The sequence below is a fragment of the Trichogramma pretiosum genome, unplaced genomic scaffold (assembly GCF_000599845.2).
Source record: "Trichogramma pretiosum strain Unisexual culture from Peru unplaced genomic scaffold, Tpre_2.0 scaffold2, whole genome shotgun sequence".
Taxonomy (NCBI): domain Eukaryota; kingdom Metazoa; phylum Arthropoda; class Insecta; order Hymenoptera; family Trichogrammatidae; genus Trichogramma; species Trichogramma pretiosum.
Window position 1 is genome coordinate 134009 of NW_019641687.1, and position 286277 is coordinate 420285.

Here is a 286277-nt window from a genome sequence, read left to right on the forward strand (position 1 = left end):
ATGGAATTGTTTTCATGATGTATTTATCGTTTAATAATACGACCACACCACGTCGCTGAAAGAATTATGGAGAAAACGTCGTAAAGATTAGGTGCATGCGCAATTTGTGTATCTTCTTCGAGTAATACTCTTGAGCAGTGAGTGCATCAATACGGTGAATGAAAAATGCAACCCATAAATTACTCGCGAGTGTGCACGATTATCGCGATTGTTGGTATCGATTTTTTACGAAAAAAAAAGTTAATGAGAACACTCGAGAGCAAATACGCGAACGCTACCAGTGCATTTATTTATTTTTTATTTTCGCGCAGTTTAGCGCGTAAAGTAGTTGCGCTTCGACGATAAAAACATTGTGTGTATTTATACATTGAACTGCACTACAATGACTCGGGTAAACGTTGTTCTTTGATAAACGATAATAAACAAGAAAAATAAGAAACGAGTATAGATAAACTTGAATCACCAGTCGATCTAATCGGTAAAAGAAGCAGAATAATTATGAGACAGCTACCGTTTGGCCACAGTAATTTAGTCTCACTAAAAATTGAACAAAAGAAAGCTTTCTAATTCTAACTTGACTTTCATTGGCAGCGACAGTTGTTATATATTATGTAACATTTTGCTAGCTTCCAGCAAAGGTCAAAGTCAAAGCGAGCAACATGTACGTGTAAAATTAAATTTAGAACAAAGAGAGCCGCGGTGCGACACACGTAATAGAGGACCACGACACTCTAGGGCATAGATACAGCAGTGCACCTTGTTTTTGTGGAGAGTCCGACGAGGAAGCCCCGCGGATACACCGAGTTACAAAATGAAGCTTATCCCAGCGCGCCGTGTAAAAAAAAGTACTGTATAATACGCGAACGCGACGCAGCTTTTGTATGATGAAATGAATTATGAAAAATATGTCATATTATTACGTTGGACGATGCCAAATGAGCAATGAACTCGCCTGTACTTTTATGCCTTCCATCGGCGCGCAATTCGCGACACCAATCATTGTTGTACTACATTGCGTAACTTTTATGACTTTACTGCGTTAAATCTACGTTAAGCTATCCGAGGACGCGCGCAGCCTGATCAATTAAACTAACGAGCGAAATTCAAAAGTCAAGTTAGCAAAGAGAGAGAGAGAGAGATTATAATCGAGTTAAAAGAAAAATTTATGAAGCTCGCGCGCGCTCATTTATATAATTTCAACGTTGATTAAATGAAACTTCGTATCGAGTAAATCCATCTATAATCCATTTGAAATATTTCATTATTTTCAGCAACACAAGATAACAAATTGACGCGAGTGTGGCGCGAGTCGTCTCCTCATTAGGCAACGTATACGCAGTTACCAGACAGGATTTACAAATTTGTTTAAACCCTGCTGAGGATGCATTTCTTTTGAATTACTGTGCTGTTGACATGAAAATAGCATATGCGCAGAATTTACTTCTAAAACATGAGACTCGTGCTAAAATCATTTTTAAAAGAAGCGCTAGGGCTTGAAATTGTTTTTCTGGTCAAATTCAACTTTTTACGGGAGGTTTTCTCTTAGAATTAACTTTTGGCATAAGTAAGCTTTTGTTCAGAAAACACCTAATTTAATTAACAAAATTGTTACTTTCACGTTTAGAGTGTCATATGTAATATTTAATAATCGCGATATCCCTCGACATTACTGCTACACATACGCATCGCTCATTACTCGGAACTCGGAGCAGACGGAATTCAATATTTTGTTTTGCTGATCATTATCATACGGGCTATATGTTTATTTTTTTGCTCCGTTCTATTATAACGCTACATGCGCTACGTATAGCGAAGCTTTCGTCAATACTTTCGTCGATATAATTGATAGCAATAAAAAAACGTCTTCCTCGATGATACGCGAGCATTTCAATATAGCCTATTGATGTTTCGTTACAAATTATAAAATTGTCTGACTATTAAGAGCACGTCGAAAGACGAAAGTCGCGCTGGTTATTGCATGTCTTATCATCGAGTACGGCATGGCGTATAACGCGTTCAAGTTATTCGATATATATGACGAGGGGCACACAATTGAAATCTAATACGATAAATTTCGCATAAAGGCGCGTGTGTGTACAATTATACAAATAAAAATTTAACGATGAGTCGTTGTTATAATGTATAAAAATATATAACTGCCGTATCAGTAGTGGTCGTCAGGCAGCTATGACGAATGACTAAGATACGCCACCGCTCGAATTCACGTAAATGAAACTACATCATTACTTCAATACCGGGAAATTTTTAATGAGACATAGAAAATACCAATTGATCTGCGGTACACTAGTTATAAATTAATTCGGTAATAAGCAAAAAAAATAAATACTGCGTAGTAAGGATTTTCTGCGTGTATAAGATACACGACAATAATAACGATGCTACGAGGGTAGGCACAGATATCGCCCCTACTTCACTGCAATCACCTTTTTGGCTTCTTGTCGAAATAATTTAAACCTACACTGCGTATCGTTTCGATGGCTACATAAGACGTGTATTCTCATTGCACTAGACATGGTGCCTTGTTCTGATACCAATGTCAAGATGCCCTTTAAAAATGACCGACAAGCTTCGGGACATGCATAAAACGCACTGGATTCTTTCCGTATGCTACACGGACATTATGCCAAAATTGAGAAATTCCAGAGTGCATGTCAAGAATATGCAAAGGAATTCCGAACTCTGGTCAGCTGACGCGTGCCGAATCGCAACGATCGCAATGCGACGTTTTCACGATGGACGCGAAAGTAAAACAAAAGCAAAAGTAGGTACAACGTCGACGAGCAGACATTTCCGCCCGAAGAAACGGCACGTCGTTGCCTCGAACCCATGCTCCGATGTTTCTCGCATTCACGCGAAAATATCCGTCTCTCTCTGTCGCATGTGTATGCGAGGCAGATATGTATATATATATCGGACGGTCGCACACACGCGCGCTCTACATATCCAATGGCAATACACACACATTCGAGTAAGAAAAGTAAGCAGCTGATTTTGCATTTTATATATATCCAGCGCGTATCTTGGTTCAAGGCAGAAAACCCCAAAAACAAACAACGCCCGATGAATTAACTTATCGAGCGCTCCGTTTTTCTCTCTTCCTCCGTAGCTCCACATTAGAGCACGTGTATTATATACGGCGACGAAATGTGGCGCAGGTGACACACGCATGTACGCCTGTATAAAAGAGCCTGGCCGAGCTGTGCGAGTGCGACGTACAGCACGATGCATATACGGGCGAATTACATGTAGACGGGCAACAGCAGGCCGCTTTGGAGATGCAAATGCGCAAAATGGCGACGACTGCGGCCGATATCTCTCGGCCTGCAGTACGGCGATTCAAGAGAGAGAAGAAAGAAAGTGTATACATAACGCTAGCCTATGCTACCTACACCAGTCGCAAAGTACACGGACACACGCATACACACACACACGTGCACGAGATGAAAGAGAGTACAGGCAATGCGTGCGCATGGCAGTAGTTGAAACCATTTTCTGCCTGCTGAGTGCTGTTTCGAGCAAGTTTACCTACACATGCAACCTCGGTATAACTATATACCCAATTGTGTACATACATAGGTATAGTAAGCGATACAAGTATAGCTTATACACAGCTACTAGACTGTCGAACTGTCTACGACCAATATTACGTCGCGACAATAACACACCGATATTTTTCACATCTATACAATCGATATACAGTACGTAGGCTATGATTTGCCGTGTTCGAGCGGTCGATCGGACGTTTATCAGAGAAATTTCAATTGTCCAACGTATAATGGACGAGACAAAGAGAAAGAGAGACGGACAGCGCGATAAGCTCAAATGTATTAAATGTATATTAATGGTTCACTTACCAATGGCTGGACATTAACACGCTTTGCTGCTTTTTACTTAACTCCGTACTTAATATCAAATTAGGATTCATGGTGTTTCTTTTTTCGTAAAATCTTGACGGCTTTATTGTCAACTGCTCGCGAGGGCAATAAACACTGACTGAAATGTCGGATATGTAACTGAGAATTGAAGCTCAAGTAGCTATATGCCTATAGCTGCTCTGCGTACTTGTTATGGGAGTAACAAGCTAGACGGTACTGTACTGCTATTCGTGAGTCGTGACTCGGGAAGCCAGCGGCAGCAGCAGCTTTTATCGAAAGACCAAAACTGCGTGTTGCGCGCGCCTCTCACTCGCCCCGTCGGCGCTCGTTCGTGTTTGAATGTGTGCGCGCGCGATGCCTATACGTGTGTGCGTTCGGCGTTGGCTTTTGCTTTGTGGGCTTTTGTGCGTTGCCGTTTAATAAACGCCAAGCGCAAATTTAACCGTCGAGCGACAGCGGACGCCCAAGAGATGGAAAACTTTGCTGCTTTGGGTCGTCTGTCATGATAATAATAAGAGTGGATAGGTCCATGCTGCACGATTTCAGGCTACGATGTTGCGATTTGTTGCGAGTGTCCAATGATGACGCGCGCAAGTCCATAATACGCCGAGCGTCGTCGTATCTTCGTTATCGGTCCATACGACGTCGTACGACGTATGTTGTATACGACGACGGCCCATCATCAGCTGAGTCACGCTTGCGCTTTCGCACGTATTCGCAAGCATAGCGACGGCGGCGACATTCGTCGTTGCGACTCGCTTCTTCGCAACTTTGTCCTTGATTTCATAGCAAAAACTAATAACGATTCAGCTAGGCAGTCTAATTCCGTGCCGACCCTGTCGCGTTCACGAATGTATCCGCCCGCCTCCGTAGTCAACGTTTTTTCAAACGTTTGCTTTCAAAATAAAGCTTTTTTCACTCTTATAGGATAAATCAAATAATTTTTTTCTATTCAACGAAATGCCTACTAATACTTGCAGGATTTTCTTCCTTAGGCGAATTACTGATCAGTACAGGTATTAGTATAATGCATTCGAAAATTAATCTGATGAAACTTTTTTGAGTAAATTCTTCAAAATGATAAACCAATGAACTCGCGTGCAACACTTGAAAAGTTGAAACTCTATAAACATAGGTGAAACTTGAAAAATTCGCAATTTTTCCTTGGGCTTATCGATTCGATCACGTGCCACTTATCTCGCATTTTATATGTCAAATAAGACATCGATCGAACCTATTGAACAGCTCGTACTGCAATCATATTATAGGGATCCCAACAAACTCTACAAGTTCTCCTATTTTTTTATTCATCGAAAGCATGTTTTCGGCGATACTTGGTCGAACAATGAAAAAATTGTTAAATATCAGCGTGTTTTTATACGTGCAGCAGTGGTCGTTTCTCACTCGGAGCTATTACTTACGTGCATTACTGCTCGCGCTCCAATCTGCGTATGGGTCATATGATATAGATACGGATAAAAATTGATTGTTTATACGGCGTCGGGTAATTCTAGTAGCGCTACTTACGTAGATAACGAAAGAAGCTCCGCTTGGCAGGCTTGTTTCATATTTTTTTATCTTAATGAAAGTGTATACGAGCCTGAGCTCAATACGGCCAACTGCGAGCGCGATGACAAATAGTCGTGATATACCCCCGATTAATAGAGCCGAGATATATTCATATTGAAGCCAATACTCTACGTGATTTTCATGTATTTTTTTTTTAACGGTGGTAAAAAACTTTTATCACGTTGCAAAAAAATCTTTGTTCGTAAGCACGATGACTCGGACTTAATATTACGGCAAATGTGCAGTTGCCTATATATCCAATATTACATGAATCACGACTGGAATACATATTACAATTATAATAAAAATAAACATGCTGTAAATTTAGTGCGAGATTTTTTTTATTTCAAAGGAATGATGCGGAGTTGGATTACGTGCCCGCGCGCGTCGCAACCAGTTTTCGATGCACATTCTATTGAGCTGTATAGTAATTTTCCATTGTGACGCCGAGTGTCGTTGATTTCTTCAATAGCAACGACACAGTGAAAACGAAATTAACAAGACAACCGACTTGCGGACTTACCGTGTATGCCGAGTATTTATAATCGAGGAGCAAATAATGCAGTCCTCACATGAGTTTTAAAATTAGAATTTCCACATTATCGTCGACGATGCAATTGCAGCTCGCTGCGATCTTACTCGTGCGAGCTTATCCTCTAATTACCATTGACACGAAATACTTTTTCAGAGACACGATTATCAAACGCTCGTCGTATGACATTTTCTTCTATACAATAACGAATGTTTCAATTGAACAAGATCAAATTGTTAAACGCACTTGAAAAATAATTAGGTAAAAATTCAACTCATTGACATCGTCGGCTTATACTTAACGGTTTTTTTACCTTGGAAAATTGCACAATTCTGGAAAAATAAACAGTTATAAAATTTGAATGCTGCCGTGTGTCATTTTTCTCACACACTATTGCTCTTCCTCACTACAAACAGCGATCGATACATTTATATTTTTCTTACAGCTGAGTTCACGTACCATAGGTATATTCATTGATCCTCGTAGACTTAGTTTGTTTTTTTTTTTTTTCAAGTTCGAAAAACACGCCAAATATCGAGGTTTATTGTAGCGGAATTGCGTCATACAGGCAGCAGAGTAGATAATTCTTTTGTCTCAAAAGATTTATTAGCGATTATAAAATGTCCAATTGATGTGTATGTGCACACTGTATACGGCAAACTATATGCAATTGCCATCAATTTGTGTCTGCGACTTCAACAGGCGAAATTTTATAGACTAGATGTTTTTAAACTTTCAACGATTTCGTTTCACCTGATCAACTGCTTGTTTAGTTGACTTTGAATTTACTGAAAGTTACAAAAACTTAACATTCATGGAAATGAACAAGTTTCAGTATTAAATGTGTTAAAAATCCATGTATTTGTAATTCTTTATATAAAACAATAAATATTTCGAAAGTCTCTCGAAAAGTTCATGTATATAATTTACAAAAAATAATTTTTACAATTCTACTGTTACATAAAGCTTAGGAGAGTTAGATCCTATGAATATAATCTTATTTATTGATTTGATTTTTTATTTTGTAAGTACTATTTTGAAATTGGATATAAGCAATAGAATAAATACTTATTTCTATTGTAGAAGTTCTCAAAATTTTTTATAATTATCAGAGCTTAGGATATTACTTATTTTATAATTTTTAAAGGAGTTTTTACTGAATCAATCAAATGATTTAATAAAATTGTATGCAACTCTTTATTTCTCATCAAATTAAGTACCCCCATCAAAATTTTTGTGCGATTTTCAGTTTATTTTCTATAAAACAGCGACAGCGCATTTTATAGTTCAATTATTTCCAGAATATGTCACGTCTAAAAGTATTTGCACAAAAATGCATTATGTTGGTTAAATATAAGACTAATCCGGTAATAAAGTCTCCAATTGCAACTAATTAAATGCACATAACTTAACAACATTTAAGGCACAACAGGTATACATTTTGAATGGTTAAAAAATGTTTTAAATACTATTTCAATTCATGTACAAATTAAAGATTATCAGTTCGATTGATAAAATAAAAGAAAAATTAATATTAAGGAGATGGCTGTGCATAATTACTAGCTCTAAAAATTTTCTAATAAAATTTGAGTAATTCTTTTACTTTGTGAAATAGAATAAATTAGTTTTCATATTTCTGAGTATTTGTTTAACCGCACATGACTTGACGCACAAAGTCTTCATAATTGATGTTACCTTGTGTATCCTCATGTCCACTTAGAAGAGTTTCAACTTCTTCATCACTGAGTTTTTCACCTAAAATTAAATGGTAAATTCTTTAATAATACTATTCTTTTATAAGTATCAGAAATTAATTCTCAATTATTTACCAAGCGTTGTTAATAAATGTCTTAATTCAGCTGATGAAATAAAACCATTTCCATCCTTGTCAAAATGTCTCAATCCCTCAATAAAGTCATCTGCAGTATCTGAAGCACGAGCTTTGCTGATAGCTTGATAGATGGGTAAAAATACTTCAAAGCTTATTCTTTCATCAGGTTTATGCTGATTTGTGAACTTTTTAACATCAGACTCAGTAGGATTTTGGCCCAGAGCGCGTAAAGCATCTCCGATTTGAGCTACATGAATTTTACCATCTCCACGGCTGTCAAAAAGTTGGAATGCTTCTTGAAATTCTGCAATAAAAATATTTCAATGATTATTATAGTTTCACAATATTATGTTTAAAGTTTTTGATAATTTTTAAAATATAAATTAACTGAATCAAGTAAATGAATGTTGCTTATGCTACAGAATTAATACACATATTAAGACACAAGTTAATAAACATTGAATTTTTAAAATGTATTTACCATCCATAGATGACATCATTCTATTTGTGAGTTCTTGATAAGTGAATACGTACATGGTTAAGATAAAATAAATGAAATTATGAGATGTCGAATACAAAACACTCAATCAGCCGAAGGTCAATGATTACAGATATTTTAAATGAATTTTTCTATCGAGGAAGTTAAGCAGCAATCTCAAAGAAGTTGAGGTAGGCATGTGTTTTCTTTGCAAGCTAGCAAGAAAGTACATTAAAGATTGATGTGGAAATGTGGGAAGGTGGTGGCTTCTGCTGAAACAGCGATTTATGGCGGGTGCAGGAATAAGGAGTTGAAAGAGGTAAGCATCTTCATACTTGGGCAATACAGAAGGCGAGCAACGTTCACTTTTAAATGACGCACCATAAAAGGTAAGTGGTTAGCTGCTGTGTGCGCAAAATAGTCTTGACCTGGATAGGGGCCACAAGCGCGAAAAAAAGGAGTTCAGGAGCATAACGTAAACACGGCAACGAGTACGTGTCTGCAGGCGGACTTTAACGTTATGCCCCTCTTTCTGTCTATCGAATGCATTTCTGTCATTAAGGCTCTAAAAGCAACTGGCTGGCGTTCGTCGTGCAGCAGGACGACGTTCAAGAAGAAGCAGGTTTACATAAGCAAATGAAGCGAAGTGTGTTGGTGCACTTACCGGCCAATTGGTCTTCGGTGTAGGAAGCCATTGCGTTCTGAGATTGAGATTTTCGGGTTTGCTCGTGAGAAAACCAAGTCTGCTAGCCTGGCAGAAAGATCAGGAAAGACTGATTTGGAGATGACTATATTTGTGTATCGAGGATGGGCGGCACTTCTGGTCCGTATATATACGCCGTTGCTCTCCGTCTCTCTTATGCTATGCGAAGTGTATACACTCCTGTGTACTATTGTTGTGATTGTGATTCACCGTTCGCGCGGAGACTGTTCTACATGTACGTCTGTGTAATTCTGACTCGGTGGCTTGTTTCGTGACAAACGAGAAATAACCGTAGAGTGTCAAAACTCACGGAGCTAGAAACATTGCAAATGTTGCTTAGTGCTTACGAATCTTGCGATCCATTCATTGCATGCGTTCAGCGCCAATTTTGAACTGCTAACTTTATTTTGCATTTGACTCATAGCGAATGCCTGATATATTGCTAAGATCGACTAGACAGCGAATGAAAAGGGTTTAACTTGTAATTTCGACTTTTTGATGTGAAACATCTTTATCTTTATTTTATTTTTATTTTTAATGTCATATACAGCTGCGTGAGTATTGAAAAATATAATAAAAGAGGTGTATTTACATAATGAGCGAATGTATGCAAAATTACTTTGAATCAATGCATTGTTTTTCGCAAAATTAGTGCAAAATATTCAAAGGTGTTTAAACTTGTATGATTGCAAAATTATATCGAGCAATTGAATACTATTTTAAACAAAAATTTATTTCATTTCTACATAAGAGTACAATTTTGAATTACTATATGCAAGAGTAAATTGGTTTTATAATAAGTATATGTGACAAATCATGCTAGACGAAGAAATCGTAATTTTGGACGACTCACAGTCGTTACATTTACATAGTTTAACGAATTGGCAGTATTATATACTAAAGTGCGAGTTCAATTATGGGGTTGCCAAGGCCAGAGTGAAAATACAAATTTTCAAACGTGTTTATTTTTGCTAAGATCTCTACACTTAAGAGCGCAGATCTCTACTGATTTTTTTAGAAGCTTCGTGCATATCCAAATAGCAACTAAATGAAGGCCTTTTTTATTTTATTTTTGAAATTTCCTTAATGTTAAGCTTTGTTAATTTGGATACTTTACTGTACGGTACTGAAAAAGTGTAATAATTGCCTAATGCGTTCATTTTTTTAATCTAATTTCATTATAAACTTGAAAATAGTAAATATCCATTAGTTTCAGATCTAGCAGCTCGTTATTTATCATGTACACTAAAAAGAAATGGTAAAAAGTGATTATTACACATGAATAATTCTATTTTTATTAACTTAGCTTACGTATCACAATCAATTAACTAGAAACCGTTCGTATGTACAATTTCAAAAGGTGTATAATACGTAAAAATGCTTCTTTTTAACGCAATGCTTTTTATTCATCGCGCATATTTATAATCATTAAATCCATTATAGAAGATTAGTTTCGTGTAAAAGAGTGATCGTAGTAAACATTACACACCCTCTTATTAGCGTTATTTTTTTCTTATTATTTTGTTTTAATATGATCAATACATTGCTTGGTATTCAATTATATTTTAATAGCAGAAATACATTTTTTGGTACGTTGTATGCACGATCGAAGATTATTCGACGTGTCATTTTAATCATCATTTAATATACTAATAATTTTGATTGTATCGTATAAGATTAGGAAAATTCACATCAATATTTTTAGTCTTATTTTACTATAATAATTATAGCCCATAAAAATCATATGTCAGAAGTTTTATATACTTATTCATGTTTTCAGACTGGACTAAAATATTTTTTACACCTATTTTATGAATAGTTGTTTAGTAATGTAAAAAATCAGTGATTATAAATAGTATAGTTGCATGTATAATTTCATACACATCAAAAAGAACTTATAGACTATAAGAGTTATTTTTTTATCAACTTGTACTCTGCTCTGCATCAGGTATCTGGATTTATATTTATTTCAATTTATGATCAACAACAGCATAAAATTTTTACAGTCAATAACATTTTATCATTAGTTTTTTTCATAGATAGATAGATTTTTCTATAGATTTGGAAATGATAGTAATTAAATTGTGAAAAATTGAAACAAAAAAAAAAAAAAGAAAATGAATGTTTTAAAAGCTCTTCAACAAGTACATTTTATTCGGTAGATATTGAATTATATGGTATTACCACACATTTGAATTTTTTTAATTTGATTGGTGCTCAGATTTTAATGAAACTTTTTTGTTTATTTGAATGCCTTTGTGCATATATAATATAGCATATCAAAAATATTTGTAGATAATTTATTTGCTTTTTTATAGTAGTGGTTTGTCAAGTATTTGATATTGACATTAAAAAAATGGTCTAGAATAATATTCATGTCACGAGGCTTTTAAATACTAGAAATAGAAATACTTTGCCTATAGACGTAATTAGGATTCAATAAATAGATTAGTGATAAATCAATTGTAAAATTAAGCTGCATGATATATAACAGACTATCATCACAATACAATGCAAACAAGAAGTTGGATTAGGGCTCTTGGAAAACTACTTACATATTTTCGCATAGGTCGAATAAACTTTTTGCAATGTCATTCGGCATTTGGTCGCGCATCAGCACAGCCGTTTGATGAAAAAACTCGAGTATAAATGCGATTCCATTAAGTATATGAACGTGTTCGTGACAATTATTCACATATATAGCTTAGCCCGCATTAGGACCTTCGCCGTGTAAAAGAGTAAATATTGCGTTTCGGAGCTGCACATTGGTCATGAGGCCTGTGGTAGCCAGTGGCTCGTTCGTCATCGGACTGGTAAATTTACCGCAGAGGAACCACTCGTTTATCGCCGCTCGCTCGTACGTAAATCCATCTGCAAGAAAAATGATTCGTCGTTAAATTTTTAATTTTCTTCAAGTATATGATAATTTTTTGGCTAGGAGTGTTGGATTTTACCTGAACATTGAACTGGTTCCCGCATTATTTCGTGAGTTATAGGGCAGAGGAATTCGTCCGGAATTTCGGTCTCGTCGGTGATGTTGAATGTATTGCTATCTTCGCATTTCAACCAATAGAGTTGCTTGCGAAAAGCTTCCAGCACCTGAATGAAGAATAAGTACGTAATGCTACAAAATAGCCCTGTATTTTATAATCCAGTCGGTCCCAGTTATGATTACCTCTTCGCCGTGATCGAATTGTAATTTGGCGACAATTATTTCGACCGGTATCCGCAGTAACATCCGTCCGTTTATAGAAAGCGCTTGGATGTTCTTTACCAGATCCGGTAGGTCTACCTCGATCAACCATTTGGCCACGTCGTCAACGGCCCAATCTGCCACCTGTAACGACGAATTTTCAATTAGATCAATTTATTCCTCGGTTGCGAAATAAGAAAAATAAGAAGTCGAATTTTACCTTCTTTCTAGTGTTTCTCAAGCGATCGATGAGAATACTTTGGGAGACCAACTGATCCGGAAGCTTCCAAATCAATACGGTCTTGTCCAAGGCCCCTGGAAAAATAAATGGCACGAACCTTGGTTAGCAATAGTTGGAATTTCATTGGTGACTCGCTAGACTTTTAATTCTTACCCGTCAAAAAGAAGGAGGTATCTTCGGAAAAGGCACAAGTGGTCACGAGACTTTCGTGGTTTTCGAGAACATGTAGACAAATCCCAGTGTGCTGCAAAATAAAAAAAAATTACAATAAAACAAAATGCAATTGTGTTTTATTTTAAATAAATATGTTATTACGTGACGTGTTTATAAATATACGCCCAGTAAGGTTTACGCGAGCAAACGAAATTAAAGTCCTCGCAAAATGACTGTGTAATGCTCGTCGTAGGCCTTTGTTTTTTAACAATCCATAATGCGCTGCCGTAGTTCGCAACCCAAAGATATGTGTGTGTGAGTGTATATTTAAGTGCATATGCACATGTACGAAGCTACAGTGCAACAACTTAATAATTCATATTTATCGATCTGTGCGCGTTATGTATGGCGTGTAGAGCAGCGTATGCTTGTCGACTTGTGTACACGATTAGCAACGCGATAAGACCGTCCATTTGTATGCCAGTGCGAAGACGCATATTTTCATCGATTTTTGCGTGTGTAGCTGTTTATTTTTAGATTTAAAAAATGAATTATGTTAATTCAAGCTTAGCGAACAATATTTGAATTCGTAGATCGACGAGCTACACGATCTATATTTCATTGAATCTTGAGTCGAGAGAGCTCGAGGGTGACTGTTGCGTTTTTTGCCGAAGAAGGTTAAATAAGCCTACGGCTATAGGGCCATCGACTATGGCGAATTGGAAAACTCACAACGCTCCAAAGTCGAGCCGTCCTGTCGGTCGCGACGCTGCCGAGGATCTCGCCGTGCACCGGCGAGAATCTGACGCACATGACGTTGCCGCCGTGGCCGGCGAACTGGCGCCTCGGCCTGAAGGTCAGGCGCTCGGACGAGTTGGCGCTGCTGCCGCTGCCACCGGCCGAGTTGGCCTGCTGCAGCTGGGCCAGCTCCTCGTCGATGGCGATGATCTTCCAGAGGCGGATGAGCGAGTCGTTGCCGCAGCTGGCCAGCAGGTAGCACTCCTTGCCCGCGCCCGAGCTCGCGTCCCTCGATCCTGCGCACAACACGATCCTGCTTAGTACAATGCGATCTCGATGCGACGACGAATTAACGAACTCTTACCGGTCATGGTGAAGGGCCCGGTGGTGGGGCTGAAGTCGCAGCTCTGCACGCCGAGGTCGTGGCTCGAGTCGCAGCAGAGGAGGGCCGGGCCCGGCTCCTGAGCTCGGGCGTCGTACAGGCGCCAGGTGCCCTCGTTGCAGGCCGTGGCGATGTAGCGCGAGTCCGGCGTGAAGGCGATCGCCGTGATGGCTTCGGCGTGGCCCTCCAACACGCTGAAAGGTTCGCTAAGTGGGAGTTTTAAGCTTGACCGAAACTGCTCTGCGAAGCTGCTTCTGTTGCTCGTCCGCGCTCGAGCCGTTCGATCGAATTAAATTTTCTATCGACAATTCGAATAATTTTCTCGAGGCAAAGCACGGACGAGCTTTTTATGCTTTTGACAGATTTTGCGAACATCAATAGGTGTGAGCACGCGAATATGCTAACCTGGTCTCGTCCATGGTCTCCAAGTCCCAGACGATGGTCTTCTCGTCGTCGCCGGCGGTGGCGATTTTGCTGCCGTCCGGCGACCAGCGACAGACCCGCACCGCCGTGCCCGAGTTCACGAAGGACGTACGCACCTGCGTGCCCGTCTCGATGTCCCAGATGATGGTGTTGCCGTCCATCGAGCAGGAGGCGAGCTTCGTGCCGCACGGGCTGAACTCGACAAAGTTCACGCTGAACGTGTGGCCGTCGAGTGGATTGTAGCTCATCTCCTGGAACACGTCCATCGACTCGCCCTCCTCGTCGTACTTGACGCTCCAGACGCGCACGAGTTTGTCACTTCGTCGCACACCAAATTATTTACTCGATCGTGACAATATTCGCGACGATTCCAGCGACCATACGCATATTAGGACTCACCTGGAGGCCGAGGCGACGAGTCGGTTGCCGAACATGCAGACCGAGTTGACGGCCCCGTTGTGCTCGTCGAGCTTCTGTATGAGCTTGACGTCGTTGCCGCTGGTCTCGGCGTGCTTCACCACGTCGGTCTCCTGAATCAAGCTCTTCTCGCTGTTGTGCAGCTTGACGCCTCCGTTATGACGCAGCACCTCCGAGTCCAGACTCAGATTTCCCGTCAGGTCCCAGACGATGACTTTTTTGTCGTTCGAACCTACGATCAGCGATCGGAATCGGTTTACTATTTATTTCTAATGTTTCGAGCTTCGAGAGACTCACCCGTGGCCAGCATGTTTCCGTTTTTGGAGAAAGCGCAACAGGCGACGTAGCGACTATGGCCCGTGAGGACGGACACGACTCTGCCGGTCCCCTATGGAAACGATCGGGATTAAAAATTGTGAAAAATGATTCGACGGTCCATCGTCGCTCGAGACTCACAATCTCCCAGACGACGCAGGTCTTGTCGAGGCCGCTGCTCGCGGCGTACATGCCGTTGCTGCTGAAGCGGACGCAGGTGAGGGCGCTGCTGTGCTTCTCGAGGACGCGACAGAGCTCGATCGAGGCGCTCATCGGCTGGGCCTCGACCTTGTCCTGCATCACCTTCACCTCCCAGAGCTTGACGCGATTGTCGTTGCCGCAGGTCAGCAGCTGGTAGAGCTTGGAGAAGGGCTCGTTGCTCGTGGCCTCCTGGACCGGCGAGAAGTCGCAGTAGACGACGCCGAGGTCGTGCGCGTCGTCCACCTGGGCGTACGTGTTGATGAACTGGCTGCGCGACGGGCACGACTCGATGATCTCGTTGCAGCAGAACAGCTGCAGTACGCCCAGGGTGCAGCTCGTCAGCAGCCAGTTGGAGTCGGGCGTGAAGCAGATGCACTGTATCGCGCCCTCGTGCCGCTGAAAGCATCTGCGAACGAGACCCAACACCGTGACAAATGTCAACGACGACTTCGACTTTATTTGCGCACCTGATGAGCGTACGACGAACCAGATCCCAGAGGCAGACTTGTCCATTGTCGCCGGCGGTCACGAGCAGCGACGAGTCCGGTGAAAACTTACAGACTCGGACGGCCTCGCCGCCCGCCTGCACCAGAGTGTGAATCTTCGATCCCGACTGAATGAAAAAAAAAAAACAAAGTGTCTCGTTCGAGAATCAATCGGATACAAGAATACTCGCCTCGTTGGCATTTAATACTGACCCGCAAGTTCCAGAGTTGGGTGGTCCCGTCAATGCTGGCCGAAGCGAGCATCGTCGATTGCGGACTGACTTTGACCGACGTGATGCCATACTTGTGTCCGATGAACGGCGAGAAGGCCGCCTCGATGAAACCCTGACCTTGCTGCCATTCCCAAACTCGAACTTTTTTGTCCCTGTACGCGAGAATTATTCATGCTCCTTATAAAATTTACCCTCTCGAATGATTTTGCAGGGCGTGTTTATTTTAAAATGTCAACAAAAAAAAGAAAAGAAAAGAAATTTCTTTCGGGGTTGTTGTTGTTTGTAGATATAATTGAGCAACTGACCCGGAGCCGGTGACGAGGATACTGTCGCCGGCAAAGTCCACGGAATTGATGTCGCTCGTGTGGACGGTCAGGGTCTGCAAGGCCTGCACGTCGGCCGTGTACTGGCTCATCGTTGCCGGCCTGCCTGCTGCGCGTAAGCTACGACGACGCTATGGCTCATACTACCTCTGCAACGTACGGGCAAAAATTTTCAAACGTCACTCGAGTGTGTCTCTTCTGGCCTTGTATTTTTTTAACGAGGAATTTTAAATGCTCGTTTGGCTGTCGTCACAAGTCACATATATATGTAGCGCAACCAATGGATCACGCATTATTACAGTCATTAGAAAGTCATTAGTAATTGTCCTTTTTTTCTATTTTTACAGCGTGCAAACATTCATAACGACCAACCCCGGCCAATGTACACGATGCTAGCTACCTCGTTTCTGTTGCTGATCGATTTTTGAAAAAAAAAAAAGAATCCTGACAAAGTAAGGCTTTCGAACTACGGAGGTATTGCGGTTTAAATGTTCTATAGCGTCTACCAAATATTAATTTACGTGCGCGATTATAAATGTTATAGTATTATGGGTATAGTTGCGTTAAAAAGTGAAAATCAACTGACAAGTTTATACACGTGTATTTAAAAACTTGACTTTGCTTCCGCTCAAACTTCATTCTCACCTTGATTTATTTTCAACGTTTAATTTATTTAACAACGTTTAATAATTGCATAAATTAACTTATCGATTCGTTCAAAATTTGAGAAATTAAAAAATTGTTGATACACATTTAATCACCAGTATATTTTTAAAATGCAATGAAAATTTATAATTTATAAATTTATCAAATCATGTATAATACGATCTTATTTTTACACATATCGATACACGTGAATTCGCAAATTTAGTACGTTGTGGTGCCATTGAAAATTGTAATTGAATATTTTGAAATTTTTTCGAGAGGACTTTTAATTTCCATTCACCGTATTAAAAAATAAAAAAAAAAAAATACTACCTAAAGCTTTTCAACGACGACGATAACTTTAGCTCGTATATTCAGGCTTACATACTGGCCGTTTGATTGTAAAAAATATCAAGCGAAAGTGGTGAATAATGAATTTTAGTTTCCCAATCCGGTGCTACTGACGTGTACTGCAAGCCCCACGAGTCACTGTATAATTTTGGTCTATAATATGCTACAATATGCCTGATGTATAACATACCATCGATTCGAAGCCTGTTTATAGGACTATTGTGCAGCGCACTGAATATGTGAAGTAATTGCCAGTCTCCGCGCTTCTTTCGGTATTATCCTCACCTCTATGTAAAACAGTACTTTTTAAATAATTTCAATCTATTTATCGAGCATTGTGATTTTTTTATGAACTAGTCCAAAATACAAACATAATTTTCATTCGATGAAATCATTTTGGAAGAGTTAATATGACACAAATATCCATGTTCTTGATAACGAATATCGTTGAAAAGCGTCAAGATGATTTCAATAATAAACTAGTAAGTAAAATGGTATATAGAATAAGTCTAATCGAGCGTAAAAAAAGTTTCATTTTAATTCTTAATGATAATATTTTATTTATTTTTTTTTTTTATAAATGAATGAGTTCTATTTTATAATAAGTGTTAAGGACGCAAAAAATGTTAAAAACCTGCCTAAAATTATAACAAACAAGTCTGTTAATAAATTACTGTAGGACACATGTACTTACTCTACGTGCAACTGCCGACTCGCAAAAAAGGTTGGCTCAATATTACGATGAAAAATTAAATTTTGACGGTTCTATAGCTGTAACGCCAGCGTCGAAGAATTTGAAGGACACAAAGAGGCTTACACGTATATAACTCGCGAAGGCTTATCTATCATACGTGTAAATTTTGAGCCATACGAAATACAATGCGAAATTATGCAGTGGACGCATGCAGCTAGCTTATGTATTGAAATATCGACGCGTGCTTGAAAAAGCTCATGGAACAAATTCTAAGCCGTTTCCGCCCTCGTAATAACTCGCATTTATCGAGGCGTAAAACAGCCAGAGGATGCGCATCGGTAAATAAATTACTCACGATTATAAGCAGCTCAAGTTGCAACGAGGAAGCTCCGAATGGCGCATCGTAAAAGGCCAGAGATGAAAGTCAAAATCCGATCGTGGTGAAAAAAGGCGAACTTTCGGCGTTTGCCGGCTTGTGAGCGGCAGCCCGATGTACGTATATGTGCAGCAAGAGGCGTATTTACATGTAGAATCGAGCTGGAGCTTGAAAAGAGCAACGACTCGCAGTGAGCGCGCAGCTAGGCCCGACTGGCCTCTTGGAGGCTCGCAGACTTGCGCCGCGGAGCTTTTGTGTGCCGAAGCTCTCTTCCTCGTAAGTGTGTGTGCGGTATACGTGTGCGCGAGCGAGAGGCGAGCTTGACGCGAGCCGAGTCTATAGATCTGCCGGTGTATATAATGTATATACGGAGGGTCGGCGCAAGCGCCAGCGGGGCCAGCGGCGCCCCTTTGCCTGCACACTCGTTATCGTGTATGTGCGCCTGCCGACGCCTCCGTGTGCCGTCGACCAATCGATATAGGCCGCGCTGCATTTCCGTATATAAAGCGACAATTGCCTATTCTGACGTGCTATATAGGTATAATACTCGGCATTCAGAAACAAATGTTGATACGGGCCCCCAAGTGGCAAATGCCCTTTCAGAATTCTAGTATCATCTTCAAAAAAGCTCAGAATCATTGGCGATTGAGAGCTACATCTATTTTTTTAAATTATCGTGTTTGTATTTACGATTTATAGAATTATATTCCCTCTGTGGACAAAAGTTGGACTTCAAATTTAGTCCGAGATCGTCTTTGCTGCGACATACCTAATTAAAAAGCTATTAATGTTACTATTTATTCAAGTACCGCTGCGACTACACTTTCATGAGCTTGGTCAATACTTTTATTTGAAATATAAAAAGCCTTGAGTAGATGGTAAAAATTCATGTTTTTACAGTTTCATCTTTTGATTAAACGACCTGAAAATCTGTTTAAGAAAATGAAACTATACAATCAACCTCTTAAATGTAATCAGTCTTCGTTGATTGTTGAAAAATATATCTCCAAATTTTCAACAAAATGAATTGAGTTATTTGTCAAGTACTGTCAACAAAAAAATGTAAAAAACAAAAGTCATGGAATTTTATTTTAGTTTATTTTTAGAATAGCATGACTTTAAGATGTTAAATAGGGATCATTTCTTTAATTTTGAGATGAAACTTCTTTCGACGTGTTAACCCGCGAGAGCAATAATCTGAGAGTTTTTCGTGGCGTACTGCGATTAGCTGTCACTCGTGAGCGTGGGTCCAAGAGTCTGCTTGATCCCTTCCACTATACTTGTGGTGCGGCTATTGTTCGCCTTTTGTGCCTTCAATGGTCCAATGTGGTGACAGTGTTTGTCGCCTTTGCGCTAACCTCGCTCGCGCTCCGAGTCCTAAGTGTTCGTCCAGGTCGTCGTATCAGCACTCGTGCTCAATGCTGTGCCAGTGTCCGTACAGCTATATATTATCATCAAATACCTATGATAACTTACAGAACTTCTTTTTCATCGAGCGATCCTATACTCACGGTAAAAATTTGAAAATTTACCTTAACTCGCTACTTTGATTTCTCTATCGCTTTAACAATTTTCATTTACTTTAAGATGGTATTGCCAAGAGTTGCTATTCCGTGAAAAAATGGGGAAAAATTCTCAGAAGTAAATCGATGCTTTGTGTTTTGAAACAGGAAAAACATGCTTTGTTTAACCATTCGACTGAAACAGTTCGTCTACTTTTTGTGTTTACTGGATATTTTACAAAGAAAGGTATTTGTGAAAAGAAAGGATATTTCGTTTAAAATTAATTTGAGTTATTTCTAACGATAATAGTTTGTACTCGGCGGTAAATTCATTAACTTATATTTATTTTTAGCGTTTTTAGTAATTTGTTTTCTTCTCAAAGGTAACTCAAGAGTACGATTTTCCGACAAATATTTTAACGTATCTTCAAGTTTCCACTCCTTCGTTACAGATTTTGCGACCAGACGTCGCAAAATTTGAGCTCATTATTTGTAGTGTTTGATCGCACATTTTCACCAACAAAACGTCGTTTTTACATTTGACTTTCGATATTCATTGACTTTTACGTTGATTAAACAAAAATAATAAAAACGTTAATTTTAGATAATAATTATGCTTCCATGTTACTTGGTCCAAATTTTGGTGATATCGTCGAAAGAATTGCCACTAAACCTCGCTGCAACCACCCTGATCGCAAGCGGTCGAATCTCGTAGAGATATTCGATCGTCCGAATGAGCGTTGCTTCAACGGCAAGAATTCGTACTGTCATATTACGGAGGATTGAAACTACGGATCAACCAACTTCGAGCATCGAACGATCACCATATCCTCATTTATTCACGACAAATTGCCCTTGTGGGTTTTAGAATCGACACTATTTGATGAAGCGATCCACGTATTTATTTTAGAAGCATGTCGGATTTAATTATCATCTCCTTCGTGGTGAGCACTTCATAGCCAAAGCCCGGCGAGCCGAGACCATATATGAGCTACATAGGTGTTTTATCTAGCGCAAAAGCTGATTACCTGGTCAATCAATTTTGAAGGGTTTACGACTGGTTGTGCGAAATTTGCGGATATGGACAGACCTTTTTTGCGGCTTGACGCCCCAATAAATTGTACGGGAAGCATATCAATTCAAACCCCCCGGCGTTGTCTCGGTAGACGCGTTTACACTTCTAAGAGATTTTAATTTATTGAAAAATATCTTTATGCATTATTACGTTTATTTTTTTCAAGGTCAAAAAGTATTATCAAGAATTATCGATAAAAAGTGAATTAAGTGATGAAGATGATAAAATTGCCTGACGACATAAAAAGGTAAGGAATAATAACACGACTGGTTTTTTATGCTCGAGTGATTTCTCATAATTGATCTTTTTTTTCAGATTAAACTGTGGCCTCGTTTGATAGATAAAAATTGATACTTTTGACCGCTGATATCACAAACTGGTAGCCGTGATGCCAAAATTTTAAAATAAATCCATACACAGTTTTCTCAAGATAATGTTAGTTAACTTTACAGCTGACCCAGTCTCACAGGTTCATCTCCTACATGAAGGATTTGTAGTAGAATTTATTTATAATCTTAAACTTTTTGACTTAGGGTTTAACTCAGATTAATGTGCAGAAATCATGTCAAATATTTAAAAACACATACTATTAGAAGTACACCTGCTTAAAAATGTATACTTATAAAGTGTAAAATAAGTTTCACTCAAAAATGAAATAGTATATTACTGCCCTAGGCCACGAAAAACAGAAAAGTCCCAGAGTACGTGTAAGTAGTGGCCGAGGCGAAGCCGAGGCTGATAAACATGTGCTCTGAGGCTTTCTTTTTCGCTTCATAGGTGCGTATACTATTTTTCAAACACAAAATCGCTCTTCCTGCTTTGCGCAGCGGCAGGGAAGTAGTCACTTTCGGGCCGCTGGTATGAAAAAAATTTTATTCTACGATGTAAATTATTATTATACTATTTAAAAAAATTTTGATTTGCATATCTATTTAATTTTTGAATGGATGAATCATCGATATTTCTCAATCGATTTCGGTATCGATACTTTTAATCGATATCGATGTCGGTACTTATATCGATACAATCGAAGTCTCCCGTTCAAACTTCAGTTCTCTCTTATTCGTGCATGGCATCGGTGTGACTTCAAATAAGTTGTAACTTGTGTTGTGACTGCTGTGAATTGCACTTGCAACTGCAGTTTAGTGTTTACAGATCACAAATAGTATTTCTATTCATATGATAACCTCCAATCAGTACTTTATTTTACTTGAATTAAATAAACTTAATATTAATTAACTCTTAGTAATTTAGTTGAAGAATTGTATTATATAAATACTTGACGATGCCGCTTGGTGTGAAACCTGAATGTTCAAAGTGTGGAGTTAAAGAAAGCCCTTTATGGCATGCCACTGAAAAGGGAAGTGTTTGCAATGATTGTCTTGAACCAAGACATCATCCTCAGCGTTCTGAAGATGCTGGTACTGATGAGATTAGCCATAAACCTGGTAGAAAAAGTACCAGAGTTACACGTTTTGGATGTAAGCCAACTCTTAAAACTACAGGAAAAGGAAAGGGACGAAGGCATATATTTAAAAAGATGGTAAGCAGAGTACTCATACAATAACACATACAAAATCAATTATTTAATGTTTAGCTTATAATATTTTTCTCATTTTAGCCCATGAAGTCCTTAACAGCCACTGCTACACCAGTGACAAGTGATTTTGTATTTTTCAAAGGCTCGTACTTCCAAGTTGGAGATATAGTATCCATGCAAGACGTGGATGGAGGAATTTATTATGCTCAAATTCGTGGATTATTGACTGACCAGTATTGCGAAAAAAGCGCTGCAATCACATGGCTTTTGCCCACAACATCAAGGTATATTAATTTTTATATGTTATTAGAGGTATCAGAGAAGTCCATAGTTATATAAAAACTCCATATTATTTCTTCAAAAATCCATTCTTTTTCTAATGTTAATGGAAGGTACAGTAGAAATTATGGATATGATATATTTTGATTATTATGTCAGCAAATAATTGAAAATGTTTAAAATAAGTCTGCTTTACATTTTTGTGTTGGTAATAATGTTAAATAATGAAGAGTAAAATTTTCTTTTAATTTTCATTGACTTATGAAATTATGATATTCATGTATTCAATTTGCTTATTTAACATATATGATATTCATACAATATATTTTTTTTTTTCATTTCAGTCCACCTCCAGAAGAAGGATTTAAACCTGAAACTTATATTATTGGACCAGAAGAAGATTTACCTAGAAAATTAGAATATATGGAATTTGTCATGCATGCACCTTCAGATTATTATAAATTAAAAAATAGTCCTTATCCTCCATTGCTTTTTGAAGGAGGTAATGGCTACATTTGGACATCATTAAATACTGAAGCACGATTTAATAGATGAATGTATAGAATTTATAAAATAGAATTTCCCTTGTAAATATTGTTAGGTATTTATTATCAGCATTTGTGATCAGATATTTTAATGTTACATGACCCTTTAGTTACTTTGTGATTTGGTTGTAATGAGTTTATTGTGTCAGCTAATGTTGCTTAATCAATCGCAAAAGTTGAAACTGTGAATATGTAAATAAATTTTTTAAGAAAAAGTAATTGTTTTATTACAAGAATTTATTACATCTCAACTAAACAATAAAAAATTTCTAATCTAGTTTGAAATACTGCCATTTATAACGACAGTAAAGGTGATCTTTTCATTTTTTTGATATAGTATAACTCTACCATTTAAATACACCGTATACTAGCTTTAACATTGGTTTTACAAACTGATTTTTTTATGAAAATATATAATTTCAATTGGTTAAAATTTAGGTAACAAAAACAAGCCTGTATTTATTTGAAGCTAAAAATACATATATTTACATAATTTTTTTCTTTGTATATTTTTAATTCATTACTTTGAGATGTCCTCATGAGATCCTAATTATAATGAGGGCTGATCATAATTTTGTATATGTACAGGGCAGAGTAGAGGATCATTTTAATAACTTCTTGATATTTCTTTAAAATAATCATTTGCAAAAAATTAAAATCCATCAACTAGCTGGCAATGTTTTCATGGTAGGTCAAAATTTTAAATCTTTTATAGCTTGTGGTAAATCAGGCAGTTTCATATCCTTGATTTGTTGTGGAATATTCATATTTTTTACCGCAGAGACAGCTCTCGCTGGAGCTGCAGTTATACCAGCCTGTAAATAAAATATGATTTTATGAAAGATTTGAAAAAACTATTGAAAATTAAGTATAATCTATATTAGATTTTAATATTTTTTCTTAAAATAAAAGATGTAGTTTTAATAACACAATTTAAGTAATCAAATAATGAAAATTAATCTGTAAATTCATTTACATATAAAAACTTGAAACAATCATAGATTCAAATAAATTACATATATCACAATTTTAATAGATTTTCAAGGTAAGGGACCCATGTGCGTAAAAGACCAGGTTGAATTATTGAGTCCAGATTTAGTAAAAACCTAAAATTATGAGTTTAATCAATAAAATAAATTACAATACCCACTATCCCAAAAGCTGTAAAATTTGTTAGTTTCAATAAATGTTAATAAAACCAATTTATTGGTACTGATGCGTTAAAAATATTTTCTTTGTTAAAAGTAAAGATCTTACCTCTTGTTTTTCCAATTTATTTTGGTCTTCTATTCGTGTTAAAATTTCAGTCATATTTGTTTCTAATACCATGCCACCCATAACTAACTCATTTAAAATGTAATGTACTTTATCAACGTGGAAAATAAGATCTAATTCGCAAACATTTTCAAAACACTTATCTAAAGTTTCTACAAAAACTTGAATTAAATCTAATATTCCTAGTTCTGATTCAGAACTATCGACACAGAAGACAAAATATAATGTTGCATAATGTCTATAGATCAATTTGTAATCAGAACCACCAATGAGACTTCCACCTTCTAAGAAGTTACAAACATTATCATCTCGCTTGGAAACTAAGTGAAAAGTTTCTTTTATTATCTGTTGCTGCATATCTTCATTCTAAGGAAATAAAAGAAATCCATTACTCTCTAGTTAATGTTACTATATTATAGTAATTCAAAAAATTTTTGACAAATATAACTTACAAAATATTGATAAAATTTGGAAAGTCGAGGTTTCCCATGATTATTAAAAACCAGAATAGCTTTAATCATTATTTAATTCTACTGTATAAAGTTTACAATTAAAAAGGTTAACTGTTGTCAATTTGATATTTGGTATTGGATAAGTATTTGATGATATTGTGCACGAAAATGCAAAAACAAATTTCTATTCAAACAATAAAACGTTAGTAGAAATAAAGAAAATTACAAAATTTTGATTATCTGATTACGAATCTTAACTATGGTTCTTATCCTTTTACACTGATAACGATTTTTTTCTAATTAAGTTGATAATCAAATCATGTTTCAATTAGTTTTATGTACCAACTCATGCGATTCATTGCGACTTCATATGTTTATAAGTTTCTTCGAACTTTTGAAACGCCAACTATTTGAAAAAAGTAGTGAATTGTTAATTCGTGATTTGTGATAAACCATATACGTATAAGTTTATGTTTTCGGGTTTTAGATTCGAACACTGACAGTTGTCATGTATTATAGGTATAGGTATACGACACGCTGGGACCGTATACAGTCAATAATACATTGTACACAGTCACACATAGCCATCGAATAACCTGAAAAAGGCATTCGCGAAAGCTGATGTGGCAAAATTATATACAGGTATATTTAATGTATGCAACTTACATTACATTTATGAGTATCAAGTCATCATACTATGGGTTAGACGAAGTATTGTATAACTTGGATACATAAGAGAACATTTACAAAAAAATATATTTTTCACGCAATTCATATTAATACATTTTACATCAAATTTTTTAAAAATTAAATCAGTAATTTGGAGTCCCAAACTCAATGGAAAAAAACTAACGTACATCACATTAGTATAATTATCATGATTCATATACACAAGACATATTTATTAATGACTGCTTTTGTGTTTTTTCTAAAATGTAAAAGTTAACTTGGATTAACAGTTAAGTTTTAATTATGTAAAATTCATTTCGCGTTGATAGATTGCTTATTATGAATTGAAATGCTTGTCTAACGAGTCAAATCTTCAGAAAGATGAAGAAAAATCTTTTTTTTTTTTTTTTTTTTTTTTTTTTTTTTTTTTTTTTTTTTTTTTTTTTTTTTTTTTTTTTTTTTTTTTTTTTTTTTTTTTTTTTTTTTTTTTTTTTTTTTTTTTTTTTTTTTTTTTTTTTTTTTTTTTTTTTTTTTTTTTTTTTTTTTTTTTTTTTTTTTTTTTTTTTTTTTTTTTTTTTTTTTTTTTTTTTTTTTTTTTTTTTTTTTTTTTTTTTTTTTTTTTTTTTTTTTTTTTTTTTTTTTTTTTTTTTTTTTTTTTTTTTTTTTTTTTTTTTTTTTTTTTTTTTTTTTTTTTTACATAATTCACAGACTTCAATCGTTATATTGATGATAACTGCATGTAAATAAAGTTAACTTGAAAATTAATTTCCTATGATTATAAACTTTACGATTGGATGCAAAGTAGTCGAATCGATCGTTGGGCAGATACCCTACTAAAATATATTTTTTATGATATGTTTTATTTACCCAGTGGTTTAATTAATATTCAGTATAATTCTAGTGATTCAACTATTCGATTTTGATATTTAAATTTTGTCGAATTCGTGTCGAATTTAAACTTTTTTTTATTGTAAATGTTCAAAACATATTTTAAAATTTTTCAAAAATCAGGTGATTATTTTAAATAAAATCAGCTGAGACTTGCTGAAATTATCATTTGAAGATTATTTTACTTCGATTATTTTTCAATTTCTTAATTTATTTTTCATAAAGCTTATATCGATTAAATAAAAACTTCAACACGAATTTTTTGAGAAGCACTTATGAACGATTGATTCTTGTTCATTGATAGTTTGACATAGCAAGCATAGAGTTATTTTTATTTGGTAGGAGTTTGTCTCCATTATTATATCGATTTTTGAATGTTATTTTCGTCTTTTTTTGTTTCTCGATGTTAGTCTTTTTGGTCCAATTAGAATTTCCTAATGAAAATTTTAATATTTTCCAGCTTTCACCTAATTTAGACAGTTAGAAAGAAAATGCTGCTAAGTCTGAAACTTCCATTGAATCCTCGCGACCAATGCTAGCTCAAAGGTAGGGTTCAAAGTATTGATTCATTTACGGAAGAATTGGTTTTACACGTAGTAGAAAAATATTAAATCTTGTAGCAGTAAAAAGTACACTTTTTTACTGCAAGATACAATCTAATACACTATTTAGCTATCTTGAATCGCTTTTGGATACGGTCGATTTTTTCTAATAATTAAGCGAATTTAACAGCTTCCTCTCACGCAAGAGGATCTTAAGAAACATTTAACCAATCAAAAACAACTTATTGGACACAATTACAATATTTTTTTAAGAACGTTGCACGAAGAATTGAATTTTCATAAAATCGGCATGAGATTTTCATTTAGTTCTAATAGTTTCGATAATTTTTAAAATCTTTTCAGGTTTTAAAGACTCTTCATTGGACTTAACTATTGATTGTTGTTATTAATTATAATCACATTCTAAAAGAATAATCGCAAGCCAACAAGTTTCTGCGTTGTAAATAAAAAAACTTGGAAAATATGTTCTATTAAAAACCATTTATTATTTGTAGGATCAAATGAATTTGTGAATCTTATATTTTTTTTATGAAGTTTTTTTGTCTTCGGTTATTAATTTAAAATACTTCGTTAAAAATGTCATCATTACAAATTTCGATTATTTGAATCATTTTCATTTTACAATTTGCTTTTTTCATATTCAATATAGTTTGTTATTTTAAAAAATAATACGTTTTTTTACCTCTTTTAAAAAAAGTATCTTTGATGCAGAAAATTAAGAGTTACTTGAGTCGTTGCTTGCAATAGCCATAAATATGTTCTCAAATATTAAGTTAATTATACTTTGAAAATAATTATACTGTTTTTATAAATTCATTGGAATGCAAAACGTCCTAATGAACTATAGATAAATCGAGTAAATATTTGACGTATATGATTCAAAATACTCATAACATATACTTTGACGTACTTTCGGGCAGATAGCTCGAAAAGTAGAAGTATAAGCTTGAACGAGGCGCGAAAAAAGTCGGAGCAGAAGTTGCCAAGCTTTGAGAGCGCAACGCGACAGCCGCGGCACTTGCAAACTCTATTGTGATTTCTGTGCAGGCGGCGCGCGAAAAATAATGTTTGCCGTGTCCGTCGTTTGAGTCGCGGTCTGCATATAGCAAAGCATGAATATGCACACACGCAGAGCTGGGCCGAGCAGTCGACACTCGATCAGTCGACGACAGTCGACACCGTGCCACCGCAAAGTATGCACGTTTTTTTCTCGCATCTCGCGCTGATCGCTCGCTGCACTTTTTCGCAGCTCGCTGTACGAGATACTGCATGTGCATATATGTATATCGTATCAACGGTGAACAATAGTTGGCGTCAATCTCGCACGCGCGCGACTCGCTTCGTTAAAAAGTCCGGAGGAAGTCTCGACGAGTCCTATTGAAAAAGACCTGCGGCTATAATATAAGCTCTGCCACTGTCGGACAAAGATAAACCACGAACGCGGCGGGTTTTTGATAGAATATGCAACGACAATCCGACCGAGCATTGCCATCCATAATCAACAGTAGTGTACGAGCGATCCTGACCTTTCATCACCTGACAAATGGTTCGTTCTGCTTTACTTTTGCTTCATGAGTTGACTCGTATTATCCTCCTGCTTGACCCTTATATAGACGTGCTAAAATTACCATGTCTCATATATACTATTATGATTACAATTGCTTTCGCGAGATTCATACTAATTCTACTCAGCGTTTATATTCTTACTAATGCGAGTCACGCTTCATCACTCGTCGTCTTCCTGGAATATTTCATAACTTGTGTCGGACTTTTTATTGCACTGCTCGTTGTAAATTTATTTCAAGACTTTATACTTATCTTATTTATCTCTAAGATTGATTGGCTCTACTATTTTTTTATCTTATGTAAATCCTTGCATTAACGTTTTGTCTTTTACAGAATTTGTTCCAAGATGAAGTAAATGGACAACTTGCGAATGACTCTTACTTCTCTCTGCAGACAAGGTATTTAAAATAAAAACTATTTCATATGTTTGCTTCAATTTTGCCACAAATATTTTATGGACGATACTTTATTCACGTGAGCTTAAAAAATTTGAATTCAATTTTCATTTGAAATTGAGCTGTAATAAAAATAAAAGCGTTATTTATACAATATTCTGAACTCTGTTTGATATCTACTTTCTGTCTTGAGTTGCATGATTCATAATTTAATTGATGTTTATTGATCAGTTCTTATATGCTTTTATCAGTTGTAAATTATAACTTTAAAAATTGTACGCGTATTTATTAAAGAAACCAAATTGTTACGTGAATTTTTTTCATGTTGTAGTAATTATTTGCCATGATATTTTTATTTAGACATAATATTAGCATATTGTATGTCTTAATACATATATGGTTCTTAAGTGAAATTTTTATGTCTCAACAATTTTTTGATTGCATAAAAAATAAACATTTTACAGATGGACAGAAATCGATTACTACCAATAGCACTGCCAGCTGCCAGAAATGCAAATGGCCACAATGGCAATTCCAAAGGCAAATCGTCATTTGCAAAAAGGATGGCAGTTGGTTTTATAATTTTAGCTTGCCTTGGATTACTGTATGTTCCAGCATATCACTCTGCACAAGGTCAATTCACAGGTTTAGGTGAGACTCCGTCCCCAGTGGGATCTTTGGGAGGTACACGCTTCATGTCCTCTGTAGGTACGCAACTGTCCATAATGCTATACTAACTTTTCATTAACGTTATTTTCAGTTAAATTTTTTATTTAACTAATAAAAAAAGTGTAAGTAAATAAAACATTTTTATGTAACTATTAATCTTGATGTAAAGATTAAATGGATTTCAATTCAATTAATGTTTTTTTGGTGGTTTGGAAAATGGTGTTGGGAAATTTTAATTAACATAACTTTTTTCGATTACTAATGATGAATCAATCATTTAAATCATAAAGCTATTATTAATGATTGTTGACAAAAAATACCCTATGGTTCTCCTTGCTACAAAATTTGTAATGATAGTGCAAGCTTACTTTGTGAAAATGTCATTTAAATGACTGTAGATATAAAGCTTGGCATTTGTGTAAGCTTTTACAGTTTTGTTTTTGTTTTGTTTTTTAAATGTGTAAAATTACAAAATTTATGCTGATACAGTTCATACCATTTCTAATAAAATAGGTATTATAAATCATTTAATATTTTGATCAAATTGAATTAACTTGAACTATACAATTTTTGTGAAATGGTATGAATCTGATCATCAAAATCAAGTTGAAATTTTAATAGTATTTCAATTACAGCTCAGTTACGAGGCTGGGGTTTCAACACATCAAGAGATGTGGGTACTTACATTCATCCAGAAAATTCAACTATCATTCTAAATCCAAAAAGTATTTGTAGCGAAGCAACATATTTGCTCATTGTTGTATGTTCAGCAGTGTCAAATATAAATGCTCGAACTGCCATTAGAAACACTTGGGCAAACAAGACACATTTGGAAACACAGTACAATTCTTCAGTAAAAGTAGTTTTTCTCTTAGGAATAAGCAATAATGATACTCTTAATGTAAGTTTTCTTATTGAAAGAGTTGAAACTTTAGCGCATTTTACTGACCATCATATTCTTTTTTTCTGTCACCTTAGGGTAATGTGGTAGAAGAGAGTCACTTATATAACGATGTTATCCAAGAAAGCTTTCATGATACATACAACAACTTAACGTTAAAATCGGCCATGATGTTGAAGTGGTCACTACATTATTGCAATAATACCACGTACCTCATGAAAACCGATGATGACATGTTTGTTAACGTGCCGTCTCTCGTAAAAGCTTTGAAAAGGCGAGTTAAAAGCAATGGAACTTTAATTGGGTCTTTGATTTGTAACGCGAGACCTATCACAGATCCTAGAAATAAATGGTAATAGCAGTAATTGCATTCATTTTAAACATATATCGACGCTGTTAAGGAAGAGTAGCACGTTTACATAATAAAATATATAGAAACGTGCTACTCTTCCTTAAAAGCGTCGAAATTTGTCTTAATAATCTTAGTCTAAATATTTTCGAAAAACCTAACATTAGAAATGGTCTGAAATTTGTGAATACAATCAAAGTAAATTTTTATTTTTTAGGTATTCGCCTAAATATATGTACTCGGAGCGGACATACCCTAACTACCTGTCAGGCACGGGTTACGTTATGAGTATAGACGTAGCAGATCGTTTATACAAATCTGCTCTGATGACGCCTTTGTTACACCTTGAAGATGTATATATAACAGGTGTATGTGCGAAACGGGCTGGCGTAAGACCTGTCAATCATTATGGCTTCAGTTATGTGCCTCGCAAGCTCGACGTGTGTTCGTTGCGTGAATCCATTACAGCTCACAAAATCAATGCAACTAGTATGTACACGGCTTGGAATAAAATAAACGATCCTTCATCGGTTAACTGTCTTCATCGTAGTGCAGCTGAAAAAAAAGCGGCCACAGCCAGTCGTTTGGGAAGGCACATCGGTATGTTCATTGTCAAAAGTCGCATTCTCAGTAATAGGTGCACTTGAATTTACCAACTAAAAAGAAAAAAATGGACATAATTTATATTTTAAAACCGATTATACAGGGAAAAAACTTTTTTATTAGGCTTTGTAAATGACGAAGATGACGCTTCTTTAAGAGTGATAACGTATGTTTTGCTGTATTACTCCTGTTGGGTATTGTGTAGAAAGTTATGTGAGTGTGTGCAATTGAAATTAGAGAGGTCAATAACATTTGACACAATTTTGATATTAAGAAAACTTTGTATTTTGATATTATTACGTTAACTATTAAGATGTACAATTTTTAAGCTTTTTTTTACGAGTCTTTATTTCCGTATTTTATTACAAATAGTTTAAATTCAGTGATTTTAGTATAATTTGATACCATATCTGTGTTATATGATATTTACGTACTGTGTTGATGTAACTTTTTTTTTACTTAAAGTATCGGTAATACATTTATATTTTTCATAAAATATTGTTCCTACATGTAGGATTTTACCTTACAAATTGAAATAATTTTTAGTGTTAGATAGAATACATTTTATATTGGAATAAGAGTAAGGAGATGTACAAAAAGCAAGGAAACCGTTAATTTATTAATAGAATTGAATCGTAATAAGTTAACAATCTTATAAAAAGGCGAAAGTTTTACCACGAAAAATGAGTCATTGTTTACTTCCAAAGATCATAGTAAAGATAGATATTAAGAAACAATGCGTCCTTGTAAGTGCTTTGAAAATATTTCAAATTATTTTAATATGTAAATATAAACTGTCTTGATTTTGAATCAAATTTTATTCCAACAATATTAGAACAAAGTAATTGTTTAAGTATTGAAAATAGGAATTGCTACATTTACTAATTGTTTTTATAATTTTTTATTTTTTTTTAATAGTTATTATTTTGATAACATGAAAATGTTTACAAATTTTAGATTAAAAAAATTTTTGAATACCAAAAATGTATTGGTGTCAATGTGATGAGTAATTGATTTTTAATGTAAAAAATGCATAGAATTCTATGAAATACCTTTAACTCACAATTGACCAAGTAATATCCATTTTTTAAATTAATGTCCGTTTACTTATTATGATTATTTCGTAGTTCTATACATGTTTGCATTCCAATTAATTATTTTTGTTCAGGATATGCGAGTGATTGAAAATTGTTAAAGTGAAATAAATTCAAGTGAACAAAAATTAAGGCTGCTATGTTATAAAAAATGCAGAGTTTAAATTATAAAGTAAATGTAAAATTTAGGTTGATTGTTAAACAAATTGCGATGCTTTATAAACAGAATTTTTTTGTTTAAAATAACTTCGATAAAGAACATTCAATTGAAATATTTTTTTATTATCATTTAGTTAAATATAGATAAAATTTTATAAATACTTAAATACGTAAAATGAAATTCTATGAGAACTGAACTTACATTACTGTAGCAATGATGAAAATAATTGAAAAATGCTTCCATGTTCATGTGACACTTGTTAAAATTGTATGATTAGCTGAGTCAATTCATTCACAATAAAAATTGTCATTAGATAAGGTTTTCCAAGTCCAGTGTAATAATTGTTTATCACCAAAGAGACTTGCAACTTAGATAGAAACTAAGCAAACATACATTTGTAAATAGTCAAAACCTAATGGATAGGTTGAGATCTAGTTTAAGTTGACACCAAATCCAGGTTCAAAAAAAATTTTCAAACAAGTATTCTGAGATACCACTTAATATTTCTCTACAAAATGAATGTCTAAATTTTGTTATTTTCTAGACATTTAAATAGCTTTTGAAAAAAATATTAAATGAATATCTCAGAAAGCGTGTTTGAAAATTTTCATTTTGGCCTGACTTTGATATCTCCTTGATAGTTTTTCATGATCAGACAGAGGAAATGCTTAACTTAATAAGACTAAAGTATTGAATTCAAATATTCATTTGAGTTATTTTTAAAAATATCCCAAAAAAGTTTCAAATTAAAGTTCAATAATTCAATAATTGTTCTTAAAATTTCAAAATCTTACATATTATTGAAGAATTTTATTTAATTTAAAGTAAATTTTACATTCGATTAAATCTTATAAGATAATTGAGTTAAATTGAACTAAAATCTTTTGAATATGTGAATGTATGCATGAAGTTTAAACAAAGTTTTTTTGTAGTAAATTTATATATATATATGTAGTATATAGTTGAATACATAATAGGGGGCCTTAGATAATGTACTTTGAATGAGTTGTAAAAATAATAAATATGAATAGATTATTATGATATTCACTATCCACGTTTAACAACATGCTATTATTTTTTTGATTACTGAAATATTAGTCAGCTGTAATTTAAATGTGTACACAGCGTGAATTTGCGATTGAAGTGTTCCAAAATTTTAAAATAACTAAATTTCAAGCTTTATTAATAACAAAACTCTAAATTTTATAACAACGTTATTTAGAAGTTACAGATAACTATTTTTTGTACCAAGTTGCAAATGAAACTTGTTTTATTCGTTGAAATGAATAGAGCTAATTATGATTCCAAAATTAGTGTATGGTTTGTTGTACATTTAATGCATGAATCTTAAATTTTGAAATATACAAAGATTGTTTTCTTGTGCACAAAAAGAAATTTCACAGGACAATACTTTCCAATTATAATTAAGTTTAATGAAATATTGTGAATTGTTACAAATGTTTTACTAATAACTTTTTTTTTCAAAAAACAAAAAATAAGAGAAAATAAAAAAATACATACTGAAATAAACATTTTCATGTAGAGTTTTCTTTATTAGTTAAAAATATATTATTATATCAGACGTTAAACAAATAAATGAAACCAAGATGATATATGGTATAGAGATTTATTATTCATCCATGTTGTAACAAATGATTATTCAAGAATCAATATTTAAAGTACAAACTTTGATCTAACAAACAGTTTTTTGTATCTTATTAATCAACAGGTTTGATGGTAATAAATCTGGATAATATGAAAACAAGCAAGATGGTACCTAGTACAAAACAAGTTACAAACATGTACCAAGTCTCTTCATCAAAAATATCAGTGAATGCTGGCACTTGTCGATAAAGTGTGTTAATGAGCTTGATGCTGTAGCCATTGTTGGGACCATTATTATTGGACATGTTTGCAATTGACTAGTCAAGTAACTAACACTGTTGAACAAAAATAATCAGCTCAGAACTTCTTCTTTTTGCCTTGTTTTGCTTTACCAGGTAAAGTGGGTTCTTCTGTAGGTACTTCTACTCTAGAACTTACGTGTTTATTAAATACTTTAAGTAATTCTAAAGCTGTCAGATCTTTTGACTTGAATACGAGCTTTTCGTCACTGCCTTGATAGTTGCAAACAATTGTTGGATCAGATCTGTCACACGCAATTTCAGTTTTTATACTGCAATCATAATTGGTCGCAGCAACTCTCCGTCCAGATATATGGAAAAGAAAACTTCGTGTCTCAAGAGCTTTCTCGTGAAACGGATCAAAACGAACAGTTATTTTGCTCAAGGGTTGAAGATTGACGAGCTTTATTTGCTTGGCCAGAGCACTGATAAGTCCGCCTGAACGTGTGCGGGTGCCGTTGAATAGAATAGACATGGGCAGGCCGTGTGTGTATATATATAAAGCCTCGCAATATACTGCCAACTCCCAGGTGCACGTTGGATATGTCTATATATTTGGCTCGGATCGATAACGATGCTGGAAAGTTCGCTTTGGGGTTGCTAGATGTGCTTACTGAGGGTGTTCTATTTATAAAGTTACTCCAGAAACTTTCTGGCAGAAAGCAGCCGTCCGAAGCTGCGCAGCGAGCAGACAAGCTAATGAACTCGTTGCTCTGTTGCCTATATGATTCATTGATCGAGACATGTGCACATGAAGAGTGAATACGATAGGTAGGCGCACGCTAATATGACTTCTGCTAGAAACATGATCGCAAGAAAAAATGTTGATTCGATCGTTGTTTGACTTACCTTTGCCCGAAAATTTGCTTGGTTATTTCCACGTGCTTCATGTTATCAACACAACACGCATTAAATCTGCTTGCATATCTACCTTAGATTGAGAGAGCAGTTCTTAAATAGTAACAATTCAACATTAAAATGGATGTAGGGTTCATACTTCAAATAATTAGAATAATGTTATTTTAAATGTTTCAAATTTATTAACAAATTTTTTTTGTAAAAAAAAATACTTAGAAATCGATTACTATTTACAAATTATTGTTTTTCGTAATATACACAAATACAATTCATCATTAAATGATATCATATTATATACATGCATAAAATATATACATATATAATTTAAACTAATATAAATTAAATTTGAAACTAGTCAGCCTTATATATTAATATATAAACATAGAATAACACTTTTATTATTACTTCGATGAAATTTTAGAAATTAATTTACCATGACTTTTTCATGACTTTAAAAAAGTTTTTGTTTTTTTCTCTTTAACTTCTTCTGCACTTACACTCAAAGAAGCGGCAAGAAGATCTGAAAGTCTTTCTAATTTTTTATTTTCTTTTCTTTTGATTTTTTTTTGTTTTCTCAGTCTAATTCTGGAATTCAATTTATCACAATGTAATCTTGAAGCATCAGTTGCATCTAAACTAACATCAATTCCCTCTTCAAAAACATTATTTTTGTCAGTGGTCATTGCTTCATCTGAACTGATTAATTTCTTTTTTGATTTCTTTTTGGCTGGTGGTTCAGTTACAGTTTCTCCATTCATTGTAATATCACCTGTATCACTGTCTATAGCGTCTTCATCTCGTTTTCTTTTTCCTTTCTTTTTCTTATGTTTACATTTGCTCTTTGGGGTATCTGATGATTTTTCATCATCAGCTTCAATAGAATCATCTATCATACATGATTTTGTAAGTTGGTGGCTTAAATCATTTACTTTTCTCTGTCTTCTCCTATTAGTTTTTTTGGATACTTTATGTTCCTCATCTGCAGGTCCAAGAGGTGGCAATACTGCATTATCATCATCATCAGACATGTGAATATTTTTGAGAGCTGTAGTACAATCTTCAACTTCCATTAATTTCTCTTTCCTCCTCTTTTTCTTTTTTTTCTGTTTTATTTCCGTTGACTTCGAGCTGACATCATTTGATTTTAAAAAATGAGCAGCAAGTAATTGTTGTTCTTGTTCGGCTATCCGAGCAAGTTTACCATTTAAATTTAAACCATGGCGTGCTCCTTTATGAGCTGTTCTACCTCCGCAAGCTTTAAAAAGTTCTTCGTCAGTCATCTTAGGAATTACATTAACTTTAGTTTCTTCATCTTCTAATTCTGGTAATTCACTTGGATTTTCTGGAACTACAATTCCATTGTGCAATGTTGAAGCTTTTGTAAATGTACCAAGATGCAAGTTCTTTTTTTCATTTTCTGGTTTTATACCAGCAGCAGTGGATGCAATTTTAAACTCATCTTTGGCTAATACTTTTAGAGATACATCGTTATTATCTTTTTTGCACAAAACAATATTTTTCAATGCCTTGTCATATACAGAATCCCACCATTCGTATTCAGTTTCCTTGTGCCCTAAGCCTTGTGTATTGAACTTGAGTTCAGGTTTAATTGCCTCTTTTATACCATTCTCGCTTTTTCCCAATCCTTTACCTGAAAAAGATATTTTCCACTTTAATAAAATAAATACTCCATTTTTAGGTTATAAAATAAGGTAGTTGTGTAGATTGATTGTAATTGTTGAAAAAACCTTTGAATTAAGCATTCAAATAATTAAAAAAAGAAAAGAAAAGAAAGTTAAATTTTTTGGTGATAAATTAATTGTAATAAAGAAGAGAAACATTTGTTTTTTATCATTTACCTTCAGTCCATCCGTATTTCAGGAGCTGAGCTTTGGCAAAATCGGTCATGTTTATTAAGATGTCAACTGTCAATTGACACTTTGACCAATTAGTCAAAAACAAGTTGTATTAGCACGACGGCCTGCTTCCGCACGTGTTCAATATCGTATTCTATAGAATTCTTTCGTACAAATCCACATGCAGACTACTCAGCTCTGATTCTCCGAGCTGCCTCCATAGTCCATGCCCACAGCATATGGCTCACGTTTTTGCCGTTATGTTCTGCATTAGCGACCTCTAAGTTCTCGATGGTAAACACATATAAGGCTCCTATGATAAGGCGGGAAATACAAACTCGAAATAATGTAAGTTTGTGTACAGTAACTGACCCAATAAATGAGTGATTAGTTATTTTATTCCTTATTACATTTATTTTATGATATTCAATGATTATAGATACATTTTTAAATACTTGAGTTAATAAGATACTTTCGATCACTGAGTATTATTAAATAATTGTATTGATCATTAAAATAAGCAATTTTCCATCTACAAAAAGCCTGTTTATCTTTTATATTCGATAATAAAGTTACAAATATCCACCTGTAAATATTTTTTAAGACAATCTTTTCAGAGCTTCAAAAATAAAAACTTGGATGACGAAGAACGTCGATTATAGAGTTAATGATTGAACATTTTTTTACCGAATCAGCGAAATCACAAGTTTCAGACTGTCACTAACCGTCAAACTGAAAAGTATGAAGAGAACTAATATTAAATTAATTCGAGACAATAAATAATAATGAGTATTTAAAGTTTGAATTTATAATAATTTATTGCTATTTCGACAATAATTTTCGCCTTTTTATAGAATTTCCACAAGTTTTTATTTCTGTTACTGACTAATAATAGCGGTTTCAAAATGCTTTTTATGAGTAAATAAGGTGATTCCTAAAGTTGTTAATTTTTTTGAAATAAATAAAACAATTTTTTAGTTTTATCCTCGAGGAGTAAATAAAAGGAAAAACACGCGAAGATTGCAAATGTTTGAGTTGGGTAAAATCTTAAAGCATGTTGTTGCATTGTAGCGAAGTACATCTTTGAAAACCTGTTGAATAGAAAAGCTATTGCTGTAAAAAGTTCATCTGAAAAAGCTAATGTTTTATTATTTTTAACGTGTGAACTTCTATACTTTGAATGTTAATTGTTATCAAATTCCGAACTTTTTTTTCGAAAGTGTTAAACGAAGCCTTGACTTTTTATTCCATTAAATTAATCGATGTTCGCACATACTGCACATTATAGCATATTTATCTGAGATAATTGTGTCAAGTTTGTATGCAACGTTATCTCCTGATATTGTTTATGCTTAGTTTAAAAAATGTTTCTGTCTCAATAGTAGTATATATAATCATTATTTTATAGAATATGATGAAAAATATAGGTCAACAAGAAAGAAATGATTCTCTTCGAGAAAATTTTTGTTATACTGACATTCACAACAATTGTTAAATGATAAAACTGCGTTATAACAGTTATAAAAATTTTGAAACTTTCATTGATCAACAAGAAAGACTCAAAAGATAATTAGATGGGTTTTGTGAAAGGTTTGTTAGAGTTCATGTAATAATTTATAAAATCATAATAAAAGAGCAAATATAAAAATAACAATACTTGTAAGTAATGCTGCTTGATAGAAAAAGAAAAAGTTTGTACTAATTAAATACGATTTATTTACAATCCGATACAAAAAGTTTGATAGTTGGAGAATCGATCAGCCAAAGTAAGATAAAAAGATGTTATTTTATGGAGTAACCTTGACTCTTACAATGAGCTCATATTGACACTTGGCGCAGGAAACTGATTATTCAATTTTTATTATAAACATATTTTTGCTGTCCCAAAAAATTCTCGTCCAATTAAAATTCACATAACAAGATAAACAACAAACGATTATCACTTTAAACTGATTGAAGTGGTGAGATTTATGTGGACATAAAATGAACTATTAATTCGTTTGAACTTTTCACTTGTCGTAACAGCATGTGCAGTCGTCACTCGAAATTTAACGAGGCACATTCGATGGCGAGGATATCACTAATAGGTCGGTCTGGCGTAAACCTCGATCCCGAAGTAAATGCCGCGCCAGCGTTGACTCTTGAAGCGAATGGTGACCCATCCGAGGCCCGGTCCACCGCTGACGATGTTCGCCTCGGCGCCGGTGCCATCCTGAACGGCGTTTATGCATTTGACCTGAGTCACTTGGAAGTTGGGAGGCGCCTCCACGGTCCGATTGATGATGAGTTTCATGCCGGACCACTGAAAGCTCTCCGTCACATTTTCGCTGTAGATGAGTCGGTCGTTGTACTCGCGGCCTCCGACAATCAGGTCGTGATTACCCGAGTTAGGTTGACTGTAAATTAAGAAGAACGAGTGGGCCGCGGCGAACAGGCTCGTGCCGACCAGCAGCAAAAGTAAGCTCTTCATCTCGACGGCGTGGCAGATCGACAATTAAACTGTTTTCTGCGGAACTTCTCACGCAGCCTCCGACTTCTACTGCTTATATTTATGTAGAGAAGATTCGGGGGAAGCGAATATTGCTTTGCTCTTGACACATCTTCGGCCGTTCCGCCACTATATACTTTTCGCCGGACTTATCTTATCGGTTCGATACCTTGTACTATTGGCTTGTGAGCGGCTTATAAAAATCTTACATACTTCACTTAAATAGACTGTGACGACGATCTATCGCGAAATGCAACTCTATGCTGTTGTTTTTTTTAATTCTGGACGAGTTTCCGATCGTGTCGCGATTTAAGCTCACTCCGAGCGATTATTATTACTCATTCGTGGGAGACCGATTTTTTTGTGATCGAATCGTACATCGTAAGGTGATTGCGTGGGTGATGCCATTTCAGTCTTCGACGATCGTCATGCAGTGAAAAAAACCGCGATATTATTGTCTATATCCAGATTCGTGACTCATCGCGACTGATGTTTTGCTGCCTTATTCCATAAACTAAACTTAATTGCTCCGATGCTCGCAGGCCACTCGGAGATATTTTTTCATGCGATACGTCCTTGACCCATGACAAACCATAAACGGGTAAGGTCATGCGAAATTGTGTCAAAAATATATCGACTAACTTTAAACATTACCATGAAACACTCACCTTTTTTGATGCGAGCAAATACAGAAAGAGATTTTATGTAGTTGGTTAAACGCTGATAAAAATTTACGTTTACATCTTTGATTTATTTTCTATACAATCCATGAACTCTAAATTAATTATTTTTTTCAAGTGATTTTTTTCATTGTGTAACTCAAGTTTGACGATTGTAATTTTTACTATCCCTTAATGGTGACCCGACGATAGTTATGAAAAAATATTCGTCAATACAGTAACTTAAATAAATAAATAAATAAAACAAGAAAAGTTTTAACATAGAAGGATTCAAGTGTCAATTTTAATCAGGTACACTGACTTTTTCTTATTTCCGAAACCATTTACAACTGTATTCACATGCTCTATAGTAACTTTTTTACTTTATATTTTACTTGGTAAACAACTTTTTTGTTGATTCATGTAAATATAGAATCAAAATGATAAAGTACAAAAAATGAGAACACACGTGTAAAGAGCTCTTTATTATTATGATGAAAAATTCATTTGATTAATATTTGATTAATTTTGTTTTTGAATAACAAATTTTATTTTATTTCAACAAATTATGAAATGTTCGTTAAAGTTACTCACTATATTTTAAATACAAGAGTAGTCTTTAATTACAGTTACGTTTTTGCTAATTGCTCTGTTTATTAAATTCAAAATGCAAACTTATCAAAATACAAATTGATGAATATTTTGTTAATGTTTACACATTTTTTTCAGTTTTCTCAAAAACTTGATGAAGCATGCCAAACATTTTTAGCTCACTTGTGCAATTGTTTGCCGTGATAATTTTGATTTAAATTGTTTCCGTATCAATTGATGAAAAATAACTTTCTTGATAAATAGTATAGTATAAATCGGTGAAACTTTTGTCTATCAAACGGGTGTATTTCTTTGCGTGCAGTTTTTGAGAATATTTATAAACAGGAAAATTGTCATCAGATACAACATTCTACGCAGTATGAATTTCAATATTTGTTTGTTGCCAGAGCTTCTGTGAGACATCTGTGAATAATTTATCAAATTTTCGACATTTAATAACAGAGATTTTTATTTTTAAGAATTTCTTCGCTAATATTAATCTTGCAAATATTGATACAGAGTGCTTCGAGTTCAATATTTTTATAATAAATTTATGAATTGAGTCGATTCAAATATATGTAAAAAAGAACGATATCATTTTAATGTTGGTTACATAAAAATTGCACATTTTCATTGATAAATCCCACAACTAGATCAGTTTATTAAGCACCAAATCTGCCTTTAATTTATGAAAAAAAATCGACGGGCCATTCTGATGATGAAAATGCGTCGTAAACAATTTATCTTATCGCAATAAATGATTCATATATCCTAGACACTGGATTGAAGCGAAACTGAAAGTATTATTTTAACAATCACTGGAGGGTACCTGAAAATCAATTTGTTATCTCATATGTGCATCAGTTAGACACAGAAATTGTAATGAGAGCTATTGGATGCCTCATCATAATAGGCATCGGCCGAGTCTTATCGTTTTGTTTTTTCACTTACATGTAAAGCTAATGATGTTTAACGTTACTCTCGCGCTAACGAGCGATTTAATGAAATTCGGTGCCCATGCAATGTTTAATAATAGCGCGCCACATGCCTCACTGAGGTTACACGACCGAACACGATCAATAAATCGGCATATCCAGAGATTTAACTGCAAATATTGGTTTTGTTTCTTTGTTTCATTTGTTATAAGAAGAGAGTCTTTAGAAGGCGATAAATCAGCACGATCCTCGCCGTACAGTCGATCGGCAGAGCCCACGAGGAAGATAAGAATTTGCCAAATTGTTATAGATGCCGGTGATTAGTCGAGTCGATCAGTCGTAAAATCAGGCGGAGAATAAAAGATCGAATCTATCGATCGTGGCCGGTACAGACGTTGAAAGTCAATAGTATAATTCTTTTGCTGTTTTGAAGACGAAGCTACCAATAGCTCCGCAAAAAGCGGGGTCGTTTTAAGATCGTTCCAACGTGACGGGTGTGGACTCTGAAGCGAGCCAACATGAAGACTTTGCTGATGATTGGTATGAATATCATTATTTTTCTTTTGTAATCAAATCATAATAGTTAGGAAAAACCAAAGCACTCAAAATTTATCGAGAGAAGCTGCGTGATCCGAGAGAATTTTATCGGACACTTGAAAACTTTCAACTTCAAACTAGGTTTCATTAAATTTTGTTAAGTATTGGCTTGAAATGATAAATGTATGCTTTCCGCAGGGTTTTGGCTGCTGGCGGTCTTTATGGATGAGGCACAGCCGATGGAAAAGCCCATTTACGTTGTACCCGAAGATCGCCGGTTCTATGTAGACTTGTGGTACAACAACCACAAAATTTGGGTCGAGCTGAACCATAATACAATCGACGTAAAGCTCAAAGGCTTTAACCTGATGTACTTTTCGTTCTTCACCAAGATACAGAACAAAAGAGAGGTGAAAAAGGAAGATCTGGCCTTCACCAAGATGTATTGCACCCACAACTCGATATGCGTGAGGTGCGACAAAATCAACAAGCCGTGCCTGGATATGAACGTCCACATGGGCTCGCAGTTGATCAACGTCAGCCGTACCAGCAGGCACGGCGACGACGAGCTGATCGACTGCATCAAACTGGCCGAGGGCGAGCAGATTTACGGCGGTCCGACGCTCGAGCATCAGGTCTGGCCGACGCAGCACGTTCCGTTCGGCGACGTGGCCTACGTGCCCACCGACAAGATGCCCATCGCCGAGCGCTACTTCCTCTCGAGCCGCGGCTACTACCTACACGTCGACAGTCAGGTGCCGCTCTTCCTCGACGTCAACAATCGCCACACCGGCCAGTTGTGCTTCGTCGCCAAGAACAAGCCACCGTACCCGTCTGAATCGGAAATCAATCTGAAATGGCAGCTCGGCTTCTTCCGTGATGCGCGAGAGGCCCACGAGTTTTTCGTGAAAAACTTTAGGCCGACTGCTGCGAAGAGCTGGCCAAAAATACCCTTGCCGGATCCGCAATTGATCAGTAGAACCAGTTACTCCACTTGGCCCGTGATGAGGGACGAGCTCAGCAGTAAAACAGTCGAGACGTTTGCCGCGGCTATTCAAAAGTTGCACGCGCCGCACAAGCAAATAATCGAGATCGACGACGGCTGGCAGTCGTGCTACGGATCCTGGCTCTACTCAAAAAACGTCACCCAGAACATCGACCCAGAGTTTTTCCATCTACAGTTATCCCTTAATCCGTTCATCGAAGTAGACTGTCCCGAGAACAAGGGTACAGCTTACGCAGACAATTTGGGGACTGACATTTACCTGAAGAACAGTAAGGGTGGCATACATATCACCGAGTTCAGAGGTAAGCCACGTGAATACAAGCAAACGATTTACGACAAAATATCGAGGAAAAACGCGTGATTTCTGACTTCAGGCAAAAAAGTGGCGTTGATCGACTTTACGAATGACCAGGTTATCGATTGGTGGGTCAAACGAGTGCAGGACTTTGCCGCTAAGCACAAAATCGACTCTTTCAAATTTGACGTCGGAGGCGACTCGTCTTGGCTGCCCTTCAGTCCTCTTGTCAGTAGCATAAAGAAATCATATTTTATTCCGGGTCACTATCCGCGCGTATTCTCTGAAATAGTTTACAAGCATCTCGGCCCCATGACCGAGATTCGCACCTCTTGGAGAAATGAGAATCAGAACATCAGGATAAAGTTGAGCCCCAAAGAGAGCAGCTGGGGACAGGCAAACGGACTTGCCTCGGTCATTACCAATTGCTTGGTGCTGAATCTGCAGGGCTACACGTTCGTATCGCCGGGCCCGGTCGGTGGTCTGGGCCTCAACGGTGTCAACCGTTTCGATGACAAAGGCTTGCCAAATAAAGACAACAAGCCGCCCAAGGAGCTCTTTATTAGGTGGCTCCAAGTTGTTCTCTTCATGCCTACGGTGGAGTTTTCCTGGCCAGCTTCCTTCTACGATAACGAGGTAACCCTTCATCGTTTTTCAAATTCACGAACTTGACCTAAATTAAGTTTCATAAATATTTCTTTCGGCGTGTTTCAGACTGAACAAATAACTCTAAAATTGCTTGAGTTTAGACGTGATAATATAGTTCCCCGAATTATCGAGCTCATGAAAAAATCTCGAGAAGAAGGAACTATGATAAATAGACCTCTATGGTGGGACGATCCTACTGATGAAGAAGCATTAAAAATTCATGATCGTAAGTTTTTTTTAATACTTTCTCCGTTGGCGTCCTAATACATTCAGTTAATATTATTTTCATTTCATTTTGCAGAATTTATGCTCGGCGATGATATTATAATTGCGCCGATTCTTCAAGAAGGTTCGTTCGCTCGAAAGATTTACTTACCTAAAGGATATTGGAAAAACGGAAACGATTGGAATCAGGCATGGGTTGGTCCTATAACTCTAGATTACAAAGTCTCGTTGGATATCGTGCCATTTTTTTACAAAGTCAAAGTAGATTAACATCTGTCAAAATATTAATGAACAATTTTTTATTAGTCGTGTATAATAAGTAAATATAGATTTAATTTTTTATGTACATATACGAAAAATCGATCTTCATATCACCTGCATATATAACTTACAATTTACCACTTGCCAGGTATCAGCCGGTAATGATCAGTCGAGTCGAAGCCATGTAGAAAATTTACTCATACAAAATAATTTACGTTAACTATTTATAAGCATAGACCTTATGTCACTACTTAATTTCACTATAATACTGTTGTTGCTAGAATAATTTCCAGAATTCACGAGATTATCGCGTTGTTTTATGAGCATGCGTAATTTTTGATCAGAACTTGTACTCGTTGACGCCGAATCCGAGTTTGAAAAGTTCACTCCATCCAAGTTTAGATGAAAATCTGGATTCATCATAGCAGACTCGAATAAATGTTGGTGATCTTTATTGGCCTTCGTTTCTAGGATCTGCAACTGCGATTCTGAGTTTAAGTTGTTAATTTCTTGTTGTATATTAATTAATGCCATTTTATCATGTTTCAATGCAGCTGTGTCTGCATTTAATAATTCTTCTAAATCTAAACTAAAATTCAAAAAAATATAAATAAAATTAGCTGGCCTAAAATTAGCGCAAAACAATTATTTGTTTGGATTTCTTACGTTGTATTATGTAATTCCTGCCTGCTACTTTTTATTTCTGATTCCAGTGCTAATTGATTTTGAATTTTTATGTTGTGAATCTCTTTCTTCGCTTGGTTCCATTTTTCTTTGAAGTAGTCATTATTCTTTTGAGCATTGTCTAACTTTTCCTCAAGATTTTTCAATTGCTGCAGGACCGAATTGGTTCGCTCTTCTGTTAATGAAGATTTTTCCATTGTACTTACGTTTTCGGTTTGTCTTCTTTTGAATTTTTCAAGCTCGAGATTTTTTACTGTCAAATTTTCGATTTGAGAGAGTAAATTTCGATTTTCATGTTCCAATTTCATTAGCTATAAATAGTAAAAATAAAATAAAAATTCATTCAAATGGTATACATTACAAGTTAACATGCCATTTAAAAAAAAATTTATTGGAAAACCAACTTTTGATGTAAACTCTTCTTGCATTTTCTGCAATGCCTCTTGAAGCTGTTGTAGTTTGCGATCGTATTTCCATTGCAATTCATCATTAGCTTGAATTAATTTAGATTCTTTTTCTAAACTTTCTATTTTTCGCGCACGCAAATCTTCTGTCGTTTTAGTTAAATCATTGGCCAAAATTTTACACTGTTGCATACTGTTAGTTAATTTGGACTCCAAGTATTCCTTGCGTCGTCGCCATTCTTCGTTCAATAAGGTAAAATGTGCTTCTTCTTTTTTACGTAACTGTTAAAAAATAAAAATTCACAATATAATTAAAAACCAATTATTAAAAATGAATAAAATAAAATTATTAATATAACTCAACCTCATTTTTAAATATATCTTTTTGCCTTTCTTTCCAAGTTTCTAGTTCATCAATAATTTTATAAGCCATACTATTATTTAGTATATCTTCTGTATACAGTAATAAACATTTGAGATTAAGTTATGTTTTTTAGTATGATAAACAAATATTTTAAAATTATTTTCAAATACCAAAATTTCCTGTGTTGACTTTTTTCAATGCTGTCATAGTGTGATCTTCAAGCTGAATATGTACAGATCCATTGCCAATTTTTTCATGAGTACTACAATCTACTAAATGAACCAATTCAGTGCATTCAATTTTTTTGTTGTCCAAAAGTTGTTGAAAGTTTATTTCCACTTGAGCAAGACATTTAGTTTCAATTGCAGTTGCATCGCATACATTGATTTTTGGAGCAAATGTATCTAGCAATTTGAATATTTGATCAGGAGTACAAATGAAATGAAGTTTACAATTTATATCTTTAAGATTTATTGCTTTATCAGCTGAAATCCCATCAACGTGACTAACAGCATTATTTATAATTTCACCCAATGAGTTATAAAATCTACAATTCATTAGAGTGTTTTAAATATATCAATCAAAAAAATCAATTCAATAAAATAAATTGTACCTGAACTCCACGATTTGCACATCATTTTTTGAAAATAGAAATGTAATATTTTTCAAAGTTATTTTTAAACTGTAACTTCTGTGAATATTTTGTGCTTCAGCTGTATTATTGCCATTGTCTAGAGTATATAATTTTTCTCTTGGGACGGAACACATCTTGTGATCGATTTTATCAATGTTTCTATTACTTTTTTGATTTGGGTTAAGTTCTGAGTGTTCCTAAAATATTAGTTTTTAAAAAGATAAATGAAATCTTGACATTATTTTATATTATCCTTAGAAAATTAAAAAAAACTTATTTCAACTTACATTAGATGTGGATCCATTTGAACAGCTATTGTGATTTGAAATTTGTGCTACATTACTTTTGCTTTGTCTTACAGAAGGTGAAAGAGGATGAAATGTTTTTCCATTAAAAACCTTTTTTAACTGGAAGTATTTTAATTTAACAGAAATGCTCAAACAAGGCATTGTTGTAAATTCATCACCTAAAAGAATTATATTTAATAAAAATTATTTTAATTGATAATTGACAATAATTAATGATAATTCTAGTTCATTTCATACCTCCTTGACAATCTCCTTTACCTCCTTTTGAACACACATGTTTAAAAATACAATTAAACTCTACTGGTACATAATTGCTTTCCATTTCTATAAAACATTGTAAATCATCCACTTTAATTAATGATTTTAAATTCACTTCCGAAATACCAATTGTTACATTTTCATGCTTTAATTTGACTATAAAATGTGGTCTAGTCAGTAAATAATCTCTTAAAACAGGTAATGAAGTTCTTATTTTAATAACAATTTTTTCATTGATAGATATGTTATCAGACTCCATTTTAAAAGGTTTAAGGCGAATAAAGGTACCCAAAATATTTAAAACAATAACAAAATTGTTATTTTCACTTTTAGGAAACTCATCAAAAAAAGAAGTTAGATGTGTTAATGCATGTGTGGCAATATATAATTGAAATACATCTTGACACAATTCTAATGGACCTAGTTGAATCAAATGCTCATCTGGCAACCACAAAGGTACAATATTTGATTTGAGTGGATGTAAATTGCTGAAGTTGTCAACCTGGCATAATTATAAATAAAAATAATTAATTTTTTATGGTCTTATTAGACAAATTTTACTGATGAATTATTTATAACAATTTTTTTCACCTTTGGAATAATTGCATTTTTATTTTCTTTTTCTCTAATGATCAAGTACATTAATAGTCTAGGTTTGCAATTGTTGAAATCATTTTTGACTCCTAAAATATTGTGCCAATTTGTTTTTATGTTAGATTCTCCATTGGGTTGAATAATCTGGGCACATCGTACACTCAATAAAATGTACCCAAGTTTTTCTCTACTACCATTTTCATTTATAGCATAACATTCAACTTTTATGGGGGTTTGATTACTTCTCATCCTAGAATCAGTCACTAAACCTTATTCATCATGAAAAACAAAATTATTTAGAATTGAATGTTAGTTTATACCGTCTAAACCCATTTTTATCGGTTTCCCAAATTAAATCTGTGCAAAATTGTGGGTTGCAATCAGGTTGAATCTTTTTAGTTTCGATACATTGTCCATTTAGAGTAGCAATAATGACAGTTGGTTTCTGCACCCTATCAAAATTGCAACCTGAAAAATTATATTCGTACTCAAAAATCACGAAAAATATTCAAAAACAAATCCTAAAAATCGGCGCATCAATTCTTTTTAATTTCAGTGAAAACGAGCAAAACTTGTATGGTCTCGTTTCCCGCGAAAAAATTGTTTGTGTATCAACAAGTGATCAGTTAAAGGTTAAGCATTCAATAAAAATATCGCTCGCTAATAATTCCTACCTTCTTTTACTCCTAAAACCAGTTGTAATTGTGAGCTCGTAAAATCTTCCATTTCAGCGGATTTTCCGCAAAGTTAATACAAAATAAATAAAAATTCATTACAAATTAAAATATCAAATAAAAATGACGGTTCCAATAACCGAGTGAATCCGCGCGTTTCCATAGAAACGTCTGCTACGTTTAATAAGGGGGGAATGTTGAAATTCAAGAGATTCAATTCAAGTATCGTTAATTCGTTAATCATTTAAATTTTTTTTTAAGATGCCACATAACTATAAAGGGTAAAATCTGAATAAAAATTAACAAAAACAAACGTTTTTTTGTAGTTCATTTATATAATATTAGATGCGCGAATATTATTTTATATGATTTTAAGTCGGTACTTAAGTTACCTTTATTATTGGTTCAGTTCACGAAGTGTACACAAACCAAATGTATACATCTTCTGCTCTGTAAACTTGTGCGTTGTCACGAGATCCCTTGAAAAATATACAGTGCAGTTTAATATAATTATATTATATAATTTAATAATTATAATAATTAGTCATAAATAGTAACAATGCGTGTTAGAAAAAAGCTTTGGCCAAAAACCATTGGGGACTTTATGTCCATGCTATTCTTATTAATAATTGTGCCATTGATTTATTGGTTTGAACTGTGGATTGTTCTACCAGAGCTTTACACACCTGGAACTTCAGCATACTATCTACATTTCTGTTTTGGAACTTTTATTATGATAAACATTGTTGGAAATATCACTTTCACATTTTTATCTGATACTAGTTCTGAAGGGGTATTAATTCCTTCTCCTGAGCAAAATGCTGAAAATGGATGGAGATTTTGTTCTGTATGTGTTGAAGTTCATCCACCCCGTTCTTGGCATTGCAATACTTGTAAAACCTGCATTTTGAAAAGAGATCATCATTGTATTTTTACTGGATGTTGCATAGGACATTTCAATCAACGATATTTTTTGATGTTTATCCTCTACATATTTATAGGAGCTTTGTATTCATTAATTTATAACAATCATTTCATTTGGAACAGGATAGAGTTTGAATTTCCAATAAGTATTATAAAAATAATGTTTCCTTTGGCAATATTTGTATTTGGTTTTGATGATTCAATAGAGCATTTTTATCTTATGTTATATATTGTAACTATAGTTGGTATGCTATTTTCTGCAAATCTTTGCATTTATCATTTCAACTCTGTGTTATTAGGTTGCACTGCTAATGAAAAAAATAAAGGTATTTACAAGTATAGTTTTAGTTACATAGATAATATTAAGGAAGTTTTTGGAGAAAGGTGGTACTTAACATGGATACTTCCTTATGTACATTCAAAACTACCTCACAATGGTACTGATTTTGAAGCGAATCCAAATGTAATTAGCAATCGTAAAAATAGATAATGTGAAAAATAAATTTAAAGTAAATTAGTACATTTTTTTGTAAATGTATAAAAAACGATAGTCAATTTATAAAAACTCAATTATGTAATTATAAGCTCATAACTTATTTTGTACAGTGAACAAATCATTTTATAAAAAAATTTGTTTGTTAATAAAATATTTATGACCAATGTATTTCTAAAAATGTAATACTATGTAACTTGCACTGATAGTTTTTTATATAAAAAATATATGAATGCAGATCAGTCCTTTTAAAGTTAACATTCCATTAAATAAAATTTAAAAAAAATTATTCTTATAAGTAATATGAATAAACAAATTATTAAAATTTTTAAATAATAATAAGTTTGTTGGTTCATCAATATTTCATCCTCATCCTTATTTCCTCGTCATTTTACAAAACGTTTGACGCTCATGTAAATAACCCAACGTCCGTTCTGCTATATTTCAGTTCAAAATCGTTTGTGCCGGCTCGTAAGTCAGGTTAGCTGATCACTTTCGGGAAGTCATTCTGTACATCTGAGATCTAGTCGGATAATTAAAATAAACATACTCAAGTCTGAAATTGACTGGATTAATGGAGTAATATTCAATTTTAGCATAAGAAATAATATTTATTCCTGCAATGGCTTCACCCGCCCCCAAATCGCCCGAACAATCGGAAAAAAGTCGAAAATATGATCGTCAATTGAGGTATTGTAGTGATTCCCAAGTGAATGTTTTTTTTACATTCTTGCAATTTTCATTGTTGAGTAGTAATATCTCAAACATTGAGAATCAATTATTTATTCGCAATTTCATCGTAAATTTAAGGCAATTTTATAATACAGGTTATGGAATGATCATGGTCAAGCCTTATTGGAAAGTGCTCATATTTGCTTGATAAATGCAAATGCTTTAGGCACAGAAATCATGAAATCTCTTGTATTGCCAGGCATAGGAGCTTTTACTATTATTGATGGACACATAGTTAAAGATGAAGATATAGGCTCAAAGTAAATATATTTTATGGTCAATGAAGTATAAATTATAACAAATTAATCTAACAAAAATTAAAATTTTAAATAGCTTTTTTTTAGATTCCGATAGTTTAGGAAAATCTCGTGCTCAAGTTACCACGCAACTTCTTGTTGAAATGAATTCTGATGTTAGAGGAGATTTCATTGATGAAGGACCCGAACAAATTTTGAATAACAGTCCTGACTTCTTTAACAATTTTAGTCTAGTAATAGCATGTGCAATGCCAGAGAAGTAATGTTTCAATTTATTATTCCATAACCGAATGTCTTCGTGAATTGTATAATATACATTTTTTATAAACGTGTTCATAGATCGCTAGTGGTACTTTCAAGAAAATTGTGGGAATTAGATATTCCTTTAATCGCATGTAGAACAATAGGATTTGTTGGACATATAAGGGTTCAAGTTAAAGAACATACAGTTGTAGAAACTCACCCTGACAATGAAAAGTCTGATTTAAGACTCGACAAGCCATTTGAAGCATTAAAAAAACATTTTGATGCTATTGATTTGGAAAGTATGGACTTGAAGGACCACTCCCATACACCTTATGTAATAATCCTCTACAAGTATTTAGAAAAATGGAGAAGTACTCATGGAGGAGATATGCCAAAGACTTATGCTGAAAAAGAAGAATTTAGACAAATGCTTAGAGATGGTATTAGAAAAGATGAAGAAAATGTGCCCTTATCTGAAGAAAATTTTGAAGAAGCTATCAAAGCTGTTAATACTTGTTTAAGTCCTACAATTGTACCTAGTGGGGTGAAAGAAATTTTGAATGATAATAATTGCGTTAATTTGAATTCTAAGGTATATACTTCATTTGTTATCATTTATAGAGTAAAATGTAGTATTTTTGAAATTATCTTATTTTAGAGTACTTCATTCTGGATAATTGCAAAAGCTATCAGAGATTTTGTTGAAAATGAAGGTGATGGCCTTTTACCCCAGAAAGGATCATTGCCAGATATGGTAGCTGATACTGAAAAATTTGTTTCTCTTCAACAAGTGTAATTATAGAGCTTCACATACTAAAATCTTGTAGTTATATTTGAAATTTAGGTTCATTAATTGATTTTAGGTACCATAAACAAGCAGGATTAGATGTTGAAGCAGTTTGGAGAAGAACTCTTCAGTTACTTAGACAATTAGGTAAACCTTCAGATTCAATTCCTGAAAAAGATGTCAAGTTATATTGTAGACATGCTTCTGAGTTATGTGTTCAACGAGGAACTTGTATAGCAGATGAATATGATCCTAAATTGTTGAATGTTAATGAAATAGGTAATTTATTTAACAAGTAATACCTTTTGTACAAAATCATATAATCATGTCTCTTTAAAATCATTAATTTTAGTGGAAAGCTTGGAAAATCCTGAAAGTTTTATGGTACATTATGTAATGTTGAGAGGAGTTGATAAATTTATAGATGAGTACAACACTTATCCTGGTGAATTTGATGATCATGTTGAGCCAGATATTGTAAAACTAAAGGTAAAGCCTGATAATTATAGATATTTTTGATTCAAGTTAAAACTTATCATTTGATTTCAGGCTTGCATATCAAAGTTATTAGGAGAATGGGGTTGTGGTCCAGTAGTCAAGGATGATTATGTGCATGAGTTTTGTAGATACGGTGGTGCAGAATTACATTCAGTTTCAGCCACAGTTGGAGGTTTAGCTGCTCAAGAAGCAGTTAAATTTATAACACACCAGTATAAGCCTGTCAACAACACCTTTATCTTTGATGCTGTTTCTTGTACTGGAAACACATTTTTTCTTTAAAATAATTTGATAACACATTTGTTACTAATTTAAAAATAGTTTTGTAATTCAATTATCACGAAATACAATTTAATGTTTGTACATCGCTGTGTTTCTTATTTAATTTTACAGAACTTAAAGTGACGGGTAATAAATCACTCGATACGTGATGAAAAATTGATTTTAACTCGAGCTGTTTGGTATACAAAAAATATTTTACTAAGTATAAATAATTTTTCACCAAACTTATCCGAACATTCACAGAATACTCGTGGAATGACATAATAAAACTATTATCGCCTGCCTCGGCCTCTTCCTCTTCCACCACGACCGCCTCTACCTCTAGCTCCACGTCCTCTACCTCTTCCTGCTCCTAAAAATAAGAAGAAGTATTTATTAGCATGGAATGAAGAAAATGACAATGGAGCACAAAAATGATTAAAAGTTCTACCTCTAGCAGATTCTTTCTTCTTAGCTTTGGCTTTGGGTGTGTCATCAATCAGTAACGTTTCAAGAGGTAACGAATCAGGAAGAATGTAATATCTTATATTGTTTCCTCTTAGACTAAGTGTATCCAGTTGGACTGGATCTCTGTTCTTGATTGTCATTTTTACTGACTTCAAATGTGTGTTCATGGCTACATCGACACCTGAAATTTGAAATTGGTGTTAAATAAAATACAATTTGTATGCACGAAAACATTAAAGATCTTCTTACCAGTGATGGTGCCATGAACCTGAGTTCCATTTTTCAATTCTATGGTAACTGTCTCATGACTGAGTTTCATCAAAAATCTGAATCAAAAATAATGTTATTCAGCAAAAAAAAATTAGCATCGGGAGGTTAGAAACATATGAAAAAACATGGAGTTTGTATACAAACAATCGAAAGTTAGATATTGAATAATGTTTTTGGAAAAAAAATGCAACAGCACTGCTTACCTAACAAGTTTCATGATGCCGTACTCTGTATTAAATTATCAGCACAAAGTAGAAGTTTTATAAACACGGCCGGCGTCTCACAAAAACTGCACTGTCTTGTAGTTAGACCCCGTGAATTGGTGGGGATACAGACATAACCAAATTGCGAGCTCAAAAAAGGAGTTTGTGGCTTGAGACACAAAATGTAGTGTAGGCTCGAAATGTCCAAGGTTGGTACGAGTGCGTGTCGTCGTTTTCAAAAGTCAAGTCTGTCACATCATTAGTTTCAACGTGCTTGACCGGATAAATATGTTTTTGTACAAGGTGTTGTGGAAATGATTTTCAATGAAATTTATTTACTTGTGCACAAGCGCATAGTTCAATGAAAAATTAAAAAAAAAAAAGGTCCAGAAACACAATTATGAGTACTGAAAAAAGTCATCAGGTCGTTGAAAAATGAATCAAATTTTTTTCTAACTTTGTAATTAACTTGGATTATAAACCTCGTTGACATTTCAAAAACTACCAAAATCCGTACAGTTGAAATTGTAAATATGGTAAGAAGTGAATTTGAGACGTCGGCCCGACACGAGACACAATATGCTAATATCGCGTACGAGTCGAAGCTTTGACAGAAGCGCGTCAGGCGATGTATCGTTTGCTCATAAAATTACACAGACATGCCGATTCTCGCGGGGCATCGGTTAGTGCGCGCGGGCCGCACGTAAATCGCGCACAAAGTAGACTCGTTTGACGTCACCGACAAAAGTCAAAGATCATGATTTTCTCTCGTAGATGGCCGTGGCGATCGTTTGGAGTAAAAATAATCGGTCGGCTCGCGGTGAAATCGAAAAAGAATCGGATCGTAAAAGCCATCGTTGGGAGCTAATTCGTTAGGTATTGGTATTTTCTGCATGAAACGAACGATGTTAGACACTCGAGCGAAGAGCAAACGAAGCGCGTGCATTCGAAGGCTGTGCGGAGGTGCCCCGTTCTTCTGCATTCACGCGCTCGTTTGATATTAAATTATGTTTCGCGCAAATAGATGGGAGCGGCGTTGGGGCTCGGGACGAGGGAGGAAGAGGAAGGGTAGCTGCGACTGCACATCGATGAGACACTCGCGCGGCGATAATTTTATAAAGTTTATTATAGAACAAAGCCTATATAGCTGCGAGGTACGACGCACACACACACACACACAGTGGACACATTATGCAGTCCAATATTGCTCGTTTATCGATATATAGTTATGGTTGATTGGCAAAATGTCAGTAATGCATGGCAGCTGCAGCGCGCGATCACGCAGCTGATTCTATTTTCAACTCTATATATGTACGCGTCGCAGCTCCTACATAGAATAGTTTCAGAAATTCGACTCCTCTCTCCCTGAACTCGAAATCGCACACAAGGCGCGCTTTCATTTATTACTCTATCGAGTGCGACGTTGTTTTTTTTTTTTTTTTTTTTTAGTAGAGTATANTTTTTTTTTTTTTTTTTGTATATCACACGAGAGCCGCAGCAATAACGCGTACATCGTTACACGGCGCAAGCACGCAAGTCGAGCAAATTTTAATTACGCCGATATTCATTAGCGAGCTAATGGTCGCGCGCTCGCACACGTGTGCCCGAGAGCCTCGATGTAGGCTAATATTTGGACAATCCGCACACGTTCGTCCGTTGATTTCTCTCGCGAGCGAACTCAAGGGAAAAAGCTTCACGGTCTTTTTACGATATTCATCCGCCTACGAGATTCGTTTTATATACGCGCGCGCGACTGCAAACTGCGAGAGAAAGAGAGAAAAAAGAGAGTCGACCAAAATAGGCAAACTGCGATCCAGCTCGCGCGCGACTCGCAAATATTAAATCTCATTTCGTTTATGCACGTATAAAGTAACGACTGCGAAACGCGCCCGCGCCTATATTAAATTGTGCGGGGCTTCTTTTTTTTCTCTTGCGGTCGCTCGACTTGCTGCGATGCTATATAAGACTCCTGCACGCGCGTATAAACGAAATGCCGGCGAACGAGGATAATAATCGCTTTGTGGTGTGTGTACGTGTATACGCCGTAGACGTTCTGCCCGTTAAGGAAAATTACACCTAGCCGCGAGCGCAGAGGCCTCTTCTCTCTCTCTCCCTCTTCTCGTGCTCTTGAAATCTATTTTGCTCCTCTCTTTTTCTACCTTCATTCCGATTCTCTCGGCTGGTGCACATATAAAATTGAATAAAGCGAAATGAGCAAAAATTCCTCGTTGGGACGTGCGTGACGTTTGCGGCTCCAGAAGGCGCATACAGGCGTAAAAGCTTCTATGCGTTGTAACTTTTTATTCCGAGTGTAACGACGACGTTTCATTAGATTAAAATATCGTTGTAATAATTAACGAGACGGATCGAAAGCACAATCTTGCTACGTTATCGATGCTCCACATTGTGTAAAGCTCGACTATTTATATTTATTAGCTGTTTCCAGGTGGTACGTCATGTAAATGGAATGATTCACACATCGATGATCATCGCTTTTATCGGGCAGATAAATCGAAAGACGGACTTATGGCTAAAGGGTGTCTGGATAATTCTTACGGCGATGAGTTAGCACAGGTGGTTTTGCTTATAAGCTGCGCGATGGAATGCACCGAAGGAGCTTCGAAAAATCAAAACATCCCACTCATGTCATGTTGCAGCAGAATTTCGCCGATATAATATATAGAGTAATGAGGCTCTTGGATCGTCATGAGGGGCTAAGTCGAGCCTAGAGAGGTTGACTGAGAATACGAGCCGTCACATAAAGTTGCGCGTAGATCGTGACGAATAATAACGACGGCAGCGACGACGACGACGACGACGACGATGATATAATAAAAGTGTGCGGCGAGCTGCACACGAGCTGTCGGGTAGCGTCGTGTAATATAACGTGGACTTTAATCAATAAGTGCGACACGATGAAAAGCAGCAGCCACCTTAGGCTGCTTTATTGCTTTGACTCTGTGTGTATGTGTGTGTCTATGTATACATAAATATATGTAGGAAGCTAGCTCGAGTGCGTCAGGCGCTCGCCAGTCTTGGTACATAATAAAGTATATAATAATACAGACCGAACGACACCTTGGCTAATGCCTAGGCGGAGAACAATAGCTCGCGCGAGAAATCGAATGCCGCTTCGAGTGCCGCATGGCATATATAAATAAAAAAGTTTTTGTGTGTGCGATCGTCGAGAAGCAACGAACAAGAGAAGTGCAGGCAAAGGTGGAGTAGCTGCGCGGTTCTCTGCCAACTTTTGGCCGTTCCCTCGTAGCGTTACGTAGGCTGCAAGTAGCTCGACCCACACTAATAGAAACGCGTATACGTATAGTGGATCGGCAAGGCTCGAGCGAAAGCTCCGAGATTATCCGACCTGCGGCTGCAGCTACCTACTACTACCTGCTAAATTTTGAATTTATCTCGGAGCGCATTTTAATACGGGCCAACCGCGAGCAATATCGTTGCGTGCGATCGCAACCAATAAGCCGATAGAGCTTATAGGGAGAGAGAGAGAGAAATGCGCGCGTATATCGTTGCTCCGCGTGCATCGGCAATTACAAGATAATGGCGCTACGAGTATGGCGCAAGCTCGGGTCCGCGCGAGTCGCCAGCTATTACTTAGACTCGACGAGTTATCGTCGCATGACCGATGGCCATCGATGCTCCGCACTTTTACCTCTCGGCTCTTTGCCTCGTTTCTAGCTCTGCTTATACGGCGCTCAGTGGGCCAAGATTAATGAGGGGATCGCGTGTCGTAATAAAAGCCGCACGAGCGCAGGCAGCGGAGCGGATCGGAGTCTCGTCGCGAGCTCGCCAAAGAAAAAGCTCGCCGAGCTTCTGTACCTACTTATGTAGCGGTCAATTTTTCTTTCCACCGTATATGTGCGCTTGTTTCGCTCGCTACCTATACAACACGAGGGCTACGCGAGATCTCGCGCACGCGACCACGAACACGAGTATATACGTATCGCCGGCCCGCGCGTGTACGAGACGATGCTCGGGGGTGTTCGGGAGGAGAAGTCGGCACGATCGCGAGATGGTAAAAGGCAGAAAGTCTGCAGCAGCAGCTGAGAGTCCAAACTCCGAGCGATTCCGAGCCACGGCCGTACATGCGCACTGCGTGCCAATGTGCTATATTTCCCCGAGTCTAAAGCAGCAGCTCTCTCGACTCGGACGAACGAGTCAACGAGTCACACTGCGGAATCGCGTGGGGACTGTGCAAAGTCGAGAGAGCTGCGCGCCTTGCCCGACACTGACACGGCCGCGTGGAAGCTTGCTGTGTATACCTACTCGTTGTAGCTCTGGCTCCAAGAGATCGCGAACCAAGCGAGAGAGAACAACAACGAGATTACTACTACTACTACTTCAATTTATAGGTAGCTAAAACTGCCTACTACTATATTTTATAGTTTAGCAGTCTAGTGAGCAGCTCGTGTGCACGCCTGCCACGTACAGCTAGCTATACATAGCTATATAATATAGCTATATATCGGAAGAAGGGCGCCAAGCTCGCCCTGCGAGAGCAAAAAAGATGAAGCGATAAAAAGCCAAGTGCAATAGTGGCGCGCAGCAGACTACCAACTGGCAGCAGCAGCAGCAGCAGCAGCAGCGCAGTTTGGTCGAGTCGAGTCGTGCGGCCTCGCGCGCAGGGGCTAGTCTAGTAGCGTATAGCACCGATTCTCTACCTATATAGCAGTACATAACACACTGCTGAGCTGACTGCTCCTCTCTATAGCTATATATTTATTGGCCGATAGCTATATGCTACAACAACGGCGTGCGCACGATAGCCAGAGAGAGAGAGAGCGGAGCAGTAAGCGCGACATACAACGGACGAGTAGTCGTCACATTGCTGCCGCTGCTGCTGCTGCTGCTGCTGCTGTGTTGCTATTGCTGCACTGCTGACTGCACATAGCGCACACGTTTATATACACGGTGCATATATATCAAGCGTTATAGTATACACACGATAGCCAACGCCAAGCGTCAGTGTAGTGGTGTACTCGCTGCTCCGTGTGCCGTGTGCCGTCTCGTGTGCCTCCACCAGAATACATAAGCAAAGACTCGAGAATCGCAGCAGTGTGCGCCAGCAGTATGCCACTTTATATCTATATATCTATATCTATATATACCACCGCACCTATCCTAAACTCACACACACGGACACGCTCTGATCTATACCTGCTTGCAAACTGTATCACACCGATAAGCCTGCATACGTACTAAAGTCAGCCATGCATGCACACTTCTACTTATCCTCCACGTCTCTCGCACGCCCAGACTTTTTTTTTCTTCGTATAAACACACGTTTATGCCTATCGTCGAGTACTACGTGCAGTTCTGCTTGACTCGAATTTTTCGCTGTAACACACCTTCTCCCGTGTACACACAGACATGCAACACACGCGTCTTGGCCAGTACACGAGTGCATGCATAGGTATATTAGGCGTAAGCTGCTGAGCACGCGTTGCGACTTGTGCACTTATTGTCCACTCGTACAAGCGCGAGTTGCGTCGCGTGTCTGTGTTTGTCATCGTTCGCCTGTGTGTGTGTGTGTGTGTGTGTGTGTGTGTGCTATACGTGTGCGAGCGTGTCGCGAAATATGCATGTGCATCGACGACGAGCCGCCGAGTGCTACGACTATTATAGGTGCCTGCACTACTGAGCCAGTGTCGTCGAGTCGTCTCGATCGCGACTCCGCGAGTGAGATACCTACACTTATTATTTACCCGCTGCTCGCCACATACATAATACACGCGTGTGTATACTTTTTTGCCGTGTCGTCTGTTCGAGCGTTGTCACGCGTCCCACCGTCGTTGCATGTAGCATTTTTCCGTGTGTCTTCGCCTTCGTCTATGTCGTGAGACCTGCTTCATCGTGTGTATGATCCGTGAGCCGACTTACGCGTTTGCGTACACCTGCCAATTCGCACCCTTCAGGCCGATCAGCGTGTAATCTACACGCGATAGGGGCCAATAAATCTCGGCCGCTTATCTCTAAAGAAAATACTCGACCGCGAGACGCCACCAATTTATTTACAAACAAACGCTTTCTTTCGCACGGCATACGTGACGTACGATTCCGAGTCTTTGGACTCGGACCGTAACTTTTTAACGCAAAGTTAATGTAGCTCTGTCAAACTTATTGAGACTCGCAAACACTCACAGAAAGATATACAAGCGCGTCTTTTAAGATGTCATCGAGGCATTATTGTATGCAAGCTAACGAGCATCCGCAGTCGTATCGTAGTGCCAAGACTAGACGCGCGAGGTGGTGAATTTTTTCAATTGCGTTCCGAAAGTCCGAGAGTCCGCGGCAAAACAGTATTAATTGTAAGATAAACACAGGCAGGTCGCTCGCGCCTCGTGCTCGCTGCCACAACAACTCCACTTTATATGCACGCGACTACCTCCCTCGTATATTCTATCCTGTATGCAATCCTATCCTCTCGCCCTATCCAATCCAGCCGCGCGCACAGCCAACTGCACAAATATATGCATACATCTATTTTCTATTTATCTATGCGCGTGATGTACTACCTACAGCAGAGAGTGCTGTATACGCTTATACATTCATAATTATCTAATATTAATTATACATGAGTTTACCACGCGTACGTGTGTATTTATGAGCTTTTTCGAGAAAAAATAAACTTTGCTTCAAAATTCAAGTACACGAGTACGGAGTAAACATGCCATTTTTACGCACGCCGTCTAGTTTTTCTTTTTCACGCTATGAATAGAAAACATGGACTTTAATTATTTGAAGAAAACATCTAAAATATTACTTTCTGCAAAAATTTTCCTGTGAAGAAAACTAGACTTGGAGTTTTTTAGAGTTAACATTTTATAAATTACCAGCTATCAAAATAGACATTTTCTTCTGCGTTAAAAAATACGGCGATTTATTCCATATGCATTCGTGTATATTTACTTACATGATATCCTCTTAAACGTCATATTTGTCTTTATATGTTTAGATGTTTACGTAACACATGGATACGCACACTTTAAAGGGTCGAAGGAGCTTGAGTTGGAAATTGTAAACCACGACGAGCTGGGAGCAACTCGAAAGTGCCACAACAACAGATTCAATAAACTTCTTCTATCCGCTGGCAACAATACAAGCAAAAAAATAACAACAATAGCGAGTCAAGAGCCGAGAGGACGAAGAAGGAAAAATATCGCAATATATAAACAACAATAACAAACGACGACATATAGCAGAAGCAGTGCGTCGTACAGTGCTCTCATATGTGTACGTGCGTGTGTGTCTGTGCTTATTTTCGCGACTGTGTGTAGGTATCACGAAGCCAATAAGTACCGATATACCGAAAACATAGCCGCTCCAGCGCCGACGTCCGTGCTGCTGCTACGTTCTATAGTGTATAGCGTATAATTGTTGTGCTGTGTGCTGTAGATAAAAAAATTGGCTCTCGCGTCCGCTGCTGCTGCTGCTGCTCGTGGCCAACGACGAGCTTTTTTCTCTGCGTCCGAGCATCGCGAGCCAAGCGAAAGAAAAAGACACACGAGAGAGAAAGAGTGAGAGGTTATAGTGCGCGCAACTCAATTCATACGTCCGTCCACGAATATATCAATCTTTGCTTCTCTCGTCGTCGTGCGAATTATACTCTCTCGCAGAGCAAACGGAGACACACAGAGACACAAACGCGTCGTGTACACATTCTGACACACAGGCATTGTACGTAATAGCCACACGTACGACTCAGTTTTTGCTCTCTATACCGAACAGTATATAGGCGGTTGGCCGCGCGCGCTCACTGCTCTCGTCCGTAACTCCGAGTTTCCTAGCCGCAACAGAGAGATCATCGTCGTCGTTGTCAGTGCTGTGTGTTTTTTGTGTGTATATAGATATATCTAAACATAAATAAGTGTTTGGTGCTCGCCACAAGACGGCAACGCTGCTGCTGCTGCTGCCGAGTGCTACTATTACTCTCGATTCGCACGATCAATTAGAGGACGAAATCCAACTTTGCACCCAGCGCTGCAGGTCGGGACACGCGACATCGCCGATCAACTCGTACGAGGCTCAGGTATTTATTCAGCAGTAAGATTGTCACGAGGCCCTTACGGAGACCAGCGACCCCTTGCCGATTCCTCGCGTGCGCTCGCGCCTGCCAATCTCGCCAAAGCCGCGCTTTTCACCGCGTGCTCTCTCTCGTAAACAACATCGTGCTCGCTCGTCCATGCGGTCGTTGCGCGATTTTTCCCGAAACTCGCTCGTCGACGGCGCCGACGACGACGGAACGCAACGCGGCGCCGCGTCCTTGCCAACGGAGGCCTACGTTTTCCTTGACCCAGTCTTCCTCTCGTCCGCCTGCACACATATGCACACTCGCGCGTACACACTCGAGTCCTCGACGTCCTGTGTACTCGCCGCTGCAATCGCCACTCGCTGCTGCTCTCTCGCTCGACTTCGCGCCCTAGTTCTCCGCTATTTTTCACCCCTTCCTTCGCTTCTTCGCTTTTTTTACCAACGAGACTCTTCGCCGTCGTGGTCGCTGCACACACAAACTCGCTCACACACACACACACACTCAGCTGCTTCTAGGAGAGAGAGAGAGAAAAATGCATACGTTGATGATTTTCTGTTTACAAAGAGTAGCAGGCCAGGCGCGTGCTTATCTGTCTGTGCGAATCGCCGCCCGCGTATCTCGAATTTTTTGGCATTAGCGTTTGTTACTACTCTCCTCTACGCGTCAGATGAAAGTAGATGGCGAGAAACTTGTATATATGTGATGGATAAAAAGACGGTGGCGCAAGCCGACTCGTGACTGTGCGGAAGAAGCTCGGGAGCGTGGGTTTATTTCGCCTATACTTCACGGCGGCTCTATATTTCGCGTCAGCTGTTTTTGCTACTTCCTCCTACTACTACTATACTCTCCAAAGTTGCTCGAAAAATTCGCCCAAGACACATTTGTTGTCTTTATGTCGCGGCTAAGGCGGCGTCGACGTTTTTGCCGTTACCGCGCGCTCTCTCGCAAGCACGTGTTTTTCGACTTATACCCAACTACGAGATACGCGATATTATAGATTTTCTAGTAAAAATCGTATACGCTCGGGATGAAATTCGCATGATTGATTAACGGATAGCCATTCAACGCTGTAAATATGTAAAACGAGTAACGTATAATAAAAAAACGAGCGACAGTTTGATCTCAGGCTAAAAACAATGCCGCTTAACTGGCCGCACGACTCGCCAAAACGACCGCCCCCCGTATCATATATACAGCACGGCTGTCTCGCTCTTTTTATACGCGCGCGTTATATACGATATATAATATACGCACTTGGCTTTCTCTCGGGCTATTATTTCGACTGTCAATATTTGTGTTGCCGATAAGCTCGGGCGCGATTTGTTTTTGCGGCGCGCTTCCGCACTCCTCTTCTCCCCGCGCTCCTTCCTCTACTCCGCACGAGGACTATAATCTTTTATCGCCTTATCGTGGGCGGATAGCTCGCTCGTTCTCCGCTTCGTAATTAACTACAATAATTATATTCGAGTACGAGCGACGACGAACGCGTCGTTGGCGGCATCCGATGCTCCGAACTACAGCTCCGGCTTGACCATTTGTCGCCTTTTTTTTTTCATCTTTGACTATTTTTAAACGACGCAGCTTGCATAGCTACGAGTCGGTGTATCGCTTTACCATCTAGTACAGAACACATAAGCATAGGCGCGCGTCATGGAATTTTGATTGAAACTCAAAGCGATGCGTTTGTACGGTAGGAGGATATTTTTTTCCGACCCCGATGCGGATCCGCGCGCATCATTTGAATACCCGCGAGCTTTTCGCGCACAATCACCCGCTCGCTCAACTTTTCCCTTTGTACACATCGGAAGCTCCGAGAATTTGCATCGAAAGCTTCTTACAGCTACTGCTTATTAATGTAGAAAGACGACAAGTTTATACGAAAGGGAATATTTTGTGTTTAGCTCGTATAGCGCTTTGCGCAGAAGCAAGCGCGCAGCGTAACACATGCACGAATGCGAACACGACCCGCCGAACCCCCGTGAACTGCTCTCGGCACAATGCTCCGTTTCATCGGAAACACGACGATCGGCGCGCGTTTCCACGAACGGTTTCGGCTTAATCAGTCATTATGGGCGCGTGTTAAGCTCGACGCTGTATAAGCATTGGCGTTTCACACGACGTTCGCTTGCTTTTGTTTCATTTGCACGCACCGAGCGCAAACTATACGGTCTCTCGCGGTTCTATGTAGCATATAAATGTATATACAGAAAAACGACAATAAAAGAAGCAAGTCACGGGGACTCGTGCGTCCATTAAATAGTATACGTTATAACAGCAGCGTCGGAATAGCATAACATGGAAGGCTACTTACTGCCATTGCTTGGCACGTAATATATCGCATGTGCGCACGCGTAGCCATATATATACACTCGCGTGAGCGAATATTCCGTTGATGTCAGCTCTCAAAGTTCGGGGCGCGACGACGTACTGAGTCAACGAGCTCGCCCCGTCAGGTAAAAAAAAAGGAGAAACAACGGAGCTAGGGTAAAAAACGCGGTCGAGTTTGAGCGCACAGTGCAAAAATCCGTACTTTCACACACACACACACATACAGAATGTAGCCGTAAAATTCGAGCTCGAGACTAATCTACGAGCTTTCCGCTTCAAGTTTCGCTTCGCACGAGCTCCAATCGATTGTGCCGCGCGCGCGCTAATTAACAAGTAACTCCATTTCTGCCGTATGCTCGTACTCGGAGTACTGCTCGCGAACGGCTCCACGAACTCCCTCCGAAAATGTTGGCCGGCCCTTAGCCAATATGAACGCGAATTTCCATTCGACCGACCATGTACCGCGAGCAACGAAGAGCCGATAAGACGGCGACGCGATGGCACGCGAGCGCTTATCCTTCAAATTTCCTCCTCATCCTTTTTACTTTTTGTCACCAATTGGAACATATGTTTGCGTGTGCTTGAGTTGAAAATGAAAAAACACGAACGACTGCAGAAAAAGCTATCGACCAAAGTGCTTGTTAAGCGTCCGACCGGGCTTTCGATTAAATTACGAGTTAAATCGTACGAGAGCTGGCCTTTCGGGGCAATCCTAACAGGCTTTACCAATGCCGAGGATCAAGCTGGGGCGTTCGGCATCGATACTTTTTCGCTGCCCGTCGTAACATGTAAAACAAATTTGTGAAACGAGCTTGCCGGATCCTTGACTGCCCATGCTTTTTCGCTCAAAATTGATACCCCATGCTCTCGAATTATAGGCCAGCTTTGAAAATACGGAACTGCTGTATGATTGACCAGTAAAATCATCGGCCGGGTTTATATTCAGCAACAAAGCGTTAAATAACTCGTACCGATCCGAGCTTATATATATGGCCGATTCTCTGTGAAATCGAATGGCCAAAAAAATTTTTTTTCTGCAAATATGAAAAACTCGCTGTTCCCGATGTCAGAAATGTCCCCAAATTTTATTAGAATTTTTGGGACCATCTATCACTCTTTTTCAGGGGCCTGAAGTTGGCCATTTAAGGGTTTTTTTGAAATTCATGAAAAATCACAAATATTAAAATAATTCCTGGATTAAAGTAGAATGATTCAAAAGTAAAAGTGCCCAGCAACTTTTTTGTTGGAAATTGTCCAAATTTTCAGAAAAAAAATATGCCAAAGTGATTGGAACAATCTAGGTAAATGTAAAGCAAAAAAACTGCAAAAAAAACATAAAACAAGAAATCTACTCGAGTTCGAACCGGACTTTCATTTCCTAAACTATGTAAAAAGCTTCCCAAAGATGTCAACTAATGCCTGATAAAGTTTTGTAATGGGCCTTAAAGTTTAACTCAATGTAGACAACAATGTGTGGTGAAAAACGTGCAAAAAAGGTCAAAAATGGGCCTAAAATGCCTAAAATCACCAAAAACAGCCATTTTCAGTCCTTTTTTGCACGTTTTTCGCCATACATTATTGTCTACATTGAGTTAAACTTTAAGACCCATTACAAAACTTTATCAGGCATTAGTTGACATCTTAGGGAAGCTTTTTACATAGTTTAGGAAATGAAAGTCCGGTTCGAACTCGAGTAGATTTCTTGTTTTATGTTTTTTTTGCAGTTTTTTTGCTTTACATTTACCTAGATTGTTCCAATCACTTTGGCATATTTTTTTTCTGAAAATTTGGACAATTTCCAACAAAAAAGTTGCTGGGCACTTTTACTTTTGAATCATTCTACTTTAATCCAGGAATTATTTTAATATTTGTGATTTTTCATGAATTTCAAAAAAACCCTAAAATGGCCCCTGAAAAAGAGTGATAGATGGTCCCAAAAATTCTAATAAAATTTGGGGACATTTCTGACATCGGGAACAGCAAGTTTTTCATATTTGCAGAAAAAAAAATTTTTTGGCCATTCGATTTCACAGAGAATCGGCCATATGCACACCGTAGCTGTACCAGCCGAGATGTTTGTAAATAGTTGGTTCAGCTTCTCGATCTGTCAACAGGTTCGCGCATTGTTTACGTAGAATAACGATCTTCAACGAGGTTTAAAAAGCTTTTGAATGGAGCATATACGTGCTAAATGTGCGTCATTCGCGACTTTTGGTGAAAGAAATATAACGTTGCAAATAACTGATTCTATATACGTTATCCCGTTTATGAAGAATTTTTTTCCCGGCCTTTTGTACTTTGTGCATCTGTGACTCAATATATATTCATCCCTATATTGTTTGAAATACAGGGTACACGCGAAACAGCGAGAATTCGCGAAGCAATTTTTCCGTTGAAAATTGAGGCGCACAAATCCGAGTTAATAACGACGAAGGTACAAATGCGAATACCGTGATTGATCGTCGCGAATCGTAGATTGTTTTCAAATCAAAGGTACTAGACACGTGAAAGTTGAGAGTTGAATCAGACACAGCCGCGCGCTGGATTGTACACGAATTCAATATGTAAATACCGATGAAGCTCGAAAAACTGGCTCGCGTACATGGCGAAAAAACATTTTTTTTTCTCTCGGGGATAGTTTCGGCCCGTGCTTGCAGTTGTATTATTGCCACATCCGCGCGAGTACGATTTTATTCCGAAAAAATTAATCGAAAGCTCGGAAAGACAATGACAAGTACTTTGAATGAGCTTGAGAGACTGAAAGCAAATATGAAGGAATGAATGTGCAAAGTAATGCTTGCTGTGTTAGTGTGTATGAGAGAGTTAGCGAATCTTGGCCAAGAACAAAAATCATCGCCAAGCAGCATCCAAGAAGCGAAAGCAGGTCGGAAGCGACGGCGAGGTCGGGGCGGAACGACTGCTGCTGCTGCTGCTGCTGCTGCAGAAGCAGATAAAAACAATGTTCTCTCCCGCAGTAATGTTTTATATTTCGAACATATACGCGCCGAGAGAGAAGATGTACATGTACAAGCAGAAGAGAGAAGAATATTTTGTTGAACCAGTACATCACGTCGTTGCTAGTATACGTGAAAAAAAGAAGAAAAAACGAGTGAGAAGAAGAAAAAAAATAAACAGACTAGAAAAACATGGTGCATAAAAGCATAAAAGTATATTAAATGCTGTATCCGCGCGTATGTGGGATGTAGCCATGTAACATAACAGACGGAAGTTCGTGTAGTGTGTGTGTTGCTGTTCGCGTCCAGTTATGCAAGACAAGAGAGGAACTGTTTATATGACGTCCAAGAGAGAAACGATACCATCGACGCACGTTACATTGCCGACTCCGCAATTATCCGTCTGCCATTGGGTAAGTTCCGACAGTTTTTTTTTATCAACTTCATTTGGCTATTTGCCTTACAACTTATAGAAACATATGTCTCGGTGTACACCTTTTTGCCTATCATTATGCAAAAGAAGCCCCTAGAGCTAATGTTATTAACTTGGTCAATTTGACCCTCCGCGCGTATAGTAGACTGGCTAATTGATTTTTCGGCTTATGAAAGATAAAAGATCAGCGAGTTTTATGTAAGCTCGCAACATTATAGCAAACGCACGCGTGTATAGCTATACTTTTTCGCATCAACGTGCGTGACTTTGCACAAGAGGGGTCGAAACTCTATTTTACCTCCGTTAGTTTACTCGGCCGTACATATATATTTATACGTATAATATGGATCGAAACACGCGTGTGTGTTTGTGTCGCCTATGCCACCCAGATAAAGGTATATTGTGTTTTTTCCATCGTTTATGTCGCTTTGTTGGAATTCCAGACTCAAGGGTACATGAGACACACATTTATTATTATTATATATATGGGCATTTGTGTGTAACATTATTATCTAAAAAGATTGCATCAAAGGAAAGAAAAAAAAGAGAGGCGTACGAGCCTGCGCACAATGTGTGTTGTCGACGAAAGCTCTATACTTGCGAGCTTTTCTTTTTTCCCCCCTTTTTTTTTCGTCTCAACGCGCGTATACATATTTTTCCTCGTCGCGCGCCTTATATATACCAACTGCTTTTTCCAATGGTTTAGTATAACGACGTTCTATGCTCAGGAAAACGCATTGCCGAATGACCTCAAAGTCCGACGCAGTTACTTTGACAGCGTACACATGCGAAGCGCGTCTTGCGCGTATATATTGCGCACGTGTGTGGGCGTGTTGGCGAACTTTTGCGAAGGAAAGTCAGAAGTTGGTAAAAGGGTTTAATGCTCGAGGGGCTAAACGTGGGCTACTGAATATTTCAGGAACTTTTGAAACATAGCCATAAACAGCGATTATACGTCGAAGAAATTGTTTCTGCATAATTGAACGATCAAATTAGAAGGCCGATTAAAGATAACGCCGTCCAAAATTCCATCCCAGGATAGTTCGCGTGCATATGTCTGGATACGTATTTGCAATTTTTCCCTTAATATTGGCGTGCAGATCGTACATCGACATTAGGTCCCGAAAAGTGTATTTATGTGTTTACGCGTTGCTACAGACTAAACAGTTTAAAAAAATAAATGATTACGCTTGAAAGTTATGTTCTCTATTTGATTGATTTATTCTTTATTTATTTGAAAATGACGATCGTTCGAATGCACGTATCGAATGCGTATTTTACTGCTCACATAAAATCCATTTTCACGCGTTAATTCTATTTTTACAGTTTTGACGTGAATAAATTAGTGCGTGAAATAGTATTAGCGTGTTATTGTAAGTCGCTGTCAAATTAATGAGCTATTGACAAATTTTCTGCGGAATGTAGCGTGTTAAAATAAGTGATTTTTAAAAGTCAAAAAGACGGAACGAAGAGATTATTTAAATTGTCACTCACGGAAGAGTAGGCCACATACAGAATTTGAAACAAACGAAAAATGTCCATGCTTTTCCGCCGTATACGCCAGACCAGCAGCGTCGACAGTTTAATTTCGTCCTGTATTTTTTTTCATCTGTCACGATATAGGCAAGCTCTGAATCAAAATAAATTGAATAAAATATACAAGAGGCTATCAGGTTTTAGAGAATAGAGAGTAAAGCGAGGCAGAGACGGCAACGAATCCCTTTGATGATACTCCATACCCAAAAATATCCGCAAAGCGAATTTTCCGAATTCAATTTCAATTCGCAAGCGCGCGAGGACTCGATACTTTTGTCATCCATATGGCCAGTCTTTAAATTAAAGAATCACATTCATAAATTAAACGCTGCGTAGGATAGGTATACCTGATGCATACACACACAAGCTCACACGTCCAAGTTACGCGTAGCGCATTGTTATTCCGAGAAGCATACCACGAATCACGATTGTCTTAGCCGAGCTTCCGGAACGCTAGCTGGCAGAGAGAAGCGTGCATAGAAGCGTGGAAAAAAAAGAAAAGAAGCCTAGCTGCAGAGGAGCACAGGGAGAGAAAGAAAGGCTTAATCATCCGCTGTGTACGACGATGATGACTGAGAATAGAAGGGACCATCTATACATAACATTGCGGAGCTTTTCATTCCTACTCCTTTGACTCTTTTTTACTCTTCGTTTCTGCAGTTTCTCTCTCTCTCTCTCTTTCACTCCGTCTACCTCGCTCTGTCCCTCTCACTCTGTTGCGAATGTGCAGCTAAAGGAAAATTCGTTCTCATTTCTATCTTGCCACTGTAAAGCATCGCTCGGCAAAATGCATTCAGCCTTTGGATGATTAATCGCTTATTTCGATGCGGATATTGCCAGTTTTCTTCAACTTCCGCTCACAGAAGACTGCAGGGAAAAATTATCCACTCTTGCTCTTTTTAAGTTTGTAAAAAATTTCAACTCGGTGGGTTCGATTGAATATGAACGCTTTTATTTGTAACATTTTCTATTTACCATTTAGCAGAAAATATGCCGCAAATATCTTTGAACTCTAATGTTAGTGCAGGGCTTTACAAAAATAATTTATGATTCAGAGGGAGCTTTGCCGTACAATTCTAACCAATATTTTCGACCAACCTTCATCCTGGAAGTCTTGAAAAGGTTGTTATATCTTACACTCGATTGAAAGGAAATTTCAATGAAGCGTTAGGACATTTTATTGCTGACTAAAACGCAAAAAAAATCAGAAATGGAATTTTTTTAATGCTTATGGGCATATCTTGAGACTGTCAGAGTAAAGAAATATTTTAAACAAAATATGCATAACTTACGTAGAAGTAGCTTTTGTTACGAAGATTTCAAGATTTCAAAGATTGAGATTGATAAAAAATTATGGTCATAAAAATGTAAAATCACAAACCAAAATATGCAGTATTGTTCTATATTGTTGGATTTATTTAGTATCATTTTCAATTAATTGTAAAAATAAGTATGTTTCATTAAAACAGGCTAGATTTTCAGAATACACAAAAGCCAAATGTTATATTTCTCGCATAGATAAATCATTTGATACAATTTAATGATTTTGCTCTAGTAGCGCGTCAGCGAAAATGCGCCGCAACGTACTTGTGGTTATATCAACTTATAACTTTTATCAAGAGTGACGCGAGTAGAGCAGTTTTCATCGTGACACTGCAGGCGCTCTCGTTAGGAGCTTTTGGCACTATTGTTGCATTATAACGAACACGAGTGGAAAAGGGAAAAATGCCTCGTGATTGTATGCGCTAACGGAGCACGCGTAGATATTATTGCGTGCCAACGATCGAGTAGCAGCAGCGGCTCGAGTTCCAAAAATATTACCCCGCACGAGAACATTAATAATTACAATACAAAATGTTTTCAAACTCATAATGGTACGCGATACAAGAGTAACACACACGTGATGAGGTCAGAACTCGGCTCGAGCTCGAGCGAATAAAGAGCCGCCAAATTTGTGCTACGCGCGAGCGAGTAGTGCAATTTCTGTCGTGGTGGAAGTTTTGCACAGTCGGCTACACGTTTAGTTGAAATAAATTGTTTGCTACGTTGACGTACTCGATAATTATTTGGACGTATTCTGCCGCGTATGCGTATGTATATATGTGAATTGCTCGTGCGCACCCGCGAGAGAGATCTCATTAAGCGTTATTTGTTTGCCTCGAGAACATAAATTTTGATTTTATCAAGTCTGACCCGTGCTAGAGAGAGACAGAGACAGAGAGAAAGAGAGAAGAGCCGGGTAATTTAGCCTAAAACAGCAAATTCGTATGTACGCGTGCAGTGGCTAAAAATAATAAATGATCACATTCTCAAATGCTAGGCACACGCTCTCGTACACAGAGATAGCGCGCGTCTAAAATTGAAATGTAACTTTGTATTATTGCCATGAATTCGGGCTCGCTCGCGCGCGGACGCTTAAATTTAGATGAACTCTGAGTATTTCTGGGTTTGCGACCGGCTCTTAAGCGATAGACGATGTTATCAATTGGGAGAGCCGAGCTTTCGCGCGCGCATTGTGCACGCCGGCATAATTTGACGTCTATGCGCGGCAAAAGTCAAGAGCAGCACAAGTCCTGTGTCGTGTACCTTGCAGTACGATGCTCCCTCTCTCTTTCTTCCATTATCTTCCTATCGTTTGAACTTGTCAGAAATGTCTAGTAAGCGCGACAGTATTTCAATAACGAGTGGGTGTAAGTCGATAACCCTGATAATAATTGCATCAGTTCTTACTGAATACACAAGTTTCTTCTAGTAAACGACATGATCGATCAAGATTCCCTCCATGTTATCCCTGGTAGAGCGTTATATATATGCACCGCGACATTATCGAACTCGAGCTTTCAACGAATAAATATTTTCGAACGCTAATTGATCGCGTTTTCAAAAATTGATCGGGTTTTTCTCGTCTTTTAAGTAATTTTCATTCATTGATGTAGGCATATTTATCGACTCAATTTTCAACTACTTAAACCGAGCTGTTTCATAATTGTAACCTAATTATTGATCCCGATAGAGTAGGGAATTTTCATTCTCTCAACTGCTTGGTCATATTATTATGTGCCGAGTATATAGACATTAAATCAATTCAGCCTGAGGATAATCGACCTGCCGAACGACTTGATAATATTAAATATACTTTTCAACGTAATTTTGGATATTAGACCATAAAGCGAGCGAATAATTATAAAGAGCCTATGTGATCGATGCTCTGCAATTATTTATGTAGTCTGCTTGGGCGTAAATCAATGATCAGTTCAATTTCGACTTTATAATACGCTTTGGTTTTAATGTGTGCAGTCGTAGCAAATGGATGTCATGCATGCCAAAGTAACATTTGTTAATTCCTACTGTTAAAGTGTGTGTGCGCGATTTCTCGTGTGCAAACTAATTAAAATAGATTTGTAAGTGTATATCTTGTAAAAGAATCTTCGCTTCTTTCCGCGGCTACTCTAGTTTTGCGCGCAAGCTCATAAATATCACAAAACTCATACGTCGTTCGCATTGATCGATTTTGAAGTTTATCGCGAAAGAATTGTTATGATTTAATACGTTGTCATGATACATCGTGTGCAATCAAAGTACAGGTAATTGAAAATCGAAACACGACATTGATTATATAATATGATTCGAAGCGAGGCTTATGTGTTATACTCTTCTTCCGATGGTCAATCGCGTTAAAAGGAAATTCAATTGGCTGCCGACTCTAAATGCAGTGTTTTGCAGTGTTGCATGTGTTTGGTCGCACACGTTTCAGCGTAGGTATAGGAGCAGCAGCGGTGCTATATACGTAAGCTCGTTAGATTCAAGCGAGGGATTTACGAATTTGCATGAAAATATTTTAACAAATGCTCCGCACTCCATAGGTATAATACAAACACGAAGACGTGATCGGAATACAGATTATTCGTGTGCGCAGCTCGAGTGCCAATATTGACCGACGTGCTTCGTTTGTTTAGCCTTACAACGTGCATACAGCACACACATGAATTATCGTTGATAATAAACCGATAGATTTGAGGTGGAATTTATCGCCGTAGTTGCGCGCTGGGAATTGCGTGCCACCGAGTCAAAGCTCGGACCGTAGGTTACACAGCATCGTGCGTACAGTATATAATAATAATATCCGAAAGACCAGCAGCAGCTGCTGCTCGATGAAAATGTATCACCGGCGCGCGTGTACGTAGCCTCGTGACCTGGCCAATCGAGAGAGCTAGCCCGCGTTTATACACGCGGCGGTGTGACGGCTCGCCGCAACAACGCCAGGCGCAATAGCCTATCAATTTTCTTTGTTTTAGATTTATCGAAATCAAGCGCAGAAGAGCTAGCGTATAATATAATGAGAGAGAGTGTATCAGGCTAGAGCGTTTGGGTATGTGCAAGTCAGCTGCAAGCTTTATACAGTGTGTGTGTGTGCGAGCGTGTTATGGGCAGTCTAGACAAGCACGAGACATTGCACGAAACAAGCTCGTGGTCGTGTATAAATCTTTTCCGAACGTTATACACCTGCGTCAGTAGCAACACAATCTGCTCGAAAAATCTATTTTTACAGGGCGCGCGCTCGAAAATCTATCGAGTCTTTCTCTGTCGCAAAATAAATCTGTGCTAGTGTATACCCACGCGCGTGTAAATGACAAATTCCAATGTGCATTGTTGCACAATACAACATGTGCACGCACGCGCGTATTGTTCTAAATTCGGTTATTTGATACTTTGAGAGCACCTGAAGCTGAAGCGAGCGAAATTCAATTAAGCATAAAGGCCAATATGATGCGCGCGTATGTGTGAGCATGGCTACGTTAGCCACTCACAGGCACACAAACACGTGCGTATGATGATGCATTATACGCGCTATATATTAGTTAGAGTATTCTTCGATGTGCTTTGATCTTGCTATCCCTGCTCTAACGAATAGTCGTCGTCGTCGTTATGGCCCGTAAGCTCGGAACAGCACGACGATTGATTCTGAGCAGATATTCTCTCTGTCTAGCTCTCATTCTTCCCAACAACTCTGACTATACTTTATTATACCCTCTGCCAGCTCGTCGCGTCTACTGGTCTTACGTGTAGTTATGTGTGTTTGCTTTGAGCGAGCAACAAGTTATACGAATCGGCCTCCCCAAGCATATAGTTAGACAGTCCGAATGTTTTGCTAAGAAGCTTAGAGCCCGTCATGCATATATAGCAAAGCGCTTTATAAGCGAAGAGAAAGAATCACGCGACAGGCCGTACGACTCTGCATTGCTACGTACACGTGCTCTCTCTGCTCTACGTTGCAGTAGAGGTAGTACCGGTGCAAAATGCATTTCCATGTTTTCCATCTATGCAAAATAAAAAGCTCGCAGCTGTATTGAAGCAAAATCAAGCACGTGGGCCAGATTTTCAGCGTCTTTCGCTTGTAACGGTATACACATATAACGTACTCGCATTTAATACATATCGTAAAGTTATATTGTAGATGTCTTTTGAGCTTGGCTCGCTTCGAACATAGACTTGCTCCCTTTTTATCGTGTGCCAAACTGCCGATGGCCAATTCTCTCCTCGGTATTCTCTTTGTATATTGATTTGATCGCGCGCGTGCGTGTAGATATATATACATGTTGCCTCTTCTCCTGTACTACTTCTAAACTCATCTTTTGGGCTCTTCAACTATTTCTCGTTCTCATATTCTATTGATGTAAGGAGGTGCTGGGCATCTATAAACTTTGCGCATGTTTATAGATGCACCGATGCCAATATCACTTGTACGTTCTAATCTTAAGCGCAATTTGTATACATCTAAATTTTCATCAGAAGCTGAGCAGCAACCCCTGCATTTGTTTCTTCAAATGAAATTGAATACAATACACTTGATATTATTTTATCTTGCACATTTCATTATAAAAATGATATATTATTCCAGATAAATTTCCAAGGGATTTAAAATAATCCTCTTGCTAAATATGTTGTTTTTTATTTAAATGATATTTTACTTAGAAATCATTAACAAGCAGCTATTTTCAGTATGGTGAAAAATTATTACTCAAAAAAAAATTATAAATCAAATTTTGTTTTTAAAATTTCGTAACTTCGATTTTTCATAACTGCAGTTATTCAGTAAACTAATTAATAATTTTATCTAAATTTTATTAGAACTACATAAACTAACATTTTTTTATTCATCTGTATTTATCCACTTTAAAAATTTGACAAATCATAAAAAAATTAAATTTTTCAGAACTATGGCATAGAAAAGAAACATAAAAAAACTTTTTCCAATTTTATTGTTTCTTTACTAACTTCTTTGAAAAAAAAATTATTAAAAATTAATTATTAGCTCGTCAATTTTAAAATATCATGAAAAATAATATACGAATATTGTTTGTAATTGTCTATTTAGTTGTGCATTTTCGTTATTAATATTTAAAACATTAGAATTATATGTTGTTTTTAAATATGTTTTTAATTTAAGATCTTCTATTGCACCTCTATTCTACTCTCAGCTCTTATGAATTTAATTTATACTTATACAGATTTACTATCGGATATTACATTTTGATCAACGTTATATTTTAATATGGAAAGATTATGTCATCCCATAGAGTTTATCGTTAAAATCGTTGGTTTATGGTGTGTAAATATGAATTTGAATACTGTTCATGTAGCATGTCAATTAGTTATTCGCAAAAACTTTTCTTAAGATTATTCACGCGAATTTATATATATTTGGATATGTTTACCATACATTACACCATAGATTATTATTCAGCTCTCAAATTATTTAGGAAAAGGCTTTGATGTATTCTGTTGATTATTGAAAGTATAAGGTGATGCAGTTGGAGTTGATCGAGATTTAGATTATGAAAGTAATCAATATGACTTTTATTAGTGCCAAATTTTTACTCACAAGTCTATGTAGTTTTATTTAATGAGTTTGAATTATTATAATATAATATAATAATAAATGTAAGTACTTACTTAAATTTTTCTTTTGACGAAATGATTGTTACTGTATATGCTACAAGGTAATTTATCTAGTTACTCATAGGTAGATAAGCCAGATCTCCTTGCTTTGTTGGTAACTCACAACCTATTTTATCGACAGTTGCTAACGATATTTCTGTTTTATCTCTTGCAACTAACTAGCAGTAAGAACATACTCTGAAGATACATGTTTAGTAAAGGATGATTAAAATTGACGTAATGATAAAATTGGAACGAGTCTTGCTTACAGTCTTTTTTAGATATTTTTTCTTCTTAGTACGATAGCAGATGGGTGTATAATACTGATGAATTACACTAATCATATTCGTCTCACAGAGTGAATTTTTTTTGTGTCTGAAATAATTAATCGTTTATTACTTCCTATCATAAAAATTTTAGAATGAATTCTTGACTGTGTAAAAATCGTTATCGAATGAAAATATTATTTGAATGGTTTATGAGACTGATTTAAGATGATGCACAAAATCCTTTTATTTGTGTCAACAAATTATCAACGACTGAAGTAATATGCCTTAGCAGACTCTTTTCACAATAAAAATAAAGGTGACCTTAAGTGTTTTCATACGGATAAAAAATAATTTTACTTTAAACTATAAAAATTGAATTTTAAACTTTTCTTAGAAAATTTGTAATATAGTGTGTAATCTTGAAAATTTTTAAGAAACTAAGGTAAATTAAAAATATTGAATGTAATTATATGAAAATTAATTGAAATTTGTTTCGAAATAAAAGTTACGTATAAAGTGAAAAGAGGCAAGTCCTAATGATTAAATTTGATATCATTTACGAAAAATTACCGAATCAAAAAAAATAAAAATTTATAGCAACTTAATAACTGTTGTATAGATAACGAAGATAAATTTTTCATAAATCTTTTTGACTCATATATTATTACTAATGAACAAAATGAACAATTAGTACACAGGAAAATACTTTTTTTTTCAAGCGCAGTCTTTGTGATAGGTTATTATTGAACGCAACAAAGTAACTAAAAATGTTTTATCGATTGTTTCTGTTTTTGTGTATAATTGAGTATAGTTGGGCTCGAAGTTATTTTAATACTGATGATTTGTCGATCAATGTACGTGAAAATAAGAATTTGAACGGCAATGAAAATTTAAGGCTTGATTTGGCATCAACTAGTCGACCTTTGCATACTGTCGATGTTCAAAATCAAAATCTACCATTAACTAGAAATTATATATTGTCAGATATCATACAGAGTTTTCGCAATAAAAATTGGAAGTTAGATGATAAAAATGGGTTTAGTGACGAAAAAAAGAGCGAAAAACGTGGAATGGATAACGCGAGTGGTGGAGTTTCTGATGAATTTTCGAGTAGACGGCAACTTCCTGAAAAAAAGTTGGCATTAAAACATAAGCTGTATGAAGAATTAACAACTAAATCAAGTGAAAGTGCAAGAAAAAAAGCTGAACCTCTACAGGGAAGTATTATTTTTGATTCTCACGAGGATACGGTTACGGCGAGTAGCTCAGCCATTATGACCCCAGATATTGATGACAATCATAATAATGATAATTTGGAGGTAGGATTTGATTCGTCTCATAATCATCCGCAAATATCAGTTACTGATAAACCAATATCAGGAAAAAAAATTGAAAAATTGCAAGGAACGATCAATTCAGATGATAGCGATCGATTGAAATACGAAGATAATGGTGCTGAAATACCAAAAGCTACGAGTGGATTAGCAGGCAGTACTAGACCATCTATTTCACAAATTTCCAATTCTGTAACAAGTAAAAATCTAAATGGAACAAAAATTCCGCATTCTGTTGAAAATCCTAAGTTTGATGAAAAATCGGCCAATGAAAATACTTCATTGCTCCAAAAAGTCGGCCCCGTACTGAAGAAAAAAGAATTGCCTAAAAGTGAAGAGACCATCAGTGGATTGGCAGGTAGCAGTGGAACATCAATTTCGCAAATAGCCGATCCTATAACAGGGAAAGTTATGGAAACAGATAAACAAACAACGTCTGCAAAGAATAAAAAAACAGGTGACGAGTCGAGCCCAGTAAAGAAAGATAAGCTACCCAATAAAAATGTAACGAAACTCATCAGTCCAATATCCATTCACTCCGGTACCCAGCTGGTAAATTCGGAAAAAAATCCTAAAGTGATTAATTTGACGGCTCCCGAAGGACAGAAAATGTTAGTAAGCAATAATAAAACCCAACCATTAGATTCAAAATCCATTAAAAAATCGATACCATTGATTCATGAAGATGATAATAAATCTATGAAAAAGACCAAAGCTTCAAATCCCGAAGATAAAAAACTAGTAAATATTACAGTTCCTCCGAACGCTAGCACCCGTAATGTTGCAGTGCCGAAAAGCCTTATCGGTCCTAGCAATGAAAAGAAAACTAGTGGATTGTCGGGAAGTAGTGGACCAGCAATTTCACAGATTTTAGATCCTGTCTCTGGTAAGAACAAAGGCATTCGTGGATCTTCGAGTAATAAACAAGCCATAGAGCCAAGTAATTCAACAGCACCCGTGAAACAAGATGAAAAAATCAACAATACTATCGCAGCACCTGTAAATCATACTGGGTTAAATAAAAAACCTTCTTTGATTCTTAGCAACAAAACGCCAGCTGCTTCGAAGACAGTTATTCCTGTAACACAAAATAAAAAACAAGTTAATGCTACTGTTTTGCCTAGTGCTAGCACTCGTGACGTTGTGGTGCTGAAAAACCATACGGACCGCAGCAATGAGAAGAAAACTAGTGGATTAGCGGGAAGTAGTGGACCAGCAATTTTACAGATTTCAGATCCTGTCTCTGGTAAGAACCGAGGCATTCGTGGATCTTCTAATGATAAACAAGCCATAGAGCCAAGTAATTCAACAGCACCCATGAAACAAGATGAAAAAATCAACAATACTATCGCAGCACCTGTAAATCATACTGGGTTAAATAAAAAACCTTCTTTGGTTCCTAGCAACAAAACAGCACCAGCTTCCAAGACAGTTATTCCTGTAACAGAAAATAAAAAACCAGTAGATTCTACGGTTATGCCGAGTGCTAGCACTCGTGACGTTGTGGTGCTGAAAAATCATACTGACCCTAGCACTGAAAAAAAAACCAGTGGGTTGGCTGCAAGTAGTGGACCAACGATATTACAAGTTTCGGATCCTGTGTCTGGTCAAAACAAAGGCATTGGTGGATCTTCTGGATCTGGAAAGGATATAAAGCCCACTAATCTGACAGCACCCGTACAAAATGATAATAAAATTCACAAAAATGGCACTTATCCAGTCAGTCAGATAAATTCGAATAAAACTCTTCCTCTGGTTCCTGGCAACAAAACAACACCGGCTCCCAAGAAAGTTAATCCTGTAATAAAAAATAAAAAACCAGTAAATGCTACGGTTATGCCGAGTGCTAGCACTCGTGACGTTGTGGTGCTGAAAAACCATACGGACCCCAGCAATGAGAAGAAAACCAGTGGGTTGGCTGCAAGTAGTGGACCAACGATATTACAACTTTCGGATCCTGTGTCTGGTCAAAACAAAGGCATTGGTGGATCTTCTGGATCTGGAAAGGATATAAAGCCCACTAATCTGACAGCACCCGTACAAAATGATAATAAAATTCACAAAAATGGCACTTATCCAGTCAGTCAGCTAAATTCGAATAAAACTCTTCCTCTCGTTCCTGGCGAAAAAATAGCACCAGCTTCCAAGACAGTTAGTCCTGTAATAAAAAATGAAAAACCAATAAATGCTACTGTTATGCCGAGTACTAGCACTCGTGACGTTGTGGTGCTGAAAAACCATACGGACCCCAGCAATGAGAAGAAAACTAGTGGATTGGCGGGAAGTAGTGGACCAGCAATTTTACAGATTTCAGATCCTGTCTCTGGTAAGAACAAAGGCATTCGTGGATCTTCTAGTAATAAACAAGCTATAGAACCAAGTAATTCAACAGCACCCATGAAACAAGATAAAAAAAACAACAATACTATCGCAGCACCTGTAAATCATACTGGGTTAAATAAAAAACCTTCTTTGGTTCCTAGCAACAAAACAGCACCAGCTTCCAAGACAGTTAGTCCTGTAATAGAAAATGAAAAGCCAATAAATGCTACTGTTTTGCCGAGTGCTAGCACTCGTGACGTTGTGGTGCTGAAAAACCATACTGAGCCTAGCACTGAAAAAAAAACTGGTGGATTTGCTGGAAGTAGTGGGCCATCCGTTTTACAGAATTCGAGTCCTGTGTCTGGTGAAAATAAAAGCATTAGTGGATCTTCTGGATCTGAAAAGGATATAAAGCCAACTAATCCGACAGTACCCGTACAAAATGATATTAAAATCCACAAAAATGGCACCTTTCCAATCAGTCAGATAAATTCGAATAAAACTCTTCCTCTCGTTCCTGGCGACAAAACAGCACCAGCTTCCAAGACAGTTAGTCCTGTATTAAAAAATCAAAAACCAGTAAATGCTACTGTTATGCCGAGTACTAGTAGTCGTGACGATGTGGTGCTGAAAAACCATACGGACCCCAGCAATGAGAAGAAAACTAGTCGATTGGCGGGAAGTAGTGGACCAGCAATTTTACAGATTTCAGATCCTGTCTCTAGTGAGAACAAAGGCATAAGTGGATCTTTCGGATCTAAAAAAGAAATGAAGCCAACTAATTTGACTGAGCTCGTAAAACAAGATGATAATATTGCAGATACTGTCAAGGTACCCATGAATAAAACTAAGTTAAGTAAACCTCATCCTTTGGCTCACGACAATCAAATCACAGATATGCCGAAGACAGTCATTCCTGTACTACAAAGTAAGAAACCAGTAAATGCTACGATTTCGCCTAGTGCTAGCATTCGTGACGTTGTGGCGTTGAAAAACCATACTGACCCTAGCAATGATAAAAAGACCAGTGGGTTGGCTGCAAGTAGTGGTCCAACGATATTACAAGTTTTGGATCCTGTGTCTGGTCAAAACAAAGGCATTGGTGGATCTTCTGGATCTGGAAAGGATATAAAGCCCACTAATCTGATAGCACCCGTACAAAATGATAATAAAATTCACAAAAATGGCACTTATCCAGTCAGTCAGATAAATTCGAATAAAACTCTTCCTCTCGTTCCTGGCGACAAAACAGCACCGGCTTCCAAGACAGTTAGTCCTGTAATAAAAAATGAAAAACCAATAAATGCTACGGTTATGCCGAGTGCTAGCACTCGTGACGTTGTTGTGTTGAAAAACCGTACTGACCCTAGCAATGATAAGAAAATTAGTGGGTTGGCTGCAAGTAGTGGACCAACGATTTTACAAGTTTCGGATCCTTTGTCTGGTAAACGCAAAGGAATTGGTGGATCTTTCGGATCAGGAAAGAAAATAAAGCCAACCAATCTGACAGCACCCGTACAAAATGATATTAAAATCCACAAAAATGGCACTTATCCAGTCAGTCAGATAAATTCGAATAAAACTCTTCCTCTCGTTCCTGGCGACAAAACAGCACCGGCTTCCAAGACAGTTAGTCCTGTAATAAAAAATGAAAAACCAATAAATGCTACGGTTATGCCGAGTGCTAGCACTCGTGATGTTGAGGTATTGAAAAACCATACCGACCCTAGCAATGAAAAGAAAACTAGTGGTTTGGCTGCAAGTAGTAGACCAACGATTTTACAGATTTCGGATCCTGCGTCTGCTAAGAACAAAGGCATAAGTGGATCTTCGGGTAACAAAAAAGTCATTAAACCAAATAATGTGACAGTACCGATAAAACCATCTTTGGAAAAAAACAAAAAGAATTCAGAGCCTTTACAGGGAATTCCTTTTAACGAGTCTGCACCATTGAGCGTAGGAAACAAAACTGCAAATATTCCAAAGACAATGGACTTTGATGTACTTAATAGGTTACCCGTTAATAGTACGATCAGGCCAAATGGTAGCATTGTTGACGTTGTGGGACTAAAAAACCATAATGACCCTAAAAAAGAAAAGAAAACCAAGATTTCTGATCCCGTGTTTGGTATAAATGAAGGCATAAATGCATTGTCTGCTACTGGAAAAGACATTATTTCAAGTAATTCGACAGTGTTAGTAAAGCATGATAAAAAAACCGACAAAAACGATACTGCTCACGTAAATCACACAAATTTGAATAATACTGAACCTTTGGGTCCTGGTAAAAAAACGGCAACAACTCCAAAGACAGTAGGTTCCGAAAAACATAATGAGAAACCAGTAAATTTGCCGAGCGCTAGCATGCGTGATGTTATAGTGCTGAATAGTAGTACCGTTCCTAGTGTTGAGAAGAAGTTGAGTGGATCATCTGGTGCCAGTGGACCATCTTCTACGTTATCTGATCTTATATCTGGAAAGATTAAAAGCATAAGCGGATCTCCAATCACTGGAATAGATAAAAAGCCGGTTCATCTGACGAATCCATCTGATATATCACAATTGAATCCCACTCGTCCCACTAAGATTGTCAACATTAAATTTAGTGGACCTACAGTGGTCAATGTTGTTAAATCGAAAGATGGGTCACGTCCCTTCGTTGTAGTCAATGTTCCCTATTATCTACAATATCCTCGCAGTTTATCATCTCATTCTCCACCATCAACAAACAAAATCAATTCTCGGTCAGATGAACTTATTAACACCGAAGTTTCGCGCGTAATTAATGATTCTTTCCAGAAACAGGCAACTAGTGTTTTCGATTCGTACAATGATAAAACAACTGCATCATTCGACTCAACAGATTATGATTTGTCTGGTGATTCTGTAGTTGGAATTAAGGAAAACAGTGGAATTCCAACATACCCTTCTATGAACAGACCTCCTTTAAATAGCATTAAGCCTGGTTTGAACATTATCTCGAGTACTTCTTGTGTACGTGAAATAGGCGATGTTTTTCTGGATAATTTAACATTGATACAGGTAAGCTTGAGTTGGATGTTTTATATTTTATCTGAAAAATACTTTTTCGAATTTGAATATTATGAATATAGATATATTTTTGTAAATGCGTTGTATTTAATATTGTAATTAATTGATTTATATAATCTTTATATTTTTTTTACACATCGTCATGGTAAATTCGCGTGTTTAATTTGTCAAGTTACATTTATTTCTCTGTATATTACCATGAATTGACATGCAGTTTATCGAATTCTAAACGGTTGGAACAATAAACTGTAATGATATATTTGTTTTTTCAGCTTTATGCCTCTGATAGACCTCAACTGGACGATAATTACCCTGGATATAAAATTACGTGTATAAGATGTTCGTCAATTTCAAATGGATTGAGAAAAGAGTTGGGACTGACCATTGTTCGTAGTGGAAATGGATGTAGATATATTTTTGACCGAAGGGAACTTGATCTCTCTAATCTTTTGGGATACTGCCAAATATTCGGTAGAAGAAGAAGGTGGAATGATCAGGCTGTACTTCCTTGTTAAACATGAATTTATGACTTATATGTAGGCAAAATGTTTTAAATAAACGTAATTAATTTAATAATAATAAATATATTATAAAAGTTATCCAAGCTTTGAACTTATTATAATTCTTGTTTTTATGGTTGATTGTTCTAACAAGCATTTATAAACCCATTAATTAAAAGTTTTTTTTTGTAAAATCACAATTCTGTTACTTACAATTAGTAGGTAATCTAAAAGTATAATATGAGCTTATATTTCAATTCCATTGAGTAAAAAATCTTTCTATTATATTTCTCTATCATCTGCCAAAGGATACATCAAATGAAGTATTGTAAAATTAATGAACTGGGTTATTATGCTGACGTGAAAAAATGATAATTAGAGAATGAAAAAAGTAACAAAAGAGACTGTAAATGAAGAAAAAGGAAGCTAACTGAAACGCGGACGAATGATGCCGTGGAGAGTAAAAATATTAGGGTGTCAAGATGGTACTTGACCCCGACCAAGCATACGTGCGAATGTACGTAAGCAGTGTCACCTTCTAGTTGGAATTTTGTAAATTCAAAGTATTCGTTTTTTTTATATTTTTTTAAGGTACAACTGAATGACCTTTATAATGCGTTGAAAGGTAATTTATTGCAATTTTAATCAATGCAATTCTATTGATTTACCTAACTGCTATCAAACTCCTCATCATTCTAACTTCTAACACCAGATTTATTTACTGGTTTCTATTTATTTTCTTCAAATGATTATCTACATAATCATGAAAAACCAAATTTTATTTTCGATGCTACGTGAAAAAGTTTCGAGATAGTTTCTAGGTGGTTTTGAAATGTAGAAATTATGCATAATTGCATCGAGTCCACCAAATTAATATTATTCATCGTACGTGTTTTTTTTTATACATAACGTGATTTAAAAAAAAAGTGTATTTATATTAAAAAAATGACATCATTTGTTTTTACTGATGACATTCCTATGACAGGTCCACGATGGAAAAGGTAAAGGGACTCAAAGTAGTCCACAAATTTGCGGTCAGTTCAAAAAAAAATATTAGAACCAATGTAGATATGCCTCATAAGTTGGTAAAGGTGGATACACGCACTGTAGAGGCAACAGAGTAATGGAAGAGAGTCGCAGGGAGTGCGTACATATGAGTGAAAGAGTAGTAAAATTTGGAAGAAGGAGCAGAGGGATGGGAGAAAGCAACCGACCGAAGATTCTGTATACATGTGCAGCATCGCTTGCATGAACCTAAAGAGGGAGTACCGAGGGCTGGTGTGCGCTCCAAAGTAAAGCTGGGTCGGCGCGCTATCGATCTTTCTCCGGGCTCTTCGTCTCACTCTGCCCACACCTGGTTGCTCTTGCTGCTACTGCTGCTCCACCCTGCCGCGTTCAGTCGCTCACTCACTGTACAGGAAAAGACCCCTCCACTCTCCTTCAATGCCTTTTCTTGTTCACTCTCTCTCTCTCTCTCTCTTTCTCTCTTTCTTTTTCTCTATCTTTCTCTCTTTCACTCGTATTCTATTTAAACTCGTTTCTTCATGCTTCTCTGTACGGCGTCGCGTGGCCTGCTTTTTCAAGCTCAGTTTTTTACTATCTGAAAAGATAAAATAGCTAAGGCCTACTTTTTTTAAAGCTTAGTTATTTTTTTACGAATAAAACTTGAACTTCAACTGGTTCATTGAAAATCGCAGATATTACTTTCAGAACATTAGACCCTTTTTTTAATATTCAGAGTGATTGTAATCCGATACATCCGATAGCTAAACTTTTGATAAATGATAACAAATAACTAAAGCAGTTAGTTGCTATTCATAGTTATTGAATAGATATTATAAATTAATTTTCTTATTTCTCACATCTTTCTGAATTCAATTAAAGCGGTAAAATTCTTGATCATTTAAAATTATGTATTTACTGCTTTCACTATCTTACTGCAATTTTATGTTGGGACAAAATTTTCACAATCAGTTTAGTTAATTTTGTTAAAAAATTAAATTAAATTGTCAACAAAGGTTAAAATAACTATAATTTCAAATTATAAAAAGCTCAATTGTACGTATCATAAAAAATCATTGTAAAATGGCATTTTTAAAATCATGCTAAAAATTTGATTTATTATTTGTAATCGGAATTGTCTTCTCAAGCTTATCCGCGTATTTCCGAGTTTCTTACTTGCTGTGTTCTTTCTCCTGTCACATAAGTTCAAAGTTACGGTTAGTTATATGTGAGGCTATGACAATAGGTTCAGCTGCCAATAAACTCATCGTATAAAGTCAAGAACATTTCTCTCGTGACTATTTGTTTTTCAAAACTCATGTTTAATTCGCTTGTATAGTCTAGTTTGCTGCCGAAGCTGTGAGGGTTTCATTGATGGATTCATCAATTCGTTTATAACTTGTAATGAACTATGACTTTGTGGAATTTTTTTCCCGATCAATATAGTGATAAAATGGAATACATTATGTATGAATAAACATAAAGTAATATGAATAAAAAATAAAGAAAAGAGGGAATGTCGACTAGTATATTGGGTATGATGTTTCATTTTTCGAGATTTCCTAATTATAAATATTCATTATAAAAATAACCAATTTTATTTATTAGTAATTATCAGTTTTATAATTCAAAAATTCAAAAAGTCATAGCAAATACGTTTCTGATATAGACTTATCAATACAGCATTTCAAGTTGATGTTTTTGTGTACAAAAATAATTGTTTTCATTCTTTTTTTTCAGACACAGATGTATACTTTTACCCTTAATCATCATCTGATGGATTCAAAAGGTAATTTTCAACTTCTTCCTTCTAATAAAAACCTTTTTTTGTTAACACTTAGAGGATATGTAGAAAAGGAATTTCAAAAATACTTTTTTCTGTAGAAAAGTCATCCGAGGCTTGTAAAATTCGATTAAACTAATATCAGATATTTATAGATCTATGACCTCAGACCATATGGTATATCCTGTTCCGGTACTATAAAAGCACACGTTGATTGTAACGAAAAATTTTATTACTATGTATACTTTCAGGTTTTCAATACGTAAATGTATATGACGGTTCAAATCATCGAAAACTATATTCTTTTTTTTCTTTTCATTTTATTTTTTTACTGAATTTCGGTGTTCAGTTATCATCACAGAAATAAATGTAAAAATTGCGATTATTAATAATCCGAAAAATCTGATTAAATTAGAAATTTGTATTATAAGTTTAATTCAAGACGTTTTTTTCAAGCCTAAAAGCGGAATCCGATTCTCTAAGGGTTAACAATTTCTGTACATAAAATATGGAATGCATACATGAGAAATATAAATAAACAGTTCCTTTTTTATAATACAGCTTTACATAAAGAATATTAGCTAAATATTATTTTGAAAAAAGTTTGTCTGTAATCTCAGAAAACATAATTAAAAAGTATCGTACCCACTTTAGTTGCAGTATTCCCTTGACAAATTATGTTCGAGTATTTCAACTCAAAAGTACTCGAAATATTTTCTAAAACTTGCCTGTCAAAACAAATTTTATATTTTTAAATAGGGGTTTAAATCGATTAATTGTTTTATAAATGAAAAAAATAAAAAAAAAGGGCTGTGAGTTCAATTTAAAAAAGAGAACTCAATTATCTCAGAATTGGATGAATTTTAGCAAAATGAGATCGCATTTCAACGGGAAAGTCTTTTAGCTGTGTCTGAAATTACGAAGTTGAAACCCGCATTCTTGTCAGACTTGATCAAAAAGACTTTGAGTATCAAAATAGCTGATCTATCTTTCGTTTTTGTGCGCTTACTTGATGTTTTTATCTTCTTATCGTTTAATTTAGATTTGCTGGTATTTTCACGTAGCCATAATTAATTGAACCTGCATATATTTTGTACGTTTTAAAATGGAGAGATACAGTAGATACTGAAAATAAGTAATTTGAGTTTTCAAAAAATTTATTGATCAATTGTACCTGAAGAGTAAAGTAAACTAAATATAAATTAGAATTTTTACCTGTTGAAAAAACTAGTACCTTAAAACGCAGATACAAGTTCACAAATAATTTATGAATACCCAAAAGCGTTTATGACGATTCCTCTTTTTTTGATTTGCATAATCAAAAGAGAATGGAAGCTTGAGATGAAAAAATGTAGTTATTCTTTTTTAATTTGATCCTGTTTTTTTCAAATGTCCCTAACATTACTTCAAAAACCTTCATTTTTTCCACTTGACTTTCACTAACTCAATTTAAATAATACTTCAAATAGTAATCATTCTTTATAGATTATTGAATAGCTCAAATTTCAGTGGATAATAATAATCATGACATTAAAAAATGGAAAGTTTATTGTTTTAAACTATAGTGATGCTTTTCTTTTGTTGATTTTTAAATTGATCATCAATTCCATTCGAACGTACAGTTATACTGTACTGTTGCAGCACGGTATTCTGTCGACATCAATTGTTCCTACGTTGATATTTTATTGAACACTTTTATCTGAGCCGCTCAGGTCCTTCCACGTTTCCAATTTATATCTACGCATCATGTTCTCGGATTGTCCTTATATTTTTATCCCATTCCCATACATGGAATTCTGCTCTTTCCATTCAACTGCTCACTCCATCGAGTTCCCGCAGCTTATATCTTAATTGAACGATCGTGATCGAGCGAATTTTCCGAGCTGTCGCTTTCAAAAGCTTTGCAAAGGCGCAAAAAAAGTCCCAATTCCATCAAACTTGTCTTCTTTCTATTGGAGTTGAGTATACGTCTTGGTTAACGTAAGATGCTGTATTAGATGGTGGCTTCTATCGATTAATATGTGATTTAACAAATTAATAAGCACTGTTTTGTTTTTATAATCTCTTGTGTGATATATTGGCATATTCATTGCAGGAGGACCTTCTTACATAAAATGACACTTACAATCAAATAATAATTAGATGTGTATCAAAAAATAAAAATTGTCTATCGTGCATTGTACTTTATTTTGACGTGGAAAAAACCATGCGTAAGAGAAATGCAAAGAAGAGTTATCAACGATACAAAACAAAAACGAAAAGCTGATTAATTAAGAGTAAAAAAAGTTACTGATTAATAATACTTGAAGGATTACAAACAGGAATATAAAATGTAATTTAATTCAATTATCATATCCTCGTGAAATATAATGAAAATATATGTAATTAAAATAGTGAAGATATTCGAAAACGAATAATATGGCCTGATCGCAATTTTAACCGTTTAGCTTTGAACGGGATGTAAGTACTATTCTTCAATTTAATTTTACTTTTCATTAGTAGAATTTCTTTTGATCGCATACAAAACCATTTAATCTTTGTGATTATTTTAAAGCTAAGTCTAGTTGAAAACATCCAAAGTATTTGGTCTTTTTGATTTTTTAAAATACTTTGATATAGTAATACTATCAAATCAAACCTTTTTCGTTTGACGCTTCTCTCAAGTTCACAAAATTTCTTTGTAAAGCTAAGATCATAGGATGATACATTAAAAAAATTAATTATAATTGTGAGATGCTAATTATACATAAATTGTGTTTTTATCAATGGTTAATTTTTTAAAATTTAGATTTACGTTCAACCATTGCTTCCACGTTCAATTATCGAAAAAGATCCGTATTTGTCACGTCAAGCTCCGGAATGAGCTATTTAACTCAATGAAGGAGCAAATTGAATTTTCGATAATTTTATGAAGCAACGCACTTTGTATGGTTTTTGAATGTGCTCGCTGTTGCTGCTTTTGCATGCAGGTGTTGCGTTCAATAGCGCACGCACTATCTACCGTCCTAAAAGCGAACGAAGAAAACAGTCTTAATGAAGCAACTCGGAATCCTCGTCACGTTTTTTTTCTCATTCTTTCCTCATTGTTGCCATTGTCATTCATGACGGGGTATACGTCATATTATATAAAGAGACTCGAGTTTGTTAAGAGCTATATTTCGCCTTTCACGAGCATCAAACGCATTCAAAAGTATTCACTTTTTGGGCGGGGAGACAAAAAATGTTTTTTTTTTTTTTCAAAATGTAAGCCGTGTATGCCGCTTTGAATGATAACTCAAACTTTGTGCAACAAATGAAAAAAAGTTGCCATAAAAATCCAGTCATTATACACAACGCATTTGAAGTGAAATTTACATAAACACATGTACACACTCGTTTGCGTATGCGCGCAGTAAAGTAGCGCTGAATACATGTAAAGAACGTACTCGGCCGTATAAGTAGTACGAAATGAGTCGAGTACGGCGCGCTCGTAATATCATGTATTATACGTCGTTCTCTCTTTCGTTCGGTCCGTTTGTGCATCGGCTTCCGTTGAACTTGATTTTTTTTATTGGAAATATGAATGATCGCAGTCGATGGATCCCGGTCCAACAAGTGTGTGTTTTGGCGTCCTTGCAGACGGAAATTCAGTCAGATCGTCGCTGTGTACTCGTGAAAAAAAGGCTTTATGTCGCAGCTATAGGCGCGCATGTATCGGGAGTAAGTCGCAAGTGCAAAGCTATGCATACAGAGGAGTAGAAAGCGATAATAAAAAATCAGGCAGAGTAGGTATTTGTGTAAAAGAGGGTGGCCGAGTTGGCGGGAGCAACGCTTGGCAGGGCTTGGGAGGAAGGAGGAAGAGGAGGAAGAGGAGGACTGGAGGTTGTGCAGGCGCATACATAGGCAGGTAGCATAGTGCAGGCAGTGCAGGCAGTGCAGGGGGAAGCGACGGTGTGCTGGAGGCTCCGCGCACACATTGGAAAGAGAGGGAATCCAGCGGCAACAGTGGCGGCGGTGGCAGCGCAGCGGTGGCGGCGGCAAATAGGTGGGAAAGCCAGGCAGCAGGCAGGCGCGCGAACGTAACGCGCCGAGAGACGAGCGAGAGTTGACGTAGCCTGACGCGCGCTCCAACGCCAGTATGTTGATTCGCGTCGGACAAGCTTGAATAACGGCTTATACCGGACACGCGCATACAGCAGCGAGAGATTGACACGATTCGGAGCTGCAGCGGGGATCCTCCTGTGTGGATCGTCGTAGTAGTTTGTCGGAATCGCGCTCGTGCGCGCGCGTGTGTATCGTAATTGTGCCCTCTCAACTGGTGCTGCAGCTGGTGCATGCTCCGGAGAAGCGAGAACGGCTACCGAGTGCAGCAGTACACCAAGACCGAAATACATCGCTTCTGAGTGAGTGCAGTTGTTGGCCCTTGCAAGTAGTAGTTCCTTATCGAGCTCGAGGCGCCCTTACCTTCATTGCGCAAAATTCCAACACAAGTTTCGGGCCAGCAGCGCGTGGAACTAGTTTTCGAGTGCACTGACCAAAGAGAGTAGATCGTTGTTGTCTTGCGAGTGTCGGTGCTTCGACGAGTGCATAGGAGGAAAATACGTACATACAATAGGTAGACGGACGGAGAATAGGTGCGCGCACTTTCACACCGTGAGAGAAAAAAAACAGAGTAGAGAGAGAGGGTGAGAGATAAGGTGCTCGAGTAAGTGACACATCAGGTGCAATAGAACTGGCGCTAACAGAGCTGAAGGGGTCGCCGACGAAGAGAGACGAGGCACGAGAGGTGAGAGAGAGAAAAGCTAAAGGAGATATCGACATAGTTATCGAATCCCCTGTTGCTGGCTGCTGCTGTTGCTGGCGCGCTTGCACGAGAGAGAGAGAGAAAGAGCAGAGTCTGCTAGTGCTAGAGCTGCTGCTGTTGCTGGTCTTATAGCGGCCCCTCGTCGATCGATACGCACCTCTCTCTTGCTCTCGCTCTCGCGTGCTACACCTCACCTCTACCTCTCTCGCTAGGTGAGTTGTCCTCTCTCTCTCTCTCTCTCTCTCTCTTTCCCCGGCTTTTGCACTCACGCATATACCTACACACATACTATTTTCCTGCGCTCGCGCTTTATTTCGCTCTTTCCTCTCGCTAGCTCTCGCACGCGCGCGTCTTTTATACCAATGCGCTGCACGAGAAACGCGAGCTTTCCCGGAGAGAGCAAAGCCCCTCTGACCTTTTGGCGTTTTTCAATTCAATTTATCGGGCGAGGGATCGCGCTCGACGCTAAATCCATTACTAGACTGTAACATATCGCGCTCGCTCCTCGCAGCTACTGCATCTTTCGGATTGTGCAGTTCGCCTTGCGATGCCACTGCAGCTACGGGCTTTGTCTTTCGAGTAATTGTTCGCACGTGACAACGGTAGTTGCTCCTGCTCCGATATATACACAGTCGCTCGTTGTCGACGCGTTCGGAGTCGGAGCTTCTCTACCGCCAATTGATCAGTATTGCTGTTTTGCCATTGGCTTTTGGTGCGGAGCAAACGAGTACAAAGATACGCTGCTCTTTATCCCTCTCTTTCTCGCGCACGCGATAACGGCAGCACGAGCAACATCAGATGCTGAAAACATTCCGCAGTTTAACTTAATGACGCCCCGCGGGTTTTTTTTTCTATCCATTCCTTTGGAGCGAGATATCGTCTGCGATTCGACCGATAGAACTCGATCAGTTCGTGCGTGCACCGCGTTCCAAACAAACCTCTTTTATGTACTCTAGTTTTGCTCTTCCGACCCTCGATCAATAATACAATTTTTCTTTTTAAAAGTCGCTATTTACATCGATGGGTAAACATCTTCTTACAAAGCTCCGAACGTGTGCCCGCACGAATTCACGAGCATGTCCTGCGCCACGTTGATGCAGAAAAAGGAAAACCACCCAAACAAATGCGATCTAGTTGCACGAATAATAATTTATGCGCTTATAATGTAAATGCACCTGAGCGAAGGGCGGTTGCTGCGTCACGATTTTCAAGAGCGAAAAACACCAGGGAACGGCAGCCCCCCCTCCCCTTATCCCCGCGTGCGTATATACTTCATCATGTTAACCGTTCACTTGAATTTATGAATATAAGCTGCGGCAACACATTGTGCAAAGTTTCGGGATTAGAAGTGAAGCTAAACAAGCACGTATTAAAGCACATTTGTAATACCTGCAACTGCAGCATACAATTTCGAGTCCCTTTCAAGTGCTATATATAGCAGGTAGCGCGCGTATTATGTCGTACATATAGCGGAGCGAGTTTTCGACCCGCGCGCGAGTGTAATGCTCTCAAACTGTATGCATGTGCGTATATAAGTACGATACATATATCCAGCTCGCTACAAGGTTTTCATTATCATTTTTGTCGGTTTTTTTCTTCTTGCCTCTGCATGCCTCGGCGAAAAAGTGCACGATATGCTCTTTTTTTAGAACGCGCGCGGAAGAGGAAAAAAATTGTTTCGCTATTGCAACACACATAGCAGAGAAAAAGAGTAAACGTAAAGTCAGTTCTCTCTCTCTCTCTCGTTCTCTCTTTCAGAGCGCGGCGTACATATATCGAGCATGCTAGTTTTTTCTATATACCTTTGCTAATGGCAATTTTGCAACGAGTAAGCGAGCCGCTTGCTCTCTCTCTCTCTCTCTATTTTATGTATTCGAGCGTATACGCCCGCGGGATAGCAGCAGCGTATATATATTCTGCCGTTATCTCTCTTCTTTCTTTCGCTCAACTTTTTTAACGAGCTGACCAATCATCGAAGCTTGATTGACCGCTTCGCGTAACAGCTAGAGCATCGTTTATTATAGTCACTTAGTATGCCGTCGGCTTATAACCGACACAAGACCAAAGCCACCACCGCACCAACTTGCGCGCCCCCCGTCCATCGGCTGCTTTTTCTGCGCTATTTATTGCTCGACGCGATGAATTTTTCGTTTTTACCAGATATAATCGACCGCAGACTCTTCTATTGCGTGCAAAGCTTCCGATTTATTTCCATATACTTGAATGCGAGCAAAGCCGTTTCGAATTTTGCTTCGTTTAAAACTTTGATTGAACGCGACGAATTAAAAAAGTATCAACTTTTTCCAAATCATATCCACGTACATAAAGAAAATCCAATGATCATGTTAAACCCATTTTACGTACATTTACTCCATCGGCTTTCGTATTTATCTTTCACGCGTGTGCTCAAAAATTTACATTTCATTTTTCAGTATTTAATTAAGAGCTTTATGATATTTCTTTTATTTGACCATGTCTCTGCACGAATATCTGCAGTGCCTTTATAAACTCAGTGAACCGAACTTAATCTCGTAATAGTTTTTTTCTTGTACATTTTGTGACGTTAATTTATCCTTGTCATTATACCACTGTGTCATCCTTTAAAAATAACGTTCCCCTAATTTTGCTTATTTCATCGGAGCAGTTATACAAAAGGCAATTTACGAGCTACACGTTTCTTCTAAGACAAAGATTTGTCTATTTGCGCGCAGGTTGAGCGATGTATGTGCACTTGCTCGCGATCTTGCTCGAAGAATTAACGCGCTCCCAGCTAAAAGCCGTCAGACAAAGCGCACGGAAAGCTCGAATATCCGTATATGTTGTACATGTAGTAGAGGAGTTATTTGGTAAATCGTAAAGTTCGGTGGGAGGCCAATTTTCGCATAAAAAGCTCGCGAACTGGACGCAGGCTGTTGCACACACGGAAAAAGAGAGAGAGGAAAATGACGGTGAAAAAGCTTTTGTTCTCTCGTGTTGTATAAACGTCTTTCTTTGCTGCATAACATAGAGAAGAGATGCTTGGGAATGTTTTCATAGTAGATGCGCGGCACAAAGTGAACGAGCGAGGGACTAGTAGTTTTTGAAATGCTTCTAGGAGAGAGAGAGAGAGAGGGAGAGAGAGAGAGCACATAGCGGATGCACGCGGGCTCAAAATGGACAAATTCTCGGATCCTTTTGATAGGGGCGCTCGAAACTGCGGTATGCGTAGCCACGCTAAATATTCGCACACACAGGTTCGGGGCTGCATCGTAGAGCAAAAATAATATATCGCTCGACGAGATGATTATCGACGATTGGCGAAACGAGCTCTTTGGGTGGGAGAGCTCGGGCGCAGATCCTGAGTGGCGGCAGCTCTTGATTTCTGCAGTAGTGGCGTTGCATAAATCAAGCTTCATAATCAAATGCAGCGAGAGCTGGGCGCGATATGCGCGCACACACTTATGTTATAGCTGTGCAGCGGCCGTTATGGGCTATATACGCGCGCACACACACAAGGTGTACATACGCAGGGCTGCATAATAAATACACATAATATTTATACACTTACATATACTCAAACACACGCATACGCCGCTGCCGTAGCATCGATCGCTGAATTATTTAATTTCGTGACGAGCTCGTACGTATTATGTATACATAATGCAGCGTATAATATAAACGCAAACACAGTGTAATGGTGTCTAGCTTTGCATTTTTGCCATCGCTCCGCGAGCTCTCGCTCCAATGTATAATTAGTCTCGTGTTGGCTGTGTGCACAGCAGAGCACATGAGAGCGAAAACCCTGTTTTTTTTTTTTTTTTTTACAAAAACGCCAGCTCGATATCCTTTTTCTGATTCGCGCTCGGCAACAGCCTTGTGTGCGCGAGCGTGTGCTGGGTTTTTTCGCTGCAACGACCTATGCACTGTAGCGAACGCTTTACACCTTTTTTTTCTCTCTGTGGACTATAGCACGTTATGTATTGTGTCACTTCGTATCGAGTTATCGTGGACTATACCATAGGGGAAGGTACACGCGTTATTATAAGCCCGTGCACAAAAGTTAACGAAAATTTTTGCGCGCCACCCCGCATACCTCACTATACGTACGTGTGTAGAACGACGCGGGTGGGCGAAAAATTGGGTCAGAGGGTGTGTGCGCAGCGCGGCGAAACATGCATAAATTTTCGATGGGCGCATCGATGCTCTCTCTCTCCCTCTCGCAGCTTCTATCTTTTATCAAGCCAATGTCTAGCTAATTGTCTTGGTTTTATTTCGCCATATACTTTTCGTTCCCTAGACGTCGCTCTTAATATTCATCCTATGACTATATTGTATAAAATTTATACGTGCTTTGACACAAAGCTGTGTCGGAGTGATCACTCGGGCTCTCTTATCTCTATGCGCATTATATAAAAAAAAACGAAAGGAAAAAAAAACTACACGGCTCTATGTAGTGCGATAGAATGCTCGGTATGTAGGCTTTTGACGAGTGTAACCTCGATATATACCTCTCTTTCTCTCTCTGCTCGCGATTTCCTCCCAACTCGAGCTCTTTCACATTTCATCGATTTTATTCAGTTTATATATTTTTCTTTTTTTTTTCATCTTAACTCGAGCGCTCGTAATACTGATAAATCTCTGTACTCGAATGGCATGAAAAAAAAAAAAAAACCAACACACATACAACTCAGCTACATGAGTCGCGTATCTCAATGACATACATATAACACGTGCGTTGTGTATCTTTCGCGAAGCAAAGTAGCCGCAGTATAGCTGTTGCATATAGGTGGCACAGCATAAGCAGTTGGCAAGTGTCAGGGTCCCGACAGCCTCGATACGCCTTGCGATAGCGAGATAGAGGGAGAGAGCAGCGGCTTTTAGCTCTCCCTCACAGGCGAATGCTCGGGAAAAGGCTCTTTGCTAGCTGCTTCTCTCGGAATCGCAATAGCTCGTATAGCAGAATCAGCATCAGCCCATGTACACACCGCTGCCATTCTTTGCGCGAGTTTTTTCAGACAGAATCTAATACGTACGGGTGCGTCTTTCTCTATATACATATAGTGCGCTCGTTCTCGCTCGGCTGAGCACAAGTCTATTACGAACTACCGCGCGTCGCAGCTACAGTGGCAAAAGCTCCACGCTCGGAAATAAATTCGAATGCTTAGCCTTAAAATACGTTTTAATGAGAGACAGAGAGAGGGGAGCGTAAAATTCATTGTTTTCCTTCTTTAAGCTGCTACTGCACGCTGCACACATATAAAAAGCGATACACGAGAGATTTTCCAACAAAGCTTGCTTAATTAACTCCTTCTGTGAGTGCCTTATTTGTCAGACAATGCACTAATGAGCTGACCACTCTCGGCAGCTACTCGGCGCAATGCAGTTGTTCTTTGGTTTTGTTTCGAAACGCCCGAGCACACAAATTTACCCTTTCGCTTCGACATGTCGCGATCGCGACAGCTACCTCGCACTCGCGCACCTATTTATTCCCTCGCGCGATACGCTCGATGCGGACATTTAAAACTTGTCTCGCCGATCGCATCGAATGGAAGCTAATAATTTTATCAGTTTAATTGAGCACCTGCGCGTTATATCGATATTCGCGAGTTGACAATTTAATCATCAACGATTCTCCCCCTATGTCACGAGTCACGATCAGAGCTGCGATATTGATGTTTATCGGCTCTGCTACCCTGAGAGTGACATTTCGAACGTCAAAATTCGATTAAAGAGTTTTATTTAGAGCCTTGCAAGTTTTAAACGAAAAAAAATTGTTCAGCTGCACGCGAACACTTGCGCAAATAATTTACTAGCTTCTCACCGAGCTCAAAATAAACTGTCAAGCGAGTCTTGCTGTACAATAAAAGAAAAAATCATCGCTCCAAGTTTGAATGCAAATGTTCCTCAACAGATCTCGTGTCAATTATATTTGTCCGTATCGCATTTCTCTATGCAATATGCATACGAGCTTCTTGCAGTCTCGTTAAAATAAGATGAATTTTCGAACTTGGATCGCCAAGGAAAATGTGCTGAGCTGGCCAAATTTATGCAACGTATTATCGAGCATGCGCTAAGCGTCGTACGTGTGCGAGCTCGAAACGTATATCACGTATAGGTATGCCGAGAGGGCCAGTGAGTGGAGAATTTATATAGACTCCGGAGGATGCGTACGATAGATATACTAGTCAGTTGGCGCAGTCAGCAGCAGCGGACATACGCGGCTTTATCAAGACATCTAATCTCTCGCGCTGCAGAGTCACGATTACTCAATTGCTCCGCCATAATATAGGCCTTCCTCGTACGCCATTGAGATGCGAATGAGCAGGTACTCGAGCGCAGCGGAAGTGTCTTCGAATACGCGTCGAGCGAGTTGATGCGTTAATTCATCGCGTCTCTCTCGCACGTCTTCCCTTATAATTGTTGGCCCTTAGCTTTCTCCTCGCTTTGTGCCGCTGCCACTTTCATCTCGAGGCTCTCTTATCGAGTTCCATCCAGCTGTTTCAGAAGCCCGCGCGTGCTTGAGACAGCCAACCGAAGGCGCAGTCATGCGGTTTAAACGCAACCTGTGACCGAACCACCCGAGCTTTGTTTTTATCCAGCGTAAATCGTCCGCGGTGTCTCTCTAAAAATAGAAACGAATGACCGCATACGTGTGTGTGTGTGCGAGCAGTGAAATACGATATACTGCAGAGGAGAATTTGCCCCGTAGTCTTGCACGTTTCTACGTGGACATCTATCTATCGGTGCAAAAGCGAACAAGTCGACTATGACGCTCGCAAGAACATTTTCGCATAAAACTGGAGATTTTCAGTGAAATAAAAGCCGAATCGATTGATTGAATGAGCCTATAGTGCTTTGCTTTGGCACCTAACCTATGAGAGCCGCAGTTGTTTCGATCCTATGTTTGTTTGCACTTCTTGCTACTGAAATTAAACAACAACTGCGATTCGACTGTCGCTTCCGTTTACTTTTTTTTCGCGCGCATAAGAATTTGATTGTTTGCCGTATTATTTATGCACTCGTACGCGCCCAATGTTTTTCATATATATTCAGCAGTAATACTTGCGAATGAATATAAAAATATATGTTTTTCCAAGAGTGAAAATGAAAAAGTTATCGAATGCCGCACGAATATTTGCTTCGACGGATGCGAAAGAAAACTGCACAAATCGCATTAGAAAGCGGCTGAAATCCAGAGTTTGCGGAATAGCGAAGATAGAAAAAACTTGCCGCGTCGTTCCGGAAATAGATTTTGAGAGTTTTCAAGTTATAAAAGTAAAATCTTTTTCGGCGATGAGTTGGCTGCACGCGTACATTGAGAATTATTTGTTTTATCGAACGAGTATTAAAAGTCGCCCCAAATAATTGAAGTGCATACTCCTGTCAAATATAGATTTTTATATAGAAATATCAATATAATTCGACGTACAGGAAGTCGAATAAACAACGTATGAAATAACTTTGCAAAAACAGTCGAATAGAAGGGGTTTGCACGGATCAGCTCAACATTTTTCCGACTCGAAAAAATTGATCATCGCATTGTTTGACAAATTATCCGTTCTCAGGATCGAAGCTTACGTAAAGTTTATGCATTCTGTAGATAGCTCAACGACAAAATACCATACTGTGTCGTGCGCGCGATACTATGAATTGTTAGGTAAGGCTGATTAAAGTCACGGCAACATATCTTCTGGAAATCGCTTCCGAGTCAGGCGCGATAAATCACGTTAAAGACTCGTTGTCTCGCTTGCGTTTACGTAAGAAAAACAAGAAAAACATCGACAGCGGGGACAATAACAGCGAGTGTTATTGGGGAATCGTATTCACTATATTATAGATAAACAAAATGCACGTTTTACCGATAGCTTTCGCTATTTAATTTGTGGGTCTATACACAATCTTCTAATTCTCGGTATAGAACAGGAAAATCATTACGATGAACTAACGTGTCATTCTAAATTTTATCCCTCGGTGTTTTTGGTTGAACTGTTCTTAAAAAAAAAAGTTTTTCCTAGTATACGTTAAATTTTGAATTAAATCTTAATAATTTGTATCGTGTATCGCGTGACTCGATAGTATACATTGTATATAGGAGCGCCACACCCGAGTCGTCTATATTCGTTGAGTCGATCGGAAATTAATTAACGTCACAGCGAAACTATAACACATGGCGCGGCAAGACTTTCTGCACACACTCACGTACACATAAAAATCTTTATAGGCGATCGATTCCTGCAAATCCTTATTACCGCGCGAGCAGCGAGCACACACACGGACTGTGTAACGCCTACAATGAGTGCGCGATCGATTACGCGTGATTCTAATTACTACGTCGTATACGCATCGCAGCCGGTACTATTCCATGGGTGTAATGAGTTGCTCTCGCGAATCGTTGGCAGCGTATAGTCACCACATGGCCCGCGCACAGTTGCGGCCCGCCGACACACGCTGTGTAGTGTATAGCTGCGAATCGCTTATCCACGAGATTGATGTGGCGCTCCGCTCGAAATGCGCGCCAAGCACGAAGAGCCTCGAATTGATAATTGCCACGGCACGCATTGTGTGACCTATTGTCTGCGCGACACACTATGGACGAGTCTCAGCGATATTCTCGGCCAATTTGAGAGTCTCGGTGCAGGCGTGAATAATGCCATGCTGCACCTGTACTATAGATCCCTCGAAATACACGCGTCCCATTATTTACACCTTAGCATATGCATATTCACTTATTTGCCGACGTTTACCTCATCGTTGCACATACCATTCCATCATTGGTGGCTTTCGTGCAGTAGCAACCTTGTCGTAACAGCGCCGATAGCGATCTGAAACATTTTCCGGACAAAACAAACAGTTGTGCACACGACGACGACGACGACAAATGCTAAGCGTGACAGTAACAATCGCGAAATATTTTGTTGGATGCTTTGTAGAACAATGATTGCGACAGTTGGTCGATTGAATATTTAACGCTCAAGATGGATTATTTTTCGCGATGAGCGTACGCGACTCGCTCATGGTCGCCGATTATTATATAAAAAAAAAATGTAGTCGATTCAGTGGAGGGTGAGGTATATAAAAGGCGGTATCGCGGCTTGCGATACGTCTTCCCTGTCGTAAGGTGCATATAGCTCGGTCACGAGCGAGTCTCGGGGCTGCAACAGTCTCTCGTGTAGCGCGATGACAGACAAGCGAGCTCGAGCGTGCAAGAGCTCACGAACGATACACTCGCTCGTTCTCATAATATAAGGCGCGTGTTCAAGTTCTGCACTCTCGCGTGTGCCTCTTTTGCGCCATTCGTATCATACGTGCCATCTGTTTCTCTCTCGGCTAGCCTCCCCCCTCCTTCTCCTGTTTTAGCTCTCCTTCTGGCGCTCGCGGCGTCGCAGCGTCTGACTCGACACGAACTCTATCCACTCGTATATGATACCAGCATCTACGATGTACATATAATGTACACATAATGTGGATAGTACGAGCTCGGCGACTCCACGATGCACTTTCAAGTTTTTTTCTAGTCTGCTAGACTTTACGCATGCGACCCATACGTATAACGATGCCCTACACCAGCTTTTATCGATCCACAATTATTTTCAGCTATTATTCAACTTCTACTTTTTTCTCGCTTTCTCGCGTCAACTGCACAGATACGAAGAGAGGCTGTAAATTTATCGTAATTGACCGGACGAAGCTCTTGATGAAAAAACTTGTCATTATTATACTTAGCATTTATGGCTTTCCGTGTACTACTGAGCTTCGTTGCGAGGACTTAAATCTTTGCAACTGTAGCTCTCTCATTTGAGAAATTAAGGACCAAATCCTTGCGGGCGCCGCAAAGCAGCTTTAGCCTTGGAAGCACTTTCTTCTGCGGTTTTTATCTTCCTCTGAACAGTGAGCTTTTTCCACTGGGCGTTAACGATTTCGTTTTTTTTTCGCTTACACCGTGTAGCGTGTTTACGAGCTAGTCAAAAATTAACCACCATATGTTTCAATAATTTATGATCTCATGCTTGACTGCAAAAAATTACGGAATAACACTCATTCGTTATTTACTTCAAATGCGCAACACAAGTTTCATTTAAACGGCCAATTTTTTATGTTTATAAATTGTACGAGAACAGTAAAACATAATATTAATGCAACGTAACTTTGCTTTGGAATTGTTGAAAATATCAAAATCTCTTTGAAAGGAGCTTGTAAATAAATTGAATTATTTTCAAGTTTCAAACGAATAGTTTGAAAATAACATTTAATGCTTTTAATTATCGATGATGAAAAGGTTAAACAAAGACTTTGACGATTTGAACAAAATTTAATCTGATTAAAAGAATTTTTCCAACTTGCTTCGTCGGTCGAGCGATAGAAATTCAATTCAAAGTTTGCAAAGAGAATTATCGTTTTCCGCGGAACAAAGTAAGCTATATAATCAATATATCTGAGCACCATATGTGCCACTCTGGTTGAGAGGCCGATTTTCTTGCTGTTTTTTTTTCTTGAATCGCGCCAGGTGTAAATATCTCCCTATTGAAAATATGTAACAGCTGTATAACGTTCCACAAGCTGTCTTTACGCGATATCTCACGCATCATTTGATGTTTCCCTATATGCATAAGCGATATCGTAACGCTGCGCTTTAAAAGAAATCACACGTGCATGCAGTACACTGGGGTGCAGTCACAGGAAATTTCTACCGACTCGGTGAATACGATTTTTCTGCGAGAAAAGATTTATGCGAGGTATTTATCTGTATCGCGAGGCTTACTCTTTCTCTCGCGTATCTCGCTTTTTTATAAATATGATTATGGCCAATCCATAATGCTATTCAGGCGAGAGCTAAAAAGCATCGTTTAAAAAAAAAGCCTCGTGTGTTTTCGTGCTTACAGTTATATATAGGTAGATTTATAAAAGTGTGCCAGTACATACTTTTCATTCTTACTGGCGCGTGCATAAGGCTACTTCCTTTCTCGGCTTCTTATCGCTCGTCCAGCTGTGGACGACACGATGATAATGAAATTAAGGCCGTCACGCCATGTCCTTATTTTCTTCCAAGTTAGTACCACCTCGTGCCTATAATGCACACCAGCCCGAAATACTTCGAGAGGAGGAAAAAATAATAAATCAGATTTCCTGCCTGCGAAAAAAAATATTTAGTACAATTCGATCGTTAAAAAACGTTAAAACGTGACTTTTGAAACTAATCGCGTTCATAAAATATCAATCAATGAGGGAAGAGAAAAAAATACTCGCCGACTCTGAAATTGAAATTATTTCACTCTTAATGAAAGCTTTTTAATGTCCGGTAACAGGTGTACGTAAAATGATGGAGTCTATTTTCATCGCAGTGGATTTTTTCACCCCCGTCTTTCCCTATGATTATTCAGAAATGATCTTCACGTATAATGGCTGCATATTTCATTCTTCAAGAACATAAAATTCTCCTGGCTTCATTCCATTTTTTTACTCCGGGGTACTATATAAATGATTCTCGCGCTGAAAGATTGAACACGTGAAAAAGCATTGTCATATATATAGCGAGCACATAATAATATAGTGAATCAAACAATTCTTATTTTTTACGCGGAGCTTATATTCTTTCAAAAGGTACATTTACGTGATTTTTGCCTATAATACGCATCGATACTTTTAGTTGCACAACTTATATATTCTCTTTTGAGCAAGTGGACTTGAAAAAATGCATCAACTATACGGAACGGGATGCTGCAAAGTTTCATTGAATTTTAGCTTGAAGCTCTTTGACAGAAAGTTCTCTAGTGCGCAGAAAAAATTTGTCGATATTGATTTATCAAAAAATCTTATTTTACAACAATCTCAGGATTCGATTAAAATTACAAAACTGTTTGTAAAAATTCAATTCAAATATCGAGACAATCACTCTCGATGTTTGAGTTGCACGCATCAGAAACTGTTGGTTGTGTTTTACCTATTGATCACGTTCTACAGTTAGCTTAAAACAAATTAGTTTTGCAAGTCAGAAATTTCTGTGTCAGGCACTCATTAGAAGTTTCTCATTTTCGCAAAGCTCCCAAGGTATTCTGTTCGCGCCCAAGAAACAAACTTATTTATTTATAGTGTGCGGTATCTGAGCTGTTTTTTGCTGATGAGTAAAGAAGCTTTTGCAAAAAAGACGAGTTGTAAGTTCTATTATTAATATAAAGCCAACTGGTTGTGTTTCCTGTCAAAAGTGAATTATTCGAAAATACGATTCATTTATTATGAAAGAAAATAGAAGCTAACCTTATTGATTTTGATTTAATCAGTAAATTCAATACAGCAAGATATTACCATATCTTTAATTTAATTAACAAATTTTCTATTTGAGATTTTTTCAACTCTTCTCAAATTTTCATCTCGCTCGTCTCAATTTATTGACCAATGGGAGGCTGTCTATAAAATCCTGGTTTTTTCAGTCATCATTTTTTTATAATTAAAAAAAAATAAAGATGAGTAGATATTTAACCTACGCATAACACTGGAAATGTACAAACTCGTGCACTGAGATATATTGAGAAATGCCTATTATGTTGAGCACATACTGGCAGCCCGAATTCAGCTTAACTAAACAGAACCTCCAGGCGTTTCTCTTCACCACATTCAAGACGAGTGACAGTTGCAGTATTATTTGATGTTGCTTCAAGATGTAGAAATGATTGATATCTTAACAGTTGCAAACAGATACTTTTATATACTTCGGTGTTATTAATTTTACCCACTTAAACATTTCTCGCATTCTCTTCGAAATTCGCTCTATGAAATTTTTAAAACAATCGGGCTAAAAAGTGACTGGTAGAGGTAGCGATACTTTACTAATGCAGAGTTTGCACTTCGCGCAAGTCATAGCTGTATACTTACGATTATTTGTTCTGCACTGCATATTGTTCTCGCGTGGCGCTTCTGTTTTAGCTTTTCTTTCCACGTAAAAATCGCCGTTGTCAGCTGGCGCTGAAAAATGTACATCGTCGTCGCGCGCTCGCTCGCGAATAATTTTTTTTTCTTCTCACTTGCTTCGCGCGCATTAGCAACACTAATTGAGATGGATGCTAATGTTTCTTCGCTGCGCTAGCGTTTTTTCAAACACGACTATTTGCCGGAGTTAATGGATTCCGGACTATGAATTACATAGAATCGAGTCGAGAAAAAAAATGTTTTTTTCGAAAAATGTATAAACTCAAGTTTACTGTATAGTCGGTACTCTAGTTACTCCTGACACACTCTCGGGGAATAGGTACATTTTTATTCTAAAATCTCATCAAGATATTTTATGGAAGCGATCGCGTTTCTCAGCCGATAAGTTGCGATTCAATTAATCAAGACAGCAGGTGAAAAATGAATTCGTAATCGATGTATAGGTGAGTCGCAGCTGCGTGCGCGCCTGCCTCGATAAGGTTAATTTATAATTTCAATCGTTCCCGTGGAGAACTGCGCGCGTTTCTACTTGCTGCTAATTTCGCAAAACAAAGCTCGCATTGTTTGTCACCCATGGAGTGAACAACAGCACTACATTATAGCTTTTATATAGCCAACTGCGCGACACAGATCTCCATTCGTTGAAATGATTAATTTAGCCAGCAGTGGAAATAATACCTGCAGGTGCTTACGCGTATAAGACCGACATTTTATGGCAAGCGAGTATAGGCATTAATTATTTTCAGACAATGCAGGGGGGACGGTGGTTTGTTTGTCATTGCATCCTTGCGCGTATCCTTATACACACGAGCAGGCGTCTGACGCTATCGTGACTTGGTTCATTGCCGGAAAATCGGAGCATTTCTAGCACGCGCGCTCATGCGCACAATGAATCGAGAAGTGAAATGGAGATGCACACACGTGCGCGCGCGCGCGCGCGTGGCGTAAACATACGCTCGAAAAAGGAAAAAAAGAGTCGTCCGCGTCTTGGCAGCGAGTCGAGCGAGGAGCTGCTGCGCGCCGAGCAGAGGGCGCAGAGAAAGAGGAGTATTTCGAGCGTAGTCAGCGTTATTCCAGCCACGTATCGCGGCCTTCCTCATTAAGCCGGAACTTGCTTTTTTTTCACTGCAGCCCGTGTACATTTCTTCCTTTCGATCTGCGCTTCTCTGCGTGTTTGTGCCACTCGCATACACATACGTCTCTATATAAACACGAGGGCTATAAATGTGCAAGCACACACATACACATAGATATGCAATGTAAAGCGAGAAGTTGGATGTATTCCGTATGCTATTTGCGGCGGTCGTACTGCGGTCTCGACGGCATCCTGTACACGCTTACATATACTACGTCTCTATAATGCGCGCACATATGCATGCTACACGCTAAAGGAGCCAGCGATATATGCGGTATCGCATGTATGAGAGAGAGAGAGAAATAGCTCTCAATCGATTGCTGCTTGCCACAGACATACACAATGAGCACACCGAGCTGTGTCTCTACATATATATGTACACACACATACGTATACACTCGTGCAAATGTGTGTATTGAGCAGTCCGAGCGATTTTGAGTCAACGAGCGTCGCCTCGTGCACGCGGACCACTGCGGCTTTTATCCTGCTTCACATATATAGATATCTACTATCCTGTACTCGTCGCTCGCTGCCTTTTCTGCAGTTCAATCCTATTATATGCCGCGCAGCTAGAGCTCCACGATAGCAAAGAATCGATACGTATATGCTTCGAGATCAGGAGTGTCAACCTAGTCAGCGAGATAGATCGCACACCTGAACTTATGCATCATAGATTGAACTCGTGTCGTTTATTCCGCTGCTGCGTTTTGATCGATGAATCGTGCAGTATAGGACGCTTACAATCGCGTGTATCAGGAAAAATCTCTGTAGCTCAAAAGCACCTACAGCTGACGTGACATTATCGAAAAGCATTTAATTATATAGGTTAAAAACAATCCTGCACCGCTGACAACTGTCATGTATTTCTCTGAAGCAAAAAAATGAAAGAATTTAAGTATCACTCGCAAATTCACTTGGGCTTAAGTCGTTTAGCTAAAATCACCTGCAAGGACTTTTTTCTCATTTTTCAACCGCTGAGCTTTATTTTCGGTAGCTAATCTCGACGCAATTTATTCGTCATTTGAAAGCTCACAAGACTTGTTTAAATCAGATAAATAATCAACTGCTGACCAAGCTTGTTAGAAATTTAATAGCCAAAGTACAGGGCATTATAGGTCAGAAGTATGCTGAAATTGCGAACGAAGGCAAAAGCGAGTCTAATCTAACTTTCGGACCATCAAAGTAAACCTTGCAATCCAGCTGATGACTGCTTCTCTGTAACTGCTTGCGACTCCTACTCAAATGAAGTAAAAAAAGAGAGCGTCCAATTGGAAATGTGTCTGCGCTGCCTCTCTATTCATGATCAACCTACCCTTTTCAAGTCGTTAACACTTGTAATGCTTCTTGAACCATCAACTCACACCTGTTACAGTGTTGACTACCTACTATGTACTGCCATAGTTTATAATATTAATAATTTAGATGATTACCTAATTTCAACGACTAATAAAAACTTTTGCGCATATTGATGGCGTTGCAGCAGTATTATCTGTTTTGTTGTATCGTGGTCGATCATTATCATTGTTTGGATAGAAATATTGAAAAGTGAATTTGAAACGCTAATACTGAAACGCACATACTCGGGGGAGGGTGATAAACGAGGTAATAAAGAGCACCGAAAACCATTACCCGAAAGCTATAGATCTGCATTTACTGCTTGGTTTATCGAGGAAATATGGATTTTCGATGAGGAATAAACGATTTTTCAAAGCACCCAGAAGTTTATGTTTTCTCCATTTGATGCGCCCGTGTGCATGGCATCCGGTTGATAAGTCGACGCGCGGTCGAGATTCATGCGTGCAAGTTCAATGCGGTGTGTCATATATACCGCGCTCATAAAGCTCCTTGGCTTCCGAGCTTTTTTCTATGCCCTTTCGTTGTTGTTGCTTTACATCCAGTCGTGTAATGGCAATGCGTGCGTGTGGACTGCGCCTTTCGTACGTGGACTGGAAAATTGAATAACAGCACACTCGCGAGCGTCAGGTCAGCCGCCGCTATCGATCTATTTGGTCTCTTGTGGCATCCATTCAGTTCATCCTCCCCCCNCCGAGGCGAGATCCCCCCCCCCCTCACTCTCTCTCTCTCTCTCTCTGACTCACTCCTGCAGTGCCAAACAGGTGGACCGTGGCGCTTTGTGTGTAATATGGCTGGATGCTATTGTTCGAACCCTATTTCTCTCTCTCGTTCTCTCGGTTATTTCGATACACTTTCCAGGCCAGTGCAACAGCAGCAGCGGCAGTAGCAACGAGAGAGAGCTTTTATCTGGACGTTACCGCTTCGATTACCTAAACGCCGCCGTGTGTGTGTGTATACATGTACGCGGAGCCGAGTCATCTGTTAACTTTAGCACCTTTTCGTGTCGTTCGCGTGCAGTGTGCGACGTACGTTTATTTTTTGCACTGTCGACCAATGCCTTTAGCCGCGCACGGAATCAAATCACCGAAAGTGGTTTTCCACGAATCGACCTACACTCTAAATGTAAAGTTTGACAAATCTCTGTCTAACCGTTTTGCCAATAGTGTTTACTGAGATTTACAATTGTTCGAGGAAATAGTTGACATTCGTCTCCAATTTTCATGAATATTGTTTATAAAATTCGAGTCACTCAGTGATGCGAGAATATAGTTTTGATTTTTACACAACCTCTTGTGGATGAACTTTTTTATACACTTTCTCTTAATGTCTCAAAGTTGTAAACATTTCTATTCGGATCACACCTCACATAAACTGAAATGCAGATGTATGACTTTGAAATAAGTATGATCTTGCATGTATGCAAGTTAAGTGGTGGATCAACACATGCACAAAAATGCTGAGCTCGTGATGCGAATATTTTTCCGCGCGCGTGCAGAGTTACGTGTTAAGAATTTGTTAGGTGTTAAGAATCTACGTACGAACTTAGGGAGGTGACATTTGTTTAGCAATTCACATTCGAAAAGAAATATATCATTCAACAAATACGCGAGCTCAATACAGAATATTCATGACACTTATTTTGTGTCTCTTATTTACGATGGAAAGTTTATTTTTTTACATACCTTTCAAAAGTTTCTTTTACACAAAATTACTTTTTCGCCGCTGTACATCTGCAGAATACACGATTTATCTTGTACCTAAAATTTTAGTCTACGACATAAGTTTTTAAAATATTTATTTCAAAAGTAAGTTTGATAAAACTTCACTTCATTTAACCTTTTACTCTTTTTCTTTATTGCAGTTAATTCAAAACGAAAATGGGTTGCTTCGGAAGCAAAGATAAGTTGAGCAAGGAAGACATGGACTTTCTCAAGTCGCATACAAGATACGATGAAGCAACTATTAAAGATTGGTACAAAGGATTCAAAGTGAGTTCAATCTTTCATTACAGACTTTGTTAATTTCTCAGAGTAGGCTTATTAACTGTTTAATTTTAATTTTCAATGCTCTTAGAATATACTTAAAGACGTATTACGTTTTTAATGAGAACAAACTAAGCCAACATACGATTTCGCTTAATGATATTAAAATTATATTTTTCCTGATATATCTAATATAAAGTCTACTAACTTTTAAAAAAGAATGACCTTGACATTGTTCGAAAAATTTTCCTTATTTATCTCCAGGAATGAAAAATATTGTGACCTGGAATGCCTAATACCGCTAAAGCCTGTGGTATTTTTATAAATCATGTGAAATTCTATTTCGATGTAGTTGATCAGCAAATAAAAAATTAAAACTTCAAATGATTATTATTTGAAAAGACGGTATGCTTCTCAAGAAACTTTAAACCTGATTACTGCTCAAAATTTTGAGAACGAGCTGTACAAAAGTGAAAAATTTAGCATGAGCTCTTACGGAGAATTTGAGGAATTTATGCTATAAAGTATCATAACTCATTTTAAAAAACTGCTAATCGCAATAAAAACAACTGCAAACATATTCTAAAACCTATTAAAGTTAATTTCATTTAATGAAGTTACTGCAGTAATTAAATCTGATTTAATACTTTTTATACGCTTTTTAACTCGAGCGTTTGCAATTAAAGATGAGCGCGCAGGTGTAGCAGCCTAAAGATACAATGACACTGTGAGTCAAGCGAGCTAGCTATACAAGCCGAATACCTTAAATTTTTTAAAAATTTTACACGATACTTGTGTAACACGCTGTTATACGAGCTTTCACGCGGTACAACAAAACTGAGTTGAACAAAAATTTTCTTAAGGCTTTTTTCCAATTTAATGTCGCGTATGAAAAAGAATCGATCGATTTTATCAGTCAAGAGTAAAAATTTAAATCGAAGGTACTTTTACCCTCGACAAGAAAAAATGTACTTGCTCCATTTTTCGAGATATTACGTCTTTTCACGTGCAACTGCACAACAACGGAGAAAACGCGCAAAATTTCAAGCTCGGAAAATGCCCGAAAAAAAGGGATGCTCAGCTCAGCTCAAGCTCGTCGTCGCCGTTGTTGTCATCGGGCGGTGTACACGTATTTATACGACGGAGCGAGCTTGAATAAAATAGGGGTCTAAATGGCATCTAGAATATATGTATACCATATCGTGCCGGCAGGTATCATTGTGTACAATGTGCATCTGCAAGCCCAGAGCTCGCTCTCTGTAGCATGTGCACATAAGCAAAACTGGAACGTGAGCGTCTGCGCATTCAAGTGCTGCTGCTGCTGCTACCACGACGACGGACTCTTTTGTGACTGGCGCTCACAACCTCTGCACGCGCAACTCTATATCTCTTTTCTCTTACTGATTTCGCGCTGTGTCATTTGCTTATCTTTCGGTATTATCTTCTCAAGTTCGTTTTGCATTATTGCGAAGCTTTCTGTATGAAAAACTTTCTCGCCTTTCTCGTTTGTTGTTTGCGAGCTCTCTCTTTCTCTCCAGCGACACGTAGAGTTGACTTAATGCTTTCTCTGTTGAGCGTGTAAAGCGTTACGAGCTTTTGCATCGGTTAAAACTGATTGAAATGTTTATGCGTGCCAGCACTGCATTATATAGTCGCCTCTGGGCGACCACCGCCGTCTCCTGTGACTACTCGCATTCGTAACGCATCGAAAGTTATATCAGATAGTTTCAATTAGTTTGAATTTATCTAATTACTCGAAATCATATTAATTTGCAACTTTTAATTGAAAATGCGCGAGTTTTCCACTGCACGCATGTGTTTATAATTAATTAAAACAAAGTTTCATTGCGTTTATATATATATATATATATTGACCACTAAAAGTTCATCCTTAAACCTCTGTCATGTCGTTACATGCCTTTCGCTCGTCGTGCTTACATTACAAATTTTCTTCTTCGTCAACCTGACGTTGCCCGTGTACCCCACATTATGTCCCACGTTTACCTTGCATTTTAATTATTTTCAAATGTAGGTCGATTTTTCCTCTTAATTACTTTATTATCAGGCTGTATATTTGTGCAATGTAGCGTGTTAACAGACCGTTTGTTGTTAAATCAAAAAAGTCGATTAAATGTAAATGATTAATTAAGAAGCACTCAAGATACCACCTACATATATTTTTACCGAAAATTCAATCAATGACTTTGAAAGTATACAGACTTAAAAAAAGTATGCAGAGCAATTTAAGAAGTTAGCCTGTAGTACCATTTATTACCAGGGTCTTGAAGAGCAGTAAAAAAGATACAGTTTATGAAGATACCTCTCTCTCTCTCTCTTTCTCATTCATCTTGTTTTCACTCGATGCAATTCCGTAAGTAGTACGGTCTGTGTAGGCTGCGGCATACTTGTTTCTTCTCGACTCTTATTTAGAACCAAGTTTTTTCCTCCCATAAAGTTCAGTAGTGCCTCTGAGCGTGGGTCATAATTTTTAAAACTGCATTTTAACATTTTTGTACTTTTTTTTTGTAACTTTTATGCAATACGTTAAGGAAGGCGTTAGCTGTAATGGCCACGTCCGGTCTAAAATTAGATTAAAAGTCCAAAAGCTCAGTTGCTCTTTGCAACCTTAAGAGATCGCTGCAAACTAAGATGCATTTTTAAAGCGAATCTCAAAATTGAATCACGTATATAATATTCCTTGTGTCGCACTTACTCGTGGGTCGACTAAACTACATTTCCACGGCAAAACCGTAAGTTCGCCGTGTGACGGTGTATATACGTATTTGTTGGTTTTTCTTGCTCGTGCGCGGTTTATTAAATTGCGCGAGATGACACAACGGAATATGTGTGCTTTCATACTTTTATATGGACATGAGCTGACGTTTCTTCCATATAAACTACGGATAATATATTTCCGGTGCATAAACTTTTCATAGAGCCAACACTTGCCACGTGCCCACAAATATAAGTTAAAACTTTGGTTACGACATTCTCCGGAGAACTTGCTTATCTTTCAAATTAAATTAAATTATAGAGACATTTTTTGTCATATAATGTTAGAAATATTATACACTCGGCAACAAAATTATCGCAACAAAAAAATTCATCGAAATTTTGTCGATTTTCAAATGCTTCTATCTTGGGCTAGATTTATCGTATCGACACGCTTTTTTTTTTAATTTCTTGGAAATTTTGTCCTCTTTAAATCCATATAAATTAAGATAAGATTTGAGTCAATGTTGAGTTACCAGTAGTATTTGAGCGTGACCCTAAAAATTACTGAAAAAAAATGACTGTTTGAACGTGTACCAGTACCACAGTGATTTTTTTATCGAAATCTAACATACACCATCGCAAAGTGCTCTTTTTAACGAGTAATTCAAAAAAAAAAAAGACCTCTCTACGATTTTTTTAACGCCATGTAGGTCGATTTGAAGGTACGGTTTATGTACGCATAATGCCCAGAAAATCGTCTTGATTTCAGGTAAACGGGGGATTTTACGTACTTTAAATGGTATCTTCAAATCGACCTACATGGCGTTAAAAAAATCGTAGAGAGGTCTTTTTTTTTTTAAATTACTCGTTAAAAAGAGCACTTTGCGATGGTGTATGTTAGATTTCGATAAAAAAATCACTGTGGTACTGGTACACGTTCAAACAGTGATTTTTTTTCAGTAATTTTTATGGTCACGCTCAAATACTACTGGTAACTCAACATTGACTCAAATCTTATCTTAATTTATATGGGTTTAAAGAGGACAAAATTTCCAAGAAATTAAAAAAAAAAAGCGTGTCGATACGATAAATCTAGCCCAAGATAGAAGCATTTGAAAATCGACAAAATTTCGATGAATTTTTTTGTTGCGATAATTTTGTTGCCGAGTGTATATAAAATATATTAAAATTGAATTGAAATGGTAAATTGCAAATTGAATAATAGATACTTTATGACGTATAAAAACGTTATTCGTGTCATACGGTATTAATGATTAATGTTGCATAATTGAATAAAAAAAGTATAGTAAACGTCCGCATTGATACAGGTGGATTACTCTCCCGTTAAATGGCATTTGCGCTAGAAGTAATCCGCTTTATAACGCAAAAACGAGACGAGGAATCATAAAATTACATTACGCTGCCTGTGCACCCTTTGAACTTGGAGTTGCTGCGACGAGAAATCCGACTTATGCCCTCCTTCTTCTGCAAAGACGTGCGTGCGTGTGGAATAACTGATTTTATTCGTCCTCGCGGAACTTGCGGACACGCGCTTGTGCACGTGAAATCCCTACTGCTTCTGGCGCGTTCACAGGGCCTTTAGATCTCTCTCATTTGTGTGCAGGCTTGCTCGTAAAGCAAGTAGCTGAAAATTCATTAAATTATGTTCGCAGCTTAGATCGAATGAGAATCCAATCAAATTATATAAGTCTGAAATTGCGCGTCTTTATTATTACAATAAATGCAATTTAGGGTGGATCGTAGAAATTTCCCATTTTCTGTGTTCTTTGTTTAACTCAAAAATAGGTGAATTATTAAACAAATTTGAGAATTTTGTATATAGTTTTTATCACATTGCAGATTACTTTAATGTAATGAATCTCGCAGTTCGGAGTATCCTCACACTCGGCGCTATATCAGCTTACATTCCCTGACCACCGCTACTTTGTTTACAGCCAAGGGTGTCATTCTTATTGTTCTTGTCGCTGTGATTGTGATGCACTGCGGGTGGACGTATATATATGTACGTTCGTTATCCTGCACAGTCGATGCTTTATAATGAAGCAGCGGTAGCCAGCGAACTCGCGCACTCCGATGAATTGGAAACGAGGTCTTTGTGGTCACTCTGTAGTTTCAAATTACTTTAAAGAGTTTTTTCCCCTCGTTTGCGCGTGCACACACATACACGCACGCAGAATGAAATGTGCGACTGGTTTCATTAGTGTCATAGTAACTTTCGCTGTAGCATAATTATGCGCAGTATTTAACAGCGACACAATTCAATTAATTAATGAAAATGACAATTCGTTGAACGCGGGTCAACAAATCTACTACTCCAGCAGCAGCTCGAGAGCCGGGGGAAAACATTTTCTTTTTAATTTGTCCGCAAAAGTGGAGCGCGGCGCGCACGAGGCAAAAAGTAGTGTAGGCGAATTCGAGGCCCTCTCGACAAAAGCAGCGCAGCAGCAGCAGCAGCAGCACGCATATATGCCGCAGACGTATATTATGCCCGCGAGTACACTCGTTACTGCGAATCTCAGTCTCTCGTATTAGTGTGCTAGTAGGTATTCGTGTGCTCTCTCGGATACTCGGGAGCTCCGCGAGTGTAGTGGTAATATAACGAAGTCACTTTGCTCGGCACCACCGCGCGCGACCCGCTATACGCATACTAATGCGAATGCATGTAGCGATGCCTCTCCGACGACGACGACTTGCCTATATATATATCGCAAGTGGTACAAGAAAATCCTCCTTCAGCTATTGCCTTTTCGATCCCCCTATAAAACGGCAGCGAGAGAGGCCAAGAAGAAGAAAATATGCGAGATTTTCGTTTTTCCAACGGAAAAAAAAGAGGAAAAGCAGTATTGAAACGACGAAGCGGAGATTTTCATTGAATTTGCAATTCCGTCGCCGGTGGCAGACAGCAGCTTCACCGCGAAAGCTCAGGCTAGCTACCCTTGCTGCTGCTGGTGACTTTCGAATCTCACTCTTGGCACTTTAAAGTATTTTTGGTTTTAAAATGCAGAGAATTGATTTGCCGAGTGCTTGTTTTTTTGTTATATTTCTCTTGGCTCTTCTTTACCGTCGTATCTTGTGTACGATAGTTTGATATTATTTCATCTGCTTCCGACACTTTGGCATACGAAACTTTCCTTATTATATTTTTATACTTCCATTTTCAATTACTCCATGATGTTCTCTCAAAGTTCATGAGACATTTTTTGAAATCATTTTCAAGGAGAAAATTCCTCTTTCAAACCTTGTAAATATCCGCAAAGTCTCGAAGCTCCTCTCTGAAATGGAGTCGAAAGTTACATTTTCAACGAAGTTTATTTTTAATCTGTTCCAATGCAGTGACTTTTACATCGATTACCGTTGGCCCAATAAAAATTATTTCATCGAAACTCGCACACGATCGTTAGTTTTTTCTCCGAGCTCTTGAATCGAAAATCTTGAATACACGGATATTGCGAACAATTGAAAAACGTATCGGATAAATCGCGAGCAGTTAAAATAATCGAGTTATGCCAATATTTGTTCTTCGCATGCATCCGTTTTGTTTCGTGAAAATTCCATTCTTTTTCTTGCAAAAGGCGAGGATTGCCGCTTATGAGAAAGCGAAAGAGGAGGGGGGCTTTGCTCGTATAGGTCTATGTAAACGAGACCAAAGCGATCCCAGTTAATATACATTTTACTACGTAGACTAGCTAAATCAATATTATAGAGCTGTATGTATAGGGGCGCACACAGGGCAAGATCCTCGTTCTGGTGCAGCAGGCAGTGGCCTAGCCGAGAGGTCATGCATTACGTCCTTTATGCATATGTATGTGTATATGGACTGGAGCAGTAACCCGTGGCCTACACGCGGTCATGTATTTTATCGGACTTGCGTTGCCGCCGCTCCTGCTGTTTTATGGCATAGAACCGAACAATATCCTCTCTCTCTCTCTCTCTTCCTCTCTTCCTCTCTGTAGCTCGTTGATTTTCTCTCTTGGAAAGCTCTCTTTCGCGATTCTCTGTGTAATCCTTTGTTCGTCTGCGCGTCGTCGACTGTCACGGGGCTTTTCTATTTATTTGCGCATTGAGTGGCGCAATCGACGTTTTCTTTGTGTTTTAAATATGAAATGCTGCCACTGGATCGGACAAACTCGCCGTACGTTTTATCTGCGTGTTTGCGCGCAATGTAGTATCCTAGATTTTCTCCTCGCCAAAAGTCCACCTCTTTGATATGCTAATCTCTTTGTTCGATTGCGATTTGTTTAAAAAAAATTTAATATTCCATTCGAGTGTGCGGAACGGCCAAGCGCGCTTGTCCAAGAAGTCACTTTGATGGGGGGGAATAAAGAAAATCGTTCGGAACTTGGCCGGTGTAACGGGCATAGGTATAGCTATAAATGCTTGTCGAACCGGTCATCCGGAAAGGTAAAGCTTGCACGTGCGCGCGCGATCCAGCATCTCTCGATATAAAATGCAGCACAAGCTGTCTCGGAAAAAAGCACGAGGATGGCCTGCGCGCATACGTGACAAATTTACCCTAATCGCGCTGCAGTTTACACGCCTTAACTCTGCCCTGCTGTGTAGCATTGAAATACTGCCAATGTACACGAGACTCGGCTCATTGCTGAATATTCTGAAAAATAAGAATTCCGATGATTTCAAGATGTTGCTGAATGAGATTTATTTCTCTGTCTTGAGGTTTACCGAGCAAACAAAGAATATCTTTACTCTCTGCGCCCATCTCTGCAGATACTTATTTCTTTCCCTGCAGCCTCCCTTTTTTTGTTGGCAAAAAGAAAAATTATCCGCTTCGTATTGCATGAAACATTTTAACCTCTCTCTCTCCTGCCCTTTGCTCAAAAATGCTCGTTTCTCTTTTCTTTTTTTTTATACGCTTTTCTCGACGTGCGCTTCAGGCGGTGTTCGTTTTTTACCCTCTCACAGCTCCCTGCAGTTTTCCCTCTTTCTCTTTCTCTCCCCGCACAAGTGAGTCGTTCTCGAGAGAATTTCTATATATATGTACATAAAATAAGATGAAGCACGTGAAAATAGAAAATTATGGAAAATATTTCACGGAAAAATCCGAGTCTAAAAAACAATGATCTCAATCTTTGTGATTTTTTTCGACTTTGGGCAAAAAAATGAAAAACATCAAAAGCTCTGAAAATAAGTCAAAGAACATGTGTGAACATTTTCAAAAATTGTTTACCTCTACTTCACCTAAAAATTTCTTAATTAAAAATATCGGCTTTTCGTTTGGAAATTTTGACGAATCGTCAGAAAAAGATCTGAAACAATTTGAGATTATTAATTAGAAAAGAAGATGCGCGTGGTAGAAAATTTTATAAAAATGATTTAATTTTACCTGGATTGGATTGACATGTTTAACTTTAAAATGCTTTATTGCGAAGAAAATAATATAGTGAGCTTTTGGGTACTCATCGACTATATTTAGTAATTCTGAACTTACCTTCATACTAATGATTATCATTATAATATATTCTTTAATGTTTTGTTTATTTGAAAAATAAATAGTAATCGATAGTCTCAAGTTTTTGTGTCATGGCGCGTGAAAATAACCCAAAACTGCTGTGCACACTTTCCACTTCTTGTACTTAAAAATATACTATCGTAAAAGTGACGGCTGGTATTTGTTAATGAGTTAGATATTATCTCGTAATTTGTCTCGTGAACTCAAGCGAATTAGCCAGTTTAATTTTCATTGCGATAAAACGCAATTCCGCAAGTTGGAGCATATCGTAAATCAAGTGCATTTAAGCAGCGCGAAGTACAAAAGAGAAAACGCAAAAGAAAGAAAAAAACTGTATATAGCTCAGTTCGAACGTATGGGGCGCGGGGTACGTAAGAGTGGAGCTGTGTAATTTTCACGTTCATACGCGAATAATAAGATTGGAAGCTCGCGCGAGCTCGATGGTGCGCTGGCAGTGTGCACAGTGCAGTCACGTAGAAAAGTGGTTGGGATCGCCTGGAAATTCGAGTACTCGTGTTTTCATCGCGATAAAATGTGCTACTAGTTGCGTGCCACTACTATACGTGTACCCTGTGCGCAAGGGCAGATAGAGAGAAAGAGAGAGAGAAAAAGCTCGGGCGCTCGTGCTAGACTCGTGTGGCCGATAAAAGCCCTGCTGCTGCTGCTGCTCCTACGTGTTTCTCAGGGTCATAATTTTCTTCTATGTAAAATATAAAAGTGCTCGTTGAGTTTTCTAATCGATTTGGGTGATCTCGCACTACTGTGCCCGAGCTACACTGTATAAGTTTTCAGAAATAGCTATGTTGGCTGCTGCAACTATGTAGCACGTACACGTTCGCTCGCTGCACTACATCGCACTATGTACACACATTGCTCGCATTGTTTCCCTTTTTTTACGCCGAGCGTTTGTAAAGCAAGTTGTTTTCTTTGTTGCGGCCTGTCGCTGCTCGCTGCATAAGACTTTTCCGAGGTCGAGTGATTGATCTGCGTCGTCTTTGGGAGGAACGACCGACGCGTACACGCGTGTCAACAAATTATTTACAACAAATCTAAAACATTCTGCAGTAGCATTATGCAAGTTTGTAAATTATGCTCTCTCGCTATTGCTATTTTTTCCTCGAGATGCTTCGACGCGACGATCGCGCGTCACCTGCGCATTTCCGAGAAAATGAACATTGCGATTGCGCGAACTGCATAACTCATTCGTCACTTTCCGTTAGAACAGAAGCGTAAGCTTATAATACCTACGTTTCTCGAAATGCGCTGGAAAACGAAAAGAGCCTCGCGTGGCAATGTCACAGGTGAAGCTGTGAGCTACTGCCAGCAGAAAGCTGCCGCATCAGCTTTCGTACAGTTGCAATTCGCTTTAAAAGATAACGAGCATGACACTATCGAAAATTTACGCAATATATATTGTACATTCATGCACCGACCGAGAGACATACACACACATACACCAACGTTCAGCGAGTCGCCAAGCGGAAAATTACTCGAATGGTGATTCGAATAAGTGGACGTATAAACTATATATTCGTGTTCAGGGCACACGATTTTGCTGCAGAGCCGCAAGGCATTATGCGGCTTATCACGGCAATGCAGCTGTAACTATGAGAAACATGTAGGTTTTTTCTCGGTTTTTGCCCCTTACTAGTGTTTGAAACGTTATTAAAGTTTTACTTCTTTATTTCTACAAGCGCACACAATGTTGAGTAAAGAATCTTCAATCGAAACCATTCACTTCTTCCAAAAGATATTTTTGTTTCAAATTTTCAGTAATCATCTTGATTTTTTTCTATTCAAATAAAAAGGGCTAATTTATCTAATTACATCGAAGCCTCGAACTTTTTTTATTATAGTGCAGCAAAGCATTGTTATTTTATAAGTAATATATACTTTCATCCCCCATCCATCATTAATAAGAAAAAAAGTAGTTACTCTTTTTACTTTTTTCTTATAGAAACAAACGAGAAAATCTCGACGGCATCGAAGAGAATCTCAAATGATATTGGTTACTCTGAGCTTTGTTCAAATAAAACCTGATTCCATCATTCAGAAACCCTTTTTTTCCTTTTTCATCAATGGATTTTCAATATTCTTCGTTCACTCCACTTCTTGCTTCATTCAGTCCAGCAGTTTCAAGAAGTCGAACATATTCTTTTATTTTCTTTTCCGTGTCCCAATAATCATCACTTGCGACGAACATTCAATTTAGTTGATTTTTAACGTGTGAGTGTGCATTGCATTACCTTGGCGGAGCAGAATCGTTCCAATAAAGTGCTTTACTTTAATATTCGTTCAGTCGAAAAAAAATTTTCCTCTTGACCCAAAATAATTTGTATTTGAAAAATGTTGGTAAATTTGAATATTTTGTTCTGTTGCAGCAAGACTGTCCAAATGGCAGATTGACGCCGGCAAAGTTTGTCGACATGTACAAAATGTTCTTCCCCTCTGGGAACGCTGAAGAATTTTGCGATCATGTGTTTCGTACATTCGACATGGATAAAAATGGTTACATCGATTTCAAGGTAAGCGTCATGAGCCCACGCGTTTTTATGTAAAAAATGTATTATTCCGCAAAGGTGGAAGTTCAATTGCAAGCGAGCAGTTGACTGAATCTTAATTCCTTCTTCGTTGAATGAAAAGTGCGTGCGAGTAGCTGAAACGTGGCTATCACAGCTAAAGCTCACAAGCAAGTTTGCGAACAAACGAGTCTGCCTCGCATTCATTTTCTCGAAGTAGTTAATTGAAAGTGCGAACGAATTCGGTGGCGCGACGCGTGTCTCTTCGGAGTAGCGTGGATACGTATACAGGCGCTCGGAGCAGAGCATCGAGACGTTGGCCCTCTGCGTATTCAAAAGTCGTATACATTCGAGTGTAAGGGTTGGCGCGCGGGAAAGAGAGAAGAAAAATCGAGGCCGTGTCGATGGGTGGCTGGTTCGCTGTGCATACATACGTAGAATATGACGAGCGAGCGAGTGAGAGAGCCACGCCCAGAGCGTTATAACGTACCTAGTTGCATTGGCAACGCGTGCGTCGACAGCGGCGGCTCACGGCTCACGGCGTCGGCGGCGGCTGCACCCCCGCCGCGGTCATTAATGGAGCGCGAAGTCGACTGCTGCTGGTCGAATTGGGTCAAAAGCCGCTCTCTCGTTTGCTCGCTCTTTGTGTATATGCGCCCCTACCTTCTATGTGTATATATATTTCTCCGGAAAGTGCAGCACATTCGTCGATTTATGTGCAGCTCCTACACGTAGATATCAAGCAGGCTTTTTGTGAAACAACAGGGCCAGCCAACAACACTATTATTACTATATGTACGGCGATGTGTTGAACATGCTAGCTCAGGTGAGATTGATTACAAAGTTATAAGCGTCCGCACCGATTGGACTTTCTCTACTCCTTTATTCTACCATCCTATCTTTTTCGCTACGTAATTTCTGCGTGGCATGTTTTGTCTTCTCGTTGTTTTTACTTGAGTTAGCGTATATACTCAGGGCTCACACATATTTCTAATTCGGCGATCAACTGTTTGTCTTCACATTACTGGGTTACGAAAAACTTGAACGAAAAAAAAAATTAAGAGCTGTCTCAGTTGAGTTTAATAAGCTGATCTCAAAACGCATAATTTTATTAATAATATCTGCACCGAGCTTATTTTTCTTCCTTTTCTCATTACTTTAAATGTTCTATTACATTTTTAGCTTAGCTGGTAAAAGCACTATAAAATAAAAAACATTTTTAGCTCAATTTATATTTATTTTTCAATTTATAATAAAAGTAATTTAAACGCAATAAAAGATTCTTTTTTTCATGTCTACGCTTGACATCATTTATCGTTGACTCGTCAAAGTGTGAATACTATTTTTAAGCACATGATTAATGAAATGCTATGGTTGAGACTGATTACTAGACTGGGGTAATTAAACATTAGAAGAACTAACACCATTAATAATATTCTTGAGAGCTTTCATTATGCTCTTAGTGCTTACAAATTACTGTTGTTTGAACGCAAACGTTACTACAATTCGTGGGTCGATGAACTTTTTTAGTTTATTTTGCAAAAAATTGTTTTTATATAAAATTTTATTTTATGATTTTTTACCAATGATTTAAATTAAAATAGTAATATCAGTTATTGAAACTTAGAAAAGTAATACTATTGAATATATTAAATTGAAATTTACAAAGTTTGAGAAAAAAAGTAAAAGTAATGAAAAATTTACGTGTTTTTCTAGCTGAATGGTTGCTTTCTACACTAAAAGACATTTTTGTTGTTGAGTTTTCTCACGCCTCGCGCGCAATTCGCAGAGTCGAGGAAAAGCAATAAACGCACAAAATGTTTCCTACTGATATAGAGAAACACTGAAATGGAATAGTTCGTAAAGTCCAACGATATTTTCGTTCGCCTTTCGTAAAAAAATATACTTAACTCCATCGTGAAAGTTGGAACGTAAAAAAAAGTTTTGTGTAAAAATATATACTGCACGAGGCTTATCTTAATAGAAATAATTGAATGCGAGTTGGATATACGAAGTAAGCCCACTGACTTATTGCAATTGTATAACAGCTGTATACTGGCTCAACTTTGGCAAATAGCCAGTTTTGAATTAAACGATAAAAGATTCGTTTATTGTGCATTGCGAGCTGTGAAATAATTCTAAATTTGCAAGAAATGATAAATCGTTTCATTCCTCAGTGAATGACTTAATAATCAAAATTTACATGGCGAAAATGTACGGTTTCGCGTTTCTGATCCAAGGGAAAAAGTTTTAACGAGCAAATTATAAGTTGCAAATACGAGGGCAAAAGCTCGTGTATCGAAAAAAAAGAAGCGCGAAACTTTTCAATGACAATCATTAGAGGGCGCGTTACGTATTGGCGTACGTCGTTATTTTGGCCTCGCTAGACGCGCAGAAGCTCATACATACGCATTATTCAAGATTCTCTACGTCAGCATGAGATGCTCGAGCCTTGACAATGCTTGAACAATAAACAGGCGAGAAGAGGAGGAGGCAGCAGCAGTGGCACCTCCTTCCGTCCCTCTATTGACGCTTAACTATCGAACTCTCCTGCATCTGAGTAAGATAATGATGAATTGACTCAATGGTGTTCCGTTTTTAGTACATCTATAACAGCTACGATCGCTGCTATTTTCTTGCACAGCAAAAGTACAAATAATGAAGTTTTGAGAATGAAAATAACTTAGGCTAATATCATTGATATCCCTAATAATTTCGATGGAACAAGCGCGTGCAAGCATAATAATCTAAGGTATATTTGATAAATACATTTCAATCAAATCATTGGTTACCTTTGGTTAAGCTAAAAAATAGTATAAATCATTTCATGACAAATTTTTTTTACATAAAGCCGAGCATTAATGCCATACCCCTGCAAAGCCTCGCAACAAGTGAGTCAAGATAAGACGAGATCTAGTATAAATCTTTCAATGTATAGCCTTGCAAGCTTGCTTATATGCGCCCATCCTTGTAAATATGTCCACAAGTACGCACACATACAAGACCCTCGAGTGTGTGCATGATGTATGAATCGCGCGCAAACGCCATTAGTCCCCCGCGCACGCACACAAGCTCAAACTGACGTCTCTGATGCATTGCAATTTTGCAGTAGCTTTGCTCTCGCGAGCTGTCTCTGCTTTAGTGTATGTATGTGTGAGGTTCTATGTATACTAGCCGAGGTGATTAAAGTACAGTCAGGATTTAACTTGTTTTCTCAATGACACACAGCTACACCCACACCCAAGGTACCTTACCCTTGGAGTTTGATGTAACCAACGAGGATGATATTTACTCATCTGCGCAGTCGAACAGTACGATCGAAATGCCTTCCTCGTTAGTGGCTTCGATAAACACCAGTACCAAGACCTACTTGCTGTTATAGCAATGCAGCGCTATCTCTATACCTCTAGCTGCTTTTGTTGATTCTTCTACTTAAATGCCACTCCGATTATGTGACTAGCTCTTCTGCACTTAACGACCGATGAACTTGCTTTCTTAATAGTGTCATGAATTTCAAAAAATTTTGACTATTTTTTCATTAGATGTATTCAGACATAAAATAAAAATAAAGCGCTAGTAAAAAATATTCAAAAACAAGCTTCACTTCGACAATTTACTATTCGATTAAATTAATATAATTTTTGTTGGTTTGATCATTGAACATTTTTGAATACTCTCTGATGTATAAAAAACGTAACTCAAAATTTATCTTGAGATGCGTACTTTATACATTTAGTTTATATTATTAAGGTGATGCCAAAGCCCCGATTTTGACCGACGGAGCATTAGAAGTGTAAATTTAAATAACTTTTTCACTAGACCGATTTTCGAAAAACGACTGTGTGGAGCCCTCCATATTGATGCTGTGAACAACTGTACCAAATTTCATTCCATTTCATTCAACAGTTTTTCCGGAAAACGGGATCGTTTAGTTCGTTAGATAAAATATTCCTTTTATAAATATTAATTACAAATCCTTTATAATTATTGAACCATTTAAATTTAAAAATGTTCATACAATTTTTACGTTTAACAGCAGCTTCATATTTTATTAATAACATTAATTTTTATTAGAGCCCGGCTGATATGCAAAAAAAAAATAAATTATTTATGCAAGCAAATGTGTTCCAAAAATCTTTAAACCATGCTCGTACATATGCAAAAATAATTCGAATATGTAATTATGTAATTAAAGTAATTTTTGTTACGGACCAAACTGAAAAATTTGCAAAGAAAACCTTACTTGATCAACCAGAAACTAGAAACAATACTTCTTATGATTCAAGTTATTATTTAATTTAAATTGAAGCATGTGAATATTGGAAATTGAGCGTTGTAACTGCCCCTGTTTGTAAAAGTTGAGTTAAAATTCGTAAAAATGTACGAAAATATATGTAAAATTCAAAAATAAATGAAACATGTGCAATTTCGTGTGCAATGTATGCATTTGCATATAATCCTGACTTTTATTATTATTTTTTTATTTCAATTTTTTAATTAAATTTGTTTCTTCTTCAATTTTTTGAAACTTACAATTTTTTACATGAATTCAATAATACAAAAGACATTGCGAAAAATACTCTGTTTCTGAAAAATGTATTATTTCTACAAAAAAAAAAAAAAACGATGCTCGTTTGTTTTTTACGGGCTATCTCACATATCAAACGCATCTAAAGAAGTTTCACTTTCAAACTAAAGTTTGCTTAATTTGTCTAGACATAATTTTGTTCGTCTTTTTTCCAACATATATGGTAAATTTACAAATGATTTTTCGTACCGAGCTGTTATCGTTTATGAATATATTTGAATACGTGCATTGCGCAGGCGTTTACTGAGATAAGCATCATTCGTGCTAGTAAGCATTAAATAACATCGAAGTTATAATTGTTTCCTTCCGTTAACTTTATTTTTCTCTACGGTTAGATTTATATTCTTGTATCGAATTTTATTTAAAAAACATTATGAAAAGTGTTTTTTAACTCTGCTTAATTTACTTACTAAAAATTCTTAGAAAACGCATTAATTTTTTGACAGCGAAATTTCAAAAAATACCTCCTATTGTTTTATTTTTTTCAATTAATGCAATATCGATGCATTTTCATTAGCCGTTGATTCCCCGCAGGTAAAAAAAGCAACACGATCATACGCTGCCAATATTCCAATAACTAGAAAGGAGCTCGTTCGCGTTTCCGCAGGCAAACAGTGAAGAACTTACTAGAGTCCTAATTCTTTAATTTCTCGCTCTTTATCGGGTATTTAAGTGAGTTAGCGTCGAAGCACTTCGAATGAGACTATCGAAAGTTTCGGAACAATTCAGGCTAGTAGCAACGGTAGTCACACGAGGCAAACCGAACTCTTCATTACAGCACATATTGTGCCATTAATTCTCGCGCGCGTGCCAACGCAGTCGCCTCATTCCCATTATAAAGCTATAAAGTCGATCGTTAGATTTATATACGCTTTGGAATTTCCACCCATTTGTGCAGTTCGAGTTGCTGTGGCACTATACCGCGTTTATTCGATAATCCAAGGCTATGTTTTACTTATCGAGACCATGACTGGGTTATCTTCTTTTCGTCTTTTGTTATCAAGTTTAAATAGGCTTTGTGTTAAGTGAAAATTTTAAACTCAAAGATCAATTACATGTTCTTTAGTTTGATTGGCAAAAACGACAGAAACGATTTATTGTCACTACCGAAAATATAATTGAATTTTCGAATCGTGGCCTTTTGTAAAGATAGAACGATATGCTCGTCGATGGTGCCTCATGAAACAATGTGGTACATGTATTGTAATTAAATTTACATATTAATCAAAATTTTATTCTGATCAAAAGCTACATGTATTATAATGGTAATAGTAATGTTAATAAACAAAAAAAATTATCATGACTATCATGCAGGAAAACCGTTTTATGAAAAGCTACGTTATTATTTTCATTGAAATGCGACTCCTTTATAGACGAATCAAATTTTTTTCCATCGGTGACACACGATCCTCCGTTTATAAGCTCTTTGAAGTGGATGAAAATGTGAAAAATGTATTCAAAGCGTATAAATAATTCATCAATTCTCTTCCTTGAGCAGTATATCTGTACAGCACTGCACAATGTAAGCACATATACTTATACATCTGATGATATTCAGAAGGTCTCGTAAGATTGCATTTAGGGCAAGCCGAAGAAGGCCACGGAACACAGACTTTATACGCCGCACGGCAGCGTCAGTTCGAGTGAAAATTAATGTGTAAAAGCACGTGTACGGTGGGGAAGGTGAGGGGGGGGGGGGCANGGGGGGGGGGGGGGGGGCAAATGTTTGGGTGTGTGAGTGTTTGCTACGAGTGTGCGCGTGAAGGAGGTATCGGATAACTCACTTTTCAAAAGACTTAATGTGTATCATGGTCATTTGTGTTAAGTACGTATAGTATGTATATATGTATGGATGCCTGAGCTTGAAACGAAAAAAATTACCACAGCGGTTTGGGATTTTAGCTGGTCTATTTCATTTGAGTTAAGGGTCGAAAAATTGAAAGGGTAGATGCATTATTTCTCATTGATGTGTGTGTAAAAACTATGTAGACATAGTCATAGGCGATTCGGGCACCGTCGTGACGTACAGGTTGCAAGACAAGCGCAAGTAAAGTATTTTTTGTTTGCAGTTTCTGTAATACTTCTCGACCTACTGTACGTCAGACTGATTAGCCCTGGGTCATTTGTCGAACATTTGCAAATTATTAAACGTTCTCTTTTTTTCTCTCCGTATTGCGCCTTCCCGCTACACTTGCACCATCGAATTTTCCATGTACTTGATTTACTTTCTGCGCTCTTTACATTCTTCGATAAGTGAAAAAAGATTCTGTGTTGAATAAAATTCATTTTAATCATACATTATCATCCTCCTGTTAAAGTTTTGTGATTATAATGAATAAAGTTTTCATCTTCATTGATTATTTTTCCCGTTCAAAATTTATTTTTTCCCACTCTAACCTAAAATACGCAACTTTGCGTCTAATTTTAGGCTCTCGTAGGAAAAAATAGTATCTCAAACTGGTGCGGATATGGTTTTTTAACAAAACGCGTTACAGCACTCGCCTTCGGCTCGTGCTATAATCCCTCGTTTTGCTAAAAAACCATATATGCACCAGTTGAGAAATATACTATTCTCCCGCAAGCTTTCATACAAGTTGAAATTTGAATAGTTTAATTATAAAATTATGCATGTACTGTGATATTGTTTTGCTTTTTTTAGATACCATTTTATTACGAATATTTGCATGTTCTGTCCTAGAATTTTTTCATATCACACATAAGCTCAATTTCACATAGTATAAAGATAATTTACATAACGACTTATATCGAAACAATAAATCGATGCATAAATTTCGATGAATAAATCATTACACCATATGTTTCATACATTTTCATTGCGATAGATGAGAGCTATTATGCGTGTGGCGTACTTTCAATCCACATAGGCTTCCGTGAGAGAATATGATTTCCCCTTTTATGCTCCACATGTCAAACTCAAAAGCTATAATTTTAGAACATTAAGTATAACATTAATTGGATTTAACAATTGAAATCGACTCAACCAACATAAGGTATTAACATAATAGTATACAGTCGCAATACCAATCAATAATTTTTTGCCATTTTGGAGTTACTTTATAAAATAATAATATATCTATTGAAAAAATAATTTACGCGGTGTTAGTTTATTCAATACTTGTCTTGGAATTGAGTACGCCAATTCCTCAAATAATTAGAGAGTTCGAAATAAAAAAATCTCCTCAAGAATTAAATTGACATTTCTTGCGATTATTACTGATATTGTAATTTGAAGTATATATATTTTTATTATACAAAATTTACTAAAAGAAAGGACAAAATAAACAAATAAACATTTAAAATGCATTTTACATTTTCACATGATGAGAGTTGTATAAAATTCTATGCCCTATAACTCAAATGTTAGCACTGTGACGGATTTCAATTCAACAATAAATTTTATCGAAATGATTAAAGTTTCTTTAGCTAAGTTCATTCAATGAATTTGTCGAGATTTAAGCGAATATATGCAATTCCTAGTCTTTGAACTTTTCCTCTCGTGATCCTCTAAAATTTTAAATATATTTAAAAAATGTTTTCATGCTACCCCAGCCGAAACTAACCTTTTTCGTCCCGGTGACCAAAACGAAATTTCTGCTGGGGGATTCATGAAAAATAGTATACGCACCTATGAAGCGAAAAAGAAAGCCTCAGAGCACATGTTTATCGGCTTTGGCTTCGCCTCGGACGATAATTGCACCTGCTCTGAGGCTTTTCAGTTTTTCGCTGCCTAGGCACGTAATATACTATACCAGTTTGAGGAATTAATTTACTTTCAATTTTAAAGCAAACAATTTCAAAATTATTTTCTCGATAATCTTTGCAAACCAACCACGGAAGTATTTTTAAAACTTTCTGGTAATGATTCTTATATCACGCTTACTTGAATTTGTTTAAAGACTATGATAAAGTTTTGTTGATATTTCTGAAAAATTGAAATTATCTAGAAAAACTTGAAGTTTTCATGTAATAATTCATACAGTAAAAGTAAGTTTTTTATTATATTGTAGTAATAGTTACTATCAAAAAATTTTAATGCATTTCGTATACTCCTCATTCATTTGACATGCTTCATTTTTTCGCTTCATCCTCGCATCCGAAGATGTGGCAATCTTTCCTTTTTCTTCTTTTTATTTTCTTCGTGCTACTCCCTGTTGACTCTTTTCTTATACGACCCCCCTCGACTTACAGCCTCGCTCTCATACTTAAGCAACCACTTATACTGTCAGTACTTCATTCGACTTGGATTCATCATGCTCTGTTTTAAACCTCGACGGTGGAACAACTCTATATTCAAAATTCACCTACTTTCTTCGACATTATACGTTGTGAGAAGTCTTATAAATCTACCTCGGGGAGCAAGTGACCCAGTTCGACTACTGGGCCGTTCGTCCACCCGACTTAACAACCACCAGGTTAAGATTCGAGCTTTATCACAAAACTCATAGCCTTTTTCGTCGTTCACTTTATTCCTTTTGTAATTGATCTGGAGTAACTTAATTCAATGTTATTTTCAATTAAATTTTGAATGGCGTCAAATAAAGACTCGCCTAATCAAATTAATTTCTACTTAATTCTTGAAAGGTTGTTGTTAGTAAATAAAAAAAAAGTCCTGAAACAGTACATCTCATGTAAAATTAAAATTTTTTAAACTTCAAAAATAGGTTTAGCCAGGCAAAGAAAAATTCTTGAAAAATATCAAGTATCATTTTTTCGATTTTTAGTCAACTTTGTGACCATAAAATGTTCGAATGTTGTAAAATACACTACTCAGAAAAATTATCGCAACACAAAATTCCATCGAAATTTCGTCAATTTTCAAATGCTTCTATTTTGGTCTATATTCATCGTATCGAGAAGAATTTTTTTCGATTTCTTAGAAATGTTGTCTTCCATATATATTATGTACTGGTTCGAGTCAATATAGAGTTACCAGTAGTATTTGAGTGCAACACAAAAAATTACTGAAAAAAATCGATATTTCTAACGTATCCATGGACTACAGTAATTAGTTTATCAAAATCTAACATATACCATCGCAAAGTACTCTTTTCAACGAGTAATTTGAAAAAAAATAGAGCTCTCTACGATAATTTGCTGTAGGTTGTTTTGAAGGTACCATTTGTGTACGCAAAATGCCCAAAAAATCGTGTCTATTTCAACTAAACAAGGGATTTCGCGTACTTTAAAAAAAATTAAATAAATAAATAAATAAATAAATAAATAAATAAATAAATAAATAAATAAATAAATAAGTAAATAAGTAAATAAATAAATAAATAAATAAATAAATAAATAAATAAATAAATAAGTAAATAAGTAAATAAATAAGTAAATAAATAAATAAATAAATAAATAGTCTTGATATTGTTCTTACAAGTTGCAATTGTTGGTGAACTGCAATTCGTCCTTACGTGAGCATTCAAGGCTGTGCTACATTTACTATATAGTATATCAACTGTAGCCGCTGAAATGGATCGAAATTTCCAATATTATCCGCGAAATGAACACGTATTCTTCGAAGTAGCCCATAATATATTATAACTTTTGTAAAAAAATAAAGATTTCTAATATATTATTTATGCATTTTAAAGTATAATAACATCATGGAAATATTCATTCGACAACCAAAATAACCCATTTTTAACACATTTTTAATCCACAATCAATTTTGTTCTATATAATATAAACGGCCAAATATTGAAACGATTTTTATACAAAATTTTTTTAAACTCATGTATCTACTTCGGGAAAGTTCTTAAGTATTCTGAAAATCATAAAACTTCAAAATGAATGTGTCACTAGTTCAACTATATTCTTAATTGATATCAAAATTCACGCATTCAAATTTGAATTTTACTTTTACATTTATTAAATAAAACAATTATAACAGAATATCATTGGCCCCATTTGTTTCAAAAATAAAAATTTTACACATTCTATGACTAGGATAACGAAATCGACAACAGACTCAGTAATGGACCACAAATCAAATGGTGATGTTAATCTATACTGTTTCAATAATTAGGTACTGCTTTCTAGAGTGCCCCAATTATGTTGTGCGCTATTTAGGCTCACTTGATCAATTTTAAACCACTAGTATGCTTCAAACGCGCTTCAAATTTTTCACTCGTGATTTGAGGTTACTTTACTTTGGTACTAACTGTCTGTTGACAGTTAGTAGCGCAAGCGCTCGTATAGAGTCGGCTCGCGTCAAGCGTCGCCGTCTGTGTCAGCCAATCAGAGACTGTTTTACGGTGCTTCACTTTGAGATCCACCTCTTTTTTATAAGTAGATAGATAGTGTGAGGGATTTAAGTGGGTAATCGAAATAAATAAATTATTAATACAATCATTTGATAGATAAATAATGATGAAAAATATATTGTATGATTCCAAAATAACTTAAATACAAGGTGCTCGGGGCGCCACTGCATGTAGAGCATGCAGACTCTCGAGCTTATATTCATAGGGCGTGAGTTCCAATAATTAATAAATAATAAGACGCGATTCGCGATACGCGATAGTTCGATAGTGTAAGGTGTGTGTGTGTGTGGGTATTGTGTATTTAAACTTAACGAAGGCCGGCTTCTTCGGCGACGTCAAATCCTTTGACCCTCTCGATGTTGCTTGGAGTCGACTTGGCAATAGCAACAGGCGGCACTTATGAGTAGCTTCTCCAGGACCAGGTTGACTTGGCACTAGTTATTACCACCGGGGTCACGATTCGTCGAATGATCCGAACGAGCTTGGATCACTCCGATGAGATAACGAATTATCGATTGCGATCGGAAAAGTTTCGGACTTGCGAAAGTCGGCTCCTCGTATTGGATTGTCGAGGTCGATTGCCGGCGTCTCAGCGACGAATTCGATTGTGCGCTCCGAATACTTAAGAACTTTCCCGAACCGATGTTCACGTGTCGAGCGTGAAACAGAGTGTCCTTTTGCTTGTCGATGCTATCTCCGATACTGTGGGCCTCATAGGTGATCGCACGCGCAAGCGTAGCGAGTCGCTGTCGATAAGCTCCGACTTTGCAAATATCGATCGAGCTTCGCTGATGCGTTGAGCTTGTCGTCCGCATTCCTAGCTGCGCACATCTCGTGCCTGCGTTGCCGTTGTCGATGCTGCTTTGCCGCTGCCTCTTCTTGCGTCTTCATGTGTGTATGTGTACGTGTGGGTACGTGTGTTTGTGTGTGTATGTTACGCGTGTTCGAGCCAATGCGTGCGTGTGAATTCTCGATGTGCAGCGAGAATCTCCCGTCACAATAGATAGATAGATAATAAAATTATTTTCTCCAATTGACCTCGAACTTATATTTTATTGATACTAACTAATGATCAAATTGATAATTTTCTATTAATTATAAGTGAAACTTTGAACAAATTTTATGAATAATACATTACTTAATGTGAGGACCCGTTTACCTTATTATGAGAATGTAAACGGAAACAAGAATACTGCACTGATAAAAATAAAAATCTAATGCCTAGAATTATTTTGATCTTGAATCACTCGATTCTTGTCGCAAGATCAAGATAATTTTTGGCATTAAATTCTTATTTCTATCAGTGTATGGGATATTTTAGTTTCTGAATAAATGCGTCGAACATAAAATAATTAAATAAGACTGATAAATGGTAATTTTTGTTGCAGGAATTTTTACTTGCAATCGATGTAACGTCAGGTGGAACGCCAGAAGAAAAACTCAAATGGGCTTTTAGAATGTACGATGTTGATGGTAATGGCGTGATAGACATCGAGGAAATGACCAAAATAGTTCAGGTATTAACTTTGAAAATATAAGGGTTTCTTAATAGGCACTTATATCATACTAGTACTAGAATGCCACATGCCTAGCTTTTTGCGCGCAGTGTGCACAAATACATTTTGGGCCCTTTTTGTATAAATATTTATTGCATAAAGTGTTTTATACTCGATAGAATTTATTTTTGCTTTTAAGAAATCTAATTGTTTAGAAATAATTGTTGATAAAATGTACTCAAATATTATATATTTTCGTACAGGCAATATATGATATGTTAGGTGCTTGTTCAAGCAACAGACCAGCTGACAGCGCCGAAGAAAGAGCAAAAAATATTTTTGCTAAAATGGATGAAAATAACGATGGTCAATTAACACAAGACGAATTTCTCAAAGGCTGTCTGCAAGACGAAGAACTTTCAAAAATGCTTGCTCCTTAATCACGCATGGTCCTTAATTGTACAAGACAAATCTTACAATTCTTCATAACGAAGAAAAAATTTGCTAAAAATTTGTGTCCAGTTCAATCACTCGAAAAGATGTTAGCTATTTATTATAATATTACAAAGTATAAAATCATAAATCATGAACGGTTGATATTTATGGAACAATTTTGCCATGCACTTGACACAGAAACAAAATGAAAATTCAACATTTATGGTGCTCTTTAAATAAGATAACCCATTTAAAATGCTTAAAAATAATTTAAGCATAACAAATCAGAAAAATACTATTGATAAAAGTAATTTAGATGCGTAATTCGAAATTATTTTGTGCTAAAAGCACTCAAGTTTTGATCAAAGAATTCCTCGTTTTAATGCATATGTGACAATTTCATTCTATTCGTGCATGGTATAGAATGGAGCAAACATTACGCTTTTCATATTATAAACCTTATTTTATTAAAATTACGAACAAAAATTTTAATTCGATAAGATATATCGAATTTAATTCGAGTAAGCTACAGCTTTTAATTGTAAAGCTTGTCATTAACACATTATATAACATGTATATTCATAGTTCTTTATATTGTAACTTCCTCCAATAAGACGGTATGCCTTTTTTACGTTATAATGATGATATGATATCTGTCAAGGTGATTTGTTACTGTCTGAATATAAAAGTAAAAACATTATCTTATTATTATCTCCAACAAGCCAATAAGATTCTACATAAATATTTATAATTACTCATGCAATCGTGTACACCCTGAGTGTATTGATTCTAGGGAAAATTAATGCGAAATGTTAACATATGACAACATATTTAAACATTTCACATTACAATTCATTTAATTTTATTACATACACTAGTCAGCAATTTTTGTATTAAGTGTAAAGAATTTTTAATATAAATGTTGACTTGTAATTATTATCAAAAAATTAAAATATACAAGCTGTTCAACTTTAGGTTGAAACACATATTAATAATTTTTCGTTCATAGCTCATGACACAATTCCAACTCACGAAAAAGTTTAAATATTCTCAGAAAAAATATTAGATTTTGTAAATAATCAAAATATACATCTATATCTATGTTATGAATAATTATATTAAATTTATACATCTATTAACTATAAATAATAATCTATACCTAAAATTTAGTACTAAAATATGTATTTGTATACAGGTGTTACTTCCGTTTTTGCGCTTCCAAATAACATCACATGCGATGCGATTGATTTAAATCATTTCTTTAAATCTCACGAAGAAATAATCTTTCTCAAAATGTGTGGTTATTTCACATAACAGTTATAAACTTGAATATGTGTATGAAAAGTATTAATATTTTATGCTATTTTTTTAATTTTGCATGGCTGCAGTACCAAAATTCATGTACTTATATACTGGTGCTCTCCATATAACTGACAGTTTAAAAAAAATTTTTCCTCAAAGAATTCCATATAATTTAAACTTGAAAAAATTTTTTTTCAATTTTTTAAATTTAATATTACATGCGCTATTAAAAAAACTAACACAATCAGTTAATACTTGAATTAAAAAAAATAAAATTAATATTATTATATTATTATAGAAGTTGAATAAAAAAAAGCAATTCAAACATTTCTAAAAGCGCCTAATTAGAATGTTTAAACTGTATGCGAATGCCGGTGTTCAAATAAAAATTAAAGACCAAAATAGTTTAAGCGAATCGACTAACTTTTCCATCCAATCATAGCATTTTCGAAAATTTAATTTTCATTCAAAAATATAACTGGCCTTAGAAGTTTAATCATACTTGTAAAAAACATTATGAAATGAATTTAAAATATTATATCACGTTATAAAGATAATTAAAAAAAGTACACGAAATTATGTTTTTTAATAATCGATTTAATTACTTAACATAAAATTCACGTTTTTTTATTGCGTCATTCAGAAGAGCGAATTTTTTTTTTATGTGAATGTTTAATTTTGTAAAATAAAAATATATAATTTCGAGTGTTTTTATTTTTGAATCATAAAAATTCTGAATCAAACTATCAAATTGATTCCCGTTATTTGATGAAACTTGAGGGTTCTCCAAGAGATTCAAACAAAATTTATTAACAATTTTATAGTTATAATGCATTCGAAAATTAATTTCTTTAACGATTGAAACTCTCTGGCCCTTGAAGTAAATTTATTACTACTTCAGATACACAAAATGAAGTATAAAAGATAAAAATAAATTTTAACAAGAAAGTTGAGCATTGACAATCGAGATACAATGTATATTGCATGTGTGAGAATCTGAAAGAATAATTCAAACTACTACTTTTGGCTTGAACTATACACTTTGTCTTACTAATAATTATTTAAAATAATTTGTCAAAAAATAAATAAATACATGAATGAATAATAATATTGGGATACTCATTTTATAAATATTTATTTTTTAAATTATTCTACAAAAAATTGTTTCTCTTGGAATGCAGATTAATGATAAGTATGTATAAAATGAATATCTTTGACACAATGATCCTTATACCACCAAACGTCAATTTAATACTCGCAATATCAATAGGTAAAAGTAGAATTCATCACTAAAGATCAAACGAGTTGTTGATATAAAACATATGCTCCCATAAACCCCAATTTTGTACTTTATATTTTTCTACTCCAATTCTCATGTGTAAATCATCTACTCCCTGATGTTCGATTTGTATGTTTTTTTTTAATTTTATTTGGAAATCATATTTTTGTGATTTTCTTCTAACTTAAAATTTTCACGTATTACTGTATTACTGTATTTGCTCAATATTTAATCTGATTCCAATCAAATATGAGTTTATACTTTTTAATTTTCTCTATGAAAACAAAAAAAAAAATTTAACAAAATTTCTATGTATTAACATCGGAAAACAAAATTTGACTAAGAATTTTCAAATCCAATAAATTATTATACATTATGTTTTTCAACTTTGAACTTGAGCTGAAAATTTATTTCTAAATATTCTCAAAAATTCATTCTTTCTAATTGTGAATCAATCTATATTTAATAATCGAATTTAGTTTTTCAAATTCTCATCATTAATGACGTAAATGTTGATTATTAAATCTCTTAATTCCATCCATCTTATTGATTCCTTCACTAATATAAATCAATTATCAATACTTATAGTTTTAAGGTACTTTTAATGTGAATGAACATAATTATATGACTTAAAACTATACAATACAATTTACTGCCTGAAATATATCTGAAAGTCAAAAATTTTGGCTTTCGATCTTATAGAATAAATATTCAAAATACTTAAAACCAAACATTTTCAAATACAATATTAATCTTCAAAGAAATTTCAGAATTTCAAATAATTTTTTTTTCATTTTTTTGAGCAGCTTCATAAATAATTGCACATTCTGTGTTTTAACTTAAGATTTTTCATCAAATATTCGTCTCAACTTTATAATTACATCGATCGTTAAAATAATTAATAATCTTATTAAAAAGTTTTTGTCTTTAAGAACAGAAAATAAATTTAGATAAGGTAATAGTTATAATTATCATGTATTATAAATTTATACCAGCATTTCTATTTAAAATCATTTCCATTAAGGTACAATGTCAATAAGGTGATTAAAATAAAACAAAATAGTTTCAAGGCCATGTAATAAATTCTCTTGTTCTAGAGCGAAAAAAATCAGCTGTAAACGTCGTACCAGATTTAGAGAAAATGAAAAAAATTAGCTACAGTTCATTAGTTATTTTATATTCCAACTCACACTATTGTATTTTTATTCTTTAGATACAACAGGTGTTACACGTGTAAAAAGAGAAAAATTTAACGTTCAATTTAATTTCGTTTGAATGTAACTGATATGCTCAGCTAAAATGATACATGTATGTTATCAGTAAAGAAATATTTGTTGCTCAAAATTTTCTATTTTCAAAGTTTTGATATTGTTGACGCTTTTACGATTGTGAGAAAATCGTAAAGAAAATTTTTTCACCCGTTCATCAACTTTTGGTAAAAATTAGTAATGTTTAATATTCATATTAGTTCAAATCCAATTTTTCTTATTTAACAAGAATTTTTAGTTGAAAAATTTTATCAATACGTTCAAGAACTGGAGAGCAATATTTTTAGCCTTGATGCAGTTATTGATCATTTATTTTCGAAAGTACGTGTATATTTATCACCAATTTTCTATGAAAAATCAATGGGTGTAACATTAGAATGACAATGAAAAAAAATTTTTTTTTAAATCGACGGGACGCCCCCTCAAAAGTTTCAAACCCCCAAAAAAATGAGCTGTACCAAATTTCAGCTCAAATGCTATTTTGCTATTTTGGGGGTTTGAAACTTTTGAGGGGGCGTCCCGTCGATTAAAAAAAAAAAATTTCATTGTCAGTCTAGTGTAACATAAAATTTCTAGGTTTCATGAAACAAAAATTTTTTGTAAAGTGTTATTCAGATTTTAAGTTATAGATGAATCGCGATGGCGATCAATAAAATGGTAGGATGAAAATGATTTGATAAATTTAATTGAATTTTGAAAAATAGTATTTTGTATAAAGTTTCTCATTACAGGATTCAGTACCTAACTGATATTTTGAAAACTTTTAATTGATATACAAGTAATAACTGTAATTATTGTATCCCTTGATATGACGATAAACAAATGTATTACGTTAATTATTGTGAATATAAAAAAAATATAAATAAATTGCACTAAGATCGAAATATTGAAATTTGAATTGCTTAATTTTAACATTGACTCATTTTTTGTTTCAGATTTTTTATAAGTTATTTGAATGATGAATGACTGATTTGAATAATTCAATTATTTCCTTACCTTACCTTTCTCAAACTGACTAAAATCAGTCTCCAAATGAATAAAAAATTCAATATATTTTACAGTTTTGAGCATGAGTTTATATAAAAAATTTTCTTTTTGCAGGCTTGGAGGATTAATTTCAAAATAAACAGAATTTTTTCTTGGATACAAGATTACAATACTAAGACGTGAACGTGTCTTAATTTTTTGAAAATGGGAAAACAAAACAGCAAACTTAAACCCGAGGTCCTTGAAGACCTCAAACAAAACACCGAATTCTCAGGTGATTCATACCTTTTCAAAACCATCATAAATTAATTAACACGTTGAAAGAACAGTATAGTAGTGGTGGCTATTAAAAATATTGCTCTAATCATATTGCTACTACGTGTCTAACATTGCTATTGTGCCTAAATATTAGGGTGGTCAAAAATAAAAAAAATATTTTTATTTTTGCTTGCCCACAATTATAGAGTAAAAAAAGTAAACTCCATACATTTCTAGCCCTTAAAATCAATGTTTAGAGGTTGCTCAACAATCAAATATGATCAAAAACGTGAAAAAATACTTCAAACCTTTCGGTCCAAAACAACCCAAGCAACTCAGCTCTCTTCGAAATTGTATAAATTACGCAATTAGCGATGAAGAAAAATAAAACTTACATATTCTGAAAGTTGAAAAGCTCTTCTTTCCATAGTATTTCGCTTAAATGTTGTTAACATCGTAAAAAATTAGTTTAACAAAAAAAATCAAAATTTTTTTTTCACCTGTTTTTTTCTTTCTGGGCTTTTTGTGACCAAGAATCAGCGTACTAATGAAATAACAAAAATCTCATATCCAACGTGACTTTGAATATGACCTTGAACATAACCTGTAAATCACAGCGATCCAAAAATTGATGATTCAAATGGGAACGCCGAAAAATCGATTTTGGTAGCTTTGAAGATGTGTTCAAGGTCAAATTCAAAATTACCATAGAAATCCTTGTCGATAAATACGTCGGATCTAAGGTTTTTAATATATTTGTACTTGTATGTCACAACATTTTCAGGGGATTTCATACTTTTGCTGCTCCTTGTATGATATATGAGCATTGTCGATGATTATTTTATTAATACAGTCTGATTATCTCAAATAGTTATGTAATAATTTTATTTACCTACTTTGGAATTGATTAACACAGATTTTATTTCAAAAATAATTTTTTTGTGCACCATTCGCACGTCGAAAGTCGCTGGGATTGTAGTAGTCATAGTATTTCCATTTCCCATGTTTTTGAACAATAAATTATTAACATTTTCAATGCCCGCTAAAAATTATATATTAAGACCTTAATTATTGAAAAAATTTTTTTCAAGCGAGGCGAAAAGATCTACTTGCTAGTACAAATAAACAAATATGTGAACTGGGCAAAAAATTTGTTTTGTTATAGTGTAGCTTTGGAATTGTTATGCTGGCAATACTGTTTTCTCAGAGAAAAATTATGAATAGTTTAATTCCAATGAATGTGAATTGACATTTTTGCAATAATACTCTAAAATACTTGTTCACAACAAAAAATTCATTGGAATAAAAACTTGAGCGAATTTGAAAGATGCTTTTTTAAATTATATACTAAGTTACCTATATTGAAAAAATTTCAGATGCTGAAATTCAAGAATGGTACAAAGGATTTCTAAAAGACTGCCCTAGTGGACACTTGAGTGTTGAAGAATTTAAAAAAATTTATGGAAATTTTTTTCCTTATGGTGATGCATCAAAGGTAAAATTTTTTAACTTTAGTTTTGCTGTTAATTTAACCAATTATTGTAGCTCATCGAGATCTTTTTAAATATAAAATCCCAATAAATCATATAATTCTATTATCTATCATATCCTTGAAAACTATTGGTGACGTGGTGTGAAATAAGGTAAAGTGTCTAAGCCATAATCATGAAGCTAAAGAATATGAAAACTTTTAGGGGATTTAAAAAAATAGTTATAATACAGAAAGAGATTTATTCTTTGTGCTTTTTACGATAAAGTTTGTTAAAATTACAATTTATTATTTACAACGTAATTTATGGTTCTAGTACAGAAGTTCCTGATTCAAGGTTCCAGTACCGTTAGTTTTAAACTTACCAAATACCGATGTACACAAGTTTCAAAATTATAATATGTCAATGTACATAAGTTGCAGACCTGCCAAGTTACAACATTTTAAAATATTTTCATGCTATAAATTGATTCAATGCAAATGCGCTATATTGTAAGAGATATTATAATGATGAGTGTAATACTCGAATCGTAAATATATATCAGAAAATTTAATGATATTTTACAATAAGATTTTTTGAACTATGTGTCTTTGTGCTTAACTTTGAAACTTATGTACATGCGTTAAAAAATGATTCGCGCCCTTCCCCTCATTTTAGGAGTTCGTGCTACCTCGGGCACATTTTGTACATCTATAGACATGGTACCATAGACACATGAAATGTGCTAATGTAGCCCGTATTTTTTTCTCAAAAGAACGAAAGGGTTCGATTTATTTTGTAACGGGTATACTATGTGAACTTTTTTTATAAATTTACGGTCTGAAACTATTTTGGAACTTTTGTCTAAGTACTGTGAGCGATAAGATAGCACCTAAAGGATAAAATAAAAATTAGTTTCGCCTCATAAAAGTTACGCAATTGCAAAGTTTATGAGTGCGTGAATCCAACTTTTAGACAAAAATCACTTTGAAAAATGGAAGAATTCTTAATTTAATAATACAAAAATGATTTCAAAGAAGCCGAGGATTGTAAAATATTATTAAAGGATATGAGTTCGGACCGCAAAGCGAAAGATATTTTCAACGTCAATAAAGGTGCTTTATTTTACCAATGGGTTCCTAATAAAACATTGGCATTAAAAAAAAATTATAATTATCACAAAATTCGACAAAATTAGAATTATGTGTCTGCTAAATAATTCTAATTATCACATAATTCGAAATCGAATTGCGGTCCCGAGGACTTCTAATTATGCGATTTCCACTGTAATACGAAGACTGCTATTTTTTCAAATTCAAAACGATTATTTATATGAAGCAAAAACGAACGGTCCAAACCATTTCCCAAGAATTAAATTTGAATTATCAATAATTAGGATACTTGCAAAACATCAAAATGAAGAGGACAAATACGACTTAAATAATACTTTTATAAGACGGAATTAATTTTTTATTTTCGTTAGGTACAATTTTACCAGAATATAATTAACGTTTGATCGATACTATTTTTCATTTTTTGCTTCAATGCAGTTAACGCTTCTCAAACATAGTTTTTTTACGTCGATTACTGTAGCTCGCTTTTTAGCTTATTTAAAAAATCATAATATTTGTATTCATTCTTGCATTCGCCTTTCACATTCTTTACAATTTGAGCACATTATCTTGTATAAATTATATGTATTTTATTTTATATTTTGATTCACACTTCACTTTGTAAAAAAAAAAGAGAAAAAATGAACAAAAAAGGCCTGCATTTCTAAAATTTGAATAAATTTCACCTTTATACCCAACGTTTAATCAAAAGGACATTCCCATTGCAAATGGTAAAAAAACCATTTTTAAAATTGTTGGAAATCTATAAATTTTATTAATTCGAAGCTTATGGATATTTTTCTTTATTATATGGGTCAAAATAATACTTTTTTACAAAACCGTGCGCACGCGTGTCATCGATCTTGACGCGCTTTTGGTATGTTATAGTACATGGTAAAAAGGTCACAAAAACAAAATTTTAGACCCCCTCCCCCTGCTACCCCCCACTTCCGGTATAAACGTCCATTTTCGATCTATATTTTTTCTGAGGACATGAAGAAATTGAAAAATCTGAAAAAATTCATAAAAATACTTTTCAACAATCCAAACAACCTTGAATTTTTTCAGATTTTTTGAGTGCTTGAGGCCTTCAGATAAAATCATTAAAAATTCTGAAAATCGAGATGCGGCGATATGAGTCGATATAGTAAACGGAAAATTTTTAAGTTTTTTATTGCATTGAAAAATATATTCTCAATTTTTTTCAGATTTTTTCAGATGACCTAACGCACCTTTTGAAGCCAAAAACCTCTTTTTCCAACGAAAATAATTTTTTTAGGAAGCTACGGAGCCTCGAAAAATCTGAAAAAAATTTTTTCTTGTTTTTTTCATCAAAATACATAACCTCAAATTTTTTCAGATGTTTTAATTGAAGGCGATAGCTTTTAGAGCCAAAAAACGTTATTTTTAACAAAAAAGGTTCCTGGAACCCGATGGTTCCGGTAAAAAAATTTGGAAAATTTTTTTTTGAATTTCTTGTCAAATTTTAATAAATTTTGACCGTTTCAAGTTTTTGATTGAAGCTTCCTAGCTCATTTTTCGCAATAAAAACTTAGTGATGATTTTTCAAACTTTTTAGAGGGTTGTTCCAACAGAAAGATGTAACGCTTAAAAATTCATATGAAACATACGGATCTGCCTTATAGTTTTCTCTTAATCGTTGGTAAAAGTTGAAAAAAGTGGTTTTGAGTAAAAAGCGTTTAAAGTTTCTCTCTGAATATATAACAAGCGTGCGAATCGCTTTGCGTTAAAGGCTATAATTTTTTTTCTTTGCGGATTTCGTTCTAAAATGTTAAAAAAGTATTTTTATGATGTCAAAGAACTTTTTTTTTAACTTTAAAAATCGATATTTTTTTCATTTGCAATGAGAATGCATAAGTTTTAATGATATTCAGAAAACCAGTTAATTTTTCCAATTCAGAATAAAAATTATGTACCATAAATTTTATACTATACTATTTATTTTCATACGCTGTTCTATCAAAAATATGCCATACCCCAAAAATAAGGCATAGGTCTTTTTTCGAGTATTAAGAGAAAGAAGTTCACATTTATGCCCCCTTTTCCGAGTCATAAGCCGCAGTTTCAGGTACCGTGGAGTGAAGCACGAGCGTAGCAGGTGGTAGAGGACCCTTAAGGGCTCTCTATACACACTCAGTCGGTAACGCTAGGCTACCATCCTATTTATGCTAAATTTGAAAAATTGGAAATGTTATTCACAAATAATCGAGCTGACGCACATTTCTAATACACTCATTAACATTGTGGTCGAATTTTATCCAATTCCATAAATTATTCAAGGAGAAAAACAAATGCTACGAATAATCATGATCAATGTTATTTAATAGGTTATGATTATTCGTAGTTTTCGTTTTTCTCCTTGAATAATCCATGGAATCGGATAAAACTCGACCACAATGTGAATGAGTGTATTAGAAATGTGCGTCAAATCATTTATTGGCAAATAACATTTCCAATTTTTCAGACTGAACATAAATATAACTAGGTAGCTGGTGTTGCCGACTGAGCATTTCACATCGTGTATAGAGGACCCTTAAGGGGACCGACCTGGGTTAAAAGCTTAAATTCAAAAAATAGCTATATTAATCGAAATAGTGGAAATTTTTTTTTTTGAGATAGTAAAATATGTTCATTAGACACCTGATTGACCAAAAAAAACTTCTACCCTAGCTCTGAAATGCCAATTACGCCTATTTTTTCATAATACTAAATGTGATAATTGAATTTACTTGCCACGCGATTCTGACGTGAGCTCTTCATCAATATTGATCTATGGGGTCTCGAAATCTTCAGAAAAGTACCCTCATCCACTTAAGCGGAGCAGTATTTGAAAAAAAAGTTCGTTTCTTTTCCAAGAGCTTAAATGGTATTTAGTGTTGATAAAAATACTAATTAAAAATTGTCAAATTTTGACGTGTATATAAAGTTGTACGCAATTGTTCAAAATTCTGCTCCGCTTAGGTGGATGAGGGTACTTTTCTGAAGATTTTGAGACCCCATAGATCAATATTGATGAAAAACTCTTTTCAAGATCATGCGGCAAGGGATTTATAACACAACACTTCGTCTTATGAAAAAAGTTATGTAATTGGTATTTCAGAGCTTGGGTAGACGTTTTTTTTGGTCAATCAGGTGTCTAATGAACAAATTTTATTATCGTATAAAAAAAATTGCCACTATTTCGATTTATATAGCTATTTTTAGGTGAATATATGAATTTAAGCTTTTAACACAGGTCGGTCCCCTTAAGAACATAATTTTTCTAAAAATTTAGCCAATTTTCAACAAAAAAGCTCACTTGGTACTTTTTTGTTCAAGTTAATTCACTCTACACTGAACTAGAAATTTGTAATCATTGTTTAATATCGGAAAAATGCAAAGAATGCCAACTTTGTGTCTCTCAAAAAAAGGTGATATACAACCCCAAAAATTCTAATAAAATTTGATGACATTTTTTTTCAATTAGTTTTTTTTATCTAAAAAGTACCGACTTACCATACTGAATCTAAAAGTCTAAAGTGCAGTAAAAAATTTTAATTTATATTGATAATAGATATTCCTTCGTTGTTCAAACTCCATTGTAGTTTAACCTCTTTTTTTTAAATATTCAATTAAAACTATATTAAAATTCTTCAAACGAATGCTTTTCTGAACTTACTTGTACTTAAAACTGGTAAAAGTAAGTTATACAAATAGTTTGATAAGTATGAATTTTTCAATATAATTTTGAATAAATTATTAAAATATACCTTAAAGCCTGCCGGATAGATCAAAATAACAAATAATGGTACTGTATAATCAAAAGTCCTAAAAAAATAAAAAGTTGAAAAACGTCTATTGTTCGGATCTTATGCGGTTTCCTGGTGAGGATAATATTTAGCGAAAAAGAAAAAAATACGTTCTTATTTTAACAATATATCGAAATTGAATGTAATTATTACAATAAGTTTAGTTTAAATGACAGATTTACTAATTTTAATGAAATTATAATGTATCATTTTTGGAGGATCTCAAAGTGGCCCATTTTCTAAATTATATGAATTTAAAACAAACAAGGATTTAATGAGCAAAACATAGTTTGTTTTAACTGTAAGAAATGTATTGAAGTGATTACTTTGTGACTATTTAAAAATTATCTATGAAAATAGATATAATACAAAATTGAAAATACTACATTTTATTTCATTATGTACGAAATTACATACAATTCGGTTCTATAAATATTTTTTAGACATTTTCGAAGACAGTAATGATATTGCTGAAAATATATAAAGTGAGAGTATGCAATGTTTTCAAATTATCATAAAATGGTCACTGATTTGACTGAATACATAAAAAAAAACAGTAGTTTGGGTTAAATAAATGCTAAATCTTGTTTGTTTTCCTCCAAGCGACTATTTTTTTACAATCTGAAAATGCCCCATACTATTTGATGTTCATTCAGAAATCACTAGAAAATTTAAAAGTATTTTTCTATAGCACTAGCTTACAGTATGATACTGGATAATGTTACTTTTCGATTCGTATGCTAAAGCTTATTGTTGTTGATGTGCAACTTCTTATGGCTTGTTTTTTTTATTGAGTCATTTTTAATGTTACGTATTTTCATTAAAATTTTAAAGCTTTGCGCTGAATGACATTTCTCAAAGGATAATATAGGATAATGAAAACATTAATTAATAGGTGACGGGACTTTGAATTTTCAAAAAAGTCTTGTGATAATTTTTTGTTAATTTCTAATTAAATTGCTATACCAGTCAGATGAAATAATAATTTAGCTTAGTTCCATAACTAAAGTTGAAATAGTATATTACTGCCCTAGGCTGCGAAAAACAGAAAAATCCCAGAGTACGTGTAATTAGTGGCCGAGGCGAAGCCGAGGCCGATAAGCACGTACTCTGGGGCTTTCTTTTTTCGCGGCATAGGTCTGTATACTATTTTTCATACACAAAATCGCTCTTCCCGCTTTGTGCAGCGGCAGGGAAGTAGTCACTTTCGGGCCGCTGGTTTGAAAACAATGTTCGTACATTTCTATGTTTGAATCATAAACAATTTTTTTTAATTAAAATTTTTTAATTTGGGTTAAATACTCCAGTTAACCAGATTTTCTCTTATAATCGGAAGTTACTCAATTTTCAATGTATTGAAAATTTGAAAAATAATTAATTAATTTTAAATTAACAAATAATTAAATCATCTATAAACAAGTCTTTGAGAAGTGGCATTAAATAGTAACAAGATTAATGTCTTTTGACAGTAATAATTGAAATATTTTTTTTTTCGAAAAAATTATGCTAATTTTTTAATTGAATTGAAAATTAACTTTGTTACATCGATAATTTTACATATGACTCGTGGAACACAAAAAGTGATAAATTGTTTAATATCTTATATTTTTACTATCACAATTAATATATTTGTTTAATAATTTCTCACATTGGAAAAAAAGAAGTGAAATAATTTTATTAATACTTTCATTTTTCATGATCAGTTTGCAGAGCACGTTTTTAGAACGTTTGACGCCAATGGGGATGGAACTATTGACTTCCGGGAGTTTCTCTGTGCTCTAAGTGTCACATCGCGTGGCAAATTGGAGCAAAAGCTCAAATGGGCTTTTAGCATGTATGATCTTGATGGCAACGGTTACATTTCTCGACAAGAGATGTTAGAAATTGTAACGGTGAGTGGCAATAATTTATTGTAATCTCTGTTTGTATTGAGAAATTGTATATGATAATCATAGCTAAAAATTGAATCAATTTATCGATTGGGCTTATTCAGTGAATTAATATTTAGATTGTTTTCAATTGGTATAATACTACCGCATTCAACCGATAATAAGACATGCCTTATATTTTTTTTTCACAAGAACCAAGCATGTTGATTTTTCGAGATACAAACTAACTAAAGTATTTGTTTTATATACTTTGTAGGCAATATACAAAATGGTTGGAACAGTAATGAAAATGCCAGAAGATGAATCGACGCCTGAGAAACGCACAGACAAAATTTTTCGACAAATGGACAAAAATAAGGACGGTAAATTATCTCTTGATGAATTTATCGAGGGTGCTAAAAGCGATCCCTCAATAGTGCGGCTGTTGCAGTGCGACCCAAGCGCGCAGGCACAGTAAGACCTTGGCGGGAGTGCGAAAAGCTGGCGCTAGCTATCGTCTCCTCATTCCTCGTTACAAGTTGATTGGCAAAAAGCCGGTTGCGTCCCTTAGCACAACTCATGTTTTGCAAAATTTACCTTATCCCCTTTATTTTTCCTAATACATTTCCTTTTGGCCAAAAATCTACGATAGAAACTAGCCACAACTAGTACAGTGGAGAACATTTTTGCAAAAAAAAAAGAAAGTTAAAGTTATTTATTGTAAAGCCAGCTGCTGCGAGATTGTCATAATGAAAGGACGCAGGCGCACATTCTTCGGCGCTCATTCAGACTCCAAGCGATACGTTGTCGATAATTTTTCAGCTTTTAAAGTATGAGAAGAGCCGTCCACGGTTAAAAATTACATAATAAAACGAGAGAGAATGCAAAATATTAAAGCAAAGTCAGAAATTAAAGTTACGACCTCAGATATTTTATTATAATCCAGCTCTAATACTCGTTCACTATTCATCATTGTTGAAGCACTTTATTACACAATTACTGTGTTCTATTTATTCTCATGTATACTACATTATTTTTATCCCATCCGTTAATTTTTAATAATATTTTCTCATTTGCTACCCCTGAATTTGTTTTATCGTGAAACTTATGTCAATAAAAGCTCAAATTTTAATTCAATGAAGGACTGATGTATAATTGATAATCGCTCCCATAGTTTACTCAATTGTACAACATTAGCAGAAAAGCGCAATAATATGTGTGATACTATGTTTTATTAGAAACTGTTAAATTTACTATCGATGTACTTTTTTGTACTTTCATTTTTGTATCCTTCCTTTGATGTCTACTGTTTGCTGTGAGAATAGTTGTGATGTTTCAATTTTAGTAATACATATTATTTTCAGCTTAATCGTATTTTTACACTGGAAAATTTATCTGTCCGTCGAGATTTACTAATGAAAATCTTTGAAGTAATGTAAATAAGGGACAATTATAAATTATTGAGCAATCAAAAATTGTGAATCTCAAGAAAGTATACATTAGTTGAGCAAATCAATTGACCATGTGTTCAGTGTATCGATCATTGAAATAATTTTATTTTATTCATGTTTGGCTATCATCTATAATTTACTTTGTTGATAACATTCAAGCTCCTTTTATGTAAAATTCTAATTACTTGCAATTAATTTTAAAAAAATACTAATTATATTTGGCTCATACACACAAGTTCATAAATATATACACGATTTATTTGAAAAAATTCTTTCAACTTTAAAAACCATATAATTTATTGAAAACGAAAATCATACTTATGTTCATATTGTTTATCTTGACAAAATGATTTTAACAGAGTTTAACAGAGATATTCAAAACAAATGTTTAAACATTTGCGTTATAAATAAAATTTGTTTTTGCTGTGGGGTATGATATCTAACTAATATTAATATTATTTTTGATTTAGTATATTAATTGTACCAACATTACCTAATTTAATTGATAATATTTAAGCTTGACGACAGTCATTCCATAAATTTATTTATTTAAGTGATAAATTCAATTTTCTATTGATCGTCACTAGTATAAATTCGTAAAAGTATGTATTCCACAATATCCGTTTTAAACTTATTAGAGTACGGGAGCCAGGCAAAAGTAAACATTTTCAAACGCGTGCGTAAAATATTCAGTGAAATTCTAAAAAAAATATATTTGTCATTTAAGGCTGGCTTTGGTACTTCCTCAAATAACAGATTTTTTATTCGTTTGACAAAACAAATTGTAACATATCTTCAGCAAAAACTCATTAAATATATTTAAAAAGTTGGTGTAGTAATTTCCACGAAAAAAAATTGATAAGGTTCTATTTGTTGCGGAAAACATGAAAAAAGGCAACTACTCTCAATCAATTTATTCTATGAGTCAAAGTTCAAATTGCAATATCTAAATTTAGATTGAATTTTTTTTTTTTTTTTTAATAAATAATTATGGCTAATATCTATGGATATCAATAAGCAACGTGAGCATCGAGTCGTGGGCGCCGGGGACCTTCTAGGGTCAACTGGATCCACGGCGTTTGCGTGCACCGCAAATTAGTCGCTGATCGTTTTTATATAATATAATAAATATATATATATACATATATATAATTATTTGGTTCACTTATAAAAATATTCACTCAATAAATCCATTATAAATGATTGACTTATCAATCAACACGTAAATTGAAAATGCGTTGAGTGCAAGAAACAAAATATTCATCCGTCGTTAAAATATGAGCAACGTTTGACACGTATTTTATTTTTCTATATGCATTGAAATGCAAGAAATGAAGTACATTTTCAAATGTTTGATTTGCATAAACGCGTGCCATGAATTAAATAAGATGTTTAACTTCGCAACGCGAGACTAGACTGAATAACAATACGAAAATGTATAATAGTTGTGTCGATGTCTCGAAACGGCAGCGTAGCTTTAGATCTGTTAGGTAACATTCGCACGGTAAATTTAAGTTTAATACAAATCTTGCGAATGTGAAAATAGATATTATAGAATTTTTCGGTGTTGAAGGTCAAAATATTCTGAAAATTTTAAATCTTTTATTTTTGTATAATATTATATCAAGATTATTGTAATGCTGCAATCAACTATTTTCAATAGAAGCTGCATGCTTTAAACAAATGTTATTTATGACACTATTAAAAAAGAACAAATTCTAAAAAGAGATTAGTGTTATCGGTAATATAGTGCAGTATACATTTAAAATTCAGATAATTATTTGACTTTTAACATATTATAAGAATGTATTGAAAAACAATCAAAGCTATGAAATTTTTAATTAGCAGACCTACTACGTCGCCGCAAAAAGACTCTTGCGCTCGCAAGCTATAATAGTACTTATTTGACTGATTACAATGAAAAGGAATGCGGAAGATAAAAATCAAATGAAATTATGCCGAAAGTTAAATGCAAGTACGATTGAAGTTTCTTAATAAAAGAAATGTTCAAGTAAGTCATCGAGTCTCTTTATTGTGTTGCGCAAAATATGAAGTTGTTGCTCAGCTGCACTTTGAATTAATTGCTAGTGCTTATCGCAATACTATTGAGGAATAATTCAACCACGTTCTTAAATAGACTATCTTGTTGTTATTAATAACTTTTAAACAAAAGCGAAAAACCATAAAAATATTTTGAGAACAAAATTTGCAGAATAATCTGTCATTTAGAGCTCCTTTCGAAAGATTACTGATAATCTGAAAAGTTTAATTCTATCCATTTTTATAGATTTAAGATGTATTAAAACTCAAAATATTTGAGAAAATAAGTAGATCTAGTTTATTTAGATTCATGATAAATTTTATCTTTTTTTTAATAAACAATAAAATTGGAAAGTAATGAGTTTAATGATTATTTATGAGCAGTTACAATATTATTAATTTTTTCAATTGCTTTCACTTAGTCATTTTCACTTTGTACTACTTTATAGTATGCGATATGTTAAATGAACAAAAAGTAATATACAAGCCTTCATTTTGATTTCCTATCTAAAAGATTAAATTTATCAACTCATGTCGTCAATTATGATTAAGGATAAATTTATTTACAGATGTGGAAGATTATGTTCAATTTCACATTAAATTTTAATTGCAAACAGATATCACAAAAAGTATATGATATAAATCACATAAAGAAATTTTGAAGTAATGAATAGATTAATAATATGATCATACTAAAATAAAAAAATATGAAGTTAATGATAAAAGTTGTTGAACTTACCGCATTCATAATAACTAATATTGCAGTTAAAAAAGTCATTTAATAAAAATGGTCTTTGATGAGTAGATGATTTTTCTATTTCTATATAAATCATAATACAAAAATATATTAAACTAAGTTTCATTGTATCTATGAATGTAAATCTATATCCTTGTGTTCACAGATTATATTATAAGTACAGAAATTTAAGAAAATTGAAAAAACCTACTTTAACTATAATGTATCATACATATAATATAGTAAATAAAATTCAAAAATTCCTTAGAAACCAATTAATTAAAAACTGTACTTATAATCATGGGAATATAATAATTATTTTCAGAATTACGAATGAATAGTATCAATTTTTAATCTAAAAAAAACTATAAATATTGAATATGGAAATTGTATTAAGTATTAAATGTAATTAATGTGTAATAACAGGATAATTTTATTACTACAATTGAAAAAAGTTAATAACTCTCCTGCATCTATTATACATTATCAACTCTATATGATCAATAAAATTTCTTAATGTAGATGCAAAATACTTTCATAGTAATAAAACTCAAAATTGATAGTGATCCATGAAACTTCTAGCGCAACTATTTCTAAGAAGCATGTTTATTCTTACTAAAAAATTCTTCAACTTCATAAATTTTAGCTATACAGCAATTTTCAAACATGTATAACAATTATATACTTTCCTATGCATAAACAAAAGCAATAAAGCATATATTCAAATGTTACTATTATCACTTATAATATAAAGAAGAAACAAAATTTACTTGAGAAGTAGTAGCTGTTGAAATTTATAAAAAAAATTTTCACTCTGATGTCTAAATAATAATACTTCTGGGATGAATGACGTTCAATCAAGGACTTGATTATTAATTTTAATAATTTTAGAAAATAACTGTCATTTTAGTAGATGCAGTGCTTTAATTTTGGTATAAAAATATCAATTCAATTCATCATAATCATCAATGTGGGCAGATAATCGGTGAAAATTTTAGATTTTCTGTCTATTAATTTTGAAAACGTATTTGAATTATAATTATTTTAAACCATAATGATATTTTTACACACTAGTCGAAAATTTTCCAACGAAAAATATTACGTATAACGTTTTCAAATGCGAATAATGAAATTCGATTAATAGAATACAAAGTTTATGATATTTTAATAATTTTTTGAAAGTTGAATTTATACTGTTAATGTTGTTGTTGTAAAATTTTATGAAATAAAATAAAACATAAATATCTTCGTAAGTATTTTTAACACTTTTTCTATGAGAATTAAAATTTAAGTATACCTTATCTTTGAATTTCAATTAGAATTTGGTGGTTTCACATTGAAAGAAAAAATCACAATGATGTTATCGAAATTGAATTAAAATATATTAATTATAAGCATATGAAAAAAGTGAGTTACTAAAATAAATGAGTGTTAAAAGATTATTGTTATTTGATGTTTTAAAGCCTCGAATCTACATTTTATAATTGAGTATAAATATATAATTTTACATCTAATAATTTTTGACAATTTTAAATAATTGGTGTGCTCTTTCTATTTAAACCTTTAGATTCATCAATATAAATTTAGTACCATCTATTGAAATATAATTTAATACTTAAAAATATTTAAGACTATAGAAGATATCTCAATTTTTTTCGTTAGTTCATGAGTCATATTGGTTGATAGAAAAGCACTATAGCGTCGATTTTCAAAATCAATCAAGGTATCTCATGGTCTGAAGAATCGGAATATCCAGAATCATCGTCGGAGCTACCAAAGGATTGATTAAAAACCTTCTTCTCATTCTAATCTACGTAATAAGCTTCATTATTGTGTTCAAAGATCACTTCCATGCTGATGTACATTGGAAATGAAATTTAAACAAGACTCTGATTCTTTTTCATGTTACTTAGAGGTAAGATCAGTTACAGAGTAACTATCATATACTATCATAAAGTGAATTAATCAATAATAAATTTTTTAAAGCGGATTTAAACAATTTTGCCAAATTATAAGCATGAAGTTCTGAATCTCTGCCATATTTCAGTGGATAAGTTTACAATTTATAAGAAAATATACTTATTGAAGTGCATTGAAGTACTGTAAATGATGACTTAGATGTAAAAGTATTGGACATTACCACAACGGAAATTTTTATAAAACATGAAACTTAATAAATTACAAAAACTAAAAACTTGTGTATTATATATTCCAAAGTTTTAACATTCGTCAGTGTACAAAATTTATATGTAACGTTACTTGCATTAAATTTTTTATGATTTGATTATCTTTGAGCACCAAATATTTTCAATACTTCTATAATGTGAATATTTGTGCAATAAAGATGACTTATATTGACTTGTATTAAGTCCAATGGCTCCAGATAGCATGTGTACCATAGGGTATATTTATTGGTACTGGCAGTCAATCCAAGTTAATATTGTGGTCAAAGTGTTGAATGTTAAACGGTCTATTATATGTTAAAATAACTGATGCTGATTAAAAATAAAATTTAATAATAATAATTTTCATCAGTTAATTTGCTAATAATTTTAAATTTCCACAAACTTGATTTATTTATTGTATGATCAATGGAGGTAGGGTAACTGCATCATTTGCTAAATCATTATCATTATAATGATTAAACAAAGAACACTTCTTATATTTCATAATGGACATAAAATTGATATAAAATCTGCCAAAAGCAGTTGTCAAATTATATCCAAGCCAGCACAGAGTCTAATTTTTTCCTCATAATAAATAGTAAGTAAGTTGATCAATGGTTATAGTTAGCAAATATCCACAATGGTCAATGACCATTGCAGAAAAAAAATCCAGTAACAAAAAAAAGTAGCTGCTAGATTTTGAAGTGATTCAGCTTGATTACCAATTATAGATACCTTACGCATTGTTTCTATCCAAAAATCTGAAATAAACAGTAATTATTTTATAAGTAGTACAAATTTTATGAATCCTCACACCATTTGAAATTTTGACAATCACATGTTTTTTACAAGAAAAGATTGGGGTAAGAATAATTTCAATTTCTGAAAAAATCACTGAAAACTGATTAACTAAACCCAAGGAAAATAAGATTTTAAGTACCATTTCTTTATTTTAGGTTTTTACATACCTATTTAAGATAAATCAACATACATATTAAAAATTGATTTGATTAATTAGTTTAATTGTAAATAGACAAGAGAGGAGGAAGCACAAACATTTAATTATCGATTTATAAGATGTTAATTGAAAGGGATGATGAGCAAAACACAATTTGATTCGTCTAGAAAAAAGAGTATTTTATTTAGAAAATGAATAATAAAATTCAAGATTGCACGTGGCGAATACTAACCTAAAAAGAAGAGAATCGATAATTAAATGTTTGTGCTTCCTCTTCTCTTGTCTACTTACAATTAAACGAATTAATCAAATCAATTTTTAATCACTTTAACAAATTAACTTAATAAATTTTTACAAATAAGAATTATCTTGATGTTTTTTATATTGTTACTTTAACTTTAATAATTTTATAAGTTCACGACGAATTCCAAGAAACGCTTTCTCCTTTCTTCTTCTGCTACTTGGCTGTGGTGACATCTAGTATACTTGTATGTAAGCGTGTACTACACATGGCTTACATACATTTTAAAAAAAATTTCAAGTGATTTAAAAACCATTAGGATATTATTAATAAAATTCAAACAGCATGAATTTAATATCTTTCATTGCATAGCTTTAATAGTCATTCTAGTGGTAACAATAAGTAATTGGCTTGAGAAACTAAAAGCTTGGCTGATCTGAAAGTCTATTCAAGGTGCAAGCAGATCCTTTTTCATTCCATTTGTTTGAACAAAATATGAACATCGAGAGCATAAAAATAAGCCTCTGTTTGGAATTAAATGTGAGCAAGTATCTGGTTGATGAATAAATTGCCCATGATAAAGGTATAGGATGACCAGTATCATTGCCAAAATTCCAATCAATTGTCCTTTGTCATGAAATTGATCAATCAGCTGTACCTTTTATTTAGAGGTTTGATATTTATATTTTCAAATTGATAGCCAAAGTATCTGATGTTTAAAAAATAACATCATTTAAAAATCGATTATCAGTCAGCAACCAGTTTTTGTAACACAAAATTTGTACTCTGTGACCACACCATTTGTAGTCTTTTCTGAGATTTTTAAAATTCCGTTCAAGTAAAAATTTAACAATTGATACAACAATTATAGTGTTCGTGACATATGCGGCCGTTGTCCCTGATAAAAATTTAATTCAAAATATTTATTGTAAAAATATTTTTTTTATTTATTAAAATAAATATGATTATCACTCCAATATTGTGTCAGCAATTATATTTTTAATTTAATAAATGCCAAAATTTTTTTCACAATAGATATTTTAAATTATACCTTTACACGAATTTGAATTTCGCGCTCACTTTGGTTCTGTTTCTGAGAGCGCTGGTCTTTAACAAGTGTGCATTGGGCATGCGCAAGGAATTCACAGTAAAGTAATTAGTGCATGAAAACGAAAGAAATGTTGCTAGCGCTTCTAATATTGTTACCTATATGTGTGTTCTATGGCTACTCTGTCCTGTGCATTTTGATTCGTCTTAATCAGTCGCTCGTAGTATCTCGAACACGCAACAAGCATTCATTTATACTCCAAATACTCCAAAGTGTACATTCTTTAATATAATAATAAAAAGTGTGTCAACATTTTTGAGTCAACAACACACTAACAATATACAAGTGATTAACAAATTCAACTCTTGTTCTTAAGAAAATTAGATTTTTCAAAATTTTCATCATGCATGAACAACCAAGAAATCAATCGTAAGTACTTGATTTTAACGACGTTTTCTTATTCTTAATAATTTATAAATTTATTCGAAGGATTAAATCTGTCTTATTTACGTAAAGTTACCAATTATAGTATATTTTATTTTTTGTGAACAGTTTTTTGTGAATTCCCCAGCTTAAAGTAATATTTAGGTTTCGCTCGGCGAGAGCAGTATGTTATTTTAGGTTAGGGTGGCACAAAAACAATTTTATTTTATATGTAACATCTGTTAACAATTGTATTTATTGATATTGATGGAGCTAATCGAATAATATAAACCTCGTGTCTGAACTAACATTATTTAAATTAACACATGACTTTTAACAGTAAGCCCTATTTTTGAAACTTGTGTAGTTTAAATTAAAAAAAGAATTACAGCTATCAAAGTTACGCTCGCTCGGACGGACACATGGACGGAGACCGGAGGCACAGTAATAGGTGCACCTCTATAGATCCACCACTCTATAGATGTTTCACATTAATACAATAATTAAGACAATAGGTTTAATTATTAATAATTAATAATTAAGACAATAGGTTCGTGTAATCTGTACAAACGACATAATTTTGCAATCATAAACATTTCACTCAGAACCTCAATTTTTACCATGTAGTAATTTTTACCATGTAGTAAAAATTTTTACCATGTAGTAAAAAATTTTTACCATGTAGTAATTTTTACCATGTAGTAAAAATTTTTACCGTGTAGTAAAAATTTTTACCGTGTAGTAAAAAATTTTTACCATGTAGTAAAACCTAAAGTCTTCTAATATAACATGTGTTCACGTGTAGATCTCTGTAAAATCTATATTATCGACCTGGCAACACGTGTTGCAGTTATAGCGAAGTATAAGACTAGTTTCAATGAAAAATGTCAATGCGAGCTTCGAATTACCATCGTAATAATTATATCACCAACCACTAATCGAAAATATTGTCGCGTAAAGCATACTCTGATGATAATTCCTCATTTAAAACATACACGGTTGTTAACAGTGTTGCGACCAGAAGCCGCATACAGTAGTATGCAAAACGCATTCTAAGTTATTAAAAGCCATTCCCGCTTATGTAGACTGGACCTTCTTAAGATTATTACTTTCATATAAATTTCCTCTAATCATCTGCTTTAATTTTGGTATTTTATTTTTTCAGAGCTCATATCAGCACCCTAGACTACATGCAAATAGATGATGTTGCAGCAACAACAGAAGATTCATCGTCACAAATGAATGATGTAATTTTTCAAGACAGGGAAAGTTTTGAGTCCACCCTTGGGGACTTACAGTCAAACAAAAAAGCACTCATTAGCACATTAACTAACTTAGCGGATGAATATCATCTTTTTTCACAAGAAATAGTCCAAATTATTGAGAAATATTTTGATGATACAAACAAAACAAATAAGTTAAATGTTTTATATCTCATAGATTCTATTATAAAGAATCATCCTGGGATATATCTGTCATTATTCAGCAAAAATTTACGAGCTAATTTTGTTCGAGTATTTAAAGAGGTAAGTTATTTTTAAAAACAGTCAATTATTTTTACATAAACTTTACGCTACATCTTTGCATTATACTTTACATTACATGAACATATTATAATTATTTCTTTTAGGGAAAGGAGGGTGTCCGGAAGTCTCTTCATAAATTGAGAAATACATGGACAGAAATATTGTCTTCAAAATTCTTATATCCCTTGGACACCGAAATATACCAATTGGACAGAGGATGGCCATTAGATGAATACCATCCACAAATAAAGTCACAAGGTAATACATAAACAAATGCAGTTACTTTAAATACATGTAAAGTATTATATTTTCAAGTTGATTGTGAACTTACTATAAATTTGCAGATATGCAAATGTATTCAAAAAAATCGGAGGAATCTTTATCTTTGTCTTTTTCTACTTCTACAGATGAAAATTCAAAAAGGTCATCTGAAAAATTACATCATGACACTATCCGTAATGTCTACTTATACTTAAAGATTAATTTGCTTTCTGATAAAAAAATATTTTTAATGCTAAGTTGCTTTTGAGATTTGATTTCTATAGATTTTTTCTTCCATTCTGAGTATTTTCATAAAATCAAGACATTTGCTTCATATGAGCTATCTTTAAAATTTATTTTGATCCTATAATTATAAATATTTTTTTGAATTTCAGAAGTTTTAAAAATCAACAACAACAGACATGCTACGAAAAGGTGTTCATCGGAATCAACAGTCATTGAAAATGCCAAATTACCTAGAAGAGTCAATAGCAGTTTATTTGGTAATAAAGATATAGATTCAAGAATTACTCCTACACCACATTTAAGAAATCAATTAGCAACTGATATAAAAAATAAGAGTTCTGGGCTTATTTTAAATGTTGATAGTCAACAAATGCCTAAAACCATTATTGGAAACAAGCACCAATCATCAACATGGATAAATACAGTGCCATCAACAAATATTATTGCTCCTCAGTCATTAAATGCCTTGAATACTTCTGTTCCCGAATCGCAATCGTCCCAGTCTCAAATGAAACCTAACTGCAAACAAGAATCGAAAAGCATGACAATAAATACACTTGGAGCTGTAAAAAATACACAAATAATTCATTATAGTGGAAATAGTAAGATTGAGCTGCCTCCGCCTGATATGAGTTTATTAAAAAGAATTAAATCTGATACAATGTCTTGTATTATATTGGACGGACAATTAAGAATTATTAGACACTATGGGGATACAGCTGTTGTATTTTTAGCTAATGATGATCCAAGAATAATAACATTTCAAGAGGGTACCAGATATTTCCAAGTAAACAAATCAACAATAGAGCTTCAATTTAATGATGTTGAAATGCCACTATATTTTGATGGAAATGTTCATATGATAAAACTAGGCACACCTACACGAGAATTGTACATCGATGGTGAGTGGTTCCAAAGTCATTTCAATGGTCAAGAAATTAAGGTAACCATTGGCAACGAAGAGATTGGTGCATCATTACATGGACCTGTACCAAAGGTCGTAATTGGTCATAAAACTGATCTGGTAGTAGCCAGCATTAATTTAATTATTGATCATAGCAAAGTACAAACAATATTTCTTGATGCTAAACCACAAATAGTGCAATTTGGCGACATTGAATGTACTCTGGAGTTTGTGGACTCTTTAAAAAGGGTTTTACTAAATGGAAAACCGTTCCCAGTGGATTTTGGTGGTTTTGAAAAAGCCATAATACTGAATGATAAAAAACATTATTTACGTTTTTCAAAACTTCCAAAGAACGTACTTCCAGGTCATACAAAAATCATTGGAATGAAAGGTGAACAGGCAATACCTGTGCAACCAAAATTATATACAGATAAAAAATTGGGTTTGAATAAAGTCAAGTCCCAAGTCTCAATGAATCCTTCAAAACTAGTAAGTGGTGAGTCATCACAGTTATTAAAAAATCCTACTAACATGGCTAGTAGAGAATTCAGTTCAAACAGTCCATTGAAGATTAATGAACCAGTTGATGTTCTTGCATTACTTCAAAAATTAATAGCCACTGGGATCGTCCCAAGCTCAAATACATTCAGCACAAAGCAAGAAACCTCTGGCAGCGATTCAATTGCGCCAGAAATACCGTCGTTTGATGAAAAATTTATTAAAAATAAGAAAAATGCCGCTAAAACTGTCAAAGAGCTATACGATGGCCAATCTTGTAGCAATTGTGGTAAAAGATTTCATAGAGATGTGGCTTTCAAACTTTCCGATCATTATGATCGACATTTCCAAGAAAATGTCAAAATGCGATTAGCGAAATCGATTATGCAAAGTCGATGTTTTTATAAAACTGTTGAAGAATGGCAACAACAACAAGATGAAGAAACGCCTGCAAGTACTGAGTCCAATTTCTTTGAAGCTGCAAAGATGAAGAATATTCAAGAAAAAATAACTAATGATACGGAGCAACCTTCAGTCAAATGTAGCAACAATTTAGATGATGCAGCTTGTGTCATGTGTTACGATAAATTTGATGTGTATTTCCATCAGGAGTTAGAAGAATGGCATTACAAACCTACCATTTTATATGATAATAAAAATTTGCATCCAATATGTTTGGAAGATTACAAGGTACGAATCGTTTATCTCCTTTTACTTTCATTTCAAATTTAATTAAAATATCTACTAATCTTTAATAAGTAAATAATGTTTTAAGATAAAAATCTAATCTTCATATGTTTTCAGAAATTCTATGATGAAGAGTCATCTAAAGTAGATTTAACAGTGGAGCTTGAAAAAAGTGAGGCTATTCATATGAATGAAAATTTCATTAGGGAAGAACCTGTGAATCAAACTGAGAAAGATTCAGATTCTGATGGAGCGAATGAAACTGTCGAACTTCATGTTTTGGAGTCCAATGTTCCAATTATGAATGAATCTTCAAATAGCGGGACTGAAAATTCTGATGATATTGAAGTAATAGAACCAGCACCTAAAATAATTAAAGTAGAAGAGATTGAGGACTCTTCAGACGATGAAGTTAATGCCACTTCAAATAATGATACCAAAAAAATTTTGGAAACAAGACGCAAAGAAATTGAATTATCCAGGAGTATTCAAAAAACTGTCCTGGAAACCCCCAAGGACGTACCTTTAATATTTCATGGTGTCAAAATAAAGGAGGAACCAATGGACATTTCAGGTATAGTGTTAATACATCCAAGATCTGTGATAATAAATTGTGATATTAAAAATAAAGTTATGATTCGTCCGTCTGTGATAAAAATAAATATTGCATACTTTACTTTCATAGAAATTATTTTGTAAATTTAAATCGAAGGAACTTTTATGAGAACGGTACCTTAGTTTTCCAATTTAATGTCAATATCAACATGTTAGATTGATCCAAATCTTAAAAAAGGGTAATTTTTTTTCGTCGGTGATGATCCGGGTTTTTAAAGAATCAATATTGCAAATCAAATTTGCAATTGAGGGCACTCTTAAGTCGAAATGAAAATATTGAAATTACCTTATCATATCTACTTTAAATATGATGAAAAATATGATTAGAACACCAAATACATTAAATAATCCTCGCTGTCTCGGGGGCTAACCTCAAAAGTACGATATCGGAAAGTGCGATGTTTAATATCGAAAAAGGAGCAAAATTGTTAACTAATAGTACTATACAATTTTTGTCAGCAGTGTTGATATGAGGATCTCAATTTTTTTAAATTAACTTTTCATCAACGCAGTAGTCTATGATCTTAATTTATCTTTAATGCTCATGGCGCCCCTGCGTAATATTCGTTGGCTGCTGTTCTAAACGGAATTATTAAATTTACAGTACATAAAATTAAGTATACATGCTTCAACTAAGCGAACAATCCCAGTGCATGTTTCTATTACTATCTACTATGCCTTCGGTACTAATTGCAAGTGCCTCGGGATTATTTTCTTTTCGTGGCCTAGAAATCTTGATATATTATTGTTTATTCTATTCTATTCATTCAGGTTTTTAAGTAATTCCTTCTAATATATATTTTCTATTTTTCAGAAATGGAATTCGACGAAATACCTAGAGGCGTGCTGGACAGTACTAAAGTTACCATGCAAAGTACCATCGATGGGAACATAGAGTTTGATAAAGCTATTCAAATTGTCCCTAAGTTGAACCCGATAAAACTTAACATAATAAATACAGAAAAAAAGTCAGTAACAGCAAAAAGCATTAAAACAGTAGAAAAAGTCATTGAAACTGTTGATAAACAACAGGAATTACATCCATTAATCCCTGCCACTATCAAACCTAATTTAAAACGTAAACATTTTTCTACACTGCCCAAAGTAGTCAAAGGTAAAGAAGTTTCCTCATTGTGTAGTATATCTTAAACGAATACACCCACTCAAATGGATGATTATGTGTAAATAGATTTGTATATAATTATTCCCTCTCGAATAATGTCAACTGTGATGTAATTGTACGTATTTGTATGAGTCATGTAGAAAATGTTTTGTAAATATAAAAATATAACTTTTATGAATAATCCTTCTTTGTCTTCTTTTCCTAACTAAATCTATGATCAAAACTTAAAAAAACTCAAGAAATCATTCTGCTATCGTCGATCAGCTTCTGTAAAGGGAGAGGGGAAAGGGCAATCCTTCAAAAGTTTATTGTTCATAGCATCTCCACAGCATCTGAACTTGTCATTGACTACATAAAATCCTTATAAAAAGTTACTCCAATAAGCAATGATATGAATTCATTTGATAAATAACTAATAAATTGCATTAGTTCAACGACAAGTGCTAAATTCATGGACTCATATTCATTGATGAAGTTGCGCAAGTTTAAGCATTCTGAAATTAAAAAATTGTTCTATTCATTACATACATTCATATTCATCAATTAAAACTGAATAAAAAGAATTCAACGAAATGATGTACCTTTGAACAACGACGCATGAAATCAATTTACACTTGGTAGAAGTGTTAATAGTACTGTGATTTGCAATGAATCAAAGAAAATCAAAACGTATTTGAAACTTATTTTTCACCATTATTTGCAAGTTGCCCTGGAATGAGCCATGTAAATTGAATGAGGTTAACGAAGTCCACGCGTTGTTCATTAGTAGTTAGATTCGAAAAAAATGTCATCAACGTGGTCAGCGATTAGGAAAGTAGCTATATACTTTTATTAACCTTTTCTCCATTCTTTCAAAGCTATTTCTGCCTCGATTAGTCATGACAGCTCATTTAGACTCTAATCTGGAATAGAAATAAATGAATTTTTAGTTACACCATGAAATTATGAGATTTAAATTAAAATATCAACGAAAACATAAATTAGATTATCACACGAGTAAAAAAAGCCAATATCCACAAACTAATATGTATAGCAGAATATTTTTTATTTCTATTCAACTTACGAGTCAGAAATAAGAATAATATCAACGAAAACTTTCTACGAGCACGCGGCAATAGAGAACTAACTGCTAAAGCTGAAAATGGCGTCTGCGCAAGTAGAAAAGGTTATATCTTTTTATTCATGCTTGCGCGCGCAGGCCAATATGCGATTATGCATTCCAAAATCCTACTTTACTTTCAAGTCTTTACTAGCTTAGGGTGGCTCTACATAGCTGTTAAGCGCTCTGCCTAACGTGCTGCGACACGCACGTCGCTTAGCGAACGAGACATGTAGACCCCCGCCCTAGAAAGAATAAGAAATTTTAGCATGTAAAGGGCCCACCTGAATCTAATGCAGTGATTATATAATTTTTATTATTTTTTTACACATTTGCCTGCAACTACACACACATACACAGACGTACAGACGTACACACTGTGTGAATGCTCAATTATAGACTTCAATTGAGTCTATTGAGGAAATATTATTTTATGTGTAAACAGTTAAACCCTGATAAAGGTTGATGAATTGTTAAGTTTGATTTATAATGAAAGTGTATACTCACTAACACTTATGAAAATAAGTTTCGCTACATGAGTACGTCGATACGTATAGCAAAATCGTGGAAATGACTACGCTTTAATAACAGAACGTATTAACATCTAGAGAATGTTAATTACAAATACCTTGTAAAATTAATAACGTTGGGTTCCGCTTGGGCCATTCACTAGTGAGATTTTTTAAATATTTTCCATTGCAGAATAGGTTCATTGCGCGTGTAAGGAAAGGAGATATATAATGGAACCGAATATATACGTACACTGGGTTAACATCGATTCTGTTTGATCCAACAGAGTGGTGAAACGTGTTTAAGCATAGAAAATTCCAGCGTTCCATACTTCCATCGTAGAATCGAGTACTTGTCGAATCAGCCAAAAACGAGTGCGCGCGCTTCGACCGTTCTATGCATATCGTTTTTAATGGTCCCTGAAGTTAGTCTAAATATTAGCGCATTCTGCGTTGGCGCGAAATTTGACGTGAGTACGTCGAATTCGCATTATTGCGAACAATAATAACATAAAATTAATACACGAAAAATAGAAGCTATTATAAGCTGCCTTGGATAATTACTCCTGTATTCTAGTAAGAAAATATTACATGTATTGGAATAAAATGTATAATAGTACTTTATGCAACGAGTGTGGCTATGATTTTTTTTCAAAACGAAGGATTACATCACCAGCCGAATGCGATAACTACACGTGCTCTGAAGCTTTTTATTTTTCCGCTCCCTAGGCATGTAATCTACTATTATAGCTAATAAGCTAATGAGTAGAGACAAAGTTGCGATTTTTAGGTTAAAGTTCAATAAAAAGTAAAAAGCATAAATAATTTTCTTTCTTATTTAATTGAAAAATATTTATTATTCATTCATAAATCAGTGTTACATACTTGAAACTCAGTTATATGCACTTGTGTTAAATTGCTTCACTTTTTGGACTATAGGGTAATTTTTACCGTTTCAATTTTGAGTCAAATCTGCTAGCAAAGCGGACATTCCAGCAGGATTATCGGCAGGAACCTGTTAAAAAAAGCAATAGTTTTACAATCACAAGTTTAATAACTTTGAAAGGTTTAAGTTTCTTAAAGGCTAACAGGTAGCTTAAAGTCGAAAAAAATTTTAATTCATTTTCGAATAGGATTTTTTGTCTCTTTTCTATTGCATTTGTCAATACCCCAAAATTTTGATTATTTACTGAGATACAGCTCTTTCCGTGAGCCTTTTTTGTATACTTTTCGTGTTAAATTTTTTCTTCTTTTGCGTTTTCTGGCGTTTTACGTTTTTGCAAAATGCGACCGCAATCATTGATGTTCTGAAGACGTGTACGCGACCCTGGTGCCTTAACTCAATTTGTTCGCTCTGAATATTACGACAACAGAGATGCATTTTGCAAAAACGTAAAACGCCAGAAAACGCAAAAAAAGAAAAAATTTAACTCGAAAAGTATACAAAAAAGGCTCACGGAAATAGCTGTATCTCAGTGAATAATCAAAATTTTGGAATTTTGAAAAATGCAATGGAAAGGAAAAAAAGATTCTATCGCATCATTTAAATCGAGGAATTTTGACACAGATAAAAAACTATTCTTCAGCTAGATGAGCGTATTTTTCGTGTCAGTAGTACTCCTGAAATTTTCTATAACCTTTGGACTTAATAGAAAGTTTCAATTAAAAAAAAACGCTTCTACTCGTCGATTTTGTAGATAATTGGCTATCAATATTAACTATAAAAATTATATTGTTTTACGCACCATGTGACCCGCTCGATTGATCCAGTAGAAAGCAAAGTTACTGCTGCTCTTCTGGTAGCCTTCGATTACTCCATCAACGACGACTGGCACACGTTGCGCTGTTTTCCATTCTAAATACCTTGCCCATCTCATTTTTTCAACCCAAAGTAGGGTGCCTATTTATAATAAAAAACTTTTAATTTTTCAACTTTCGAAATATCTATAGAAGTAATTTTAATATTAGAATGGAAGCAGTAAAATATACCTGGTGTGTCCACTATTAGATCTAATTGACCACTGTAGACAAAAACTTTGAGATTTGTTTCATCTAGTAAACGCTGAACTGACATATTATAAAATTAATTTTATCGATGTGAATATGTATACATGGTTTGAATTTCATTTTAGAATTAGAAAAATTATAAATTTTAACACATTATTGAATATGATCACTGACTTACCTACTTGAGTTACAGGCTTCATGAAATCAGCATAGAGCGAATTAAATACTTTATCACTTTGAGCACCCCAGATTGATGGTAATTTCAAAGTATCTTTGACCTTCGTATTCATCAACATATTTAGTCCTTCACCGTCACGTAATACAGTTTCTCGAACCAAACCTTTAAAATAAATAAATTTAGAAAATTAGTAAAACTTTCAATGAGTTTATTCATTTATTCAATTTACTTTTAGCACTCTCTTCATTATCTCGAAAAACTCGCATCGCCTGACTAGTTCTGACTTTTGTAAGAATGTTATAAAAATCAATATTTCTGGTTACTCGCATAATAACATTTTCTGTATAAGCCCAAAGGTTTGTTGCTAGTGACCACTGATTTGTTTTTACAGCATCTCTCGTTCTATTAGCTGCTCTTTGTATGTCAAAATATCCACTGGTATCAACCATGCCCTATTAAAAAACGTATATCAATCATATCCGGAATAAATTTAGAGGTAAACAATGATTTCATTTGCTTATCCTGTACAGTTTGCAAAAGGTATGGAGCATAAGTCATCACACTATCTTCGGGCGAGATCCAAGCATCACCGAGACCTACACCCTTTAGGTTGCTCTTAATAGATCCTGCTTTTTCAGCCTAAGCAAAAGAGTAGGCATTGAATTACATTAATTTTTTGTGTTCGAGTTATATACAAAAAAAAGTAAAAAAATACCTTGTACCAATTAAATGCGAATTCAGCTGCCATCTTACCACCGTAAGATTCCGATGTAATATAAACTGGTACATTTCTGAACTGTGGAACCTGCTTGTAAAAAGCTCGCATGCATTCCACCAAATCGTCGGCAATTTGAGCATTGGTCCTCGCGAATGCAGCCGATGATGTAACATAACTGAAGCCTGATCCCACCGGGTTATCAATAAACAAAACGTTGTAATCTCTTACCTAGTACAGAATTTGTTTTGTATTATAAAATTAATTAACTTATTAAATATATTTAATGTCTGAATATGTACTTATTAAAATCGAACTCACTAACTGCAGTGATAAAATATGGAACTTATCCGAAAATAAACGTTCTTACAGATGATATACAATTTTTATCATAATTTTACGATGAAGTCATAAATAATTCATTTTCTTGTAATTTCAATTAGATTAGTGAAAAAATGACTTGACTTTTTGACAAAATCAAGAACATAATTATATACTAAGTAGATAAAGAAAAATTCTAAATGAATTTTATAAGTATAATTCCTTACCCAGGTATGATTACGAGGATTAAGATTTACATCTAAAGGCCCAAGTTCCATAAAATTACCATAGCCCGTTGACGAAGCCCCTGGACCTCCCTGAAGCCAAATAACCAGAGGTTTTTCAGCAAAGTCCGTTGTTACATTAGCGTAGTACAGCCACCAGAACATATGGGCTCCAGGGCGAACCTCGGCGTAACCCCAGTCTTGCGTGTTGTCACCAACGCCTCGCTTAGCTTGAACTTAATAATTCATTGGCATATTATTTTTGAAAATATTTTTAGTTGAATTTCTATTTTTATTTTATTGATTCATTGTCATGTCATTTCCATTAATCGCATGTATAGATAGCTGTTATTTTATTTTATCATTATATATCAAATGAATAAAACGAGATGTTTATCTTAATTTCAGGAATTTGTTGTACAATACACTCATAAACTTCCGATTAAGTTCATTACGATAATAGATGAAATCATTCTCTCAACATTGAAAAGTATTCATAATTTTCAAATTAAGATAACGGAAATACCTTTCACTTTTTTGAATCCAAATAATCACAGTGTATTTCTTAAAAATTATATATATGAAAAAAGTAGTGATCGAATTAAATTTTGATTATTTGTATTTTTAGAAGAAAGCATTAACAAAGAAATTTATAAAAGTAATTATTTGTTTACAACAATTCGTAAAAGCTTCAAAAAATTAATTCTTGGTTGAGAAATTTTAATTAAGTTGCTTTTCAACTTTTCATTTAACGATTGCCATAGTATATTATTGATATTTGGAGTATAAAATTTTTGAATTATTATGATGATATTTAAAAGATGAATGCTAGTATAGCACCGAAACTACGACGATTATAATATATTCATAATATTACGTAGAAAATATTCTTGTTTTAATTTTCATAAACATAAAAAAGTGATAAAAAAATTCTTAGCGAGGTTTTCACTTGTTATTTCACTGGTTTTTAACTGATCAAATTTAAATATAAGCTTTTAGGACATAATTTCAAGAAATTGATTTTGGAATTGGATTTGTGGAACGAAATGTAATGACTTACCATTACAGATGTACAATATGCAAGCTACCGTCAAACCTACGATTCTTGAAGGTGTCATTGTATGAACAAGTTATTGATAACTGACGACGATTTTTAACCGTAGTGCATCGATACCCCTATCCAGAATCATTGTTTATCTATTTGAGATTAGATAAATTTACATCAGAACATCTATTCATTTCATTCAGTGTCAAAGAAATGGAGATAAATATCAGTTTACTTTAGTTTGTGTTTTTAATAGCCAATAATTTGTTTTGAAACAATACCTATGTGATTTTGGACGTATTATTTTCATTAATCTGATTAATGATAATTACCAAGATTCTTAAAGAAAGTCCGAAAAAAGCGGAATTTAAGATTATTCTTACCACACATTCATATTTATTTTATATAAATGTATTTTGAACAACTAACGTTTTTTTCTGAATGAATTTTAAATAAATAATCATTAAGATTAACTATAATATTTATTAAGAAACGTATCAAATAATTTATTAATATTTCCAGCATTTACCTTTCATTAGTTTTTATTAACTATTTGAATTGAGAATATTCAAATTACTTATAAAGACTGATAAAATATTAAATATTAAATAAAAAGATGAAAACTTTAGATATTTATACCATGATTTAGTACTATGATATACTCCTTATTTATTCAAAATTTTATTAAAAATCCTGATATACTTTCAGTTAAATTAAATACAATTAAAATATGAATCTGTATGATCTAGCACCTGATGAAAAAAATTGTTCGTCTCATTTACAAACTTAATTTTTGATGTTTATTAAATACGGTGTACTCAATCAGTATAGTAATGAAGATAATAATTCAGACCAAGGCCTCTATAAATATATTTAAAGTGAATTTAGTTCTAGTAGCTCGAATATTTTTTGAATTATAATTATTTGCAAGGGCAAATGATAAAAATGGTTAGTTTTTACGATATTTCTGAGCAATTACATCGCATTATCGGAGATAAAAATTATTATTTTCTATGAAAAATTCGGCTACCCAACATTTTGTCCCGACCCAAGGTTTTTTTTAACTGACTGAAAATTTCAATCAACTTTGAAGCAAATTTTTTCGTTTTTTCTTTGTCTCTGGGTTTAGAATTGTATGTATTTATGTAAATCGATGTGTCAATCTATGAGCTAAAATTTTACTTTAAAAAATTTTTCATGCTTTCCCGAGTGTATCGGGCTGCCTGATTTTTCGAGTTTACCCGCGTTTCGGGTCATCCCGAACCCGACACGACTCGATACGACCCGAGTATATCGGGTATTCACACATCCCCCCTTTTTTATATATTTTTGTTTATTTGAAAACTGTTTCGATGGAGACAATAATCAATATATAGTTATAAATGATATATAGGGGTTACATATGTAAGTGTAGTTTCTACGTGACAAAGCGTGCATGAACTCACATGAGGCTCTTCTCATTTTGACTACGAGTTAGGTTTCGATTACGAAGAGCGAGAAGTTCAACATATATCTATAGGATTTTGTATTTTTTTAATATTGAGTTGCGGAAGTCCGGGTTTCTTAAATTCACACATCCCCAATAACAATTTTCTTTTTATTTTTTCTTTTTCAAATATCCTAAAAACGATCGAAAATCGTCTTACAGCTTAAAAAATTGACTTTCAAAGATAAGTATGTTTCATCGTTTTATTACGATTGTTAATTTATTAAGAATTTTAAATATTTTTTTAATCCAATTTCATTTCAGCTCGGCAAAATTACTTTTCAATTTTATGCACAAAATAAAATTACCTAAACGTGTTTGGAATTATTGACTTACTATTTACAATTTTCAAACAATAATTTTATCATTTTTATGAAATATGAGTTATATGAATGTGAATATGAATTAAAAGTTAAAACAGTAAAATCTTAAGTTCTGAATGCATCGATTTTCTACTAAGCGTTTTATTTTCAATAAAATTGAGTTGCATTCACGCAGTGAAAATTTGGATTTTCTACACAAAGTTTTATCTTTTATTATGTATCTTGACATTATTTAATTCATAAAGCAGTATCCTTTTACAAAAAAAGTTCATTCAAATATTTATATTTTATGTTTCAGTGTACAGTGAATCTAAAAAATATTCTCTTCTTTCTCATAGTGCAACCTACCCAAGTGAAAGTTTTGTAGTCATTATAACCACTATCATCTTTCGAAACACCTGGGGGCGAAGTGCAAATGTGCATTAATTATATGTATATGACGGCATTTTTCGTATAGTGTTTGGAGATTGAAAATGAAAGTGCTGCAGAACAAGCAGAGTTAAGTCGGTTTGATTTTATGATATAAGGAAAGTATAATGCAATAGTAAAAAAACCAGCATGAAAATGTATCAGCCGTCTTTACCTTTATCATAAGATATGGTTGATTCTCCTGAAATCTGCTTTTTGCATGTCTTTATGCCATATTCTTAAACTAGTGAAGATGAGCCAAAACTGGCTCGGTCATTCATTCAATATTGTTATATTCTTCATGATAGGACATAAATATTTCAATTTTTTAGGGTCAGTTAAATTTGCCGTGAAGATATGCATGCCAAATGTCACCTCCGTGGCATGTCTACATCTCAAAATCAACTCTATTTGCATGTACCATGCATTCTCATTAGCACCTGACCCTATAATAACTATGAGACCAGCTTCTATACATCCAGAGTAAAGTTTAAGTCTATTATAGGGCTTTGAAAAATGTTTTAAAAAAATTTCCCACGCAATTGAAAAATGTCTCGGATTTTAATCATGCTTCTGAATAATTTCAAACATACCGCCTGCTTTGGGTCGCTAACTCATTTTTGATGTCGCTAGATACGTAAATGTCAAGTATTATAGCCCAGCTTTCGATTGGTGTAGGTTGCGGGTTCAAATTTTACATTTTATCGATGCTGCGATAATTATTCTATTGAAAAATTCACGTGTGTCAAAAAAACGGTCACCTCCGTGGACATGAATATCTCGAGCTATGATCATTCTTTTTAACCGCTCGCCCCGTCAAAAGACTCGTTTTTCATGACCAAATTTCGGGTTGTGCGGAAAATTTTGTGCGTTTCTTATTTTTCTTACATAGTTGATCAAAGCAGCGATTTGTCACCTCCGTGTGTGTCACCTCCGTAACCGAAAATAGTCGATTTTAAGCATAAAATCGGACATAGTTTTCGTAAAACGAAATCTCAAAGCCCCAGATTCAATAATTATTCATATTTTATAGTTTAAAAAAGGGTAAACTAGTTCGCGCCGTTCAATATGACAAAAAAATTTTCACCATTTTTTCGTTTTCCATACCCGAAAAAGCAGATTTCGGGAGAATCAACCATATACGAATCGTTGCAACAAAATCTTAAATATATATTCAGGACTTTAGAAAAAATTAATTATACCAGGAAATTCGAAAAATTATTTTTGAAGTTTGTTTTACTAATGGTATAAGCCTCAATGCAGCACTTATCTGATAATCAATTTTGGCATTTGTGACAAACATTTTTTTCATTTATAAAACTTTGTACGACATCTTTAGTTGATTCTGTTGCTAAAATGTGGTTTTCTTATAATTCCATTCGGAACAAGCACTCTGATTCAATTAATTTAAGATTATATTTTTTTATTTTAAGATCAAATGCTTAGTAAATACCATACTTGATTTATGACTTAAGGTGGCTCATCAGTAAAACGGGTCGACAACAGATGTTTATGAAACTTTGCAGAAATGTCATTAAAAGTGCCCTTGATATGCTGTAGAAATTTCAGCATGGGTTATCGAACTAATTTTTGAGAACGAAGCCGTTGAAAATAGCAAACTTAACATGGGCTCTTATGGGACGCCATCAAAATTTCATACATTTTACGCCATAACTTTTTTATTAAACAACAGATCTTAACCAAAAATGAGTATGTTATGCTTCAAGTTACTACCTTTCGATTGGTATGTTAAAAATTACCCCTTATCGAACTAACTAATGAGTAATTAAACAAAATGTGTGTAAAATCATTAATTTCTTATAGTGCGAGCGGTTGCCTGCCTAATGCGAGAAAGAGACAGACTTACGCCTCGCTGTACTATTGTTATGATTACTGACGAGCCACCTTAAATGCAGTGAATATTTGTTCGAAATTCCTAACGATTTTTCTTTTTTCATTATATTTCAAGGTGTTAGTAGAAGAATAAACTTGTTTTATGTTAATTTTGTTGAGTCCATGTTAAGATCCGATGAGTGCCTATTTGTTTGTTGCCAATTACACAACTAATTTCGACATAGCAGAAAATGCACTGTGGTCAAAGGGGAACAAATTAACGGTGAAATCCGAAAGATTCCGACAATCTTCTCGAGCTTGCTCTGAATTTTGCGAGCTATTCTGCAGTTAGTCAAGCAATTACGCGCGAGTATCTGCTCAAGAGAAGAATTTTATTGCCTTTTTTTTTTATTTTGTTTTTAAGAAAATACCATTTTCCGGTGGTCACGAGTACAAATTACACTCGCGAGATTGGGTTAGTATCTAAACAGGCTAAAAAGTGGCCCACATTATCGTGATTACGCGTACAGCAGAGCCACGATGATTGCGAGAGCGTAATAGTTATGCAAAGGACGCAAATAGATCCTGCATAGGATAGGTTTCATGAAAAGGTGAGCGGGGCTGCGTGACTTCTCGCGACGACTGACGCTCTTTTACATGTGTAGCGCGCGAGGCGATGTCACATGGCCTGTCTTGGCATATAAATGTGTTACCTGTATATAACTATACACGAAAAACCCAGCCAGCCGACGGAGAAAGCGCGAGACTGAAATTTATAGTCGATGGCGCGATTTTTTGCGCTACCGAGGACTACACTGCATTTTTCTGCTCGTCGGTGCATCGATAGTGTCCTTTTTTTCTTTCGATCCAAGACGCACTTTATATTTAGCAAACACACGTTCACACTGACTCTTCTCGTTGTAGCGAAGAACCACCGATCATAAATGACGCCGTGACGGATTTTTACGTAAGCCCGCGCGGAGAATTCTCTTATAGGCCTCCCGCTACGGGACATTCCATATTTCCTCGCCGCAGTAAAGCATTTGTTTGGGGCATCTTGTGTGTTATATTGTATGCGAATGCTGGTTAAAAAATTGTAGCTGCTTTTTCCAAGTGTTACGCGCACTCGCACTCCAGCTCGTCGCGCGTAAAGGCAATTATTTATCTTCGAGCATTGTTCATCGTAAACGAAGCGGCAGTTTTTCTCTTTTCTTTCTTTTAAAGCATACATACGAAAATTGCTTTGGGTATTAAAAACGTCAGAGTTTGCCGTCCATGTAAATGAATAACCATAGCCTCCGTAGCTGACAGATTTAACAATTTTCTTTCCAAAGTATTGATATACTATTTCATTATAGCGTCAAAAAAGCTAATGGATATTGTTACTTTATGTACAATTGATATTCAGTTCAATAAAAAGTTTTTGAAAAATAATTTATTTTATTCATTTGGAAAATAAAATTGAGCGTGAATAAAATTATCAACAGGGATCGATAAATATTTATTTTAAACATTCTAAATAGAAAATTCTTAATGGAAAACTCGAAGAGCTTGAGTAATCCGTAAAAAGTATTCAAAAGATAAATATGCATTATTTTGCGTATAGTTAAGTAATAAACTTTTGACAGTCAAGATGCTGTCCACAACGCCTGTATCGGCTGTCCGTGTAATTTAGATTAAAAGAAAAAGTAACATTTTTCTGTGCTTTTATTTTCGGCTTACTGAAATTTTAGTTAATTAAAAATAAACTATTTCTGGAACATCCTCTTGAAATACATAAGACGTCATATCAGAATTTTTTACCAATCGGCAGTGCAAAAAGTTGGTGGCTTACAATTACCAGCAAGGTAGTCGTACGTTAATAAATGGGGATTACGCTGCATTCAGTTCGAGTTACCGCACCAATTTTGCTCAAATGCAATGTCTTTTTCATTTTTTTTCTTCAGTCTTAAGATTCCAGTTGTATCAGACAAGACAAAAAACATTGCTTTGATACGAAATTGTTACTGTTTACTTATTCTAAATGAATCAAAGAACGAATACTTTTATTTGCAATCCTTAATTTTTCTGCTACTAAAATCAACTTTTGGAATAATTTCTCCAAAACCGAATTTTTGAAAATGTAATTTATATAAGTGGACATTATGCTTATTTTCGTTTATGAATGCTCATATGGAAAAGTAAAAAAGGAAAAAGACATATAGATAGGAGTAAACGACCGCGTGCTCTTGCCTAACGCGATATTAAAATAGCGACATTTTCAATGGTCTTGTGAAAGCAATAGTGTTTTAGTTGTGGATGGCAAGTGATGAGCTATGCAGCTATATAATACTCCTTAAAGTTTACTAACAAAATAAGAGAGAATAATTATTGAAAAAGCCCTGTGGAAATCGAGTTAACATTTTCGTAATTAAAAAATGCAGCGATACTCTTTAGAAATTGAAATGATATTTTTTTGTACTGTCCCGTGCAATTTTAGAAACAATTTCAAATACTTTTTCACTAACAAATTTTTTTCGTAGTGTTTAGTGTTCGAGTTAGAAATGGTCAATATTAATTCATTTCAACCTTCAATAGGTTTCAATAGAACATCCAGAAAAACTTCAAAAGAATTATTTAATATTCATCCGGCTAATGTTAATGACATTTTGAATAACAAAAAAAATGAAAATAAATCGAGAGATTTTTCACTATATACTTTTAGAGGTTTTTAATGGCGATGGGATCATTGCTTGATGAAAACTAGTAAAATGTAAAAACTCGATCATTCAAGGGGACACATACACCTTAAACTCGAAAATTTATTTATTGTTCTATTGAGTAGGATTTTTCCGTCCCTTTCCATTGCTTTTTTCGAAATTCCAAAATTTTGATTTTGCCCTGAGATACAGCTGTTTCCGTGAACCCTTTTCCTATACTTCACGTGTTAAATTTTTTCTTTTTTTGCGTTTTCTGGCGAGTAGTGTTTTTGGTCATCTATCGTAACTTTCAAAGGGTACCGATTGAGCTTCAGCACTAGGGTCGCGTACACTTCTTCAGAACATCAATGGTTACGGTCACTACCTCGGATGAGACGATCGAACCAATAGGTTGCTCTCATACGGTACTTTTACGACTTAAATTTCGGTAAGTACGAAAAATGGAAAAAAATGTGTGCTTAACTGTTCAAGCAGAGCAATCTGCCCATTAGATCGTCTCATCCGAGGTAGTGACCGTAACCATTGATGTTCTGAAGAAGTGTACGCGACCCTAGTGCTGAAGCTCAATCGGTACCCTCTGAAAGTTACGATAGATGACCAAAAACACTACTCGCCAGAAAACGCAAAAGAAGAAAAAATTTAACACGTAAAGTATAGGAAAAGGGTTCACGGAAACAGCTGTATCTCAGGGCAAAATCAAAATTTTGGAATCTCGAAAAAAGCAATGGAAAGGGACGGAAAAATCCTACTCAATAAAGCAATAAAAAATTTTCGAGTTTAAGGTGTATGTGTCCCCTTAATCATTCAAACTCGTGCCAAATCATCAAATTTCATTTTTGTTTACTTTGTTCGATCACTAGTCAAGAGTATAAACTTTGCGAAATGTGTTAAAATTTTGGCCTTCGATGATCCCGTCAGGAAATATCCTGTTTACCACAGGATAACAGACTGACCGAGAAAAACTGATGGAAAATCGACAATTTTCAATATTTTTTTACGGTTTCTTTTACAGTTGAACTTGTTTGTTTTCCAATTTCAAATTGATTTAACTTTTCATTTTCAAATGCAATTGAAAAAAAAATAATTTTTGTCTCACAAAGCTATGTAACCCCTTCAATTGTATTTTAGAATTATGAGTTAAAAAATTCGTTATTTCATTGAATGAAACTACCCATGGGATCGTAATAAAATATAAGGTACAATATATATACTTTCTTTTGATGAAGAACTCAAAACATTTAGGAATGAATAGCAACATTTTCAAGGTCAAGTGATCCGCTTGTTTATTTAAATCAAAGCTAAGCAGATTTGAGAAAAGTGAAAACTATTAATTAGTAACTTTTACTTCAACTTCAAAAGCATTGTACTGAGTATTTAAAAGAGTTACTTATATCATTAATTTATTTTAATGTGTTTTTTGATCAAAACAAAAATAGTGTCAACAATTTTAAATGCAGAAGTACCCAAGTACTGCGTTCCGCATTTCATAAAAGTCTTCCTTTAAAAAGCGACGAGGAGTTTTGTGGCATCTTTGTCGAACAAGCGAACCCCTTAGCAAGAAATGATAAGTTTTGGAATTTACAAATATTTTTTAAAGTTTTGCGTATCTTTGAATTTTTTTTTTTTTTAGATTTTACTTAAATTAGCTAATAATTTCTTAAGATGAATAGTTAAGATATATATTGCGTTAGATAGACTAGAACTTATATTGTTTTCATGTTATGTGAATGGTTTTCCTCAAATCTTGTATGCATGCTTACTTTTAGATCATGTTTACAAAACAATTTCACTGCGAATTATTATAATGACGTACTATTAAAAATTCTGAAATTTAAAAAATGATTCCAAGGCACAAATAAGGAGCTAATAACATGAAAAGAGTAAAGCATTGCTATTTAGAGCTAGTTCTAAATCGACTAATGAATTAACCTTTATTTGACACATTTTCCTGGTGTAACGTACTTGACACACTGGGGTTTTTCTGTGCCCCTATCAAATGAATTGTTAATAAATAAATAATCTCTTAAATATTTCTATTTGAAACTTTTTTACGAACTTTTGAAAAGTTTATTTTGAAGACTGTATAAGTTTGATATTGAAATATTGATAGTAAATATGTTTAACAATAGATTTAATTTTTGTTGATTTGGATACTTTAAAAAAACGTAGAAAAAGCGTGGGGTTGATTCTGCCCCAGTGTGTCAAGTAAAGGTTAATAAAATCTTATTTTTTCACATCGGGCACATTTTATACTTTTGCAGATAGGAAGTAATAAGGATTATTCAAAAGTTCAAGTTACGTCAGGGCAAGTAATAAAAGACCATTATGTACGATAATTGATGTTTCACGAGCAGACAATAATGCAGCACACTTGTAATATATACTTTCTCTGAAAAAATCCGCGCGATTGCGAAAAATTTTGGAAGCCGATGATACGCGTATAGTCGCTTTGGTACCGAGGACAGCGGCGGCGCACGCATGCAACATAAGCTTCGCTGCACGCGCCGTCACCTTGAATATGCATCGCTAGGCGCTTTTGAAAAATGAAGGAAAAAAAAATCACGACGAACGAGTATATACATTCAAGTTTATACTTTCTCTCGCGGTCGTATAACGCGCGCCGGACAAGCGCGCATCCCGACACTGTCGGTGGCTTGTTTGCCCGTACTATTAATGCGCGGTATTATAAAGTAAATTCACGTGCGTGCGTGTGTGCGTTTGATTACGCATTGACATTGAGGCGCGCGTTCGGCGCAGTAATTACGTCCCCATCACTGTCAAGGTGTATAAAGGCGCGTTTAGTGAGCCGACGCGCTGCTACGTATATCATGTGTTCACGCAAATTTACTCTATCGGAAACGCGTGGACTCGTGCACACATCTACACGACGCGGGATCCATCAAACATTAATTTTGAGCTCCTAATTGTTAAGAATTAATCGCTCGAAAGGTATGAGATATTTTGCGCGCGTAATCGCGAGAAAGCTCGAGCGACAATTTTTCATATGCGAGCATACAAGAGAATAAAATATCCATATCGAAATTTTGCAATCGATTTTTCAGCGCGAGTCTCATTACGCTCGTACTTTTAAAGCTGCATTTTTATGTGCCCGTCTCTTTCTCTCTCTGAAATTTAATTTATACAAACAAACATGCGAAGAATAAAAATAATTTTCACAGTGCTGCGCGTCGCCATGCTATTATATCATCCGCACTGCACACAAGAAAGCCAAAGATAGAAAGCACTTTATGTATCGGCGAGAGCCAAGAAAGCCTCGCGAGTCGCCGCGGTACGTGCAACATAGAACCAGGCGATGGGAGCTTCTTTCGCATTGCGCGCTGCAATTTTTTGTCCACGATGAGCCATAGTTGGCACGATGAGGGAAAAAAATACTAATCTTAACGATCCTGAAATGGGCAAGGCATGCCAAACATCGATCGCATCATAAGGCTGGTCGCATAATGTGCGCGGCGATCGCCTGTAAGTACGCGATGCATCATTTGGCGCGCTACACCGATCGCGTCCATCCACGCATATCCAAAGCTAATGGCGATTCCACGCGCAGAGACGCTTGGAAAAGTCATCATCGCGACTGTATGCGAGTCTATTTTAAAGTCAAACACAATCAACGACGAGCAACCTGTAGCGAGGCTGCTACTTCGCAACCAGCCTACGCACACACATACGCGCGCGCACGGCGCGGGATCGTACGTGAATGAAATCAAAAGTATGTGCACTTGTAGCTTGAGTTTAACGCACGATAAAGCACAATATCGCCATGGCCCAATGTTAACGCTGCACCTCTACATTAAAGATACTCCCAGTCGCTATAATAATACACCGAGTGAAAGTATTGCGCGACGCTTCCTTAGGAAAGGTGTCACCCCTCTCACTGCCGACAAATTCTCCTTTCTCTCGCGCAAGCTGTTACCTCACAAAAGATCGTGCGCGCACCAGCCGAGCCGACCAAAGAAAAATAAAACACTCCGATGCGATTACATTATACGCTTGGATTATTGCAAAAGTAGTCCTTTTAGCACGGTTACAGGAGGGCGCAAGCGCGCGAGCTTATTCAACTCCTTTGATTTCGACTTACACACCGGCCTGGAGGAGGATTTTGCATTTTTTGACACGAATGAGTCGAGGAGAATGTTTTGTTTGATCGTTTTGGACATTTTTCCGCGGAGAAATTTTGTAATCTTTCGAGTCTGTGCTGTATACCGACCAGTTGGTTTAATCAACTTTTTATCAATTCGTGCAAAGTCTTCTGCACGATAGCTCGAAGATTAAAATTGTATAATCGTGCCGATGAATTGTTATGATTAGTCATCTACCTTAAATTAAAAATGTGATCAGGTCTGTAAAGAATACTTTAACATGCTTTTCACCATTCAACGTAAGCTCCTCCATGAATGGATGTTTATTTATACAATTTCGAGAGAAAGTATTCATCGGTATATTTATAAACTAGGCAATTTATTGATAAAAATATAAAGCTTAAATTTGTTTCATTTTATGAAGTTATTTTTTGGTTTATGGCAGATTTAAAGAAAATATTTTTCATGAATTTTATTTTTGATTCTGCACCATCATGATAAAATAATCTTAATATAATACATTTCTCGTTATACGGCTTATAGTGTGATCGTACAATAATTATTAACCTCACCTTATTTGTAAAGCTACGCGTAATTAAACAACATAATTATCACCGATAAGTGGTGGGAAAAGAATCACTACGGTCTGTCGATAATACGACCATTATTGTCTGATTTCCCATCAAATGAAAGTGAAGAAGCCAAGGATGCAAGTCTTCTCAATGGCACAACTGTGAGTTTTATTTTTAGCAATAAAATAGACTTGAAATAATCCCATCAGCACGAGCGAGTGCAACTTAAACTTTGCGTGTTACGCGTCCGTGAACTTCTCCAAACTCACACGCCTTTACATTGTCCTATACAGCCGTGTTTTTTTCATCAACTTTTTTTTCGTATTTTTTTTTCCTGCGCCGATGCGTATGAAATAAAAAAGCCTCAACTATGCCTAATGAATGACGAAACGAACGCGCACTTCGTAATGGAGCTATGGGATACTATATATACTCCTGATCGCATTGACATGACGTTTATTCTACTTATAAGCGATTGATCTTAGTGCGTTAAATGTTTCGAATTTACGCGAGGTAGTACACGAGTGTTTCCAAACTATCGATTCAGTAAAAATGATTAGTCGAGTGATCTGGGTCGATTGCTCCGATCATAAATGAATCTGTATGTGTCAAAAAAAAACACCGTGGTACATTGCGCAAAAAAATTAAACTCCAACGAAGAAACAGGCGCAAAGATATAAGTCAAGAGCGATTCCAATCACATCTGTTATTGACACTTTCAAAGCTATTGCAGTGTCAAAATATTCGCGCACTTTTTCTCCGCGCATAAATACGGCTCACGTCAATCAGAAATTTCAAAACTAAGCGCTCTCTGTACTGTGTATACATTTTGCAAAGAAAAAAGAGTCATGTGTACTGACCACAACGCTTAGTAGCTCATGCCATCGTACTCGAGGAATCTTTACAGGTACCATTAACGAGAAGCGTCCAACTTTCGATGGAAAATTTCAACGCCGTCAAGTTTATCGTACTCGATCATCACCGAGCGATGATCTACTTTTTTTGCATGGATTGTCATAACTGAAACAAGCTGAATGACCCTCTGATCCTGCGATCATTATTATCGAGATGAAAGATCTAGTGTTTATTGTAATTATCGATTTGTTTTTGTGAAATAGTAGCTTGGGGCGACAGCTAATTATAATTTCGATATTTTAACTCCCTGGTACACTTACTTATCTCTTGAGCAACGAATGAGAAAAGATCGTCGTTAAAGAAAAAAAAACAAAGGACCATAAAGATGCTTGAAAAGGTAGCCATAATAAGGAGATATACGTGACTCATTGGCACGCAAAGGATCCGCTCGCCGAGGATTACATGATCCGGATCAGATCGGCGGCGAGGCTGTTATGCAGTCGGTTTTACTGGTCGATTTCGGTAGGACCTCTCACCTTCCACGCGAATATATCGCCGCGTATCACGGCAAGCGCGCACAATTGAAAAAGATACAAGCGCGTGGGTCTGCCTGCTCTCTCTCTCTCTCTCTCTTTCTCTCTCTTTCTCTCTGTCGCGCAGCTCGCGTCGTATGTGCTTTCTCACCGCCACCGCTGCTTGCAGCCTCGCAATCGGACTATAGGAGGAACATCCTCGGCCCGCCTCTCCCACCTTCCGAAAAGTTAAAATAGCGGCGGTGGCTGTAAGGAGGATGAGGAAAAAAAAAGAGCCCCGCATGGATAAGCACCTGATGGTTATACATGTGCCCCACCTGCGGCTCGCTCGCAGAGGACTCCATGCCCAGGAGGCTCCGTATATATAAGCACCGACGAGCTAGCTTCATTCACCAGACGACTCCTGAAAATCTTCCCGTGGGGCTGATAAATCGATACAGCCAAACAAACGAATCGGGTGCATGTACGACTCTCTGCGCCTGTAGAGTTGTTAAGGTGTGCATCGATCTTCCAAGAGACTGCGATCGAGTCGCGAGCCGGCAAGATGCGCTTCTTCGGTCTGGTTAGTGTCTAACTCAGTTTCAAAAGTGTTGCCCATAAAAGTTTTCAATATTTGTTGTCGATTTTAGCAAGTGATTTCTCTATCGTGTGCGAACATAAATTCATTATAGTGTGTCATCAAGTGCAGTGGTGCTGAAGCACATGTATTTTAGAGCTTTTGCCTTACGCCTGTGATCTGATAAAGCTATTTGATCAAATCATTGATGAAAAAGCTCAATTAGTTTCAAAATATTGAAAACTTTCAATTGGAAAACATTTATTTTATTTTGTGGCAATGGTTTTAATCGACAAAACTTAACCAATTTAAAAAATACTTCACGTAAAATTCGAATCCATCTTCTTAAATAATGAACTTTCAACTAAAAAATGTCACCCAACTAAATATCTTTTCTAATACTTTTTTTTTACATAGAAATTCTTAATCTTTACTTTCTTTGTATTAACTATGTTGTAACTCAATAGATAAAAGTTTGGTACTTTGCTTTCAATAAAATTGCTTCTCTACCAAATATCTGCATTAATAACAATTTAAAGACTTTGATAAATTATTTTTTAACTACGATAGTTTCATCTCATTGAGACTTGAGAAAGAGTTAAAAATAAGAAAATAATGCTTTTAAGCTTTCGAAATTTTGTGAAGATATACTTTGTTAAGTCTTACAAAATTTCTTTCGTTTAAAGAACTGTAAACAAAGAAAAGATCACAATCTTTCGCGATTCAAGAAAAAGTAAGTAATTGTTACGACAGTTATTTGTTCTCTAAAAATATTATCTATTTGATTTCAACAATCACAATTATATTAATCGAAGATATATTTTCAAAGAAAATATTGTTTTATCACCTTTTCGAAGTTAATATATGCGTATTCCAGTTTAGATCTCAAAAAATTGTTACCAATTAAAAATTTGTCAACTGTTTAAGTAAATTTTTCTAAAATAATTAAAATTTATCAAATTTTTTGAAAATTCAGAATTAATTTATCAATAAAAGTATAACTTTCTTTCAAATACTAAATTTGAATATAATGTGTTATAATTTCAATAATGATTGAGATGAAGATTCGTTATAATACCTTGTGGTTTGTGAATATTGGACGTCTTTGAAAAGAAAACCATCAACTAGGTTACTCTCGGTCAAAAAAGTTTGAATATTAATGTGGATTTCCAAGAACAGGATTGGTCAATTTTAAACTGCGCAACACTAATTTTCTAATTTTTATACATTTGTTTCATCATTTAATCAGTGTCGCTAAAAATGAAAAACATAAAACTTTATTTCTTTTAAATATGCTAATTAAAAAAAAACTCTCGACTAGTTAACCATTATAAAAATACGTTGAAAAGCAAACATTTTCAGGATTCATTAAGTTCAGAGAAAGTCAGTGTCGGGAATGACGATAATTAAATTGATTTTCGTAAGGCTTATTAAACCGATATTTTTTTTAAACAAGCTATGAAATGTTTAGAGAGGTCAAAAGCAAATTTTTCAAGTATATAATTCAAATTTATATTTGCTAGTCATATCAAGTATTACTTAATGCATGATTTCTCTCTTTTCAAGCTCTCCTTCAATACAACTGACGTAATGTATGCACTCATGGCTAGGAGATAGAGAGCTCTAGATCGAGTAATAATCTACCAACCGGTATCCTAAGCACTTCTTATGTGTACTCACTTTCACTGCTTTCTGTTATTTTGCACACATACACGTACACATTTATTTCTAGGACGCCCTATCGCGCGCGCGCGCCTTCTTTGTGCTACTGCTGAGGCTTCTGCTTGCCAAATCATCTAATTGGTAAATAATAAGAGAAGGATGTGCATTCTGCGCACTATGCGGAAGCACGCCGTTTTTCTTCACGCAAAAAATGCGAGACTTTTGTAATCTTCTAAAGTAAAACATACTTTTTTTATCCTAAGCGAAAAAATTGCAGTTGTTAGAAATTCTGCCGCACAGTAGTTAAAAGTCCTCAAGATGCATTGGCTATGCGCAGTACAGCGCAATATGTGTTACCAATTAAGGCGATTGTCTTTGTGACTTTGAAGAATGGGTGAACCATTATGTATACATGTTCGATACTTCCTCTATTATGTGCATGTAGTTCTGCTATTGATGTGCATGGTCGTTTTATATAATAGTACCGTCGAGGGCATAGGATTTTATTTATAAGTCCATGAGTAAGCAGCAAGGCTTTTTTTACCAAACGATGATCAACTAAATTCATGAAAAAACCAAATTTTTCACTTTAATTATACTACTTCTACTCAACATCAATATAACTCAGCATTAGAAGAAAGTAATTACAGACACGTTTTTTCCACTGCAATAATCAATCGAATAAATTTTAAATTATTACGATAGTTAGAGCTAGCGAAGTATTTAACATAAAAACATAAATGGCTGTTTACATCCACAAAATTTTACGAACATAAAAATGCAAGAAACAGCGTTGAAGTTTTACTCGACTATTTAGGGTAACACTACGAGAAGATCGAATCACTTTCGAATCGCGTAGGGATCAATGAACCGATGAGATTTTATTTATGTGTAAATGCTTGTAAACATCTATCCTCTCTTTCTCAACGCTAATATCATCGCATTTATTAAATGGCACAAAGAATTTATCATCCGTATACAACGTTTTCACTTTCTTTTCGATCCTCGTTCAACACACTTATGCCTTTCACGTTTAATTTCCTACACATATAATTGTATATGCAGATGCTAATATTTTTCAATTTGATGAATCGGTTGTCTTTGTGTTGCAGATTTTGCTGGGATGCCTATTCATCGCCTCAGTTTGTGGAGTGCCCACCGCTCTTGTAAAGAGAGAGTAAGTTTCAAAATCAATTCTTTTTTCAATAATGGCAGTTGTAAAAGATTGTTCTTATACAAATTATACACGTATTAAGAATAAATAGTGTTGAGTCATTTTGAATTATTTTTTAAAACATAGTCGTTTATGGTTGTCATGTTTTGTTAGTGTCTTCAGAAAGCAAAAAATGTAAATCTAAAGAAATAGAGACTCACCACCAACCCTTATATTTATATTATAACTACGTCTTTACAGTGACGATCTCAACTCTGACAAGGAAACCATTTCGAGTACGGATCATAGATCCTTGCCAAAATTTTGGCGTGGTTCATGGTACTCGATTATAGAGCCCTTCACACTTATTAATCAGTTTAATTCAACAGTAAGCTATTAGTTTAATGTAATGGGTCTAAGAGACCATTTAAAAAATGATATACGCTCCTGCTAAAATTCTTTGTGGTTTTTTATATTCAAAAAGAATGACTTTAGCGGAAAAATGTCAGGAACAAAAAATTGTTATAGGGACACACCAGTAATAAAACCTGAAATGATTAATAGGTGTAAAATAATGTATCAATCAAGTTTCAACAAATATTGAAATTATCCATATTTTTTGCTTCATTTTGAATGCGAATTATCTTGCATTATAATAGGTAATAAGCATCTAAAATTGAAATTTGTGCCAAGAAATTCAACACTTTATTGTTCTTCTTCTTTACACTTGTAATCGATACTTTTTCCAAAGGACGAGTCATATTTTAAAAAAAATTTTAAAAAATTTTTTCTAATTAATGCGCGAAAAAACTGCGAATACGAAAACAAAATACCGCGAATACTGAAGTTGGGTCATAAAAAGGGGTATAACGAATACGGAAAATCGCGAATAACGGGGTTTGCCTGTATACAATTTCACATTTATAGCCATAAAAATGTCCCAATGACATTTTTCAAAACAATCAGAATTTAATTTTTTAAATCAATCAGAGAATACATATACACTTTTTCAATTTTTTTATAAAACAGTCTATCACGCATTTTCAAAGGCGTGCACATTTCAGAGGGATTTGTGATTCAAAGATGCGAAGAGTGTACAATGTAAATATTTTGTATGGATACTTTTTAATGTAAAAAAATGTATTATATAATGTATTTTATAAACACATTTTAACAAAGCTGAACACCGTTGGAAGTCGATAAATTTATTAAACTCTTAGATTTCTTTAATTTTTTTGTTACTTGCTCGTCTATAGTGAAATTTTATTTAATTAAAAAACTGTTGCTGTTATAAAATTACAGAAATAATCTTTATTTTTTTAGAGCTCCATTACAGACTTATGGAGCCCCATCTTCGAGTTATGGTGCTCCTAGCGATACATATGGTGCCCCATCTCCACCATCAAGTAGCTATGGTACTCCTTTTGGAAGTGGTGGTCATTCCTCTAGTAGTTCAGGACTCTCTAATTCATATGGAGCACCCGCCCCTTCATATGGAGCACCATCTTCTTCATACGGAGCACCGTCTTCTTCATACGAAGCGCCATCTTCTTCATACGGGGCACCAGCTGCCCAATATGGACCTCCAGCCCCTTCTTACGGTCCACCTGCTGCCGCCCCAGCTCCTCAATATGGCCCTCCGGCTCCTGAGTATGGACCCCCAAAGCCTTCTGGATCTTGGCAAAAGAAAATGTCGTGGAAGTCTGAATGGGTTAAAATTTGGAAAACTGAAACCAAAATGACTTGGAAGAAAGAATGGAAAAAAGTGAAGGTACCAGCATGGAAAGAAGTTCAAGTGCCAGCTTGGAAAGAAGTTCAAGTACCTGTTTGGAAGAAGGTATGTTTTTTCAAGCAATAAGTGTTGGCAATACTTACATCAATAAATTTCACTTCCTTACGAGAAAGTGGAATGAGTCAAGTACTGAAATTTTAGTTAATTTTTTATTATGATAAATTTATCTTCATGCTCACTATTACAACCATTTGACAAACAGTAAAAACCGTTTAACTTATAATTTAAATTAATTAGAATTATTATTATATTTATAAATAACAAACTTTACTTATACATAATATCTAAATATTCTTTGTAAAGGTCCAAAAGCCCGAATGGAAAGAAATTCAAGTTCCTGCTTGGAAAGAAATTAAAGTATCTGAATGGAAAAAAGTATGGAAACCAGAATGGAAGAATGTTCAAACTTCAGAATGGAAAGAAATTCAAGTGCCTGAATGGAAAAAAGTCTATAAACCAGAATGGGTGAAAATTGGAATTCCCGGAGAAAAGCATCTTGGTACTGACGCAAATGGTTGGCAATATACTAGTCACGATCTTTGGAAAAAGAAGCTGATTTGGAAACCAGTTTGGAAGAAAATTTGGAAAACTGAAAAGAAGCAAGTGTGGAAGAATGAAAAGAAACTTGTATGGAAAGAAGATTGGCAGAAAGTTTGGAAAACTGAGAAAAAACAAGTATGGAATACTGAAAAGAAATTAATATGGAAAGAACAGTCTGTCCAGGCTACTGAAACTCATAAGAAACAAATTTGGGTTACGGAGAAAAAGGAGATCTGGAAAGAAGAATGGAAGAGCCGATGGGTACCAGAAAAAAAAGAAGTTAAAGTGCCAGCATGGAAACAAATTTGGAAACCCGTTTGGGAAAAAGTGTGGGTGCCAGATAACAGCCATCATGAAGAAAATCATGATCAAGGTTACAAATACTAATCAATATTTACCACCATTGGTGTTCAATTGGGTTCTATGAACATTACATGGAAGTTTGAACGATACCTTCACACTGATTTTTATTTTTTACAATAATCAGTTGCCAGTACGATGATATATTAATTTTAATCGTGAAGATTTTAACCGTTTCAGTAAATTAATATGTTACTTAGTAGGTAATACATTCTTCTACGCGATCGTATGTTAATCTATACTTTTTTGTAGATGGAATTTTTGTAAATTGTTTGAAGAATTTTTATGAACGGCATGTTATAGATGGTGGGACTATAAGTACAACTGTATAGCAGTGATATATGAATGCAGTGCAATTAATTCCTGTAACAATTTGGATGTAGATTATATCCAAACTCTAAATAATAAACTTAGTCATACGTGGTTAATTTCACATTTTTGTAACAAAAAATAGGTATAAATAACAGATGGTTGTTGATAAGTGCAAGTAATTGACTTCTTTTATAATCTTTGTGCAAATACGAGTGAGTTGATACTTTAAAAGTACAAACAGTTTGTATGTGTGGCTCTTGAAAGATAATCAATTGAATGACTCATTTTATTTTGTAAATAATTTTTATTGGATGTGTAAAGTAAGAATTTTTATACACTTGAAATTGAATATTTTTCAATACAAATAAATACAATGTATTTTACAAATAGTGTCATTTATTTCATTATAAAGTTTTATATTATATCGAGCGATTTTCAGAGATTTTACCAATAATTCATATCTTCATACCAATTAGATTGAATTTATTACCAATTCTATGTTTTGTATGGACAAACATGCCAAACTTGCGTGTTGCAGTCCTGCATAAAAAACCAATCCCACCCTAGCCTGTACAAAGCCGCATATAGCATGATAATACGAATATTATTTCTCCAACAGCTCTAATACGATTAAAAATTCTTAAAAAAAGAGCCAACAATGGTACATGGAATATAGTTGGCTTATAAAGACAAGGCCATGTATCGGGACCGTTTTTTTTTTTCATTAAATAAGACAATCCACAATTATAAGAGACGTTTTTTGAACGCGTTTTTTTCTGGAAAAAATGTCAACAATATCAATATTAACGTAGAAAAGTCGACAAGTAAATATAGTTTGACACTGAGAATACCTTCAGCCTTTATTTAACAAAATTTATGTTAGGTGCCATCTCTTAAAAAACTAAATTTTGCTATAGATTAGAGGTGCCTAAAATTTAAAAGTTTTTGAGAATTCATTTAAAACAAGAAAACAGATTTATTATTTTGTCAACAGGAAGCTTTTTGGCCATCAATTGGCCGTATTTTTAATCATGGTGGAAATCAAGAATTGATTTTGACGGTTTTTTACGACATAAAAACAGAAAATACTATAAAGTCTACAACTAAATGATTTGTTCCAAGATCGTCTTTTTTAGTAAATAGTAGATAGCTAAATACAGCACTAAATTAGACGACATTTTATTTAATCGGCTTGTCAACAAACCTTGCCGGATATTTTTTACCCAAAACAAAGTCTTTGAACAAAGACTTTCATCGAAACTTAAAACTTTCCTTATTATATTTGGATAATTAAATTCTTTTTTTCCTTATTATTTAATAAGATATGCGATTGAAAATTTTCTCGCGGGAAAAGTATAAAAAGATTCTCTTGAATGAATTCAACAGTCGATCTCCATTTACGAGTTTCAACAAAATACAACCATGAAATTTTTATCTCTTTTCTACATGGCTTTGGTAGCTATGATGGTGTTTTTGGGTCAAACCAATCTTGCCTCAGCTCAAAGAATTTGCCGTAACAATCGTGACTGCCCAAGGCAGCAACCACGTTGCGTCGTGAACTACGGTCAAACTAGAGGAGTATGCAGAAGATAAACTCGATGAGAAAATGTGTTCGCAAAGGTAAGTGTAATAAAATGATAAAACAAATACTCGGTGTGAATATTTTTCGTAATGCTTTAACAAGCTTTAAATTATCAAGTTAATTTCGATATTTCATAGAGACAGATTTCAAATATACAAAAAAATTAATAAATTGTACCAATAAAAAATAAAAGTCGATGACTGTTAAATTAACTGTTCATCACTATTATTTATGTCTAATCTTAAGCAAATCCAGTAAATCTTCCAATATTCTGCACATACACATTTTCATGAAGAACTTTTTTTAAGAAAAATTTTGTTGTACTATAATGTTAACATATGAATAATGATTAAATTTATTTTCATGAAATATAATAAAATTTTTGATTATCTTCTATGGGATTTAAAATTTTTATTGCAGATTATGTTGCCGAATCATGTCTAATTCAACGTAAAACTCTTCTTTATGTGAGCACTCAATAATGAAATAAAATATCTCAAAATGTATACTGTCTAATATTGTTACTTTCACCCATTTTTCCATTACCGGAGCTAAAAAAACCTTTTTCTTACTAATTCCCTCAGAGAGTAACGTAATATTGTAAGCATTTATCTTTTCTTTCTTTTTCTTTTTTAATAAAAGTACAAGCTCATATTAAGGCGGTAACTTTTTTTGCATGATAGAACTATTGGTAAAAAGTAAATCATGATTTTGGATGTATGGATTATTCTTAACTGCATTCAAAACAAGTTATCTGCGCAAAGCGCCTGAAAAACGGCAACAAGACAAGCATTGATGTCACGAAAGAAACTCGTCAAGTAGGGTTCGTCTAAAAGTATTATAGGCGAAGGAAAAACTAAAATGTAATATTAATTCCAGTTATAAATATTGTTACGAAACTTTTAATTTTTTATCCTTTTTTTGAAGGTATCTGTTTCAAAGTTATGTAGTTTTCAAATTTACCATCATCTAACACAATCTAATCTAAGAATTATATAACATATTACAACATCGTTCAAGTGTTAAGAAAGCGCCAATTATATGCATAATATTTATATTATTAGTGGGAATACAAGTACATATAATTTTTATCAAATGAGAAATGGATAATTCACTTTTATTAATCATGATATTTCACGAGGCTAAAGTTCAAACATGCACATTATTTTGATCGTCCATTATTGGCTTTTATTATAACTAAGCTTTGGGGTAATCAATGAACAACTTGTTACATAATTTTCTCGAGGAGTTATTAAATAAATTTGAGTTGTAATTATATCGCTCATAGTGCATGCAATATCAAATTGATATCGTCTGGTACACTTGAACATTTAATCAAAATAAAAACTTTTTTAAGGAATTGCAATTGCACCTTATGGTTAAGTAACTGAATTTTAATTTTATACTTACAATCACAATAAGTTAGTTATTGAGTAAGTGGATTAGTAAAGTATAAGGGATGTGTTACAATACAACAAGCAGACTCAAACTTCTGACGACCGTCTAGTTGAATTTGGTTTCGTACTCTTGGTTTATGGCAAGTATAAAAGTCCTTTCAGAACGATCAGATAAACCTGAACTCAAAACTCTGGTATTTTTTTTTGTTAAAAATAAAAGCAGGCTTTATGTTTGGGTTTTGCTTAAAATTCGATTAATAATATTTTTTAATGTGCTTGGGAAACCAACTAAGAGAGGACTTGTTTTTTATACGAAGCTATCATCATTACAAATTCGTTCACTATCAGTAACTATAGTAAATGAAAGATTTTTTAAAACAAAAACTTAATATATAGATTTTTGAAGATGCAGAGCAATGTCAAATATCGACGCTACTGAATTAATAAGTGGTGTTCTATAATCTCTATAATCGGTGTTACTTTTTTTATTAGCTTTAGGTACAGATCGAGCAAGAGTCCGTTGAACTTGCTGTGCAGCTCATATATTTATATTTTTATTTAAATTCGAATATTCGAGAAATGACGTGTAATAAAGAGAAAGAAATATACCCAGTATTATATATCATGGTCAAGACTCAGTTTATGGTGTGGAAAGCGGGCGCGGCTGGCGTTCCGCTGCATATAAATACGCGGGAAAAATCGTGGCCGCTCGCACTCTTACGCGATCGAAAGTCGTCCAATGCCAGTTTCATACGTGTGCACTATACGCTTCTGTATGCGCTAAACGAGCTTTTAAATATTTCAAACCAGATGTGTGTTGATATTATCCAATGGGAAAGTCTATTGACTAAATTCAAAAGTATTCGTGAAACTGACACTTTTTTTCAACGCTCGTAAACCATTTCTGTTTTTACTGACTTTGCACTTAATTGATTCGCGGTCATGTCTCATCATGTAATTTTATTTGCTTAACTTAATTACTCACGTATTGATGAATATTTTATGCTAGAACTCGTGTATTTTTACCGAATGTTTTAATGCTTCAAGTGAGGCTGTCACGATAAACTTTATTACCTCAAATATTATAGTTGTGAATGAAATGCAAAGATCTTACAATCAGTGGTGGATTAGAAAAGGTGCCACCCGCACACAAACATTTATTTGGCGCTCATGCAATTCGAAAACAATTATGAGAGCTTTTACTAATTTTGAAGAAATGTAGAAGACATTTTTGGTTTAAAGTAAATGATTAAATGGTTTTCTAATTTAATTTAATTTTAAAAACATTAGCAAAGGAATATTTTTTAAATTGCAAGGAGACATAGATACCAAACAGCGTAAAACATAATTTGCTTTCTTTCCTTGTTATGTCCGTATAAGTTTCGGACGTGCGCATCTCTTTTTCGTAACTTTTATCAAGGAAATGGTGTCGAGAAAAACTGGGGATGGAAAATCCGCCGGACCCTTAGCATATTGCTCGAATAAAAAGCACGCATGAGTTGATTACGCGAAAGACTTTTTGTAAACCAAGTTGTTTTGAAGAAACTGAATAAACACACAAATACATTAATTTATTCTCATTGTCTTTACGTGAACGTGGATTTTTTTGTGATTTTATCGCCTCAGTAAAGGCAATGGGAAACAATTTTGTATGGCGCTGTGCTCGACGAACCTCTGTGAACTCAAATCTTCACAAACGTCTCGTTTGTGCATTTTTTCTCCAAAGCGATGAAAAATATGCGTACAAAAGTTTACAAATGCACGATTTCATTGTTGATGTCGGTATAAAATGTTCAACAAGATCTAAAAAAAGGCCAAGCAATAATTGATATGATACACTAGGAATCTGAACAATTTCGAAGAGGATTCTTAATCCAAGATATGAATTAAATTATCACTAACAGAGTATTATCAAGTTCTAATTGGCTCGCCATTTGTTCGTAACAACTTGTCAAGCAAGCATATCAGACGGTTAAACATTCGGTGAAAAGATGTAAGAAAATCCCATCAACACTCTGGTCGAGCCCCTTGAAAAGTTGTCGCCCTGTCTCGGCTCTCGGCTCGAGCAGGCTTTAGGCCGCTAATGATAGGTTCCCCGCACGCACGTGACAGCTAAACAAGCTCCAATTTTCTCGTTCCCGCATACATAACGATATATAGCGCTCTCGTATCGGTACGGAATCGCGCACGCGTGTGCGTGTACTCGTACATGTTATACCCAGACACTCTCACTCTCTACAATATAGAGGAGATCGTCAGCTCGCGCAGACTCGTTGTTATTATATTTTCCGTTTCGTAACGGAACGCCACTACAACGACTGCGTTTTGTACGTCGTATGCGTGTATAGCGTCCGTGTGGTGCCATGTACAAGCTCACACGCGTATGCGCATACTGCAAGCATACACGTATATACAACGGCGAACGACGAACGAAAGTGAAGTTCATTAACTGCCCGCGATTCTTATATAGCTTTGGCACACAGGACACGCGCGTTATATACGGCCAGGCCGCAGTCACATATATGTGCATGTGCCGGAGAGGTGCACCGAGTACACAGAGCCTCGTGGTCTCTCTCGGGCTAGCATATAATTGCGTTCCAGTTGCTCGCCGTCGCCGTAACCAAGGAAGTGTAATTTACTCGCTCAAAATTGCGGCTTTCCGAGGCGTTAGAGCTTCTGGTCTCTGTATGTTTCTTCTCGGCGAATTGAGACGTCGTTCACTGCGGCTTGTTTACTTTCGTTTAGCCTTATTAACTGACAATCAACAACGTGAGCCTTGATAAGCCATAAAAATCAATGCCGAATTACAATTGACTATCCACATGTTAAACGAAGAAAAGAGGGTACTTGACCTTAACTTTGCTAAATCAACTATGCATTTCATCATCCTTTTCCTGCAATTATTTCGATTCATGATCAATTAAAAATGATCTTTCGGTCGGTAGTAAAAAGTGCAGCACAGAAAAACTATCAAATTCCACGGGTAACTTTGCGCAGAACCTCGGTGAAGATTTTAATAACGGTATCGAAATTCGCAGCCCTTGGACAAAAAAAGGCCTCGCATTTTGCAGCTGCAGTCCTACCGCAGAGGTGAAAGTGCACGCGCGCACGAACGGATTCCGCTGCATAGCTCTCGGGGATTCAGTGGCATATATATCGCGAGCTCGAGCAACAATCACGTGTCTCTTTTGGCAGAACTCGCTCGCGGCTTAGATATCTGCGAATCAGCTCCGACTCTTTGCTGCGCTCCATCGTATACTTTGCAACGAAAATCCAAAGAAAAGTTACAACATAATATTGTGTTTACGTCGAAGCTGCTGCTGCTGCTGCTGGTATGTACGATGCGCCCACGCGTACTGCAGCAGGAATAATAATCGATTTGGAAAGGTGCCCATCATTCGGCGCTCTATGCGCATCATCGTGTACGCGCACATAGTTTCTCTCTTTTTCGATATCCAATTACTGTTAAATCATCATTGCACTCGAGTGTATGAGCGCACTTATATCCACACACACTCACAAACACATAGAACGTTGACGAAGTTGCGAGAAGATCCCCGTTGGTGTATATAATCCGCGCGCGTATATAAAACTCATTTCCCACGACGACGGGAAAGTCTGCGTATAGGTATAATATAATACAAACTGCAGAGGCGCTTGGCGCGAAGAAGGGAGACGAGAAGCCGAGAATGTACCGATATGCAGTAATGATAATATTGGACCATAGTCGGTGCAATAGCTCGCATATATACCGTATGTATACATCCGAAGCCGCTGCTGCTGGAGTGCGTTGCATATTATGTACGGCCGATCGCGGCGCACTCGGGTGAGAGTGAAAATTGCCATCTTTCGAGCGCGCGTCTCGCGAATTTTAAAAGGAATTTGACTACATCCTCGCGCTCCGGGCGTCGTGTTGTTGTTTCTTCGTTTTTTTTCCTCCCGCTTTTTCATTTGAAATTTTAAGGCTCGCGTATTTACGTGTACGACGCGTGTCCGTCATACCTACATGTTAATCAAGACACCTGTGAGTAATTTCGTTCCGCGAGTTTTTTTCTCAACTTTTTGCTCCGACATTTTCGCCGTTTTCGGTGCAATACGCGCGATGTACTGTTACATACCTGCGTTACCGGAAAAAAAGCACTCGCGATCGCGCGCGCCTACATCCATCGCCGCGGCGTTTTTAATAAAAATAATCTTGTTACAATGCACACCGTATTGTACGCAGCGAAGAAACGAATAAAATCCCTTGCTTAGCTTTCATCATTGTCAGTCTCTTATAGACTGAAGCATAACATTCCGAGCGCACAATGATGAGAAGCGACGCTCTAAACGAGATGATTATCGTGGCCGTCTTCGTGTAATGTACGCGAGCTTTTCTTGTGTGCGTGTGCATTATGTCGGAGCGAGCGCCGTTATATACATTTACAATGTGCCTTTATAAGCAAAAAAGTAAACAATTTCGTTGAGCCTTTGCAGTATCGAGTAGTCGTTCGTTTGACGATTCAGTGCTTTTCATGACTTTTAGCAGAAATATTCAACTTGTGCGAGTGTATGTATGCCGATTAATTGACACGCGGTGTAAACTCGTAAAAAAACATCGGTGAATGAAACATTTGTGAAGATTTAAAAAAAAAAGTCATTGTCTGATGTACTTGTTGTTTTAATGAACATATGTGCAAAACATAGTTTTATTCGTTCTTAAATGCATTCGCAAGCGAGGCATCGGATTAGTCATCGTCGCAGAGTGTAAACAGCGACGGCAGTTGCAGAGCTGCTCAAACAAAGCCTCGAAACGCCTAGGCGCAAATTGCGTGTTTAATTTTATTAGCCGTGCGCTGCTCGCCACCGCAAAAGAATATGGGCTTTGCGAAAGCAGCTCCGTATATAGTAGCGGCACTCGGCGCGTATACCGTTTGCTAAAAAGTCCGCGCGGCTGCAGTGGCTTCTGAACTGCGTGTAGCCGCATGCAGTAGTAGTGCAGCTTCCCTCGGCTGCTCGGATCCACTCCGCGTGGAGTTTATATGTACACTCGCGCGCTTATTACGTACCCATGGCGCGCGCTCGCACGAAAGTCAGTCTCTCGGATCGCAAATTGCAGCGCGCTTGCCTGGCTGCTTGTGCGCCTCGGCGCGATAGCTCGGCTCGCTCTGCATGCGGCGATAAATATTAGATAAGCTCGCATATCGTACTCACACACTCGCGTCGTTGAGGGAGAGAGAGAGAGACTCACCAGGAAGATGTTGCGTTACACTGCTGCTGCTGCTGCTGCTGGCGCTGCTGATGTTGTGCTATTGCACGAGTAAACCGCCCGACGAAAGTTTCGGACTCTTACATCCGATCAAAGTTACGTAATGCTTAATCCGAACTTATGTAGTACTTTCAGGTTGGCGCGCGAGAGAGCCTCGAATCGCGCATTTCCTGGATTATCGCAGATCGAGTTAGGAGTCGTGCGAGCAGCGAATCGTGCTACTCTGCATCGGCTTTATAACACATTTATATTTTATACAGGCGCTCGTCTATGTATATTTCTAGTATGCGCATCGAAATCAATTTGTCTTAATTACAATTGACGAATTACGAAATTATAAACTACGAGATGTATGCGCGTGATAATGATATATGCACGGATAAACATGTGACATCCAGGCAATTATTATGTACTCAAGAGATGTGTCTTTCTGACGCTTCTATATGCGGACTCGAGGTGAAATTTGCACGATGCAAAAGATCTGATATCACTTTGAGATGATACTTGCATTCTCTCTCTTTTCTTTTCTATCTCAACTAAAAATGGAAAATTATTTAACATCACAAATATAATATAGTATATAACTTTTATTGACCCCTTGCGACATTTGATCATGAAATAAAGAACTATATGAATAACATTTATTTTTATTTCTTTATTATGAAAAAATATTCATCAGCAGATAGCGGATTCTGTATTATTGATCATTTAATTATTTTTATATTTTATCACACTAAAATAGCACAAAAGTACCAAGTAAGACAACAAGTACAATTTTGACCAATTATCCATTCTTCTCCGTTTTCAGCATATAATCGATTAAATCTCTTACGGAGCTTTCAATTCTGTCGCGATAACTCGCATCCAACTGCATTGTCCGCAGCACGAAATCTTTACGACTGTCGTAAGAATATCTCTCGATGTCTTTCTCGTACAGTTTGGCCGACTCTCTGCTCAAGAGAGCGATCGGGAAGTACTGCACTGCCGATACCAGACCACAGACGCGTTTATCTTCGATATCTTGGCATACCTGCGTTTTCGAAACTATGCTATTTTCATCGTATCCATTTAGCAACAAATTGTCAACTAAAGCGTCGTAATAAACGTCGATGAATTGTTTCTCCTTATCCCGTCGGTCTTTGCTCGTCGTGTTCAAATAAATAAAAGTCTGAAAATCGATCGCGGCGTTGACATAAGCGGCCATTTGGAAGTCAACGAGGACGCAATTGAACGGCTCGCTTTGATTGAACATCATGTTGTTGGACCAAAGATCGCAGTGGCATATAACGTTGTTTTGCTTCTTTACGGGCTTGACCCTCTCGATCGTCAATTCGTAAGCTTTCAAAATGTACTCGGGTCTTAATTTCAAATCGAGCGCAACTGCCTCGGCAACTTCGATTCCGGCCAGCAGCCACTTCCAGGCCAATCCAGTTTTCAAGTATATCTTCTCGTCGAAAACGCCGGGATAGACCTCTTGGAGCGATTGGCGACCGTGTCTCAGCTCCCACAACATCGAGGCGGCGTGCAAACGAGCCACGCTCGTCAGAGCCGCAGTTACGTGATCGTCTCGCAGCGACGACGCCAATTCGTAATGTCGTAAATTTTCCAAAATCAAAACGTCTTCCTTAACTAGGTGGCACTCGGCGATCCAGGGCTCTCGGCTCGCGTAATTATTATCCCGCAGCAAGCGCGGCAGTAGGTTTTTATAAAATTCGGCTTCTGTGCGAAAGAGAGCTCGCTCGTACGGGCGTCGATTCGGTAACGCGCACTTGACAAAAAACTCGAGCAGCCGCTTTTTAGAATTATCGTCCGAGCTGACTCGCGCCTCGATCCTCAGTAATTGGTGGACGGCTAGGTAACCAAGAGGCTCTTCGGAGAAAGGTTGCAAGTGGCAGGACAAGATTTCAGCATCCTTCGTGGAAAAGAACTGGTTTGTTAATTTTGTAATTTCCTCGCCGGTCAAAATGTCAGCGACGTGCATCAGATTTTTTTCGGCCATAGTTGCAGCACACCGCGGCACTGGAACGAGCAACTGCTGCGCACACCGAAGACTGTATCGTGCACGCTCTCCGGGCTCAATTCAGACACGCTTTATCTTTTGGGTCATTCTATATTAAAATTGTTGTAACGCGTCGTTTGCTTGCAGCTGCGCGACAAACACACAATTTGGTGCGGTTAAACATTTTTTCGCCGTTCAATGTCGTCGTGGGTAAAGTTGAAGGCTCGAAAAGAAAGTCAAACCGATTTATTTCAACGGCAGAAAAATGACGATTGAGCTTGAAATATGCATAAAATTGTATTTACGTAAGCTTAATAATACTCACATTGCAAAGTTAATATCGCATATATACTAAACGAGGAGTCGCTTTTTTGTCTGGCAGACTTCCTATAATTTGACAAAACTACGCTGCAAGTTTCTCCTCGGCACTCGGCCGGGGCTCGAGAGAGAAAAAAAATCCTTTCAAGCACGTTTGATTCATCAATCTCGGCACATGCGCGCGCTCGCGTATATGTATACTGTGCTGCAGCGCCGGCGTATGTAACATTGTAGCGCGCGGCCGCAAAAGAGAAACGATCTTCCATAATAACTCGTCGTCGATCTCCTGGCATGTGCTCACGCAGTTATATGTGTGCACGGACAAAAACTACACGAAGAATCATAAAACACTTCACAATAAGCAAACACCAATAATCATTTTCTTCGCTTGCGTAACGAACGCCATTATTATGCTCGAATATTAGTTATCTTGTTCGAATGGACTGCATTGTTCATTTTTCAAGGAAACCGCTACGTATATTAATAAGTGTGAAATTATTTTTTTTTATCTTGGAAAATTATAATCTTTTACTCTCGGTGCAAAAAAGACCACTGGCTGTTCATTGACCATTAGTTTTCTCTGTATTAAAGAGTCCTTTTGTTACATATGAAAATTTATAAAAATTATGATCCCTGATATCAACAATTTCTAAATAACTTACCAAATTAAAATAAAATCAATTTTTCTAAAAATTTTTAAAAAATCCAATTGAGCCACTAATTTTTTAAATAATTTTTACTCATTATGAGTTTTATTAATGCCACAAAAAACATTAACAGCAGTCAGCACCTGAATAATCCTGAGCAAACTTTCCCAAACTATGTTAGTAGGCAATAATGCTTTTAGTATTCAAAGCATGGTATGCCGATTTGTACATGCGCTGCATGAAGCCCCCGATCGTTACATCACTCAATTCTTATCACTTTCATACAAACCCAGCATGTATATTCATACTTTCGTTCTATTTGGCAGATAATAGAAGCCAATGATATCTATAGCCAAGAGGGGCTCATGTAACTTTCATGACTCATTTTAGCTATGACGTTAAGTTAGCGCATCGCTTTCAAGTTGGCTCGTACTCGAGGCACTTCGCAACGATGACAGTAAAAAAAATTAAGGAAATGCGTGCGTGTGAAATTAATCCAAAATTGTGTACCATCGTAAATTCATTTAGGTGTTTTTACGTGCCACGGATATAATAATAATTAAAGCGGCGAGTGTACACGCAGTACTGAAATGTTTACGCGCTTATTGGATCCCTGCAACGAAATTGAAAGTATTCTTGTTGAGTGCCGTGTACGAAAGTACGCGCGTGTTCGCATTACTCTCATCTAACGAGAGTCGCGTTCAGGTGCACGATTTTAAACGCTGCGTCGGGCCAATTACATCTCCACAAATGGTCCGTGCGATCGGAATGAGTATTAAAAAGCATACGAATCGACGAGCCTGTACGTAGTTTACTGTGCAGCCAACAAGACGTCTATTCATTAGATCGCGCGGAGAGTTTAATTCGCGATCGACAAAACATTAATTCAGTCTCGGTGGCCGAACTGCGTAAACCAAAGGCTTTTATAACGGTCGATTAATTGGAAAATTATATTCCTCGTTGGATTGATACAAATTGAAAATGCTTGTAATCGATCACTTCGACGACGATCGATACATATTTCATCGAGACAATTCGAGCATGTCGACCATTTATATTTGTACCAATTTTTATGTAAAAACAACGGTCTAACGCTTCAAAGGCTTATATTATTTATAGAAAGTTTATAATCTTGCACTGTTTTAATTTTCAAGTCAAAACATTTCAGCTCATTAGATTCTTTATTACTTTGTTTGCGCCATCGAGTCATAATAATAATTATTAAATTAAAAAAACGAACATATTCCATGCTCGGTTGAGTTCGTATTATATACGTGCATTATTGGAATGAGCCGGGGATATTGGCAAAGTACAAAAAGTATTAGCACCGAAAGTAAATTTTCTTCGCCACACAAGTACATTCGCGGCTTTTATGCAGCACACAGAACTTGCGCGCATTAGCATATAATTGACGAGGCGAGTGTGAAACTGCATTGGTCGCGCGCATATCGGCCAACCTGATCTTACATTATAGCAACATCCCCGGAGTCGCGTCGCTGGCAGATGAGAAAGCAAATGATAATTACATTATAAATAAAATCACGTAATATGCTTTTTATACTTTCTTCGCGTTCGATCGGCGCGATATTCCGGCGCGGCGAGAAATATGAGCGAGCGGGGGGGGAGACGCGTTGATTGCAGCGCCTAGCGCGCGGCTGGCACAATGTAATTATCGAGCTGCACGATTTAATTCAGGCAGGCTGTCATTATGACGCTCGCCGAAATTTTGCAAAATTATCGAGCGCGACGGAACAAGAGCAGAGGCGCGTCACAAATGCAGGATGTTAGCGGAAACAGGCACGACCACCCATTCTCACATATGTTCTCGGCCCACGAGAAGCTACAATGTCGTATATCAAGATCTGGCGGTTTATTCTTGCTCAAAAGGATGCGGCTACTTAACGAAGGCCGTATCAAGCTCGCTCGATTATCTCACGATTGCGCCCATCGTTAATAAGTACAATACACGAATACTCTACGCTGGAGCAGTGGCGAGCGCGGCTTAATCGAATCGATCGCATCGAAGGCCCGTGTATGTGCGTGCATTACCGATACATGTGCTCCTCGTGGTCGAGCATATACACGCGCTTAAATAAATACATCTGCGTGTGCGAAAGTTCGAGTACACAAATGCACTGCGCCGCATTATCGGCTCCTTTCACTCGCTCGAACTGTGCTCGTGCTGCAGTGGCTTCGCTACTCTTGTACACGTGTGCATACACGGACCTACGCACTGGGCACAGCTTTGCACAAAGAGAGAGAGAGAGAGAGAGAGAGAGAAAGAAAAAAAAAGTTTAACAAATAAAAATACGCGATAGGTGAGTATTTTTTGCTCGGCGATCGCAATGATCCCGCGTGGCAGATACACGCATGCACTTTCCCTTTCGCGAGCGAGCGGAGCAGCTTTTTTTCCAACCCTTCGCTACGTCCAATAACGACTGGGCCGCGTCTTTTTTCTTCCACTCTTGCGGCTGCTGCTGCTGCTGCTTGACAAAGTAGCAAAACTAGTCAACGGCGACATTCGTCGTCTTTTCTCTCGCGATCCATGCGGACGGGGGCAGGCCATTGGTCTTTTGTTTGTCTGCCTCGAATGCACGCGCCACGAGATGAATGAACCGCAAAGCGAATTATGTATAATTGTAGTATTACTGTATATGTGGTTATCGTCGAGTAAAACGAGTCTCTTTTTTGCTGCTTAATATATATCATTACTACTGTATAAGTCGATTGCGCGCACGAGACCGGTCAATGTCGTACTGGTTGTTTCTGGGAAGTCAGTTGTTGCCGGGCGGACAAGTGTATGATCTACAGTGCGAATGGCCCGTCGATGTATTTCGACTTGAGCCGTTATTTGCCGCTGCACCAAATAAATGTTCGACATTTTTTACAATTTTTTGCGCTCTGCGATCTCGGAGATAAGCTTGAATGAAAAGGTTATCGAGAAATTTTCCTCGTGTTTATTCGACTTGAAAAAAGGTATTTAAGAGCACATACATTCGTGCAATTTACTTAACTTCGTCGCGGTATTTTGGAAAAAATATATATTGATGGTTATTTTTCAAATGTTTAACTGTGCTCACCAGGCAAAAGTAGAAAATCGTATTAGGTTCCCATGTAAGGAAAAGGAAAACCATTTGGGAAAGATCCAGGTACGCGTCTTGAAATCCCCTTAATTTTTCAAACTTCATTCAAGAAAATATTTCACGAGTTTCTGCAAATGAATCATGAAGATTTTTTTCAATTTAAGAGCAACGGCTATCGAACGTTTTTAGAAGGTTGTTTCGCGGTAAAAAACGACTATGCTGCAACGATAGCAGCAAAAAAGGATGTAGTCGCTACGAGTAGATCGTTTCAATCAAGTGCAGCTTTTACAAATACGCGCACGAATCCGGAAATCGCAAGAAGCTGAAAGTGACAACGGATCTTCGACTCTTTCCGCGGACGATTTCATATATATAATAAGCGAAAGAGCGCGGCACATATGAAGCAATATATTAACGACAAGAAAACTCTCGGCTTTCCTCGTTTGCGCTCATAATTGCGGCGATTCGTAAATTCACACACACACACACAGACATACGCGAGCGTATCGGACAAGTGTGCATTACGTATCAGCACGCAACGTACACTTTGTATTATATCGATAGATCCGCGTATAAGTACTGGGAATAAAGAGAGATACATAGAAATTGCAAATCGAATATCGGAAAAGCAGCTATAAATATTTATGACCGCTTATGAGATGGGATGTGTTTTATTGCCAAAAGATCCAATTGCCACGAGACTAGTAACTTCCGACAAGAGAAAAGAAATGCGTATTGCGCCAAGTCCATGGTGTGGGCTTTTTATTACTCGCGCTCGATTCATCGATTAAATCATTTTATCAAAACTAGGCTATTAATTAACTCCTTAAAAAAAATCTTTTTTAAAATATCTAATAACAGTATGGGTATTTCAAATTTTAATTTTAATTTTCTGTCAGTAATGGATTAGTATTCGTTCGAGCCTGCAGTACGCAGTCTGCTCCCACGGGATTAAGAAAACCTTTCGCTTTCCGAAATGAATCAAGGATCGAACGTATTCGCACCGTTTGTGAGCAAGAATCTGCTGAAGCTTAAATGAGCGATGATGATATCTATATAGATAAAAGTAGACGGACTGTTTGAACCTTGAAAAGGAAAATTCATGGGTAAACAATGACTTGACATTCGCTAATTGAATAAGCTTGAGCTCGTCTTAAACAGCATAGGCCGCAACATTAATGTAATAGTTATATGGGATGACTATGAACATTCAGTCAAGATTTCAATAGAGATATAGTGTATGTTCTTGGCATTTATTCAGGTTTAATTTATAATTCATACATTTACAGCATAGATTTTTGCAACGACATCGTAATTGGCGGCAAAAAATTGAAACTGCAATGACAATGCAGTATTTCGAGCTTGGACTTTTAAACTAATTGCATTCGTTTTAATGATAATAGTCGAAGTCAAACGTTATTTATTTATTAAGCTGAGCTGAAATAAAATTAATCTAATATCATTTGAATTAATCAAATTTCAAGGATGAATTATTTCTTCGTTACAGCGAGTTTTGCGTGTACACATAAATAATAAACATATCAAGCGTACAACGTTTGCAACTCGAAAACGAAGGGGCTTTTACTCGTCAGAATCTGTGAAAACAACATGCTCAGAAGATCGGATCGCTTACAGAGCGTCGAATCGAAGGTGTCGACGCGGTTGCGCTCCCTTTTAAAGAATCAATTATTCTCATTAGTCGGCGTAATATCTCGATGATCGATCCGTCGTTAAGGACAAAGTTTTTAAACGAGCGAAAGAGAGAGAGAGAGAGAGAGAGAGAGAGAGGTAGCGTGTGCAAGCTGCGGAGCTCGAGCGAAAAGTCTTGCACGCGTATTACGTAGCTCGTCGAGGTCCCATTAAGAGAAAAACAGTCGAGCGCGCGAGGAGCTGCTTTAATGTGATTTGCCGACAGTGATAAATAGCTTTACGGAAGTGTGGCTCGAACACACCGCGCGCACGCATATACATATACTACCTGCAGTGCGGCTCTCTCTCTCTCTCTCTCTCTCGTCTCAACGAGCAAGCAAACGCGGAATCCGCTCCACAGACGGACTTTATAGAGTCGCAAATTGCTACCGCGCCGCGCGAGAGATGCCATATCGCGCACTCGAGCACACACACATACGTACACGACGCGGCTGCAAAACCTATGACGAGAAAGTTCATTCGGCAGCTGTACTAATCGAGCGTCTCTCTCTCCTTTTCACCTATTGCGATTGCGAGGCACGCGCCGAAAAAAAAACTCCGCGCTGCTGCACCTCCGCGTGCACTGACCTTATGGCGAGCTACGGCCGCCTGACTGCATCGCGCGCGAATATGTAATGGTCCTCGCCAAACAGGCCCGGACGGTTTCGATCTCGTTGAAACTCGACGAGGTGCAGCTTTTCGAGTAATGACTCGACGCGGCGATCAAACCAAAGAGACGATTCGGCCAAGCAAGTGCTGATAAGGCAAATTATTGCGTCCTTCGTCGTGCTACGTCGAGTCGTGGCTGCAGCTTATACAACAGGATGCAGCAGGATGTGCGTACGATATACGATAAACATACATAAAGAGCGGATCCGAGTGAACCTCGATCTCTTCTTCTTTTCTCTGCCTCAACCTGTCTCTTGTTCAAACAAACCAGCAATCATTACGACATCGATCCAAACTTTCCCAAACTGCAATGTAAATAATTACAAAAAGTCGAAGCGAAAAGGATATTCGAGCAAAGTAAGCAAAACGAAAATAAGAAGAAGAACAACGCCAACAACTGGTGGGCGGAGATCTCGCCGACTAATTGACGTGGGACTTGTCGCACGCCTCGACGCCTTCGAGAAGACGAAAGTTCGCCATCGGAGCTCTCGAGCTATACGTAATTTAATACAATACGTATAATCATTGTGGCTCACGATGAGAGTGTTAATTATGTTACAAAGTGTACGGCACAGCTGCCAAAGCCAACTACGGAATCGACTTTTTCTAGCTGCGGTTTGAAACACTGCTACCGCGAGCAATATATATATGTAACACAAAAAGAACAATTTGCCGGCAAGAAAAGGCCTCGCGGCGCGGCGGAAAAATATTGAAAATGCGCGTACATCATAAACGACGCAGTGCAGCTGCTACATTACAAAGACAGCTCGGCAAAATTTTACGATCCTCGACTCGACTATGACTGACAGTCTCTCGGCTACCGCTCGAGCTATTACGAAGTACTGCACTCGATGCTTCTCTCCCGCGCGCTCGCGCCGTACAGCCATTCAATCGACGCCCGATGATAAATTTTACGGAGCAACGGCCCCTATATGTGTGTGTGTGTACGTACTGCAAAACTTTCGTGAAAATTTCTTGACGTTATTGCCCCGGCACGAAGATTTACGTTGCTGACAATCCTCGAACGATAATTCACGTTTGGAATATATAGTCGCGCGCGCGTCAATTGGCGTCCGCGCGGGCGCGATGATGCCCGAGAAGATCGCTTAAAGCCATCCCAGACATAACGCGCTACACGGCATCACTCGTAATTTACTACTCGTTCCGTTGCACCTTGTTTTTTTTTTTCACCTACTGTAATCGCTCGCGCCCATAGTGCATACAGCGATTCTTTATGTACACACACGAGCGAGCGGTAAAGGAGTCGAGTCCGCGCAACTTTCTGAATTATACACACGAAACTAATTGAAGCACGAACTTGCTACTACTAACCGATAGCATATTTAACTAGCTCTGCAGCGATCGGCCTACACGATACAGTAATGCAATTTATTATATGTAGAGCGGCCGGCGCAATCGCGTAACCCGCCCCGACTCGCGTGTATATATAGCCGCACACGTGCGCTAGCTTTATAAACCATACCGATCGTCGCGCTCGACTAACCGCTAAAATAGCACTGCGCACATACAATAAACCATCGTGCAACGTGCTAAATGCCTTTTTTACGTTATTGCTCGGTTAATAATGGCCTGTTCTATTCGAGCTCGTTACACTCGGATTTTTCAATCGTTTATTCAGCGCTTTTGCAAATCGTTTATCATTTAACGGAAACAAAATGAATATTTTTTGCTGCGTCAAATTCAATATGGTTTAGTTAAATTTCCTATTACATACTTTGCAGAAAATAAGCAAAACGATACAAGTTTTATTTATAAGCCTTTGAGATGTCGTTTAGTAAAATCAATCGAGCTCGAGCCAACCACACTTTGAAGTGTCACTCAAACTTAATAATCTTAATTATTGGTGGTATTAAAAAAATCTGTCTTACTATTTACATAGGAGTAAAATGCGCTGTAACGCTGAAAAACATGTTACACCAACATATAATGAGATTAATTATACGTGTAATTTGCAACTTTTTGTTGGTATATCACGAAAAATGATTCCTGTAATTTTAAGTAAATATACATACGCACGTTAATCATTATCATCGGACGATCGAGATCTCCTTGAGGGAATTTTTTTTTAAACTTTTGTCTTGGTACCCCTCGGCAAGGTGCTACCCTTTTTATACATGTGTCATGTATGGACATGGAATGCGATGTGCATTGTAAATATATATGAAAGTTAACTTAAAGCAAACACACACGTAATAATATTTAATTTCTTTCGTTCGAACTGCGTTAAATGAGCGTAAAACCAATGTGAAATTTCCGCTTATCGAGAGTGAATCCTTTTAAAACATTCCTCTTTCTCTCTCGCGTCAATTTTATATTATATGTACATTTGTGCTCTTACTTCTGACCAATGTAAAGAGAGAGAAGTCGAAAGAAAAAAAAGTGTACTCGCACATGCACCTACCTACACGTATCCACACACATGCAGCACTGCTGCACTCCATAATAATCAAGTGGCCACCGTTGTTGTCGTCGTCGTCGTCGCGAGAGCAGCAGCAGCAGCAGCCCGAGTAATACGATGAAGAAAGTGTAGCTGCTATAGAGCACGTATAGGTGGGTGCGCGCAATTATATTATGCTTTGTGAAAATTACGTAACGTAACGCGCGTTATTTTTTTTTTCCCCTGTACATTTTACTTTCTTCATCCTTGAACGCCGCGAGAAAGGAACTCCGAGCGCGAGATTATAGAGAGAGAGACGAGAGACGAGAGGCGGTTGAACAAAAGCAACAATGGATGGTGTTTCTGGATTGTCTCGATCTGCCCGAAAATGAAGGAAAAAAAACTGATGCACGTTTAAAGACTGCATGCAGCGCGAGAGAGAGAGAGAGAGAAAAAGAAAAAATGCAACTACAAAATGTTATTTTAACGACGAGAAAATGTCTTACGCGCGCGTTGGAATCTTAATATACATCATTGCTCGCGCGCTCGCTGTGTGGCCGCGCACATCGCCTTTCACGGCGAAAATGCAAAAGGAATTGGACTCGCTCCTACATTTTTTTACTTTTTTCTTATTTTTCGGAAACAAGCACGTACCATTAAGCTATACATTATATATTATGTACTTACAAATACTTATGAAACGCGTGCCTTAGTTACGTGAAAATGATAATAATAATAATAATAACAATAATAATAAAGAAGGAAAAAAAGATGGAAAAACAATTATTTCAGCGACCGCGCGATCTTTGCGCGCGAATGAGTTGTAGGTAAAAGTTTTGCAGAATTTACGACGACAAATTATCAACGAACGCAGCGTACGGGAGAGCTATAGGCCAGGCTCTAAGCGCATAACGCGCATACAGTATGCGCGACCAAAGTTTAACTCGCGCCTGGAAATAAAATGCGGAAAACGCAGCCAGAGCTATAAGCTGCGAATGTTTATAAGGACTCGCGACGGCGACGGGCTCACGCTTATCTGTCGAGCTCGTCGACGAATTTACCTGCGTTCCGTACTCCATTGAAAATATATTATATTATTATACGTGCTGCGTGCATAATACGCGCGTACATAATTCGATGGCTTATCGAAGCCACGGATCCTTCCTTTTCACCCCGGAGCCCTTCATTGTTTCGAACTTGCGAGAGAACAACGAGTGGTCCCCTAAAAAATACGAAATAAAAAGAGAGAGAGGAAAAGAAAAAAATTGACACAACGCGATGAGTTGAAAACGAAAGAAAAATAAAAGGCTACGCTAATGCGCGGCTTCTTGGACACTGTGCAGGTATAAAACGATGAGAAAGTTTGATAACGTACATACGTACTGTACTGTAAGGTGTACAATATATATAAGCGACAAACAACAATCGCGCAATTGGATCGCAACAGTTTATAATAGACGCGGCTATAAAAAGATTGGCCAACGACGCATGTGTGTATGTATGAGTGCGCAATGCGCACATGTGCCGGAGCCAAGTTTACTTTTTTATACGTCCTCTAAACCTGAGTGGAATCGATTATCGAGTGCAGTTTCAAGCTCGAGTTCGATAGACTCCCGATTGACCGGTGCCACTAATACGGGCGCGACGATTTTCACCGACCGTTCAGCTTCTCGTACTTGCGGCTGTGCATTTGTGCGTCGCGCACATATTATCCACGTTACGCGTCGCCCGTTATTATTATGGCCAACAGCGAGAAAAGCATCCGGCTCTGTAAGGAGAAACCGATGAGTTTGGATTTTGGCTCATCCGTCGATTCGAGAGTAAACGTGGATGCGCAAATCTTCAAGAATGCATCCGACTCGCAATCCAACGCGTCAAATATACGCTAGACGTATCTGAATGTACGTGCGCGAAATCAGAGAGAAATGTTTCGCGTTCGGTTTTCTATCTTTTTTAGTGCGTTCGAGCGTTTCATCGCGGACCGAGTTGGGGTCGTTTGCCCCACAACATCCATAAGTTGTACAGCCGATCGCGCGAGTATAACTAAATGCATTTTTCGAAGATTAAAAGCTCCGGCCATTGGAATTATATGGGATTAATTAGCAGCGATCGCAATTTTATATCACTTGAGCCGCCGGTTGCGCTGCTGCTGCTACTTGCTACCTGTTACCGCTGCAATCTTTTATTACTCATTTTCTCTGTATAGAAAGTATAAACATTATTTCTTTTATAACGGCAATATTTTTCTCGCAGAACTTACTTTCTTTCGGGGCGCGAAAAATAAAGTTGGACTTGGCGATCGATCGACGGCGGGGGCCTGGCAACGGCATTCCATCTCGAGCCGAAACGATGCGACTTTGGGGAAGTGTTGCCGATCGGGGTAGGCTGGCGAACTAGCTCGCGGTACAGACGCCTCGGCCGTTGCGACAGAAGTGATCACCCAGTGATGCTCGACGATGAACCGATTTCGAGCGAATTCGAAGCTGCAGCTCTCGGTACGTATGATCGGCTCTCTCGACGTAACCCGCAGCTGATCCTCGGAGCGGTGCGGCGAGAAGGGGGATTCTCACGTTTCTAAATTACGCTGCTCGGCGCGCCTTTTACGCGCTTTGGCTGCTGCGCGCGTAGCTTATAGGTAGTACATAGCTGCACACACACATGGATCGCTGAAATTTCCAATAGGAAAGTACCGGCGCCGCCGCTGCACGAGTTATATATTATGCGCCGCGACTTTGTCTATACGTATGCAACGTATTTGTACACTTGGCACGATAGCGAGGCAAACACATTCGGCCGCGGCATGGACAATTATCCACCAACACACGTGCGTGTTATATCACTCGCGAGCGCGCGTACGAATGCCGATACGGCCCACTGCAAAATGTCACCGCGTTCGGCTATATTACATGCCAAGATGCCTAGCTATTGTTTGCAACGCCTAAACGCGCCGCATACTTTACAGTTCCATTGTTTTCTCGTTTTCTAATGAACTAGCCCTCCTAAAAATTACAACTTTGATTTTTTTTTCCGCGCATCTTATATGCATGTGCCTGTTGTGCATGTAACGTGTGCAGCGATCGCAATTAAAATATATGCGTAGAAAGTCGAGCGAGCTGATCACTCGTGGATCGGCGGCGGCGGCCACGACCGACGACAGCTGCAGTCACACGATTCTCCCAGAGCGACGCTTCGATAATTTTTCAGGAAGCCCTTTTGGAATTTGGTGCAAGTTTTTTACCTTCGAGTATCAATTTATGCGATGCATCACGCATGTTCAAAGCCCAAGCCTAAAATGGACCGATTTTAATTTAAAGAGGTTATTGTTACCCATAATATTTACTCCTTTTTATGTCTATAAAATTTACTATCTGCCAATAGCTTCCTGCTTTTCAAGCACAATCGACCTTGGAGTCGTGACTGCGAGCTATTGTTAAGGAAGTACAAAGCTTTGTGCGCGGCTATTTTTCATCCGCGATCTCGACGGTGAAATTCGCAAGCGCTTCGGGGGCGGCCCCGAGTACGTAAGCGGCCGATAATCGAATAAAAACGATAACGATCTATATAAGCTTGGGCCGGCGGCGCGGGTGCAATTGCCCAGCACCTTCGAATAATTGCCCTGACATATGAATTACATTATTTTTAAATTTACACACGCTATAAAACGGTTCATTAATCATCATCGCGATACACCTATAATGCATATTATATGCATCGAGGCGATGTATTTTATCGAGACAAATCAACTGCTGTGTGTGTGATGCACGGCAGTTTTTTGGCGTTGCGTAACTTTTGCAAGCGCCTCGATTGCACTTCCTTTCTCCCGACGCGTAATCTATATTATTTTGCTTTTTTTTGTTGTCACTTTCGTTCGGAAATTTATACGCCGCGGCGAATGAAGATTGCAGGGCAGCTCTCGATGGAAGAAAAGCCCGGAGACAAGCGAGTGGCCGGTCGAGCACTGCCCCTTTTCCCGCACCTCGCTCGCGCGTCGATATAAACAAGCTACAAGATCATTAAGTGTAGCTCATATACACACGCATACTTTCGAAAATAAAGCCACTCGGAATTGCGACCTGCAGTCTGGGTACGGTTGCAGCTCGTCTTTTATTTTTTCGCCGCATCGATCTTTTTTTGCTCCGCCGCCGTCGCCGAATCCTTACGTATTATAGTTACGATCGAGTAAAAAAAAAAAAAAAACGAGCGACGCATCGCACGACGCGTTCATAAAAATACGACGACGACGCCTCGCTCGTATCAAGTTTTTAAAAGACAAAAACGACGAAATACCATCAGCGCAACGAGAACACTTTCGCTGCACGACGCGATCGACGTGTCCATGCAGTCTTTATCTCTCTGCCTCGCTGCCTACCACAACGTCCTTATCTTCTTTTTACCTGTTTATTTTGGGGGGGACTTTGCTTTCGCAAATAAACGCGTTGATTATAAATAAAGTAAATTTCTTGACCGGAATCGAATCATTTCGGATTAAGGAAAAGCTGAAATTCATCTCTGCTAGTGACACAATAAAAACCACGATGTGTCCTTTGCACCGAGGTATGTGCTCTTGTCATTTATGTAGCACAGCAGCAGTCGCAAAAGAAATGACAAATGGAATCATAATTAGCACAGCGAACTCGGCGATTGTTGCAATCAAGCTACACATACTTGCAAGTGATGCGTGTACGTGTGTTTGTGTGTGTGTATACGCACGAAATACATAATTCGGATGAAAGTAACAGTCTCTTGACGCTCCTTCGAGCTCGGACAGCCCCAAAAGTGCAGACGTTTCACCGCAAGCGAAATGTGGATCGTGTGCTTTTGTTGCTGCTCCGCAATTTCAATATATGCGCAGCAACTCCTCTCACTCTCGCGAGGCTGGAAAAATAAACTACATATTATGCGCGCGAGTAGCGAGCCGGGCTCGGACTCCGCACGGCGGGTGAGAAAAAAATCGCGCTCGAATCGGTCACGCTCGTCTCGATCGTCCATGCGTAGCCGATCTCGGCTCGATCGCCGTCAGGTAATACGTAACGGAGGAGGCGTCGACGCGCGCGCACGCACCGATCGTAAACATCGAGCCGATTAATAAAGTGCGAAGACGCGCAATAAATAACGTCACAGCGAGCGATCTCGCACACGGGCGAAAATGTTCTTCGCGCGTAATAACACTGCGCTTTAAGCGATCGATCTTTTTAATTTTAATGCGCGTACGAGCGAGACCGCCACGGGTGAAAAATGCGCCGCGACGATCCTCGCCGATTTTACGGAATTTATTATAAACCGCGTCCTGATCGGTTTGGCCGGACAATAGCGGGTGACTACGCAACTCGACGCCGAAATCGATCCGAATAATATATGTGGGATGAAAAAAAAGCAAGGGCCGATAAACAATGTTTCGCGCGAGCGGTGAGCGACTTTCCCGACGGGAGCTGCTTAAATCTTTTTGTGACGATCGAAAGACGTGCTCGGCATGAGGCAAAACAAAAAGCTATAAATATATGTATAACGTGTCGAGAGAGAGACGTGGTGCGGAGGCCGATCTGCGCGAAATTCGCGAAAACAAGCTCGAGGTATAGGCCCGTTGCGCAATCACGGCTCGCTCTAAATCCATAAGTATACGAAGCGTATTGTTTTTGAGCGCAAAGTAGTCGTGCATACGTATATCTGCAGCGCGAACGACGTGTCGAGTCGCTGACGTGTGTGTGCTTGTGTATATATAATATACGAGCTCTCGTGCTGCAGAAACGCTGTGTACAGCTTGGAGCAAAGTCGCGGGGCCGGGCCGCACCTCGGCGATCTCGCGCTGACAATGTCAATGTCGTGGTCACGATCGCTCTCGCGAGTCAAGGCGACGGCTGCCGCTCTTGCTGCCGCTCCGTAACCGGCTATTCGACATTTTTCGCCGTGGCAAAAAAGCCGACCTCGTATATAAGCACGAGCAGTGGCAGGAGCCGCGAGGCATGGCGTACGTTTCATTTACACACACACACGACATTGAAAATGCAATTGCGGGACTTTTTCTCGATATATCGCTCGGCGCGGATCAACGTACTGCTACTACTGTTGCGGAGCCGCCAAACTCGACGACTTTTCTTCCACTCGGGCGTCATTATAGCAGCGCCGAGGTAGAATGTAAAAATTCATATTATACACCTAGGCAGCGCGCGAGTCGCAACAACACAAAGCGCGAAAAGCGAAAGGCGCGCGGATACTAATTCTCACGCGCCCGTCCGCAATGCCCGCGCCTGCCAGCTCTATAATTACTAATCAATAATGCTTGGAAGCGACTTTACCTCGGCTACAACTGCAGCCGAGAGATGAGAAATTCTAATGGCTCATCTCGATTTATTGCGCAGGATCAGCTGGTCTGAGATCGTAAGGCAGTGACCAGATACAGGATAGAGTTCACTCATCGCGCGGCTGCAGCAATAATAAAAGTACGTATAGCGCCGGATGATGTCTTGCGGTTCGCGCGCACCGCGCCACGATCATATTGTTTAGCGCCAGTTCGACTAAGTATACCACTACCACACGGAGAAAGCGCCTGAGCTAAATTCGAAATTTCAAGGAATGCATTAGGCCTCGACGTATCATTTTAGACTTTTTGCATATATTCCGGCTAACGTCGAGGCAAATGGGCATTTGACAGGTTCATATGCACACACGTGGAATTGTATAAGCGCTGCAAGAGCATATAATCGGTTCACACGAAACTTCATCGTCGCGGGCACGCGCCTCTAATGATAATAAATCTAGCTAAATCGCCGCGAGCTTACAAGCCAATCCGAGCGCCTACCTCGAGGACGAAAAATTGTCTGTAGCTCGGATCGTCCTGTATTATATGGGCCTCTTTTGTGCGCCATGAATCACTGATAATGAAAGATCGTATTATTTATGGTCGGCGCGTTTTATTTACAACGCCCGTGTTCCTATTCGTATGCTACACTTATTTATAGCTAATAATGTGTGGCACGCGACTCGACGCTGCGGCGGCACGCTAAATCATCGAAATTTTTCCACTTGTGTTAATGCTGCACAGCTCCTCGAAGTCGAGCTCGTTCGCATGAGCCTGCGTGTGCGGCTTTTCCGATTTCACTCAGGAACACATATTTTTCGACCGCAGAATCTAATTTTATGTACGATACATTTTATTGCCTCGCACGGGTCGTTTAATCATTTTCAGCAAACGCGTTGACGAGTCCGAGTCAAAACACTCGTGCATCTGTGCAATTTGGCTGGGATTACAAAATTGTTTGCTCAAAAATCATCGCGTACAGGTTGGAGGCAAAGGATGCCTCGTAAAAGCTCGTATAATCGTTAAATGCTATTTTTAGGCATCGTTCCAGGTAGTTGGTGCGGAAAGAGTCCTAATAATCTCAGCTGTCAAAAGAGTCTCGGCAATGGTGGAAAGTATTACCCGTTGGTGTATAGGTATTACTCGTGTTTAACCTTGCTACGTAACCTTGCCGTGTGAACTTTAATGGCGTCTATATACAGCGCGCATAATAAAAGGTGGCGGCGGCTCTTTCTCCATCGCTCGGCACTGCTCATATATGTACTTATGGTTAGCAGCCGGTCAGTCCTGTTCTCGATCACTTTCTCCGAGGCGAGCTACTAAATTGCCACAGCCCGCGCCTCTCTCGCATGTGCAAAAGTTAGTGCCTATATACTATATATAGGTGGACGCATGCAGGACGCGAGTCACATCAGCAGCTCGGACACATTGTGCGATTGCGCCCAAAGAAACGCACTTGCCTGCTGCCACTTGCTTTTCTTGCCGCCGCCGTGCGATACGCGGACGCATCTTTCACTCGAAATTCACTCTCGTTCCAGTTCGCGGAGCCAATGCGCAATGCGTTTCGGCCGGAGAGACGACGGCGGGGAGGCTGCTGTTGCTCGTGCAGCTGCGCCCCTCCGACTTCATTACCGATCGACTTTTCGTTTTGTCTTTCTCTTCGCTCTTATTCAACTTCTGTGTCTCGCCTGACTTTATGTATGCACGTACGCATAAACATTCAAACGCGCGCACACATGCTGCGTATAGAGAGAGACAGACAGAGAGAGCCGAGTTGTGAAAATGATCGAGAACGATCCATGTCATTATATCGACTACTTATGTAATTATTTTCGTTTTAAAGGGAAATTTTACTTTTATCAAAAATTATCATTGGAATTTTGGTACTAAAATTTTACGACACGATATAGCGCCCAATTATGCTGAAATTTAATTCGCAAATATAATCATCAACCGATTTTTGACCATTGAAAATTTTGTTGCTTTTCAATGATCTCAATAGAATTGAAAAACTATAAAAGCACAATAAATCACATTTAATCAAAAAATTCGAGAAATAAAAAGCTCTACGTACCTTGGAGCTTTCTATTAATGCATTTTGATAATGTTACGAAATCACAGGCTTAATAATAACTGCAGTAATTTAATTGGCATCTTATGTCCAGGTTTTCACACTGATGACTTGAGCAATTCTCATCTCTTTCATAAATTGACGCTTACATATTTCGATGGGATACGTGGCTATTTTTATGTAACAGTCTTTTCAATAAATAATTGGGATCATCAGGAAAAATAGCTGAATATTTTGACAAGTTGAACAATGTTAATAATTGATAATTTCAAGTAGTTATTGTAAGTTTTATAGTTGCTGTGTTTATCGAATGATTTATCATCTCATCAATATCATTTATTAATAATAATTAGGTTATTATTTTTTAAATATTTTTTAAAGAATTAATGATAAACAAGGGTTTAAGCAACTTTTCACAAGGGCTCTAATGATTTTTCCCTTCAATTCGACTCACACAAGATGGGCAATAATTAGCTCTTAAAAGTAGTGTCGCGCCTCTGGAACGATAAGCATTCGAAACAGGAGCTGTGAACCCTAAACATAAGCCGAGCTATGTCGACATGACGCAGCTCTTCGCGTGTGCACACGAGAGTGCAAGTAAGAGTCGCGCGCGTCACACTCACTCTCGCTCTCTGCAGGGACTCGAGATGAAAGCATCGTATATACCGCACTCCTCGCGGCACCCGGGCTTCGGTGCGCGGGGAAAGGACCCGTGCCGCTCTCGACGTGCATGTTTGTGTGGGGAGACTATTCCGGACGTCCGGACCTATAGAGCTGGCAAAGTCCGCGTAGTAGTGGGGCCTTACGTTGCTGAGCTCGCTGCGGTAGTGTATTGCTGCCCCCACGTGCTCGTATCCCCGTGGCTGACTCCGTCGCGTACATGCGGCCGTCCGAGCTGCCACTTGCACTCGTTTTTCGTCCCTCTGCCGTGTGTACGAGCGAGTGAGAGCGAAAATCCGCCCGAATATTCGGTAGAGGGAGGCATGCGAGATACTATAAAACCTCGACGTTCCGGCCAATTGGCCCAAGTCAGGGCGCGCTTTTCCCTGTAACGAGTCGTCGCGTCGAGCGCGCTCGAAAATCCCAAGTGTGCTGCGGGGCCCGCAACCAGATCTCATTTCTTTCTCAACTGCCTGACCAAGAAGACGCACAGCTTAGACTGCCGAGTGTTCGACGCAGCCAGCAGCCATGAGGCTTCGACCAGGACGCGCGGTTAGTGTGACCACCTACCAACACGAGCAACGATTTTACGGAAAATTTTTTAGTGCTGTGACGGAACTTTCAAAGACGATCGATTCAGTGCTCGGTACAATCGCGAAGTGTGTTGACAAAATATTTACCACAGTGTTTTCTCGAGAAGCTCCATGTTGTATTCAACGATTTCATATAGTTATTTACAATATTTTTGAATCCGGTATTTTCGAAAAAAAAATTTTACATAAAAAATAGCAGAGAGCCTGCCTGTTTTTCCGCTGTCAGTGTATGCGAAAGCTTCGAGTGCAAGCTCCATGCAGTTCATTGTTAAGCTCGATGTTTCGAATATTCGAAATGTTATTGAGATTTTATCATTCGTGTAAAGATAATTTAGTGGAATTGTTACCTAGAATTTATTTATCTCGTAATATTGAACCAACAATGCACTTTATATGTAAATCAGTTTAGTTTCCATAATTTGATTCAATCACAAGGTTTGCTATAATAAACTATTAAAATTCATGATTCTCCAACACTGTTCAATGTAGTGCGAAGCGCGTGGACTTTCGCACGGCTTTGAAACATTTCACCGTGAAAGAATTTCCATAAAATAAGTATAATTTTCATTGCTCGCGCCATTTCATTTTTGCACTATTTCACAAATAAATAAATTTAATTCCATGATATTTCGATATAACTAAAAAAAAAAAACCTGGAATGTAAATATGCATTTTTTTCGCCCAAAGATGAGTTTAAAACTTGTGCGCTCATATCGCGAATAACAATCTTGTCAGATTTCTTGTGCTCGGCAATATATTGGCTAATTTATTGAAAAAATTACTAGGCGAATTTTTGCATACAGGTAGTTTACGGCGATCGATATAGCATCGGAAGTTTATCGAGCATGAATGAGGTGCAGTAGCCGGGCACAGAGATTAACTACGCCATTCAACGGGCGCGCGGCGAAAAGCCGCAAAAATTTTAATTGATTGCTAAGTGTTATGAACATTTAGCAAATAGAGAAAGTCGAAGAGCCGTCGAGGAATAAGATATAGCCGATAAACGTCAATCTCGGGGCTTATAATGGGCAGCTGCAAGCAGCAACGCGGTACAACCGGCCGCCGCTCGCGAGTACCGTGCGTACGCGCGCCTGCTTTACAAGCTCACAGATGAATCCCTTGTACGGAAAATATATGCGAATTCACCGTTAAGCCTTTTAATATTACAATATCTCGGCTCGGCGATCTACATTGTTGCGAGATTCTAATCCAACAATCGAACAATCCGCAATGAACTTTGATTTCGTTCGACTTGTATAGCATACATCCTCGAGCTAGTCGAACTACAGACAAGCCAATTCGAACTCGAGAATCGTGACTCGCGCTTCCGGTTCGCCGAAATTCAGTTCGCCTATTTATGTATAGGCACGCATTATCGAATGGCTAACGCGGATAAGAGCAGGCTGCACTTTCGATGTGATCGCGCAAAGCAAAAATTTTACGCGCACGTGAAAGCGTACATTAACACGACTACATCGACGACGACGACGATGACTACGAAGAGTAAAAAGTAGAGCGTATTACGCGACTGCATACATTTTCATGGAGCTTCGAGGCAGGCTCGATCGAAAGTTCGCCGCATGTAGAGGCGCGCGTCGGTGCATGCTCGCGATTTATAATAATGGTAATGAGAAAAAAGAAAGAAAAGAAAAATTCTGGTCGATCGATCGATCGTCGACAGTCTACATGTGCGACATGCATGTAAAATCGTTTCATATATATAACAGTCCGCGCGTACGAGAGTGTGAACGCGCACACGATCGTGACGTTTAACGACGCCTATCGAGAGAATAACGATTGAGCCATGATTTTCAATGCTCTTGTGTGCGTGTGTTGCAGGTTGCTCTGGCGCTGCTACTGCAGTTCGCCTTGGTATGGAGCAAGGCAGTGGTTGATCCGCAGCAGAGGCTGACGCAGCTCACACCTCCGCAATCGCAGCAGCCGGCTATACCGTAAGTCCTCTTCGTCTTCGTTTTTTTTTCTTCATTTAAAGCACGTCCCGTACTTGCACTTTTATTTTCACTTTCCTTGCGGACGAGAAGCTCTCCGAGTCGTCGACGACAACTCGCTAATTATCCGGCGAATGAAAGTGACATGCTCGCGCGCACGCATTTCGTTCGTCGTCATTGCTCTCTCGCGCTCTGCGCTACCACAACCTACGAGGCTTAACGGCGCTGGAGCGTCAACCGTTCGTTAGTGCCAATTAGCTGTATATATAAAAGTCTGTCGCGATCGCGAATACCCATTACCCCCTCCGCCCGAGGAACGACTACTATACCACTCGACTATAATATCGTGTGTGTTGTAATTGTACGCAGAAGCTGATCTCTCGCAAAATACTCGGGATATATACGTCTCATTGTACCCACGGGTCCTATCTACAACAACGAGAACAACTACTAGGACTGCTACGACTACTCCGTCATTATGAGGCTCATTCGCACGTGCGCGCAACCGAATGAGTCTTAATTCTTACTTTCTGCCGCAGCTCTTGAATCGCTACATTTTTAATGCCATTGTCTGCCGGTGGTTCGCGCGCAAAATAATATACATCCTACGCGAGGCCTCGAGCGCGCCTCGGAAAAGCCTCTATATTTTATGCTCCCCTTTGGAAAGTCGACGACGACTAGCTACCAAGACTACGACTACGAACGACGACTAGTTTTCGCCAACTTTACTTTACGACGTTGAAAAGAGGAGAAACAAAAAAAATAAGCTCGGGATTTTCGAAGCAGTCGCTTTGGCCATAGCCACTTCGAATATGATTAACGCGAAAAATCATCATCCGCGCCGAGGTATTAGACGCTGAAATATATTTGCGAGGCTTGTATGCATACAACGTACACGTCGGTGCAGCGTACGTATTATAAGGGAAAGAGAAAGTTGGCGATCATCCGCGCAAGATCGAATTCTTGGCGAGTAAGAGCGTAAGAAAATCATATAGATCGATCATGTTCGAGCTCGCGAGCGGCCCACTCGGGGTTACCTAATGCCGATATATCGTGCTTATAATGATGATAAATTTATCCGACGCGCCGCTAGTCTCCAAACGGCCCGAGACGACGGCCCGTCACGACGTCTCTCTCTCTCTCTTTTGCGTTCGCTTCGCGGATGTATGATTTAGCTCTTTGTCTATCCGCGTGTATGCACATTATAAAGTCGTGGAAGCGATATCGCGCAAAAATGTACCTCATTGACCCGCGACGACGTCTTATAAGTTGCTGGAAATGTTTAATCGTCCTCGGGAATGCAGTCGGACGCGCTGTACATTCGTTGGCTGGAAAAAATGCACCCTCTCGAAACCAAGTCGCGAGGACAGCGCACATAATATAGGGGAAAGTTGAGCGAGGAAAGCCTTCTAAATTTGTATAACTCGCGCACTAGAGAGTACATACTTGCATTCGCGTACATGTGTGCGCGCGTGTCTACACGAGGTCGTGCCGCGTATCTCACTGGACGAGTATTCATTCTATACATATAGTTGTAGAATTTACTGCATTGCTGCATATGCTTTTCGAATAGATCGAATTCCCTGATTTTTTCCCCTGTCATCGACTAAAAAATCAACGATCTCACATGAGATTTCGAGAACTCTGCGAGACAAGTAAACACCTGTCGGTTGAGTATCTTTGCTTTTTACAAAATAAAATACCTCTTCAATTTTTAAATATCATTCAAGACAACGAATCAATCTCAACACCATTAACATAAATACGTCCATGCTTGTTTTTCTCGTTACAGTTACAGCGCGCAAGCAGCTGAAAAGCGTGTAGGCTACGGAGGCGCAAGTGACTTCGGAGGTGGCGGCGGCGGTTTCGGAGGAGGAGGTTTCGGCGGTGGCGATCACGGAGCCGGAGGTGGCTTCGGCGGCGGAGGTTTCGGTGGTGGCGATCACGGAGCCGGAGGCGGTTACGGCGGTGGTGGCGATTTTTCACCTAGCGCTGGCCACGGTGGCTTCGGAGGCGGCGCCCCGGCCGATTTCGGTGGCGCTCACGGTGGCGGCGGTTCGGGCGGCTACGGCGGCGGCTCTCCGGCCGACTTCGGTGGACACGGCAGTTCTGGCGGCGGTTTTGGCGGCAGTCCCCCCGCAGACTTCGGTGGCCACGGTAGCGTCGGTGGCGGCAGCAGCTACGGCGACAGTCCTCCACCGGAGTTCGGTGGTGGTCACGGTGGAGGGGGCGGAGGCGGCTACGGCGGTGGCGCGCCCGCTGATTTCGGTGGCCACGGAGGCGGTGGTGACTTTGGCGGTGGTCATGGCGGCGGCGGCGATATCGGCGGTGGACACGGTGGTGGCGGCGACTTCGGGGGCTACCCCGGTGCCGGAAGCGGTGTTACCGATTTCAATGGCCATGGTGGCGATTCGGGCGGAGGCTATCCGGGAGGTGCGTCCGACGACCATCATCATCACGACGATCATCACGACAAAGGATACTGGAAGAAGAAGCTGATCTGGAAGCCCGGATGGAAGAAGATCTGGAAGCCAGCCAAGAAACAAATCTGGAAACCGGCGTGGAAGAAGATCTACAAGCCCGAGTGGATACCTACCAAGAAAGCAATATGGAAGGACATCCAAGTACCAGCTTGGAAGAAAGTTTGGAAGCCTGTGTGGAAAGAGATCGAGGTCCCCGCGTGGAAAGATATCAAAGTACCTGCATGGAAAAAAGTTAACAAACCAATTTGGGTGCCGATAAAGGTCCCCGCCTGGAAAGAAATTCAAGTCCCCGATTGGAAGAAGGTCTACAAACCAATTTGGGTTCCCATCAAAGTACCAGCATGGAAAGAGATTCAAGTGCCGGCCTGGAAGAAGATCTGGGTGCCAGAGTGGGTGAAGGTTGGCATTCCTGGAGAAAAACATTTGGGCACTGACGCTCACGGCTGGGAATACACTAGCCACGATCTCTGGAAAAAGAAACTCATTTGGAAGCCACTTTGGAAGAAGATTTGGAAGACAGCCAAAAAGCAAATTTGGGTCGAAGAAAAGAAGCTGGAGTGGAAGGAAGAATGGAAGCAAATTTGGAAACCAGCCAAGAAACAGATATGGGTCGAAGACAAGAAGCTCGCGTGGAAAGAAGAGTGGAAACAGATTTGGAAGCCAGGTAAAAAGCAAATTTGGGTCAAGGACAAGAAGCTCGAGTGGAAGGAGGAGTGGAAGCAGATCTGGAAAACGGAACAGAAGCAAGAGTGGATCGAAGACAAGAAACTCGTGTGGAAGGAAGCGTGGAAAGAAATTCAAGTGCCCGCGTGGAAGGAGATCTGGGTGCCAGCTTGGAAGAAGATCTGGAAGCCAGTCTGGATATCCGAGTGGTTCCCCATCGACGATCATCACGATCATCACGACTCGGGATGGAAGGACCGTAAGGACACGGTACCTCAAGCGAGCAGCCAGCAAGCGCAGCAAGTTCAACTGCCCGCGGCGCAGCAGCAGCAGATCAATCCTCAGCAGTCTCAGTCGGTGAGGTGGGACAGGTCGTATCAGGTAGGGACTTCCCCGGCGGCCCTGACCTCCTCCTCGATGACGCACGATCTCGTGCCTCCGCCTCTCAATCAACCAGTTAATCAACTGGGTCAGCAATTTGGCAGTGCCGCTCATTGACGCGCGACGATTGGAACGACGCTATGAAGCGGCTCGCTCGCTCGGCGGCCGCTAATAGGCAACCTAATAACCTGTACAAAATGATTTCGTATGTTCTTAACGCAGAATCCAGTATGATGACTTAGCAAGATCTTCTCGTCGCCTAGACTGTATAATAGGTATTATAACGCTCAAGTATGGAAGCCAAGAATCAAAGGAAACTCATTACTCTGTAAATATTAATTGTTAAGCTGCGACGGCTGCACGATGTGGCGCCTGCACGGTGACAAGCCTTGCTTGTTCTTATTACGCAAGGCAAACTCGACTGAAAAGGCCCTTTTTTACGTAGTAATATTAAAATGTAATAATTTTTATTACCATTATTTTTTTTTTTTACAAATTCATAATGTGCTTTGTACCACAAGTTTGTCTGATAATATGATATGTATTTAATCGTGCCTTCATCTATCAACTTTTGTATTACCAATGGATGTTTTTTTTTTCATCGCCATGCGAGGGTTCGTCATGATCTATTCTTTATTTTTATACTTTTCTTTTTTACATTTTCCACTCTCATGAATTGTTACCATCTTTTCTTCTATTCTTTCAAATACGCAATGTGTCAGTTCTCTTAATATCGTGTTGTGTCCAAACATATTGTTAACTAATGCTATTAAATAAAGTTGATTAATTTTTGTTAAAAATAATTGTAATTCATTGCTCACGTCGTCACCTTTCATAAAAAAAACACGAATAATTAAAATAAGACCTATCGAACGATCGAAAATTTTCACTTTTACTCGTGGCTAAAAAAAAATCGAAATTTAAATCGGCTACTTATATAGCGATGAAAGAACATGAAAATAGCGATATACGTGAGGTATATAAAGCTGCAGCTGTCAACGTTCGGTATAGCACGCTTTCGTGCATACAAAGTGTCAACTTATTGAAATTCCAAACGACCGCAAAAAGAGAGCTGCAATAATGTTTATGATAAAAACGAAGGCGACGCGCACCTTCCTGCTTTTTAATCCTCATTCGTCATCATCATCGTACGCTCGGCTACGCGTATAATAACGCATGGCAGCCAGGCACCTGACGCAATGCAAATAAAGCCGATTACTCGAGTGTGTGTGTGTGTGTGTACCTTTCTGCAATCTGCCTGCCAATACACACAAACAAACACGAGCGCGAAACTTTACATCTACAGCGTAGATGTGTGTGTGTGTGTGTGTGTGTGTGTGTGTGTGTGTGTGTGTGTGTGTGTGTGTGTGTGTGTGTGTGTGTAAGCGAACATGTGTTCGTATGAGTGTAATACCATCGCGGAATCGTAGTGTAAGGTGAAAGTACATAAACATCTAGTACCTGTGGTGCAGCGCGCGGCAAGGACGGAAACGATTCTTGTGCCCGGGCTCAAGTGTTGCATACGTACGCGTCGAGTGAAAGTAAGAGAGAAGATATATATGTGTATCGTTATAAAAGTCACCCGCACGACGACGACGCAAACGACATCCAACACTGGCGACGGCGGGGGGCCCAACATTTAAATCCATAAATTAATTCGCCAAACTATGCAAGCTATCAAGTGGCAATGTACCATGATGAACTATCTTTCGCAGGGTGAAACCGTTGCGTCGTCGCCCAGCGAGTGTCTGTATGTGGTACGTGAGATGATCACCGGATGATAAGCAGAAGCCGACGAGCCATAAGCGACACTGTCAATAAAAATTCGAGCAAGAGTAATATTGACCGAAACCCGTACCCCGGGCAGCAAACAACTCCTCGTAATTCACGCTAATTTAGAAATTTTTCAGCCTGCTTAGGCAAATTCGAGAGTGCAAAACGCTCGCGAGAGTTTTCGGACCAGTTAGTGTATAATTACGCGCCGAGGTGGTATACGCGCGGGGTCACGCTCGCAAAGCGCAGCCCAAGCAAAAAAAAATTACGTAATGACAGTTGAGGCCGACGAATGATACGGCTGTAATTCGCAAAATTTGACTTCGCACGAACTTACATACATAAGGATACACACCTTTATCTAAAGCGTAATCCTCTTAATGGAGCCTCGACTGCAGCTCGCGCACTACGCGGACTTTCATAACGTACACATACGCTGGGCTCGGATCAAACGTTTCACGATCGAGATAAGTACATACGGAGTGCGCGAAATAAATGAAAGCTCCGGCCAGCATGGTATCTCGAGCGTCTAATAATAAGACAATAGCTTAATGTCCGATCATCGAAAATCGTAAATCATACGGCCGTTTGAGGCTATACAAAAGATTAATCATAAGTACACACTTAGGCCACGCACAACCTTTTGATACATCGACTTGCGACTTGTTTTGAAGGGAACGAATGCTGCTGCCACCATCAAATTATATGACTAAATAAGCTTGCACGAAACGAAAATGCGAGTTAACTGGCAACAATTTTAGCTTTTTTTCAACTGCGACTGTATAACACGGAAAAATCAAATTTTAGACAAATAATGTGAAAGTAAGTTCAGAGCCGAACGATTAATTTTTTACAAACCCAAACATGCATCGTTACGCTGATACAAGTATTCAAAAAACGATAATTTGCGCTTATTGGAGCTATGAAAGTATTCATTAAAACACGTGGAAACATTGGCTGTTATAGAAAACAGTGTTTTAAAAGTTAGTGTATTCAAATTAAATCAACCAGACATCCAAAATTAAAACTTACAACAAATTTCTTTTGAAGTAATCAGGTTACTTTTAAATTACTCGCACACTTGTAGAAGCACTTTTTACAAAACGGATATCTGACAATATTATAAAGAAAGTAATTGCATGATTTTATTATAAATAAATAAATCTTATGATCAATTCAATTGAACACGATTAATATAAATGTTATACCTGGCGTGTATGAAGTAATATTAATTTTTTCCAAATAACATGAAATATTGCTTTCAATTTCAACTCAGCTTGACGTAATACTTGTACTTTTCTGTAAATCAACCAAATCTTAGTTACCTCGATAGCTCCAAAAGCATCATTTATTCTATAATTTTTGCGACGATAATTTGCAATTCATCAATGTCAATTTTGCGTCCATGAATCTACCGAATCGCCGAGTAAGATATATAAGTGCACGCACTTTCAAAGTGATCGTTCGCTTCGTGCTGTGGCTTCGAGCGTTAAAAATATATATAAAATCGGTATTTTCAGTGTGTGATACTCACGTGCGATTGGAATTTATCACTGTCGTTTCTTTCTTTTTTTCTCTTTCTCTCTTTCTCTCTTTCTCTCTCGTGTAAAAAACACAGCTCAATTCGTGTACTTCGGGTATGTATTTATTGTACGAGCCCATCGTGAATAATTCATGAAGGCAGACAATTTAATTGGACAGGGTACACATGCACTTGTGTAGCACACTACCGAATTGAGGTAATATATTTTTTTCTCGAGTCAGTTGCAGTTCAGCTTGTCAAGATGATGTTTTCGAATTTTACAAGCACTTATGAGGTCCATATATTTTTAAACGGATTACATTTGGAGAAGTTCATTATAAGTAAGTATATTTAATTTTTTGATTATTCTGTCGCAATTTTTTTCAATGATGTGCGCAGATGAAATTTTTCAATGAATAAATTAATTTCCATCCAATTTTTGTCAAACTATTAATCATTGGGACGTAGATAATTGCATATTTAAAATCTTAAACGCTACTTCCAATAGTTATTTCAAAAGAATAAATAAAGTTGAAATCAAACGCAAAATATCACCGCACGTAATTGTACATAAAGAACTCTCATAATGTTTTCTCTCGAAAAAACGGAAAAATTGTTTTTATCGTTCGAAGTGACTGAATTATCAAACTCAGAAATTACTTCATTATAACGTATAACTCTAATATTGACCTGAAGATAAATATTTTCACAATAAGCAGAATTTTTAGTACGCTTTCATTACTACGTCGAGACTTTTAAAAAGTTCAATTAAAGTTGAGAAAACATTTTTCAATTGAGATATATTGACAGTGAAAAATTGAAATATAATCTGAAGTGCAAATTGAACTCAGATCGAGAAAAATTGTGAAGCGCGAAAGTTATCAGCTCAAAAAATATTTCATGAGAATCGGATTATACGAGCCTAAAATTTAATATAATATTTCCGGTAAGTGTCTGAAAATATATTATCAATATTAAAGATACGTTTCGAACGTATTTGTTCTATTATTAGCTAAAGTCTATAAATTAATGTAACCTTACAGATTAAGCTTATCTAATGTATTTTTTATCCTTATCAAAAGTTAAATTTTTTTTGTCAAAAATGATACTTCTTCTAAGTTTTTATTGCTCGTAATTCGTACGAAATAAATTTTTCACCCATTAAACGGGAATCGAGATAAACACTCGGCCTCGGAAACGTCCAGGAGTTTTGGAAAAATACGCGTATGCAGTGCACAGTAAAAATTGAACTTTCCCCGAAAATATAGGCAGAATCGGACGCAGCAACTCGGAATATAATGTTCGAACGGTATATTTTTTACGATACACTTGGGAGATGCCTGATGCTTGCAATATTTCGCGGAATGATTGTTATTGCTTTCGAAATCAGGTGAAAACGCACCTGGAGCACCCGGAGCAGAGATGAAAACGAAAGTCGCACGCGTATCTATATGTGTTTGTGTGTGTGTGTGTGTGTGTACGCACAGACGCAGCACGTCAAATTCTTTTTTGCAATTTTCATTTTTTAATAGAATAGAATCGATGCATCGATAGCCCGTTTCTTTCAAGGACGAGTAATAACTCACTGAGGGGTATTGTGGCGCATTATGGGATGAGCGTGAGAGCATAATTGCATTCCTATTTATAGAAGTGAAATTACTTATAACTAAAATTACTCGGAACGTTAAAAGTACGAATGTATGTATATGATGTATGAGGAAGCGAGGTGCACCTCGAAAGTCTTACGGGAAAACTTTTACGGTTCCGTATACAGATCTCGAGTGCCAGTAATGTAAAATATCAATGCAAATAATGCACTATAGTTATAGATTTTGCCCGAGCATTTAATTGCCTGTAATTTTTAAGACTTAATGATATGTACGCACCCTTTGCATAATCTTACACCTATCATTGCGAAATTCTTTATTCTTAGAAACAAGCGAAAATGGTACAATGGTCAATTGAATTTACCAGTATTTCCTGCTTGACTCTAATAAGTGTGTTTTTATAATATTTATACTGATAATTCTAGGAACTATTTTTTCATATGATTGCTCAATCGAACGGGAGGTCATTGACATGGAATTAATTTAAATTTTAGTCGATGAAACTGCTAGTGGCTTAAAACTTTATTATCAAAGGATAACTTTGCATTTTAAATGATTCGTACATACATTCGAATGAAGATGAATTTAGTGACAGTGGTGAGTGTCGCGTTTGGTATTTACGTCGGATCGATATCGGTAGAAAAGTGAAATTAGCATCTAAAAGATCCGTTTATACTATTAAAGTTGGCATCGTAAATGCAAAATCCTGAAGTAGATGGATTGGTTAAAGGCATCAAGGGAATTTGGAAAGTAAGTTCCCTGGAGTTTATTTAAGCAAATCGGTCGGAATTCATAAAATTTATCTTTTCCAACTGACTGGGGATCCTCTGATTGCGATTGATCGGTAAAGTTAAACGATTTTCTATTACTTTTGCAGATTATTTAATCTTTACCCACTAAATCTAGTACTATATCCAAAAACTGACGATGGAATATACTCTCTGGAATATACTAAACGCTCACCTCCATTCGCAACAAAAGATTTTATTACACAATTTTATCGTGTCTTGATAAAAGTACTTGAAATTTCAAAGGAAAAAAATATACGATTTCTTTATAGTTAAAATAAAACAAAAATTAGACGAGATCACGTGCTTGTCATAATGTTGACTTAGCATCTAGCTTCGGTTGAAAATTTGCATGCGATTTTGGACATTTGAGGCAATTGACTTTTAAGACCGAATTGCGTATTCTAAATTTGATTCCTCATACTCATGATTGAATATACATTTTTCTATAATTGAAAATTAAAAATCGATTTTACACAAATATAATCATCAATTTAATTGCAAACAACAACTTGTGACAAGAATCGATGCACTTTTGACTTCCAAAAATATACTGTAAAAATATTATTAGATAATAACGAAAATTCCTTGTTAGTTTGTAACTTTTAATATTAATTTTTATTATTAATTACTTTGATACATCATATAATTGAGATTTTTTTGGCAAGATTTACCACTCAGCGTTTATAACAAAATTTTACGTGCTGCCTTACAACGGTCTTCTGGGAATTGACTCTAATTAAAAAACGTGTTTCTTTGACCATAGAAGGGAGTAAAATAAAAGCTCAACGGTTACTCGGTGCTTTAGAAATACGTACTAACACTGAAATTCAAGATACTCTAAACAATCTTTACTAAACATAAAAAGTAATTTTATCGATTATCATGATGACTTACTTCGCATATACATAAATTTGCTCGGTGCTTTGTAAAGAAGTCTAGGCTGACTTGAGTCTTTTACTGGTTTCAGTCTACATGTATGTTCGAGAGATATTAGTCGCCGATAGCGCTTCTGAATAATGGATTTGTTCTTGTACAGACATGTATTTCTTTTGTCCATCCGACCATATATACATTGAGCTGTAAACCAATATCGAAGCTGTAGTCTAGCAACTGACACCCGCGGAAGATGTTCATGACGATATTTCTCCTTTTGGCTACTATATCGGTTTATTTTTACTGGATTTGCGAAAAGCCAAAAAAATTTCCACCAGGTTTTTATAGCAATTTTATATTTTTTTTATCAAGCTTTACTTATTTAAAAATTAAATGAATTTTATTTGTAACTTGTGAATATAATCATGTAGGTCCTAAATGGTTACCGATAATTGGCAGCTTTCCAACGCTGTATAAACTTAAAAAAAAATGTGGTTACGCGCATTTGGCATTCCAGGAGTTGGCCAAGGCCTACGGGCCCGTCGTGGGTTTGAAACTTGGAAAACACAAATTTGTCGCGATTTCAACGAATGAACTGGTTAAAAAGGCCCTCTTGACCGACGAGTTCAACGGCCGTCCGCAAGGCTTCTTTTTTCGTCTACGTTCCTTCGGCAAAGCCAAAGGTTTTTTCAACACGCAAAATCAATTTATTAAACTTACTACACATTGAAACTTCTTGAAACAGGTGTTTTGTTTACCGAGGGATCAATTTGGAGTCAGCATCGACGCTTTACTTTACGACGTCTCAAAGAGTTCGGCCTAGGTCAAGATACTATGGTGCAACAAGTGGAGTTCGAGGCTAGCAATTTTATTAATTTTTTGGGAGAGCAATCCAAAAAAGGTCCAGTAGCAATGCATACAGTTTTCGATTTACCTGTACTCAATTCACTTTGGCAAATGTTTGCTGGACGAAGATTCGAATACGACGATGCTAAAGTTAAAGAAATCCTTGACGTTGTTCACGACGTCTTTCGGTAAGTAAATGAATATATTATAGATTTGTTATTTTTAGTAAGAAATATTTTTTGCTTTCCAAAAAAATATTAGCAAAACAGTTAAATCATATTTAAATTATGAATATTTTATCATTATTGTTAAATAATACATTTATTAATTCGTACAGGACGAATGATACCATGGGAGGTATCATTTCATTCATGCCATTTTTGCGGTTCATCATACCCGAACTGTCAGGATACAATCATCTCGTGTCAACACATGAAAAACTTTGGGGCTTTCTCGATGAAGAAATAAAATTGCACGAAGAAAATTTACCAACGAGCCAGCCACGCGATCTCATCGATGCCTTTTTAATGGAAATACGTGATCAAACGCATTCTGCTAATCGTGAAGAACAATCTATTTTTGATAGTAAGATTCATATAGTTTGAAATTAAAATGGTTTTTAGATCCCGGATTAATTTATTATGATGTGCAGGAGAAAATTTGCTGATATTGTGTCTGGATCTGTTTCTTGCTGGCTCGAAAACTACCACTGACAGTCTATCTTTAATTTTTGCATTTCTTGGTCGTAATGTGAACTATGTGAAAGAGCTACAAAGCGAGCTTGATGACGTCTTAGGACGAAATTGTGCACCTACTTTGGCAGACGTCACTCGATTACCGAAAATTGAATCTTTTCTGGCAGAAGTAATTTTTGTTTCGAAATAATTATGAATTCTTAACTATTTGAATAATTTCATTGCAGGCAGCAAGATATCTAATTATGGCCCCTATGGGGGTCCCACACCGATCAACCAACGATGTCTTCTTTGAAGGATATGAAATTCCCAAGGTACACATATTTTGAATCAGCTCAGTTTTCTCGATGCACTTAAAAATAAAATCCTTTATAAATCGCAGGACACGATTATTTTAATGAACTTCTACAGTGCGAATAACGACGAAAAAGTTTGGAAAGATCCTCAAGAATTTCGCCCGCAAAGATTTCTCGACGAAAATGGCAAATTGCGCTCCAACAGCGCATCAATACCATTCGGCGTGGGTACGTAACAAGCGAAACGATTATTATCGATGTATAGACAATTATGAAGAACAAAATTTTTATCGGTCCCAATTATTTCCAGGTAAAAGGCGATGCCTCGGAGAAGTTCTAGCCCGACACACGCTCTTCTTATTTTTTGCGTCTATTTTACATTACTACGACGTGAGTCCGTCACCCGATCATCCATTGCCCGAGCTCCTCGGTTACGATGGCTTTGTTATTTCTCCCAAGCCTTATTATCTAAAATTGACGCCTCGTCAAACGAATTTTTAGCAATGAGCTCATATTTATTTGCATTATGCGAGTATGTTAAGCAACTCGTATCCATATTTTTTTCAAGGAATAGATAATATTCTATTATTGAACTGTATACTGAAGATGTCGAACTCAAACGATGACAATGAACTACAGAACTGATATTTCTATTATCAAAAACTTGTTGTATAAGTCGTAGTCGCTTTCAAATTCGGCACTGCCGACACAAGTTTTTGATTTTTTTACTTCTAATTGAGTAAGTGTGTATATAATACGAATGTAAATTCATGCCTAATGTTATAATATTTTAATATAATTGTCGAACTTATGCAATATAGAAAAATCTATGCAAATAAAATGTTATTTGTTGTTTTCAATTCCTTTCTTTAACTCTGTATGTATGAATAAATCATACCTATTAAAGCAACAATGACGCGCTAATAATAGTACTCTTACAAAATACAATGTGATATTTATAGCATTTCCGGAAAATTTAAGTAATCATTAGATTGTGTTAAACGGTTTGACGTATTATTGCAATTTATTAGATAAATCGATTATTAAAATCGTTTATAATTACACTTTTTAATCGAATGAATCATTCTAAACGCATAAATTCTCTAACGATTTTCAATTTGAAATAACTGACAAATTATTGACACTACATTCCGATAGTTATTATTCTCGCTTTCAATTCACAATCAAAGTTAATTACGTTTTCATGCCAAATCATAGATCTGCGGGCTTAATTTGTTACAAGTAAGCGTGTTGGGAAGCCTACAGTCAGGTGCTTGTAAGAAAAAGAAGTAGTTAATTACAAAACAAACTCCGTCATAAGTATGCGAAGTATATCAATTTGATTATTACAAAAATTGTCCAAAACGATTCTCATACTTTGATGCAAAGAAGCATTGAATCTAGATTAAACATACTCTTGGAAGAACATTTCGAGCTTTGCTGTAAATGCTCGCGCGATACACGAGGCCCAAAGAATTGAATGTCGAAGAAAGTTATTCGGCGCTGCGCTTAGAGCATTGCACAGACATTATAAAGATTACTTATACCAATATCACGACGTACTACACTAAGGCAGTGCACTTTTACTCTCTCACGAGAGGCGCCTTTTGTGCGCTTGAGCTATGAGCCGCCCCCTCATGTGTCACGATATAATCAGCCCGTTTCTCACTGGGTAATTTAGTTGTGTGTGTGTGCGCCGGGCTCGGGCATTTCGCGCAACTTCAATCCTTAATGCTAGATTATGTGTCCATACTTAGGCTGACGTTTACGTTCGAGAGCAACAAGTATACTCCTTATGAAATTCCAATGTTGATAATCATACGATTTTCTGACAACAGTCCAATATTTTGTTGGTCCGACTAATTTTTACAATTACAGATGGTTTTTACTATACAGATCTTGTGATAATACTAAATGGATAAAGTTCAAAATTACAATCAAAAACATACGCCTCATTATTCTTAAAGCAGTACACACAATATGGTAAATTATGTACTAACATCTACGATACTACCTTTCATTTTTTATGACAATTTCCAAAGTGTTAGTTGACGTTCTAAGGAAACCCTATGGACTTTTTTGGCGATGAAAGTCGAGCCTACTAGAGGATTTTTTTTGTTGAAAATTTGAACGATTTTCCAAAAAGAAGCTCCCTAACAATTATATCATAAGGGTTGAGTTGGATTTTTTTTAATAGGAACAATTATAAACATGAATTTAGGGATTAACTTTTCATGACACCAGAAGAAAAATTTAACATTCGATTTATCAGAGACTATATCAAATGCGTACCACATTATACCCATACAGATTTCTTGTCTTCCCTTAGAAGTTGAATTGCGGCATTTTTAGGTTCCCCCCTCTTCTTTTTGTCTTTCTTCAATGTATAAAAATATCAACGAAAATAAAGCGACCTATGATAACTTAGTTCAAAATCATTCATCGAACGAAGAACAACTTTTTCATTGGCTTCGCCCTATTTATTCCCAATAATAGTTAAACTTTTTTTTTATCAATACTTGGATAATTCACTTGGTAAGTTTTTTTATAATATTCATGTAAAATAGACGAAAAAGTCAGATAAACATAAAAAAATTTCGTTTGGAAATGAAAGAACGAGTCGTTTTTCTAAAACGTTACAAAACTAACATCCATTACATAAGTACGTCAAGATTTTGACTATTTCTGGATCGCTCTGTCTCTATTTTGACTAATAAGCCACGATTTGAGACGTTGTCATCTTTTCTATCTATCTGACTCAAAATTTTATAAATTTTTGGGACAAGCCGCGATATTCATTGATTTAGATTTTACATTTAAAAAAATTTAACAATATATGTACTAGTTTAAAAAAGTTTAAATTAATTTTGTTGTACGCAATTATTCGAATCCTTATTTAATGAAGTTTCATTTTTTAATGATTTGATACTAAAAAATTGTATTTTTATTTTATTTTTAGCGTACACGATGTTTGGTAAAAAGAAAACAAAAAAATTACACCCAGAAGTACTTAAAGATTTGCTTGAGAACACCGATTTTACAGGTAATCATTTTCAATGTAACACTGAAAATATCATATATTTTATAATTTCTTATTGAGTAGTATTTGTCGAATAGATAAGCATAATTCTGGTATCAACTTTTACGGATGTTATAAAGCATCGATACAAATATATTTCATATGATTTTTCAGCTGAAGAAATAATGATATTTTATAAAAGTTGTATACAACTTTTCCCGAAAGGACGGTTAACGCAGTGGCAATTTACCACTATGTTTGAAGAATTTTTTCCATTCGGCAACTCTGACGAGGTAATTGTTTAATTCTACAAGTATTATGTAACTAGAAATGATAAAAATAATTAAAATCAGTTGGCAGAATACGTATACCTTACATACGATATAAATAACGACGAATACATTGATTTCCAAGAATATATGTACGCCGTAAGTTTCATTATGCATGGCAACTATCACAAAAAACTTGGATGGGTGTTCCAATTATTCGATCATAATAAGGATGGGTTCATCTCTTTGATGGAGATGTGGCTTACCGTTAAGGTAATAATTCGTTATTTACAATTGTTTTCTTAGCTCATGCGAATAAAATTATATACGACGATTAATTTGTCATATTTTTTAAAATATTTGTTGATTAAAATTGATTGCAGGCAATATTCAAAGCGATGAGAGGTTTTGTAGAACATGAATGTACCAAGTCACTTTGTCGGCTCGTTAAAGAAATATTCACAAAAATGGATTTAAATCGAGATTGGAGAATATCTAAATACGAATTTCTCAGAGGTGTGGAAGCCGAACCGATGTTTTTGGAAATTTTAGATTGTCTTACCCTTTACTCGAAAAAAAATGACATTGTCTATACCCCAGAAATTGAACCAGAGAGACCAGTAAGATTAGTAAAAATAGAACATTCTGGTTTCTCGGAAGCTAAAAAACGTAAGGCAACGAAAAAATATACATTACAACAAAAGCAACTATCGATAGTAAGCGAACAAAGTGAAGGTGATATTGTTCAAAAATAAGAATAATAGTTGAGGTAAGTAGATGACAGGGCTTATCGGGTTTTAATATCATTTTCACTACGTGAACAACTAATTAAATTTCTTGCACTTTATAATTGATTGTATTTTTATAACAATTTTCGGCCTAACTATTTGTTAAATTATTCTTCAACTAAAGTAATAAATATTGCAGAATAAAATAATTCTGTTTAATGCTATTGACTGGTTTTATTAAATTTTGTATTCATTACAATAAAGTAGTTGACTATTTTCTCCTTTGGTGAAACCAAGATATAATAGAAATTATTTTTAATTACTTGCCAACGGCGCATCGTCCTCGGTTGGCAGCCAAAAATTCCCTCTATCAAAAAATCAAATTTTACCGATTATAATGAATAATGATAATAATAATAATGATAATGATAATAATGATAATAATAATGATAATGATAATGAATGATGAATAATTTAATAACGAAATTCAAAAAAGGCATCAGAAACTTAGCAGAATATGATTTAGAATAATTTTAATGGTTAAACTAGTTAATAATTTTAAATCTACTATCTATTTAAATCTATGTAAAGCAAGATCTATGTAAGTTGAAATAAAAGTTGAAAAAATGAATATTTCAAGATAGTGTTGCAATAGTACTAAAAATTTTTTCACGAAATAAAAGTAATTTATCTTTTAAAGAAAGAAATTTATGAAAATTTGATTGAAGTATTGACTTACACCGCAGCGCAGAGCTTCACCAACGTTGGAATGATGTTGCTGACAAGCATGGGCAGCTTCGGACAAGCATCTCTTGGCTGCACCGACAAAAATCCTGGCTAAAATTCTGCTTACAATCGCGATGGCCTATGTGATCGAGAAAATAATTAATTTTCGACTTTGATTACCACGAGATTTTTTACTTACGACTGGATTGCGATCATCGGTTTCTTCCTTTTCTTCGGCTTGAGCAGACTCGATAAGCACGGAAGAAAGCGCAATCGCGCACAAAACCAGAAACAAACGACTGAACATTTTGAAACTGTTTTCAAAGGCTGAATATGCCGATCTAGCTAAACTTTTGACTATTTATATTGCATCGCAGCAACGCGTTAAACTGTTAAACTGGAATGTATCACATCTGGCAGGTGGTCCCTGCATTTGTTTTCCAGGAAAAACTACCACTACTTACGCGATGCATTAATTATAAAGATCAAGCATACTTGTCAACCTTTTCAGAAATATATATCACAACTAATGACATTTCTATTTTACTTTACATACGAAATTTGCATTCAAAATAAAGCCTAGCAAAGATACTTTGTATTGCGTTTCTATTAATTATTATTTAGGTAATTTATTAGATGGTTGCTAGAAACATTTTTATTTTTTAAGTGATATTCGAGCTTAAAAAAGTTTTTGAAATTAATAAAAAATTAGCATTGAATACTTTATGAGTGAATTTTCAATCAAAAAACGAACTTATTGTTTTTTTAATTAAAAAACAATAAGTAAATCAAAATACATAAACAATTTGAAAGGGTTGATCTTTGAATCATTTAATTGGGTAAAAAAAATCTTTCTTCGTTTTATTTTATTTATAAAAATGGTCCCGTAAAAATCAGTGAAATTCGAATAAATTTATTAAAGAACAAAAATCAAAAATAATCCTTAAAATCTTAGCCAAATGTGAGTTAAGTACAAATAATCCGTCAGATATTTTGTTACAATTCAATTATACTTGAGCATAAAAAATTGATTGATCTCACTATCTTTCTGCAATATAACTTTTTCATTAACCTACATTTTTTGGATGTTCCAAAAAATATTGATATCAGTATGAATTGTCATAATTTCATGAAATGTATTTAAATAATACACGTAATTGACACTTTAAGAGAACGAAACTAATGACGTTTACGACCATCCAAGATTTATTCGCATAAAAAATAAAAAAGGCAATGTTTTGGTGGGCATACATAATAAATTGGCTGTAAAAAATGGGCTAGTAAGTTAGGAGGAGCCACAGCTCATATAGTTGTGTGCGTTTTTTCCTCGTGAACACGAAGCGCCAGGCATGCTACATTCGTAATACGTACAGCAGACGGCTGTTTAGCATATCAAAGCCGACGTCGACGAGAGAAGTAAAGTATCGAAGAAGGAGAAAATCGAGACGTGCGCCGCCAGCGCACATTGTCTCTTCATTAGCCAATGGCCGGTCATGCGTGCGCTATAAGCACTTTGAATTTATATCCTCTATACGAAATATATATCTGTGTAGAGGCTCTCGAGCGAGTCGCGGCGGCTGCTGAGCTATTCTAACTGCACCTCGAAATCGCCTGCTGCTCCTCCGTCTCTTGTCATCGTCATCTGCGGCGGCGGCGTGAGCCGAGCTGGGCGCGACTACTGCACACCCGAACGCGTATAGCTCCGCGTGTTTACGCAATCATCAATTAAGGCTAATAAATATACCGAGTGAGTAGCCGCTGCTGCTGCTCACGCCTCTCATACATATACACGCGATACATACATACTCTCGACGAAATTCTCGCACCAACGTACGATCGATTTGTCGTGCGATAAGTAAGCGTAGGCTGCTCACTCGCGAGCACGTGTGTCACGTATATTTGATCGGCTGCTGCGGCTCTTCTGCTGTTGCTTCTGCTGCTGCTGCTACTGCTGCCTCGTCGTCTTCTTCTTGCCATTGTCAATTTTGCTGCAACGATATGTGCTGAGACCAAGAGAAGATCCATCGACATGACAATCACACTGCAGCTCGTACTTCTCGTCGTTACCCTTTTTCTCATTTACGCGGCGGTTTTTGGATTTTCTAATAAAAGGCCCAACAAACGTCCTCCAGGTTCGTACTTTTTATTGTACCTACAATTCCAATTCTACTTGTATCATCACTGCTCAACGTCATTTACTTTTCTCCTCATATATTTATTTATTTATAAGATCAAGAAAGGTGTTCGAAAAAATGTTATTTGCTTTTTGCTTTTAATATTTTATTCATTTTCTTATGGGGTTTTTGCCTTTTTTTTTGTAAATAAATGTATAGCAAAATTATTAATTTCATATTAAAAAGTATCATCAATTGTAAATAATCAAATTTCCTTATGCATCATGCTAATTAGTCGTTAATTGCAAATGTCGCAATAAAACAAAACTTCACATCGTTTCACCGATCGTTGTTATACAATAAAAATCCACTGTGTAGTTTCATTCATTTACCGAAGATTGTGCAATAAGCTTTCCTAGATCGATTCACCAATGCGATCAATGAAAAGAAAAAAAGTTTCACTGTGTTCTTAGGCTGGTGCCGGACAACGAGAAAAAAGCCGAAACTTTCACAGAATCCGATAAGAAAAATAAACGTGGGCTCAAATATCTCCGCGTATGCAATCCACGTTTGAAAAAAACTTGTATTATGATCGAGCTCGTATTCGATCGACACGTGCACACGTGTGCATATGAGTTCGTCCGTCAGTGTCATAATTCACGCTCGATATAAAATCAATAACCGTCGCCGCCGAGATTATTTCAATTAAATTTTCGGATTAAGTATTGAAGTAAGAGTAAAAAATGTTCTACTCACTGGAAAGTATGTCAGTGTACGCAGCAGAGTTGAGAGGAATTTCCGAATACACGTGAAAAGTAACAATTTTTTGAAAGGTGACAATTTTTTGTTTTACTTGAAATTCGCACGTTTTGTGCTCAAATAACGAGATTATTCATTTCTTCTTGAAGTTCTAGCATAATATGATAAATTAATATTGGTTCATAGATATGGCATGCAATCCTTCCTTTACTTTAATTATAAAAATTGCAATTTGCAAATGATCCTTAAAAAAAATACATAAATTGTTGCTGCAGGACCATTTGCATGGCCGTACTTTGGAAACGTGCGGCTGTTACGCGGCCTCAGCGGCAAGTTGGGCGGTCAGCACGAGGCACTCTACCACCTGTCCAAACAGTACAAGAGCCCGCTGATAAGTCTGCGCTTCGGCAATCGCGACACGGTCGTCGTGTCGGGCATCAAGGCCATCAACCAAGTGCTCAACGGCGAGGAGTACGATGGTCGGCCCTGGAACTATTTCATCCAGATGCGTAATATGGGCAAGAAGAGAGGTAAGTTGAATGAATATGCATCTGCGTTTCGATGACTTATGTCATACGATTTATTTCCTTGCCGACAATCAAGGTTTGACGATGAACGACGGAGAAGTTTGGCGCGACATTCGAAGCTGGTTCGTGAGGAGTATGCGCTCGATCGGCTTCGCGCGGCGAGAAATGGTCGACTCCATCAAGGAGGAGCTGCGCGAGGTGCTCGACAAAATCAAACTCGACAGCGACGTGCGATCCATGAAGCCGCTCATTGTACCGGCAATCATCAATATTTTGTGGAACTTTGCCGCGGGCCAACGATTGAGCGAAGACAAGTAAGCCTCGCCTACCTCAACATTTCGTTGTTCAAAAAATTGCTTTATTATAAATAATCATTCTTATATAATTCTTCACCCAATAGACTAAAGTCTTTGATCGAGTTGATGGATAAGCGAGCCAAATCTCTCGACATGATGGGTGGTATCCTATCGGCCTTTCCCTGGATTCGTTTTATCGCTCCCGAATGGTCGGGTTACAATGTCCTCGTGGCCATCAACAATGAATTCAAGGCCTTGATTATGGTAACGAAATGTACCGAGTGCACATTTATTTCTTCTTCCTGCGGTTTTTGTTCAATAACAACAATTTTCCATTTTTTAGGAGACCATCGAAGAACACAAGAAAAACTACGTACCTGGAAGCGAAACCGATCTCATCGACATGTTTCTCAATGAAATGTACTCTGGTAAAGGTCCACAGGCCGGTTACGATGGTATGTATGATTTGAAACGATATAGATGAAAATTTTTATAATTTATATTACATAATCTAATTAAAAACTCGAGTTTATTTTTTTAGACGATCAATTGGTCATGATACTGGTGGACATTTTACTGGCCGGTTTGAACATCACCGCGACTACGCTAGATTTTCTGTTTCTCAACATGGTCATCAATCAAGATGCACAGAAATTGTTGCACGAAGAGATCGACCAAACGATCGGCATGGATAAATCACCCGATTTCAATGATCAATCCAGGTACGTTCGATGAAATCAACTTTTCGCCTTTGAAAAATGATCAAAGTTTTCTACAGATCGATTTTTTGTCTTTTCTCAGAATGCCGTACACCGAATCTGTGATACTTGAAAGTCAGAGGCTGGCGCCGGTCGTACCGGTCATAGGGCCCAGACGAGTACTGCGCGACACGTGCCTCGAGGGCTACGACCTGCCCAAGGACTCGATCCTCGTGATGAATTTGCGCTCGATTCACGTCGACCCCGAGCTCTACCCCGAGCCCTACGAGTTCAAGCCCGAGCGCTTCATTCGGGATGGACATAGGATTTGCGACAAAAATCTCTTCTTCTTCGGCAAAGGTACGATCGCATTTTTCTCATGTTCATAGAGTTATTTTTTTTTCAATTAATCGCACGATCGTGTGTGTGGATTGCCTGTAGGTAAACGCCAATGTCCTGGTTTGTCGTTGGCCAAGTCGGCAGTATTTCTCCTCTTCACGGGCATAATGCAGCATTACGAGCTGAAGCCCGTTCCCGGTAAGCCGGCTCCCACTTTGCAGTACAATCCAGGCATGACCATGTCTCCCAAGCCCTACGAAGTATTAGTGGTACCGAGAGATGCAACGAGCTAAGCATCGTGACTCGAGTTGCTCGGACAGCCTCTTAAGCGCGATTTATGTGAAGCAATTGTCATGACAGAAACCCCAAGGCCAAGCCTGCAAGGATACATATTTATATTAGGTCAATTTTATGAAAGTTTCCTCGTTTTACCAAATAATGTAAGAATATCAAAGACTTTCAATTGTACATTTCTAACTCTGAGCTGTGCATATTTTCATAAGAAAAAAAACATCTGCATGAATTGATGTTCAACTTAAGTTGTATAAGTTATTTTATGAATATAATATGTAACAGTAATATTTTAAAAAAAATTGAATTTTTAAAATTCACTTTTATATTTCTAGATAATTTGTTGTGCTTTAAGCATGTAACGTCTTGATTTATCATCACGCCAATATTTTATGAACAAATTTATTAAATTGTAAAAACGTATACGATTTATATTTGAAACGAATGATTATAATTTTATTTTAAGTGTTTTCCTGTTAACAAATTATTTTTCAAAAATTTTATGAATTCTTTTTATATCAATATATGCAAAAGATTATTAAATGAAATTTGAAAAATGAAAATCAATTTATATTGTTGTTTAGTTTTTACATACAAACCAAACGTGTATTTTCCTTATATTCAATGTTAGCCTACTTTGCAATTATTAATGAGCATCTATTAATTATGTTTGGTTTTTTAGAGTAATAACCAGTGTTCCATTCATTCACTTAATTCTGTTTATTTTTATTATTTTAGTTATAAAAATTTGTGAATTATTAAATTTTACAATTAGCCCTGTAAACTAATTAAATGTGCCCGTGTATACTATACAAATAATCTTTTTTAAAGTACCTGAATTATTAGATTACAAAAACGATACTTGACCATTATAAACATTTAAATGACTTGCATTTTTACAAATATTCAAACTAAACAAAGTCAACTTTAATGTTCTTATCCTACTTCATAGTCCGCCCTCTTTGCGCGATTTATAAATTGCATCCATACAGTCAGATTTATAGAACAGTACTTTTTAAGATGTCATTTATAGTACTTACAAAATAGTCGAATTAATCGAACAAAACATAGTTATAAGAATAATTACATTGAAACGATAAATCGTAGATAATTTTAAATTCTTTATTATTTTACAAGAAATTATTTTTACTAACATGTCAAAATAAAGTATACTTATGCGCATTCATATACTATAATAATTCAATTTATATCGATTGTACAGTTTCAAAGGAACGTGCAACAAATATGCATTTGGCAGTGTATATAACAAAAACGTTTTTCAACATGTTTTCCATAATTACAACTGTCAAAATGTTCGGACGAAAATTGTTGTGTATCTTGACTTCGATTAATAACAAGAGTGAGAACGAGTATAAGTCAACAGTTGAACTCTTTACAATCTTTATAAATATATTCAGGACGAATGTACAATATAAATTGGACAAAAGTCACACATTTATGCTCAGAAACATAACCATATAATTATATTAATACACACTATTTAGAAGATATCCTGAATTGGATTCGCTTGACATTTTTAAAATGTTATAAATTGTACAAATATTTAAAAATACACGATTTAATTGTATTTTGTTACTTTTATGACAAAGACAAATTGGATTGTTCACATGTACAACATTGAAAAAGGATTTTAATTCAAATGATTAAATTTGGTCGATGAATAGATTTTCTTATCAACAGATTGTGGCTATATTGAGTAGCACGCATCGCATAAAATATTACAGTCGTTCGGCGATGCACATGTTTTTTATATTTTATAATTTTATAATTGGAATTTATAAGTATAATTTATATAATTCTTTGGTTACAATTTATTATCTTCAAAATAGTTTGTGTATCAGTTCAGTCATCCAACTAAAACGTTTGAAAAATATTTAACAAATAACTAATTTGGATTACAAAAAGTATTTATAAATAATGCAAGTAAATAATTGCATAATAGCATAAAAATATTACCAATAACGTTGCATAAAGTTACATTTTTCATTTGTCTAAAGAAAAATACACTAAAAATGCAGATACATCTTTTCACAAGTGTTTCATTAGACAATAGATTTTAACTATATTTACCTATTTTTTTATACAGAAAATACATTTCGACTAGAGTAAAAGATAATTACAACCCCATCAAAAAATCATAATAAATTTCCATAACTTTTCATGAACACTTCAATTAATTAATATTTAAAACTTTATATAGAAAGCTTAGTCATTGCGTTTGAATGTTGGAATGAATGTTATTTTTATTATTAAATTGAATCTAAAGTTGCTTCATTTTATTATACAAAGATAAAAGAGTCTATTTACTATAAACAATGTATATATTTCAAAGAAATAAAGCAACTAGTTTTTGTTAAATAGAAAAAATTGTTGATCACAATAATTAAGTTGATGGTTTATTTTTACAAGATACCATGGCATAAGTCATTAACTGTTAACTTTTATAGTTGTAGACTTTATAAAAAAATGAACCTCTATGTAGCAAAATTCATTTGATCTATGAGCTTTCATATGCTCTCAATTTTTCAAATTCATTGAATTCTTCAAAAATATTTCTCTGACAATAACTGCCAAGTCAAAGGTTTTTTGAGATTATAATGAAGTTTATCACTGATTTACCTATTCAAGACCAAGGCTCCAATTAATGCATTGTACTACAAAAAGAATGACTGGTTGCCATGCAACAAGCCACCTAAGCCAGTCAAGTAATTGTCCGTAAAGAACATGAGGCCTTTCCCATCTACATATTGGACAAACAAATATATTCACAATTATAAATTATTCATAATCATAATCTGCAATTGCAATTTCTTTATTAACTAATACAAAGAAAATACTTACGGATTATGAAACATTTTTTTCAAGTCAACTTTTTCTTTGCAATAAGGGCAAATTTGTTTTTTTCCTACGATGCACCATCCTCGAATACAAAATTCGTGAAAAACGTGATTACAGCTAAGCTTATAAGTATTTTCAAGAACACCTTCTTCATGCTCAGAAACTAGTAATTTATTACCACATACTGCACAAATTTTAGGATCCAAAGTTCTTGTTGGCATACTTCCAGGATTATAGTACTGAAAAAAACATTATTGACAATAAATAAATGATACTCTGCACAAGAAAAATATCGAATAGTAAGTTGATATTTACTCCAATATGAGCTGCCATCTTGTCAGCACATATTTCTGCAATGTCTCTGCCCAGAACTCCAAAGTAAAGGCCGTAAAAAATTAACAGCGTTCCAACGTCCATCCAAACATGAGGCTTTACATCAAAAACAATATTCAAGCCGAAGAAAGTTGCCATCATAACAAAGTAACCAATTATTCCCAAGACGTAACTTAATTTGTAATTAAAATAAAACCATTTATAGACTAGCCTATAAAATAAAAAATAAAATGAAATTTATTAAAATTTATTTATTATAGACTATATCAATTAATTATTATGCTGTTTTGAAAAAATGTACCTAGGTGTGTTACCAGACATGGGTCGTTGAATTGATTTTCTTACTACTAATCCAGTAATACAAGAAAATAACAACCAGAAAAATATGAACCTCCACCATAAATTTTTCATACAGAGCCCAAATGGAATTAACCACATTGCCATCAATGTAACAAACTGTAATTAGATAAAAAATATTAAAAATATTATAGGACATCAATAGTATTTTTCTATAATTCAAAAAAAGTTTAATTTAAAATACTTTGTGGCATCTTTCACGAATTAAACTACATAATTCCATAATAATATAATACAATAATAAAATCAAAGAAATATGTCAAAATTTTTTCATTCAAGGCAGTTGCTAAAAAACTTGTTTAAAGAAGATAAGACGAAAAAATACCATTATTTACTCAGTGACAAATTAATATAATTTAAAATTTGCAATGCGCGTTTTTTTTTACGTAATTTAATGGGTTGTTTTTCCGATTTTATTGACAAACTTTGGATTATAACGTCGGAAACTATAAGGATACGGAAAGACGTCATTGCAGTTATTGTAAAAATACGGAATGTCAAACAATTACCTGATAAGACCTGTAATGCCTCTGTTTCCAAGTAATAAGGATCATTTCACTGATGATAACCGTAACAATTAAAATCAGGACCATTTCCGAGTGCATAGCCTCGTGTCCACGATGCATCTCGTGCATCTTTATGTGTTCGATCCTAAAATAAAGGGAAATTTCATGAAAATATGTTCGATTGAAAAATCAATAATATTCGCCTAAACGAGAGAGCAAAACAATCAGCATGAAAGGAAACGATGTATACGTTGCTTACCTTTGCCTCTCCTCAGGCGTCAAATCCGCCTCGCTCTGGAAAAAAACGTAAATTTCAAAATGAGCAACCGATTCGATATAACCAGGAGAAAGTCGGATTAAATAAACGCGACATTATTAGGTGCGATAGAAACATTTGTTTTATAGGTTAGACAGTAAGAAAGCTTAATTACATGCCACATATCGAAGGGTCGAATAGTTTTGAAGAATAAAGCTCACCTTGTTGGGCATTATGTGATAACTATCCACGATACGGACTTCGAGAGACATCCTGCGTTTGTGAACGGCGGCGGTCCGTGCGGCGGGTTTGGTGTCAAAGTTGAAACGACGAGCCCGTGAACCTGTACATGGACAAGCGCAGCAGACCAGCAAAAGCAACAGCAGTGGCAGCAAAAACTCCAAGGTAGTTTTTGGCGTGAACACGGAAATAGATATGCTGCCACTCGTCAATAACCCCGTAAGATGGTTACGGTTGTCGCTACTGCGAGATCGAGTCGACGGCAAAAAACTCAACACGCAACCGTGTACACAGAGAGAGATGGTCGGTGTGCGCTACTATATATGTTGTTGCAAATCGGAGCTGATGACAGCGCGGCGGCAGTCGCCAGCTGGCGGCTTAGCGAATCGTATATGTATTAAGCCTATGATTGCGCGTGGCAATTTCTGTCTGCGTCTGACATGTGCTGCTTCTGCTGCTACTGCTACTATCACCGTCGCCGCTGTTTCGGGTTTCGGCTATACTCGCGGGCCGACGACAATAATATCAACAATTGAAAAAAATGTTAAATCGCATTAACGAGCTGATAGCGATTTTACGAGTCGATACGCGATTGAGCAATACGCGACGCGTCATCGATTTCGTTCGCAATCGTTTTTATTCGCGACGCCTTTTGCATTGTATGCAGTGTATAAACATGAAATGATTTTGCTTTTTTAAAGAGACTATCGAATTTTCAAGTAGATTTATCGAGGCTTTCATCTGAAACTAATTAACGTAAGTAAAGCAGAACATATTTTGGATTAAAACAATTGTGTTCAAACCGTTTTCGTTCGAATTATGCAAGAAACGCATAAATCAAAATAACAAATCCATGAACGAGTTCGTGAGTTTTTTCAAGGCAGTTGGAAAAATGAGGTGAAATACCTCCGATAACAGCGGACCAACCGCGTAATTATAAAAATTGAGTGATCGGCACAATTGAAGCTTCGCGTTCAAGCAATCTCAAATCGGATTTAGCGCTTCGCATACACTGCTGGGCTAACGTCGAGGCATGCAGAGATCATTATTATGCCGAAGGTGTTTGCATTGCCGCCGCCTATGCGGTGTCGACTGCACTCGAAAATCCGCGAAACGCACGAGGCGCATTCGAGTCTGGCGCCGCTGCTGCAAGTTATTTCAGAGCAGAATACATACAAGCAGCAGTAGAGAGGTGGAAAACGCGAGCGGCGAGCAGCAGCGCGAATCGCGACTCTCAACTTCTCGGCTCGAGTTAGGTATATGCCGTACTGCTAACTCGCTGGCAGCGTGTGACTGTATGTATAGCAGCAGCAGCAACATCGTCCCTGCCCGCCACCGTCGTCGCCGCCGCCACGGAAGAGGGAAAGAGAGAGCAAGAGAGGAAGAGAGGAGCGCGCAAAGTCTGCCGAGACTCGGAGTGAAACGTCCGCTTCGGCGAGTCTGGCAGCATAGTCGCGGCCTGGGCAGAGTCTAGCTCGTATCGCTCGTACGCGAAAACACCTAGTGCCTCGCCGTCGGTGTCAGTGTGTGTGCCCCGTGTGTGCGTGTGTGTGACTGTGCAGCCGTGCTTTGCCTGCGAGCTCTGGTGTCGACGACTGTGTGTTTCGAGCTCCGTCTCTATCTCTCTTTCTGTCCTGCTGTCGTGTGACTGTGTTAGCGCACACATATACACTCAGACACACTCGTACGTACCGTACGAGACTAGTCAGTCGGTTTCATTCACTTCGCAGCAGCCACCAACTGGGCCAGAAGCGTAACTCCTCGCCCTTCGCGCCTCTCTTATACTACCGAAAATTCGCTCCGCTGTTTTGCTGATGATGATTATGCCCGCGAGAGCATAGATCGAGTAATTCAGTGACACCCTCTCTCCTCGAGTGAAACGCCAGTGTGTCAGTGCGTGTGTAAATAATATACTACGCAGAGCTATACCGAGACTCATTAAACGATGATAATGAAAGCAGTTATCTGAGAATAATCAGTCGCAATTTGAACGACGTACGCGCTGCTTCTATACTGCAGTTGCTGCTCGACTCGTTTTTGAGTTTCTCCGACTTGTGCCTCTACGTAATATCAATTAAAGTTGTGCGCGGCAGTGTCAGAGAGCTGAACCGCCGCGTTTAGAGGAGGATTGCAATTTAGACACGGATTTTGCGTGTATACAGCTGCAGCTCGAGAGTCTTTCGCTTCTCTCGCTCCGTTCTACGCTCGTACTTGGTCTATTCGTGCTGTATAGTTGCACACATAGCATACGTGAATACTGTGGTGTGGTTCGTTCGTGCAATACAGATATACATCTATAAAAAAAAGTCGTGCGATATACAGACGACGGTTTAGCCAGTGTCCAAGTGCACAGCAGTCGACAAGTGCAACGAGACATTTACCAGCTATATAAAGACTGGAGGGAGAAATAACATTCTCACATCAACTCTAGGTAAGGGCATTCTACTTTTCACTTTGCTTCAAAATCATTATACTCTAATGCAATTATAACAACGTAAACAACTACTGAACTCGTTGTTGTTGTTGTTGTTGTTGTTGTTGTTATTGTAGCTAAAAGCAAGTATAGTAGTTTCAAAATAATAGAATTTTGTCGGGATACAGCGAGACACTATACACACCTATATCGTGGTACGTGATTCAGCTCAACTTGACGCATGAGCACATAGTTCGGCTTTGTATACGTGCAGTATGTATATATCGAGGTATATATAGGCACGGCAGTCAAGTGTGTCCTGGCCAGCACGCGTAAATCGAGTACAGCGTGCATATGACATGAGCAATTGCGGCTGCTACTCCCATATTTTTTTGAGCCAAATGCTCGGCAGCGACAGCTAAATCGCGGCATTATCGGTCAGCCGAGTGTACGGTAATTTTCGCGAGGTTAATTATCTCGTGCAGTAACAACAGCAGCAGCTCGAGGTGCGCTCAGATCGTACACATACATACAATCCGACGTGCGCGCAAAGAAGAGGCTCCGATGCGCGCGGGTCCTCTCGAGTCTCGCGCGGAAGGGGATATATATATGCGCTAAGTGTAACGCACAGTGCAGCACTCGCTGCTCCTCGCAGTCATGCAGACTTTACGACCTCGTGCGCTATGTGCCCGCGCGTATATATAAGGTGTATATATGTGTGTGTGTGCATGCAAGAGAACGCTTGGATCAGTCGCCTCTGCGAGCTGCTATATGTACGTGTGAATCCGTTGTACACATTGGCTGCAGGCAGCAGCAGACTCGAGGCAGTCTCGCACACGGTGCAGCACACACACAGACATACACGAGCTTACAGTACACTGCCTATATATTATATGTACGTGCGCTTGCGTATATAGTAATCGGAGAATGGATCGCAGCGGTTCGCGGAACTGCATGCACTGCACCGTCAAAGTGCACTGCTCTCTGTCTCTCTCTCTCACGGCGAATCTGGAGCAGTGTCCTGTGCAGCTCGCTCGCTGCTACCCAAATACTCTGGCGCGCTGCTCCAATTTTGCCTCTCCTGCTGTTGCTGCTGCACGTTGGTATACATAATTCGAAGCTCCTTATCTCGGCACGCGGCGACTCGCGCATTCCAGTAATTGGCTCGGTCCTCGTCGTCGACCGAATTTCCTGCCTGCGCACATATGCTCCATGCTCGAATTGATCCAGGAGTATCGTGCGCTTATCGACCCACGAGCACGATGAGAGTATAGTGTGTTAGAGCGCCGATAACAACCAGCGAAACAAACGATCCGTATACACGAGCAGCAATATGTAAGCTACATTACTCGCCGATTGCCGAACGTAAAATCTACCCAAAGAGCAGCTCTTCGTTATAACTATAATATACGCTCGAGCGCTGCTGCTTCCCCTTATGGTCGTGGCCTATCCTATAGATATCGTTATAGACGCACACAATGTTGTACGCTCGCTCTAATTAGATTAGGACACGCGCGAAGCTGTTACGGGCCGCGCGCGCAGCAACGTCTTCTGCGAGTTCGCGTGCCCACTTCGTGCAGCGCGCTAAACATTGAGAAACGCGTATACCTATGTGGCTGCAGCAGCGCACTGCATCGCAGCGATTGTGTTGTATACGCAGAAGGAAGAGTTCATTCTCGCAACGCAGCACATCCGCGCTTACGAACGATGCCTGCCGACGATATATGTGCAGACGCTTTATAATGCCCAAGCGCTAATAGCCGCGTTTCGCCATTGACTCCTGATCTCTATTCAATACGCAATTATGCAACGCGTGTCCACCTCTTCGCTGTACATTCGTAGTAGTAGGCGTAAATAAGCGAGCTACCGGCCAATTTCTCAAAGTCACCCAGTCACTACAACCAAGTGTCTATTTTATCAATAGTCCGCGGCTTTAAAAATGCGACTCGTGTGTATATAAATACGTAGTATGCATCACGAGGAAATGCACGTGACCTTCGACGCCGAACGTCGACGCGCAGTCGGCTCCTCGTTCGTGTTTATACGCCATTCGACCGATTTTCGGAGACATAAAAATACCTCGTGCCGAGCGCGCACACACGCACGCATCCACATGTATCTATATAGTCCCCGTGTAGGAGCCATAATTCAGCAAAAACCGCAGCGACGCTTGTACACGAGCGCGCGTTCCTGGAATTCTTCGCTGCCTTTTTGCACGTATACTTTATACTACTTCTCTCTCTCTCTCTCTCTCGCTCTGCACTTATTCTGCACATTATACACGCCTACAACGGCTGAATTGCCATAGTAAACACTCTTGTATACGAGCAAAGTGTCTTCGAGTACTCGAAATGCTGATCATTTCTCTACTCCTATTTAATTTTGGTTTCAACTCTGCCCCACTGACACTCGACGCGTGTAAGCGTTAATTTAATTTTTCAAGGACATGCCTTTCATTCCCGATTTTTGAACGGTCAAAATCGTAGCAAAGTCAACATTGTTCTTCGTCTAAAAATTAATGACCAACCGGCGTCTCAAACATGCGCCCCCCTTGACGATAGACATTTCACGTGAAACGCGATGCCCAACCCTTTGAATAAGCTTCATTGGTATCCTTATTACAATCGGCTGCGCGGCTTTCATAATATTTTAATTAGACAGAGCGTGGCCATTAAACCAGATGATGCAACGACGTCGAGTAAACTATGGTAATCCGAAACCCTATAAGAAAATGCGAAAAATAAATCACGTCGATCCGAGTCAAGGTCCCTCCTTTTGATCGTGTATTCGAGAAAGTTGGTCACTGAAACTACGACCGGATATTAAGATCCCCCTTCTCGAGCGATATTGACTAAATAATCAGACTGATTTGGCGGGGACTAAAAATAAGTAGCTACATCCGATAAAAAAATCTCGGCACTGACTGGCGATTCTCAAAAGAAGCCGCGATAGCTTCGTCTTAATAATGTCATGCATAAAAGACGACTGAATCAAGTAGCATCAGCAAGGCAGACGCATGCTGCAATAATGTCTGGGTGAGGTATGAGATGTAACAATGAATTACATGAGGATGGCTATTAATTTAGGCGTGTGAGCTGTCTTTTCGATAAAGCTCACCCCAAATACAATGAAATAGCGCTACCAAGAAATATGCCTTACAAGTTTTATGTCGATCTTTCGTGCGTAATACTTGCGCGAAAGAAGATTCAAAGCTTTTTGCCTGTGGCAATGCTATACTTTTCCATCAACTATTTGCCCAATCTCAATTACATTGCTCTAGAGTGATTTCCCACACGCTTTGATTGGCTTTCGTTGGCGAATAAATCGTTCATCATGGAAACGGAATGGTAAGACCTCGATGCACATTTCTAGAGCATTGTCGCTTCGAAAGGATCAAAGCTGCGTTATGTGCATAGTAATTGTCTCGGCAATATGTTGGATGTTCTTCTTTAATATAAGGACGACTTCCGGAGCTCGTCGTGGAGATGCGCTTGCAATACAGGAGACGTGATTATGACTCGCACTCGCAGCATTATTTGGCATTTTTCACTCTCACAGTACAGTTAATTTTTTGCTCATTGCAAAGGTTCTATATCTTCATCTTCCGTCAAGTGGATGAGCTTATTCTCGAAGCTGTGCTTCGCTGCAAGCTCCCGCAGATATATAGGCCAAGTGTACCGGCACCTAAATACAAACGCACGAGTTGACTCGTGCGCGTCTTAATTCATTGCTATATGCAGAGTCTTGAGTCGCGCGCGAGATCGAGTCACGAGTTTGTCGACGCGCGGGAATCGGCTGATTCGAGTGTGTGTGTGTTTGTGTACAATGCGTGAGCAACGTCGCAACTTGCGACTCGCGAGAACAACGGTAAGTATATGTGTGTGTGTGAGTGCGAGCGAGGCCGGCGCTGTCGCTGCTGCTGCTGCTGCTAAAGCCAAAGAGAAAACTAAGAAGCATGGCGATGGAATGCGTGGGAATGCTGCCTTGCTTCGACGAGAGAGAGAGAAAGAGAGACGCCGCCACGAGCACTTGGTCGATCTGCCGAGAGAGAAAGACAAAACAGCACGTCTGCTCTGAGGATGAACTAGCATGTATATAGAGAGACAGCCCACGACGCCACCGATTGAGCGAGTCTTGAGTCGTGCCACTAACTTTTCGTTAACGACTCATATAGTATTGGAGCGCTGCGCAGTCCCAAAACAACCTTGGGTGTTTTTATGTTACTTATTATTATAAGCACGACTCAACGATGACGACGATCGCGTTCGGCGGCACATATGTATAACATAATATACCTTTATATTTTTAATGATACATATTGTTGTATACAGATGCGCCATCAGGCTGGAATTTCACGCCCGATCGGTCTCCCGCGTATACGCGTATGTCTCTATAAATTGTCAAGAGCGCGTGCAGCTGATAAGATTTCACGAATATAATAGTATTGGCTGTTCCGCTGACACCGCCGCGACCGCTGCCTCGTGATAACGCACGAGCAATGCCGTATAGCTCGCGCGCGCGATCCTATTTAGATATAGATAAGACACATTTTTACGCTTCTTTTTCAATCGCCATGTATGCTGCAGGTAGGGATTATTGTCTATACTCGTACGAAATACGGCTCATTGCTGCGAGTTCTGGGAACTTTTTAACGATTTTTAATGGCGCAAAGTTTCACTGTAACAGTATTATCAAATACATAATTAATGCGACAAAATGATTTGTTAATCGATCGTTTCTTATCTGTCATAGTCTCGCTATTTAATTTTATTTCGAGCTATTTTGTCAATAAATATAGAGAATAAAAATTTCTAGTGAAAACTACAAAATTACATTATCACCATGATCTTCTAATATTTAATCGTTACGATTTTTTTTCAAAATTAACAAAAAATTAATACCTTATAATAATAAATAAAAATGATACACGAGTTTGCATATCTTATCGAAGAAAGCTCGCGGATGCATTCAATCTCTAGTATCGAATCAACACTATTTATCAAGAATCCAAATATCAAATCTTCTAGCAGTATCTCGTTGCAAATTATTTATCCACTTCTATCTCGAGCGTGAAGTGAAATATGAAAACAATACCAATTGATACTTTTACGCTCGCTTATATGATAATTTTTTGCTTCCACGGCTGCGTGCAGCAGACGGAATTGTGCGATAATTACACCGTCAGTTCTTCCGAGGTCAACGCTGAATTTACCAGCGCTTGCAAACCGCGCGTGTTTACATAATGAACGATTCTAGTTTTCGTTAAAAATAGCCATTTTAGATCATTGTCAATGCCAACGCATTTTACGCTGGAGTGTCACGAATCGATCGATTAAACATAGTTCCCCTGGTGCGATCGATTCGTAAACTCGCAGGTTCTGTAATGCCTCTGCAACGCGTAATGGCTTTGGGCTCTTTTTCGTAAATATTGACACTATGAGGAATTTTTAAGAAATAACAGATTTAATAAGATATTTGGAATTTTACTTTCCTGATGAAATCATCCATCGACTTTGTCTGCAAAGGTAAACACTTTATACACGTCTACCCGTAATATAATGCGCACATAATATCCCAGGAGATATTTTTATAATACGTAGTTAGTCAAAAATTGAAAAAATACTTTCAAATTTTACCGCTTTCGCGAGGCAGAAAACTCATTATGGTTATTAAGTAAGATCGAAATTCATAAAAAATTTAATTTGAAGTACATGCAATAAATAATGCTATGATCTTGTTTTCGTTGATGAAGTTATAAAATATTTTGTAACTCATTTGCATGGAATAAACTTCAATTTAACGCGCTTTAAATACTGTCGTTTTAAAGCTTGAATCTATTATTTTCATCGAGTAATTTTGTCTCATTTTACGCTGTATTAAACAACTTGATAGATTATAGGTAGTTTAAACTGGATATTAAAGTTTTTAATTTTATAATTGTCAGTTAAAACAGGATACTGCTAAAAAGTCATTATGTTTATGCATATTTTTTAAAGTGTTCAAAATAAAGTACAAAAGCGTTTCTTACTATCTGGTTATATATTTTTATCATACGTTTAAATGTGTCACCTAATACATTAAACATATAATATTTTCTTGAAGAATCATCATCATCTCTTTTTATTATTGAATGAGAAAAAAATTTGTTCAGACATCGGAGCTGTTTATAAATAGTTTACACTTTGAAACTGAATGAAAAAAAAACATCTCTCCAATGCATCATTCGTCACTGCTTTATGTATCAGTGGCTTTTACTTAAACACTTAATTACCTAAACTAAAATTAAAACAAAGGAAATTTTTGAATCATTTTGCAGTTTGTCTGTAAAAAAATGGCCTTTATCAACTCACCACACAGTACTGAAATTTGATTAAAAACACTAGCTGAAAAGAAGCTTGGGATTAAATCTCATTACATTAATGTAGCCTTAAAATTTTTCTACTCGAGTCAAGCTCGTGTATAGTTTCATACAGCAATGCGAGAGAGGCCGTTCCTGCACCACACACAAACACACACGAGAGTGTGAGTGCAAACAAGACCTCTTGCAGATCATTACACATGGCAGCGAGTTCCGTATTTCTCGTTCTGTCTCTCGCTGAAAATCAGCAACAGCGTGATTCAAAAGAACCGTTGTATATCCACACACAGAGCACGCATATAGCTATAGGTACAGCGATACGTGTAACTAAAACGCGAGTCTCGAAGTAGAGAAATACTCGTCAATCAGCTGCTGCTGCTGCTGCTTCACTGTATACGTATAGGTGCATAGTCGAGCTTCTGCGCAGGTGAATGAACGGCCGCCTGCATATTACACGGCTTATATGCATGTGCGTGACCATCGCTTCGCGGCTTATGCACGTTGCCCGCGCGCGCTCTCTCTCTCTCGTATGCACCTTCACATGTTATCCACACTCAACGGCACGAAACTTAATTGTGCCATATCCTCTAGCTCTAGCAGCCTCGTGCCTCCTTCTCCTCTCGTAGTCGATCGCCGAGCTATACTCCATATTATTATATACAGTCTGAGTCATTCCGCACGATGGATGTTGTGTACGAGTATCGGCAATCTGTGGCACTCTTTCGATGCGATACGATTCTGAGCCGCACGCGTTATTGCCTCTGATTAATTTGACATGTTATTGTGTGCGCCGAGATCGTCGTAAATAAGCGATACGAAAAAAATGTTTTTCATCGACGACGATGAACGTCGTTATTTTCAACGAGAGTAAACGATCGCAAATATATATTCCTTCCACTGCTTCTGCAGTAATTATGAAATCTAGCACAAGGGTCGAGTCTTGTCGCAGTAATTTCGCGCCCGCCTCCGACCAGAAGTGTTGTATATTGCACATTGTTCATCAAATGTATACGTGTACAGTGTACACTGTGCACTGGGCATGCTTCGACATGTGTTGCACTCCGACCTCCTTATTCAGTCCTCTTAACCGTGATCATTCGTACTTGACTGTACTGCACACGGTGTCAAGGAACTTGCTCTTCTCTCTCACCCGATCTTCAATTCAATTGAACCGACTCGACCTGAGTGTCGAGGTATATACGTGTTCGCTTTTCCTCGACGAACTTGGCCAACATCCAAAAATATCTTGCGTCGTTACTTTACTTTGGTCTTTGACTTTCTTTTGCGTTTAAGATAATCCTGAGCTTGCAGGTCTTTTTACAAAATTTTTGATGCTGAAGGCGGTTTTCGGCGAAAAGCGATGATATTCGAGTGAATTCAATGAAACGAATAGACTATCTGAAATTACCTTACTTTTTAACATAAAGTCTGCTAAATATGATTTCGTACGTAGTAATAATCATCCTGAATATTTATCTAATCACTACATTTTTCATTATGCTTATTGTTTATCGTTAACTTATAATTCGTATACCAATTGTATCTCATTACTTTTTTTCGACTCTTTGATCATCTTAAACAATTGATGGGTGACTGTGTCATATACACAGCTTCGATTTATTTTTATTGCATTACTCATGTTACTCTGTACTTGTAATGGAGAATTTCTATTTTCGCCTATTGACATTGCGCCAAGTTTTTTATGCACTTTTTAACAGTGCAGTAAAACTTTTGGTGACGTTTCACGTATCATGTCATAATAATCATGTTTTAAATGTTAAAGAAAACGTGTCACTAGTCGGTGAAACATGCGTGGTTGATCATTTGATTTATAAGGTATAGCATGAAAGTTGTTCAACTTGAAATATTATATTGATTTTAATAAGATTGAATTAAAACGATTTCACGACGCAAGTAAAATTACTTTCTTTTAAGTAATTAACTATCCAAGAATAATTGATAATTCATCTCGTGCCATCGAATGATATAATTTTATAAGTGAATTTGATTCACTCACACGTAAATTTCACGTTAAAAATTGAAATTTAATAATATTTTTGAAAAAATAATCACTGCATAATGCAATCCTATAGAACGCTTACTTTTATTGGATATTAGATCGCAGTATATTTTCTATTGAACTAATATATTCATTGCAGTGGAAGGTGTTCACGAAACAATTAATATCCCATCGACTCAATTTCACTCACATATATTGTCATAACAAATAGAGTGGGAATATTACATGAAAAGTATCGCTAAACTAATCGTTATGCAATTAGAAACAATGATTCCAAAATTCGTTCGTCATAAAATACCCACAGTCACGAAGGAACAATTGTGTTGGGATGTACAAATCAGATAAGTTCCTGAGACAAAAAGTGCTAGGCAATATAACGACATTGTCAAAAATGTATCAGCGGGGAAAATTTTCTCAACGACCGTACTTTTAATTTATTTCTCCTGTACAATTACACGAGAGTGAAATTAAAAGTTTGAAAAATTTCAAGTATTCTGTAAAATATGTATTATAATGTATAATTGGCATTACCATAGTTTTATGCGAGTTAAAATATTTTTAGCCATTTAATTTTAACTCGGTGCAGTGACTCAAACTTTTTGTACATAGTCTCGTTGGGGAAATAGGTTATCCTCGGAATTGAAACGCGTTATATACTTTTCACTACACTAGAATACGTGTACATTCATACGAAGCGTAATATATTCAACTCTCTACCTCTGTTAAAAATTATTAGCTGTTTGCTTCTTAAATTCAATGATTTGCTTTACGACTTTTAAATAATAATATTTTACATAATCACAATGACTATCATTTATTTTAATGTTCGTTAAATTTTAATTTTATAGCGTAGTTACTTTTGCTTAAATTAATTAAATTAAATTAAATTAATTAGTAAGATTAAATTATTATTATTTACAACATTATTAAAATGAGCACAATATTTCATTGAACTATGGCAGATTTATTCATTTTAGAATGGATCTCAACTGCAATTTTTATTAGTTTCGGAAAAATATCATAATTTATTCATGATGATATCATATTCCTTTTTTTCCTGTAAAATTAAAACTAAAAAAACTTTTCCATTATCTTGATCGAATTAAAATTAAAAGAATACATTTTAACGTGAATTTTTCTCTACCTCTAGAACACAATTGAGAACCTCGTGGGCAAATCTACTTTTTCTCTCATTCTTCTAGATCAGAATCGCGCGGCGTGATAGTGACGGCACGCTTATTGCAGAGAGCCCGGTTAGAAAGGCGAAACTGTCGCTCGAGCAGTTCAGCAATTCAAGCTCTCTAAAAAGCTAGGAAAATGTAGCAGGAAAGTCATGTTTGTAAACGCATACAAATAGTCACCGAGTTGTCTTATTTGGTAAGGAAAGATAATTAGAACATTGAATCCTTTTTGATTTGAAAGTGAGCGGAGAGGAATTTTACAATTTCTTCAGTCTTCATCAGTTGCAAATATAATTTGCTGTTTACCAGCGAATTCAAATGTTTTTCTGTGAGATTTAATTTTAGATTGGTTTTAGAGTAACATTAAGGTTGTCCTTATTTTAAAATTAATAATAATTTGTCAAAGCTTCATAATTGTTTGAACGCATTAACTTATATAACGTAGTCAAATGTCTCTTAACGAATAAAAATTTTATTCGATCGATCGTTTCTTCCATGACATGAAAATAACGCACAATATACGCACCAAAGTACCACATCTTCTCTTTTTTTTTGACAAAGAGAAAATATAGAGCGTGTGAATCGAGGTAATTGACACTTCTGCTACTTTAATAGTACCTACTTACACGCCCGTGCCGTGCGTTAACGTTGCTATATCGTTTATTACTATTTGCAGGTCTGGCAACTTGAACGTGTGCGCGCGATGCATATTTCATAACTTTCTTCGTGCCAGCCGTCCGATATACGCCTAATTCTGTACGTCTTCTGGCGTAGCTATTGTCGCTGATAATGATGATTAGTTGATTATGAAGATCGATGTCAGTTGTACACGTTTGTATGTCGGCTAATTCAATAAAACTCGCGTACTGCAGTTACGAGAAAGAATTATCGTGCTCGTTAACGTGTTCGTACATGCGGCTAGATAAATGATGTAGGCTAAACCTATATTGACACGATTTGAAGGGATTTTTTGCAACTTGTTTTTTTATATAATATTTGCTTGTTTTAGGAAGGCGGACTGTCAGTCCAATGGTATTATTACGAACTGTCTAGAGTCAATAAAAATCTAAGCTGTACATTTTGCCTCACTTATTCTTTTATTATGAAATAATCCCTATGAATGTTGAATTATTCAATTTAACTAAGATATTTTTAAGACCAACTTTAGCTACTTTAGTAAATATGTACTGTATCGAAATAACTATATTGAGTAAACAGTTTTTGCTAAAGCTAAAATGGTAGCGAACAATCCTCATTATATCCAAGATACTGAAAGGTTCGAAGTTTATGCTTGATACTTTTAATCAGCAACTTTTTCAAGCATTTTCATAGATCTCCGTTGGACGTATAAGGAGGAATGCAAAATATCTCAGACATAATTACTTTTCAGACGCGTCCGTCATTGAAGTTAACGGTACTTCTCGAACAATCCTTTAATTTAATACCTTTACAAAAGCCAAGTAATGACGTTTAAAAAGGTGTGCGTGCGTTATACGTGTATTTTGCTTCTCTATGGTATCGTTTCTATATTTTCTCCAGCTCCTGATCACATGTAAACGAAGTGTATACTCGGTGCGCATCACAGACGGAAACACGCTTGACGAATTTCTCTATAGCATTATATATATAGTATACACACATACACCGACTCCTCTCTCGTAAATGAGTACATAAACATGTGCAGTATAAGGTATAATATAAGCGAGCGTTCAACTCACGTGAGGCCAGCACTCGTGAATGAATTCTAGCATGACCTTTATAAAGTGATGATGGACGATGCCTATGCGATGAGTAAGCCCAACACGAAGTTGCCGTGATTATTTTCCGTTTTTTAGATGAACATTTTGAAGCATTGGATAATGATGCTTCGATCAAACTTCATTTTTTCGTAAACGAACTGTAAGGCTTTGATTAAATGAGTGAGATTCCTAATCACCGTCTTTATCCCCGTAGAATATATAGCTTGAAAATAACCTTCAACGTAGAAAATACAATAAACTTCTACGTCGAGTCTAAAATGTGCAAACTGCAGTATATTTTTGTTAAAATGTTTGATCCGAAAATTCCCTCTCGACGCACTTGTATGAGCGGCTGCAATAACGGTAACGAGTGTGATCAACGATTTGCAGGAATTCAGGACGCAGGCCACGTCCGCATAATGCAACGAGCTCGAGGTCGAAGGTGAAAAAAATAATGATTCTCCCTGCACAGCTGAGAATCTCCAAAGAGCTTAGACATTGTGTGTGCTTGTATATGTATAGACGTAGAGACAAAGATTATATACCTTTATAATCTAGGACCGACGACCGGCAGCGCTGAGGACGACTGACACCGAGACCTACATGAAAAAGTAGAGATTTTCATTGGTTTGCTATACGAATATGATCGCTTAATACGAAAAAGTGTGTGCTAATTTTGCAATTATCTTTAAGCGAATACATTCTTCGAAGAAAAAATCAGAATAGTTTTAGTTTCCCTATTTTGTTAAGTCTCTTGAAAAGTGCATTGAACACTAATGATGAGCTAGATGTAAACGTTAAAATGTGTTCACAATTTTATTTTAATCATATTGATTTTTAGTGTTGCCATTTTTAAAACAGACGAAATGCATAAATTATTAATTCTATCAAATCTTACGATCGATGACCTTGAAACGTAGTATTACAAGAATAAACATAGACTAGCAAATAATAAAAATCGATTTGGAGTATATCAAGTAAAGAACCGGAAGGTGACCCTCACCACGGTTTGATGAATGGTCTGAGGTAGCCCGAAAGTCCCGACAATTCTTGAAAAGTAAAGAGTTAGCCTACATATTGATCGTCCCTACTCTCAGTTGTTCATTTCATAGTGATCACTTCTGTTTTATTGCATAGCAACTAAACAATTTTCGTTACGAATTCCATTACTTTGATATTTTGAGTAATAAACATAATTTTTGATGCAAAGTATCATGTAATTATAAATCACGATCAACACTAAGGTATGAAAAATACCTAATAAATTATAACTATAAAGACTGAATATAAGATACTTTCCTCAAGAACTTTTGCAATACGAGAATAGCACTTGACAATCGATCTTAAGACATGACCTCGATTTTACACATCCTTACACTCTTACAGTAATCGTAACATCTAGATGACCTCTTTTAACAACAGACTTTTCATATTAAATGAAAGTTTATTTCTGACCATTGCAATTTATTTGTATATAAAGTTAAAGAAATATATTTAAAAATGATAATTTTTATCGACCTTTCTTGTTTGAAATGATATTTTTTCTTGAATTTAATGAATAATTCCAAAAATATGTAGTATTTAAGATGGTCCTTTCTTATGAATTATTTCCTACATTTATCACACGCGTGTGGGACATACTTTGAACTAATGTGGATTTTGGGATAACTTTTTTGGGTGCATATCTTTTCGAAAACATCGCATACACGTGTGACACCAATGTGCACATTATCGAAATGGTTTTGGAAATTATCATTTTTTGTTGATGTCTCTTGGCTTATATCACATACAGGCATAACACCACTACGCAGCGCATTAATGTGAGATTTGAAATGAACATTTTGTGAAAATGTTATTCCACATAAACCATATGAATATCTGAGACCATTGTGCACTACGTCAATGTGAGTTAAAAGATATCTTCTTCGTGTGAATGTCTTTCCGCATACAATTGTATATCGCATGTACACATGTGTGATACTATAATGCATCGCATCGATGTGGAGTTTGAAAGTGCTCTTGTGTGTAAATTTTTTTCCGGATATTTCAAACGCGTATAAAATTTTTCCTATATTAAAAATATTATTTTTCATTATAGACTTTACCTCAGTTTAGGTAGAAATTTGTTTATTTCGAAAGAATTTAATGCTTTCGTTTTTTGAAAACTTTAGTTCATTCATCAAAAATAATCCACAATGATAGTAAAAAATAAAAGTATAAAAACCCTCTGTGTTGTTTTTGTTGAAGAGGTTTATTCATTTTATAGCGTTTACTATCATATGCTCACACTAACACAAAGTATTAGGATTTGACTTGAAACGATTCGTTCGTAGATGCTATTACAGTTGGACTCTTATAATCATAGCTAAAAATACAATTAATTATAAGAATGTAGAAAATGCTGATTCGTGGTTGTTATCTTATTTTTCAATTTTCTCTCGACTTCATATCAAAGACTTTGTTATGTAATTCGGAGCATTGAACATTTCATTGCACTTACAAACAAACAAATATATGATAATGTGACTGTAAGAAAAGTCCATTGTCAAGCGAACCACTACTACTGCCTCGATTAAATTATCTCATTTGCGATTCAGTTTTATTCTCTGGTCTATAATCGACTGAAGTCGAAAGGACAAAGACGAGAACCAAGCGATACAGTTACGAGTGAGCAGACCACAAAATTATCACGAACCAGATTAAATATTCTGCTTTTGTCCACTCGTTCTATTTTTATCAGAAAGTCTATTATCAAAAGACTTTCATAGTTTAGACAGAAAAAATTTTTCTCCAAAGTTAAATATATATATGATTAGCACCATTAATTTCCTAAATTTTTTACCACGGTTAACTAATTTCACTTTTGACTTTTCTGTTGCAGGTACTTATACTTAAATTGAGACAACACATTCTGCTTTGATCAAAATCGTAAGTTGACTGAGCATTGATGAATCAATAAATGCTATTGTTTCAAAATTGATAATAAGACAATTTCGAAATGATAAAAATCATACACAATTTTGAATTTAACCGTTTATTTTTTGCATTTGCATAAAAAACTCCACTTGATGAAAGCTCGCGTACCAAGTAGCCACGTGTGTATAGCGTTCATTCGAGATATGTTTTTGTACTAGTTCGAATTTCTAATATCTGAGACTCAAGTAACACATATTTGGCGATCCGTCCATCGCGTTCAGGGCCTAGCTCGTTTTCCCACGAAGACGTGCACTTGTATTTAGATATGCCTATGTATAGTACACTCGATTCAAGTACTGTACCGTTTCTGCGAACATGCCAATAATCCACTGGCGGGACTCTCTTTTTGCCTATTCATCGTTACTCGTGCTTCAAGTGCTATAAGGTCGAAATAGCGATACAGACTGGAGCTCTTGTATACTGCTAGCGCAAAAATTCCTAGGCTTTGTGTTGACTTTTTAAAATTTGCTCGATGAATTTTCTCGAGGTAAACGAGAAAATCGTGCGTAAGAAATCCGCGGAGCATTACCGAAGAAGCCCGGATTGAAACGTCGATTGTACATCTGATATCAGAGACGGGGGTCACACATGCACTGCACGTCTTGAGCAATTTGCGCTCGTTTCCAGTTCTATAAAGAACAACAATTGTGTACCGTACTGTCAGTGTTTAATCTTTGCGCCACGGACATCTAATTCATCTAATTGCCTCGGAAAACCTTTCGCTTTTATTTCGTATACGCCATACGGTCGACTCTTTTCTGAGAGATGCAACGGTACCGATCGCTACATCGCATCGAGACACATACCAAGACTTTGGCAGCAGCATCAGCCGAGTCACTGCTCGAGGTACCTTACGCTTGATACCGCTTAATCGACTACATCCGACACTGTACACAAGCCTCTATCGAGTCGATTATTCGCGCGAACCTCGGCAAGTGCGCGGAATGAACAATGTAAGCGCGTGAGTGGCATTTTTTTACCATAATAATATAAAGCGTGGATAAAGGCGATATTATTACGGCTATAAGCTAGAGCGCGATAAACACGGGCGGAAATCGCAATGCGCCATAAACTACCGTAATTTTAATGCTCTCTAATGTCAAGTTTGCAGTGCAGCTTGACGATTTCGATATGGCGTAATGTGTAGAAATGCAGGTATATAATGCGGCCTGCAGCGCCATATATAATTACCGCGGAGAGTATAAAGCGCATTTATATACGATGTAACGTGTATGCACATGCATTATGCATTGTACAAACACGTGGGTGACAAGTAAAGTTTTCTTCCGGTTCAGGAGGACGGATTTGATGCTTTTGTGCGAAAACAGACAGATTATGTTGGATGCACCACGCGCCAACTCGAGCCTGCAGAAGTAGGTACGGCTCTTGTTATCTGCGTAAATGTTTGAATTCTTGGAGCGTTGCGCAAGGTGACTCGTGCGACAAGCAGGTAACTCGATACAGCTCGATGCACGAGTCGCTCCTCTACAGAGCTGCACACCTACTACTGCAACAGTTGAGCTTGCAGCGCGACGACGACAAAATCTCATCGACAACACAAAGCCGAGTAAATTACTTCTTGTATTCGATTAGGCAGCGGTATTAGGGCATGGATTTTTTTTTAATTTACGGACGAAGCTGGACGATTGTTACGGGCTGAATAAAACCTATTGAATAATTCTATATGTATACAAGTAGTATAAGAGCAATAGACCGAAGCTCAGTGCTATGTACGAATGTCATAAATATTGTATCAAACCTGCCTCGCGATATTATCGTCGCTCGCGTATTATCGTGTTTTTGTGGTGGACGACGCACATGGCTATAAGAAAACGAGAACGTATTTCGCAGAGCTAATATTAAACTTACTCTCTACATATTATACGCTTACTGCTATACTAAATATCATACGTGTAGGTGAACAAGCTTTCTTGCTCTTATACATTGTGCTGTTGATAAAGTGTATCATGCTACAAAGAATAGAATCGGGTAACTCTAGATGTTTGTAGGTTTTAGCTCGGTACGTATGCTTAGGCCCTTACAATTTATTATCTATTAATGAATACGTTGAGAAAACAACAGAAATGAGGATACACACGATTTTGCAAGAATTCGTGATGTCATTTAACGCATTGGGCGCGTACATACGTGTTCTGTTCTCGTTTCGAAAGCCATGTATTGGAAGCTTCTTTAACAAAGACAAGACCCGTGTGTATTTTTTAGCCCCGTGGCCCGACTCGAAACAAAAGCCCGATATATGGCTCTTCCGTCTGCCGCTGCAATCCGTATAGATTTATATGTCAATTTTTGAAAATCAGGAAATCTATAGTGATCTCTTTCGAAATCCGGCCGATCAAATCCGCAAAGACAATGTAGACAATGCCTCTTTTCTCGCCGTGCCGCGTGCACGTCGTCTTTGTGCTAGTCCACACATACACTATCTTGCACGGGCTGTATAACGCGGGTACAGACCTATACATTTTCTTCACTACAACAACATCTACTGCACGAGACTTTAAGACGAGTATCTACTTGTAAAAAATGATTTTACCATAAAAATGATTGGCTGAAATGTGAAGCATTTCATGGCAAAGTCTGATCAATTATATATTTAAGAATAAACCTAAGATGTCAACTTACACCACTTCAGAATATCCTGCGTTGATAAGTAGACAGACTAAATGGGGTAAGCAGTTCATAAGCGCTCCAAGTGGTTATAGAGTGGTACTGTAGAAGATACAAGTTTTTGACCGTTACTGCGCATTTTGATTCAGTTTTTCATGGGGGCTATGCGTAAGCGAGTCGCGCAATACAATTCGTGCAGAATTAAGGGCGCACGAAGTGGCTAGTGCAGTTAAACATGTACGTATATGGATACACGTAGTGGTAGCATAGCTAGACATATTCCACATACGTACACGAGGAAGGCGCTCGCTTGGTCGCGCGTGAGAATGATTAGAATGTGCATCGCATCAGTGGGCTTCGTTCGATGTCCGTAAGAGAGGCCGTACCATGGCATTTAATCCTCTTATAAATCCTCTCTCTCTCTCTCTGTCTCTCTCTCACGCCTCATCGCTGGTAATCATATCTCTCGCGTGGCTGCATTGTGTCTATAATCTCTCTTTCGATGCATAAGGCATGCTCTGCTCGATTTCAATCCTACTCACTTTTATGCCGGTCTATACATATACGTCATCTCGGTTGCACTGTACATTGTTCATTCAAGCGTCTTTTTCTGCTGTCTGGCTAAAAATTTACATCGTCGTGCACAAAAATTCCGTCCGATGAAACGTACATTTTGATTGGTCCACGCAAGCATCGAATGCACAAATTCACTTTTCCAGCGCATATATGCATGCGGCTCACGCGTGTTTTCAATTTTGCTGCACTCGAGCGCTGACTATATAATGGCTTTTAATGAAGATCTTGAGGGGAATAAGTTACGAAATATTACATTATAATCCGACTGTAGGCATTATACGACCTTGTTTTCCAAAGCCGTTGGATAAGACCCGCAGTATAAATTACGAGCTCCTTTGAAAATATTAAATCATTTAGATATTTATTGTTCCACTTTTCAACACCTTCGTCGCGGCGCAGCCTTACATGGAGTACAGGCAGGAAGAGAGTACCTTTCAGCCGTATCGATAATAATCATCTTCGCTGCTTCTGACCGCAAAAAAAAATTATCTGCTCGGAAGTTCGAGCACACGGAGCGATACATTATATAGTATAATAATATTCCATCTAGCTGTTACGTAATATCTCGTGCGCTAGCTAATAATAACACGGTTATCTTATACCTTCATTATTCACAGACTGGAATACTACTTTTCAATGTGTATAGCGTATAAAATGCAGGCTACGTTATTCTTTTGTATATCGACCTCAATGGCGGAATCGAGATTGTTTTTGGCTATTTGATACTCTCTGCTTGCAAAAAGTTACATGCAGGTATTCATTTTATCATACAATTCGCAGAATTTTTGCCATTTTTCAAACTCTACTGCGATTGCTTTTTAGCTAGCTTAGAAAATAAAATGAAAAAAGGTTTTTCAAATCAAACTAATTATTTGCCTCAACGATAAATTAACGCGAATACTATTTATTGCTTTTTTTGAATTTTTTTCAAATTCAAGCTCTGTCATGTTAGATTACTGGCTCTATATTTGGGAGAAAAAATGAATTTCATTTTCTATTCCATACTGTTAAATTTAGATAAATCATATTGAAATTGCCTCTGTAAAAAGTGAAATTTCTTCGTATTTTCGAGTAATCTCGTTACAAATTCTATCAACGTTTGTCTCATTTGAATGATAACTTTTCAGCGTCACCATTTTTCAAGTGTCTGCCTCAGATGAGTCATTTTATTGATCGACCTTGGAAACAATTTGCACACTCGGTAATTTGTGAGTTACGCAACGTGTCAAGAATATAATTAAGTGCGCTTCGACTCTTCCAATGAAAAGTGCGAAAATAAAACGAGCTACGCGCCGCGTGGTGATGTTGAAGTTGGAGTTAAAGAGAGGGAGAAAAAACAGTCGCGGGGCTCGCACGCCATGTTTAAAATCTGTTAATATATCGTCCCCGTGGCCTCGCGTATTAATTGGAAAAGCAACGTTGCGCTATCATAAATGTAATCAATTGCCGGACACGCAGAGCAGGCGACGTGGACTTGACAAGTGCAAAGGGTCGACTAGGCAATATCTGATAGGCAATGTCGACTAACGTTATAAAAGTCAACATGCGTAAACTAACTATTATTAGATTTCGTTAATGTTATATCGATCCACTTATAATGACACATAAATCTTCGAAATCCATCAAAATGGCTTTTACAAGTATTGCAGGAGGTCATCATTCAGCTTTTTCATCGGTATTGACTTGAAAGCTTCAGTGTTGAAGGTTTATCGATGTCAAAAGCTCGAAGAGGGATTTTTCGTCATTGTCCTTTCTTTCAGTTTCTTTTCTCTTCCTCTGACTCAGTGGCTAATGCAATAAATAACAATGCAAGTGCGTGCCTATTAACCTTGGTTTCTTTCTCTTTCTCTCTTTTTATTCGCATTGTTGAACGTGTGTTTATTGCGATATTCAATTCAGACAGAGAGAAAGAGAACGTATAACCACAATGACAGGTTGCTTTGAAAATTTTTCTGACTAATAAAGTTTGCGGTTTAAAAATCAGAAAAATATCCGAAGAAAAGTTGACGGAACTATTGATTTTTTAGCAAACGTGGTTTTAAAGTGCACCGTTGTTTTCAAATATCGGAATCTTGTGTCCAAAGCTTAAATTAGCTGGAAATTCCATGCATGACAGGAGTATGAATAAAAATGTGACGTATCGGGCGTGAAACTTTGCCTCCACGGCGTACGTGCCCTTTTTTTTCCGAGACTTACTAAACTCGCATTAGGCATCGAAACTTGGTCATGCCGGCAAGAGTTGGCCTCTCGGAGTTTTATTTTCAGCACTTTTCTTTTGACTTATTTTGAAAATTTTTAAACCGCTAACGAAAACTTTTACGTGCCACGAGAATTCAGAGTTCTCTTTTTTCGTATCGTTGCATAGTTTTGGGATTTTAGCCATTGCGTATACATTATACTTTCGAAGTGATGAATCGCAGATTGAGTTGTACACGTGGCATCGACGGATTTTTTTTCGGATCGGGAACTATGAAAAACTATGAATAACTGAAAGTTGAAAAATGCAACGATGTGTGCTCTCATTTTTTTGTTCCATTAGCGTGATGAAATTTTGAAAAAATGATTGACGAGCCTCGATAAATTTCTAAATTTAATTGAAAAACATTTCACGTTACTCAAGCCGAATTCGGCAATTTTTTTTCTGCGCAAAAATTTAACTCTTGCCTTTGAAATTCACAACAAATAAAAACAATATTCTCTGAGAAAGATATTTTATTTTTTACCTCTACATACATTTTTGAAATACCAAAAAAAGCAAGAAAAAAAGAAAAACCTTTCATGGAAATGAATTTTTATTGAGTCATGAAAGCTCACCTCTTGATCTAGCCTAATCTACTCGCCACGAATATTCGTCGTCGGGCATTAGCCCCAAGTCCACGCAGTAGAACTCGAGACAAGCCAGGCTGAGTTGAAAAGCATTTCTCAAGCTCATACGCATGTACGCGACGTGTAGACTCGAGACTGACTCGTTTTTGTCAAATCTCTGAAAGCGTTTGCATTTTGTACTCGTCTCACATGCACGCAGGCAGAGGAAGGTTCTTCTTCTCTGCATTTCTCTCTTGACGCGCGTCGCACACCAAAGTCGCGCGGACAGATAGGTGTTCCTACATCAAGGCAAGTGCACGCGCGCGACTACTACTTGAATGGTTGTCATCTTTTTTTCAGCGCCGCGCTGTGCAGCACTAGCACGTACACAGGTGCATTCAATATACAGACACTAACGCACATCTTTAGACCGGCTGAATGGTGAATTCTCAATGGGAAGTTGCTCGCTGATGTATACTCGCTGCTGTATGCACACCCGCGCACGAATACTAACGTGCATAGACAATGGAACTGCTTTAAAATTTTCATTCATCCGTAACGAGAAAGTCTCGGTTGTTTTATGCACGAATATGTACTCGAGTTTTACAGTGAATCGAAGAAAATGATGAAATTACGACGCAGATCGTACCAAAGGTCATCGTCCTTTTTTATCCATTTAAAGCACAATGCCGTAAATCTAATAAGATTAGTTGTTAAACATTAACACATTCTCGTTGAAGAGCGCATATGGAAAATAAAATCAGTTCACTCGCGCGATTCGCGATTTAACGCTTGAAATATGATGAAAATCGAAGCATCTTAAAAATTTTATTTCCTTAACTGTAAGCGGTGAGAAATCAAGTTTGTTGTTGTATAAAAATGTACGTACAGGCACGCATAAATATCGTCGAATCAAAGTTTTATTTTGTTTGCATTCCTCGCATCGTATACCCATCCATATTAGGCATTGTCCCGATATGAGTTAACCGCGAGGTGGCGCACTTGTGTTATGCGACGTCATGCGCACGGTACGTTTTTCGCGAAAATTTATATAGCGAAAAGAAGTTCGTCGTCTGCTTTACGGACGTTACACTGTGTAGAAATAATAATAATAGTAACAAGTCGGATAACACAAGTGCGCCACCTCGCGGTCAACTCATATCGGGACAATGCCTAATACTCGTTAAAGCTACACACGAATATATTATTATATATTCTACCTTATCGTAGCAGAACTATTACTATTAATTTTTCAAGGTGCAAATTAAAAGTTAACATCTTCGTACGCTTCATTCTACGCAGGTGTGTGTATGTAGATTAAATCTAAATACGTTCCAACGCATACCCGTTTCTATTAAATGAAAAATAAAAAATGAAGACGTAAAAGTGCGGCGCATATTTCAATTTCAATACACATCGGAATCCGCGAGTAAAAAAGATGAAAATGCAAAATGGAAATGTATCGATAGGGCACCTGTTTCATCATCGTATACTATATATCCCCAATATGTATTGCACTGTAGGAGGAGGAGGAGAAAATGGTGTGTTGCGTCCTACTTATGTTGTGGCGCGTACCTGTAAATAAGTATTATAAATCAGGCTTGAATATTGGTACGAATGCTCATGTATAGCTGTACCATTTCATAATGCAGGGGAAAACATCAATATCTCCTATGTATGAAAATTTTATAAAATCATACATTGAAATGAAATAAAAGAAAATATTGCCAAAGTAATTTTTTTGCGCCAATGATTTTAAAACAAGGGCGCTTTTTTCAACACCTGAAAAAATTGCGTCAAGTGCAAGCCATGGCCCAGGCGTGGTCGATCGACAATCAGGTAAATTTCGGGTCAGGTACAGCCAACTCTCGTGCCTAGTGCAGGCGGCAAGCAACCTTGGCCGTGCACAGCAGCAGCAGCAGCAGTAGCAGAAGCAGCCGCAGATTATACGTATATCGTATACAGAGCGCAAGGTAATGGGGCGCCGGGCGCGCGTCGCTCGAACGGAACTGCAGGAGCGCGCGCCTCGAACGAGGAGGAAGCTCCTCGCGTGTCGACGCGCGGATCGTGTGCAGCCTAACTGCAGGTTGCTTGCGCGCCTAGGAGGACTCGCTGCGCACTTGGAAGTGCGAGGCACACGCGCTCCTCCGCTCAGGATTTATTATACGCGTTTATATTATACGCGCTCGTAAAGTATCCTCTTTGGCCCTTGATTTTCTTTTCTTGTCGTTAGTTGCGCTTCTCCGCATCGCTTACTTTTCCTTACTCGGCTTCGTAAACGCGGCGAGAGACGTTGGCATACGCTCCCGCCTTCGACTCGATCCATTTCCATTTTCTCAATTACCAAGTCGGAAATATTATGCAGCACGCCTCGAGAATACAGCTCTGATTAGCTCGGCGCGAGCACAAAAGGGTTTACGTATATAGACATAGCGTCGAGCAATAGTTACCCGCTGATTATTTCAAGCAGGCTCGCGCGCGATATTTCCACTTTCCGAACGGCCTTTTCGTGCTCGCTTCATTAGTGCTTATAATTTTTACTCGGACTCCCCTCTCGAAGCAGCTTATGCATCGCGGCGCGCTTCAAGTGCACGCGGTACTTGCAAGCGCAAGACGAAAAATGGAGCCATTGCTTCATGGCGCATTGACTCGGCGTCGAGCTGTTACCGAGCTGTTACGAGCTGTTGCAACTGCGTTACAAACCTCAAAGCTCGCGGCTATTTTCATATAATCGAGCTACGATTTACTGTGGGAAGTCGCTGCATCGTTCGAGGAAAGCGACTTCGGGGATCGAGCTTGTTAGAGATTGCTCGCGTACTCGAAGGGAGCGAGTCGTTGTGAAAACGACGTGCAAGAATTGAGCCTTTAAACGGCGTTGCCACGATCCTCGATTCACCCGGACACGAATCGGATAGCTGTACTCGTGCGACGAGTTTCGATGCAAGAATTGCGACGTAGGCGAGCTTTCGTGAACCGCGATAACAATTAGCCGCGGTAAGGCGTCCGGCTGACTCGACAACGCGTCGATGCTCGCTCGTGTATATAATAAATACAGGACGCAGAAAGGCTAGGCCAGCCGATGACTATACTTACGGAGCTTTGGAGCGCGGCGCGTGGGCTGCTGGGGAATGTGGCTCGGCCGCAGTCGCGCGCGGTCATTGTGCTTTCGCGGCTCCCAGCCAGTCGCCTGTACGACTTGGCGCGTTCGCGCGACTCGATGCCTCGCGGACTTTGCGGAAGGTCACATCAAGGTACTCGAGGTATTTTGCATTATTCCAAACGCTCGCATGCATATAAGCTTGGACGATTTTTGGCTATATTTATCTTGAGATTGCTGATAGGGATCAAGTCTTGTCGGCGATATCGCGTGCTTTGATATACTTGTGCGATTCTAGCCAATCGATTAACGAGTGTCACGATCGCTAACTCGACGATTAATTAATCCTTCTTAATTCGACTTACTCCAAATGACTTGTATTTTTACTTTCGTTCGCTGTCGTCGCGTACTCGATTGTTTTTCAAAATATCTCCACGTCATCTTAACTAGTTACTTGTAATAAATCATATTGTCAACTTTTTCTTACGCGAAAGAAAATATAGAATGTCTGATTTGATGTACTTGATATATATTTATAACTCCTTTTATAACTCCCAGTTGAATAACTCGATTTAAGGGTTTATGCTCGCTTCGGAACGACATTTTTCATAATTATCGGGGGATTATAAAAGTTGGCAAATTGAAAAGTAACGAGCTGCGACTCGGATGATCGAGTCATTGCGACTGAAAACGGTTTAAAGAAAAATTTCCATTGGCGTGCGAGAGCGATGCTAGCGCAAATTAAGCAATTACATCCAGCTGCTAATGAAATGCGATATGTATACGCGTGGGGAAGCAAATATATCATGTATATGTTGTGCTTTTAACGGAAATGAAGCCTCGAGTGACGGCAAATTCGCGTAAAATATCGTTGAATATCGTTGAATCAAATTAACGATCCTGGCAGCGTATTAAGTGAAAATTCCCCGACTAACTCGACGATGAAGTTGGAAATTGCGAGGCGCTACTCGTGCTCGCGCGACTGATTACATACATTTTGCCTGTTTGGATCGATCCCCGGGCAATCGGGAGCGCATCACACCGGCCTTCGGGGGATAATTCGACGTTCAATCAAAGAAACGGTCAATTAATACGAAATAACGCGGACAGTTTATCGAGCATCGGAGCATCGCAGCGGCCATCGCCTACAATGCTCGGAGGCGCGAGCGGCAAAAAAGCGCGCAAAAATATCGCTCAGTTGCTTCTCTAGCTCCGAACTATGAAGAATCTTTCGTGTCAACAACGAGAGTCGGTGCAACAGCAGCAGCCGAGTGCGCAGCTCCCTTCTCTCTCTCTTTTTCTTGGAGGAATCTCTTTCTCTCTCTCTCTCTCTCTCTTTCACGTATACAGTTGGCATCGTTGGAGCTACGCCGCGCACGAGCCACGCTATGCGTGTCTGCGATGGTGCAGCGCGCAAGCCGGCACATATATACATTTTGCCGCAGCGGACCATAATACAATGTGTATATGTATATACGGGACCTCGTCGAGCTCGTCGGCTCTGCTGGTAGTTCCTGTGGAATGCAGTCATACCGGCGCGGCGCCCGCGGCTATGGGTAGCAGCGCGAGAGACGTTGCACAGCCTCCTGCTCGTGTGCAGCGAGCAACGCGCCAACTGTATACACGCGGAGCCACACGATCCGCAGGCCCATATAGGTATATATGCATAGGCAGAGGCCGCGACCACGCCACATGCCCTGCGTGCATTATATGCCTACTCGACGTATCTTCGCTCGAGCTGCTTTATTCGGGGCCAGATCGCGCCTGCCTCGCCGCCGCCTTCTATAAATTAGAGCAGCTAGCCATATACCTCGAGCAGTGTTTTCGCTTTTCGATTATCTCCATCGGAATGCCGCGACGCGAGTATATCCTCGACCGGATTGAAAATCATTTTACTCGCCTCTGCTACATATACATAAGTCGTTGGAAAGTTCCTCTCGTTACACACACACACACGTATATTACGGCAGTGGCCGCCTCGCGTGCGAAAGAAACCGACTCGATCGCGAAACGCTTAGAAAGTTGCATCCAGCGCGCTCCGCTGCGCTCCATCGGCCTCTACATAAACACACAAATATGGATGGACCAAGCGGCGCTGTATACATGCACCATATATAAGCAACTGCAACTCGTCGATTCGAGCGAAAACACAGCGAATCTTCGCAAGCTCGCAAGAAAAGCCGGATTATTCGCCCCACGTATGGATCGCGCGTGTGTTTAGTCGACGCGAGTAAGCTTCTTGCTATCTCTATACGGCACGGACTCTGTCGTTCAGTCCCTCGTATACATCGGGCATGCATCGACTCTTACACCGAATGAAAAAAAAAAAAACTGCAATGCAAGCCGACGTACACTAAGACTACTAGACTTTCACCCACTTCGTAGGCAATACGTGACTTTGTGCCGCCTTCGTGTATCAATCATCTCAGCCGGGGAAAATTTAACGATTTTTTTTTCTCCGCTTCTCGATAATTATTTTGCGCGTGGCTCGCGCGTATACATGGGAGCGTTGGAATTATTGCAAACTTTTGCACGATCGGTCGATAAGCTTTTCGTCCATAAACCGTAATAAGCGGCGCGCAGACATCGCAACTTTCGCCAATTTCATCGAGTCAATATTTGCGATAAGTTACGGCTCGACCCGTGATGCATTTAAATAATTTGCGAATAAAAATAAACAGATACGTCAAAATTTAAAGCGGTGATAATCAATATTTTTACCCAAAGACATTATTTCTTGAATCCTTCGAATTTAGCCCAGAAACCTCGTTTTTCCCCCTCGTAATGAAAATGAAGTTGGATTATCTTTGAGTCAAGCCTAACGAGCCGTTAATCTTTTATGGCTAATCCGACGACTTGTTACTTTCACGGGTCGCATAAGAATGTACAACTGACCGACTATCTTCCAACCCAGTGGCATTTTTTTTAAATGGACCCCCACTTGTTCATCGAGTATAAAGTACATCGTGGCTTTTAGCTAATATGTTAAGTATAATGTGGATACTCGCTAACTCGCGTGGAGCGTGTGCGGCTACTAATCGATTTCATTAATCACCAGTGAAATCACATAAATCGTAATTAGCACGTAAAATCGATTCTCATCGCTAGAAAAAAAATGAGGAAAAGAAACCCTTACGGTGTCAGTATAAACAGTCAGAATGAAAAAAAGAAAGAAGAGAAGAGTAAGAGGAAAACGAGACGAATGAGCTTCCGTTATTGTCTGTTTCACTGTGCGCACGCAATATGTGTGTGTGTGTATAGGTGCAATGTACAGCGAGCGACCAATACGTAGCTCTCGCCTATTTACCTCGTGCTGACAACAAGAAAAGGGTGCACTGACTCTTACGTTGGTGTGACCCGATTTTCACAGCAACGCTCGTTGCCACCGCCACCGAGCGCGCGGAAACTTCTCCCCCCGCGGCGGCGTCGGCGGGACGCGCGCCCTATCGCACACAGCAAACAGCAGCTACTTTTCCTACATTTTTCGGGGTATTTTCGCTTGATAGTGCAACATTTTTTGTCCGCTGAGAAAGGACATTGTACGTAAAAGCAATGCTATATCGCTCCAAAAAGAAAAATTATTCGTTTTTTGCTCTTTGTATGCACCAAGACGCTGCGCAACAAAGTGTTGTTAATTCTTCACCTATTTTTTCCAGATGAAAATTTTCTTCTGATGTTTTACTCTAAGGATTGATTTACGAGGTTAAGTATTCACAAAAAAGAAAAGTTTTGAAATGGCGATCGTTTAATTGAAACAAGTTTTCCGGCGTCTCAGAACCACGAAGTAAAAATATACTAAGAAAAATATTGAAAATTATCATAAAAATGAGCACTTCAGCGTGCGACAAAATTAGCCAATTTTCGCTCATAAGTTTTTTACAGTTGCTTTAACTACGCTAAAATTGAACTAGACTTAAAGAATTAGAATTGTTACACTTTTTCTCAATTTCGTCAATGTAAATGCCAGATTTCAGGAAGAAATGGTCATAATAATTTTTCGATTATAAATTAAATTATTCGTTGCGTATTCCCCATTTTTAAGAATTTTACGACGACGTTAAATTTAACAAAAACATGCTTTAGTTATCAACTTTCACAATTTTAAGTATTTTTTTTAATACACATGCGTTTCAAGTTTAATTAAGCGTATCGAAAGTGGGTCAAGTAAAAACCAAAAAAGGGCGAATTTTCACACGTATAAATTAATATTGCTTCGACTAATATCATTGATTTTAAGTGCATTTAATTAATTCAATTAATAATACAACAAGATACCGATGTGAAGATTGGTATTTTAACCAAAACTCAATTTTAAAATTTAGCACCTTTTTGCATCCTTACCAAACTTGATGTAAATGTTCGATTGCATTTGTCATGTTCCATTCAATGAATCCAAGATTGTAAATTAAAGTGAGTTCTAACCTACGGGCATAAATATTGTTGAATATCACCGATCTCGAGGTCTGTTGTAAATGTCACGGTGTAAGACGTGTTCAATTAAAAAAATATCTCACTCGACGGTTTGAACGTCTTCAAGTAATATTTCGTACTGCACAACTCGATCAATTTCCCCTGTGGCCCACTTGATAACAGCTCGTGCCATCCCGTTTTGCTGTATATAAAGTTCAAAACTATCTCGGAGCACGAATGAAAAAAAAACAGATAGAAAGACTGCGAGGTTACAAATATAAACGTGAGCAGACAATTAACGCGACGACGAAGCTCGAGCGTCGAAAAGAAGCAGCTCTCGAGAATAATTGCGACGATCTATTTACCGTTAGCGCAGACTACAGCGACTCATATTCAGATGCATAACGCGGTAGATTTGCCGCACTTGTGGCAGCCCAGCGTGTGTAGCTTAGTGTCGACGGGACGAAGCGTTTATGCTTCGACTCATTTTCCGGCGAATCGATCCTCGAAAGGCCTTTTGTCTCTCTCGCTTGATAATCGATCGCATAGTATGTGTCCTATTTTTTATTCCCGACTCTACTAACGCGAATCCCGAATTAAATAAGAGCACGCAAAACGCGATTGTCAAACATGCACGTAAAACTCGAATATGCACCTCTATTCAAAAAAAAATTAATTTATCATTGTTTTTGTCGCAGATAAAGCAACAGCATCGACATGTCACACCACAGCGACGACAACATGCTCATAGCCACGTCGGACTCGTTCTGGGAGCCGGGCAATTACAAGCGCACGACCAAGCGCATCGAGGACGGGCACAAGCTCTGCGACTCGCTCGTGGCACTCGTGCAGGAGCGCGCCGAGATCGAGAAGAGCTACGCCAAGGCGCTCAAAGCCTGGTCCAAAAATTGGAACGACAAAATCGAGAAAGGCCCGGAGTACGGCACTACGGAGGCCGCTTGGAAGGGCGTGCTCGGCGAGGCCGACAGCCTCTGCGAGCTCCACCTGAGGATCAAGGAAAACCTCTGCAACGACGTCGTGCAGCAGATCAAGACGTGGCAGAAGGACACCTATCACAAGGTACGCCCATATAACAAATGCACCTGAACTAAGATCATTATTTTTTTTTTTTTAACGGTCATTTTAATCCGACTTGAATGTCGTTGCAGTCCATGATGACGTTAAAAGAGCGCAAAGAGATGGAAGACGCCTTTAAGAAAGCTCAGAAGCCCTGGTCCAAAATATTGCAAAAAGTCGAGAAGGCCAAATCTGATTACCACAACAGTTGCAAAACCGAACGTTCGGCCGCCAATCAAGAGAGAAACGCCTCGGCTGATAGTTCACTCTCGCCTGATCAGGTACGATGCTCAGTGGCACATTTTTTATACAATCCTCTTTCTTTCTTCACGTATTTTTTGAATTAACAAAGCTCAAGACGTAATGCAAAGGTGGTGTACGGGTTTTCTTTCAAAATGTTCATTTGAATGAGAATTTTATTGTTTTTAAAATGTATTGATTCCTCCGTTCGTTCAAAGAAACAATGCTATATGCAAAACAATAATTATCAAGGAAACATAATTTTCTCCATGCATAAGCTAAATCATGTGATATTCGTCCTTCGATTTATCTGCACGACGCCTTCGGTGAAAAAAACCATACATCAATGACTTGCTGAACGTAAAAACTTCTCATTTGTAATTGAAGCTAGAATTCGATCGTGTATGACATTGAATATGAGAAAATGCTATAAAAACTTCTGAAAAGCATTATTATGTAATGGAAAAACAAAGCTTGCGTTGTATACATGAAAAAAGTTATGATATAACTACTACTTGTATACTATTAATACGCAGAGTGAAAGAACTTTATTCATAAATAATTACCATGCATAGAAACGAGAAAAGTACAGAACAGACGACTTAAACATACGTTATTTTCAGACTGCCCGAGGCTCAGACGTATGTCAATAATTCTGTTGTGCATGCTCATACTTGTTTTATAAAATATTTTTTATTTTTTAAAATAAACATATTGTCTGCATGACCTATTTAAAATATAAGTAACAGTCTATTGCATAAATGATATATTTTTTAAATTCTTCTTCAAAAATTTTTGACTATTTACATAATTATAACATGTTATGAATTAATTTTATTAAATTTAGATTGTTTTTTTTTATAAAAAGTTCAATCTAATTCAGCTATTAGTGTTAAAGTACCTGTTAGAATTTTTGTATTTTATTTCTGTACACCGCGTACACAATACAAAAACATCCAAACAATTATTAATTATCATTATTGGAAGAGTCAATTTCTTTTTTAAATCAAACTGAGGATGAAAAGTAGATTTTTTACTCAATACATACCTAACTCGAATACACAATACAATATTATGAAACGTAAACGACATTTTTAGATTACAAATTGTGGATGCAATGCATGGACCCTGAAATTTCGAAAACCTCTTTTTAGGAAACATAAGATAAGCGACGTTGAGCTTGTATGTAATAACAAAAACTCCTTTAGAGAACATTGAATTTAAAAGTTTTATATGTGCACGATTCTTTATTTTTTTCTCTGTACGCATGTCTTTGTATATATGTAATATAATTTACCTTTTTCTGTTTCCCATTCTATGTCATCGCATGTCGCTTTGCCTCGCAGAAAGCTCTTACGGTAAGCGACTTTTCCAATTTACAAAGATGATATTACAAAAAATTTGATTAGACTTGTAATTTTCGAATAAACTTACCATATAGAGACAAGGCGATGGTTGATTTGAATAGATTTTTAGTTTTAGTCACTTTATTCTTTTTAAGCTAGAAATCCTTTTATTTTTCAAATTATCTTTTTATTTGCCAACTCACATGCAACAGAAAGAACTTTAATGACATAAAAATGTGTTTGCTTTTAAAACTTTGGGAAAGTCATTTTTAGTTAGTTGACTGAATATTTATTCATTGAATAATAGTATGTTATAGTTTATTTTTTTCTAAATAGGCTTTTACGTTCAATTTTCCATTAAAAATGTATATAATACAACGCTCCATTATCATTATGACAATAAAAAAGATTTTTTTTATTCGTTGGAGTGTTTTTCATGATTTTTGTCAATTTACAAAAATGTTATCTTTTATCACTATAGAGCCACAGTCAAGATTCATTTAGAAAAAAGTGTTGGCAAAACAAATGAAACTATTGAATTCTTTATACTTTTAAGATAAATCTTGGCCTCTCGTGAATTAATTAGCACCAAGTATTGATAATGAAACACTTAGCGCGATCGTAATGTAATTTCATTGAATTTACAGGTAAAAAAAATGCAAGACCGAGTACAAAAAACAAAAGAAGAAGTGCAGAAAGCCAAGGAAAAGTATGAAAGTGCATTGCAGGAGATAAATCAATACAATCCCAAGTACATGGAGGATATGACTCAAGTGTTTGAAAAATGCCAAGAAATGGAAGCGCAACGATTACAGTTTTTCAAAGATGTACTTTTTGGTATTCACAAATGCCTAAATATTTCGCAAGATACATCGTAAGTTAAACTCTTTTAATCAAACTCAATCTTATTGCGGTTGTCTTGAAAATAATTTATTTATTTTATAGACTCCCTCAAATTTATGACGAGTTTTTCCACACTGTCAACAACGCCGATCATGAAAAAGATCTTAAATGGTGGTCCAACAATCATGGTGTTTCCATGGCCATGGCTTGGCCACAATTTGAGGTATACAAAATTACACAGAAACATTTACTTTTTATTGCTAAACATCTTTTCGCCCCATTGTCTTGATATTTTCGATCTTTCCTTAAATTTGACGAACATAGCATGAGTAAATGAGTATTAAATATTAATAAATCATATTTTCCAGTCGTTGTCTTGTTAATGTCCATTTACTAGATATTTTGAAAATAATTTTTATAGCAATACATGTTTGATGTGCAAGAAGCTCACACCCATTTTTATTCATTTATTATACATAATATTAATCCACTTTAATTTGACTTTGTGATGAAATTAAAAAAATTTAGTTTTATCTATGATATTTCTATTTCAATTCATTACGATATAACTAGCTAAAAAATTCAAAATAATTGCAAAAAAGTTTTTAATGTTATTGAAACAATATCTTCATTTGAATGAATTTTTGTTTAATTTAGATTTTTTTTTTAAATTCTGAAAATTTTCAATAATTTACTTCCTTGGCTATTTTAATTAATTATTTAAGTTGTTTTACTATATCAAGTAGTTATGCATGAAAAATAAATAGTGAATGTTCGGGTCCTCTTCCCGATATGTCTAATCCTCACAGGACTACACGGAAGAGTTCCGTGACATCACCAAAGGATCAAAATCAAAGGAGGCACTGCCTGCTGGATCCATTACACTTATCAATCAACGCCCTGTCGGCGAGGACTTGCATGTAAACATTTTTTATTCCATCTATTATAATTTCATTTTTTAGTTTTGCACTGAAAACGATACTTATTATACAATATAAAAATAGTTAGTCGATTCTTATTTTCTTCAACTTTTAAAATATTTTTCGGTAGATTTTTATTTCTGTTTCGTAATGAAATTTGTTTAGAATTAGACATATTTTTTTCTCGGCTCTTTTTTTGAAACTCCACGTCGATAATACTTTTATAATTGAGTAAAATTTCCAAAAAATAGTGAATTTAGCTTCTTACTATTTTATCCAAAATGGTTCTTAGAGTACACAGGAATAACGACGTTTTGGTAAGGTAAGTCAAGTGGATCGGCGTTGTACCGAGCAGAATTAAATTCATTTATTCGTGCTTTTTCACATTATGTAAGATAATGTTCTGCTGCAAAAATGCAAACTGAATATTTTTCATGAGCATGATTTCATAAAAAGACATGATTGAATTTTTATTGAGTAAACATATACCATAGGGGCTGTTGTAAAATGAAATTTTCAGATGAAAACTTGCCTCTTTGTACACGCTTCATCGATTGATACACGTATATTTTTTATAATATAATAGCTTATAAAAAATACGTAAAATAATTGAACATATAAGTGTGGAAAGCTAGGTTACTGAACTCACTCTCAATTGTTTACGATATAGGACTATCCACCAGTTAATCACAAAGCGAAAGCCAAGCCAGCTAGTCGAGTGATATCAACAGATGCCAATAACAGCGACAGTAAAAACGACACAAACAGCTCGTCCAAACCACCAGCGGAGAAAAACAACCACGACAGTAATTCAGTCAATAGAAACTCAATCTCGTAAGCTCATTATTTTTTTCATTTAAACGAACAAAAATAATAACGATAAAATAAAAATAATACAAAAAATAATTAACTTCAGAAATGGTAGCAACAAAGCTAAAGACGAAACGAATCCCTTCGAGGAAGAGGAATGGGACGAGGACGCGGCTGAACCATTAGTTGACAACGGTGAACCCGGTGTGCCAGTTCGAGCACTTTACGATTACGAGGGGGCTGAAGCTGACGAACTAAGTTTCAAACAAGGTAAAAATCTTAACAAAAAATTCATTTGCTTCTTCTTGTCAATGGGTTTCAAACTTGAATTGTTCTTTTTTCCATCAGGTGACATTTTTGAAAAACTTGAAGACGAGGACGAACAAGGTTGGTGCAAAGGAAGGAAAGATGGTCGAGTTGGCCTCTATCCAGCTAATTACGTAGACCTCGTGTCACCGTAAATTACCATCTTTTAAAGGCGTTCAAATTTTCAACGAAATCCTCGAACTCCATTGTTATGGCAAAAATCATAAAACTGTTATTAATATTATCTTTGAAAACGTCAACTATGAGAATAACAGAGCATTCACGCAATACATGCAAAGTTCTCTTCTTTGAAATAATTCTTGTTATGGTGAATATGAGTCTTATACAAAAATGCATATAAAGTCTACATCGAAAATGATTCAAGATAGAAATACACGTACACACTGATACACACACTAACACATCCATCGGCAGTGCGTTTATTATGATCTAGAATACTTTATCTCGTAAAATATCTGCATGATATGACTCAACAGAAAAACAAAGATGAAGTTTGTATAGAAAATATTATTGAAAGATCATGAGAGCGAATATTCGCATTTTTTATATTATATAATTGTTTAACTTTTTTCTTTATTTTTGCAATTTGTTGAGGTACGTACATTATTGGACATAAATGTTCGTAAATTACGATCGTTTACCGATATTGTTCTCTCTTTACTTCATCATGCGCGCATGTTAGTAGAGGTAAAGAGCTCAAGCAGCTGGTAAGCATTATTGCGTGTTAATATTACTATTATTATATATGCGTATTCTTCTGCAAGGAGAATCGGACAAAAGGTTTTTATGTAATTTAATTTATTGTTACGATTCGATAAAAGATTATAATTATTGATCACGATAGAAGATATCGACAGCCAACGCGATCCGAGTTCAAGCGTCGCATAGCATACATACATACATTATTTACAATAGACGATAATATACTATACATATATATACACGCGTGAAAATCATTTCTGTATGGTGGCATTGTAAATAATAGTATTAAATTACATAGAATATATTATAAATATATAAATACATATTATATGTAACTTGAGATTTAATTATCAAGACATTTTAAAAGTTGGTTGAAACATCTTATCACTGACGTTCGTCAAAATAGACGATGAATATCAAAAATTGAATCATTCAACGGGATGCCAATTCAAAAATAATGTACTATTATTGTAACTGCAAGTTTTTTTCGATCTAAAAACGAGAGAAGCATGCAGTATTCATGAAAAAGAATAAAAACTGAAAACACAACTCTTATAAATACATTCTTACATACATATATATAAAAAAAAATATAATTCAAAAATACTGCAAGACTAGTTAGAGAGAAATCAGGACCTCATGTAATGAGAGAAATAAAATAATATCTCAATAACATGATTATTTGACCGTGATAAAAATTGGAATACACTCAAGTTTCTGGATAATGGGAGTACTTTACAAAGAAAAATTATATGGAAGGAAAAAAACATTTATACTGCATATCGTATAATTTACATCGCAAAATGTGTCTTGAAGTTTTTTCTGGCATAATTGGAAATTTTGATAAAATATTTAAATGGCTTGAGCAAACATTTGTACACGACCAATAGATATTTATACACAAAAGTGAAGATATGAATTTTACCGTTTGTAAATAGTTTTCTTTATGATAGTACGAATAATTTGCTTTTACTTCTATTATCGTACCCTATAATTAGCCAAAGTAAAAACTTGACAAAGATGAGATCGTTTGCTAACAAAGTTGTTAAAGTTTAAAGATGCCTGATATAATTCTTTCTCTTTTTATTGTTCAGTGATTTCCCACAAACACTGAATTTTCCAAAAAGAGTAACTTTTAATTTAGTATTGAACTTACTTATAATTATTTTACGAATTTTCCAAAAAGTTTCATTACAGGTCGTTTTAAAAAAATACTGAAGGATCTAAATGTTATTAAACATTGATGTTTACTTATTTATAACGGTATAAAAAAGGTACTCCCTCTTCAATCATTAAATTGAATAGAATAGTCTATACATATAGACGTTCATGAAACATTCATAAAGCTAGTTTTCAAATAAACTTTGATAATGATTAAGAAAAATGTTCGATATAAATGTTTACAATTTATTCGATCGTAAACATAAAATATAACCGTTTCTAGTTCTTTTTTCATTTTAGTGATAGAAAAGGTAACGGTAATATTTGCAAAAATTAAGAACTTGGGATTTCAAATACTTCACAGTTAAATAAAAAAACGTCATGAGTTATTGAAAATAACATAACGTATGGGCAAAAATTCATGTAAATAAAACAATAACAATAAAAAACATAGTGTTCGAAAAATTTTGATTCTCACGCTAGAAAATACTTACAATAAGAACATTTTAAAAAAGCGACAACTTTGGACTGATTTTTGCTATAATTCAGTACATTTTTTGGACGTGAACATTGAAGAAGAGAGATCTAAAATAGAAAAAATTGTTACATGGGTATTATCTAGTTGCTATGTAAATTATTAGATAATATGAACATAAATACACAAAATAAATCACCCTTGAAAAACGTATTAATTTACATGTTATTTATACCTTTTAAATAAAAATTAATTTGGACAAACATTGAAGTAGTAAAATAAACTTGACAAAAAAAATAATTATCTGGAATATTTTTTCGCAATATAATTCTTGTGCATTATAAAAAACTCATGATTAAAATTACTAGTTTTTTTTTAAATCATTGTTGATATCAACATGATTTTAGATAGTTTGAGTTGAGTTTTTCAAACTTACTAAAAAGAGTTGACTTTAATTGTTTTATTTTTTAATTTGTATGATTGATCAAGGTAAAGGTTTTTCAAGAAATGAAGGAGACATGTAGAGAAATTGTTTTGTATCAAAAAATATTTTAATTGACATTGGCTGCAAAATAATCAAAAGTGCTATTCTCGTCGTCTGGTAAGTATTTATAACGTTAATTTTGTGAAATCTATTCACGAGAATAAAAAGTATCCACAAAATTAATTTTCAATTTTACAGACAATTACGTATTGGTAAATCTAGAACTTTACCCTAGAACACAAACTCAAAGAAATATACACTTCAATTCATTGCATTAACTTTGAATTTTCTAAGTTAATTAATATTTTTACTATCTAAACCTCGTAAAATTTGTGAAAACCCAATATTAAAAGGTTCTTAATATTCTTTGATTCAGAGCGTGATATTTATAACAACTATGTACTAAATATACAAATGTCTCGCTTACACTTTACAATACGGCCCCTCTATCTTAAAAATTTAGTTACAATTCATCTCCTATCTGCAAGCTGTTAAGGGAAATTAGAAATCTACTACAAAAGCATATTTTATTTCAACTAAACAAATTTTTCATTGGTTCAATCGTCATTTTTCGTCATCCATATGAAGTGTATCAACATTTTATTATGTGATTATGAGAAACTCAATGATATGGCTTCAATAAAAAATCCTTTCCATGACTAACATTCAATGAATTAAATGTTCAGAAAACTACTTATCAAATATCTTCAAATGAGCTGTTGAAATAAATAGAGAAACAACTTTATTTTTATATTAGTTACAATCGTGAACTAATATATTACTAGTTTATTAGATTTACTATAATAATGTAAGTTTTTGTACAAAGAATCGACCACTATAGTAAGAAAATAAAAATATACATTTATCAGCAATATTTTACATAAAATATCTTGACTTTGGACAACTGTTTCACTTACTAAATATTCAATTCAAATGTTACACTTTGTTTTTGACTTATTTCAGATATACTATACACATCTATAGTTAAAACTTTAACTTTTTATTCAAATATACATGTTTTATCAATAAATTTTATAGGTCACTTCGTATTTTGGCCCGTTTCGCAGTTTATATGACCAATAAAATATTTTATTTTGAATAAAAGTAACTTATTAATTTTATTAATATCTTTTGAGTAATCAAACCTAAGATGCATGCTGATTCAAATAAATTGAAGACTGCATCTGTTTGGAAAAATAATTCCAATTTATTACTGATGAGTTGATACGTGAACTTGTAATTCTTCAATAGTAGCAAACATTTTTTCGCAGAGCATGCAGACATGAGAATTACCAGTATGTACTTCTTGGTGTTCATTCAATTCATCAGGTGAATCAAAAACTTCGTCACATACCGAGCACACAAATTCTTGTTCAAGTGCAATATGTTCCTCTTGTTCTTCGTGCTCAGCTACATGCATAGAAAGGAAATGTGACGTTGTAAACTCTGCGTCACACAATTCACATTTGTAACTGTTCGAACTGTCTTTTTTTTCCTCACTTCGTTTCATTTCAGGATTAATCAGCATGCTAATTTTTTCATCCCCATCTTCTAACAAATGATTTCCGACATGAGTTTCCAGGGATTCTTCGGTTTGGAACTTTTCACAACAAAATGCACATTGAAAACCTTTTTCATTCCCTTCCTCACTAGTTTCATCACAATGCATTTGTAAATGGTCTTTCATTTGTTCTTCGTCAACAAATATTTTTTCACAAACAAAGCACGAAAACATTTCGGTTTCTGAGGAAACATGTGTAGAGGTCTTTTCAGTTAACTGTGATTTTTTCTAGAATAAAATTGTCGCATCTTAATTTATATTACATAAAAAATTTAAAGAACAAAATAAAGTGAACTTACTCTTTTTAATTCTTCTGCAGCTCTTTCTTCAGCAGCTCTTTCTTTGTGAGTATCAAGATGAGCAACTAATAAATGTTCAGCACCAAAACTGCATTCACAACGATTACAATTGTATTTAACTGAATTGCAAACGTGTGATTTAACATGTCTAGCTTCAACAATGGCTTGGCATCTTTTACATCTCATAAGCTTAGCTTTTGTTTGCATTTTTGAAAGAGTACATGACTTGTTATCTCCATTTGTTAATGATTTTGGTGAATTAATTTTTCTATTTACAGGTGACTGTTTGTTCATAGTTCTCATAGGTGACATGATCGTTTTACCAGTAGATCCTTTTGTTAAATTTGGTTTTAAAGTAGATGAATTTACAGATTTAGGTTTTCCAATTGTCTTTGGCAGCGAAAGAGTTTTTGATACATTTGAATCATTTGCATGTTGAATCATATGAACCTGTGCTGCTTCATTTGTCAAGAATTCTTTACTGCAAATGCCACATAAATGTCGCGATGAATCTTTAGACAGCTTTGGCTTTTTTGTTGTTGAATTTGCTGTCTTCTGTAAAAAATAAAAAATTTATTTTCACAAAATCTTGTAAAATTTGTTTTGAAATACTTACATCTACTCTTTTTGTTATACGACCGAAACTTGGTAAAGGTTTTTGAAGTGGTTCTAAAACTTCAATTTCTGTAGAAGACATTTCCATTGGACTCATAGCTTCAATAATTTGAGTATATTCTAAGCTTTTTGAAGAGTATTTGTCTGTTGATTTTGAGTATAGAGTATCCTTGTTGGATAATATTACATTGCGAATAGTATCAACTTCTACATGACCATCATTAGAACTCTCGATATTTGAATCTGGATCTAGAATAAGACTTCCTAATATCAAATTTGATTGAGATTCTTTTTTTATTTTCTTAATATCTTCAGCCATTGACTTCCTACGTTTCCGAAATCCATCATCGGGTATTGATTTTTTTGGTCTACGAATATCATCATCAGAACCAGGTGGCAAGTTGACAGAGAAATCGTCAAATTTTCTGGGCATTACTAATTTTCTTTTACCTGAAATACGTAATATTTGATATAGAGAAAATTGTATAAGACATAAAAATTCAATATTTACTGCTATTTTACCTGGTTTTCTATTTATTAAAGGGCTGCTATTATCTTTGTCTTTTTTATTGTTTTGAAGAACTTTCAAATTATTTATTGAATATTTTTTCTGTATCTGATCAATGTTTAATTTTTTTATTAAAACTGTTGGCTGCATTAAACTTGACTCATATTCTAATACATTTAATTTTGGATTAGTAGTATTTGATGGTATCGATTCTTTTGTTAGTTCATTTTTAACTGCTAAATCTTGTTCTATTTGATAATTGCTCCGCAACACTCTTTCTACAATGTTTCGTAACTGATATTCTAGACTCTCATAAGAATCTCTAAATTTAGGTTTTTTTAGCTTCTTATTTAATGATGACGATTGGTTTGTGAGAAGATCAGGTATTTCGTTTGTTACAAAATTAGCCAAACTTAGTTGAACTCGCTGTAAAGCTTGTGCTTCTAAACCTTCAACTTCAACTTTTAAACATCTTTGGGATTCCCTACAAAATTCATTTATATCATTAATTAAAAACCTACAACATACTTAAATTATTATAAATTTTTAAAGAATATTACTCACATTTTTTCAGAAGGTGGCTTTACTTCTTTTGAATTTTCTTCGTTTGGTTTTATTCTTTGCAATTGTACAGCATTCATGACATCATTTTTATCATTAACTTTTCCTGAAGAGGCTGCACTTAACCCATTAGATTTCAAATTATTATTAACTGAATTTTCTTCTATTGAACTTGGCAAATCTAGTTTTGTTTTAACTATATACGTAGCATTACCAATTGTTAATTCTACAGTAACAGTTTGAGGTTTAAAGGGTGGTTTTTTTGGTACGATCACTTGTTCACTAATAATGTTCAAGTCATTATTGGGGTTATTTTCTATTTCTTTTGGTTTATCATTTATATCTGAATTATGTGGTATTGTATTGTCTTTAGACATTGACAATTTTAATTTTTTTAAACTCATTGGGACATATGGTTCTGGATCATCTGAAGTATACTTTTTTGTATTATCTGGTATAGAAGACTCCTCATAATCTACATATTTCATTGAAGCTATTGGTACTGATGGTTCTAATAGTTGGACGTTATTTGCTTTTTCAAATTCTCTGATATATTCTGTATCAATCTCATGAATGCTTTTACCCATGACTTTTTCAATCATTTCTATTTTTGTTCTTTCATCTTGTTCCAATAATGCTTGTTTTTCATCATCAGGTTTTTTGTTCATCCATTTTGATAACCATTCAACCTGAAATTGTAAGTAGTAACAGAGAGATTAAATTAAATTATTTTATTGACAAAAATAGTATTAAAAAAACTTACTGTTTGCCAACGATAAATAGATTCACCAACTCTTACTTTTCTTGTTCTTCTAATAGGCTTTCCATTACCATCATCAATATAAGTTAGCTTGTATTTATCAGTCAAATCAGTATGAAGGTGTTTTAAAGCTTTTTCTACGCGCTTCTTTTTTCCTAAGTCACGTTGAACTTTTTGAATCGGTGACAAATTCGAATTATCTTCTGAATCACTTTCTGACGATTTTTCACCCCTAGCATTTTTAAGGGCATTTTTACGTTGAACCCAGCGTTTAGCAAATCTCTCATGCTGTTTTTGTTTACGTGATCGTGTTAATTTACGTACAGATGTAGAACTATCATATGGATGTGATTGACTTTTTGCAGGTGAGGTTTCGGCGGCATTTTCTGATAAGTTGATGACACCTTCATCAATCTTAGATTCTTCCTACAAAATCAGAAATAAGATTATAACATTATAATATATATCTACCTACATAATATAAAAAGGAAGAATAATACAATAAATTTTGATATAAATCAATAATAGTTATTTTCAAGTAAGTAACTTACATTTTGATTCATAACATTCAAGTATGATATTATGCTTTTGTGACTATTAATAAACTTAGTTTTGAATTCAGTCCACATATTTAACTTGTAGTGGCAGGCATAACATATTTTGTTTGGATAAGAAGGCTCTTGAATGATCTGTAAAGTGATAATTTTTAATAAATAATTTTTATTTTAGTGCTCTAATGTCAAGTTGTAATAATTTAATGATTTATTATTACTACTACT

General features: G+C 36.6%; 27 protein-coding genes and 1 long non-coding RNA gene across 61 annotated transcripts in view; 14 read left to right on the forward strand and 14 right to left on the reverse strand.

Moving 5' to 3' along the window:
• Window positions 1-6834: 6834 nt before the first annotated feature.
• Window positions 6835-9310, reverse strand: LOC106655064 (myosin-2 essential light chain). 2 transcript variants are annotated; one of them, XM_014375262.2, is made up of 3 exons: window positions 8310-8506; window positions 7827-8132; window positions 6835-7752 (listed from the first exon to the last, which is right to left on the reverse strand). In XM_014375262.2, the coding sequence occupies exons 1-3, from the start codon at window positions 8362-8364 to the stop codon at window positions 7646-7648; spliced, it is 468 nt and encodes a 155-aa protein (XP_014230748.1). In that variant the 5' UTR covers window positions 8365-8506; the 3' UTR covers window positions 6835-7645. The 2 variants fall into 2 exon arrangements, with proteins under 2 accessions (XP_014230748.1, XP_014230749.1); XM_014375263.2 differs by lacking the exon at window positions 8310-8506 and adding an exon at window positions 8971-9310 and having other exon boundaries at window positions 6840-7752.
• A 411-nt stretch (window positions 9311-9721) lies between these two features.
• On the reverse strand, window positions 9722-18451 carry LOC106655063 (WD repeat, SAM and U-box domain-containing protein 1-like). 6 transcript variants are annotated; one of them, XM_014375259.2, is made up of 16 exons: window positions 18159-18451; window positions 17300-17396; window positions 16096-16262; window positions 15771-15942; window positions 15540-15685; window positions 15013-15478; window positions 14854-14944; window positions 14539-14788; window positions 14122-14457; window positions 13699-13922; window positions 13329-13630; window positions 12597-12687; window positions 12423-12517; window positions 12185-12346; window positions 11964-12108; window positions 9722-11880 (listed from the first exon to the last, which is right to left on the reverse strand). In XM_014375259.2, exons 3-16 carry the CDS (start codon window positions 16203-16205, stop codon window positions 11714-11716), a joined length of 2757 nt encoding a protein of 918 aa, XP_014230745.1. In that variant the 5' UTR covers window positions 16206-16262; window positions 17300-17396; window positions 18159-18451; the 3' UTR covers window positions 9722-11713. The 6 variants fall into 6 exon arrangements, with proteins under 6 accessions (XP_014230745.1, XP_014230746.1, XP_023317197.1 ...); XM_014375260.2 differs by lacking the exon at window positions 18159-18451 and adding an exon at window positions 17481-17506; XM_023461429.1 differs by lacking the exon at window positions 17300-17396 and having other exon boundaries at window positions 14539-14770.
• A 3378-nt stretch (window positions 18452-21829) lies between these two features.
• Window positions 21830-23329, forward strand: LOC106655221 (GATA zinc finger domain-containing protein 1). Its single transcript, XM_014375500.2, has 3 exons — window positions 21830-22299; window positions 22378-22580; window positions 22920-23329. The coding sequence occupies exons 1-3, from the start codon at window positions 22042-22044 to the stop codon at window positions 23128-23130; spliced, it is 672 nt and encodes a 223-aa protein (XP_014230986.1). The 5' UTR covers window positions 21830-22041; the 3' UTR covers window positions 23131-23329.
• Window positions 23330-23339: 10 nt separating this feature from the next.
• LOC106655222 (AP-3 complex subunit sigma-2) lies at window positions 23340-25186 on the reverse strand. Its single transcript, XM_014375502.2, has 3 exons — window positions 24848-25186; window positions 24378-24761; window positions 23340-23935 (listed from the first exon to the last, which is right to left on the reverse strand). Exons 1-3 carry the CDS (start codon window positions 24914-24916, stop codon window positions 23813-23815), a joined length of 576 nt encoding a protein of 191 aa, XP_014230988.1. The 5' UTR covers window positions 24917-25186; the 3' UTR covers window positions 23340-23812.
• A 236-nt stretch (window positions 25187-25422) lies between these two features.
• Window positions 25423-34240, forward strand: LOC106655219 (beta-1,3-galactosyltransferase 1-like). Of its 5 annotated transcripts, none has more exons than XM_014375497.2 (6): window positions 25423-25489; window positions 28867-28931; window positions 29393-29636; window positions 30233-30498; window positions 30576-30850; window positions 31065-34240. In XM_014375497.2, the coding sequence occupies exons 3-6, from the start codon at window positions 29393-29395 to the stop codon at window positions 31492-31494; spliced, it is 1215 nt and encodes a 404-aa protein (XP_014230983.1). In that variant the 5' UTR covers window positions 25423-25489; window positions 28867-28931; the 3' UTR covers window positions 31495-34240. The 5 variants fall into 5 exon arrangements, with proteins under 5 accessions (XP_014230983.1, XP_023317085.1, XP_014230981.1 ...); XM_023461317.1 differs by lacking the exon at window positions 25423-25489 and adding an exon at window positions 26887-26950; XM_014375495.2 differs by lacking the exon at window positions 25423-25489 and adding an exon at window positions 28078-28513.
• A 77-nt stretch (window positions 34241-34317) lies between these two features.
• LOC106655224 lies at window positions 34318-34627 on the reverse strand. The gene has a single exon (XM_014375504.2). The coding sequence runs from the start codon at window positions 34612-34614 to the stop codon at window positions 34423-34425; it is 192 nt and encodes a 63-aa protein (XP_014230990.1). The 5' UTR covers window positions 34615-34627; the 3' UTR covers window positions 34318-34422.
• A 16-nt stretch (window positions 34628-34643) lies between these two features.
• LOC106655223 (39S ribosomal protein L53, mitochondrial) lies at window positions 34644-35375 on the reverse strand. Its single transcript, XM_014375503.2, has one exon. It carries the CDS (start codon window positions 35081-35083, stop codon window positions 34667-34669), a length of 417 nt encoding a protein of 138 aa, XP_014230989.1. The 5' UTR covers window positions 35084-35375; the 3' UTR covers window positions 34644-34666.
• Window positions 35376-35872: 497 nt separating this feature from the next.
• LOC106655123 (G patch domain-containing protein 4) lies at window positions 35873-37544 on the reverse strand. The gene is made up of 2 exons (XM_014375345.2): window positions 37326-37544; window positions 35873-37117 (listed from the first exon to the last, which is right to left on the reverse strand). The coding sequence occupies exons 1-2, from the start codon at window positions 37372-37374 to the stop codon at window positions 35910-35912; spliced, it is 1257 nt and encodes a 418-aa protein (XP_014230831.1). The 5' UTR covers window positions 37375-37544; the 3' UTR covers window positions 35873-35909.
• Window positions 37545-38886: 1342 nt separating this feature from the next.
• LOC106655149 (probable salivary secreted peptide) lies at window positions 38887-40042 on the reverse strand. The gene has a single exon (XM_014375370.2). It carries the CDS (start codon window positions 39790-39792, stop codon window positions 39403-39405), a length of 390 nt encoding a protein of 129 aa, XP_014230856.1. The 5' UTR covers window positions 39793-40042; the 3' UTR covers window positions 38887-39402.
• Window positions 40043-42086: 2044 nt separating this feature from the next.
• On the forward strand, window positions 42087-44977 carry LOC106655026 (myogenesis-regulating glycosidase-like). The gene is made up of 5 exons (XM_014375211.2): window positions 42087-42535; window positions 42731-43840; window positions 43913-44469; window positions 44548-44707; window positions 44783-44977. The coding sequence occupies exons 1-5, from the start codon at window positions 42514-42516 to the stop codon at window positions 44974-44976; spliced, it is 2043 nt and encodes a 680-aa protein (XP_014230697.1). The 5' UTR covers window positions 42087-42513; the 3' UTR covers window position 44977.
• Window positions 44900-49050, reverse strand: LOC106655084 (centrosomal protein of 120 kDa-like). Of its 3 annotated transcripts, XR_001339441.2 has the most exons (12): window positions 48888-49050; window positions 48534-48681; window positions 48211-48463; window positions 47599-48121; window positions 47341-47519; window positions 47033-47250; window positions 46590-46966; window positions 46420-46508; window positions 46056-46337; window positions 45634-45962; window positions 45099-45556; window positions 44900-44979 (listed from the first exon to the last, which is right to left on the reverse strand). XR_001339441.2 is itself a non-coding variant. In XM_014375287.2 (11 exons), exons 1-11 carry the CDS (start codon window positions 48937-48939, stop codon window positions 45184-45186), a joined length of 2820 nt encoding a protein of 939 aa, XP_014230773.1. In that variant the 5' UTR covers window positions 48940-49050; the 3' UTR covers window positions 44989-45183. The 3 variants fall into 3 exon arrangements, 2 of the variants coding, with proteins under 2 accessions (XP_014230773.1, XP_014230772.1); XM_014375287.2 differs by lacking the exon at window positions 44900-44979 and having other exon boundaries at window positions 44989-45556; window positions 46420-46505; XM_014375286.2 differs by lacking the exon at window positions 44900-44979 and having other exon boundaries at window positions 44989-45556.
• Window positions 49051-49292: 242 nt separating this feature from the next.
• LOC106655124 (probable palmitoyltransferase ZDHHC24) lies at window positions 49293-50520 on the forward strand. The gene has a single exon (XM_014375346.2). It carries the CDS (start codon window positions 49447-49449, stop codon window positions 50299-50301), a length of 855 nt encoding a protein of 284 aa, XP_014230832.1. The 5' UTR covers window positions 49293-49446; the 3' UTR covers window positions 50302-50520.
• Window positions 50521-50747: 227 nt separating this feature from the next.
• On the forward strand, window positions 50748-53187 carry LOC106655080 (NEDD8-activating enzyme E1 regulatory subunit). The gene is made up of 8 exons (XM_014375280.1): window positions 50748-50994; window positions 51132-51296; window positions 51370-51552; window positions 51633-52131; window positions 52198-52331; window positions 52403-52605; window positions 52679-52815; window positions 52876-53187. Exons 1-8 carry the CDS (start codon window positions 50927-50929, stop codon window positions 53104-53106), a joined length of 1620 nt encoding a protein of 539 aa, XP_014230766.1. The 5' UTR covers window positions 50748-50926; the 3' UTR covers window positions 53107-53187.
• On the reverse strand, window positions 53128-54557 carry LOC106655081 (probable small nuclear ribonucleoprotein Sm D1). The gene is made up of 4 exons (XM_014375281.2): window positions 54027-54557; window positions 53803-53879; window positions 53537-53734; window positions 53128-53458 (listed from the first exon to the last, which is right to left on the reverse strand). Exons 1-4 carry the CDS (start codon window positions 54038-54040, stop codon window positions 53379-53381), a joined length of 369 nt encoding a protein of 122 aa, XP_014230767.1. The 5' UTR covers window positions 54041-54557; the 3' UTR covers window positions 53128-53378.
• Window positions 54558-61997: 7440 nt separating this feature from the next.
• On the forward strand, window positions 61998-133300 carry LOC106655172 (neuronal calcium sensor 2). Of its 12 annotated transcripts, XM_023461413.1 has the most exons (7): window positions 61998-62073; window positions 67380-67771; window positions 86485-86533; window positions 108563-108689; window positions 119268-119411; window positions 131666-131794; window positions 132037-133300. In XM_023461413.1, the coding sequence occupies exons 4-7, from the start codon at window positions 108579-108581 to the stop codon at window positions 132211-132213; spliced, it is 561 nt and encodes a 186-aa protein (XP_023317181.1). In that variant the 5' UTR covers window positions 61998-62073; window positions 67380-67771; window positions 86485-86533; window positions 108563-108578; the 3' UTR covers window positions 132214-133300. The 12 variants fall into 12 exon arrangements, with proteins under 12 accessions (XP_023317181.1, XP_023317182.1, XP_014230885.1 ...); XM_023461414.1 differs by lacking the exon at window positions 86485-86533; XM_014375399.2 differs by lacking the exons at window positions 61998-62073; window positions 67380-67771 and adding an exon at window positions 86142-86279.
• On the forward strand, window positions 62018-147280 carry LOC106655171 (neurocalcin homolog). The gene is made up of 5 exons (XM_014375397.2): window positions 62018-62073; window positions 137159-137318; window positions 138679-138797; window positions 145396-145584; window positions 145838-147280. Exons 2-5 carry the CDS (start codon window positions 137249-137251, stop codon window positions 146036-146038), a joined length of 579 nt encoding a protein of 192 aa, XP_014230883.1. The 5' UTR covers window positions 62018-62073; window positions 137159-137248; the 3' UTR covers window positions 146039-147280.
• LOC106655025 lies at window positions 76303-83780 on the forward strand. The gene is made up of 3 exons (XM_023461504.1): window positions 76303-76328; window positions 77347-83233; window positions 83515-83780. Exons 1-3 carry the CDS (start codon window positions 76303-76305, stop codon window positions 83755-83757), a joined length of 6156 nt encoding a protein of 2051 aa, XP_023317272.1. The 3' UTR covers window positions 83758-83780.
• A 6077-nt stretch (window positions 147281-153357) lies between the features above and the next one.
• LOC106655241 lies at window positions 153358-160526 on the forward strand. 5 transcript variants are annotated; one of them, XM_014375540.2, is made up of 7 exons: window positions 153358-154628; window positions 155788-156148; window positions 156253-156406; window positions 156493-156603; window positions 156805-158750; window positions 158865-159321; window positions 160177-160526. In XM_014375540.2, the coding sequence occupies exons 1-7, from the start codon at window positions 154603-154605 to the stop codon at window positions 160509-160511; spliced, it is 3390 nt and encodes a 1129-aa protein (XP_014231026.1). In that variant the 5' UTR covers window positions 153358-154602; the 3' UTR covers window positions 160512-160526. The 5 variants fall into 5 exon arrangements, with proteins under 5 accessions (XP_014231026.1, XP_014231028.1, XP_014231029.1 ...); XM_014375542.2 differs by having other exon boundaries at window positions 156556-156603; XM_014375543.2 differs by lacking the exon at window positions 156493-156603.
• A 364-nt stretch (window positions 160527-160890) lies between these two features.
• On the reverse strand, window positions 160891-162409 carry LOC106655242. Of its 2 annotated transcripts, XR_002763579.1 has the most exons (4): window positions 162213-162409; window positions 161549-161829; window positions 161067-161387; window positions 160891-160979 (listed from the first exon to the last, which is right to left on the reverse strand). It is a non-coding gene; the product is annotated as an uncharacterized LOC106655242 (long non-coding RNA). The 2 variants fall into 2 exon arrangements; XR_001339443.2 differs by lacking the exon at window positions 161549-161829.
• Window positions 162410-162954: 545 nt separating this feature from the next.
• Window positions 162955-166667, reverse strand: LOC106655126 (retinoid-inducible serine carboxypeptidase-like). Its single transcript, XM_014375348.2, has 9 exons — window positions 166599-166667; window positions 165542-165774; window positions 164994-165224; window positions 164807-164917; window positions 164508-164730; window positions 164279-164440; window positions 164083-164160; window positions 163839-163993; window positions 162955-163108 (listed from the first exon to the last, which is right to left on the reverse strand). Exons 1-9 carry the CDS (start codon window positions 166654-166656, stop codon window positions 163049-163051), a joined length of 1311 nt encoding a protein of 436 aa, XP_014230834.1. The 5' UTR covers window positions 166657-166667; the 3' UTR covers window positions 162955-163048.
• A 13266-nt stretch (window positions 166668-179933) lies between these two features.
• On the forward strand, window positions 179934-185479 carry LOC106655024. The gene is made up of 4 exons (XM_014375209.1): window positions 179934-179951; window positions 182720-182784; window positions 184084-184597; window positions 184856-185479. Exons 1-4 carry the CDS (start codon window positions 179934-179936, stop codon window positions 185477-185479), a joined length of 1221 nt encoding a protein of 406 aa, XP_014230695.1.
• A 9175-nt stretch (window positions 185480-194654) lies between these two features.
• Window positions 194655-196436, reverse strand: LOC106655085. The gene has a single exon (XM_014375288.2). It carries the CDS (start codon window positions 195988-195990, stop codon window positions 194776-194778), a length of 1215 nt encoding a protein of 404 aa, XP_014230774.1. The 5' UTR covers window positions 195991-196436; the 3' UTR covers window positions 194655-194775.
• A 17912-nt stretch (window positions 196437-214348) lies between these two features.
• Window positions 214349-220590, forward strand: LOC106655023. Its single transcript, XM_014375208.2, has 3 exons — window positions 214349-214372; window positions 216253-216365; window positions 218155-220590. Exons 1-3 carry the CDS (start codon window positions 214349-214351, stop codon window positions 220004-220006), a joined length of 1989 nt encoding a protein of 662 aa, XP_014230694.1. The 3' UTR covers window positions 220007-220590.
• Window positions 220591-226708: 6118 nt separating this feature from the next.
• Window positions 226709-228793, forward strand: LOC106655022 (methyl farnesoate epoxidase-like). Its single transcript, XM_014375207.1, has 8 exons — window positions 226709-226793; window positions 226887-227138; window positions 227201-227489; window positions 227639-227886; window positions 227954-228165; window positions 228224-228310; window positions 228379-228520; window positions 228603-228793. The coding sequence occupies exons 1-8, from the start codon at window positions 226709-226711 to the stop codon at window positions 228791-228793; spliced, it is 1506 nt and encodes a 501-aa protein (XP_014230693.1).
• Window positions 228794-234620: 5827 nt separating this feature from the next.
• Window positions 234621-238472, forward strand: LOC106655054 (probable cytochrome P450 305a1). The gene is made up of 8 exons (XM_014375242.2): window positions 234621-235166; window positions 236183-236437; window positions 236511-236748; window positions 236835-236994; window positions 237074-237185; window positions 237272-237452; window positions 237532-237788; window positions 237870-238472. The coding sequence occupies exons 1-8, from the start codon at window positions 235064-235066 to the stop codon at window positions 238058-238060; spliced, it is 1497 nt and encodes a 498-aa protein (XP_014230728.1). The 5' UTR covers window positions 234621-235063; the 3' UTR covers window positions 238061-238472.
• Window positions 238473-239159: 687 nt separating this feature from the next.
• On the reverse strand, window positions 239160-243462 carry LOC106655083 (RING finger protein 121). The gene is made up of 7 exons (XM_014375285.2): window positions 242591-243462; window positions 242373-242407; window positions 242117-242258; window positions 241552-241706; window positions 241233-241461; window positions 240921-241156; window positions 239160-240819 (listed from the first exon to the last, which is right to left on the reverse strand). Exons 1-7 carry the CDS (start codon window positions 242639-242641, stop codon window positions 240699-240701), a joined length of 969 nt encoding a protein of 322 aa, XP_014230771.1. The 5' UTR covers window positions 242642-243462; the 3' UTR covers window positions 239160-240698.
• Window positions 243463-243941: 479 nt separating this feature from the next.
• On the forward strand, window positions 243942-280923 carry LOC106655254 (protein kinase C and casein kinase substrate in neurons protein 2). 6 transcript variants are annotated; one of them, XM_014375561.2, is made up of 12 exons: window positions 243944-245040; window positions 259202-259248; window positions 273508-273889; window positions 273979-274167; window positions 274750-274767; window positions 275473-275484; window positions 276120-276346; window positions 276418-276538; window positions 277125-277235; window positions 277906-278069; window positions 278152-278315; window positions 278394-280923. In XM_014375561.2, the coding sequence occupies exons 3-12, from the start codon at window positions 273527-273529 to the stop codon at window positions 278504-278506; spliced, it is 1482 nt and encodes a 493-aa protein (XP_014231047.1). In that variant the 5' UTR covers window positions 243944-245040; window positions 259202-259248; window positions 273508-273526; the 3' UTR covers window positions 278507-280923. The 6 variants fall into 6 exon arrangements, with proteins under 6 accessions (XP_014231051.1, XP_014231047.1, XP_014231046.1 ...); XM_014375560.2 differs by lacking the exon at window positions 259202-259248 and having other exon boundaries at window positions 243945-245040; XM_014375565.2 differs by lacking the exons at window positions 259202-259248; window positions 277125-277235 and having other exon boundaries at window positions 243942-245040.
• A 1012-nt stretch (window positions 280924-281935) lies between these two features.
• The window catches only part of LOC106655070, a 5145-nt gene continuing 803 nt past the window's right edge, over window positions 281936-286277 (reverse strand). Inside the window, exons 2-8 of the mRNA XM_014375267.2 lie at window positions 286050-286187; window positions 285502-285924; window positions 284742-285427; window positions 284192-284661; window positions 283671-284119; window positions 283055-283609; window positions 281936-282983 (exon numbers count right to left, since the gene is read on the reverse strand). Of these exons, the coding sequence (XP_014230753.1) occupies window positions 282405-282983; window positions 283055-283609; window positions 283671-284119; window positions 284192-284661; window positions 284742-285427; window positions 285502-285924; window positions 286050-286187 (3300 nt within the window). The 3' untranslated portion in view covers window positions 281936-282404. The remainder of the gene's footprint in view (window positions 282984-283054; window positions 283610-283670; window positions 284120-284191; window positions 284662-284741; window positions 285428-285501; window positions 285925-286049; window positions 286188-286277) is intronic.

Excerpts from the sequence above, each read along its gene's own strand:
- LOC106655064 (XM_014375262.2), bottom strand. The coding sequence starts at position 8,364 with ATGTACGTATTCACTTATCAAGAACTCACAAATAGAATGATGTCATCT. Across the intron at positions 8,133-8,309 it reads AATGATGTCATCTATGGATG|AATTTCAAGAAGCATTCCAA; the intron begins GTAAATACATTT and ends TTTTTATTGCAG. Across the intron at positions 7,753-7,826 it reads ACATTTATTAACAACGCTTG|GTGAAAAACTCAGTGATGAA; the intron begins GTAAATAATTGA and ends ATTTAATTTTAG.
- LOC106655063 (XM_014375257.2), bottom strand. The coding sequence starts at position 16,205 with ATGAGCCAGTACACGGCCGACGTGCAGGCCTTGCAGACCCTGACCGTC. Across the intron at positions 15,686-15,770 it reads CCCAACTCTGGAACTTGCGG|TCGGGATCGAAGATTCACAC; the intron begins GTCAGTATTAAA and ends TTTTTCATTCAG. Across the intron at positions 12,347-12,422 it reads TGAGAAACACTAGAAAGAAG|GTGGCAGATTGGGCCGTTGA; the intron begins GTAAAATTCGAC and ends TCGTCGTTACAG.
- LOC106655221 (XM_014375500.2), top strand. The coding sequence starts at position 22,042 with ATGCCGCTTGGTGTGAAACCTGAATGTTCAAAGTGTGGAGTTAAAGAA. Across the intron at positions 22,300-22,377 it reads GGCATATATTTAAAAAGATG|CCCATGAAGTCCTTAACAGC; the intron begins GTAAGCAGAGTA and ends TTCTCATTTTAG. Across the intron at positions 22,581-22,919 it reads CTTTTGCCCACAACATCAAG|TCCACCTCCAGAAGAAGGAT; the intron begins GTATATTAATTT and ends TTTTCATTTCAG.
- LOC106655222 (XM_014375502.2), bottom strand. The coding sequence starts at position 24,916 with ATGATTAAAGCTATTCTGGTTTTTAATAATCATGGGAAACCTCGACTT. Across the intron at positions 24,762-24,847 it reads CCAAATTTTATCAATATTTT|AATGAAGATATGCAGCAACA; the intron begins GTAAGTTATATT and ends TTATTTCCTTAG. Across the intron at positions 23,936-24,377 it reads ATAAATTGGAAAAACAAGAG|GCTGGTATAACTGCAGCTCC; the intron begins GTAAGATCTTTA and ends TTTTATTTACAG.
- LOC106655219 (XM_014375497.2), top strand. The coding sequence starts at position 29,393 with ATGGACAGAAATCGATTACTACCAATAGCACTGCCAGCTGCCAGAAAT. Across the intron at positions 30,499-30,575 it reads GCAATAATGATACTCTTAAT|GGTAATGTGGTAGAAGAGAG; the intron begins GTAAGTTTTCTT and ends CTGTCACCTTAG. Across the intron at positions 30,851-31,064 it reads ACAGATCCTAGAAATAAATG|GTATTCGCCTAAATATATGT; the intron begins GTAATAGCAGTA and ends TTTATTTTTTAG.
- LOC106655224 (XM_014375504.2), bottom strand. The coding sequence starts at position 34,614 with ATGTCCAATAATAATGGTCCCAACAATGGCTACAGCATCAAGCTCATT.
- LOC106655223 (XM_014375503.2), bottom strand. The coding sequence starts at position 35,083 with ATGTCTATTCTATTCAACGGCACCCGCACACGTTCAGGCGGACTTATC.
- LOC106655123 (XM_014375345.2), bottom strand. The coding sequence starts at position 37,374 with ATGACCGATTTTGCCAAAGCTCAGCTCCTGAAATACGGATGGACTGAA. Across the intron at positions 37,118-37,325 it reads GAAATACGGATGGACTGAAG|GTAAAGGATTGGGAAAAAGC; the intron begins GTAAATGATAAA and ends TATCTTTTTCAG.
- LOC106655149 (XM_014375370.2), bottom strand. The coding sequence starts at position 39,792 with ATGAAGAGCTTACTTTTGCTGCTGGTCGGCACGAGCCTGTTCGCCGCG.
- LOC106655026 (XM_014375211.2), top strand. The coding sequence starts at position 42,514 with ATGAAGACTTTGCTGATGATTG. Across the intron at positions 43,841-43,912 it reads ACATATCACCGAGTTCAGAG|GCAAAAAAGTGGCGTTGATC; the intron begins GTAAGCCACGTG and ends TTCTGACTTCAG. Across the intron at positions 44,470-44,547 it reads CTTCCTTCTACGATAACGAG|ACTGAACAAATAACTCTAAA; the intron begins GTAACCCTTCAT and ends GGCGTGTTTCAG.
- LOC106655084 (XM_014375286.2), bottom strand. The coding sequence starts at position 48,939 with ATGGAAGATTTTACGAGCTCACAATTACAACTGGTTTTAGGAGTAAAA. Across the intron at positions 48,122-48,210 it reads AAAATGCAATTATTCCAAAG|GTTGACAACTTCAGCAATTT; the intron begins GTGAAAAAAATT and ends TAATTATGCCAG. Across the intron at positions 46,967-47,032 it reads GTGCAAATCGTGGAGTTCAG|ATTTTATAACTCATTGGGTG; the intron begins GTACAATTTATT and ends AATGAATTGTAG.
- LOC106655124 (XM_014375346.2), top strand. The coding sequence starts at position 49,447 with ATGCGTGTTAGAAAAAAGCTTTGGCCAAAAACCATTGGGGACTTTATG.
- LOC106655080 (XM_014375280.1), top strand. The coding sequence starts at position 50,927 with ATGGCTTCACCCGCCCCCAAATCGCCCGAACAATCGGAAAAAAGTCGA. Across the intron at positions 51,297-51,369 it reads GATGAAGATATAGGCTCAAA|CTTTTTTTTAGATTCCGATA; the intron begins GTAAATATATTT and ends AATTTTAAATAG. Across the intron at positions 51,553-51,632 it reads GCATGTGCAATGCCAGAGAA|ATCGCTAGTGGTACTTTCAA; the intron begins GTAATGTTTCAA and ends ACGTGTTCATAG.
- LOC106655081 (XM_014375281.2), bottom strand. Across the intron at positions 53,735-53,802 it reads GGTTCATGGCACCATCACTG|GTGTCGATGTAGCCATGAAC; the intron begins GTAAGAAGATCT and ends TTCAAATTTCAG. Across the intron at positions 53,459-53,536 it reads GAAGAAAGAATCTGCTAGAG|GAGCAGGAAGAGGTAGAGGA; the intron begins GTAGAACTTTTA and ends TCTTATTTTTAG.
- LOC106655025 (XM_023461504.1), top strand. The coding sequence starts at position 76,303 with ATGATTGTTACTGTATATGCTACAAG. Across the intron at positions 76,329-77,346 it reads GTTACTGTATATGCTACAAG|TTGGGCTCGAAGTTATTTTA; the intron begins GTAATTTATCTA and ends AATTGAGTATAG. Across the intron at positions 83,234-83,514 it reads ATAATTTAACATTGATACAG|CTTTATGCCTCTGATAGACC; the intron begins GTAAGCTTGAGT and ends TTGTTTTTTCAG.
- LOC106655172 (XM_023461413.1), top strand. The coding sequence starts at position 108,579 with ATGGGTTGCTTCGGAAGCAAAGATAAGTTGAGCAAGGAAGACATGGAC. Across the intron at positions 119,412-131,665 it reads ATGGTTACATCGATTTCAAG|GAATTTTTACTTGCAATCGA; the intron begins GTAAGCGTCATG and ends TTTTTGTTGCAG. Across the intron at positions 131,795-132,036 it reads AAATGACCAAAATAGTTCAG|GCAATATATGATATGTTAGG; the intron begins GTATTAACTTTG and ends ATTTTCGTACAG.
- LOC106655171 (XM_014375397.2), top strand. The coding sequence starts at position 137,249 with ATGGGAAAACAAAACAGCAAACTTAAACCCGAGGTCCTTGAAGACCTC. Across the intron at positions 138,798-145,395 it reads CTTATGGTGATGCATCAAAG|TTTGCAGAGCACGTTTTTAG; the intron begins GTAAAATTTTTT and ends TTTCATGATCAG. Across the intron at positions 145,585-145,837 it reads AGATGTTAGAAATTGTAACG|GCAATATACAAAATGGTTGG; the intron begins GTGAGTGGCAAT and ends TATACTTTGTAG.
- LOC106655241 (XM_014375540.2), top strand. The coding sequence starts at position 154,603 with ATGCATGAACAACCAAGAAATCAATC. Across the intron at positions 154,629-155,787 it reads GAACAACCAAGAAATCAATC|AGCTCATATCAGCACCCTAG; the intron begins GTAAGTACTTGA and ends TTATTTTTTCAG. Across the intron at positions 159,322-160,176 it reads GGAACCAATGGACATTTCAG|AAATGGAATTCGACGAAATA; the intron begins GTATAGTGTTAA and ends TCTATTTTTCAG.
- LOC106655126 (XM_014375348.2), bottom strand. The coding sequence starts at position 166,656 with ATGACACCTTCAAGAATCGTAGGTTTGACGGTAGCTTGCATATTGTAC. Across the intron at positions 165,225-165,541 it reads ATCCTCGTAATCATACCTGG|GTAAGAGATTACAACGTTTT; the intron begins GTAAGGAATTAT and ends ATTCTGTACTAG. Across the intron at positions 163,994-164,082 it reads TCTAATAGTGGACACACCAG|GCACCCTACTTTGGGTTGAA; the intron begins GTATATTTTACT and ends TATTATAAATAG.
- LOC106655024 (XM_014375209.1), top strand. Across the intron at positions 182,785-184,083 it reads ACCGCTCTTGTAAAGAGAGA|AGCTCCATTACAGACTTATG; the intron begins GTAAGTTTCAAA and ends TTATTTTTTTAG. Across the intron at positions 184,598-184,855 it reads AAGTACCTGTTTGGAAGAAG|GTCCAAAAGCCCGAATGGAA; the intron begins GTATGTTTTTTC and ends TTCTTTGTAAAG.
- LOC106655085 (XM_014375288.2), bottom strand. The coding sequence starts at position 195,990 with ATGGCCGAAAAAAATCTGATGCACGTCGCTGACATTTTGACCGGCGAG.
- LOC106655023 (XM_014375208.2), top strand. The coding sequence starts at position 214,349 with ATGAGGCTTCGACCAGGACGCGCG. Across the intron at positions 214,373-216,252 it reads GGCTTCGACCAGGACGCGCG|GTTGCTCTGGCGCTGCTACT; the intron begins GTTAGTGTGACC and ends CGTGTGTTGCAG. Across the intron at positions 216,366-218,154 it reads TCGCAGCAGCCGGCTATACC|TTACAGCGCGCAAGCAGCTG; the intron begins GTAAGTCCTCTT and ends TTCTCGTTACAG.
- LOC106655022 (XM_014375207.1), top strand. The coding sequence starts at position 226,709 with ATGTTCATGACGATATTTCTCCTTTTGGCTACTATATCGGTTTATTTT. Across the intron at positions 227,139-227,200 it reads TTCCTTCGGCAAAGCCAAAG|GTGTTTTGTTTACCGAGGGA; the intron begins GTTTTTTCAACA and ends TTCTTGAAACAG. Across the intron at positions 227,887-227,953 it reads AGAACAATCTATTTTTGATA|GAGAAAATTTGCTGATATTG; the intron begins GTAAGATTCATA and ends TATGATGTGCAG.
- LOC106655054 (XM_014375242.2), top strand. The coding sequence starts at position 235,064 with ATGACAATCACACTGCAGCTCGTACTTCTCGTCGTTACCCTTTTTCTC. Across the intron at positions 235,167-236,182 it reads GCCCAACAAACGTCCTCCAG|GACCATTTGCATGGCCGTAC; the intron begins GTTCGTACTTTT and ends TTGTTGCTGCAG. Across the intron at positions 236,749-236,834 it reads CAACGATTGAGCGAAGACAA|ACTAAAGTCTTTGATCGAGT; the intron begins GTAAGCCTCGCC and ends TTCACCCAATAG.
- LOC106655083 (XM_014375285.2), bottom strand. The coding sequence starts at position 242,641 with ATGTCTCTCGAAGTCCGTATCGTGGATAGTTATCACATAATGCCCAAC. Across the intron at positions 241,707-242,116 it reads GGCATTACAGGTCTTATCAG|TTTGTTACATTGATGGCAAT; the intron begins GTAATTGTTTGA and ends ATCTAATTACAG. Across the intron at positions 241,462-241,551 it reads ATGTCTGGTAACACACCTAG|GCTAGTCTATAAATGGTTTT; the intron begins GTACATTTTTTC and ends TTTATTTTATAG.
- LOC106655254 (XM_014375561.2), top strand. The coding sequence starts at position 273,527 with ATGTCACACCACAGCGACGACAACATGCTCATAGCCACGTCGGACTCG. Across the intron at positions 276,347-276,417 it reads AATATTTCGCAAGATACATC|ACTCCCTCAAATTTATGACG; the intron begins GTAAGTTAAACT and ends TTTATTTTATAG. Across the intron at positions 278,316-278,393 it reads CGAACTAAGTTTCAAACAAG|GTGACATTTTTGAAAAACTT; the intron begins GTAAAAATCTTA and ends TTTTTCCATCAG.